This window comes from Aquarana catesbeiana, linkage group LG04 (genome assembly GCF_042186555.1).
Source record: "Aquarana catesbeiana isolate 2022-GZ linkage group LG04, ASM4218655v1, whole genome shotgun sequence".
In the NCBI taxonomy this organism is placed as follows: domain Eukaryota; kingdom Metazoa; phylum Chordata; class Amphibia; order Anura; family Ranidae; genus Aquarana; species Aquarana catesbeiana.
The window spans coordinates 63,479,461-63,723,253 of NC_133327.1; the positions used below are offsets into that span (position 1 = coordinate 63,479,461).

The following is a 243,793-nucleotide window of genomic DNA, read 5'->3' on the forward strand; positions in this document are numbered from 1 at the left end:
TAATTATTTTTGGTATCAGAACCTGTATTTTCAACAAACAGTTAGCTTATTTTAAAGGGGGACTCCACTTTCATGGGGGAAAAAAATAGCAAATAAAGAAAAAATAAAATAGCGTATACAATTGCAACACAAGTCATATTGTAATTGAATGTTATTAAAAATTACCTTTCCGGGGGGCGTGGCTAGATGTCTGCTTGAGACCCGTGCTCCGCTTCAAGGCAGTGTTATACCACCACCAACAGCGACCAACTCTTCCCAAACCCCTCGATCTGTGAGGAGAAAGCAGTGGGACTCCCTCCGACATGTCAAGAAGGCGGAATCCGCCTCCACGCCGCTTGACACAATATTTCGGCCCCATGGAGCCGCGATCCAGCAAAGATGGCACTGGCCGCTCGTCCTCCACAGCCATACCACGAGGCCAGCTGCAAAATGAACAGCAACGATTGCAGCTAACACAAACAGACCTTTCTGGGAAGAACGATATAGAGGAGATGGACAGTCTCTCCTCTCTAGACACAGATCCAACAGCAGCACAGACAGATAGAGGTAAGAGAAATGTCTCATCACCAATAAATTCCCCCCCCCGTAAAACCCCTCTGGACAAAAAAATTCACTGGGCTGTCGCTGATCCTTCAAATCAAGACATCTCTCCTACATCTACATTGGCCGCTATGCCAGTAACCGATAACCCAGTATCAGAAAGCATGCTGAAATCCATGCTGCTCAGCTTTCAGACTGATCTGCACAGGGAGCTGCAAATGTCTCTCACCCAAACGCATTACCTGCTTGACTGCTTGGAGGAGAAAACAGATGCAGTAGAGGAACACATAAGTGAAAAATGAAATTCTTGATGCACATGACTACCACGCTGATGAGATACATAAAATTAAACTAAAATTAGCAGACCTCGAGGAAAGGTAGAGACGAAATAACATTAAATTCAGGGGTATCCCGGAGTCTATATCCCCCAATGAACTGAAAAAATATCTACAACAGCTAATCGTCACTCTAATCCCTAACCTATCTTCTCATCACATGCTCATAGATCGTGCGCATAGAATCGCAAAACCTAACCATTTACCTGCAGAGTTACCTAGGGATGTCCTGGCCAAGATACACTTCTTCCATGTAAAGGAGCAAATTCTGTATAGCGCCAGATCTATCAGATCTCTACCCACACCCTACTCCAAGTTATCCCTATTTGCGGATTTATCTCCCGCCACAATGGAGTTACGCAGAGCATACGCTCCAGTTACATCATTCCTACAAGAGCGCAAATTTAGGTACCGTTGGGGATACCCCCACCAAATTATTGGTTACTTATCAACAGAAAATCGTTTTGATCTGGACGCCTAAAGACGGATACAAAAAGCTAACCAACTGGGGCCTGTTACCTATCCCTGTTACTTCTAAAACATCATGCAACCATTCCATCACCTCCCCACCTCCACAACTACCATTGAATCAGGTGGGCAAAGGATAATCGCCTTCTAAAAAACATATGTCCCAGGCATAGTAACACCTTGCCTGGGCGAACTGTTCAATTTCCACTTTACCCCCAGCTGAATAGTGTGCTAAGCACACTAAGATAAATGTTGTTCTACAGCACCTTCCACACCGAGTATTTCTTACCCCTCTTCCAGTTGCCTTATTTTTTGTGTGAAGAGTGCCTCTACCAAATCACCAGTTTAATAATTTACTATTTTACTGCTACGTTGTATAAAGCGGTATAGTTTCGCTAAACCTGAGTGGCCTGGTTACCAAATGTAAAAATATGTCCCCCAACATTACTTCCATTAATGCCAAAGGGTTTAATTCTCCTTTTAAGAGAAATCTTCTCTGGAAAGAAGCAGTTTCCCAAAATGCAGATATACTTTGTGTCCAAGAGACCCATTTCTCTAGTGTTAAGCCGCCCTCTTGCACACACAAAAGTTACCCCCATTACTTTTTCGCCAACGCCGCAAAGAAAAAATGTGGAGTGATGATAGCCATAAGCGCTAAAGTCTCCTTTGTTTTACACAAGGTTGACACAGATGACAAAGGTAGATTTATTATCTTATCTGCTACCATTGATAACCACCTCCTGATCCTGGTAAATGTTTATCTACCCAATACCGCCCGACACAAATTCTATAAAAAGCTTGGAAATAAACTGGGCCCCTACAAAGATACTCCATTAATCATCTGTGGTGACTTCAATGACATCATAGAACCCACATTGGACTCGTCCAATCCCAACAGACACAAATCATCAACCCTTTCATCATTTATCAACAGTGAAGATCTATATGATCCTAGGAGATGTATGCATGATGTTGAGCGAGACTATACCTTCTACTCCCATGCCAATGGTTCCTAATCTCGGATTGACCATTTCCTCACAAATAAGAAAATCTTATTGGTTACCTCGGAGGCCCAAATAGGACTCATTACCTGGTGAGATCACGCCCCTATATCTATTAAACTGTTCTCCCAATCCTACCCAACCAACAAACTAACAAAGTCTCTGCTACCCAGACTACCTCAAACATACTCCGAGAACACCGATACAAATTAGGGGAAACCCTACAATGAAGATTAGACTTTTATGTCAAACGATTAAAGCTAACTTTCTATTCTCTAAGCAATAAAACTGGAGCATTTCTAGCCAGAAAAATTAAACAAGGACAAATCCGCACTAAAATCCTCTTCCTCCTAAATTCACAAGGAGCATGCATGACTAATCCCTTGGACATTGCCAATACCTTTGCAACATTCTATGCCAAACTATACAATTTGCAGAAATCAGAAGATACTACCCCTCCCTGTTCCGACACAATTGACACCTTTCTGTCATCCATACAGCTCCCTTCTTTATCCTCCACACAACTAACATCTCCGGTGACCCCCTATACTCAAGATGTGGTCCGCAGGACTATCAAATCTCTCCCACTGCACAAGGCCCCAGGGCCAGATGGGTTTCCCAACGAATATTACCGACATTTTGCTGATGTTATCTCCCCTCACCTATGTACAATCTACAACCAATACGCAAACACAGGGAAAATCCCTAAAGAATCTCTGGAAGCTTTAATAGTGACCTTCCCCAAACCAGGCAAATCAACAGATTCTCCAGCGAATTATAGACCTATATCCCTACTAAATATGGACACGTAGCTCTACGCTAAACTCCTGGCCCTCCGCCTGTTCTCAGTTATGCCCCATCTCATACACATAGACCAAGTTGGTTTTATACCAGGCAGGCAGACTTTCGGATGGGACCCAACGTTTTGTGGACGTTATTCAGTGGGTTGAGCACACCCAAACGCCTTCTCTGCTCCTTTCTCTGGATGCAGAGATGGCGTTCGATAGAGTCCACTGGCAATACCTGGAGGCTGTCATGCGTAAGTTCGGCTTGTCAGGTGTATTCTTGAACACCATCCTCTGCTTATATTATGCACCGAGTGGAAAAGTGTGGACATCAGGTGTAGTGTCTAATCCTCTCAACATAATGGACGGCACAAGACAGGGCTGTCCTCTGTCACCTTTAATATTCGCCATGGTTATGGAACCTGTGGCTCAAATGATCCACTCTACACCTAAAATCACAGGCATAAACATTGGCATGATAGAACACAAAATTGGCCTATATCCAGGTGAGGTCATAATAGCTCTTACAGACCCTAAAAATTCCCTACCCGAGGTACAACGCATTTTTGACCAATTCAATGCCATATCTTTATACGAAGTAAATCTCAACAAATCATTTATGCTACCAATAGGCTTAGACAAGGAAACCACACAAAATATTACCAAACATTCCCTATTTTCATAGTCACAAGATTCGTCTCTATCCTACCTATGAATACGACTGACCTAAAAATCTTTTGCGTTCCAACTTAGCGGACCTCGTAGGGAAGCTTCAATGACTAACCAAAGACCTACACCACCCTCTTGTATCATGGGCTGGTAGAATCGCTCTAGTCAAGATGTTTATACTTCAATATATCTTGTATATCTTTCGTACCTTGCCGATACCATTTCTTCCTGCACAAATAAAGGCCCTCCAGGCGACACTCAGTTCTTTTATAAGGCAATAGAAGCGCCCCAGGATAAAAAGAGCCAATTTAATGACCCCAACTCGTATGGGGGGATTGGGAGCCCCCAATGTACATTTATACTACAAAGCAGTTATATTGGAACAACTCAAACTTTGGTTGAATCCATCCACCCAATCAAATTGGAAACAAATAGAAGCAGCAGTACTGGGCGAAGATCCAAAAATGTTCCTTGGTGCAGCTCTCCTAGCTCCTACTTGTAAACATTTCCCACTGGATACAATAACAGCCTCCATTGGATCTTGGAAAGCTATCCCTCAGATGTTGAAAGTATTACATCACAGTGCTTTGGCATATTTACCATTTGCAACCGTTACACTTTTACTCCCAGACTTACAACTACAACCCTGGATGGAGGCAGGGATAAGTACCATAGACAACCTCTTTATCTCAACTTAAGGTCTTTTGAAAATCTCAAGCCACATATGGACTTTCTCCTATGTTTACCTCAGGATCAGATATCTGCTTTCTAAAATACACTGGACTAAACATAGATAGATAGAGTGCTTTTTGTTGTTTTTTATTCTTGGTCTGAATAGGCTGTGTGTTTGGAAGGAACTCAATCCTTTGCCTGTTAAAGGGAAAGCGATAAAAGTTACAGTGCCTTGAAAAAGTATTCACACCCCTTGAAATTTTCCACATTTTGTCATGTTACAACTAAAAACAGAAATGTATTTTATTGGGCTTTTATGTGATAGACCAACACAAAGTGGCACATAATTGTGAAGTGGAAAGAAAATTCTTTACAATGGCAGGGTGTGTGTTCTATGCCTGCATACTTTTACTGATAGGTGTCCCTCATTCCCATCTCAAAAAGTTGGGAGGTATGCAGAACGACTTCAGAGTAGGTAAGTATAGACACCTTTCCTTTTATGTTTAGAATGGGAGTGGGATGTAGGCAGTGTTAATTTCGTTGACTAAAAACGACTAAAACATTTTAGTCGACTAACTTAATACCATTTTAGTCGGCTAAAATACGACTAAAACTAAAGCAATTGAGATGACTAAAATAGGATTGAAACTAAAATGGGACTAAAACTAAAATGCCATTTTAGTCAAGACTAAAACTAAATTGAAATTTGACGTCAAAATTAACACTGGTCTGTGGTGCATGTTTATACCTCAATACCATAAATAATAACATATTCAATTTTCACTCCAGCAGTATATAATGAGTTTGGAAATTGTAGAGAAATGCTTAAATAATGCATTAATGCATTAATGAAATAATGCAATTCAACTGCACCAATTAGATTTTAGATGACTAAAATTAGTTTTAGTTGACTAAAATCATTTTAGTCAACTAAAATGTACTGGAGATTTTATTCGACTAAAATGTAGGACATTTTAGTACTATATCGTAGAGCGACACATATATGAGAGTCTGAGAGGGCTGCACACCCCAATTACGATCTTTGAAAAAAAAAAGTGAAAAATTCCCCATGGGGCTTTTTAGCAGCAAATAGGAGTCAAATATTTTGTAAAAAATCACAGATTTTTTATTATAATTTTAAAGGATGGTTAGACACAAAACATATATAAAAAATTAATTAAAATATGAGCTCTGGTATATACAAGGCGAAACAAATTAGGCTAGGAAAGGTTATACATCAAGAGTGATACATTGTTACACTTGAAATTGCACTATCCGATGTATGGAAATGCCCCAATGCATTTCGACCTCAAAAGTTATGGTCTTCTTCAGGGGGTCCTTATATTTCTATAAATACACCAAGACATGTAATTTAATATCAAATACAGTATAATTTATTACGTCTACATTGTTTCGTGTTTGATTTATGTAATCACAGTGTATTTACCCTTTCCGCCAGGAAGGCTTGCTTAACCAGAGACTTCTTTAAAAACTAAATAATCCTCTCAAGTACGATCCCAGACCCACTGAGAGCCTGTCCATGCCCTCAACCCAAGGGGGTGACCCCGATCTGTGAGGCTTACAAGTGGTCACATGTTTAACGGCCCCCCAACGGGGAATCAAATGGGCAGGAGCACCTGAAAATTGTAATTATACATAATTAGCATACCGAAGAGGTAAGGTAGTTTTTTAGGACATTGTGAGAGGGGGAGAATCTTAATGAAAGGAGTCCCCCTCTGTGCGCTGCCGGGGTTGTTTCAATGTTAGCTTAGTATATAATTTAGGTTTTTTCTCCATAGAGAGGTTGGGAAGTTTATATCCAATCCCTTATATAGGAGAAACCATGTCACGCCGTATATGATATATTATTTTCTATTTGGTTGCGATGGTGAATTATGCGTTGTTCCCACAATCATCTTAGTATTAGGCATACATCAGATGATCTGGGTATGTTATAAACAGTAAGGAGTGACACAATGATATTGTGTCGGCAAGATAAAGAGAGGAAATAGGTGCATGTGTGTGTGTGGTTACCACTTAAAATGTAGGACATTTTAGTTGACTAAAATGTCCTGGAGATTTAGTCGACTAAATACAACTATAACTAAAACAATTGCAGAAGACTAAAATGGGACTAAAACTAAAATGCCATTTTAGTCCTAAGACTAATGCCCCGTATACACGGTCGGATTTTCAGATGGAAAATGTCCGATCGGAGAGTGTTGTCGGAAATTCCGACCGTGTGTGGGCTCCATCGGACATTTTCCATCGGATTTTCCGACACACAAAGTTGGAGAGCAGGAGATAAAATTTTCCGACAACAAAATTCGATCGCGTCAATTCCGACCATGTGTGGCCTGTTCCGACGCACAAAGTGCCACGCATGCTCAGAAGAAATTCCAAGATGGAACAGCTCGTTCTGGTAAACTTAGCGTTCGCAATGGACACAGCACTTTCGTCACGCTGCAATGTTCAAAATGGTTTAATACAGCGCACTCTCTTCTTCTTTATAATGTGACAAGAATTAAGTAGTTTTGCTGCTCATATTCACACACACTTCTCACAAACTTATTTCGTTACTATTTATCGTGATTCCCTCAATATATTTTGATTTCTCACATCTGACAACATATTTTGGTATATTTTTTATATATTTTTTGGCTTTAATGTAGATTCTTTTTTTGTGTTTGTATTTTATTTTAATTTTTTTGTGATTTTGATTTGTACTCCCGAAAATGTTTGTGTTTTTTGTGACAAGTTCCCACAACAACATTGATATGTTGTTCTTTTTAATCTGTAGGAGATTGTTTGGTGTTGTTGTCCCTTGTTAATTTCACATTTTATGTTAGAAATGTACCTGAATCCTCACCAACAAACTGTCCTTTTTGGATGAAAACACACACAGGAGAGTATATTTTACCTAAAAAATTTTATTTAATTTTATTTTAACTAAACAAAGAGGGAGGCAACGCTGGAGAAACTGCAGAAGTGGGCGAAGCCTTGGACCCCCAGGGCAGACATCAATAATTTGAAAGCCAAATTGGTGGCCTGAGGAGTCCTTATCTAAGGGAGGGCAGTCTGGTCCAGAAGTCCCAGAGATCCGGAAAGCAGCAGATGACATCTGTGTCCCCAGGCTGTGGCCATACAAGAGACTGCATCTTCTGTCAGACCAGACTGAACCCAGGGTCATCACTCTCTGGTCTTCTTTCCACGCCTCCTTCCACGCGGTGGCTGTGGTGGTGGAGTTGTGGCAGCAGGAGGAGGAGGAGGAGGAGGATGGTCCAACTCAACCACGTCGGTCTTGGGTGTTAGTTCCCCACTCACCCCCTTACGTAGGACTTTATAAAGCAGGTCCTCACAGAGCCTGCGTTGACCCTCCTGCATGCCCTGCAATTTGGTGGCAGCCATGCAGGCAAAGGCCTCTTCAGGAGTGGGTAAGGCTCTGAGGGACGCAGAAGCCTCCTGGATCAGCCTGAACGCTGAATCCTGCACGGGACTCGGAGTGGCCTTCCTGGCTCGTTTATATGGCAGGCGGAGGGGAGGGACCTGAGACTCAGTCAGGCTGCGACTGGTCCCAGGCTTCTCTTGGCTGACACTTAGCCCCGCCTCCTCCTGGCTGCCACTAACCCCCGCCTCCTCCTGACTGCCACATTCCACAACCTCCTCCTGACTGCCACATTCCACAACCTCCTCCTGGCTGAGGTCTTCCTGTGTATGAAAAAGGGACATAGTTTTTGTATTTTTTCAATCAATCACACACAATTTTCACCTCCTGACTGCTGCAAATTGAATGTTAACAAATATAACAGACTATCCTTCTGAGCCCAGCATTTTTCATTCTTGTCCCAATTTTGGGTGCCCACTACTGTCTATTGATATGTAAAACACTTTTTTTAATCAGCAATTAGTGATCAATAATAACATCTAGTAAACATCATTTATTTATTGACCAGAAATCTTTAGAAGAATGCTATACCTGACTCCAGTTGGGCTCCTCCACTTCTTCCTGGCTGGAAGGCCCAGGTTGGACATCAGAAGCCTCAGCTGGTATGGAAGGAAGCGTGGAAGGAAGAGTGGAGAGGGATTCCCTGACTTCAGTGTGGTCTGACAGAAATCGCAGTCTCTCATAGTACCACAGTCTGGGGACATAAATGTCATCTGCTGCAGCTCCGGATCTCTGGGAATCTGTGACCTTCTTGCGCTCCCTAAGATAAGTGCTCCTCGGGCCACCAATTTTGGCTTTTAAATAAGGGATGGTTGCTGTGGGGACCACCGGCTTCACCAACTCCAGCAGTTTCTCCAGCGCTGCCTGCCTCTTCTGTTTGTGATTATAGTGGGGGTGTCTCACTTGCCACAGACAGGGCAGCTCCCTGTACTTGTCTATGAACAGGGGCAGGAAATTGTGGTCGTTGAACCCATCCATTTTCTCTGCAAGACACAACACAAGACAAACCCTAATGTCAGGCAAAACTCCCCTAATCTTGTTACAATATAGGCTTCCATTTCGAAGCAGTATAGGCACAAGTTTAGATCTTACCTTCGTTATCACGATCGGCGTCTCCGATGCTCCTTCCTCCGCTCACAGATCGTATGTAATACGCACGTGTGTTACGCTTTATACACACTGCGCATGCGTATAACTCCGCCCGCCCCTGACGTTCTTTCTAGTCTATTCCCCGCCCCTTTTCGTTCGGCGCAGTGGGGGAAGAGCACATGGCAGATAGACAGCAGGTGCGTGCTAATTGTAGCAACGAGGAGGAGGAGGAGGTAAGGCCGGAGCCTGAAACGTCCCGATCCAGAAGGAGATTTAAGGACTCAAATATGTCCTTTGGGGAGATGTTGGAGATGGTGGACATCCTGAAGAAGGCCGACTATGATGGAAAGTATGGGCCTTACCCCAACCCCAATATCAGAAAGGCCAAGATCATGGCAAAAGTGGTCAGGAGTCTGCACCGGAATTTCAGAATACGACGATCGAAAGATCAGCTCAGGAACCGGTGGTCGGACCTCAAATTAGGAGAACATGAGCAGTACAGAAAGATCCGGAGAGTGCTGCAAAAAAGTAAGTAGTTGTGCTGTGTTCCTATTCTTTTTGTGTTTATTACGTTCGTGCTGCTCCATGTGCTTTTAGGAACTGTTGTACAGTTTAAAATGGCAACTTTCATGTTCATGGGCACATTATTCGTTCGGATCAAACATTTTTCGTTCCAACTATAAAATACTATTGTTTAGCCCATATGCATTTGGCCACCATTTTGACGCCCTATACTTGTCTTCAAAGAATTGGGTTGTGTAGATGGCTTTGTTACTAGAATGAAATGCAAACTAGATTCTGTGTAAGGAGAGGACACTGAGCAGCTGTTTACACATCTGGACACTGGAGCACTAGTGTGGGACAAAAGAACACCATTTTTATTAGGGGTGCCACACAGGTGCTCCAGTGTATACTATAGGGGGGTCTCCATCTGTGAAGCTTGTACAAAACAGGTAAAGTATTGCAGGTTGACAAAGGACACTAAAAAAGCTACATCTTGGAACTCTGCTAAAATAGACAATTGTACCTCACTTCCAAGCAATGTTTCCTATTTATAGTTCTGACATTAAATATCTGTGTGCTAAGTATACCATTTTTGTTTTACATAGGGGATAAAAGACTCGGAGGACACCCCTCATCTGAGGAGACCAGAGCCCCCCCCCCTCTGGAAGAAGGGGAAATCCCCCCAACACAAGCTGAGCAGGAGGATGAAGACATGGTGGAAATTGTCACCACAACAGGTGAGTGTCTGCAACCACAGGCTCAGATAAGAGATGGATGGCGGCATTTTTTTGAAACCAAATTTATTTTGGGGTTCCTCTCTTTTTAGGTGATCGTGAGGTTGTGGATCCAGATCCTTTCACATCCGAAAGTGCCCAGATCCTGATCGGGGAGATCATGGGGTGTAATTTACAATTGGAAATCATCAAGCAAAACATCAATGATGTTATTCCAAAATATAAAAACATCATTGATGTTTTGGGGCGAGTTTAAAACCCCTCCAAATCACTTTCTTCTTTTGTGTGCTACAATGTGCTAAATGTTTTTGTGATTTTTCCCAAAGCCAAATTTGGAGGATGCACACAGTGTGTCAACATGTGCTATCTGCCATCACGGGAGATCAATGGACGTGTTTTGGGGGTGCAACCCCTTCCTCAATAATAAAGTAGCGGTGAGGAAGGGGTTTCTCCCCCAAAACACATCCCTTGATCCCCCGTGATGGCAGCTAGCACATGTTGACATTGGGAAATTTGTGTGCATCTTCCAAATTTGGCTTTTTCGGGGGTGATTTCCCCCTATCTGAATGCAATATCAAACACAGTTCCTAAATACTCATGTCTGATATTGCCTTCAAATTCGACCAAATGTGACGTTTGTAAGTTCAAGATTTGTGTCTTTTCTTGTTGGTTTACACAGGCCTGTTTTCTATAAAATGGACATTTTGATTTTGGATAATGCCACCACAAAAATTGTTATACAACAAACATGTTGGTTTGTTTGAAAAACCTTTGGTAAATGCACATGTGATTGTGCAGGTATTAAAAAGATTGTTAATCAAGAATGTGTGGATTATTGTCTCAACGCTACAACACTTTTGGGGTGATGTAATTGTTGTTTTATGAGAAAATGGGGGTTATTTCCTAAGGGCAAATCCACTTTGCACTACAAGTGCAGTTTCAGTGCAGTTGCAAGTGCACTTGTAGTGAAATGTGTTTTTGCATTTAGTAAATAACAGCCAACAGTGCTTTGTATAAGGTTACACAATCACGCCATTTTCTGCACTCAAAACATTTCTGTCAGGGTCAGCTAAAACAAACACAAGCAGTAAATGTCCACAAAGAATTTTTTTTTTTTTTTAGTATAAAAAGGCTTCACAGATTGTCTGGCATATTGATAGCCCCCCTACCCGCAAAGAACTCCAGGTAGCGTTACCGGACATCACAGGCACTCAGGGAGGGCAAGCCAGGACGGCCACTTTCAAGCGCTGTCAGTGTGGTTTGATGTATCATTCCGGCCTCAGGCCCAACTGAGCCAGCATAGTTGGCTGAATGTTTCCTTAAAAAGTTATGGAGAACACAGCACGCAAGTATAATATGGTTCAGTTTATACTCCGCCATATGGATGGGTGTCATAAATAGGCGGAACCGGCTAGCCAGGATTCCAAATGTGTTCTCCACCACTCTTCAGGCTCTGGCCAGCCGGTAATTAAAAACCCTCTGTTCCGGGGTGAGGGTCCTCATTGGGAATGGCCGCATCAGGTGGTCCCCCAGCGCAAACGCTTCATCAGCAACGAACACAAATGGGAGTCCTTCAACATTGTCCTCTGGAGCTGGCAAGTCCAAGCTGCCATTCTGGAGACGCCTGTAGAACTCCGTCTGGGCGATGACTCCACCATCGGACATCCGGCCATTCTTCCCCACGTCCACATACAAGAAGTCGTAATTAGCCGACACCACCGCCAACATCACTATACTATTGAACCCCTTGTAATTATAATAGTATGACCCCGAGTTGGGTGGTGGGACGATGTGGACGTGTTTCCCATCAATTGCCCCTCCGCAGTTAGGAAAGTCCCACCGCTGGGCAAAGTGGGAGGCCACAGTCTGCCATTCCTGTGGCGTGGAAGGAAACTGTTGAGGAAAAAACAATAAACATTACTATTTTTTCACAGAAACATGGCAAGCAGATTAGGCACAAACATTATGTGGCAACCTCCAGATAGCATTTAGTAAGGGGAATTTAACAAGGCCAAAGTATAAGGTACACCTATCATATTCCCCCTCCCCCCCTCTCATGGGCCATTTCTAACATTATAGGGGGGGGGGAATCTTGGACAGGTAACCCTCTTCACTTCATTGAGAGCTGAATGCCTAAATAATGGGTATTACTTGGAACAGCCCCTCCTTAGTTACGCAATTGGCAGACCACTGGACAGGTAAGAAGTGTCATAATACAAAGATATAAATACACATTGTACACATTTGAGGACATTTGGACATTCTGCTATTACCTATCAAGATAATAATAGAATACAAAAACTTGAAACAGTACCATTGGAAAGTATACAGGCAGGCCCTTGCACTACATGCTTTGGGCAATTCATCCATAAATCTGACCAGTAAAGAGGTGGGTATAGTGTGTATGGGTTTGGCAAAGTCAGCAGATAGATGATTGAGGATACATAGAGAATTGGGATCAGCTGACTTAGCAGTTGGGGGAGGGAGGGTTACAAAAAATTATTTGGGGACACCAAAAAAAAAAGCCTCTGGCACTCTGCCTGAATTTAAATCAAAAATAACATTTCCAAACATTTTAGGGGGTGTTTGGGGTAAAGCACTACTATAGAGCTGATAAAATACATTGTTAAGTGACTACATGAGGTGAATATAGGGCAGGAAAGACCATGCTGGGGAGGTTATTGAAGGGCAAATATGTATGAAGGACCTAAAATAATAATTACATAAAAATCCAGCATGCATGAGGACAAAGGGGACATTCACAGCATATTCCAATCATGGTAATTAGGGAATGAGGAAAGAAATACAATATATTAGCAAACATTCAATACAATAAAATGTGACATTAAAGGATAAAAATCTTACCTTCATATACTCCTTCTGCAGGACCTGGATGATGGCAGAACAGGTCTCTGGGATAATGATCCCCAGAGCCTGGGGGGAGATGCCTGTCGAGAACTTAAGGTCCTGCAGGCTTCTCCCTGTGGCCAAATACCGCAAGGTAGCGACCAGCCTCTGCTCCGGAGTGATGGCTTGCCTCATGCAGGTATCCTGCCTGCTGATATAGGGGGTCAGCAAAGCCAACAAACGGTCAAAAACGGGGTCCGTCATCCGGAGAAAGTTCCTGAAATCATCAGGATTATTCTCACGGATCTCACGGAGCAAAGGCATATGAGAGAACTGGTCACGCTGAAGCAACCAATTCTTGGTCCATGAACTCCTCCCCACCCTGTTCATGGACTGGACTTGTGTCAAGGTCAGGACCCCAACACCAAGCCCCCGCACAGCACGAACTCTACGAGGAGTACGCATATGTAACATGGCTAGAAAACGGTCGCTGCTCAGAACGCAGTAACAGAACACACTGAAGAACAGCAAGGCCTGTGAAGAGCGACCTGAAAACCAGTAACGAACTAACAAGAATACAATGACTACTTAAAGTCACGCGGAACTTGCTTGCACGCACTGAAGAGCAGATACAAACCCACAAGCACAAACTGAACGGCAGAAAACGATCTGAAAGCCACGAGTCTGAAAAAGCGCGAATCGTCTCTCACCAAACTTTTACTAACACGAGATTAGCAAAAGGAGCCCAAAGGGTGCCGCGCTTGGTTCTGAACTGGCCTTTTCTAGTCTCGTCGTATGTGGTGTACGTGACCGCGTGGTTGGCGATCGGAAATTCCGACAACTTTGTGCGACCGTGTGTAGACAAAAAAAGTTTGAGCCAACATCCGTCGGAAAAAATCCTAGGATTTTGTTGTCGGAATGTCCGAACAAAGTCCGACCGTGTGTACGCCCTATAAGACTAATACTACATAGAAATTTGCTGCCAAAATTAACACTGGAGGTAGGGTTGCCACCTTTTCTTCAAGCCAAACCCGAACACTTTAGCAGCGCATGGCAATTTTTTTTGTAGTATGCACTATAGAAATGTAAAGACCTGGGACACCTTTGGGTGCACTAAGGAGAGCAATAATGTGGCACGCTTAGCACACCAAACTGTGGGTGTGACCAATTTGTGTTAACAGGTGGCAACAAATTGGTGTGTGACTATCTTGGTTACTTGGGGAGCCACAGTTCAGTCTGAATAATGTGTCTGGGTTTTAGGCAGACTTAAACCCAGACACATGGCTCAAAACCTGGGCTATTAGATCAGAGTCCCTTTATATCAGTGCTTCCCTTAGAGACCCAAAAACATAAAAATAAAAAAATGCAGCACAACCTCGCCCTATAATTATATTAATTCCTATGTGAAAAAATTATTGTGAATGATGGTAGAAACCCCAATGGTTATCCAAGTATTACTACACTCCACTCATATTTAAACATACACTGTGCAATCTCCATACACATATAATACTGTATGAATAGTGGTGTAAACCTCCAATCCATTCCAAAATGTGTTGTGCTATTAATATCCAATTTATAAATTCCTTTTGCGTTAGATTAGTTGGATATTAGCACAACCCATTTTGGAATGGATTTACACTACTATTCATACAGTATTATATATGTATAGAGACTTCACAGTATACAGTATCTCACAGAAGTGAGTACACCCCTCACATTTTTATAAATATTTTATTATATCTTTTCATGTGACAACACTGAAGAAATGACACTTTGCTACAATGTAAAGTAGTGAGTGTACAGCTTGTATAACAGTGTAAATTTGCTGTCCCCTCAAAATAACTCAACACACAGCCATTAATGTCTAAACTGCTGGCAACAAAAGTGAGTACACCCCTAAATGAAAATGTCCAAACTGTGCCCAATTAGCCATTTTCCCTCTCCGGTGTCATGTGGCTCGTTGGTGTTACAAGGTCTCAGGTGTGGATGGAGAGCAGGTGTGCCATATTTGATGTTATCGCTCTCACTCTCTCATACTGGTCACTGGAAGTTCAACATGGCACCTCATGACAAAGAACTCTCTGAGGATCTGAAAAAAAGAATTGTTGCTCTATATAAAGATGGCCTAGGCTATAAGAAGATTGCCAAGACCCTGAAACTGAGCTGCAGCACGGTGGCCAAGACCACACAGCAGTTTAACAGGACAGGTTCCACTCAGAGCAGGCCTCGCCATGGTCGACCAAAGAAGCTGAGTGCACGTGCTCAGCGTCATATCCAGAGGATGTCTTTGGGAAATAGACATATGAGTGCTGCTAGCATTGCTGCAGAGGTTGAAGGGGTGGGGGTGGGGGGGTCAGCCTGTCAGTGCTCGGGCGATATGCCGCACACTGGACTGGCCAAGCATGTCTCCAGACCTAAACCCTATTGAGCATCTGTGGGGAATCCTCAAACGAAAGGTGGAGGAGCACAAGGTCTCTAACATCCACCAGCTCTGTGATGTTGTCATGGAGGAGTGGAAGAGGACTCCAGTGGCAACCTGTGAAGCTCTGGTGAACTCCATGCCCAAGAGGGTTAAGACAGTGCTGGAAAATAATATTGGACACACAAAATATTGACACTTTGGGCCCAATTTGTACATTTTCACTTAGGGGTGTACTCACTTTTGTTGCCAGCGGTTTAGACATTAATGGCTGTGTGTTGAGTTATTTTGAGGGGACAGAAAATGTACACTGTTATACAAGCTGTACACTCACTAGTTTACATTGTAGCAAAGTTTAACTTTTTCAGTGTTGTCACATGAAAAGGTATAATAAAATATTTACAAAAATGTGAGGGGTGTACTCACTTTTTTGAGATACTGTAGATGTTTAAATAAGATTGGAGTGTATGAATACTTGGATTATCCTTGGGGGTTTCCACCATCATTCACAATTATTTTTTTCTCATTTGAATTAATATAATTATAGGGGGAGGTTGCACTGCATTTTTTTTAGTTTTTTCTTAGGTGTTTTTTTTTTTTTTTTTTTTAGACCAGAGTCCCCCATATCTGATCCGCTTTAGAGACCAACCGTCCAACCATCAGTCTCTAAGGGGGGTGCTGATATAAGGGGACTGTGATATAATGGTTGTCTCTAAGGAGGGGGGTTGATATAAGGACACACTATGCTAATGTGGGTCTCTAAGGGGGTGCTGATATAAGGAGAGTTCCCCTTATCGAAAAGAGGTCTCTAAGGGGGAGGGGGTGCTGAACTAAAGGGGGGTCTCTGCTGATCTAGTGGGTCACCAGCAGTTAGCACCCCCCCCCATGCAGACTCCCCCCATTAGCTCAAAGTCCACTTATATCAGCCCCCCTTGGAGACCTATTAGATCAGGGAACCCTCCCTCCCATCAGTGTCTCCTGCCCCTAAAGACCCCCATTAGACTGCCTTACGAGATCCATTTCAGGCCAGGAAGTGTGGGAGCCAGAGTTTGGGGTGGAGCGAAGCTGCTCTTCTGTAGTGCTATTTTCCTTTCTTCCATTGTGTGGGGGGGCTTGGGGAGAAGGCAAAGTGGAGGCAGGTGCTGCTTTGTTGTGCCCAGTGTGTTGGCAAGACACAGGAATCAAGACACATCCGAACTGGTGCATCCACTCCAAGGGCCCCCACCCCCTGAGGGGGGAAAGAGGTGGGAGGAGGGAGGTGAGAAAGTGGGAGGTGAGACAGGGTGAGAGGAGGAGGTGAGGGAGGTGGTGAGAGAGAAGGGGGTGAGAGAGGGGAGTGGGGGAGTGAGAGAGAGAGGGGGTGAGAGGGGGGGAGGGGAAAGGTGTGAGAAGGGAGTGAGAGAGAGAGGTGGCTGACAGAGGGGGGACTGTCTGACAGAGAGAGGGTAGCTGATAGAGAGGGGGTGGCTGACAGGGAGGAGGGCTGACAGGGAGGGGGTGGTCTGACAGAGGGGAGGCTGACAGAGAGGGATTGGCTGACGGGGGGGGCAAACAGAGAGGGGGCCTGACAGAGAGGGTGGCTGACGGGGGGGGCTGACAGAGAGGGGGGTGAAGGGGCAGATGAGAGAGAGAGACCTCAGTCAGGACAGCGTGCACCAGGCAGTGAGGCAGGACCCTAGGAGCAAACGGCCACGATCACCCACACTCCAGCCCTGCCTCCATATATGACCAGCTCCACTGGGCCAATCACAAACCCTCATGTCCGCCGCCTGCACATGACCCATTCAGCCAATCACAGGTCGCCTGCTGCCCATCGCTGAGCTGGGCTCGGAGTGCATCGGCAGTGTGTGACAGTGTGACATTGGTGGTGGGCATGCGATGGCCACTGGTCACAGGACGGTTGGACTGTTGGTATGTGTGTCCAGGTTTCAGGCAGGTTGAAACCCCGGCATATGTGTCAAAACCCGGACTGTCTATGTCAAAACCGAACAGGTGGCAACCCTAGTGAGAGTAGATTTAAAATGATTGTAAAGGCTGAAGGTTTTTTACCTTTGTGCATATGCATGAAGGTAAAAAACCTTTAGTGTGCAGCTCCTCCCTCAGCCCCCCTAATACTTACCTAAGCTCAAGCTCTATCCAGCAGAGAGCTTGCTCGGGAGCGAGCACGCATGAGTGCCCGCTGTCAGGGACGTGCTGGCCATGGAATTGCTGGTGCTCAAGGGCAGATGCTAATGTGCATGCACAGACGCAATTCCCCAAGTGCCCATTCTGTCAGACGCACAAATGTGTGCATGCGCATGAATATTTGCAACCGCGCACGCTGGCGCCAAATGCCATATATAAGGGCAGCAAGTCCACTAGGACTTTGCTGTCTGATCTGCTGTTTGTTCCCTGTATATCTGTTCATGTGATCCTTGACTGATTGCTGTGTTTGACCCAGCTTACTCTGACTACGTTTGCTATCCGTTATCCTGACCCCGGTTTGCCTTGTTGACTCTGCTTTAATCTCTCCGCTGCTTGATATCCTGTTGCCAAACCTTGCCTGTATCCTGTTACCATTCTCTGCCTATCGTCTACGTCTGCATCTAAACGTCTGTTACCAACCCGGCTTGTCTGACCATGCATCCTATATCTCCTCTGCTCTGCATGCACCTGCCTGGTCCCTGTTTCCTGCTGCCACCAGTCCAGAATCCTGCCGTTTATCCTGCTGGTCCACCCTGGTGACACATCCACTACACAGAAGACGATCTAGGCACCCATACATCTCCACGCTCTTGCGGCCACTGTTACAACATCGGTGGTCCCTGAGCAGGGATTGTACGAGAAGCCTTCATTCTGCACGTCAGGCTCAACCGTAAGGAGCGTGACACCCCCACAGCAAGCGGCATGCTATGGGGGCACTAGGGGGAGGGGCTCAGAGCACTGACGGGGGAACCAAGAAGAGGATTGGGGTTACTCTGTGCAAAACCACAGCATAAAGCAGGTACGTATGACATGTTTGCTTTTTTTAACCACTTCAGCTCCAGAAGATTTACTCCTCTTCATGACAGGCCATTTTTTGCTATACAGCACTGCGGTACTTTAACTGACGATTGTGTGGTAATGCCACACTGTACCTAAATAAAAATGGTGTCCTTTTTTCCCCTACAAATAGAGCTTTCTTTTGGTGGTATTTGATCATCTCTGTTTTTTTTTTTTGTTTGTTTTTTGCGCTATAAACAAAAAAAGACCAACAATTATGAAAAATTAAACAATATTTTTTACTTTTTGCTATAAAACGTATCCAGTAAAAAAATGTAAAAATTCTAATTTCTTCATCAACTTAGGCCAATATGTATTCTGCTACCTATTTTTGGTAAAAAATCCCAATAAGCATATATTGATTGGTTTGTGCAAAAGTTATAGCGTTTACAAACTATGGATATATTTACGGAATATTTATTCATTTATTTATTTTTACTAGTAATGGCGGCAATCAGCGACTTATAGCGGGACTGCGATATTGCGGCGGACAAATCGGAAACCTGACACTTTTTTGGGAACCAGCAATACTAATACAGTGATCAGTGCTAAAAATATGCACTGTTATTGTACTTATAACACTGGTAGGGAAGGGGTTAACATCAGGGGTGATCAAAGCGTTAACTATGTTCCTAGCCAGTGTTTGTGTACTGTATGGGTGGTGCTTGTACTAGGGGAAGGCATGGATCCATGTCCCTGCTTTGCAAGTCAGAAGTTGTCTGTGAAGTGGAGTGAAGTAAGATAAACCTGAATGAACAGTGTGGACTGGCATAGTTGCTAAGCTTTGGAGGCCTCCTCTTTGGGACCCCTGAGGCAAGCAGGAACATTCAAAAACCTGTTAAGGGACACGTTTTATGAGCAGTGAGCCAAGTCTTTATTTTTGTGTACCAGAAGTAGATGGACTATTTTGTTTGTTTTTCCCATGCTGAGGATAAGCTGTTTTCTGTTTGCCTCTTTTTGAAAATCAAAGGACTGTTTGCTTCTAGCAATACAGCTAGTTAATGATCCTGGGCTCCCATGTATTACACTGCCTAGAATAAAGCTTTAAGCATTATAAACATATTCCTTTTTTTGTTATTATTGGTGCAACACTCTCTAGTGCGCTACTAGTGTCAGTGTAGGGAAAAGCATATTCTGACTCATGTTTAAACCCCTAAACCCAGTGAGTCTGTACTTGGGTCAGTGTTACTAGAGTTCAGGACAGCATGACTCATACAGGCAGCTCTCTGGTGCCCACCCTCACCGTTTCTGGAATGTTGGAGAATGTTCTGTAAGCTAGAGAGGGGCTAGGAGGGTTGTCCTGCATATTTAGAGGGCCTTAGCCAATCCCCAGGAGGTGGGCCTGGCAGGGGACTAGATGAGTCCTTAAATAGACATGAGTCATGTTGGGTAGGGGATTGTAGAAGATAGAGATGCAGTGCTGAGGAGGTTGTCGGTGGCCCTTGAGGCAAACCTCCTAGTCTTTGGGGGGTAGGGTGCTCTGCCTCGGGCCGGGGCTAAGGTGGCAGGCCTGGAAGGATCCTACCACAGGAGAATTTGGAAGGAGGCTTTCCTGAGAGGCAGTGGGAGCAAGGAAAGGACAGTGTGAGTACTACAGCAGAGTGCAGGGATTTTCAAGGGGAGAGACTGCCACATGTAGTAGGCCTCTCTTGAAGACAGCGGTGTGCTTAAGTCTTCTATAGCCTTGCCTTGGGAGATCTCCAGAGTGTCAGTCAGGTAGACTGGTGAAAAGAAGCAACCAGTAGGGCTGGTGAAGAGGCAGCCAGGTGGGCTAGCATTTTTCTGCAGTAGTAGAGCTGGGACCAGTGTCTACAGGGGAGTTGGAGATACTCCAGGATGCAATTCACCACCCATCGCGCTACTTTCTAGAAGGGCTAACAGTTCCTAGCCTGTAAGGGACTGTTGCTAATCTAACAAAGATTGATAGCCTGTACAGAGGAATCAATTGGAGTTGTGCAGAAAAATCAATCAGAGTTATATATAGAGAGGAAGTTGTCCCTGGTTTTGTCACTTTCAAGTTGGGCATCCCATTATTCCCATCCCCATCCAAGTAATTACCCCCCTAATAAAACATAAAAACAATGCTCATGGACTGTTCACTGTGTCCGGATGAAAGTAGAAGTTGTTGTGTGCCTGGCTGTGCAGCAGTGGGGAACCCTGTCATCTGCAACCCCTACAGGGCTAGTGCTACACTGGAGTTCTTTTTTTTAAGCTTACACAACAACTGACCCTTCTGTATGAATGGAATAAATTAATCTACTGATATTGGTTTTCCATTCGGACCAATTAGTGTGATTTGAGTAACCTAAGGCCTCCTGAGTCCACATTATTACTAATCAGCAGTCACACATCTACTTATAAGTCACCCTGGTGCCCAATCAGTGCACAACAGTTGATGAGGATGAGAGTTGATTATGGAAAAAGTTACAGCTCTCTAACAGCTTACAGTTATTTAAACCAGGACTTTTAATCCATACAAAGATATCTACTATATTTAAAAGTGCATACAAATGTATTCAATATTCAAATATTAAAACCGTATGTCATCACTAAAATAACATATGCTGCTGTTCATATTTTTACAAAGATCCAATAGCTTAAACCTCTCATACATCTCTCCTTTACACAGCTTTATAATTTGACATTATGGGGTCGATTTACTAAAATTGCTCCTGGCCAATACTGTCGCTTCTCCTCTCAGCCAATCGGGTCTTAAAGCGGAGTTCCACTCAAAAATGGAACTTCCGCTATAAGTGACGGTGACCCCCTGACATGCCACATTTAGCATGTCATTTTTTTTGGGGGGGGGGGCGGATACCCTCTTTTTAGAGGCATCCAGCTCCCACTTCCTCCCAGGGCTCCGCAAGGAAGATCACCTCTCCCCTCTCCCTCCCTAAAATCTTCTGGGACCTATGACGTCATAGGTCCCAGAAGATTGCCCGCCCATTCACAGCACTTAACGCGGCTTGCGCATGCGCAGTGCGTGCCCGGCTGTGCCACAGCCAGGCGCCCACAGTAAGAATGCCAGCACCGCGGAGAGGAAGGGGAGAGAATGGAGGCTTCGTACAACCGCATCTCTGGACTGTGGGACAGGTGAGTATCTAATTATTAAAAGTCAGGAGCTACACTTTTTGTAGCTGCTGACTTTTAAATCTTTTTTTCAGTGGAACGCTGCTTTAAGAACTGCTTCCTGATTGGCCGGGAGGACTAGCAGGAAGACAATAGCGAATATTATTCACTATTGTCACACAACTGGGTGGGCTCAGGGCTCAGTGCTCTGCGCCCGGAGCCTACTCTTATTTAAAGGCAATTAGCCTCAGTGCTCTGTGCCCAGAGCCTCTTATTATGTGCTTCAAAAAAAAAAAAAACAAGCGTCTGGCGCCCTGCATGTAGATTAGGGGCCAGGCGCATGGATTAGGGGTGGCACCCCTACGCCCCTAATGGACAGGCCGCCACTGCTTCAATTTCTTGATTGAACAGCAAAGAAATGACCAATAACAAGAGCAAAACGGCAACCCAGGTCATGGTCATGGTCCCACTATCTTACTGCTAACAGGGGAAAGGCCAGAACAAAAATGGAGAGGGGAGCCTTACTGGAGCTGTAATGCTGCCTACACACGACCGGTTTAGCCGTCGGAATAAACTCCGAAGGTTTCTCCGACGGAACTCAGACGGAATTCCATTCAAGCAGTCTTACCTACACATAGTCAATCCAAAGTCCGACCAAAGTCCGACCGTCCAGAACGTGGTGACGTACAACACGTACGACGGGACTAGAAAAAGGAAGTTCAATAACCAGTAGCCAATAGATTCTGTCTCATACTTGCAGCAGAGCAAGCGTCATTTTTGGACCGTCAGAACAGCATACAGACGAGCGGTTTACCCAATAGGAATTGGTTCCATCGGAAATATTTAGAGCATGTTCTATTTCTAGGTCCGTCAGGATTTTTCGAAAAAAGAAGTCCGTTGAGGCCTACACACGATCGGAATATACGATGAAAAGCTTCCGTCTGACTTTTTCTGTCGGACATTCTGCTCGTGTGTACAGGGCATTAGACTTTCTGTGTGGCCATGTGTTTGGTATAAAATGCCTTCTCAGCAAAGCACCTAGGGTCAAGTCAAACTGCTCTTGGTTCAGTTTGAGCCATGTTTGGGGAATTTCAAAAATGTCAGAATGTCAAACCTGAGCCCCATTTAAATCAATGGGAGCAGAACCTGTCTAATCAAAAATGCCTATTTTCATGGCAAATTGGCAAGGGGGTGTCAAGTAACAGCATGGGGTGGGCACTGCGATTGAGAACATATGCCATTGCAAAAAAAAAATGTTTATTAAATTCCATTTGGGCAGGAGCAGTTATCTTTTAAATGCTTAAAGATAAACTTTAAAATGCCTTTAAATTCCTTAAAATAATGAGCCCTGTGGGTGCCTCTATCTTGCCTGTGAAGGGGCACATCTCTGATGTACAAAAAATGCTGCAGCAGCACTGACATTTACAAAGGAAAAAAGTGATTTAAACTGCCAGCAAATGACATTTCCTTGCTGGTTCCTTTAAAAAGAAAAAACATGTTTTATGAAAGACTTTTGGAGGGTGCTGTGTGCTTAAAAAAAGCAGCCAGCAGGAAAATGTAATTTGCAGGAACTTTAAACTGTAAAAATCACTTTTGTTGTAGTACATCCTACAGCAAGTAATACAAAAAAATTGCATAGAATCCCACAAAATGCACACTAAACCCTTTGAGCCTGGCATCCCCATGCAAAAAAACAAGAAATTGCATGAGGGGGGTTTCCCAGCAAATCCATATCAGACCATTGATCTGAGTATGCAGCCTAGCTGGGCAGTAAAGGACTGGGGGGGAGTGTGGTTCCCTCATACCAGGCCTTATGCCCTCAACAGCTGGTATGTTGTCATCAGCTTTATAAAGGAAGGGGTCAAGATAGTGGTGACATCATTAATAAACTATGGCCATGGCTATCCTTGCATCCCATCCCCCCCCCAGGGCATTAATGGCCATTTCTACCTTCTACTAAAGCCAAGATTTGTACACATCAGACCTGATGTGTACAAGCAAACCTGCATGAGGGACAGAGAGAATTGGACTCGAAAGTGTGGTAGTCCCTCCAAATTAGAGACAGCTAAGAGCTCCGTATAAACTAAGGAAGTAATTCTGCCGTGGAGACGTTTCATCTTCAGCACAAATATGGGACTAAGGCCGGCGATACTTGGTTTGAATCTCGGCCGGTTCAACAGGAATTTGAACCACTAGTGGGCAGGCTGAATGTACCAAGTTGATTGATCGATCAACTTGGGTACAACCAGCCTACTGGATTTGACTGCTATAGCCGCTAGCGATAATCACTGTGTTCTTTCAGGCGGTGTCTGTGTTGATGGGGGAATCGAGCATATTTGCAGGAAAGAAATTTGCTTAGTGCATGGCCAGCCTTACATTGGAAATAAAATGGTTCACATTTAGCCCATATAGTTCTTCTGCTGAACCCTATACTGTGCAGGCACATATGACAGTCAATACCCACAAAACAATCCCAAGCACAGGGTCTGTGGAGTTTACCATTGGGACCTTGTGTTTCCTGTGTTATGGAGAATGATATAATCAGCATTCACATTCCAAGCCTGTAAGCAAATTGGCTCAGTCAAACACAGTCATCCAGTTGTCATTCACGTTTTCCCTTCTGATCTGTTGTTAAAGAGGAGCTCCAGGCTCTTTGAGAAAAAATAAAAGTCAGCAGCTACAAATATACAAATACTGTAGCTGCTGACTTGTATTATTAGGACACTTACCTGTCCACGAATCCAGCGGTGCCTTCACCTGAGCTGATTTTTCAGTCGACTCTCGGGTGTTGCCACCTCCATCTCGAGTAAGGGAAACCAGCAGTGCTGCACTTTGTGATTGGCCCGGCGGCGGAGGAAGGAGGAGAGGGGCCGAACTTCCGGATGACTTCGCTGTTGCAAAATCAGGTACCCGCTCCCCCCCCAAAAGGTGCCAAATGTGACAGCAGAGAAGGGGAGGAGGCAAATAAGCGGAGCTTCCCCTTTTGGGTGGAGTTGTACTTTAAAGAGGAACTTCTCTTGTTTTCTTAAAAATTTAAAGTCAGCAGTTACAAATACGGCAGCTGCTGACTTTAACCATAAGGTACTTACTTGCCAATGTCTTCCTGGGAATGGGCTGTGACTTCCTGACATTGTACAGTTGGCAGCCCACTGTGCATGCTGGAGATTGTACAGTGCTGCATTTCAGTTCAAATCTGGGGGAAGGAGGACAAAGAGAGGAACTTTAATTGTTATCTGAAATTCTGCTTTAATTAATCCACATGAGATCATGAGTCTTTCTTCCTAACTCTCTTCGAATCCCAGAGCAATTTTTTTGTTTTGGCGATATCTTGGCTCCACACCTTATAGTTGTAGCACTAACCCCCGAAAGAGCTGCTGATTTATATCGGGCTGTTACCGTCACCTCTTTACCTGTAGTTTCACCAATATCAGAACTTGGAGTCCATGTTGAGCTTTGTATCTGACAATGTAGGTACCAGTCACTTTAGTACTTTTTCAATGCTTTAATAGGAAGTAGCTTGAAGAAGTAGCAGAAAAGAGGTAGAAGAAGAGTTGCAGGGAAAGTTCAAATACCTTTTCTTTAGGACACTGAGGAATTTGAAATCTTGTGGATGAATATACCTTCAGTCCAAGATTAAATCTTTGCCCACCTAGCAGCCGGAGCGTAGCATGAACAAGTCTCTGCCACAGACTTGTGAAGAACAATTTAACTGTACGATCCTCTGCCACAGGACGTAGCAGTTTTAGATGAACACCAACACAGTACCAGAACCTTTTAAGCCGACCCAGCAGTACTTGTGCGATAGATTAGGTTAAGATGCATCCTCCAACTGAGTCACCAGGCCCCTCTTGAGACACCAGCATTCCGCACGGTCCTCTCCAAAGACGGGTCCTCCCCTGGGTCTTCTCAATTGTCCGGCTTCTTCCCGCAGGACAGACAGCACAGGACCATCCCAGCAGCAGTAGGCCCCAGACAGGCTTCTGGGCCTACTTGCACAGCTGCAGCATTGCAACCCTCCAGCCTGGAGGGCCACGAGGTAGAACTCCCCGTCACATACCTTTAGGCTAGGAGGGCCAGCAGGTGAAAGAAAGAAAAATTGCGTCTGCCCCTTAAGTACTCTCTCCCAGAATGCATGGCAATGGACCACCTCCGCTGAGTTACCTCTGGGAAAGAAGAGCACTCAATATACTTTAGCTTGTTGCTTTCCAACACTGACCTATGGTGATAACGACACCTACAGGCAACAGTGTGGAACGGCATGCAACACAGCCAATGCTGGAACAGAGGCTAATTTGGCCATAGATTAAATTTGAACTATGTACAGAACAGATGACCCACTAAATTTACATATAAGCGGTAGATTAGAAATCTACCAGCGCTACATAGTCTACAGTAACCTATCATACTTTGGTTTTTGGTACAGCTAGAGCTTTCATTTCAAAGTGAACATATGTGTTTTACCTTAGGAGAGAATTATTCCCTTTTAGCGCTACATTGTAACGCAGACAGGAAAAAAAATTTGTTAGCGTAATATTAAAATAAGATTGAGTTGGGTTGATGGGGGCACAAATTAGCATTAAAACGAATTTTCCAACAGGTTTGTGATCACTAAGCATTCACATTTCGTTCATTTAAAGGGGTTGTAAAGTCTCATGGGTTTTCACCTTAATACATTTTATGCATTAAGGTGGAAAACCTTTGCTACAGCTGCCCCCAGAGCCCCCCCTTTTTCTTACCTAAACCCATCCATTCCAGCAACGTGCACGAGCCCAGCGGCTCCAGCCGCTGTCTCTTTCCTCATTGGATAGATTGATGGCTCATGCTGCTGTCAAACAAATCCAGTGACATGAGAGCAGGGGGCGGGGTCAAGTCCTGCTGTCTGTATCAATAGACAAAGCAGCGGGACTCGGGAGCACGGATGCCCCATCGAAAGCAGCTCTCTGTGGGGGAACCCGATAAAGAGGAGGAGCCAGGAGCACCAATGGGGCACCCCAGAAGAGGAAGATCAGGCCGCTCTGTGCAAAACCCTTGCACAGAGCAATTAAGTATAAGTATATATGTTTGTTATTTTTATTTTAAAAAATGCGAACATTTACAACCACTTTAAGCAAGCTTTAGGTGTTTGCATGGTGAGTGCACATCTCATCCAGATCATCCAGCATCCTTGTTGTGACTTAGGCATTGTTTAGGTGTGTTGGCTGGTGTCGTTCATTGTGATTGCCTAGGATTGGATTTGAATGGCTGAACAATGTGACTGATGGTGGATTTACATCATGGTGGATTTTTATTTTTTATTTTTAATAAAGGACTTGTCAAAAGGTCTTTATTTACTATTTAAATTTTTGTGAATGAGTAGGGATTGCATGTACCCCTTAATCTTTCATATTGGAGGACTGGTATCTGGGGTCCTTCTTAAAGCGGAGTTCCACCCAAAAGTGGAACTTCCACTTTAAGCACTCCTTGCCCCCTTACATGCCACATTTGGCATGTCATTTTTTGGGGGGGGAGTGGTTACCTAATTTTGACCGGTACCCAACTCCCACTTCCGCTCTCACCACCTAGACGACACCTCCTCTCCCTGCTCCCTCCCTGCAATCTTCTGGGACATGTCACAGGTCTCAGATGTTTGCCCGGCCACTGAAAAGGTGCAGCGCAACTCGCGCTTGCGCACCAGGCTGTGAAGCCACAAGCTGTCACAGCCGAGTGACCACACTTGCAATGCTGGTGCCGCGTAGAGGAGGGGAGCGAAGCTTCTAGGGGAGGCATCGCTGGACCGTGGAACAGCTACTTTTTGTAGCTGCTGACTTTTTATAAGTTAGTGGAACTCTGCTTTAATTTAAAGAGGGCTTCCAGATTCAAATAAGCCCCCCGCCCGCAGACCTGCACAACCAACAGGCCAGGGTTGTGAGGTAGAAGCCCTTGTCCTTATTAACATGGGGACATAAATATTACATTATTTAATTTCTAAATGTTATTTAATAACATAAATAATAATAAAAAACTTTTTTATATATCGCCTATATAAAGGTATAGTATAGGGTAAGGATAGTGGTGACATCATTAACCAAATATGGCTATGGCTATCCTTGCATCCCCCAAGGCATTAATGGCCAGTTCTACCTTCTACAAAGATTTGTTCACATCAGATATAAACTGAACCTGCATGATGGACAGAGAGAATTGGATTTAAAAGAGGGACAGTACCTCCAAATTAGAGAAAGCTGGGAGCTATGTATAAACTAAGGAAGTAATTCTGCCGTGCAGATGTTTCATCTCCAGCACATTTTTGGGACTAACACTCAAATAAAAATGGTTCACATTAATGCCCCGTACACACGGTCGGACTTTGTTCGGACATTCCGACAACAAAATCCTAGGATTTTTTCCGATGGATGTTGGCTCAAACTTGTTTTGCGTACACACGGTCGCACAAAGTTGTCGGAATTTCCGATCGCCAACCACGCGGTCACGTACACCACGTACGACGAGACTAGAAAATCCGGTTCAGAACCAAGCGTGGCACCCTTTGGGCTCCTTTTGCTAATCTCGTGTTAGTAAAAGTTTGGTGAGAGACGATTCGCGCTTTTTCAGACTCGTGGCTTTCAGATCGTTTTCTGCCATTCAGTTTGTGCTTGTGGGTTTGTATCTGCTCTTCAGTGCGTGCAGCAAGTTCCGCGTGACTTTAATTAGTCATTGTATTCTTGTTCGTTCGTTACTGTTTTTCAGGTCGCTCTTCACAGGCCTTGCTGTTCTTCAGTGCGTTCTGTTACTTCGTTCTGAGCAGCCGACCGTTTTCTAGCCATGTTGCGTATGCGTACTCCTCGTAGAGTTCGTGCTGTGCGGGGGCTTGGTGTTGGGGTCCTGACCTTGACACAAGTCCAGTCCATGAACAGGGTGTGGAGGAGTTCATGGACCAAGAATTGGTTCTCTCATATGCCTTTGCTCCGTGAGATCCGTGAGAATAATCCTGATGATTTCAGGAACTTTCTCGGGATGACGGACCCCGTGTTATACAGTCTGTTGGCTTCGTGACCCCTTATATTAGCAGGCAGGATACCTGCATGAGGCAAGCCATCACTCCGGAGCAGAGGTTGGTCGCTACCCTGCGGTATCTGGCGACAGGGAGAAGCCTGCAGGACTTGAAGTTCTCAACAGGCATCTCCCCCCAGGCTCTGGGGATCATTATCCCAGAGACCTGTTCTGCCATCATCCAGGTCCTGCAGAAGGAGTATATGAAGGTAAGATTTTTATCCTTTTATATCACATTTTATTGTATTGAATGTTTGCTAATATATTGTATTTCTTTCCTCATTCCCTAATTACCATGATTGGAATATGCTGTGAATGTCCCCTTTGTTCTCATGCATGCTGGATTTTTATGTAATTATTATTTTAGGTCCTTCATACATATTTGCCCTTCAATAACCTCCCCAGCATGGTGTCTCCTGGCCCTATATTCACCTCATGTAGTCACTTAACAATGTATTTTTTCTGCTCCATAGTAGTGCTTTACCCCAAACACCCCCTAAAATGTTTTGAAATGTTATTTTTGCTTTAAATTCAGGCAGAGGGCCAGAGGCTTTTTTTTGTGGTGTCCCCAAATAATTTTTAGTAACTCTCCCTCCCCCAACTGCTAAGTCAGCTGATCCCAATTCTCTATCCTCAATCATCTATCTGCTGACTTTGCCAAACCCATACACACTATACTCATCTCTTTAGTGCTCAGATTTATGGATGAATTCCCCAAAGCATGTAGTGCAAGGGCCTGCCTGTATACTTTCAAATGGTACTGTTTAAAGTTTTTGGATCCTATTATTATCTTGATAGGTAATAGCAGAATGTCCAAATGTCCTCAAATGTGTACAGTGTGTATTTCTATCTTTGTATTATGACACTTCTTACCTGTCCAGTGGGCTGCCAATAGTGTAACTAAGGAGGGGCTGTTCCAATTAATACCCTGTATTTAGGCATTCATCTCTCAATGAAGTGAAGAAGGTTACCTGTCCAAGATTTCCACACACCCCATAATGTTAGAAATGGCCCATGAGAGGGGGGGGAGGGGGAATATGATAGGTGTACCTTATACTTTGGCATTGTTAAATTCCCCTTAATAAATGCTATTTGGAGGTTGACCCATAATGTTTGTGTCTAATCTGCTTGATCAAAAATAGTAATGTTTATTGTTTTTTCCTCAACAGTTTCCTTCCACGCCACAGGAATGGCAGACTGTGGCCTCCCACTTTGCCCAGTGGTGGGACTTTCCTAACTGCGGAGGGGCAATTGATGGGAAACACGTCCACATCGTCCCACCACCCAACTCGGGGTCATACTATTTCAACTATAAGGGGTTCAATAGTATAGTGATGTTGGCGGTGGTGTCGGCTAATTACGACTTCCTGTATGTGGACATGGGGAAGAATGGCCGGATGTCCGATGGTGGAGTCATTGCCCAGACGGAGTTTTACAGGCGTCTCCAGAATGGCAGCTTGGACTTGCCAGCTCCAGAGGACAATGTGGAAGGACTCCCATTTGTGTTCATTGCTGATGAAGCGTTTGCGCTGGGGGACCACCTGATGCGGCCATTCCCAATGAGGACCCTCACCCCGGAACAGAGGGTTTTTAATTACCGGCTGGCCAGAGCCCCGAAGAGTGGTGGAGAACACATTTGGAATCCTGGCCAGCCGGTTCCGCCTATTTCTGACACCCATCCATATGGCGGAGTATAAACTGAACCATATTATACTTGCGTGCTGTGTTCTCCATAACTTTTTAAGGAAACATTCGGCCAACTATGCTGGCTCAGTTGGGCCTGAGGCCGGAATGATACATCAAACCACACTGACGGAGCTTGAAAGCGGCCGTCCTGGCTTGCCCTCCCTGAGTGCCTGTGATGTCCGGTTACGCTACCTGGAGTTCTTTGCGGGTAGGGGGGCCATCAATATGCCAGCAAATATATGAAGCCTTTTTATAATAAAAAACAAAAAGAAATTCTTTGTGGACATTTACTGCTTGTGTTTGTTTTAGCTGACCCTGACAGAAATGTTTTGAGTGCAGAAATGGCGTGATTGTGTAACCTTATACAAAGCACTGTTGGCTGTTATTTACTAAATGCAAAAACACATTTCACTACAAGTGCACTTGCAACTGCACTGAACCTGCACTTGTAGTGCAAAGTGGATTTGCCCTTAGGAAATAACCCCCATTTTCGCTGAAAACAGCAATTACATCACCCAAAAGTGTTGTAGTGTTGAGACAATAATCCACACATTCTTGATTAACCAACTTTTTTATACCTGCACAATCACATGTGCATTTACCAAAGGTCTTTAAAACAAACCAACATGTTTGTTGTATAACAATTTTTGGGGTGGCATTATCAAAAATAGAAATGTTCATTTACGATAAAACAGGCCTGTGTAAAACCAACAAGAAAGACAAAAAACTTGAACTTACAAAGTTCACATATGGTAAAACCTGAAGGCAATATCAGACATCAGTATTTAGGAACTGTGTTTGATATTGCATTCAGATGGGGGGAAATCACCCCTGGAAAAGCCCAATTTGGAAGATGCACACCAATTTACAAATGTCAACATGTGCTAGCTGCCATCACGGGGGATCAAGGGACGTGTTTTGGGGGAGCAAGCCCTTCCTCACCGCTACTTTATAATTGAGGAAGGGGTTGCACCCCCAAAACTCGTCCATTGATCTCCCGTGATGGAAGATAGCACATGTTGGCACACTGTGTGCATCCTCCAAATTTGGCTTTTCTAAACATTGCAAAAAGATTTAAAACATTGGACCACAATCAAAAAAGTGATTTTGTGGGGTTTTAAATTCGCCCCAAAACATCAATGATGTTATTATTTTTTTTAATCACATCATTTATTTTTTTCTGGATGTTTTACAATTCGCAATTCGACAATTCGACATTACACCCCATGATTTCCCCCATCAGGATCTGGGCACTTTCAGATGTGAAAGGATCTCGATCCCTCACATCACGATCACCTAAAAAGAGAGAAACCAAACAAAAACAGGTATCAAAAATCTGCCAGCATCCATCTCTTACCTGAGCCTGTGGTCGCAGACACTCACCTGTTGTGGTGCCAATTTCCACCACATCTTCTTCCTCCTCCTGCTCTTCTTGGGTTGGGGGTATTTCACCTTCTTCCATAGGTGGGGTGTCTGTGGTCTCCTCGGATGAGGGGTGTCCTCCGAGTCTTTTCTCCCCTATGTAAAACAAAAATGGTATAATTAGCACACAGATATTTGATGGCAGAACTATAAATAGGAAACATTGCTTGGAAGTGGGGTACAATTGTCTATTTTAGCCGAGTTCCAAGATGTATTTTTTTTATTGCCCTTTGTCAAGCTGCAATACTTTACCTGTTTAGTACAAGCTTAAAAACTGTACAATTAAGAAAAGCATATGGAGCAGCACGAACGTAATAAAGACAAAAAGAATAGGAACACAGCATAACCTCTTACTTTTTTGCAGCACTCTCCGGACCATTCTGTACTGCTCTGGCTCTCTTAATTTCAGGTCCGACCACCGCTTCCTGAGCTGATCTTTCGATCGTCGTACCCCGAAATTCCTGTGAAGACTTTTGACCACTTTCGCCATGATCTTGGATCTTTCTGATATTGGGGTTGGGGTAAGGCCCATACTTTCTGTCATAGTCGGCCCTCTTCAGGATGTCCACCATCTCCAACATCTCCCCAAAGGACATATTTGTGGCCTTAAAACGTCTCCTTCTGGATCGGGACGTGTCCGGATCTGGGCTTTCCTCCTCCTTCTCCTCGTTCCTGTAATTATCATGCACCTGCTGTGACTCCGCCATGTGCTCTTCCCTCACTGCGCCGAACGAAAAGGGGTGGGGAATAGAATAGAAAGAACGTCAGGGGCAGGCGGAGTTACACGCATGCGCAGTGTATATAAAGTGTAACACACGTGCGTATTACGTACGATCTGTGAGTGGAGGAAGGAGCATTGGACGTGCCGATCGTAAGAACGAAGGTAAGAGACAAACTTGTGCCTATACTGCTTCTATATTGAGGCCTATATTGTAACAAGATTAGGAGAGTTTTGTCTGACATTAGGCTTTGTCTTGTGTTGTGTCTTGCAGTGAACATGGATATGCTAGTGAAAGACAATGACTTCATGTCAGTATTCATAGATATGTTAAGGGAGCTGCCATGTCTGTGGGAGATTAAACAACAAGAACCAAGCAAAGAGGAAGGCAGCACTGGAGCAAATGTGTAAAATTGTGAAGCAGGTGATCCCCACGGCAGACATCACATTTTTGAAGATCTTAATTGGTGGCCTGAGGAGCACATATGTAAGGGAGCGCAAGAAAGTCCAGGATTCACAGAGATCCGGAGCAGCAGATGACATCTATGTCCCCAGGATGTGGTACTATGACAGGCTGCATTTTCTGGCAGGCCAGACTGAACCCATGTCATCACTCTCCAGTCTTCCTTCCACGCTTCCTTCCCCCCTAGCTGAGGCTTCTGACGCCCAACCTGAGCCTTCCAGGCAACATGTGGAGATGCCCAGATTGAGCCAGGTCTAGCATTCCTCTAAATATTGCTGGTTGTCCAATCAATGATGTTAACTAGATGTTAGTTGGGAGTACTAATTTATGATTGTGATTGATGATGCAACAACTAAAACCATGTCCCTTTTTCATACACAGGGAAGTCTCAGCCAGGAGGTGGCCGGGCCGAGCCGGCTGGCTGATCTGCAGGTCCCTCCACCCCCCCTGGAAAGAGAAAGTGGCAGGAGGAGGAGTGCCCTAGAGGAGGCTGCCAGAGGACTCTTTTGGAGGGCTACAGAGGTCCTGGGAGCACCACACACCGTGGAGGAGGACATCGCTGCCACCATTGCCTATAAAATGCAGAGGATGGAGGAGGGCCAACAAGCCATGTGTGAGTCGCTCATATTGGAGGCTCTTAACAAAGGTATGAGGGGCCAAATTACAGCTCAGACACACCTTTGCGATGGTCCTCCTCCTCCTCCTGCAGGTCCTCCTCCTCCTTCTCCTCCAGGTCCTCTCAGTCCTCCTCCTCCTCCAGGTCCTACTCCTCCTCCTGCCACATCTCCAACAGCACAGCCACAGCCCGGAAGGAAGCGTGGAAGGAAGACCAGAAAGTGAGGACCCTGGATCCAGTCTGGTCGGCCAAAAAATGCAGCCTCTTGTGGTACCACAGCCTGGAGACACAGATGTCATCTGCTGCTTTCCGGATCTCTGCGAATTCTGGACCAGACTGCCCTCCCTTACATATGGACTCCTCAGGCCACCAATTTTGATGTTCAAGAATTGATGTCTGCCGTGGGGGTCCCAGGCTTCGCTAATTTCTCCTGTTGATCCAGTGTTGCCTTCCTCTTTGGTTCTGATCCCTTAATAAAGGATTTTTGTTTTGAATTCTACTCTCCTATGTGTTTTACTTCAAAAAGGACAGTTTTTTTGTGAGGATTCAGGTACATTTCAAATATACAATGTGAAATTAACAAGGGACACCAACAACAAACAATCTCCTTGAGATTAAATAATAAAAGATATCAATGGTGTTGAGGTAACTTGACACACAAAACACACACAAAAATATTCTGGAGTAAAAATAAAAATAACATTGAACAAAGATCAGCCTTGGAAAAAATACAAACATTAAATCTAAAAAAAAAAAGGCTTAAAATCCCCCAAAAAATTAAATAAAAAAAAAACATTCTGTCAGATGTGACAACTAATAACAATATATTCAGGGAATCACAATAAAAAAACAAAAATAAAACTTTGTGAGAAGTGTGTGTGAATATGAGCAGCAAAACTACGTAATTCTTGCCACCTCATAAAGAAGAAGAGAGTGCGCTGTATTAAACCATTTTTGACATTACAGCGTGACGAAAGTGCTGTATCCATTGCGAACGCTAAGTTTACTAGAACGAGCTGTTCCGTGCCGGAATTTCTTCTGATTTTGTTGTCGGAAAATTTTATCTCCTGCTCTCCAACTTTGTGTCGGAAAATCCGATGGAAAATGTCCGATGGAGCCCACACAAGGTCGGAATTTCCGACAACATGCTCCGATCGGACATTTTCCATCGGAAAATCCGACCGTGTGTACGGGGCATTAGCCTGTATAGTTCTTCTGCTGAACCCTACACTTTGCACGTGCATATGACATTCCACACCTACAAAACAATCCCAAGCACAGGGTCTGTGGTGTTTAACAAGGAGACCTTATGTTTCCTGTGTTATGGAGAATTATATAATTAGCATTCATTTCCAAGCCTGTAAGCAAATTGGCTCAGTCAAACTTGATCATCCAGTTGTCAGTCACGTTCCTCCTTCTGATATGTTGTTAAAGAGGAACTTCTCTTGTTTTCTTAAAAATTAAAAGTCAGCAGTTACAAATACGGTATATGCAGACGTTTACTGAATAGGTACTTACTAGCCCATGGAGTTTGTCAATGTCTTCTGTCAAAAAAAAAGGTACTTGTTCCCCCTCATCCAAAAAAAAAAAAAAAAGAAGCTTAATTTCAGTTAAAATCTGGGGGAAGGAGAACAATGAGAGGAACTTTAATTCTTGTCTAAAATCTCAGAGCAACTTTTTGTTTCGGTGATATCTTGGCTCCGCACCTTAAAGTCTACCGTAACCTATTATACATTGGTTTTTGGGACAGGTAGAGCTTTATTATGGTAGTAAACTTGAATACATATATTTTTTTCTTTGTTTTTTTTGGGAATACAGTGCCTTGAAGAAGTATTCATACCCCTTGAAATTTTCCACATTTTATTATGTTACAACCAAAAATGTAAATGTATTTTATTGGGATCTTATATGATAGACCAACACAAAGTGGCACATAATTGTGAAGTGGAAGGGACATGATAAATGTTTTTCAAAATTCTTTACAAATAGATATCTGAAAAGTGTGGCGTGGATTTCAATTTTGGTCTTATCTGACCATAACACCTTCTTCCACATGTTTGCTGTGTCCCCCACATGGCTTCTCACAAACTGCAAATGGCTTTCTTTCAACAATGGCTTTCTTCTTGCCACTCTTCCATAAAGGCCAGATTTGTGGAGTGCACGACTAATAGTCGTCCTGTGGACAGATTCTCCCACCTGAGCTGTGGATCTCTGCAGCTCCACCAGAGTTACCATGGGCCTCTTGGCTGCTTCTCTGATGAATGCTCTCCTTGTCCAGGCCTGTCAGTTTAGGTGGACAGCCATGTCTTGGTAGGTTTGCAGTTGTGCCATACCCTTTCCATTTTTGAAAGGAAATGGATGGATTGAACAGTGTTCCGTGAGATGTTCAAAGCTTGGGATATTTGTTTTATAACCTAGCCCTGCTTTAAACCTCTCCACAACTTTATCCCTGACCTGTCTGGTGTGGTCCTTGGCCTTCATGATGCTGTTTGTTCACTAATGTTCTCTAACAAACCCCTGAGGGCCTCACAGAACAGCTGTATTTATACTGAGATCAATACAAATGCATGCCACATTTTTCAGATATTTATTTGTAAAAAGTTTGGAAAACCATTTATCAAAAAAAAAAAAAAAACGGTTTGTGTAAATTTGTTAGTGTTATATTAAAATAAGATTGAGTTGGGTTGATGAGGGCACAAATTAGCATTAGTGACTGATGGTGGATGTATATCATGGGACATTTTTTTTTTAAAATAAAGTCAAAAAGTCGTTATTTACAATTTACATTTTTTGTGAATGAGTAGGGGTACCATGTACCCCTCGGCACCGGTTCACACAGGGGCGACCTGTAAGGTGACTTGTAAGCCTGACAAGTCGCGCTCCATTGATCATTATCAGTATTGATCAGCTTTTCAGCTACAGTGTAAGGTAGCATAGGATGCAGCCAAGCAATGTTTCTCAAGAGGAAAAAAATGCACGTTGCCTGGTATGGTTGAGAAGGGGGCTACACCCCACTCTGCCTGGTTTAGCTGGCTGCATGCTTAGATGATGGTCTGATATATATTTTGGGAGACTTCAGATATTTAATTTATGGTCTTGGCCCTATGACCGAGAGAGATGTGGATCACATAAACGCATGACAAGACTTACAACATAAATAGACCTGAAGCGTGCCTTGGTGTCTGGTCGGTATGCCAAGAAAAGGGGGCATACCCAAGGTAAGTACTGGGTAGTTTATGAAGAAGGATGTGCTGAGAAGTGCCCTGAAAAAGGGAAGGGCGGGATGGTATCGAGCACTGAAACCAACAATGAGCATTGGCGAGTGGGCTACTTAAATAGCCTCTGGTTCCTATCATAAATTCAGGCCACCATACTGGCCTTTTTATTTATGGTCATGGCCCTATGACCGAGAGAGATGTGGATCACATAAACATGCAACAAGACTTACAACATAAATAGACCTGAAGTGTGCCTTGGTGGTCTGGTCGGTATTCCAAGAAAAGGGGCAAAGGACTCAGATAGGGGAATAACACTTTATTGATTCTTGTGGTTATTGAGCCAGCTTGGTGAAGGCTTGTGCCATTTCCTCTTGAGGATTTGGAATGTATGTGGTGAAACAAGTGGACTTCCATCAGCCTAGTTTCTTGATTACGTGGTCTGGTACTCCATGCTGGGGTGCAGCTGAAGCAGCTCCAATCAGGAAAGAATGTCCAGAGAACTGACTGGAGTTGAAGCCCAAGTAGCTTAGGAGGATCCTGACATGCCTGATAAACTGGCTGTCACTTAGGGGGCTGGTTAGAAAGGGTAGCAAAGGGCTACTATCAGATTGGCTGGGTAAATGGGACAGTAGTCGTTCGAGCACAGTCACTGGGCACCAGGTGTTGTTAGTCTGAAACAGGTTGATGTCAACCCTGGGCCCGGTTTGTTGCATTTTGTAGACTGTGAGATGAAGGGTGTAATGGTTCGGAAAGCGAGTCAGGTGGTGCCGGAGCAGTGTCTGACTGCCGGAGCCGCTGACAGTAAATTCACTAGGTCATAGGAAACCGTGGAAGGCCAAGTAGATGGCCGCTTGGATGACTAGGCTGGGCAAAGCCTTAAACAGAGAACGAGTAAGAATTTCAGACATGTCCCTGAAGATGGCACTTGTGATAGGTAGGCGTTTGCCACTGGCTACGGGTTGGTGCTTCTGTATGCCCCGTAGGAGGGACTTGACTGCATGGGCCAAGAATACTGCGTGTAGCAGTAAAGATAAATTCATGCAGTATAAAAACACTCTCAGTTACAGCCTGTGGAGCCCCAGGACGACGTCAGTTGTGTCGAAACTCTTGGGGAGGAGCGTCATGCTGACGTCACCGCGTTCACCCAAGTACCGGAACCATGGGCTGTAATTGAAAGCCGGCCAGCTCAGTGTTTTTATACTGCATGAATTTATCTTTAAAAATGTAAGTGCAATACTTTTTTTTACTCATTAAAGTCACCCAAAGATTTTTTGCTATGGAGGCTTTTATTTTCTTATGGGGATTATCCGGCAAAGTGTATCTGTGAAGGATATAACATCTGGGAAGACGCTGAGACCTTGGTTGCGTATATAAAAGGCCCGGGCTGGTTATTAAGCCAGAAGCGCATGTGATCTCCTCAACAAGAGTCGGTAAGCGGCAGATTGTGTGGAGGTGGAAGGCACATCTTTTTCTCATCACTATTCCCGGGCGTATTGTGTGCTGATTTCACATTGGAGATCTACTATCCTATGTCGGACCACCTGCTTTATGAATATATGACATGCCTTCATTTACTGCAGATCCTGTAAGTGTTTTTAACCCTTTTTGGGGATAATAAAGGTTTGTAATTCTGCACTTAGAGGAGCCTTTTTTGCTTTTGTTTGTTTCCTAGAGTTTGCTCCTCTCTGCGAGTGTAGCCCTAATTTGCTGAAGAACATATACACACATTGGATCATCCTAATCTTTTTATATAGACATTTTTTTAGATATAGACATTTTCTGCCTGGTCCTTTTACTCAGAGCACCCTTACAATACTTTTATCTGAACTATCAATAGAATGGACTGTTCACAGTGTGCAGATTGATTCATTTTATTCATGATTTTCACTTTAGAAGGGTTGAATTAGATTAACTCATGGCCCTCTGATCCCTCCTGTATTGATTTGTATTGTAAGTGTACTGTCTGCCCTCATGTTGTAAAGCGCTGCGCAAACTGTTGGCGCTATATAAATCCTGTATAATAATAACTCATTGCACAGATTCACTTTATGAAAATATAGCGCGACTTGATATTGGAAAAAAGATTTTGCATGGCTGCAAGGGTCTCAACAGGTGTCAGGTTGCTGGGCAGAGATTTGTGGTGGTTTTTTCAGAGGTTGCTGAGACGATATTGCGTTTTGCAAGGGTCTCAACAAGAGTGTCAGGCTGCTGAGATGATTTTGCATGGTTGCAAGGGTCTCAACAGGTGTCAGGTTGCTGGGCCGTGATTGCGTGGTGAAAAAGGGTTTTTCTTTTGACGAGTGAGAGGTTGCTGAGACGATATTGCGTTTTGCAAGTGTCTCAACAAGAGTGTGTCAGGCTGCTCAGACGATTTTGCATGGTTCCAAGGATCTCAACAGTTGTCAGGTTGCTGGCCAAGGTTGCATGGTGGTAAAGGTTTATTATATATTATTTTTTTATTTTTTTATGAGTGAGGGGTAGCTGAGATGATATTGCGTTTGCAAGGGTCCCAACAAGAGTGACAGGCTGCTGAGACGGTTTTGCATGGCTGCAAGGGTCTCAACGAATGAGAATTGGGTTACTGAGAAAAGGATAGAAACACCCCGTTTGTTTGGCGGCTTACTGTACCCTTAAGCGAGCAGTACAAGGACAACATCCATTTGATTCGTAGGTTCCGTAGGGGAAACTACCGAACGACATGGGAGACAACAAATGATAATGAATTGATAGAACATAAAGAATGTGGTACCGAATCTTACGTGCGACAGTGGGCTATGCGAGTGAGTTTGCGGCGGACTGTGGCGGGAGTGCAACATATCGGGAAGGTGTGGCGTGATGCCATGCACAAGGCAAAACAACAAGGTTTGGTGTGGAAAATAGTCCGTGAGAAGTCCGTATGATTCGTAAGTTCTACTGCAGGAACTGAACACATGGTAAGAGCGACACCGCGAGTGGCCACGAGTTTCGACATGACAAAACACGGTTACGATTCCTACCTGCGAAAGTGACCATGCGACTGGGTTTGCATTGAACAGGAGAGGGTGTGCAACACATCCGAAGAGTGTGGTGTGGCGCCGTGCATGAAGCACACAAAATAAACTTTGGTTTGGTAAATAAACATACCTCCCAACTTTTTGAGATGGGAATGAGGGACACCTATCTGCAAAAGTATGCAGCATAGGACACACCCCTTGCCACGCCCCCTTAAAAGGAGAATTGTACAAAAAAACAAGATTGGTTAAACCCACAAGTGCTTTTTTTTTTTTACTACTACTATTCCTTTATATTGGCTTCTGGAATTTACAAATGCAACAATTTAGAAATCAGATGAAAGGTTTAGCACTGGAAAACACTTTTTGATAGATAAAAAGTGCTTTTTCTATACATCTATAGAGATCAGACCAAAACGAGGGACAAATGAGGAGGAAAGAGGGACAGAGGGACATTGCTCCAAATCAGGGACAGTCCCTCGAAATCAGGGACAGTCCCTCGAAATCAGGGACAGTGTCAGGAAAGAGGCAAGTGATTCAGCGCAACGGCGAACGTGCGTACGCAATAGCGCGCACAACATGAGCATCCCACTGGCCTATAAAAGCCACTCTGTGCCATGACCAGATTGCTGGTTTGTCTTTCAGCTCCCCGTGTGTTTCCTGCTTTGTATCCTGATTCTTGATTACCTGTTGTGACCCGGATTGACCTTGACCTGCTCTGATCTCTACCTGCATCTGACCCTCGGCTTGCCTAATGAACTTCTCCACTTGCTTACTGTGTTTGACCCTCGGCCTGTCTATGGATATTGCTTCCTGTCTCCAGTGATTGACCCTCAGCCTGCTCTTGGACTTTGCTATTGTCTTCAGTGCTCGGCCCCTGGCTTGCTCACAGACTTTGCTTCCAGTCACCTGTGTTTGACCCTCGGCCTGCCTACGGACTTTTACTATCAATCTTCAGTACTAGTCATCAGCCTGCTGACAGACCTGCTAACAGTCTTTGCACTAGACTGTTTTTGCCTATCCAGAGACTTTTACTAGTCAACGGTGTTTAACCCCCGGCTTGTTGTTGGATCAGCTGTTCATCCTCCTTCCTGAGCTTCAGCATCTTCCAGTCCTGCACAGCTCTATCCCTGCCGGTGACCTTCACACAAGACCTGCCCAGCCTGCTGGTGACTCGTGCCTCTTTGTGCCCTTCACCCCCTGTACCATCTCCAGGAGTGGAGTGCGCTTAGTCGCAAGAGGTTACCGCTCTCAGCATCTCGGCCTCGGTGAGTACCCTTATCTGACAGACAGTTGGGAGCTATGAAATAAATGAGAGAAGAACCATGTACAAACAATTCGTAAGTTCCGCTGCGGGAACTAAAACACACGGCATGGGGGATACATTGAATGGCAACGATAGAAAGTATGCAATGTATCTGATACGAAACGATTGTAAAGAGAAATGACTGATACGAATCGGTTGTAAAATGTATGAAAATAATTTGATACGAATCGGTAGTAAGGAGTATTAAATTAATCTGTTATGAATTGGTTGTAGAGTGTATGCCACCCCTTACTCTGAAACTGAACACATACCAACCACCCAGTCCCCAAGGCTAATCAAAGTGCAGACAAGGCACCAGGTGGGTCTAATTACCACCTCAATCAGCCACAGAACCCGTACAAACAATACATGCTCATCTCCAAATGGAAGAGACGGCAACCCCATGGACAGTGAATCCTATAACCAGTGATATCAGACAACAACCGACAGCGGCTCGGAGGTAGATTGGATGACAAAGAAGGCAGAAGGAACCCACAAATTTACTATGCCTGTGCTGAATGATGTCAGGACATGACCGACAACAACTTGGAGGCAGGTTTTTCTACGAAAGGGATGTGGGATAGGAAGCATAACGAATCTCAAGATTGCACACGATACGAAAAGGTTCGAATACTACCTGCGACAGTGAGCGAGAACTGCCGCCGAAGACCACGAACGGAGAAGCCGCAACACACTTGCGATTGAATGCACAGACTCACGAACTTGAGATGAGCTGGGAAGAGTCGGCCTAGTGAGGTGTAGTATCGCGCACTGGAAACGACAAAGAGCATGGGCGAGTAGGCTGCTTAAATACCCTCCAAGCTCCTCCCATAAATTTAGGCCCCCATACTGACCTTGTTATATATCTTGGTTTTTTTTGCATTTGGTTTCCCTTTAAGTTCTATGGAATTTGGTGGGGATCCCATGCAGTTTCATTAACATCTATACTAGACCTTTATCTAGGAGATGGGACTAGTATAAATGAGGCCCTGTTCACACCTGAGCATTTGCGATTGCGGGCAGAATAACCACGGTTCTGCCCATGATCTCAAAACGCTCTGCAAAACTGACAAACCGCAACACACTTGTTCTGGTGACATTCATTTTTTAATGGCACTTAAATGCAGGTGCAGTTCTGGCGCGATCATTGCACAATAAAACTGCACTGCAATGGCGGCAAACCACATCACAAAAAGCTTGTCACCCAAAAGAAGCTCCTGCTCCTTTCTGAGCGGCAAGCTTCGCATGGTGCAGTTTGCCGTGATTGCTGCACAATTTATCGGGCAACAACCATGGCAGACACAAATCAGCTTTTAGGTGCCATTGAAAATCAATGGTACCTGAACCAGCGTGGTGCGATTTTTCACTTTTGCAGAGCATTTTGGGATTGCGGGCAGAATGGCGGCAATTCTGCCCGCTATCACAAACACCCAGGTGTGAACAGCCTAAAGGTAATCCTCAGCCACTTTGTTTAAAAACGGTAGGAAGCAGATGTTGAAGAGACAAAGACACGTCATCTACCGGCAATTTATACTGCATTTTGTTTGCTTTGTTAATGTTATGCCGCGTATACACGAGCGGACTTTACGGCAGACTTTGCCCGGCAGACGGGATTTCGTCGGACAATTCGATCGTGTGTGGGCTCCAGCGGACTTTGTTTTCTCAAAAGTTGGACGGACTTAGATTTGAAACATGTTTTAAATCAATCTGTCGAAATCGAGTCCGGTCGAAAAGTCCGCTCGTCTGTATGCTAGTTCGACGGACAAAAAGCTAGGGCAGCTATTGGCTACTGGCTATGAACTTCCTTGTTTTAGTCCGGTCGTACGTCATCACGTACGAATTCGACGGACTTTGGTGGATTGTGTCTAGGCAAGTCCATTCATTCAGAAAGTTTGTCGTAAAGTCCGTCGAAAAGTCCGCCGGGCAAAGTCTGCCATAAAGTCAGCTCGTGTGTACGCGGCATTAGTTGTCCTTTTAGCCTTTTTAGCCTGGAAAATGGCCATGACTGTTTAACTTTCAGCTCCCGTTGACTTCAATGGGGTTCGAATTCAACATCCAAACTTCAGTAATGTTCAGTGAACCCATTCCGAACTGAACCTAGGTGCGTTCAGCTCATCACTAGTTGATACTACTGCTTATTGTATACTACACAAAGTCTTGTTAATACTTTATTCTCTTATTAAATTTCAAGACACATATACATGTAAAGAAAAGAGAAAAGAAACGTAAAAAAAACCCATTTCTTTACAGTCTAAAAGATTAAAATATCTGTGGGATCTTTCTACTGGAGCAATATAATAATGTATCATCAGGATAAGGTCATTTATAATGAAGTACAACTGTTAAAGTTTGTCCCCCTTGGTTTAATGGATAACCTATTAGAATGAACACAAACTGTTTTGCAACCTTTAAAATTCTTGTCCTATGCAAATTCATATCATATGTAGTTAAAGCTGAACTTAAAAGATGAATGTTTCTGCAGAGTCCGTGAGCCACATGGAATTACAATGTATGCAAAGCCACACACATGAACTTAACTTTCAAAAGATACTTGCCTATGCAATTTGATTCCAAATACGTTATTATAATGCATGTGGTATGTGAGATGTTATATGTGTCTTATACATATCTTGGCAAGTAATACCATGTCCCCTGTGATTTATACAATTTGAATATGATTCTTTGATAAACGACAGCATATGGCTTTAATCCATCCAAAAAGTACAGGATTTTTCTATATGGAAATGTGTGAAACAAAACACTCCTTTTGAGCACAACAGCAACAGCACATATTAACATATGTCAAGAATAGTTTTCAATCAGGTGTCTTGTTAAGACATTCTAGTGTGCACATTTTATAAAGGAAGGGGTCCCAGCGTTTCTGCCTCCATTGGATATACTTTCTAGGATCTTCAATGCACATCATGGGCTGCTGCTTTGCAAATTGGATCTTTATGTGGAAAAAGACAGCTCAAATTATGATGCAACAGTTATTTGGTAATTTTTTTTTTTTAAATATTTGTGTTCGCCCATTGAATTTACAACCTTGGATTAGTCAGAATTTGAGATTTAAGGAATATTAATGTACAACATTTTGAATAAATTTTTTTTTGGATAAGACTGTGTTGACAATAGCTCCTTTTTTTTTACTATTAACAGTTGAGGCTATAAGTATCTTATGATTATGAACATAATTATATTCTTCTCTTTGGCAGGACCCTGATTATATTTTAAACCTTTTTATAGTGTGTAAATGGATATATTCACTCCAGACAGATTCACTCCAGTATAAGGATTCCAGTGTGGGCTTATGCACGTGCGCATACTCATGATTTAGTGCATAGTTTAACTCCTTTGGTCTCCGTGGCTGTGCTCTTTGCTGGCTCCAATTCCACCTATCTCACTGCACCTTCAGTGTCACTTAAGCCTCGTACACACAATCGGATTTTCCTCAGACAAAACCTCTGACTTTTGTCCAAAGGGCGTTGGCCAGGAACTTGTCTTGCATACAAATGACAAGGAATTCTCAGCCAGCAAACATGAACGTAGGGACGTACTAAGTGGTTTTTCAGCGCTTTAGCTCCACCCTTTGGGCTCCTTCTTCTAATTTCGTGTTAGTAGAAGTTTGGTGAGTGTTGATTTACATTTTTCAGTTCGCACTTTTCAGTTCGCACTTTTACAGTTCGTTTCTGAACGGCCGTTTCTCAACCAGCCATGTTGCAGAATCAAAGGAGATAACGTGTTATTTATTATTGGCCTTGGAGTTATTGCTTTGACCCAAGTCCAGTCCAGGAACAGGAGGATGAGGATTTCTTGGACCAAAAATTGGTTGCTTTATTAATCGTGACCAATTATGTCATATGCCTTTGTTGCGTGAGCTCCAGGAGAATAATCCAGATGATTTTTGGAATTATCTCTGGATGACGGACTCCTGCTTTGACCAACTCTTGGCATTGTTGACCCCCTATATTAAGAAGCAGGACACATGCATGAGGCTTTTATTTTATTTTTTGGTTGAATAATGATTTGATTTGGTATATTTTCTATATTTTTGGATGCATAGAATGCACTTTTTGGTTAAGTTCTATTGGCAGATAGCATGTCTAATTTTGTTTTCTTTTTTAATGCACAATAATTGCAAAATTGTGGAGAATAATACTTGGCTTTGTGTTTTACTTCAAATGACAGTTTAGGAGTAGGCAGTTACATTTTAAAAAATACAATGTAAAATTAACAAGGGACACCAACATAGTTGTATCTTTGATCTTAAAAACTACGGGATAATGGTGTTGTGGTAACTTGAGCCAAAAAAAAAAAAAAAAAAAACCCAAGCATTATAATATTATTTTTGATATCACTAGAAAAAAAAAGCCTTTGAAAATTAGTTTGCAATAACTCCATCAGTATCACCAGCAAAGCAGCTTCATTATTATCCCATTAAAGAAGAAGAGAATTGTGCGCTGCATTTGGAGATTTCATAATTTGCCGCGTCACAGAAAATCCGACAATAGACATTTGTCCGCAGAAAATCCAACAACAATTGTCTGATGGAGCATACAAATGGTCAGATTTTCCATCAACAGCCTGTCATCACACATTTCCTGTTGGAAAATCCGATTGTCTGTACGAGGCTTTAGGCTTCATGTACAAGGGACGTTGTTTAACCTTTCCTGAATGATTTAACATGACAGCTAGAAACCGGAGTCTAAAAACATCCGTTTAGCCATTTACATGCCGCGTTTAGCCGCGTTTGTTAAAATGAAAAAATGTCTGTAAACGTAACGCTGTTAAATGCGAGTTACTGTGTTTAGCAGCGTTTACAGGCTGTTACAGGCATTTGGTGTTTCGAATGCCTCTAGTTTTAGCGGCGCTTTTTGGCCACTAGCTGGGCGCTTTTAAGCCCTGCTAGCGGCCGAAGAAAGGGTTAAATGCGCCCGAAAACGCAGCTGCGGAATCGCTTTGCAGGCACTTTCGCAACGCTGCCTATTGATTTCAATGGGCAGGGGCAGTGGAGGAGCGGTGTATACACCCCTCCTAAACCGCTCCAAAGATGCTGCTTTTAGAACTTTTTCTAACGTCCTGCAAGCGCACTGCTCCTGTGTGAAAGCACTCGGCTGTAGGGGAGGCATTTTTCAAGCGCTTTACAGGTGCTATTTTTAGCCCTTTAGCACCTGAAAAACTTCTCCAGTGTGAAAGAGGTCTTAAAAATTTGTTACGCTGAATCTCTAAATGCTTTAATTAGAAAAGAAAGAACTTCTGCTAATGTAAAGAAGCTAACATAGCATAAACTCTGTTACATTCCTGTCTGGAAGTGGCAATGAGTCAGTTATTTTCTTTAAAGGTTACAACTGCAACTGCAACTGCAACAGTTTGCCTAAAGTCAAATTTTCTCTTCATTTTCCACTGAGTTTGAGGTCAGTATGGTAAGACTACTTCATGCTATAGGAAAGTGTTTCTGAGATGTTTTGAATATTGAATTCCAAGATTCCAAATACTTCATTATATTTAATGTTATATTTTAACATGAATGCAGATCCAGCAGCAACTTTGGGCATTCTGGTCATTAAAGTGGATGTAAACCCAATGTCATCCTTTCTAAACTACTGCCATAGTGGCTATCTATAAGGATATACATGCCTCCTGCATGTATCCTTACATGTCAAATGTCTCCCCTCTGTCTGTTATGAGACCCGAAAAACTGCAGATTCTGTGGGCGGGTCTGTTGTCTGGAGCTCGGTGGGTGGAGTCGTGATGTCAGTAGACTCCCCGCCCACCTCTACACTCCCCTTGTCAATATGCATTTTCTCCTGTGTATTTCTTACACTGAACTTCTGTTATGATCTCTAACATCCAGTGAAAAGACAGGAAAGTAACCACATGACTTCAGCATGCCAAATCATGCTGATGTGTGGAACAGCCAATCCTTGCAGAGCTGCTGAAGAAAGGAGTGGGAGGGAATTAAAAAATAATGCATGTCTTAGGCTAGTGCACGAGATATGTAAATCACCTGACACTCACAGCAAGGGGGAGGATTTGACAACGTTTTTCTCAGTTTGTCAAGATTTATCTCACTGAACAATAAAAGAGGATTGCTCAGAGCTGGGTTAACTCTGGGTTCAAATGATAGGAAATCTTATACTCTACAGTACGATATCAAAAAAAATAAATAAATACATTTCGGGTATACATCCACTTTAAGTAAAAATAAATTGTTATGCTCCAGAGATCTTTCACTGCGTTAACCCTAATTAATCATAGCAAACGTCCGTTTATTGCTTGATAATTAAGATGTTGCTGGTAGTCACGGGTAGACCCGTGTATAATTGGGCGAATCACAGGGAGATAAAGAAACAGTGATTGCTGTGTTTACTAAATGGTGCTAACCCTTTACCTCTTTATTTATTGTTATAGCAGACAAATTTAATTAAAAAAAAGGTAATTGAAAAAATGAAATAAGTGAAAAGCAATGGATCTGTTTTTTCTTTTTTCTGCCTGATTCGCATGGGCCTCTTGGGTACTGGCCCATTGATGTATTTTCCACTGTTAACAGTGATTGGCATAACCAGATAACTGGTTCCCAAAAAGATTGGACCTCACAGATACAAAATGAGACAGTCAATCAGATTTTTTTACTGGTAAAATCATTTATTTATTTACATGATAATTAAAAGCGGCGTCCCTGATCTTACCCTCTCACACAGGAACCTTTCCCTAAAGCTAATTCACTGTCTTGGATACTGGAGTGGCACAGCAACACAGCGCCACATGTTGAATGGAGGATGAACTACACCTGCCTACAAGTGGGAACAAGTCCAAAGTAGCAGCATACAAGGCAGCTTCTATCTCAGCCTAATCACCCTGTTGTTTTGTCATATGCTTCTGTGATAGCATTATGTCTGACGTATTATTGAATATCAATACTCACAAAGTTGTCTTTTCCAATTTGTAAGCTGTTATTGAATGCCTGAGAGTATTTGGCATTATCTGACAGACGTGAACTGAAGCATGAGCGTTATTCTACAGTACTAGAGCTACAAGGCAAGAACATACTGAAATGCAATCATTTACATACACGCTCAGTACTAATACAAAGCTTGGAGGATTAAAGAAGAACACAGCCAAGCAAGAACTGCATTGACGTTTAACACATCATATGATTCCACTGGAGTTTCTTAAAAACAGTCCTTTCTGTTTAAAGGGTCTCCATTCCACAGCAGGGAATTACAAGTGAAAATCTAGGTATTTCAACTAGTTACATTTAAAACTCAGTTATTTGTTTTAAATTAATACATGTCTGCATTTACAGTACTTGCGTTTTTTTTAACATCTGTATAGATTTCAACCTTAATAAGTCCAAGAGATCTCTAAAATAAATACAATTCGTAAATATCATTGTGTCACACTACACCAGCCATTCTCAAACTATCCACACCAGAGGAACCCTTGAAGTAAATTTCAAGATTCAGGAAATACCAGCTAAAATTATTTCATGAGGGGTCAGTGTGACAAATGCCCTCCTTACGATAGTAAATGGAATGCTGCTCTTACATTGGTGGTCAGTGGGAAGAATGCACCCCTTACACTGATGATCTGTGGTAAGAATGCCCTCCTTACATTGGTGGTCAGTAGGAAGAATGGCCTTCTTACTGTCATGTAGATGGAGCCTGACATGTAGAGGAAGGTGATCTCTTACACCTCAGTACCCCTGATAAGGTAACAGGTGGCACAAGAGCCTGGCATGCCACAAGTAGCTTGGCAGTTCTGGTGATGGGGGCTGAAGATGAGAGGTCTGTGCGCACTTGTATGCAGGCTGGATCATGATGCAGAGCAGACTGGAAGACAGTCAGCAGGCACTTGGCAGCTGGCAGGTCACAGGCAGCAAGCACTTGGCAGGCCAGCAGGTGGCAGACAGCAAGTACTTGGCAGGCTGCAGGAGTAGGGATGGCCTCCACAGGCTGTACAGAGCAGGGTCAGGCAAGCCGGGTCAGTAACTAGCAGGCACGTCAGGAACAGAGCAACAGGCAGAAGAGTGGTCAGGTTCAGGCTGGAGTTGGCAATAGTAAGCAGATAGGGAGAACGATCAGGCAGGGACATGGTTGAAGAGCAAGCCAGGGGTTGGTTCAGGCAGAGTTCAAGTGTGGTCAGATGGAACAGTGAGAACAATGCCCTCCTTAGGTTGGTGGCCAGAATGCCACCCTTACATTGATGGTTGGGGAAGAATGCACTCCATTATTTGATGATTAGTGGGAGGAATGTCCTTACATTGAGGATCAATGGATGTAATGCCCTTACATTAATGATCATTGGGAAGAATGTCCTCCTTACATTGATGATCAGTGGGAAGAATGCCCTCCTTACAGTGGTGGTCAGTGGGAACCATGACCTTCTTACACTGGTGATCAGTGGGTGGAATGCCCTCCTTATATTGATGATCAGTGGAAGGAATGCCCTCCTTATGGTCAGTGGGACGAATAGCCTTCTTACACTGGTGATCAGTGGAAATCCCTCCTTACATTGATGATCAGTGGGAATAATTCACCCTTACATTGAATATCATTGGAATGAATGCCTTCCTTACATAAATGATGAGTGAGAAAAATGTCCACTTACAATAATGATCAGTGAGAAGAAAGCCCTCCTTACATTGGTGGCCAGGGAAGAATCCGGGAGGAATGTCCTTACATTTAAGATCAATGGGTGAAATGTCCTTACATTAATGATCAGTGGGAGGAATGTTCTTCTTATATTTATGATCAGTTGGTGGTCAGTGGCAAGAATGGCCTTCTTACATTGGTGATCAGTGGGAGGAATGCCCTCCTTATACAGATGATCAGTGGGAAGAATGTCCTCCTTACATTGGTGGTTAGAATGTCACCCTTAAATTGGTGGTCAGAATGCCATCCTTACATAAGTGGTCAGGGAAGATTGCCCTCCATACATTGATGATCAGTGGGAGGAATGTCCTTACATTGAAGATCAGTGGGAAGAATGTCCTCCTTACATTGATAATCAGTGGGAAGAAAGAACTCCTAACATTGGTAGTCAGAATGCCACCCCTACAGACAGCTAAAAAGATAATTGGTGTCATGCTGTTGGCTCTGGAAATTGGAGTTTCACTGGAAACTATCCAGGCATCAGATTGGAGGTCAATTAGCCATAGCTCAAGGAACCCTTAGTAACCTTTATTGCACCTTGGTATTTCAAAATGGCTACACTGTACTAAACCTTTCACACAAACTTTTTTATTATCACATTATTATTTTAAAAAGCCACTATAAAGGAAACATAGTAATGAAAAAAATAACAAGCATTTTTTTGTTTGATTCTTAATGGTCCACACAACTGGGGATGCGGCAGCATCAACCAGGTATTTTACAGCATAGAGAAGGACAAATTATACTGCAGAAGCACTATGCTGCTTATTGTGCTTTAAATGAAGAGAAGCTTTTTTTTTTTTTCTTTTTTTTTTAGGGTTACATTTTCTTTAACTACTTAACGACCGTGCTATAGCCAAATTACGGCTACATCGCGCCTTGATAACTCTGGGAGGACATACATTGACGTCCTCCCAGAATCTTGTTCCCGCACACCCCCTGGGGCGCGCACCCGGGAACATCCGTGACCGCCGGATCACAATAAATGGCTGCTGAGGGAGCCATCACTTGTAAACAAACCAGCATCACGTCCAGTTCCTCTCTCCCTCTCTGTACAAATCAGTACAGAGATGGGAGAGGGGAGAGATCAGATGCTGCTGCAGCACTGTGAGCTGGATGTGTAGTGCCCACAGCGCTGATTTGTGCCCACTCCAGCCATTCAGCCAGCCATCCATCCATCCTCAGCCAGCCATCCATACTCAGCCAGCCATCCATCCATCCATACTCAGCCAGCCATCCATTCATACTCAGCCAGCCATCCATCCATCCATCCATACTCAGCCAGCCATCCATCCATGCTCAGCCAGCCATCCATCCATCCATACTCAGCCAGCCAGCCAGCCATCCATCCATGCTCGGCCAGCCATCCATACTCAGCCATCCCTCCATCCATGCTCAGCCAGCCATCCATACTCAGCAATACCCATCTATCCATACTCAGCAATACTCATCCATGCTTATCTATCCATCCATACTCAGCAATACTCATCCATCCATCCATGCTCAGCCATCCATCCATACTCAGCAATACTCATCCATCCATACTCAGCAATACTCAGCCATGCTCAGCCATCCATCCATACTCAGCAATACTCATCCATGCTCAGCCATCCATCCATACTCAGCAATACTCATCCATGCTCAGCCATCCATCCATACTCAACAATACTCATCCATCCATCTAGGCTCAGCCATCCATCCATACTCAGCAATACTCATCCATCCATGCATACTCAGCCAGCCATCTATACTAAGCAATACTCATCCATGCTCATCCATCCATCCATACTCAGCAATACTCATCCATCCATCCATGCTCATCCATCCCATTCACCCCCATCCATACTCAGTCATACTCAGCAATACCCAGCCATCCCATCTGTACTCAGCCGTACGCAGCCATACCCGGCCGTACTCAGCCATACTCATTCATGCTCAGTCATACCATCTATACTCAGCCATCCCCATCCACGGCTCATCCATCCCCATTCATGCTCATCCATGCTACATCAGTTCTCATCCATGCCACATCCATGCCACTAGAGTGCCTCACAAAAGTGTAATAGGTAGTCAAATTAGATTTGACATTTATGCCCCTAGAACACCTGATGGTGCTCTCTACGTGTTGGGCCTCTGTATGTGGCCAGGCTGTGTAAAAGTCTCACACATGTGGTATCGCTGTACTCGGAAGGAGTAGGAGAATCTATTTTGGGGTTAAATTTTTGGTATGTACACAGGCCCGGATTTACTCCCTTTGCCGCCCCAAGGCCGGGTCTTTCAATGCCGCCCCCCCCCCCCCCACACACACACACACACACACACACACACACATACACACACACACCACGTCCTTTATCGATGACTTCTACAATAGATCAATTAAAAACATATCTCCACACATGAGAACACTCGCAATTTTTCAAGGCAATGGCTGGTGTTAGTGCTTCAATCATCCCCGGCACCATGGTTGTTATGGTGTCAGGATGATTGAAACACATTACTTCTATCATTACATTGTAATATAAACTGAAATAGTTCAACTCACCATAATGCAGAATCATTGGGAGCCCTGAGCGTGTCACTTGCCACTATGCCTGCCACCAGATGGGGATGTCACTTGCCACTATGCCTGCCACCAGATGGGGATGACACTTGCCACCATGCCTGCCACCAGATGGGGATGTCACTTGCCAAGCTGCCTGCCACCAGATGGGGATGTCACTTGCCACGCTGCCTGCCACCAGATGGGGATGTCACTTGCCACGCTGCCTGCCACCAGATGGGGATGTCACTTGCCACGCTGCCTGCCACCAGATGGGGATGTTACTTGCCACGCTGCCTGCCACCAGATGGGGATGTCACTTGCCACCATGCCTGCCACCAGATGGGGATGTCACTTGCCACCATGCCTGCCACCAGATGGGGATGTCACTTGCCACCAGATGGGGATGTCACTTGCCACCAGATGGGGATGTCCCTTGCCACCATGCCTGCCACCAGATGGGGATGTCACTTGCCACCATGCCTGCCACCAGATGGGGACTTCACTTGCCACCAGATGGGGATGTCACTTGCCACCAGATGGGGATGTCACTTGCCACCAGATGGGGATGTCCCTTGCCACCAGATGGGGATGTCACTTGCCACCAGATGGGGATGTCACTTGCCACCATGCCTGCCACCAGATGGGGATGTCACTTGCCACCAGATGGGGATGTCACTTGCCACCAGATGGGGATGTCACTTGCCACCATGCCTGCCACCAGATGGGGATGTCACTTGCCACCAGATGGGGATGTCCCTTGCCACCAGATGGGGATGTCACTTGCCACCAGATGGGGATGTCCCTTGCCAATGTTGCCATGCTGCCTGCCATCAGAAAGAGGAGGGCGGAACAGCGGTGCGGGCAATGAGAGATGTCATCTCTCTCCCCGCCGCCGCACCGCTGACACTACTAGCTACTCTCAATTTTTTTTTAAATGGCGCCGGGCGGCGCAATCACGCTACTGCACATGCGCCGCCCGGCCGAGTGCTTACGAGCTTTCCCGAGCCCGGCCGGCTTCGGAATGGCGCATGCGCAGTTGCGTGGTCGGCTCGTGGCCATCTTTTCTATGGGCACTGGTGCCCATAATAGACTTTAATGGGCAGCATGAAAGGGGGGGCGGCCGCGAAGTCGCTGCAGGAGCGGCGCCGCCCCTACACCACTGCCGCCCCGAGGCCTGGCCTCGGTGGCCTTGTGGCTAATCCGGCCCTGTATGTACATGCTATGTGTTAGAAATATTGTATAAATGGACAACTATGTGTAAAAAATAATGCGTTTTCATTTTCGTTACACATTTTTCAGAAACTTGTAGAAAAAAGTGACATGTTCAAAAGACTCACTATGCCTCATAGATTATACCTTGGGTTGTTTTCTTTCCAAAATGGGGTCATTTTTGGGGCATTTCCATTGTCCTAGTGCTCCAGGGCCTTCAAAAGTGTAAGAGGTAGTCAAGAAATTATTTGTGTAATTTATGCTCCAGAACGCCTGAAGGTGTCCTGCAGTGGCCTGCGTGTTACGCCACTGTATGTGATCACGCTGTGTAAAAGTCTCACACATGTGGTATCGCCATACTCAGGAGGAGTAGTAGAATGTGTTTTGGGGTGTAATTTGTGCTATGCATATGCTGTGTGTGACAAATAACCTGCTAATATAACAATTTTGTAAAAAAAAATAAATAAAAAAAATCTTGATTTTGCAAAGAATTGTTGGAAAAAATTACAACTTCAAAAAACCCACCATGCCTCTTACTAAATACCTTGGAATGTCTACTTTCCAAAAAGGGGCCATTTGGGGGGTATTTGTATTTTCCTCGCTTGTTAGGGTCTCATGAGTACATCAGGTGTGATCAATTTTCAGAGATTGGCACTATAGCTTTTGGACTCTATAACTTTCACAAAGACCAAATAATATACACCGATTTAGATTATTTTTACCAAAGAAATGTAGCAGTATAAATTTTGGCCAAAATTTATGAAGAAAAATTACTAATTAGCAAAATTTTATAACGGAAACTAAGAAAAATGCATTTTTTTACAGAATTTTCTGTCTATTTTCTTTTATAGCGCAAAAAAAGAAAAAATCCAGAGGCGATTAAATACCACCAAATAAAAGCTCTATTTGTGTGAAAAAAGGACAAAAATTGCATATAGGTACAGTGCTGAATGACTGAGTAATTGTCATTCAAAATGTGAGAGCACCGAAAGCTGAAAATTGGTCTGGTTAGGAAAGGGGTTTAAGGGTCAAGTGGTTAATGTGCATGCTTTAAATGCAGCACAAAAAGTAAAAACAGGTGTGGAAGGGCCTTCACTATAAAAATATGCCAGATTTTTTCATTGGCAAATTGTAACACATAAAAACATGTATCAGATCAGATTAATATATTGTACCAGTATGGGTAAATCACGCTATTTTCAAATAATACAATTTTTGCTGACATTTTTTTGGTCCGGTTTACACCACATTTTTTGCGTTCCGAATGCATTCATGCTTGCTCGTTTACATGCTTTTTTGATAAGTTCTGGTGCGTGTTTGATGCATTTTTGATGCAAATCTGGTGTTTTCAGGCGCATTTTTCCTCTGTTTTATTCTTTATGTTAATTAGGAACATGTGCGTTCCAGTGCATTTTTGATGCATTTGATGTGTTCTGGCTCGTTTTTGATGCGTTTTGCCACATTGCAGGTTGGTTCACACCAGATGCAGTGCGGAGCATTTTTATTCTGCATCGAAAACATATGGACAGTGCCTAACATGAAATCCAATGGCCCTAGTAATCACCAGTGCAGTGCGTTCCAGTGCTTTCAACAAAAGAAGAACACGCTGCATTTTCTTCTGTATGCAAAATAAATTGATTGATGCAGAACAAAAACACACTGGACTGCATCTGCTGTGAACCAGCCCTCACAGCAAGAAAAACAACAAAAGACAGGACTTATGATTTATGAAGGTCATATCTTTGACAGCAGGTTATCATTTTCTGAATATGCTGTATACATACCTGACGATAATGTATTAAATGTGAATGTGTATTTGCGTAATCTCAACTTATTTGTTGGTAGCATGCTCACTTAATACGTGTTAGCTGGATTTAGAATTTAAGTTATACTGCGTACACACGGTCGGACTTTTCGGATACAAAAGTCCGACAGCCCGTCCGACAGACTTTCGGCGGACTTTCGATGGACTTTTGGTGGACTTGTGACGGACTTGCCTACATACGATCACACAAAAGTCCGACGGATTGATGATGACGTTCGCCGGACTAAAATAAGGAAGTTGATAGCCAGTAGCCAATAGCTGCCCTAGCGTGGGTTTTTGCCCGTCGGACTAGCATACAGACGAGCGGATTTCTGGGTCCGGCGGAGTTACGACGTAAAGATTTGAAGCATGTTTCAAATCTAAAGTCCGTCAGATTTGTGGCTGGAAAAGTCAGCTGAAAGTCCGGGGAAGCCCACACACGATCGGATTGTCCGCCGGATTTGGTCCGTCGGACTTTTGTAGACGAAAAGTCCGACCGTGTGTACGCGGCATTAGTCATGTCCATCTAAATGTGCTAGCACATGGCTCAAAGTTCAAGTCCTGAGCTACTAGCCAGGCCTTAAGAGTTACTCGCCACCAGTTGCAGTGCCCATCAATGTAGCCTCATCAGTGCCCATCAATGCAGCCTTTTAGAGCCCCTAAATGCAGCCTATCAGTGACCATCAGTGCAGCATAGCAGTGCCCATCAGCGCAGCCTGATCAGTGCCCATCAATGCAGCCTCACCAGTGCCCATCAACGCAGCCTCACCTGTGCCCACCACCACTGTCACACAGCTTGGATTTGAATTGCCCTCAAAATTTCTACTCGCCTGCTCACATTTAGCGAGTGGAAACAGCTTGAGGGTGAGTGTGGGACTGCCTCGGGGGGGTGTTGGCCCCCACCAGGAGGCGGGGTTGAATGGGAGCCGTTCTCCTCCTAACAATCGGCCAGGAAAGCGAGATGAGGGGAAGAAGAGAGCTGGCCGGATCACACAGAGCGGGGATCTCCCACTGTGACACACTACTTCAATTTCCCAGCATTGGACCAGTGTGCTGTCTATCATAGGAGCCAGTCCAGGAGGCGGGACTTTGTTTGACAGTGGCCACCTGGCAATTCAAATCCAGGTTGTGTCACAGTGGGAGATCCCTGCTCTGTGTGATTCGACCAAGTTCTCCTCTTCCCCTCCTCTTGCTTCCCCAGTTTCCTGGCCGATCACTGGGAGGAGAACGGCTCCCATTCAACCCTGCCCCGAGGCAGTGCCACACTCGTCCTCAAGCTATTTTCACTCACCAAATGCGAGCAGGTGAGTAGAAATTTTGAGGGCTGTGCTAGTATATCTATGGCTGGCCATACATGATAATATTTTCTTGTACAAGTTTCCTATAGATTAATAAAACCATATAATAGGAGATCAAACCTAAACACTTTAAATTTGTATGCAATCAGGCAGGCCCATGCGCTACTTAGTTGATAGTAAATATAAAGGAAATTGAATAAGAAAATTGTATAATTTATGGCCAGCCTAACACTAACTTCTCCCCTCCACTGACAGTTCTGCTGTCCAAGGCTGGCTCCATTATTTCTCCATCCAAAATGGAGACACCCTAAGACAGGAGGTGTGTTACTGTCCAGATAAACAGTTGAAAATAAAGAAAATAAAACTTAAAAAAGAAAATGAATGCAGCCACCAAATTGAATGATTGATAAACTGCAATATAGTACATTTCTGTTTCTGTACCGCTGTAATCTTCATGATAGTACAGTTTCTCTGCAATCATGTGCATAATTACATGTTGATTTTCTCAGACAGCCAGAGTCTGAAGAGTTTTTTATGTTCCATATATTTGTATATATTATATATAAGAAAAAGTCCAGTCTGCAGCACCTTGTAAATTTATTAAGAGAGTAAAAAACTCATAATAGAGACATCAAAAAATCTATTATGAGTTTTTTACTCTCTTAATAAATTTACAAGGTGCTGCAGACTGGATTTTTTCTTGATTTTTTTCTATATACTGGAGTCTGGGTGATCTCCATTGCCTGCTTTGCACCTAAAGGATCAAGTCATATGCCGGGTGTGTGCAGTCCTGACCTGCCTCTGTGTATATACAGTATCTCTCAAAAGTGAGTACACCCCTCACATTTTTGGAAATATTTTATTATATATTTTTATGTGACAACACTGAAGAAATGACACTTTGCTACAATGTAAAGTAGTGAGTGTACAGCTTGTATAACAGTGTAAATTTGCTGTCCCCTCAAAATAACTCAACACACAGCCATTAATGTCTAAACCGCTGGCAAGAAAAGTGAGTACACCCCTAAGTGAAATTGTCCAAATTGGGCCCAATTAGCCATTTTCCCTCCCCGGTGTCATGGGACTCGTTAGTGTTACAAGGTCTCAGGTGTGAAAGGGGAGCAGGTGTGGTAAATTTGGTGTTATCACTCTCATTCTCTTATACTGGTCACCGGAAGTTCAACATGGCACCTCATGGCAAAGGATCTGAAAAAAAGAATTGTTGCTCTACATAAAGATGCCCTAGGCTATAAGAAGACTAGCAAGACCCTGAAACTGAGCTGCAGCACAGTGACCAAGACCATACAGTGGTTTAACAGGACAGGTTCCACTCAGAACAGGCCTCTTCATGGTCGACCAAAACAGTTGAGTGTACGTGCTCAGCGTCATATCCAGAGGTTGTCTTTGGGAAATAGACATATGAGTGCTGCCAGCATTGCTGCAGATGTTGAAGGGGTGGGGGGGTCAGCCTGTCAGTGCTCAGACCTTATGACGCTCACTGCATCAAATTGGTCTGCATGGCTGTCATCCCAGAAGGAAGCCTCTTCTAAAGATGATGCACAAGCAAGCCAACAAACAGTTTGCTGAAGACAAGCAGACTAAGGACATCGATTGCTGGAAACATGTTCTCTGGTCTGATGAGACCAAGATAAACTTATTTGGTTCAGATGGTGTCAAGCATGTGTGGTGGCAACCAGGTGAGGAGTACAAAGACAAGTGTGTCTTGCCTACAGTCAAGCATGGTGGTGGGAGTGTCAAGGTCTGGGGCTGCATAAGTGCTGCCGGCACTGGGGAGCTACAGTTCATTGAGGGAACCATGAATGCCAACATGTACTGTAACATACTGAAGGAGAGCATGATCCCCTTCCTTTGGAGACTTGGCCGCAGAGCAGTATCCCAACATGATAATGACCCCAAACACACCTCCAAAACGACCACTACCTTGCTAAAGAAGCTGAGGGTAAAGGTGATGGACTGGCCAAGCATGTCACCAGACCTAAACCCTATGTGGAGCATCCTCAAATGGAAGGTGGAGGAGTGGAAGGTTTCCAACATCCACCAGCTTCGTGATGTCGCCATGGAGAAGTGGAAGAGGACTCCGGTGGCAACCTGTGAAGCTCTGGTGAACTCCATGCCCAAGAGGGTTAAGGCTGTCCTGGAAAATAATGGTGGCCACACAAAATATTGACATTTTTGGCCCAATTTGGACATTTTCACTTAGTAGTGTACTCACTTTTGATGCCAGTGATTTAAACATTAATGGCTGTGTGTTGAGTTATTTTGAGGGGGACAACAAACTGTTATACAAGCTGTACACTCACTACTTTACATTCTGACAACAAAAACACCACTGCAGCAAAAAACAGCAGTGATGCAAACAAGGAGGTGGGACTTTATATGAAGCTCATGAAGACAAAATGAATAGAGTGGTGGAAAAGATAAGGGTTTAATGATACATAAAAACATGTTTACATACATTGAATTCCATGTACAAAGAAATGCACCCATCACATGGTGCCAATTTCTAGCCTGGCAGTCATTACTAGTAATAACATGTTAACAAACATTTATATTCATGGTAAAATAAAGGGGTCCACCAAATTCATAGTTGGATATATATGTTAAAATAATAGCATCTGCACAGTCAATAGTCTTTTGATCCCTATCAAGGTAGAAATAATATGGACACATATCTTGGTGGGTGTGTGGCTCGTACACGATATCTAGTAGCTCGACGCGTTTTGTGGCTTTAAACCACTCTTCAGGAGCAGACATGTGAGATATCTGCAATGGGAGAATGAATTAACTACGTAAGTTTACTATGTCAGGGTAGGGGAGGATAGGTAAAAACCCCCCCAAAACCGTATAAGGCAAGATAACTTAAGGATATGAGGGCACTAGAAGGCATGGTGTCAAGGACCGTAGGCCACCCAAGGGCATCAGTGTCGGGAGCCGAGAGGGCACGTACAATGGCGGCACTCATCACAGACAACTATCCAGGCAGAACCGGGCCCCCCCCGAGCACCCCTAATGTGAATGTGGGGAATGGTGAAATGTGATAAGACCAGTGAAATAAAATAATATTGAACCTATGTGCATAAAATAATGGTAAAAATTAATTTAAAAAGTGGACTGGGTGGGGAAAGTGGTTAGTCCAGGGGTAAAAAGATGAAATGGGGGCCAGCTGGGAGTGAAGGTGGTGGACCATGGTTAGGGATCATCACCAAAACACCCAGTGAAGGAGGAAATGGAAAGAAACAAGTGCACTTGGGTGGCCTATGGTCCTTGACACCATGCCTTCTAGTGCACACATATCCGAAAGTTATCTTGCCTTATACAGTTTTTGGGGGGTTTTTACCTATCCTCCCCTACCCTGACATAGTAAACTTACGTAGTTAATTCATTCTCCCATTGCAGATATATCACATGTCTGCTCCTGAAGAGCGGTTTAAAGCCACAAAATGCGTCGAGTCCCTAGATATCGTGTACGAGCCACACACCCACCAAGATATGTGTCCATATTATTTCTACCTTGATAGGGATCAAAAGACTATTGACTGTGCAGATGCTATTATTTTAACATATATATCCAACTATGAATTTGGTGGACCCCTTTATTTTACCATGAATATAAATGTTTGTTAACATGTTATTACTAGTAATGACTGCCAGGCTAGAAATTGGCACCATGTGATGGGTGCCTTTCTTTGTACATGGAATTCAATGTATGTAAACATGTTTTTATGTATCATTAAACCATTTATCTTTTCCACCACTCTATTCATTTTGTCATCATAAGCTTCATATAAAGTCCCACCTCCTTGTTTGCATTACTGCTGTTTTTTGCTGCAGTGGTGTTTTGGTTGTCAGAATGACAGGGATGGAGGCACATGACTCTACCCAGTCATGGCTTTATTTAAAGTCTACAATTTCTACAATCCCCCTCTTCTTCAGTGTTGTCACATGAAAAGATATAATAAAATATTTACAAAAATGTGAGGGGTGTATTCACTTTTCTGAGATACATATATATATATTTATATATCTATACCTATATCTATATCTATCTATCTATCTATCTATCTATCTATCTATCTATCTATCTATCTATCTATCTATCTATCTATCTATCTATCTATCTATCTATCTATGTATATATACACCATACATAGTGTAATTACTTAAATGTTCATGACCACAAAAGTTCTGATTCCAGATTAAACATTCCCTAGCACATGCACATTACATTACAAGTACAAATCTTCCTGACTAATGACCACATTAATCTTCAGATTTTCAGAATCATTCAGATAAGAAACAAGAATATAATAAAATATTTACAAAAATGTGAGGGGTGTATTCACTTTTGTGAGATACTGTATATCTATATATATATAAATATATATAGATATATGTATAGATATATATATCTATATATATCTAGATACAGATATATCTATATCTAGATATATATATAGAGAGAGATAGAGATAGATATATATATATATATATATATATATATATATATATATATACACCATACATACTGTAATTACTTAAATGTTCATGACCACAAAAGTTCTGATTCCAGATTAAACATTCCCTAGCACATGCACATTACAATAAGTACAAATCTTCCCAACTGATGACCACATTAATCTTCAGATTTTCAGAATCATTCAGATAAGAAACAAGAAAAAAAATGTCCTCCTTTTGCCTTCAAATTTTTTTCGTCACTCCAGTCCAAACTGATCGTTGATGTGCCCCCATTATTAGAAAATAAAATTGAAGGAATATTTTAAAAACTCAAAATTTCCAAACAAAATTCTAACCATGTATGGTCAGCTTTCATTGTCTTGCATTGCTTGGGCACACCACTTTTACAGCTGACACATATTGCTAATTGGTGATTAACTTAAAATGACAGTAGATTTTGCCATTGAGATTTAGTTAATAATTTGAGATTACATTTTTTTCATGTTTCCAGTATTCTGTCCACTCTTTGTATAATGCATCAATTTATCCTAGCAGAAGTGATTTTTCTTTGTCTCTGCTGCGCTAGTTGTGGAACATCACCAGAATGTTCTGTGGTATCTTGTATGAAGAATAGGTAGCAGGCATCAGTGTCAGCGTATGAGAGCCCCCCTTGCTCCAATCTGGGCTGCTGGTGTGTGAATAGTGTGTATCTTCTATGAAGAACAGGTAGCAGGCGTCAGTGTCAGCGTATGACAGCCCCCCTTGCTCCAATCTGGGCTGCTGGTGTGTGAATAGTGTGTGTGTTCCCCTCCCAGCCTTACATCCGCCTAGTGATTGGCCCACACAGTGCTGGATACCCAGCTAACAATTACAAGTCCTCTTCCCTTAGGAGTCATTCTCAAGCACAGCACTGGAGTGCTCACATCTGTCTGGACGGAGTACTATATAAAGAGACAGTGCAGCTTGCGTGGACAAAGAAACCGCAGAACTCTTCCAGCTCCAGAGAACTGATTATCACTCCATCACATCTACAAGTTGCAGCAATAGACAGCACTTTGGAGCACTTGTGCTTCTCTCTACATGGGTGCAGGAGAACTGACGGTCCAATTGCTTCTTCTCTGATTAACAGACCAAGTGGAATGACGAGGAAGAATTCACTTATGTGGACCATGTAAAGCTGACACATCTTACAGGTAGAGTCCTTTTATTTTTAAGCCCAAGTCATCCTGACTTTTCAGTTTAGAGTGGATGCTGAGAGGTATATCACTCCGAGATGTTTTTTTATCTCTTGGGATTGTAGCAGTGAGATCTCTGCTTCTGAATCCTGACCTCTGCACTCCTATGTAAGCCAATACAGTCTCCCTTATAGATGTTTCAAATTAATTTGATGTTATTGTGATGCAGCAGGAGAAAAGAGACTCTTCCTTTCCCAAGCGAAAGAGCAGAGACAGGTTCTAAACTACACTGCCGCTGTTTGTGAATTGCTGATGGAGAGGGATAGACTATAACAGCCGTTCTTCCAGAGGTTGATATGGGTTCCTTGCTTTGGGTTCCCACCGTTTGATGCCTGCACAGCTTCAGGGTCTATGCCATTTGGCAGAACCAGCTGCAGGACACCAGCAATCTCTTTAGCTGTCTGTAAGTGTGGCATTCTGTCCACAACTGCAAAGGAGGCATTCTTCCCACTGGTCACCAATGTAAAGGGGCATTCTTCCCTCTGGTCACCAATGTAAAGGAGCATTCTTCCCACTGGTCACCAATGTAAAGGGGCATTCTTCCCTCTGGTCACCAATGTAAAGGAGCATTCTTCCCACTGGTCACCAATGTAGGGGACATTCTTTACACAAGCCACCAATGTAGGGGCATTCTTCCCACTGGTCACCAATGTAAAGGGGCATTCTTCCCACTGGCCACCACTGTAAGGCACATTCTTCACATAGTCCGCCAATGTGAGGGGCATTTTTCCTTCTGGCTACCAATGTAAAAGGCGTTCTTCCCACTGGCCACCACTGTAAGGCACATTCTTCACATAGTCCGCCAATGTGAGGGGCATTTTTCCTTCTGGCCACCAATGTAAAAGGCATTCTTCCCACTGGTCACCAATGTAAATGGGCATTCTTCCCACTGACCACCACTGTAAGGCACATTCTTCACATAGACCGCCAATGTGAGGGGCATTTTTCCTTCTGGCCACTAATGGAAAGGGCATTCTTCCCACTGGCCACCAATGTAAAGGGGCATTTTTCCCTCTGGCCACCAATGTAAAGAGACATTCTTCCCACTGGCTGCCAATGTAAGGGGCATTCTTCACACTGGCCTTCAATATAAGGGACATTTTTATCACTGACCACTAATGAACTGTTTTTTCCATGGGTACCCCAAGACTTTCAAAGGTTCCACCACTGTAAATGTGGCAGTCTTCCTACCCTAATGTAAGGGGCATTTTTCTCATTGACCACCAATGAATTGATTTTAGAAAGGGTTTTTCAAGACCTGAAAATGTCAAGGGTTCCTCTGGGGTAAAACAGATAGAAAAAGGCTGGAATACAATGTGGAGGCTAATGTGTGTCCCTTTATTAGCTAAGTGACTGTTAAGGATCGTAATGACAGTCAGAGCAGTGGGTGCAGCGTAGAGTCAAAAGGGTTACTAGTTTGTTACAAAAACATTTCATCGTAAAAAAAGCAAACACAACAGTTACTCCCACCATAGACGTGCAGTTGAGACCTGTGTATCTATATATAGACAGGATAATGACCCCTTGGGGAGGAGAGATACTTCTTGGCAGGAGGTAATCAGGAAACTCTGATGGGGACATCTCACTTCTGGGGTCCCCGAGAGATAGAAAGCCTGGGGAAGCACATTCCACCCACATCAAGAAGTTCTAGGAAACTGACATTAATATTATTCAGTATGCCGAAGTGTTTTTATTTTTCATTGACATTTCAGTGTTTCGAAGATTTGTTTCCAGAAATGTGGACCAAATGTTCCATAAAATCTCTTTTTATGTATGTCATATATCCATTTCTATGTCACACCTGAACATAGCCTGGACTTTATAGGTAAATTGTACCTATAGTTTTTGTCATAAACACGTTAAAGAGATAAGCTTGATTTTAATTTTTTTCTAAGTATACAAATATGTGTGATGTAGCCCCATAGCAGAAACATTAAGGCCCACCTCTGCCCACCCGGAATACCTCTAGTGATATGAAATAACTGCCTGTTCTAAAAGCTATCACTGCCTGTAAAGTTTACTGCAGAGATTTTGGCCACATAACAGTTATATGGTGTGCAATGGATATTTTTAAAATATGTTTATTTATGTACAGTTCGTATTCCCATATACATGAGAATAGTCATATTTATTAGTTATTGGCCCATCATAGGCTCTAATTCTTGCTTAGCTGTGGCTACACAATGGCTGTCGCTGATGTCTCAACAGAAAGAGTAAATGCACTGGGCCGCTGTGAGTTCCCTCTACTGGCTAATCTAAACAATACCCCAAATCTGGAGTAAGCCTAAATAAAAAAATTCCAAGAAGGAAAAAAAAGGAAGGGGTGGGAGCAAAGGCCCATGCATGCCTTTTACCTATAGGTAAACCTGTACAGTAGTAAGGCTTTCCAATTGGTACAGTCAATATCTCCTAAACGTGCACCGTTTAGGAGATTTTTACTTGTGATGCAGCCGATGACGTCACAGGCACATGCGCTCTGAAGGAACGGCATACCGTGCCGTTCCTTCAGAGAACTGTGCTTTGAACAGCGGCTCCCATCCTGTGCCGTGACGTCATCGAGGCTCCGGCCACTCACAGAGCCGGAGTCCGCAAACCCGGAAAGAAGACCAGGTGAAGATGGAAGCGCCTTCAGTGGTGACAGTGCGCTGCTGCATGGCTTAGTTCTAAAGTCATTTCTTACATAATGTGCTAGTACATGATGCACACTAGCATATTATGGCTTTACCTTGCAGGATTCAAAGAAAACAAAAAAACGGTGGTTTACTACCACCTACAAAAAAAATAAGTGTTTTCTTGATTAGGACCATGCAAAGACAAATTACAATCTGGTAGTTGTAGAATAAACATCACAGATTATTTTATATACACTATTTTTAAACCAACACGTTTCTTGGAACAAAGCCCACTTTTTCAAGGATGCTTATGCAATCCAAGTGGTAGGGATAACCTTATGAGAAAACAAACATGTCATGTAAGCCAGCCTAAACAAATATGAAAATTACATCAAGATAAGTTTTAACCACTTGCTTACTGGGAACTTAAACCCCCTTCTTGCCCAGACCAATTTTCAGCTTTCAGCGCTTGCATTCTTTGAATGACAATTGCGCAGTCATGCTACACTGTACCCAAATGAAATTTTTGTCATATTTTTCACACAAATAGTGCTTTCTTTTGGTGGTATTTAATCACTGCTGGGTTTTTTATTTTTTGCAAAATAAAACAAAAAAGGACTGAAAAGGTGGCAATGGTAGGTGGCACGGTGGGCACAGAAAATGCAACCATGGCTCTCTGTGTGAGGGACCGATATCCCTCTGACAGAAGCCAGTGATCGGCATATTTTTCCCCTCACACAGACAGCGCATGCTCGGGAGGACGTCCATGGACGCCCTCTCGGCAATTAAGGCCCACACTGTAGCCGTCTTTTGGCTATAGCACAGGCGGGAAGTAGTTAAAGAGTATCTTTGTTTTGCCCATGCAGGTACACTTTAATACAGAACTCCACGCACACATAAAAATATGTTCTATTTCGGGGATATCCAATTAATGGACCTCCAGCTGTTGCAAAACTACAAGTCCCATCATGCCTCTGCCTCTGGGTGTCATGCTAGTGGCTGTCAGAGTCTTGCTATGCCTCATGGGATTTGTAGTTCTGCAACAGCTGGAGGTCCGCTAATTGCATATCCCTGCATCTATTTGCTCCACCACCACTCAGATCAGATGTCTAAAATGAAAGGAAAACTATGTGTGTGTACGAGATGCACAAGGCTATGGAACTCCCTGTGTCAGTGTTGGTTAGCCCAGTGCTTTCATGTAGAATGAATGACTTGAAATTACCAGGTATATATCCTTTGGCTCCTGGCAGTGAACATTGGGGTAGAAGAATGAAGGAATAGTAAAACGATGTTGCTTGGAAAATGGGGATTAAAGCAAAATTGTTGTTTGCCCTGAATCGACTAAACACAGGTTTTCTATAAGTTTAAAAATGACAAAAATAAACTCAAAATTTGCACTCAGTAAAAATTCACTGTGCATTCCCTATAGTATGTATTAAGGAACAGAGTTTAAAATGAAAAAAAAAAATCTACATTCTATTCCAGAAAGATGTCATCAGTGAATATATAGCTCTACATTCTTCTCCAATATAGAATTACTTTTTGAAAACTTAAATAAATCAGCATAGCAGTTATAAGGTTCTGAGAATTATTTTTTTTAAAAAGCTGTTCGTGGTGTTTTCGTCATAGATTTGATACACACTATGGGGTATATTAATAAAAATGTTAACAAATACATAAAAATAAAACATTTGCATTGCTGTTTGTTCATCAAAACTGCCTGCGAATTTGGACTGTGCAGATGGGGCAAAATCGAACGTTCTCAGGCTACATTATCCGCAGATTGAGTATGTGAATGGAGAAAATACCGCATTATAGCCACGGTGGTGAGGAACATAGTAATTTCCTATGATAGCGCCATCCAGTGGCCATAATTTTGTATTTTTGCCTATTTATACATCCTTATGCCCCATACACACTATCAGATTTTCTGCTGAGTTTTTCCTTCAGATTTACCAAAACCATGTAGTGCAAGGGCCTGCCTGATTGCATACACTTTGAAACTCCTAAGGTTTGACCTCTTATTATATGGTTTTGGTAAATCTGAAGGAAAAACTCAGCAGAAAATCTGATAGTGTGTATGGGGCTTTAGTCTTCAGAGGATATAGCCTGCGAACATTTGATTTTGTCCTACAGACCTAATTTAAATACAGGTTTGATGAATAAAGAGCTATGCAACTTTTTTTTGTATAACTACATTCCTTTTGGATGTGTGTAAAAAAAAAAATGCAATGAAATATTCCCGTTGCACACATTCCTGAAAATGACTGGGCACCAGTATCAACACAAAATTAAAGCATACTATACGTATCCTGTGGATCTTCCAAATGGCATCCAAATTTTATTACAGCGATCACATCACAGCAACAACTGTAACGTTTTGGGGCCACGTCTGATAATCATGCCTGATTAAGAGATCCTGCGTGATCCCGAAACGTTGCAATTTTTGCTGTGATGTGATGAATCTAATAAAATTTCGTACATCATTTTTAAGATCCACGGAGTACTGGCAATATATGCTTTAACCATATGTAAAAAAAAAAAAAAAAAGCCAATGATTTCAGCCTAATTTACAACACATGTGTAGCGCCTACCATACCTCGATTTTCCGGGAGCCTGATGGTGACTACCAGAGGTAGGGAGGGTTGACATAATTCCTCAGGGTGCAGGGTACTGGGCATGGTGGGTGATGAACAAGAAAAGAAGTTGAGCGCCAGCAGGGCTGGACTGGGACAAAAATTTGGCCCTGGACTTCTTCCAGACTGGCCCACTTTAATTTTGCAGACATGCACAAAAACAGTATATAAACTATATGCAAATGCTCGAGGTGATTGCCCTGCAAAGCGGCCAGTGGGTCCTGCTGGGAGCCGGCCACTGACCTGTGGGCCCTGCAAGGAGCTGGCCACAGGCCATGGCCATCTTCCAGCAGGACCCACAGTGTTGAGGCCTTTTTTGAGGTACTGGGTGGGCACTGGGGCAGGGTAAATGGAGGGGTGGATAGATGGGATTTGGGGTCAGCTGGCCCTGGGGGTGTCAGGGTCTTTCACCTCAGCAATGCCTTCACCCCCCCTGGGAGCTTGAGCGTGTGGACTACAACTCCCAGAATTCAACAGGGTGCAACAGCTAACTGGCGGCCATGCCCCCCAGTGAACTGACACTGACAGCTCCAGCACAGCTGGCTCTGGCCACTCACATATAGCCTCCTGATCCATGTTCCTGAGGACAGGCCAGTGCAAGAATTTTTGTGTACTTAGGCAACGGTGCATTTTACCACCCCCCCACCCCAAGGCAACTGGATACGTCCCTGACTGCCACTGTCATCCTATGCATACAGAAAGAGCCCCCCTTTACCATCAGAGACCCCACTTACTGAAAGAACCCCCATTTACCATCAGGTCCCCCACACTCACAGAAAGTACCCCCTTTACCATCAGATCCCCCACTCACAGAAATTACCCCCCTTTACCATCAGATCCCCCACTCACAAAAAGTTCCCCCCTTTACCATCAGCTCCCCCACTCACAGAAAGAACCCCCCTTTAACATCAGATCCTCCACTCACAGAAATTACCCCCCTTTAGCATCAGATCCCCCACTCACAGAAAGAACCCCCCTTTAGCATCAGATCCCCCACTCACAGAAAGAACCCCCCTTTACCATCAGATCCCCCACTCACAGAAAGAACCCCCCTTTACCATCAGATCCCCCACTCACAGAAAGAACCCCCCTTTACCATCAGATCCTCCACTCACAGAAAGAACCCCCCTTTACCATCAGATCCCCCACTCACAGAATGAACCCCCCTTTACCATCAGATCCCCTACTCACAGAAAGAACCCCCCTTTACCATCAGATCCTCCACTCACAGAAAGAACCCCCCTTTACCATCAGATCCCCCACTCACAGAATGAACCCCCCTTTACCATCAGATCCCCTACTCACAGAAAGAACCCCCCTTTACCATCAGATCCCCCATTCACAGAAAGAACCCCCTTTAACATCAGATCCCCCACTCACAGAAAGAACCCCCCTTTAGCATCAGATCCCCCCTTTAGCATCAGATCCCCCACTCACAGAAAGAACCCCCTTTACCATCAGATCCCCCATTTACAGAAAGAACCCCCCTTTACCATCAGATCCCCCACTCACAGAAAGAACCCCCTTTACCATCAGATCTCACATTTACAGAAAGAACCCCCCTTTAGCATCAGATCCCCCACTCACAGAAAGAACCCCCCTTTACCATCAAATCCCCCACTCACAGAAAGAACCCCCTTTACCATCAGATCCCCCACTCACAGAAAGAACCCCCTTTACCATCAGATCCCCCACTCACAGAAAGAGTTCTCCAGCAGTGCTGGAACTATACATGGTGGAGAGACTGTGGGGGAAGAAAGTGTAGCTGCAGCAGCGGAGCACACAGATCACATTATACCTGTCAGATGAGAACCAGGAAATGGAGGTTGGCGTGGCGGCTCCCTGTGCACGGTGTCCCGATCCCACACATGTCCTCCAGGCTCCACTAGTTTCGGCTTCAGCTCAGAGGAGGTGGGTGGAGCTAAGCACTAGGCGCGCACGGAGAAGGAGGAAGTTAAATCCTCCTCCGCTCTGTATTCTGGGACATCGCTCTGGTGACGTCACTGGTTGCTACACGCCAGGTGGCAGGCGGCTAGCAACCATTCCGGGCAGTGAGCCAGCAGCTGTGGAACTACAACTTAAAGCGGGTCTCGGCCGGCCTGCCCGGCCAGAACAAGTGACAGACGGTAAAACGGCGATGGTGGCCTTTTTAGGGGGCATCAGATCGGCACAGGGGGCAATCCAGGGACACTGTATTGTCCCAGAATAAAAGGATCCTGTCACTGAAACCGGCCCACTGAGCCATCGGCCCACCGGGAAAGTCCCGGTAGTCCTGATGGCCAGTACATGCCTGAGCGCCAGTCACTTTTATGCTTAAACAAGAGAGTAGTTTATTTCTCAAACAGGAAAAATGTGGGAGAGAGGGGATCGGGCACAGGACACCCTTAGTAGAGTAGAAGACTCCTTTGACAAAAATAGGTGAAATAAGGTAGACAGCAGTACGGGGAAAAGAGCCTTTAAGCTGAACCAGCACATCTGTACTTTGTAGAATAGGCCGTCTCCTCTAGTAACTGAACTTTACTCACAGCTTCATACACAGATGGATGAGTTCTCTCTTGAAGTCCTCCCAGCCACTTCATAGCCTCCAGCTCATGAAGGGTCACCCCTGGTGTTTCCTTAGAACTCCATCCCTCTAGAATCATTTCCGGATCTTTGGCAGGCTTTTCTCAGCAGAAACTTGAACCAGATAGGCCTCGAATAGCAGCCAGGAGCTGTTGCACATGCATACATCCAGGCCGCATCCCTGGGCGGGAAGACTAAGATCACCTGACTTCTTCCCGATAAATAGCTTCTCTCAGCATTCATAGCAGCGAATCTGATTGGCTGAGAAAAGTATGTTTATCCATAACTTGAATGTACTGTAGCTCAACATACTAATGTCAAAGGCAACAGTGCCACCTACTGACAAAAGGGAAAAGCCTCAACTGAACAGGATTTGGACCACTAAACACTACAAATTAGCCAGGCTGGCTACTACCCAGCATAACTAAATTTACCTGTAGACCTATTCTAGGAGGAGGGTGCTACATTTGCATTGCATAATGGCACAACTAACCCCAAAAGACAATGTGCACAGTTTCCAGCATGATGAAAAAATCCATCCATAGCTCCCAACTGTCCCTGATTTCGAGGGACTGTCCCTGATTTGGGACAGTCCCTCTGTCCCTCATTCCTCCTCATTTGTCCCTCATTTTGGTCTGATCTATGTAGTTGTATATAAAATGCACTTTTTATCTTTCAAAAAGTGTTTCCCAGTGCTAAACCTTTCATCCAATTTCTAAATTGCTACATTTGTAAATGTCAATAGACAATATAAAGGAAAAATAGTGGTAAAAAAGGCACTTGTGGGTTTAACTAATTTTGTTTATTTGTATATTTCTCCTCTAAGGGGGTGTGGCAGGGGGTGTGTCCTATGCCTACATAGTTTTTCTAATAGGTGTCCCTCATTCCCATCTCAGAATGTTGGGAGGTATGATAGTAGCTGCTATTCAGTTACCTCTTTCGTCACACATCTGCTGCATGGAAAATCACAGAGAGCAGCAGGTGGACTATTGTTTATCGTTTAGTTACTTAAAGGACCTATCACCAGAGTGGCCATAACTACCAATAATTACCAGTCTCAGGTTTAGCAGCGGTGTCTTTTATGATCACCTGAGATCTCACTGAATATACTTTATCTTCGTTATTGCAAGATCTACATTTTTGGATCTTTTCAATTTGTTACATGTTAGATTTATGCATGAATACATTAAGGAGGGTGAAGTTAAATGCCAAAATAAAATGTGTATATATAGGCTATCTGTTGGCTTACCCAGTTTAGACATTATATAAGGGCTGATTTACTAAAACTGGAGAGTGCAAAATCTGGTGCAGCTGTGCATAGTAGCCAATCAGCTTCTAACTTCAGCTTGTTTAATTAGGCTTTGACAATAAAACCCGGAATCTGATTGGCTTCTATGAACAGCTGCACCAGATTTTGCACTGTCTCGTTTTAGTAACTCAACCCCACAATGTCCCTGGAAATAATATTAGCATGTCATCGGCTGAGCTGACTCACGTGCTGCGAGCGAATATTAGTTCAGTTTGACCTCTCTTGTTTTAGCAGCCAAAATCATTCTGCTTTATAAACAGGTCCTCACTAATTACCCATCCCTGCCTTCTTTCATGAACTGAGCCGTGTTGTGTAATTGTGGACAGGCAGCCCTCTTGTGTAACATGGATACAGAGAGAGTTCCTGTCCACTTTAATCTCCAGAGATGGTTCTGAGCTGAATATCAATGCGCTTATTACATATGTCATGACCATAGTGTGTTCTGCTCTGGGCTCAGCTCCATAGAGATATACATTGATTGATTGATGAAGTATTTTAATTAACCTGTCAGCAGAACAAACTAGTATGGGGGGGTTGTGAGAGGCACCTCTCAGTTCTAGAATAGAACATTGCTTCATTCTTTGGCCGCCCCTGGAGCCCCAAAGCCAAAGCATGTGCCCTTTAAATAAATGCCAATTCAAAGCTCTGGCATGGCTCCTGCATTTCATAATGCAATGTGGTTTGCACTCAGAATGTCATTGGGGTGCCTATATTACCTGGGGGGTTGCTAGACTCATGAAAGACCCATGGTGCCCTTAGACACAAATGTTGTACAGCTTTTACTATAACCATGAGAAGTAGCTGAAGCTATTTGGCCCCTGTGCCACCTCTTCTTTCTTTGCCTTCTTTGATTTTTCTGCATTGCCTCTCTTAGGGATCTTTCCCCTATTGCTGAAATCATTTTGAAGCAGAATAAAACATCTGCAAAAATTATTTTCAATTGGGACCCAGGAACTTTTAGCCATAATATACTAGTATGCACAGCAGACTTACCTGGCTAGTGATCCCCTCCAGTGCTGTGCACGGCCATCTTGACCTGGTCTATCTTCTGGGTTCCCACTCTACAGCTGCTTGGATGGTCGGGTCACAATGATGTCAGTCTTGCGCATGTGCACGGTAATGACATCATCATGGTATAGATGAACTTGGCAGCATTTTTCTAAGTTTAATTCCACTGCAGCCACTTAAAGCTGTACAGTAATTAACCACGGTTTCGCCGAAAGGGAAAAAAAAAAATCTTCTGGGACTGCGATATTGTGGCAGACAAATTGGACAATAACTGACACTTTTGACACTTTTTTGGGGACCAGTGACACTAATACAGTGATCAGTGCTAAAAATATGCACTGTCACTGTACTCATACCTCCCAACTGTCCCTGATTTCAAGGGACTGTCCCTCTGTCCCTCTTTCCTCCTCATTTGTCCCTCATTTTGGTCTGATCTATATAGTTGTATATAAAATGCACTTTTTATCTTTCAAAAAGTGTTTCCCAGTGCTAACCCTTTCATCCAAAATTTAAATTGCTGCATTTGTAAATGTCAAAAGCCAATATAAAGGAATAGTAGTGGTAAAAAGAAGCCCTTGTGAGTTTACTTAATCTTTTTTTAGGTTAATTCTCCTTTAAGGGGGCGTGGCAAGGGGGCTTGTCCTATGCCTACATGCTTTTGCTAGTAGGCGTCCCTCATTCCCATCTCAAAAAGTTGGGAGTTATGATTGTACTAATGACACTGGCTTGGAAGGGGTTGACATCAGGGGAAATTAAAGGGTTAACTGTGTGCCTAGCTGGTGTTCTACTGTAGTGGGGGAGGTGCTTGTACTGGTGGAAGGCATAGATCTGTGTCCCTACTTTGCAGGAACACAGGATCAATGCCCTCCTTACTGACAGGATCCATGCCATCCTTTACATAGGCAGATCTGCCTGTGTTCTGAATGATCAGTGGATGCCAGCAGACACCGGATCCGCAGGACCCACTGATCAGCCCCTGCTGTGTAGAATCACAGCAGGAGCAAGCCTCCGGCAGCGCGCACTTCGCCCGATACCCGAAAATGCAGGATCATATATATATATATATATATATATATATATATATATATATATATATATATATATATATATATGTATATATACGTGATCTGTGCAGTGCAGCCTTCCTGTAGCAGTAAATGTGATATATGGTGGTCGGCAACTGGTTAAAGTGGTTTTAAAGGCAGAAGGTTTTTTTTATCTTAATGCATTCTATGCATTAAGATGAAAAAACCTGCAGTGTGCAGCTTCCCTCCCCAGCCTCACTAATACTTACTTGAGCCCCATCTCAATCCAGCGAAGTTGCACGAGAGCCTCGGCTATCCGGGACTCTCCCTCCTGATTGGCTGAGACATAGCTGCAGGCACCATTGGCTCCCGCTGCTGTCAATCAGTCAGTGAGCAAATGACGAGAGAGGGGGCGGGGCCGAGACGCGGCTCTGCGTCTGAATGGATACACGGAGCTGTGGCTTGGCTCAGTGCCCCCACAGCAAGCTACTTGCTGTGGGGGCACTCGATAGGAGGGAGGGGCCAGGAGCGCCAGCGAAGGACACAAGAAGAGGAGGATCTGGGATGCTCTGTGCAAGATCACTGCACAGAGCAGGTAGGTACGACATGTTTAGTATTTTTAAACAAACAAAAGAAAAACAAGAGACTTTAATATCACTTTAACGTCTGGGGCAATTTTTAAATTTTTTTTTATTAGAAAATGACTTAGTATCATGAAACATTTATGGAAAGCAGAGGCCTTGGAGAATAAAATGGTCTCAATTGCAAACTCATATTTTAGGAAAAAAATACAATCAAATAAATTTTAGTGTACACAAAACAAAATATAATACCCAGTTTGTTTGTTTTTTTTTAAATATCAAAGACGGCATTTTGTTGAGTATATACAGTATCTCACAAAAGTGAGTACACCCCTCACATTTTTGTACATTTTATTATTATATCTTTTTATGTGACAACACTGAAGAAATTACACTTTGCTACAATGTAAAGTAGTGAGTGTACAGCTTGTATAATAGTGTAAATTTGCTGTCCCCTCAAAATAACTCAACACACAGCCATTGATGTCTAAACCGCTGGCAACAAAAGTGAGTACACCCCTAAGTGAAAATGTCCAAATTGGTCCCAAATAACCATTTTCCCTCCTCGGTGTCATGTGACTCGTTAATGTTACAAGGTCTCAGGTGTGAATGTGGAGCAGGTGTGTTAAATTTGGTGTTATCGCTCTCACTCTCTCATACTGGTCACTGGAAGTTCAACATGGCACCTCTCTGAGGATCTGAAAAAAAAAGAATTGTTGCTCTACATAAAGATGGCCTAGGCTATAAGAAGATTGCCAAGACCCTGAAACTGAGCTTCAGCACGGTAGCCAAGACCATACAGTGGTTTAACAGGACAGGTTCCAATCAGAACAGGTCTCGTCTTTGTCGACCAAAAAAGTTGAGTGCACTATCGTCATATCCAAAGGTCATATCCATAGGTTGTCTTTGGGAAATAGACGTATGAGTGCTGCCAGCATTGCTGCAGAGGTTGAAGGGGTGGGGGGTCAGCCTGTCAGTGCTCAGACCATACGCCGCACACTGCATCAGATTGGTCTGCATGGCTGTCATCCCAGAAGGAAGCCTCTTCTAAAGATGATGCACAAGAAAGCCCACAAACAGTTTGCTGAAGACAAGCAGACTAAGGACATGGATTACTGGAACCATGTCCTGTAGTCTGATGAGACCAAGATAAACGTATTTGGTTCAGATGGTGCCAAGCATGTGTGGAGGCAACCAGGTGAGGAGTACAAAGACAAGTGTGTCTTGCCTACAGTCAAGCATGGTGGTGGGAGTGTCATGGTCTGGGGCTGCATGAGTGCTGCCGACACTGGGGAGCTACAGTTCATTGAGGGAACCATGAATGCCAACATGTACTGTGACATACTGAAGCCGAGCATGATCGGAGACTGGGCCACAGGGCAGTATTCCAACATGATAACGACCCCAAACATGACCACTGCCTTGCTAAAGAAGCTGAGGGTAAAGGTGATGGAATGTCCAAGCATGTCTCTAGACCTACACCCTATTGAGCATCTGTGGGGCATCCTCAAACGGAAAGTGGAGGAGCGCAAGGTCTCTAACACTCACCAGCTCTGTGATGTTTTCATGGAGGAGTGGAAGAGGACTCCAGTGGCGACCTGTGAAGCTCTGGTGAACTCCATGCCCAGGAGGGTTAAGGCAGTGCTGGAAAATAATGGTGGCCACACAAAATATTGACGCTTTGGGCCCAATTTGGACATTTTCACTTAGGGGTGTACTTAATTTTGTTGCCAGTGGTTTAGACATTAATGGCTGTGTTGAGTTATTTTGAGGGGACAGCAAATTGACACTGTTATACAAGCTGTACACTCACTACTTTACATTGTAGCAAAGTGTCATTTCTTCAGTGTTGTCACATGAAAAGATAGAATAAAATATTTACAAAAATGTGAGGGGTGTACTCACTTTTGTGAGATACTGTAGATACCAAACATATCAAAAACTCTGGTATGCAAATTTTTTTAAACATTTATTATATTGCAGCTCACCAATTCTTAGATGTGATGGCTGTATTAGTATCCATTTTTTTAGACTTTCTTTCTTCTGTTTTCATTTGGTAAACAAGCCAGCAAGTCTGTTGTTTTTAACAGCACAAGCTTTGCAGCAGAATGAATCAGTTTACATGCATGGTGTTTTTTGCCTGGGGTGGGGGGGTGTATGCATACCTCCCAACATTTTGAGATGGGAATGAGGGACACCTACTAGCAAACGTATGTAGGCATAGGACATACACCCCTGCCACACCCTCTTAAAGGAGAATTAACCAAAACAAAAGGTTAATGAAATCCACAAGAGCTTTTTTTTTATCACTACTAATCCTTTATATTGGCTTTTAAAATTTACAAATGCAGCAATTTAGAATGTGAATGAAAGGTTCAGCACTGGGAAACACTTTTTGAAAGATAAAAAGTGCATTTTATATACAACTGTATAGATCAGACCAAAATGAGGGACAAATGAGGGGGAACGAGGGACAGAGGGACATTGCTCCAAATCAGAGACAGTCCCTCGAAATCAGGAACAGTTGGGAGCTAATGGTGTACGTGTGTATTTGCATGTGAATGCACATACGTGTGTACAATATTAACTGATCTGTATGCAATGCTAGGTTACACACTTGTGCATAAGCCCATTAAAAACAATGGCTTGCATTAGATCAATTTAAAAAATGCCCAAATGCCTAAAAATGTGGCGTTTTTGCCATCCATGTGCAAGAGCCCCCCCCCCCCTTTTTTTTTTGTGCAGGAAGCATTGTTGCACTTTATGTATAGAAGAGTGCATTTGCAGTAGATGGATTTGTGTTGGGATAAAGTATAAGGTTTATGTATTATCCACAGGCACTTTATAAGGATTAGGTTAAATGAATGTATTATTAGAGCACTGTATATCATTTTAGGAGATGGTGTGGTACATTGTACAACAAGTAGATTTTTTGCAGCGCCGCACTTAGTCTGGTTAATATTGATAGTTGGTGTGTGAATCACAGAGGAGTGCTGGCTTGCTCCGAGTGTAATGGTTTATTGGAATAGCAGCACTGGAGGTTTTTAATAACTTTATTCCCAGATAACAGTAAATCCCAACAGGGGTTCTAATCCTTCTGTACATTACTAGCTTGAGTATTCTCAAATAATAATAATGGGTGGATGGACCCTTTATTAAATACATACTATTCAAGTGTTAAAAATCCATTCATTGATAGGCATATTAAGTAAATTTTATTATTACGCACCATGTAGAGGACTATGATGAGTTGACCAATAGCAGTCAGTCAGGTGGACGTGTTCATTTTGTTACTATTTCCAGAAACAGAATGGGATGTGGCTGCTAATGGACAATTAGATTTAAGCAAGCAGATGCTATTTGTGTTTGTGGTATCATTTTTCTGCTAATTATACCTGTTGTTTTGTCTGTAAATGCACAAAAATGGGTATTTTGTGCATAAATATTGATGATTTGTGTATTTTTTAAATGATGGGTGCGTAGCATTGACGACTGAGCTGGAAAGGTATCCCTCCTTTCCAGTGTACAGTATGTTAACCCAGAATCTGTTTTTCAGAGTTTAGCAACATGTCTCACTATGCACAGTTTGCTTATCCACTTCCCGACCGCCCTATAGCAGATTTATTGCTACAGGGTGACCGGTCTGTGCAGAATCACACACATATATATATGAATATATATATATATGTAGCACTTATCCCCGAAGGAGCTGCTGGTTTAAATTGGGTCTTACCGTTCCTGTACTGTTTCACCATATCAGTCATAGGGGTCCCATTAAAGAGTTCTTTTTAGTAATTTTAGTCTCTTTCTTGAATGCTTTATTTAAGAAAGATTCTTGCAATAGAGGGGTGGAGGGTTTAGGGAGAATTCAGGTACCTTGAATTTGCAGATCAGGAACACTCTCTTTGATCCAGAGGACAACACCATCCACAACTGGATTCAACAACCACCAGACAGGCCTCTCTCACTGACCTAGCAGCCGATGTGATGCTCGATCATAGTCTCTGCCACAGACATTAAGATTCGGTGTAACTGTTACACTATCCTCTGCCACAGGATTGGGTAATTAGCAACTTGTTGCAATATCAAAGGCTTGATCACACAATACCAGTTCCCTTCTTCCGAACTTACGGTACTATGTGGTAAGTGACCCGGGATGCATCCACCAACTCAGTCTCCAGGCTCTTCTAGAGGCACCGGCCTTATCGCGCAGTCCTCTCCTGAAAAGTCCTCCCCTGGATTCTCCAGTCGCTTGGCTTCTTCCCGCAGGCAAGACAGCACAGGACCATCCCTGGATCGGTAGGCCCCAAGACTTTTGGGTCTACCTTCAGTAGCTACGCCTCAGGCCAGCTGGCCCCGAGACTAACTTGACAGCAACGACACACCTTAGGCCAGGAGGGCCATCAGGTCAGAACTCCTCTCTGTCACTGGGTCTCCCCTTTAAGTACCCTCTCCCAGAATGCACAGTAGGCAGACAACACCCACTGACTGTTTTCCGGGCAAGTAGGCACTCAATACACCCAGCTTGTTGCAATTTCCAACCTTGGCCAAAATAATAGGGCGCCATCTCCAGGCCAAGGGGAAAACCACACAATCAGCCAAGCTGAAACAGAACCAGATTTTATAATAATCGCAGTCTGAGTTAAACTACATCCTCAGACAACTACATTTTTACTTATCGCGTCTGTATTAAAAATACCAGCGCTACATATATATATATATATATATATATATATATATATATATATATTATGAATGCTGCTGCTAGACTAATACACCTCACTAATCGATCTGTGACTGCTGCCCCTCTCTGCCAATCCCTTCACTGGCTTCCCCTACCCCACCGTATAAAATTCAAAATGCTAACAACAACATACAAGGCCATCCACAGCATCGCTCCCAGCTACATCACCAACCTCATCTGCAGATATCGCCCAAATCGTCCCCTCCACTCCTCCCAAGACCTCCTGCTCTCTAGCTCCCTTGTTACCCCCTCTCATGCTAGTCTTCAGGACTACTCCAGAGCCTCTCCCATCCTCTGGAATTCCCTGCCCCGGTATATCCGATCAACACCTAACCTGTCCACCTTTAGGAGATTCCTGAAAACTCACTTATTCAGGGAAGCCTATCCCACACCCACCTAACAACTGTCCCCGAGCCACCCCCATCAATATATCAAGCTATATAAATCGTGAATAATAAATATTTTATTATATCTTTTCATGTGACAACACTGAAGAAATGACACTTTGCTACAATGTAAAGTAGTGAGTGTACAGCTTGTATAACAAGCAGCTTGTCTGACGACTGTGCAGTCGAAACACGTTGGTTGGACCTTCCAATGCCTCATGCTTTTACATGCTGTATCAATTTCTTCCAAATGTGAGTGCTAAATTTATATTTATAATAAACCACCTTCTTTTTAAACGGTATCACGCTATGTCAGCCCCCTTTTTCTATTACATGATACCCTTCCTGTGACAATAAGTTTTCATACTCCCAGAGACTCCTGGATCCTTCAGCTAACATCTCATGACCGTCTAAGGCTGATTGACTGACAGAGTTCCAGGATCTGCTGTCCCCCATTGGGTGGTTTGAACCCAACAAGCCTTGTTGACTTGGGTGGTATATGCCCCGCCAAGTCAATAATATCTGGTAAGCCTCTTCCCTCTTTCACGGTGGTGGTGTTTGCTTCCATTTTTTCACTCCAAGGTTCCCAGGAATGCCAGGAACTTCTCACATGTGTATAGGATCACAAACCTAATTGGACTGTATTTCATAATTTCATTCAATTTGGACATTAGGGGTTTTAGCTTCCCTGACCGCAACAGCTCCTAAACTCTTATAAAAGCCTATGTGTACATTGACATATAGGCTTTTATGGAGTTGATTTTAGGAGCCAAAAGCTCCTGAACTCAAGTTTAGGAGCTGCTAGTGTACATGAAGCCTAACATGAAGGGCAGTAAACTGGTCCTTTGTTTAGAAAAATTGGAGACCCTTGTTCTAGGCCATCCCTAAGGTGTTCATCCAGTTGGGGTCAAAGCTCTATGTAGAGCTATTCCAGTCCCTCCACACCAGACTCATCAAACTATATCTTTATGGAGCAAGCTTTGTGTACAGGAGCACAGTCATGCTAGAACAGAAACCAAGCCAGGGGAGCACCCTATGGTGACAAAACTGCTCCTCCATACATGCAGTAAAAATACCTAAAAAAGAAAACTAATGCAGCCACCACATCTAAAAACTGGTGAGCTGCAAAATATTACATTTTTGTTCTTAAGTTTATATATGCTTTAGAGAGGGACTGCGCTAGTAAAAAGGGGATACTTGACTCCTTTTTTGTTTCATGAGGAATGGGACTCACCATACAAATGAGCTTAGTTCAACTTTCAGACTGTTATTGTCATGCAGCAGGTGTCCATCTCCCAGCTGAGCTCTTGTCAGCCCCATTGACTTGATACTCCAAAAATTCAATGCTGAAGTCTATACATAATCCTGAATTTTTTTTAGTGAAAACCAAGTAGTCCAGTATACTGCAGAAATCTAACACATTTCGACGTACAAAGCCTTACTCATAGCTTTTGCATGTGTATTTTGCCCTAATAAATAAGCCCAGGTTTTAATAATTTAGGTCACATGGACTAGGGCTACTGTAGAGCTAAGTTCGATATGAGCATATTGAAAATGTATATACTATGAACTACAATGGCTCTTTTTCAAAAGATATCTTTTTTTAGTTTTCATAGGAATTATACTATATTGCCAGAAGTATTGGGACGCCTGCCTTTACACACACATGAAGTTTAATGGAATCCCAGATAACAAGTTATTGTGCTGCAAGTTTGAAAATGACTTGCTAAGCTATTACTAGACTTGCCAGGCTTCACAAGTTTGCTGCACAATTGCAGTAAGTCCACATTGCATGACTCCAGATCAATTTTCTTTGCAAACATTCGGCAAGTCTGCTGCAAATTCTGATTCGGTTATTTTGTACAATAGTCATCCCACCACAGGGGGCACTGTGACTGAATTTGCATGCTGTAGACTTGCAGAGTTCTTGCTGTAGACTCACCACTGCAACTTTGCTCTTGCTGGAGACTTGCCACACAAATTTGCTACAAATTGGAAAAGTGTCCACTAGAACTTGTGCTTCAAGTGCTCTGCAAGTGTACAACTTGCCAGTGAAATTGTGCAGCAAGTTAACAGACTTACAATTCAACACTACCACACATTTGTGGCAAATTATCCTTGTTATCTGGGTTATTCCCTAGGGTTCAATATTGAGTTGGCCCACCCTTTGCAGCTATAACAGCTTCAACTCTTCTATGAAGGCTGTTCACAAGGTTTAGGAGTGTGTCTATGGGGATGTTTGACCATTCTTTCAGAAGAGCATTTGTGAGGTCAGGCACTGATGTTGGACAAGAAGCCCTGGCTTGGAGTCTCCGCTCCAATTAATCTCAAAGGTGTTCTATCGGGTTGAGGTCAGGACTCTGTGCAGGCCAGTCAAGTTCCTCCACCCCAAACTCGCTCATCCATGTCTTTACTGATTTTGCTTGTGCACTGGTCCAAATCACTTGGTGGAGGGGGGATTATGGTGTGGGGTTGTTTTTCAGGGATTGGGCTTGGCCCTATAGTTCCAGTGAAGGGATCTCTTAAGGCATCATTTTGGACAATTTCATGCCCCCAACTTTGTGGTAACAGTTTAGGGATGGCCCCTTCCTGTTCCAACATGATTGTGCACCAGTTCACAAAGCAAGGTTCAAAAAGACATGGATGAGCGAGTTTGGAGTGGAGGACCTTTGCTGGCCTCAACCCAATAGAACAGCTTTGGGATGAATTAGAGTGGAGACTGCGAGCCAGGCCTTCTCATCCAACATCAGTGCCTGACCTCACAATTGTGCTTCTGGAAGAATGGTCAAACATTCCCATAGACACACTCCTAAACCTTGTGGACAGCCTTCCCAGAAGAGTTGAAGCTGTTATAGCTGCAAAGGGTTGACCAATTCAATATTGAACCCTACGGATTAAGACTGGGATGCCAATAAATTTTATGTGTGTGTAAAGTCAGGCATCACAATACTTTTGGCAATATAGTGTATATCAGATATATACATCTATCCAGTACTTATTTCTGACTATTTCACAGACGGTAACAATTTATTGTTCCAGTCATCCTTAAACAGATACATGTTAGGGCTAGGTAACCTACCAATAGTTTTTTCAGTTATGTCAGGAAATCAGAGAACCTGTAAGAGAACCTAAAAGGAAATATACAAATTCCATGAAGACTCCATTTCCATTTTCCACTGAAACAATCTGGATACAATTTACAATATATACATTTGTAGTCCATAATGTGGTCACTGCATGGCAACCCAACTGGTAAAAACACAATACTGTAAATAAAGGGCATATTCACACCACTTGTGATGTGCTAACTTGGGGTAAACACGAACCTGTACCTGTACTGGTCCAATTTATTTTGACGGGAACCATAAAGCACCTCTACTACACAAATGTGCTTCTCCATCCCATAAAGGTACATGTCATATAATGGCACAAGAGCACTTTAGCAATTAAATGAAGGCTGTACTGGGAGAAATACAAAGGCTGTCACTGATCTGGAACATGGATGCAGATCAGGAATATCAGATAAAGGCAAAATTGCTAATCTGCACTGGAGTTGAGCTTGGGCACTCTCCAAACTCATCTCTATCTGAACCTTGGCTTTGCGATATTTCCTAATGCAATGAGCTGTGGTCATTCTCGCCTCGCACCACATGTAAACAAAGGGGTGGCATTGACCAAATATGGGCATGCGTCTATATAAGGGCACTGGCATCAGCAGCATCCCATGCCTTTATTTGTGTGCACGCTGCAGGGCAGGGAATGACTTGGCCCGCAGCTCATTGGATTGGAAAACTGCTCAGATAGAGATGACTTTGAAGGACACCCAAGCTTATTCCTAATTTGTGTATTTGTCCAAAGTCAGTGACTTAGACAGTATTGAAGTGATACTACTTTTTTTTTTTAACCTTAATCCATTCCTTGCATTAAGTTAAAAAACACTACACTACCTGATCTACCCACATCTGTGTCTTAACTCTTACCTGTCTCCATGGCACTGCTCCAGGACCACTCCGCTCACTTCCTGTTTTTCGCAGGAGAAACTGAAGGCAGCCATAGGCTCCTACTGCCGTCAGTCAAACCCCTGTGGAGGGAGCAGGGGTGTTTGGCCTACCGGTGACGTGTCTGTCTATGGATGCATGGACCCAATGGGAGAGCTCACGCATGGGTGCCTCCTTAGCACACTGCTTTCTGCAGGAGGCACCAAGGATGGACAAGCTGACAGTGCCGGTGGGGACTGCCAGAAGACAGGGAAAGTGACCTTTCTGTGCAATATTGTTGCACAGAGCAGGTAAGTATGTCCTCTTTTTATTTTTATTAATATCACTTTTTTTTATTTGGTATCACTTGAAGATGTTGGATCAGCATGACAGCCACAGAATTCATATTTTAAGAAAAAGAGGTCTGCAGCAACATTCTCTATACTTCTTCCCTACAGGTTTCCTTGAAATGTTCCCATAGTTAGGAAATGAAAACCACAATACACACAGGAAGTTGCCAACACACACCAAAGGAAATGAACATTATTTTCGTTTCCTCTCGTACTTTAAAGCAGCCAAATTGGGCAGAGTTGGTACTGATTCTATGTACAAAGCGCTCATCCTCAGATCTTACTAGTAGCTATTTTTACATTGCCCAGTGACAGAGCCTTGTCAGGTTCATGGAAAGTTATAGGAAATATTTCACTGGGAATAAAAGCACATCCAGCTGCTAGCATCCAGATTCATGTAAATCTGTAATACAAACTTTACTCTGCAGTGCCCGGGTATACAGCAATATTACAGACTTTTACAAAGTTGCAAGAAGAAAACGTGTGAATATTGAAATTTACACTAAGGCCGCGTACACATGGCGGATTTTTCGACCGGACTTTTGACGGACTTTTGAATGAACAGACTTGCCTCCACACGATCGCACCAAAGTCCGACGGATTCGTACCTGATGACGTACGACTGGACTAAAGTAAGGAAGTTGATAGCCAGTAACCAATAGCTGCCCTAGCGTCGGTTTACCTCCGTTGGACTAGCATACAGACGAGCCGATTTTTCGACCGGACTCGAGTTCGTCAGAAAGATTTGAAGCATGGTTCAAATCTAAAGTCAGTCAGATTTTCGCTGAAGGTCCGATGAAGCCCACACACAATCGAATTGTCCGCCGTACTCGGTCCGTCGGACCAGTTCGGACGAAAAGTCCGCTCGTGTGTACGCTGCATAAGAAGTCCAGAGGCATTTTTAATAGGGCCATTTACATACCTCCCAACTGTCCCTGATTTCGAGGGACTGTCCCTGATTTGGAGCAATGTCCCTCTGTCCCTTATTCCTCCTTATTTGTCCCTCATTTCGGTGTGATCTATATAGGAGGTATATAAAATGCACTTTTTTTCTACCAAAAAGTGTTTCCCAGCGCTAAACCTTTCATCTGATTTCTAAATTGCTGCATTTGTAAATTCCAAAAGCCAATATAAATGGATAGTAGTGGTAAAATAAGCACTTGTGGGTTTAACCAAACTTATTTTTTTGTACAATTCTCCTTTAAGGGGGGCGTGGCAAAAGGTGTGTCCTATGTCTGCATACTTTTGCAGATAGATGTCCCTCATTCCCATCTCAGAAAGTTGGGAGGTATGCCATTTATATGCAGATAGACAAGCTTACCTAATCGATGGAAAGAGTATCGGGACGTTATATTCCTTAGCAACCAATGAATACAATTTGAGTGCTAGCAGCTAAGCAGTGGAAGACAGCTGTGACTGTTTGCTATGGGTTACTGCCATTTAATTTAAAGTGGAATTTAAAGTGATTGTAAAGTCTCTTTCAAAAAAAAAAAAAAAAAAAAACATATTATACTTACCTCCTCTGTTGCAGTGGTTTTGCACAGGGCAGCCTGGATCCTCCTTTTCTTGGGTCCCTCTTCGGTGCTCCCGGCCTCTCCCTTCTGTCAAGTGCCCCCACAGCAAGCAGCTTGCTATGGGGGCACCTGAGCCAAGTCACAGCTCCCTGTGTCCATTCAGACATGGAGCCCCGACCCAGCCCCACCCCCTCTCTCCCCTGATTGGCTGACTTTAATTGATGTGTCTCAGCCAATCAGGAGGGGAGTCTCGGATGGCTAAGACACTCGTAGACATCGCAGAGAGAGAGATTAGGCTTGGGTAAGTAATTAGGGGGTGCTGGGGAGGCTGCTACACTCAGAAGGCTTTTTATCTTAATGCACAGAATGTATTAAGATAAAAAAGTTTTTGCCTTTACAACTCCTTTAATTTTAAAAAGGCTTTTTTATTGCAATAGATACATACTATGTCTCCCCTGTAATAAATGTGTTTACCTGCCTGCCAGCAAACTTGTTTATTGTACACTGAATTAACTCATTGTTTGTGTACACAGAAGTGACGTCATCCCATGCTGGCTTTGGGATCTATGAGGGCCTTGACTGAAGCCTATCAGTAAAAAGTTTAAACATAGCTCCCAACTTTTTGAGATGGGAACGAGAGACATCTATTAGCAAAAGTATGTAGGCATAGGACACACCCCCTGCCACACCCCCTTAAAGGAGAAATATACAAAAATGTATCATTTAAAACCACAAGTACTTTTTTTTTACCACTACTATTATTTTATATATAATTAGTCTGGTTAAAAAAAAGACACAAGTCTACCTAGTTCAACCAATTAAAAGGGAAAAAAATATCCTTAAAAAAACAAAAAAAAACACCAAAAAAAACATACATACAATCCTATATACACCTAATCCAGAGGAAGGCCAAAAAAAAAAACAACAGCAAAGCATGACTGGCATTATACTAGATTTTCACAAATGCAGCAATTTAGAAATTGGATGAAAGGTTTAGCACTGGGAAATACATTTTTTGTAGGATACAAAGTGCATTTTATATACAACTATATAGATCAGATCAAAATGAGGGACAAATGAGGAGGAAAGAGGGACAGAGGGACATTGTTCTGAATCAGGGACAGTCCCTCGAAATCAGGGACAGTTGGGAGCTATGGTTTAAAAGATTTATTTTACTCTTGCAAACACAGTCAGTTTTCAAAAAGAGAATCAATCCTTTGAAGACAGAAAATGACATACACTGTATATCAGATGGATATATACAGTATATTAAACTTTAATATGAATTTTTTTTAAGTAAATAAAACTGACTGAAACTAGGAATTGAGCGGTTGTCTCTCTTGTGGGCTGATTGTCCAAAATTCAAGCTGTCTATGCCCAGCTTTAATTCTGGCATTTGCCCTTATCTATGTTCTCAAAAACGGATCCATTAAATGTCTGCAGGACCATACCCTGATAAAAAAAATTGGCTTAAAATAAATGTCACTCTTACTGTTCAGTTTAACCATTATTTTAAGCATTATCTACAGTTATCCTTAAACCTTTACAAAATGAAATGCATTGGATAATATACACTTGGTGATGAGGGTTGAGGCAAATGCAACAAAGCAGAAAGTTTACTAATGCCGCGTATACGCAATCGGAAATTCGGCCAGCAAAAGACCGATAAGAGCTTTTGGTCGGAAAATGTGACCGTGTGTATGCTCCATCGAACTTTTGCTGGCGGAATTTCCGCTAGCAAAAGATTGAGAGCAGGTTCTCAATTTTTCGTTTGGAAAAAGTTCCAATCCGAAAATGCGATCGTCTGTACAAATTCCAATGCGCAAAATTCTTACGCATGCTCGGAAACAATTCGACGCATGCTCGGAAGCATTGAACGTAATTTTCTCGGATCGTCGTAGTGTTGTACGTCACCGCGTTCTTGACGGTCGAAAGTTCAGCGAACTTTTGTGTAACCGTGTGTATGCAAGGCAAGCTTGAGCGGAATCCCGTCGGAAAAACCATCCAAGTTTTTTCCAACGGAAAATCCACTCATGTGTACGCGGCATTAAAGTGTACCAGTGAGGATGAAAATAGAGGAGCTGCCATTGTTGACCATCAGATATTTAGTATCACTACTAAGTCACTAACCTAGAATGAGCATGCAGTTAGCAAAGTCTGAAAACTCCCATCCTTAATACCTGTTGAAGGTCAGTGACCCACATATACAGTATAGGGATAGCAGTTCTAGAGTAGTGTGACTCTATCACTAATATGGAATTCAAAATAAGGCAGTTTCATGACGAAGAGGAGAAACACTTAATTCTGGCATGCATCCCATGTTAGGTCCCTTGCACACAGGGCCATTTAGGTGCAGTATATACATCCTGGCATTTTAGTGCACTTGGGAGGGACAAATGCATTATCCAGCCCTTCTTCTTGCAGCTTGTCAAAGTCTGGATGGGACTGAACATGATACCGGGTGCTCCCGGTATGTAGGACGCTGTGCATTAAAAAGGAAGCATGGGAATAAAAAAATGTAAAAAACACATACTTACCTAGATGGCTGAAGCAGCTATCCAATGCTGCAGCTGTCCCTTGACAGCTCTACTCCGAGAACTGAGCGATCAAAAACCTCTGATAGCTCAGTTCTTGGCCTAACGTGAGTAGAGAGAGGTCACTGTCAGTCACGGGCTCTCTGCTCTGCCCCTCCAACACTCCCTGGAGCGCTGGGCTGTGGAGGGGGGTGGCGACTGGCTTACTCAGGCTCTCAGCGGCTCACTTAGAGGTTGAGCCAGCTGCCGGTCCAGGCATGTGGGTGAATCCTGACATTATTGTCAGGATGCCTGCAGAGCCTGGACAGATGCTTTGTCCATACTTCTCGGATGAATGCATAGAAAGAAGGTCTTTAACAACCGTTTTATTGTAAACACTTTAGTAATACATTATGATAAATGATTCTCAAAACACTCCATAGTAGAATTCATAACCATGTGATTGTCAGTCCACCATTTAATTAATACTATTTTGGGTCTTTTCTTTGGTATTTAGTAGATTTTTCAAATTTCCTTCTTTTGCCTGTTAAAAAAAATTTCATAAATTGGATTCTGTCTCTGGTTTCAGAGTTAACTGCTAACATGTCTCTCTAGATTGAATTGTATTGTAACTGTACTGTCTGCCCTCATGTTGTAAAACGCTGTGCAAACTGTTGGCGCTATATAAATCCTGTATAATAATAATAATAATAACAGCATGTCAGTTGTCTGACTATAAGCTCTGTGATGATGAATGGATCATACACTGAAGAAAGCTCACAAATGATTTTTTATTTAGGCTTCTTATACCCTGCTATGTGCAGAGAGCTCACTAATGCCTGATAATGGATTGTGTCTATTTCCTAATCACTCTGAAAACACCAGAAACCAAAATAATTCTAGGCCGTACCATAATATTTAACAAACACGCAAAAGTATTGCTTCTTACATCTCCACTTGTGCAGAAGCAAAATTGTGTATAGCAGGAAGTTGTTTATTTTAACTCTGTGTCTGCGTGGGTTTCCTCCGGTACTCCGGTTTCCTCCCACACTCCAAAGACATGCTGGAAGGTTAATTGGCTCCTGTCTAAATTGTCCCTGGTATGTGTATGTATGAATGTGAGTTAGGGACCTTAGATTGTAAGCTCCTTGAGGGCAGGGACTGATGTGACTGTATAATTTATATGTAAAGCGCTGTGTAAACTGACAGCACTATATAAATACCTGCAATAAGTAAATAAATAAACTCATTGTTGTGTAGAAGAAGATGCAAAAGGATACCTGTGTTGAAGATAAAGACTAAAAATGTTACCTAAAAAGTGGAAATACACTTTAACGAGTCTAAGTATAAAACATTTGCTGCACGGATGTTTTGAACATTCGCACAGGCTAAACAATTGATCCCTGTATTGTTTGTAACATAATTTTCTCGTATGATTGTCAGCTCTATTTAGTGGCCATAAAGTGGCATTTTTCTGAAATACCTCAATCATAAAAGAACAAAAAAACTGCATTATGAATACTACATGAAGCTGAAGACCATAATGCCCTGTACACACGGTCGGATTTTCCGACGGAAAAAATGCGATCGGATGTTGTTGTCGGAAATTCCGATCGTGTGTAGGCTCCATCGGACCTTTTCCGTCGGAGTTCCCGACACAAAAAGTTTGAGAGCAGGATATAAAATTTTCCGACAACAAAATCCGATCGTTTAAATTCCGATCGTGTGTAGACAAATCCGACGCACAAAGTGCCACACATGCTCAGAATAAATGAGGAGACTAAAGCTATTGGCTACTGCCCCGTTTATAGTCCCAACGTACGTGTTTTACGTCACGTTCAGAACGATCGGATTTTCTGACAACTTTGTGCGACCGTGTGTATGCAAGACAAGTTTGGCCCAAAATCCGTCGGAAAAAATCCGATGGATTTTGTCATCGGAAGGTCCGACCGTGTGTATAGGGCATAAGAGGTAATCATATTACAAACAATACAGGGATTGTTTGTTGTACCTGTGTGAATGCTTTAAGTAATACTAAACACACGCTGTTTACTTTACATTGTCCCTTCTGTTTCTGTGTATGGATGATGGCATTGTTATCATTTTAATAAAAATAAACATCTAAGCACCTTTATCCTAATTCATATACAGCTGTCACATGACCCAGCTCTTTCCCAGCCTGTCTGCAGGGAAACATAAGATGGAGGAGCGTCTAGTCCTCTGCTGCTGGTCACATGTTCAAAAAAAAAATAAAATAAAATGTCTTTGGAATACAGAGTATAAATAAATAATTAATATCAAACTTTTAAAAAAATTTCATACGAATATATATATGAAATCAATTTTTTTTTTTTTTTTGGCAATAAGTTGGTGTGGGAGAATTTCTGCCAGTCGCAGGCTGTGTCACGCCTCTCCAGCTTGTGTCTTAGAATAAGAGGGAGGTGAAGCCTCCATCAATCTACATGTAATATCCTGCCGACATTGTGTTTATCTGGTTAGTGGGCATTTAGGAGGAAGGAGAGAGTGGGCTGTCATTAATCACTGTGTATACACCCACATGTGTGACTCTATAGCCACATAGGCTGCTCAGATGTGATAGGGAGGAAATGCTCAGCATAGAAACTCACTGAAAAGTGAGCATGTGCAGAGTTGCCAACACTGCTCTGCAAAATCCCTAGCTGAATTGGGGACTTGGACAGAAGGTGGAGATAGAGAGCAGCAGGATCAACCAGGTTTTTTGCAGAATACAGAAAACTAATCTCATAGTGACTAAGTGAGTATGAACAGCATGTAATACACCATTTATTGATAGTTTTTTATGATGTAGGTTTAGTGACACTTTAAGATATATGCAGCATTTTTTTTTAAACATAGGCCACAAAGTGTTGAGCTAAAATACTGCCTGTGCAGGAGGACAGAGATGGGCATTGGATGGTACATATGTGTCACCATTGTGCAGGTTGTGGCCCCTTTAAGGAGGCAAGGTTTAAATACTCAGCGATTTACACCTGTGCAGAGCGAGGGGTTCGGGGTAAACTGTTAAAGAGGGAAAACGGATTTGCTGTTTTCCTAGGATTATTAAGTCCTAATATGTGTCCCGGAATCTAGGGGATCGGAGTTATCTTGGGTGGGAAAGAGACTCCAGTCCTTACTACAAGTACCTTGGAGCTGAAAAGGCTCACTCACCTACTAGAGAGATCTTAAAGGGGCAGGAAACAATCAGCAGGTGTTCACGAGGGGTGTTTGGAGCAAGGCACAGTGGTAAAGGAGCTGTGGGCTGTTAGACTGCTGAGACACTGCTGGGCTCTTGTGACCATTTCTGGACCCCTGGAGCATGCAAGACTTTAAACCCTGTTTAGGTACAAGTTTTTGCTGGCGGTGAGTTGAACTTTTTATTTTGTATCAGAGTTTTATGGACTTTTTTTGATTGTTTAATGCTGAAGATAAGCTGGTTTTTTTTTTTGCCTTTTTTGGAGAGATGAAAACCCTTTGGATTTACAAAGACTTGACCTGGTCCCAACAAATATCACACCCCATGTTTATCCAATACTAACACATACTTTCTCTTTAAGCACAGAAGGAATTTTGTAGAGCTTACGTAACACTGGAAGTCATCTGCATGCTGTGGGGAATGCGAGTTTCAAAATGGTCTAGGTTTCTTAGAATCCCTCTTTCGCCGTATTGTATGAATAAGGGCATATTTGCTGTGGTATAAATACAAAGTCTTTGTTTTTTCTGTTTCAATATGTTTATTGAGAGTATAAAGTGAGAAAGTAAAACAACAATACAGGCAATTTATGAAGGTCTGCAAGGCCAGTCAACACTAAGAAAACATATACAAGTAATTAACAAAGCCTTTGTTTTTATATGTTATCTGTGAGCCATGAACTTGAAAGGTAGCACTGGCCTACAAAATGTGTGGTTACACACATAAATTGCTTACTCCTTGGTGTTTGTGTGACGTGGAGGAAGCTCTGAGACTCTTTTCATGTGAACAGAGTAATGCCCTGTACACACGGTCGGATTTTCCGACGAAAAATGTGTGATCGGACCTTGTTGTCGGAAATTCCGATCGTGTGTAGGCTCCATCACACATTTTCCATCGGAATTTCTGACACACAAAGTTTGAGAGCAGGTTATAAAATTTTCCGACAACAAAATCCTTTGTCGGAAATTCCGATCGTGTGTACACAAATCCGACGCACAAAGTGCCACGCATGCTCAGAATAAATTAAGAGACGAAAGCTACTGGCTACTGCCCCGTTTATAGTCCCGACGTATGTGTTTTACGTCACCGCGTTTAGAACGATCGGATTTTCCGACAACTTTGTGTGATCGTGTGTATGCAAGACAAGTTTGAGCCAACATCCGTCTGAAAAAATCCATGGATTTTGTTGTCGGAATGTCCGATCAATGTCCAACCGTGTGTACAGGGCATTAGTGTTGTAAATGAATTGCAATACTATTGATACCTCGATCATCCCGAAGTTATCTTGTTTCATCTGTACCTAGAGAACGAAAAAAGTGAAGTCTCTGCCTAGCTCATCCTCTGACCCTCTTACACCAATCTTACCCGCTGATCTGTGGCTCCATTTCCGTCCTTGTGAAATGCCCAATTCTCCCAGGTATAGGGGAGCATGATGAAATGCTTGGGTCCAAGCTGCCAATGACCAGCCCCAAGGTAGGGTGGCCTCATCAATCCCATGTAAGCTTCAATACTATGCATCATAGAGTTCACATAGGGTTTTGTGATCCTCAGAAGAAGATATTTCTGTTATGGACATAGACATCAATAAAAAAAGCTTACAAGTATTGACCACAGAGACTGCTCATTTCAAGTGTAACTAAAGGCAAAACTGTTTTGTTTCCTAATTTTGGAGTAAGGGAGGGTTAAAAGGGAAATTTTTCTACTGTTTTGTTTCCTAATTTTGGAGTAAGGGAGGGTTAAAAAGGAAATTTCCATTACTTCCTGTCCCATAGCAAAAACAGGAAATCCCTCCAAATTGAGGTAATCTTAGGGTCTCACTAGAGTCACCAGAACTACAGTATTATCCGTATTGGAAGATTTTCCCTCTATTATTGTTCTGATATCATCCCAAAATACTTTCACTGTTAACAGGACAAATAGAGAGACAAATGAATCTCCCTAGGGGGAGCACAGGCTGCAATAAAAACTGACAGGTGTTCTAATCTCTCTCCACTCTGTCCTAGACTTAAAAGAAAAAAAGTTTTGCCTTTAGTTAGAATTTATGGATGGCTGTGCTCACTTTTTTCCTACCATCAGGAGAGGAGCCGAAGGGAGAAGAGGCTGGGAGAAAGCTTGCATTGGTGGTTTGGATATCGGGCCTCATTCTAACCTACATCGCTGTTCCATTTAAATCTACTACTTGAGGTCTGTTCCAATCACATCCATCATTCCACCCTGAGGCAGGGGAGGGGCATTTACCCCAAAATACTTTGGATTTACCTGTCACTTGTAAACTGTTATCTTCAATAAACTTCTTAAATATACCTTTGAGTGTGATGAACTTTTGTACCGAGCCCAACTCTATACCAATCCAAAAAGTTTCCTTTGGAGCGTCCTTTCCATCACATTTAGAGAGGTAGCAGCTTGAGACCATAACAGGATCCACCTACTGTATATCACACCTTCATTGGGGACTAGAAAACGTACTCCACACTGCATTCACCAATACTAAACCTTTTATCGGTTCAGTATTGTTACGCATACACATACACCAGATAAATAAATGCAATACTGGGCATTTTAGCATATTATAACTCTGAATTATTATTTTTGAATAGTCCTCCAGCCTTTTTTTTTATATAAAAACACTCACCTCCTTTCTGCCGTTGTCCCCCACTGGCTCTGAGATCTAGCACCAGACCTTGTTGAGCATCATGGGAAATGTAGTTTCAAAACATCTGGGGTGCCAAGGTTCGCCATCACCGTCCTAGGGCCACCCAGCAGTGTAAAATAGGTGAAGGAAAGGACCCTGCATATATGATGGTTTGCCTGAAGAAATCTAAAAAAAGTTAAGTATATTTTGGTTTCAAAATGGGCATATAACTCGTGAGCGGATCCTTTTCTAATTATGAATATATCCCTAAGTGTAAACTTTTCTGAAGGCATTGTCGGTGTACTAAATCTTTCCAATTCAAAAGGAACTGCTTAGCCAATGAAACCGTAACATGTTCTCTAGAGTACATACAGCCCTTATTGTTCCTGTGAACATAGCAGGCTATGAAAACTTCTTGTTGTTTCTGAAGTTGGCCATAAATCTTTTTAATCGGAAATGAATGGTTGGGCTTTGCTATGATCCCCTGTTTCTACAACATGCACATTTGCCACACAGGGTAAGTCAGGCAACTTCCAGGCATAGTCTATGGGCCCTTTCACACATATGATGCCTGTACCCTGCTTATTAATTTGTGGTATGGATTGCATTTATACTTGATTTGTGCACTTACGTGTATTTTTATGCACATTTTAAATGCCCTTAAACGCACACACACGCACGCACGCATATTATCATGCATTTTTGACAATGCTTTTATCTTTTACACACACACATTTAATGCACACTCTTTTGGTTTATTTATAATGCAAACTGAGGGAGAAACATTTAGAAGATTTTTTTCACAATGCAGATGCAAGAAAAATGTACACCACTTCATGTTATAGGCATTTTTGTGCGTTTAGTTTAAAGTTGTGGTATAGCTTCATTTTTTTTTTAATTACCAAAGAGGTTTACACTTACCTAATTCCATTGCATAGAGTGGCCCGAATCATCTCTTCTTGGGTCCCCTGCAGTCACTTCTGGCTCTTCCCCTCCGCCGAGTGACCCCATAGAAAACCCCTTTCCATAGGGGCACTCATATGTGCTCCTGAGCCTTTTTGTCTGTGTCAATAGACTTGGAACCTGCTCTTTTGTCATTCGCTTCGATTGATAGCACAATCAATCCAATGACAAAGGTAATAAGAGTGTTGTGCGCTGCCACCTAGCTCCAAACTCTAACTTATGGCTGCTGCTATCACTGAATGTGTTCCCACATAAAGGTGCAAAAGTAAGTAAAAACAATATGTGATCACACTGCCCAAGTAATGAACTTAAATAAAAAATGATATAACTGTTGTCAATTTTCAAACAGTAATAACTGTCATAATAACATAGCCAAGTGTCAACGAGTTGAAATAATATAAAATCTGTGAAAATAATAAAAAAATTAGTAATATCCAAAACAAGTGAATAGAAAAAGTCCCAACAGTCCAAAGGAAGGTGCTCTAATAGTGTTTCTTCATAGGGAAGACAATACGTTTTTACACCTTAAATCCATTCTATGCTCCACCACACCATTGAGTAGTGCTGGTCCACTTGCTGAAATGCACGCTCACCTTAATTAGGGACCCACAAATGGGCCAACATAGCATATAGGATCTTGCACACCAGGTAATGGTCCTCCATACAGATCCTTTTTACTGGTATAACTTCCCCCGAGGGAGTAGCTCCAGACAGCTCTCAGGAAAAAAGGAAATAATCTCCAATAGTGTAGTATCTTTGGTAACACATATAAATGCACTAACCCAGCTTTTAGAATTGAACTCACATTTTATTGAATAAAAACAAGCATATAGGGTAATGCAGTATGACATAAGTAGAGCAGCACCTCACATGTACCAAACAGTCACTCACGCCGCCTGGCTCCGCCTCCACGCGTTACGCCACCCTCTCATGTGGCTTTGTTAGAAACTAGAAAGTCAAAGATGAAGCCACGTGGAAGGGTGGCAAAACATGTGGAGACAGAGCTAGGCAGCATGGGTTAATGCATTTACAGTATCTCACAAAAGTGAGTACATCCCTCACATTTTTGTAAATACTTTATTATATCTTTTCATGTGACAGCACTGAAGAAATTAAACTTTGCTACAATGTAAAGTAGTGATTGTACAGCTTGTATAACAGTTTAAATTTGCTGTCCTCTCAAAATAACTCAACACTCAGCCATTAATGTCTAAACCGTTGGCAACAAAGCGAGTACACCCCTTAGTGAAAATGTCCAAATTGGGCCCATTTTCCCTCCCCGGTGTCATGTGACTCGTTAGTGTTACAAGGTCTCAGGTGTGAAAGGGGAGCAGGTGTGGTAAATTTGATGTTATCACTCTCACATACTGGTCACTGGAAGTTCAACACGGCACCTCATGGCGAAGAACTCTAAGGATCTGAAAAAAAAATAATTGTTGCTCTACATAAAGATGAAACGCAATTAGCCAATCAGGAGAGAGAGGGGCCGAACCACAGCTCCACGTCTGAATGGATACATGGAGCTGCAGCTCGGCTCGGGTGCTCCCATAGCAAGCTGCTTGCTGTGGGGGCACATGACAGGAAGGAGGGGTCAGGAGCTCCAGCCAGGGACCCGAGAAGAGGAGGATCTGGGCTGCCCTGTGCAAAACCACTGTACAGAGTAGTTATGTGTAACATGTTTGTTATTTTAATTTAAAAAAACATTAGACTTTGCAATCAATTTAGGCCCTGTGTCTGCAAACTATTTACATTGACTGAGGAAACATGGAAAAATTGGGAATGGTGTAGCTAGGCATGAACTAACTAGCACTAAACAGGAGATGGGGGCAGAGAGAGGAACTAAAGTCACAAAGTAAAGAAGTTATATGGGCCCAAAACAACCACTAGATGTCACCATACTGCAGAAAAATAGTAACCTGGTACAATTCAATAATACACTGAAAAAATACATATACAGTCAGGTCCATAAATATTAGGACATGGACACAATTCTAATCTTTTTGGCTCTATACACCACCACAATGGATTTGAAATAAAACAAACAAGATGTGCTTTAACTGCAGACTTTCAGCTTTAATTTGAGGGTATTTACATCCAAATCAGGTGAACAGTGTAGGAATTTCAATAGTTTGTATATGTGCCTCCCACTTTTTAAGGGACCAAAAGTAATGGGACAGATTAACAATCATCCATCAAACTTTCGCTTTTTAATACTTGGTTGCAAATCCTTTACAGCCAATTACAGCCTTATGTCTGGAAAGCATAGACATCACCAGACGCTGGGTTTCCTCTACTGCAACTATCTTCAGTTTCTGCTTGTTCTTGGGGCATTTTCCCTTCAGTTTTTGTCTTCAGCAAGTGAAATGCATGCTCAATCAGATTCAGGTTGGGTGATTGACTTGGCCATTGCATAACATTCCACTTCTTTCCCTTAAAAAACTCTTTGGTTGCTTTCGCAGTCATTGTCCATCTGCACTGTGAAGCATCGTCCAATGAGTTCTGAAGCATTTTGCTGAATATGAGCAGATAATATTGCCCGAAACTCTTCAGAATTCATCCTGTTGCTTTTGTCAGCAGTCACATCATCAATAAATACAAGAGAACCAGTTCCATTGGCAGCCATACATGCCTACGCTATGACACTACCACCACCATGCTTCACTGATGAGGTGGTATGCTTTGGACCATGAGCAGTTCCTTTCCTTCTCCTTACTCTTCTCTTCCCATCACTCTGGTACAAGTTGATCTTGGTCTCATCTGTCCATAGGATGTTGTTCCAGAACTGTGAAGGCTTTTTTAGATGTTGTTTGGCAAACTCTAATCTGGCCTTCCTGTTTTTGAGGCTCACCCATGGCTTACATCTTGCGGTGAACCCTCTGTATTCACTCTGGTGAAGTCTTCTCTTGATTGTTGACTTTGACACACATACAACTACCTCCTGGAGAGTGTTCTTGATCTGGTTGTGAAGGGTGTTTTCTTCAACAGGGAAAGAATTCTTCGGTCATCCACCACAGTTGTTTTCCGTGGTCTTCCGGGTCTTTTGGTGTTGCTGAGCTCACCGGTGCGTTCTTTCTTTTTAAGGATGTTCCAAACAGTTGATTTGGCCACACCTAATGTTTTTGCTATCTCTCTGATGGGTTTGTTTTGTTTTTTTCAGCCTAATGATGGCTTGCTTCACTGATAGTGACAGCTCTTTGGATCTCATATTGAGAGTTGACAGCAACAGATTCCAAATGCAAATAGCACACTTGAAATGAACTCTGGACCTTTTATCTGCTTTTTGTAAATGGGATAATGAGGGAATAACACACACCTGGCCATGGAACAGCTGAGCAGCCAATTGTCCCATTACTTTTGGTCCCTTAAAAAGTGGGAGGCACATATACAAACTGTTGTAATTCCTACACCATTCACCTGATTTGGATGTAAATACCCTCAAATTGAAGCTGAAAGTCTGCAGTTAAAGCATATCATGTTTGTTTCATTTCAAATCCATTGTGGTGGTGTATAGATTAGAATTGTGTCGTTGTCCCAATATTTATGGACCTGACTGTAAGTGGAAGAGAACAGTTTTTACCTTTCCATTTCATTCTGAAACTGCTATGATTTTCTAAAATTGAAAAAAAATTCAATACATTTGTTTCAGAACAGAAAAGGTAGGAATCTGCTACTAATCTTAACAAAAGTGGGGTTACACTTTAACCTTTTTGTCTGAGTATAGACCTGCAATTATCCCAAGCATATTTTGTGACATACTGTTGAATGATTTGCTACCTCTGCTCTGCTGGAAGTCTATTCTAATGATTTATTTAAATAAAATACGTTCTAATAGAAATTGCACCCCAAAGTCACCAAAAGTAGTACAGAAACTACTTTTGGGAAACGGTGCGGCTCTGCAAATGCGAAATTGTTTAATCTCTGTGTATCACCTCAGGCTAGTCAGGGTTTACAACCACTTCAGCCTAGCTTCCTCTGTGTTGAGAGGATCTGGCAGGGAATGTAGAGCGGACGAAGTATAAACAATGGCAAAGCATAGTACTTATAGTAGGGACATCATTTAGACAAAATGGAGATAGACTGTATCCTCCTCAGGGGTCAGAATGCCATCAAAAAAATCATTAGAACATGTGAAGAAAATGTTACAAACAGCCAAGACACAACTGAAACAAAACAATAAAAGGCAATAATCCCATGCGGTTACTGCATTTTACCAAATAGAAAAGTCCAAAATTGAAGTCTATACAACTGCATTTCCATGATAGCCGTTTCACCAGCTGAAGCTTATTTTCCATCATTACGCAGTGCAAGTATCTGGCAATAAAACGTAATTGTTTGTGATACATAACTGACCTATACCAATACTTGTGTGACTGAGGAGTGATGGACTTGTCATCAGTTGTCCCCATGTGAGGAAGGTCAGAAAAATATTGCTCAAAGCGTTGAACGGCATGTCTTGCTCCATACAGAGACCTCTTTTAGCAATGCTGTCTGTTGGAGATATCTACTTCAACAAAATAGCCCAGTGTTTTTCTACTATAGTATGTGGTCTGCAGAAGAATTATTACCTGTGAGATGCTGATTGGTTTCACACTGGTTTCCTTATATAATGTGCTTTTCTGAAGCAAGAATATGTGTATTGAAGTGCTGGAAAGTGTTTTTTTTTTCATTCACAATGGTCTGTTAACAGTTAACAGTTAAACCCTGAGATTCCTGCCTACTCAAGAAACTTTGCAGCATAACTTCCTATTGAATAAAGTTTCAGTTATAAATGCTGCATACATATATATCAATTCTAAATAAACTAATACTGGACAGAAATTAAAGTTTTTATTTGTGTGTGTTTCCATGCATCTAAAGTACCAGGAGTGGTTAAGGCGTTGGACTTAAGATCCAATTTATGTATATCAGGGACATGCAATCAGGGAAGGCAGGTAAGGCTCCTATCATCTATGGTTCCAGTGATACAGGGACTCCTTGCATAGCCTGTCAGAAGCTACATACAGAGCAGCCAGTTTAAATACAAGCTGGCACACTCTGTTTGCAGCAGACTGAGAGGATGAGCTCACAGTGCCAATCCTCACTTCTTGTCAGAGGCACTGAGCTCAATGGACAGCTTGGAGTCTTGGGCCAATGATAAAGTACCATTGGCCCAAGCTGTCCAATAAAAATGCTGCAGTGGAGGCACACCTCTCACTGCAGTGTCATAGAAGGGGGCGTGTGTCTAAAAGACACTGTCATATCTACCCCAATGTAGGTGGTCAGACACTATAGCTAACTAATGTGTGCTTCACCTATAGCCTTCACCCTTTCACTTAAGGCATGCAGGCCTACCTGTACTTGGTTGTCACCAGGACTTTTACACAATGCTATAGTGCCTGGCCACAATGCCAGGGCAGATGCGAACTGAGCAAACAAACAGACTACTTGCAGTTAACAGACTGGTAGCGTGTTTCAATGACAGTCCAGGTAAAAGGAAGGCTGAGTTCAAGGAATAGTCCAATAATCCGGTACGAAGTTATACACAGGGAAATCCAAACTAGTAAAACAGGGCAGACAGACAGGGAGCTTGATCAGGAACAACACAGGTATCATTCACTATCACAATCCAAGGACAGAGCATCTGGCTTGGTTATAACAGGTGACTGACCACATCAATTACCCAGCAGGTGGACACAGACAGGGAGAATGCAACAGCCAAAACCCGGATGCTGGAATGAGGAGCAGGAGCACTTAAATGATCCTGACAGACACATGCTCCCTTCCAACCCAGCCCTTCTAACTAAAGGAAAAAACGTGTTTATGGGTATAAGATTTACCCACAATCCCATGTTTTTCTCACACACTTAAGAGGGAGAATAAGAATCTGCTGCTGAAAAGGTACTGTTATATTCAAGCTAAATCATATATTATTATGCTATATGTTATAAGATATATCATTTAATATTTATCTATTTACTGTGAAATTACTGGTTGGAAGTTATAACTTCAAATTTCAGTAATTTGTCCATTAACCCACCTGCTTGAGTACAGTTTTTGAAAATTTAGTAAATTACCTTAAAAATAATATATAATAATTATTTGTATAATACCTAATTATGGTAATTAACCCCTTGCCACCCAGGCCAATTCTGACACTTCTCTCCTACATGAAAAAATCCATATTTTTTTGCTATAAAATTACTCAGAACCCCCACACATTATATATATTGTTTTAGCAGACACTCTAGGGAATAAAATGGTGGTTGTTGCAACTTTTTATGTTGCACGGTATTTGTGCAGCAATTTTTCAAATGCATTTTTTTTAGAAAAAAACTGTTTCATAAAAGAAAAAAAAACACTAGTTAGCAAATATTTGAAAAATATTTATTAAAGAGTATAGTTACTAGTGTGTGAAAGCACATGCTCAAATCAATTACCAAAGGGTAAAAGAATGGCTCATAAGCCATCTTGTGGAGAAGTAAGGTAATTTAAGCAAAACATTTTTTATTTTTTTTAAACTAAACGAAGAATATATAAAGGCCAGCTGCCCTGTGTTCCCACGGGTTTACACAACAGCACAAGTGTACTAATTAAATTAAGGCTATCCGTACCGCAAACCAAAAAAATACCAATACAAAACCGGACATATAAATGACCATATATTATAAATGATAAAGATAAAATTATATATAGGATTAATCGGTATTTCTAACATGAATCACAATGAAAAAGCATGTTTATTGACGTTTAATGTTATGTTATTAAGAGTAAACTAGTTCCCTTTAAGAATGAACCCGATTATAGACATAAATCAGAGGCATTGAAAGCTATACTAATCAAGGAAGAATCTGAACGGAAAATAAAGAAAAAAAAGGAAATATAACAGAGATTTTAAAGACTATAGAGACAATGTGGTTTTTAAATGGCAGATCACTCCTTTGACTAGTTCCTTACCTGCTGATAATCTGATTGGACATAGTATGGCGCCCCCTGTGGTTACTTCCGGGGCTACTATGAGTAATAGGAATCAACCTAATCCTTATGAGACACACAGATACACCCAGTATGCCTCTCCTAACCCTAACCCATATAGAGGTTGGATGGGTCCACAACAACGTCCCAATCAACATAGAGGTAGAGGGAATAAGAGATGTTCCTTCTCCCGTTTTAATCACCAAACAGGAATCACCTTGTAGACATGGAGGTGGTCAGGATACACACTACAATCGCACTGATATGCTCAGTTTTCAAAATGGGAGGGACCCCATAAATGCATATAGGGTGGATACTTTTAGTAGGTATGCCCCTTTAGTTGACGATACTAGAGCAATGGAACCTAGGCTTAGTGACAACCACTTAGTCTCCCACCCCTCTCATAATCAGCACTCGTTAGAGAATCACCACCAATGGGATTTTCAGGGGGCCATCAGAGGAGGGCACAAAAGAAACGGGGACACAATAGAGGAAGCAGAGGGGGGAAAAAAAAGGAAATATAACAGAGATTTTAAAGACTATAGAGACAATGTGGTTTTTAAATGGCAGATCACTCCTTTGACTAGTTCCTTACCTGCTGATAATCTGATTGGACATAGTATGGCGCCCCCTGTGGTTACTTCCGGGGCTACTATGAGTAATAGGAATCAACCTAATCCTTATGAGACACACAGATACACCCAGTATGCCTCTCCTAACCCTAACCCATATAGAGGTTGGATGGGTCCACAACAACGTCCCAATCAACATAGAGGTAGAGGGAATAAGAGATGTTCCTTCTCCCGTTTTAATCACCAAACAGGAATCACCTTGTAGACATGGAGGTGGTCAGGATACACACTACAATCGCACTGATATGCTCAGTTTTCAAAATGGGAGGGACCCCATAAATGCATATAGGGTGGATACTTTTAGTAGGTATGCCCCTTTAGTTGACGATACTAGAGCAATGGAACCTAGGCTTAGTGACAACCACTTAGTCTCCCACCCCTCTCATAATCAGCACTCGTTAGAGAATCACCACCAATGGGATTTTCAGGGGGCCATCAGAGGAGGGCACAAAAGAAACGGGGACACAATAGAGGAAGCAGAGGGGGGAGGCATCTTCACTCCAGAAAGGAGGAGAACTTAGGTGAAAATGGCATTATCAATCTCAGTACTAAGGAACTCACTAGGGAAGAATTAGTGACTCTCAGAAAAGGACTTAAGTTTGCACCACCACGGAATATTAACAAGTTCCAGACCTTTATCGACATACAAAAATACACACGCAAGCTTAACATTAAGAGATATCTTTTAAGCAATCCAACCAGGCAACTGGCTAGGGATGCATCGGTTATTGTTCATTCCGGCCAATCTAATGCATCCCTTTTCAATCTCCGGCGAAACATGGCTCCTAATGTGAAAGTTTTTCAAGATTTAGTGGTTAAGGATCTAGCAAATCTAAAAACAAAATTAGTATTAGTATTAGTATTTATGCAATAGGAAGGATATAGTCATCCACCCGGCGGATAAGGGAGGGGCTATTGTGATCTTAGATAGGGAAGCGTATTCGTGTGAGATGACAAGAATCTTATCTGATTCCGACACTTACTCTCCCCTTTCTTCAGACCCTACATCTAAGTTTAAACATGAAATGAAAAAACTTAAACAACTTTTAGAAAAAGGCTTTGATATGGGCATTTTAAATAAAAAAGAGAGGGAACATTTGGTACCTCTAGCCCCTCACTTACCAACGATATACTCATTGCCTAAAATTCATAAAACCTTGATTAACTCCCCTGGAAGACCCATCATCAGTGGTATTGACAGGGCTGTGTTTTGGCCTAGGCCGACTAGGCCTAGGCCTAGGGCGGCACTTTGCGGGGGGCGGCAAAAAGGGCCGCACACATGCAGCGCACGGCGGCCGACTTTCTGTAGCGGCGCCGTGGTGTATGGGCGTGCTTGTCAGAGTAGGGGGGCGTGAGATACACGCCTCCACCCTCTGACAAGCACGCCCCCCTACTCTGACAAGCACGCCCATACACCACGGCGCCGCTACAGAAAGCCGGCCGCCGTGCACTGCATGTATGCGGGAGGCGGCAGCGGGAGCCGGGAATCAGCAAGACGGGTGGGGGGGGGCTTCCTCTCATGCGGGGGGCGCCGTGTGTCAATCGCGCCCCCATAACCAACAGGTGACAGGTGGAGCCTTAAGCTCCGCCTACCCTCCCCTGCACTGCTTTGCTGCAGTGAATCTTCTCCTCGGCCCTGGGGCTGTGAGGTCAGGAGAGAGAGGAGCATGAGGGAAACCCCCAGGACAGCAGGTACAATGATTTTAAAAAGTATATCAGTGTTATGGGCACTGGCAGCATTTGATGGGCACAGTGGCAGAATTTGATGGGCACAGTGGCAGAATTTGATGGGCACAGTGGCTGCATTTGATGGCGCGGTGGCTGCGTTTGATGGCGCGGTGGCTGCGTTTGATGGGCACAGTGGCTGCGTTTGAGGGCACAGTGGCTGCGTTTGATGGGCACAGTGGCTGCGTTTGATGGGCACAGTGGTTGCGTTTGATGGGCACAGTGGCTGCGTTTGATGGGCACAGTGGCTGCGTTTGAGGGCACAGTGGCTGCGTTTGAGGGCACAGTGGCTGCGTTTGAGGGCACAGTGGCTGCAATTGATGGGGCACAGTGGCTGCAATTGATGGGGCACAGTGGCTGCAATTGATGGGCACAGTGGCTGCAATTGATGGGCACAGTGGCTACGTTTGATGGGCACAGTGGCTGCAATTGATGGGCACAGTGGCTACGTTTGATGGGCACAGTGGCTACGTTTGATGGGGCACAGTGGCTGCGTTTGATGGGGCACAGTGGCTGCGTTTGATGGGCACAGTGGCTGCGATTGATGGGCACAGTGGCTGCGATTGATGGGCACAGTGGCTGCGATTGATGGGCACAGTGGCTGCGATTGATGGGCACGGTGGCAGCATTTGATGGCACGGTGGCTGCATTTGATGGGCGCGGTGGCTGCATTTGATGGGCACGGTGGCTGCATTTGATGGGCACAGTGGCTACGTTTGATGGCACAATGGCTACGTTTGATGGGGCACAGTGGCTGCATTTGATGGGCACAGTGGCTGCGTTTGATGGGTACAGTGGCTGCGTTTGATGAGCATAGTAGCTGCATTTGATAGCACAGTGGCAGCATTTGATGGGCACAGTGGCTGCGTTTGATAGCACAGTGGCAGCGTTTGATGGGTACAGTGGCTGCATTTGATGGGCACAGTGGCTGCATTTGATGGGCACAGTGACTGCGTTTGATGGGCACAGTGAGACCCCCCCCCCGTGATAGCATTAAAACTCAGCAGCTAAAAATACTGTAGCTACTGACTTTTAATATTAGGACACTTACCTGTCCAGGGATTCAGCGATGTCGACACTTCAGCCGATTTTCGGATTGGCTCTCGTTTTTTGCCACTATCATTCATGGTAAGGGAAACCGACCGGTTCCCTACTGCACATGTGCGAAGCGCGTTGCACTTTCTGAATGGCCCAGTGGAGGAAGGAGGAGGGGGGGCAAACTTCAGAGGGGACAGCGCAGTTTTCCAGAAGTGGGGAAGGGTACCTGTCAGAAACAGGTACCCCTTCCCCCCTGAAAGGTGCCAAATGAGCCTAAAGAGGAAGGGGTGTTGTTTACAAATGATAAGGTGGGTCTTAAACAGGAAGGGGTGTGGCCTCGGCAGGATGGGGTGGGTCGTATTTAAATTAGGGGGGTGCATGCGTTTAGTCAGGCCTAGGGCAGCACAAAACCTAAATACACCACTGGGTATTGACTCTATAACCTTACGTGTTGGGAACGATATAGATCATTATTTGCAACCACTGGTGATGGGTACTCCATCCTTTCTAAAAGATACCAAACATGTTATCAACATCTTAAGTACAGTTGAATGGAAACCAATTTATTTGCTGATAATTGCGGATATGGCATCAATATACACAGCAATCTCACATCAATTAGGACATGAAGCAGTACGACACTTCCTCTTTCGGGGATTCCACTATTTCAATTACGCAAAATAATTTTATAATGGAACTGTTGGACTTCGATGACACACCATTATTTCTGGTACAGTGGGGCTTATTACCTACAAATTAAGGGAGTGGCCATGGTATCTATGTTTGCTCTAAGCATGGCCAATCTCTTCATGTCGAAGTGGGAGGAAGACATGGTTCTACACGACAAGCGCCTGGAGCTTGTCATGTGGAAAAGATTCATCGACGACATCCTTTTGATATGGAATAGCGACATTCAATCTGCCCATTCCTTCCTGTCCCATTTGAACAACATCAACAGGGGAATAATTCTCAGCCATGAGATAAATCTCACGGCAATTCATTTCCTAGATTTGAGGATTTCAATCCAAGAAAAGAGAATTGTAACATCCACTTTCTTCAAACCAACGGATAGGAATGGCAACATTCCTTTGGACTCCTGTCATCATCATTCCTGGTTGTCTGCTGTCCCTAAAGGCCAGTTTTTACGTCTAAAAACAAAACTGTACCAATTCAGATGAGTTTTTTTTAGAGAGGCTTCAATTCTGAGAACTAGATTTCTAGCTAAAAGGATATGACAGCAAGGCTTTGGACTCTTTGATAGTAGAAATCAGCAATAGAGTTCGTCAAGAACTCTTAGGTGAAAGACCCCCTCGAGTGGACAACAAAGAGGATTTTGGCTTGGCTTTCTTTACTACATATTCCAGCCAGCACTGGGCAATTAAAATAATTATTAAGAGACATTGGCCGGTCATTGAGAACCATCGTGTCTTAGGCCCTTTGCTGTCTGACCAACCTTGTGCTATTTTTAGGGGTGCTTCTAATCTGAGGCACTCTATAGCACCTAATATTCCTGATCCACCAGTTAGACCAACTTTTTTTGGAGATCTAAAGGGATATTACCTTTATGGAAAATGTCAAGTGTGCGAAATCAATGGCCACCGTGGTAGAAAAATGACAGAATTCACCTCAGTCGGTATGGGAGTCACATACCCCATTTGATCTTTCATTACATGCACAACAAAGTGTGTTGTTTACCTTTTGAGGTGCCCTTGTGGTCAGGAATACGTGGAGCGCACCATTCGGATGCTACATGTTAGGTTGGGAGAGCATATAGTTAATATCCGCAAAGGTTTTGATAAGCATAATGTTTCAAAGCATTATGACTTAAAGCATAACAGGGACCCCAGGGGTACTGCTTTCATTGCACTTGAGATATATGAGGTAGCAATGGAAGATGTTAGGAGGAGTGGTGCAGCACTAGAAAATAAGTCTAAATGTCCCCATAAAGGTAAAAATAACAATAGCTGAACAAAGTCCTCTTCATCAGAAGGAAGTGGTGACACTCTGTTTAGCGGGATCCATAATGAAAGGACACTCAGAAAGGAGATGTAAACACCATCACCAACACCCAAACAAACTGACCCTTACCAACAGTGTATGGGTTATACACGTGTGTGGAAAACAGATAGCGAGAGGCAATCTTCCTGGGATAGACCAACGATCCTCCAGTGGAGTAGCATAAACATATTCCTTTCCCTCTAAACTAAATGGAAGGCTTTAGGTCTCCTCCTTGTGACAGGATTAAGAGCCAGGTATAATCCAGTGGGTAAATGCGCCTCAAGAATCATGGTATATGGGGAGTAAAGAGAAAACGCTCATTGCACAAATTCCATCAAAAACGATAATTTACTGTATAAAAAGTAAAAGCCACTCACATTTTGCAAGAAGGTACAGAGCAGTATGAAGCGTCCAGCGCTTCTAACCACAAAGATGGCCGCCGTGTCACCGTCCAACCGCGTCCTGCGTCACCAGTCTCTTGTCGCCACTGGAGAATCGTTGGTCTATCCCAGGAAGATTGCCTCTCGCTATCTGTTTTCCACACACGTGTATAACCCATACACTGATGGTAAGGGTCAGTTTGTTTGGGTGTTGGTGATGGTGAATTTAATTAGTACACTTGTGCTGTTGTGTAAACACAGGGCAGCTGGCCTTTATATATTTGTTGATAAATTACCTTATTTCTCCACAAGATGACTTATGTGCCGTTCTTTTACCCTTTGGTAATTGATTTGAGCGTGCGCTTTCACACACTAGTAGCTATACTCTTTAATAAATATTTTTCACCTGGGGTGTCTAATTCACCCAATGAGCTCTTATGCATAATTTTGCGTGACCTATGGCAGCGCTACCCCGTTTTGCCCGTGAGGTATTTAAAGTGGAGGTCCACCCTGAAAAAAAATGGCACAAAAAAACCTAAAAAAATGGAGGGAAAAAAAATTTTTTTTTTACTTACGTGAAATGGCTGTTGCTGGGCAGTCTTCTTAATCTGCCTCTTCCTACACTGTGGTGATCTTCCGTCTCCTGTTCCCCGCTGGGGAATGGGGCGCGGTGTGTTATGGGAACTGTGTGTGTCCCACAACACATCGCGTCCCATTCACAAAGTGCCGCGCCGTTCACGCGTGCGCAGTAGGAAACTGGCAGTGAAGACACAAGGCTCCACTGCCTGTTTCCCTTACTTAGGATGGCAATGCTGGGACCCGAGAGCCTCGGGTGGCCGACATCACGGGCACCCAGGACAGGTAAGTCTACTTATTTAAAGTCAGCAGTTACAGTGCTTGTAGCTGCTGACTTAAAAAAAAAAAATTAGCTGACCGGAATCCCGCTTTAAAGCGGAGGTGCAGACGTGTGGGCGTACCCTTTATGACGTCACATCTGATGAAACGATCGTCGGGACGCTAAGTACACACCTTCTGTGCATGCGCGATTTGATTTTAAACAGACCTGCATGTCCTTTTTTCCTTGCAAGGATCATTGCTGTATTTTTATATCTGCTTTGGAGTTTTTGTATTGCAATTCCCTTTTTTTTAATAAAATGCTTTGGGAAGACTTTCTACACTATTGGAGCCTCTCTTCTTTTTTACATTACCATCTCCTGCTGTCCACACCACTGGGACTCCACTGGATGTCTATGGATCTTTCTGGAGAGGAGCGCCAGAGTCTTCCATAGGTAAATCTTTGATTCCACTAAAAGTGCTGTTTGACTTCCCTGAGTAAGGGAGGTCGCAGGCTTTATGTTAAGCCTTTTATCTTAATGAGGGGATGAGAAACGCGATGATGAGCACCCAATCTACGTTATATGCTGCAATTTGAAGTCACTATATTGGATTCCAGCAACATATGAACATTTTTCTCATTTACATCGTTTTGCAATTTTGTGCGTTATGTATGAGACTTTGGTTTTAATCATGCATTGTCGCATAGGACTGCACTGAAAACAATTATTTGGTTGCATATAGCACAATTTATTATATTGCATTGTAGAGCTGCACTTTATTTGAATTTATGCTATTCATGTTTAGGTTACATTGCACATTTATAATATTGTCTTGTATCTACTCTATATACGTTTTCATGCACATGGTCATATTGTGCTTAAACCTAGCACTGCACTTTATTACTTGTATCTCTATTTTGTGCTTAATATCTGGATTATAGTGTTCAGCTGCAGGTCACTAATTGGTAATTTTCATATCACTTAAATCACTTAATCACTTAGCACAGATGTCAATTTGTAAATTAATGCATATGAGTACAGTGCTATCCAAAATTACAAAACAATAAGATTTCTACCATTTATTGCAAAATGTGCAGTTTAACCATGCAACAGAGAAATGAAATAGAATTGTCGAGTACATCACCAGGGGAATCACCAATAGTGAAGCATCAAACTGCCCTGGGTTTGGTTCAGTTTGAGCAGGATTCGGAAAACTTCACAGAAGGTGAGGGATGTCAAAAAGTAGCATGGGGACATGCAAGAAGAAAAAAAAAAGAAAAAAATCTATTCGGCCAAGAGCAATGATTTTTTTTATATGCTTAAAGCGGTTGTATACCCTTTTTTATAAATGTTTAAGATATTAATTTTACCTACAGGTAAGCCTATAATAAGGCTTACCTGTAGGTAAAATGAATATATCCTAAACCTGTATGGTCTAGGAGATATATACACTTTGCATGCAGCTGCTGATGTCAGCGGCACATGCGCCTGTGAAGGCCCGGCTGAAGGCCTGGCTGACGCTGCTGGACCTTGCCGGAAAGAATACTCGCATGCGACGGAGTGACGTCATTGCGGTTCCGGCCACTTACAGCGCCGGAGCCGCAAACCCGGAAGAAACGCAGAGGGCAAAATGTCAGCTCCCTTGGCGTGGACCTGGGTGCGATACAGGGACCTCGTTCTAAGGTGAGTATTTCATAATGAGCTAGTATGCGGTGCATACTAGCTCATTATGCCTTTGCCTTACAGGGTTTTTTTTTTGTGTGTTTTTTTTTCCATGTGCGGATATACAACTGCTTTAAATTAAAACATTAAAATGTGCTATTCCTTTAAATAACATGCCTAGGGGGATTTCCTAATCCCGCTTATCAAGAGGCACATCTATGTGATGTACAGAACGTGCATCTGACATTTAGAAAGGAAAAAAAAAAAAATCGCTGATAAATGACTATGACAGCTTCTTTTTTTTTTAACAAAATAGCACTTGGACTTCTCCAAGGGTCAACTTAACAAACAGAAAGCCCAAGAAAAGACTAACTATATATAATATATACAGAATTTGGAACACAGAAAAACAGAGGAAAACTAGAGTTTCAAGGAGCAGATAGGAAGGGGGAACCAAACCTGGAATCAGGAACAAGGGGGAGCAGATACAAATCAGCAAGGTACAGGGCATAAGCAAGAGCAGGATTAATGGCAAACAGTATCTGGCATCAGCAAAACACTGGAGCGAGAGGCACAAGTGGGGGGGGAGCTACGTACCCTTCCAGCAGCCAGCAGTAGGTGGAAACTGATTACCTGGATCTGTTGGCTGGTGAGACACCTGCTGGTGGACACCAAGACTACAACCTTCCGCTCTGGGAAGCATAGTGCCACCAGCAGGTGATCCTGACACCTTGTTCATATCAGCACTAAAACGTATGGAAGGTGATGTGTTGCTGGAGGCACCAAAAAAAAAAATATCTGTTTAGCACACTTTCCATATGTGAGCCCCCAAGTAAGAAAAAGCTATCAGGACTAAGATCTGAACCCACAGCCTTTGATGCATCCAATGGTAGCTCTTCTTGCTGAGCTTCTTAAGATGCTGGACAGCATCCTGTCTGATCCCATGAATTATTTGCCTTGTACCTTGTTTCTGGTGAACTTTGAACTCCTTGCTCCTCCCATGAACTTCCGATTTAAGCCATGTCTCTGCACTTCCTGTTTTCCAGAAACATTGTGCTGTCTCGTGTTTCTTTGCATACCTGCAGTTATCCTTATCTCCCACTTGTTACCAAGCCTTTGGTTTGTTCCTCAATTACACTTCTGCTTGATCCCAAACTGCAACCATCGTTACCGACCTTTGGCTTATTTATAGACTTTGCTTATGCTTAATCCCTACCTGCTATATCTGCTACTGGACCCCAGCTTGCTCACCTCCTGGTGGGGCAATCATGAGGACCATGACCTGGTACTAACATGCAGCAAAACACATCTCCATCAGGAGCTCTGGTGAACACCGCATAGTGCTTACACCCTGCACCTTGGGTGAGCCCTCATCATCTGCCAGGGTGACCTGCTTGTGAACTTATCCTGCTGGTCAGTGGGAGCCTCTCTACTGCTAAAGCTTGCGTTCTCTGAGCCTGAAACCTGACTTTGATAAAAGCGCTAAAACTCAGGTAGTTGTGCATTGTTAGTTTCCTTATCCTGACTGTACACAAAGAGAGGGAGGAGGAGGAGATGATGATTTCCTAATCTCACTGTTTACTGTGTTTGTCTTCTTCAGTTTATCAAGTGACATTTTTTTTTCCATTAAAATTGTTGCTTTATAATTTATTCAGTCTGTTATCACAGGCAAAGTATTTACGCCATACAAAATCACTTCCAGGTCGCCCACATCTTAGACACTGGTGTGTCTGTTAAGTGGTTTCAGAACCCACCTGCTAGGTGACTTTACATTAAATTGTGCTAACAGCATGTTTACTTCTCGATTAAAAAATATCTCATCCAACATTAAAAAGATCTCAGCAGGGTATAAACGCTGCAACTGGGTAGATATTCTAAAACCTGTGCTGATTAGATAAAATATTGCTTTGTTTAATGATTTAGCTTTGGGATTAAATAAAAGTTATGATTATGAAACAAGTGTTTTGCAATCTGTATCAGAGTGTGCCTGTCAGGTATACACAGCAAAGGCAAACATATCATAGTTTACCGCAGCCATTTTCAGCACCACGGATAGGACATTGATTAAATTAGGTTACAATGATAGTCATGGACAGATAACACAGGACTATAGAGTGAAAGTTGGCATGTTTGTTTTTTTAGGCACAGAAGTTTCAAAGGAAATAATTTTGAATATTAGTAACATTTATCTGAACACTCACTTATCTCACCCGAATAATTAATTCATCGGATTCCAAAAGGTACATTTTTATAGGTAAAAAGTATTGTATTACACATGAAAAGCCAATAGCTATTGAATTCAATCAAACCCTTTAATACTAACCCCAAACCTTAAAGTGTAAAAAAAAAACCCACATCATTAAAAACAATCAATAAATGGTGTATTACATGCTGTTCATACTCACTCAATCACTATGGGATTCATTTGCTGTATTTTGCCAGAAACTTGGTTGATCCTGCTGTTCTCTATCTCCCCCTCTCGTCCATGTCCCCACTGCAGTTGGTGATTTTGCGGTGCAGTGTTGGCAGCTGGTGGACATGCTCAGGTTTCAGTGTATTTTATACCCTGAGCATTTTCTCCCTATCACATTTGAGCAGCCCATGTGACTATAGAGTCACACATGTGGGCGTATACACAGTGTTAAATGACAGCCCACTCCCTCCCTCCTCCTCCATGCCCTCTAACCAGCTAAACACAATAGGGGCAGGGTGTTTTTTTTAACCACTTCCTGACCAGGCCATTTTTTTGTGATACGGCACTGCGTCGTTTTAACTGACAATTGTGCGATTGTGCGATGTTGTACCCAAACAAAATTGATGTCCTTTTTTTCCCACAAATAGAGCTTTATTTTGGTGGTATTTGATCACCTCTGCGGTTTTTATTTGTTGCGCTATAAACAAAAAAAGGGTGACAATTTTTTGCTATAAAACATTTCCAAAAGGAAAATGTAAAAAAAAAAAAAAAAAAAAAAAAAAAAAAAAAGGTATTTATCAGTTTAGGCCGATATGTATTCATCAGTTTAGGCCGATATGTATTCTACTACATATTTTTGGTAAAGAAAATTGCAATAAGCGTATATTGATTGGTTTGCGTTATCGCATCTACAAAATAAGGGATAGATTCGCCCACAAAATTGAGTTCACGAGCTGACGTACACCTACAGCGATTCGCGGGAGCGAACCAACCTGCCACAATATAATGAAGGTGGCTGGTCGGCAAGCGGTTAATTAAAATAATTACAGTGTCACCATCCACATAAAGAAAGAGCAGGGATAATGTTAATTAAACAATGTGCGTTTAGTATCATAGTATCACTTTGATTGTAAAGGTTTTTTTTTTTTTTAAATAACAAACATATCATACCTACCTGCTCTGTGTAATGGTTTTGCACAAAGCAGCCCTGATCCTCCTCTTCTCAGGTCCCCTGCTGTTCTCCCCCTGATGATTTCCCCTATAGTAGCTCCTTAGCTGTCCTGTCTGCATCTATTGGCACAGACAGTTGAGCTCAGCCCTGCCCCCACCAGCTAGAATTTGATTGAAAGGAGCAGGAGCCAATGGCTCTTGCTGCTATCAGTCTGTCAAGTGAGGAGAGACAGAGCTGAGAGAGCCGCTGCTCTTGTGCACATTTCTGGATCGAGATTGGGCTCATGCAAGTATAAGGAGGGTCTGGGGGATCCTCTGCAATAGAAGGTTTTTTACCTTAATGCAGGGCTTGACAAATTTGCTTTGAATCTAGGAGATAGCTAAAAAAAAGTTAGAAGCGTTTTTTTTTAACTAACAAAAAGTATGGGTGGAACATGCCATATGTTCCCGAAGGTGAACTTTTCCTTTAACCCTTTTAAAAATTGAAAACTGTCAACGGGGACCAGGAAATGATGTCACACGTCACTTACGATCCACTCTTCTCCCTCCTTCTCTACCTGTGCTATTCTGGTCCCAGGCCCGCAAATGGGCAAGCGGAGCCCGGGATACAGAGTTGTGGGGAGAATCTGAGGGACACTCAAGCGCCAGGTCCAAACTTCTGGTCGCAATTGCGACCTGGTGCCTGGGGTTTGTCGAGCCCTGCCTTAATGCATTAAGGTAAAAAATCTTAAGGCTTGAGAACCACCTTAAAGTAAACTAAAGGCAAAAATCTATTGCAGTAGCATGTGGTTTGGCGCAGTGCAATTTTAAAAATCATGCCTGCACTATTTTTGTACATTTCACATGCGTAGGGTAGCCAATTGAAATGATTAGGGTTAATAATAATGCGAAAAAAAAACAAAACGCACACGCTCAGATTCACCTTATGGAGTGAACGAGCCCTAACACACACAGTGATATATAATATATAATATCACTGCACGAATTACTGATACTAGAAGAAATTATTATATGATACAGAAAATCTCACAATGTTCTGTGCCATAACAAGTATATGTGAGAAATGATTTGGTTCCAAATGATCGGAGATTTAAGATACATGTATGAAAATGTCCAAACCCAAATATTATATTAACACAGTCAGTTCCAGTGTTGTAGCAAGGACTTTGCTGGAGAAGCCTAATGCTTAGTACACATGATCAGAAAGATGGATGACAAAAATCGCTTTCGGAGGGATCGTACGATAATCTGATCGGTAGTACACAACTTTTGAGAGTTGATAACGACAGTTCATGCAACAATACTTGAAGAGGCAAGCACAAAAAATTTGCTTGGACGATAGCAGAATGAACAATGCCCATTTAATCGGTACAGTATTTGTCTATAAAACAGATGACCAAGACCATGCATGCTTGGAAACGAAAAAATACATTACAATACATTACATCACTTCCGAAGTTGTATTGTTGTATGAGAATTTTTGTAACTTTAGTAACCTCTTTTTTTGGAATAACAACTTGTTACACTAGCATGCATTTGTCATGGGTCACCATTGGGAGTTTCATCCAATCTTTGGTGTATGCAACCTATTGCATTACGGTGTGCACCCCAGAGCACAAACACACATGCATGTATATCAGCAGAGCAGTGGACGGTGTCAGTAGAGCAAAGATTAGTGTCAGTAAGGCAGTGGACGGGACTTATTTTTATTATTTTTTAATAATGTTTTACAATTTTAGTTTTTAACAATATTGTTATTATTTTTTTTTTTACAATTCTTTTAGGAGCCCCATTGGGGGGCTTTGGTGAAATATTAAGGGTCTAAACATAGAGAAAAGGACTGAGGACAGAGATTCCCCACTGCACTGCACATAGTGATGCTGCAGCACATGCTGCACATGGTGATTATGGTGTGCCCAGTACACCCTGTGTGCACGCCTATGCAAGTGATCATGGAGGACCAGGTGTATTACATTTGCAGAGTTAACCAAGTGCAAGGTGACCTCTAGGAATGCTGTTAGATCCCTTTCACACTGGGTGAAAATAGCGTCTGTAAAGCGATTGAAAAACGCCTCCCCTGCAGCCCCAGTGCTGTCCGATTGCTTTCACGCTGCGCTTGCAGGACGTTAGAAAAAGTCCTGCAAGCAGCATCTTTGGGGCAGTAGGGGAGCGGTATATACACCGCCCCTCCACTGCCCCTGCTTTTTAGGCACTATTGACCCTTTCTTCAGCCACTAGTGGGGGTTAAAAGCGCCCCGCTAGCAGACGAAAAGCGCCGCTAAAACGACGGCCCGTTGTCAGTGTGAAAGGGGTCTTAGGGGGTTTGGTTCTAGTTAGTGTAGATTTGGATTCCAGGTGGAGATAGTTGGAGATGAGAACATATTGTAGTGTGATTTGCTTATAATGGGATGTTTTATATCACTTTTTGACTTCTTTCATGCTTTGAGGTCACCGTATCTGGTGAGTGAGGATATTGGAAGCATACAGCAGGATCACTTTTCATGAGTTGCACGGTGCAATAAAAGTCTCACTACTAGTGTACAATTATGTTATACATCAATTGGAAGAACATACAGTGCCTTGCAAAAGTATTCACCCCCCTTGGTATTTTTTATGTTTTGTTGCCTCACAACCTGGAATTAACATGGATTGTTTGAGGATTTGCATCATTTAATTTACAGAACATGCCCACAAATTTGAAGATTTTTTTTTTATTGTGAAGCAAACAACAAATAGGACAAAATAACAGAAAAAGTCAATGTACATAACTATTCATCCTCCTAAAGTCAATACTTTGTAGAGCCAACTTTTAAGTCAACTTTTAAGATAAGTCTCTATGAGCTTGTCAGATCTTACCACTGGTATTTTTTGCCCAGTCCTCCTTGCAAAACTGCTCCAGCTCTTTCAAGTTGGATGGTTAGTGAACAGCAATCTTTAAGTCTGACCACAGATTTTCTATTGGATTGAGATCTGGGCTTTGACTCAGCCATTCCAACACATTTACATGTTTCCCCTTAAACCACTCAAGTGTTGCTTTAGCAGTGTGGTTGAGGTCATTGTCCTGCTGGAAGGTGAACCTCCGTCCTAGCCTCATACCACACACAGAGTGCTACAGGTTTTGCTCAAGAATATCCCTGTATTTAGCACCATCCATATTTCCCTCAACCCTGACCAGTTTCCCAGTCCCAACTGCTGAAAAACATCCCCACATCATGATGCTGCCACCACCATGTTTCACTGTGGGGATGGTGTTCTTTGGGTGATGTGATATGTTGGGTTTGCGCCAGACATAGCGTTTTCTTTGATGGCCAAAAAGTTCAATTTTAGTTTCATCAGACCAGAGCACCTTCCTGCATACATTTTGGGAGTCTCCCACATGCCTTTTCGCAAACTCAAAACGTGCCATTTTGTTTTTTGCTGAAAGTAATGGCTTTCTTCTGGCCACTCTGCCATAAAGCCCAACTCTATGGAGCATACGGCTTATTGACGTCCTATGTACAGATACTCCAGTCTCTGCTGTGGAACTCTGCAGCTCCTCCAGGGTTACCTTAGGTCTCTGTGCTGCCTCTCTGATTAATGCCCTCCTTGCCTGGTCCGTGAGTTTTGGTGTGCGACCGTCTCTTGGCAGGTTTGCTGTTGTGCCATGTTCTTTCCATATGGTTATGATAGATTTGATGGTGGTCCTAGGGATCATCAAAGATTTGGATTTTTTTTTAAAACCTAACCCTGACTTTTACTTCTCAACGACATTGTCCCTTACTTGTTTGGAGAGTTCCTTGGTCTTCTTGGCAGTGTTTGGTTAGTGGTGCCTCTTGCTTAGGTGTTGCAGCCTCTGGGGCCCTTCAAAAAGGTGTGTATATGTAATGACAGATCATGTGACGCTTAGATTGCACACAGGTTGACATCATTTCACTAATTATGTGACTTCTGAAGGTAATTGGTTGCACCAGAGCTTTTTATGGGCTTCATAACAAAGGGGGTGAATACATACGCACATGCCAATTATCAGTTTGTTATTTCTGAAAAATAGTTTTATGTATATATTTTTCTAATTTTACTTCCCCAACTTAGACTATTGTGTTCTGATCCATCACATATAATTCAGATTAAAAAAAACATTGAACTAAAGGCTGTAATCTAACAATGTAGGTAAAAAGCCAAGGGGGGGGTGAATACTTTTGCAAGGCACTGTACATCAAATATTTCAATCCTGGTTGCAAGCAGCTTACAGAGGCATTATATACTGTATATGAGTGCAGACATTTTTTTGTATTTTGTCAGGGATGAGCATTGTGTATATGAACACTACTGTGATTGCAAGGAAGCCAATCCCACACAGCGGTGGAGAGTCCAACACCCCATCTCATGATGCCTGGAGCTGAAGCAATGCAAAGTAGGAGAACATTTATGCAAATTATGTCATTACACTTTAAAAAGTTGATATTTGCATACGATCTTTAAAAGGCTCTGGGGGGGTGACACAGATTCTAAAGCAAAGTGCACTCACTGACAGATTATGCTGGCCACTGTACCGATTTCTTTACAAGGTTCATTTTGCCCATGGGTTCACTTAAAAGTATAATTCAGTAAGTGTAGAGATAAAATGTACACACATATAAATGTATAAAAATAGCACAGAATGTGAAATTCATGCAGAAAAGTAATTTGGTTCTTAATTCAAACACTTCTGTATTCCACCAGCCCTCCCCACACTTTTTGGATTGTAATCTGGAGCAGTGTTTGTCAACCTTTTTTTATGGCAGGGACAGAGGGGTACCAGACTAAGTGCAGCATATAAAATCAATGGTTTAATAAAAATGACAAATGCCAACTCCAAGGTATTTAGTAAGTGGCATGCCCGTCCTTTCCACCCCAAAAAAATGAGGTCTGAAGAAGAAGCTTGTTGCTTCATGTCAGCATGTCCAACACGCCCTCCATGTGACGTCATGTCCGGCCCGGCACCATCTTGCATTGCACGCTGGGCCGCTTCCTGCTTCCATCCAGGCAACACAGCTTGCACACGAGGCTGCCACGGCATCAGGACGGTCCGGAGGTTGAGATGGACATTTTTATACACAATATGCTTGTATTATTCAACTATTTCTTGAGATGCCATTTATCATTTTTATTAAACCATTGATTTTATATACTGCACTTAATCTGGCACCCCTCTGTTTCTGCTTTCACCTACAGAGTTGCTTTGCTCTAAGGGTGCTGCCATCAAGTACATTCTGAACACTTTTACGGACTTCCTTTATGGACTGAGACAACAATCTGTGATGCTTTTATAACTATGTGTTTTATCATTCCCCATTTTTTTTGATCCTTCATTGTGTGATTCAATTTATAATGATGTTTATGTTATATGTGCTTTAACATACCCCCCTTGCGCCACTATATACCTTTTTCTTTTTCAGTCAAGGCACCCTTTTAAATTCTGCACATCTTCGCAACTTAAAGGCACCCCATTCTAAAATGTATGAAATGAAACTAATAGTTTTGCATAACATAAAATGCTGGGCACCCAACATTAGAGGTGATTTATTCTCCCAAAGCAAACACCCCTTTGCATATTGGTACTGACTAGTATACCAGTGTTTCTCTTCTCCCTTAGTTTCTCTCCCTCACTCAGCTAATGTGACCCCAGTGCTGATGGAGAAGGGCAAACAAGGATGCTGTGCAGGCACCCAGTGCCTTTCTTATCAATCATTTAAATCACTGGTTGTTACGACGCCAGAGCTTAGAAGTTTGATTCATCGCTTCCTGGCTTGTATACAAATTTGAGGCAATTTTTAGGCATTTTGCCAAGGCACCCTGGTTGACAAAGGCTTATCTGGAGTATGGTCATCCAGGAATGTGTCTACTGGCATTGCTAAGAACAGTGTTATTAAATATACACTGTGTATACATCTACTGTATCTAAATACTGTATATGCATATTTCTGATTTGTAATTGCAGCTTCAAAAAAGCCAAACAGGTACTTGTAAGGGCAGTAACTTAGTAGTAAGCACTTCTGTCTTGCAGCAGAGAGTTCCTCAGTTTGAATGCCAACCAGGACACTGCTGCATGAGCTAGCTATTTAGTTTATGGAGGCAGCACTTGCAAATACTATCTGCATGGAGTTTGCATGTTCTCCCTATGATTATGTGGATATCTTCTGGGTACTCCTGTTTCCTCCCACAGATATACTGTGCTAGTATGTTAGTTGTCTCTTCTTGTCCTAATTGGCCTTTAAGCCTAACTCAGGGATGTCCCTGCACTGCATGAGTTAACTGCTCCTTTTTGTTTAGAGGAGAGTGGAGACATAGTTACCTAATCCTCCATCTTGAATAGTTGACTGGTCCTGACGTCATCAATCCCAGGGCAGGCTCCATAGACCAGAAACAGTCCACCGATGGACTGTGGAGAGCGCCATTTTCCAGAGCTCCCCACGGGTGAGTATAAGCTTTCTGCTCATCCCTAGATAAAGCGAAAAGTTGACCCGTGCAGTTTGGGCCCAGCTACACTGCAAGGGGAAAACATTTGTTTTCTCAGAGTTGGGCTTTAGGTAGAGACTTTAGATTGTAAGCTCATTAAAGCTGAACTCCACCCAAGAGAATGCGCAGTAGGGAGCAAGCTGTGAAGCCACAAGGCTTCACTGATGGTTTTTTCCTTAGTGGAGATGGTGGCGGCAGCACCTGAGAGAATTGGCTGGGGTGGAGACACCGCTGGATAAATATATATATTCCAAACAGTAAGGTGAAGTGTGCTCTGGTGATTCATAACAGTGCATGCAATTAAGCCTTGCCATAGGCTGTGTATATACAATATATATATATATATATATATATATATATATATATATATATATATGTAGCAATAACTCACGGTGGAGCTGCTGGTTTAAGCGGGTCTGTTACCTTCACTTTGCTTCCCTCTGTTTCACATGCACCAACACTGGAGTACGTTTTCAATGCTCTATTGAACAGACAAACTTTAGAAAGTAGCAGGAAAGAGACGGAAAAGGAAACCTTCAGGAGAAACTCAAATATCCTCTTATAAGATCTTAGCAACAAATGTCCCGGTTGAATTCAGATAACTATGTGGAATGCATTCCCCTCATGGGATACACTCTTTGCTCGTCTGGATAGGCCTCTCTCACCGGTCTAGCAGCCAGTACGCAGCACGAATCTAAAGTCTCTGCCACAGACTTGTTTGGGGGGTAAATCTGCACGATCCTCTGCCACAGGATGTATCAGATCTGAACAGTCAGTCACAGTGCCTGAACCTTTAAGCCAAACCGGCGACACTATGCTGTATAATTACTTCTTTTGGATACGTCCTGCAACCGAGTCACCAGGCCCCTCCATAGACCAGCACGCTGCGTGATCTCTCCAAGACGGGTCCTCCCCTGGGATCTCCTCGGCTGTCCAGCTTCGTCACACAGGACCGACAGCTCAGGACCATTCCTCGGCCGCGGTAGTAGGCCCCAGACAAGCCTCTGCGCTCACCCCTGCGCCGCAGCATCGTGGGCCTCCCGATTGGAGGACCAAGAGGTAGCTCCTTAACGCATACCTGTCGGCCAGGAGGGCCAGCAGGTGGCTGTAAAAGGAACCCCAAAATATAGCGTCTGTCCCATAAATACCCCCTTCCCATAATGCAACTCGGAGGACCACCTCCACTGAGCTTGTCTCCGAGACAGAGGAGCATCCATACACTTCGACGCGTTGCCTTTCCAACACTGACTAATGGTAACAGCGACACCCACCGGTCAGGACGGAAGTACACACAACGTCAGCCAAACTGGAACAGAGGCGAACTTTTAACCTTCCTAACACACATTTTACTAAATTTACCTAATTGGCAGTAGATTGTAAATCTACCAGCGCTACATATATATGTATGTATATATATATATATATATATATATATATATATATATATATATATGAGAAATAAAAAATCACCGCACTTAAAATGTAATAAAAAACAAATAAATTACAAACATTGCATAATGTGCTCCATATTATGATAGTTTCATGATGGTTTCAGGCTAGGTTGTTAATTAACATTTTTCTCAAACAACAAGGCAAAGAATAAAACATATCAAAAGTAGGAGAAAATTTTAATCAAATGGTTAATTATGTATGCAGATATTTGTATTGTGCCATGTGTTCTTATCTGAAGAACAGCGCTAACAACCTAGCCCAAAACTGTCATAATATGGAGCACATTATGCATTGTTTGTAACTTGTTTAATTTTTTTTATTACATTGTAGGTGCAGCAATCCCTTATTTCATATATATATATATATATATATATATATATATATTAGAGCTGCACAATTAATCGGCAAGAATCGTTATCGTGATTAATCGGCAAGAATCGTTATCGCGATCTTGACTAAAGTGTTTCACAATTCTTTCTATGCAAAGAATTCTCTCTGCTCTTCTGAAGCCACAGCCCTCAAAAGAGAGGAAGAGAAAAACCAGGCAGTCTGCCAAGAAACAAAACATTCTTTATTAGTTGAACTTAAGTATAAACATTGTAACAATTTATCAATGGAATAGACTTCCTGTGTAAGTGAAAAAAGTTTAACCACTTAAACACTAAACCTTTTTCTGACATTTGTTGGTTTCAAGTTAAAATCATTTTTTTTTTTGCTAGAAAATTACTTAGAACCCCCAAACATATATTTTTTTTAGTAGACACCCTAGAGAATAAAATGGTGGTTGTTGCAATATTTTATGTCAGGCTGTATTTACCCAGCGGTCTTTCAAATGCAATTTTTTTGGAAAAAATTACTTTAATGAATTAAAAAAAAAAAAAAATCTAACCAGTAAAGTTAGCCCCTTTTTTTTGTATAATGTGAAAGATTTTACGTCACAAGAATTGTGATCTTTTTATTCTAAGCAAAAAAATCGTGATTTTCATTTTGGCCAGAATCGTGCAGCTCTAACATATATATATATATATATAATTTTTTTTTTGGGGGGGGGGGCTATTTATTATAGCAAAAAGTAAAAAATATAGCTTTTTTTTAAAAATTGTCACTCTTTTTTGTTTATAGCGCAACCCCCCCTCCCCAAAAAAAAAACAAAACAAACCGCAGAGGTGATCAAATACCACCAAAAGAAAGCTCTATTTGTGGGGAAAAAAAAGACATCATTTTTGTTTGGGTACATTGTCGCATGACTGCGCAATAGTCAGTTAAAGTGACGCAGTGCCGTATCGCAAAAAATGGCCTGGTCATTAAGGGGGCAAATCCTTCCAGTCCTAAGTGGTTAAAATATTTTTAAACCACTTCCTGCTGACAGTATGCATATATGCGGCCCCACTGGGCTGGGCTTTTTTTTCGTGGGGCTGCATATATGTGTATCTGTCTTTGTGCTGGGAGCGTGCCGCACAGCGCAGTCCCAGCACAGAGAGCGGGTCTCAGCGGGAGCCCTGGGTCCTGTACTAATGATCGGGACCTGGAACTCCCGGTTCCCGGGTCATCTAAATAGCTATTACATTGGTCAGTCTCTGTAAAGTCTGCTCCTGTGTTTCTCTTTCTCTCTGTGAATGGAGAGGAAAGATACATTGTTTCTCAAACAGGAGAGTGAGAGAGAAACAAACAGCTGTGTGTAAAATAAAAAGAAAAAAAAGAAAAAATAAAGAAAAAAATACCTAGAATTAGGTTTAATCTAGGTCAGTGCCAGGGTTAGTGTTTCGGTCAAGAAAGGGTCAAAGTTCAAGGTCAGGTTCAAAGGCCATGGTCAGTATGTTTTGGGCAGGATTTTTATTTAAACATTTTAACCAGTTCAATACCAAGCACTTTAACTCCCTTCCTGCCCAGGCCAATTTTAAGCTTTCTGCGGTCATGCAGCACTGTACCCATATGAAATTTTTATCATTTTTTTCCCCACACAAATAGAGCTTTCTTTTGGTGGTATTTAATCACCACTGGGTTTTAATTTTTTTGCTAAACAAACCAAAAAAAAAACGAAAATGTAAAAAAAGAAAAAATACATTTTTGCATAGTTCGTTATAAAATTTTGCAAATGGGTAATTTTCCTCCTTCATTGGTGTGCGCTGATCAGACAGCACTTATGGGGACTGATAGGCTGCACTGATAGGCATTGATAGGTAGCACTGATGGGCACTGATAGGTGGCACTGATGAGCACTGATGAGGCAGCACTGGTGGGCACTGATGAGGCAGCACTGATAGGTGGCACTGATAGGCGGCACTGAAAGGTAGCACTGATAGGCGGCACTGATGGGCACTGATAGGTGATACTGATGATGATACACTGGTTGGCACTGATTGGCAGCACTGAGGGCACTGATAGGTGCCACTGGTGGGCACTGATTAGCAGTACTGATGGGAACTGGTATGTGACAGTGCTGGGCACTGATTAGCAGCACTGGTGGGCATTGATTAGCAGCACTTGTGGGCAAATGTTGGGACAGATGTCCCCAGGGGGCATGCAAGCAGCACAAGCATGGGAGGGTGTCTATGGATGCCCTGCCGGCATTATAAGCCCAGGCTGTAAGCCCACGTCTTTCGGTTATAGCGTGGGTGAGAACAGGTTACATTTGTATCAGTGTCAGTCAGTGTGCTTTAGGTGGAAAAAAAAAAGCAAAATGCGCACTGTTGATTCTGGGCTGTACTACGCGTACAAACAACAAATAACATACACATAGGTGGTATCACTGTGATTGTCGGGAGCAGAAGAATTTATTTTGGGCTGTTCTTTGGTGGTAGGTTATGGTAATAACAAGAAATTTTCAGCTCAATTAAAAAAAAAAAAAAAAAAAAAAATATATATATATATATATATATATATATATATATATATTTATGGGTGGAGCCCTATGTCCGATATGGACATAGATAACATTTGTAGTTAACATAAAACTTACCATCGGAAATAGACCTGGAAGTGTGGACTTACCATATGAAATGGACCTGAAAGTGTGCCTTGGTCTGCTGGTCGGTATGCCAGAATAAGGGGGCATACCCTAGTTTAAGAAATGATTATTCTGTAGAGAGAAATGAATGAAATGAATGAATGAAATGAATGCCTTGAAATGGGGATGGGAGGGTGGGTATCGCGCACAGGAAACCGACAAGCACCACAGGTGAGCGGGCTGCTTAAATACCCCCCGGGCTCCTCCCATAAATTCAGGCCACCATACTGGCCTTCCTACTTATGGGTGGAGCCCTATGTCCGATATGGACATAGATAACATTTGTAGTTAACATAAAACTTACCATCGGAAATAGACCTGGAAGTGTGGACTTACCATATGAAATGGACCTGAAAGTGTGCCTTGGTCTGCTGGTCGATATGCCAGAATAAGGGGGCAAAAACATTCAGGTAGGGGTGTGGTTTTATTAGTTCTGGCTTTATTTATTTGAGCAAGTTTGGTGAATGCTTGTGCCGTTTCCACCTAAGGAGTGGGGACGTACCGGGCGAGGTAGGCAGAGTTTCACCTGCTAAGTCTCTTGACGACGTGGTCTGGGACCCGTGCCGACATGCTGCCAAGGCTGCCCCAATACTAAAGAGTGACTGGAGTGCTGACTGGGGTCGAGGTGTAGGCAGCGTAGAAGAACCCCAGGTGTTTGATGAACTGGCAGGCACTCGAGGGTTGGCCGAAAGGTAATAGGGGACTAGAGTTCGAGTGTTCCGGTAGGAGTGACAGTAGGCGGTCGAGTATGTTTACTGGCCACCGGACGTTGTTTACTTTATTGAGATGGATGTCTATCCTGGAGCTTGATTGCTGGGTTTTGGACACTGCAGGGTGGAGGATGAAATGGTGTTGGCAGCGAGCCAACTACACAGAACTTGGCCTGCGGGATTGCTGCGGGTGAACTCGCTGGGCCGCCAGAACCCGTGATAGGCCAAGTAAATGGCTGCTTGTATGACCAAACTGGGGAGAAGGCCCAATAGCGTACTGGTTAATATAGTGGACCTGTCCCAGAAGATGGCAGCCTGGAACGAACATGCAGTGGACATTAAACTGGTGTTGCCAAGATAATTACACCAGCGTGCGCAGGAAGGACATCACAGAGCGATGCGGACCTGGCTTCCTTAAGAGGCTCGCCTCGGACCGGATGTCGGTGGCAAAGCCACGGCCTGTCCTGTCCAGTTAAGACCCTGGAGTTAAGCGGTTGCCATGACCGGGTGTAACTTGAAGAGGGAGGAAGTCCGGGTAAACCCGGGGTTTTAGGAGTGTCTCTGGGGGCCATGTACTTGTAAACCGATGATGGCCAAAAATTGCCACGATGCCTGTGGTGGCTGTGGCATCTGTCGCTACCTGGGGTGACAAGGGTGACGTAGGTGATAAGACCCTAGAGTTAAGGTATAATCATTGATACACCGATCCACATAGTACGGGACCTTCCGACATTGATAGGTCCACATTCTTAGGAAAGACTGCAGCTACTTGTTAGTACACACCCGTGTATGGGTGAAGTCTTGGGGAACTAACCTGATACGGGTCAGTTTGTCAAGGGGGAGGCTGGCCTGCGTGGTGTTCGTTAATTCGGAGGAGGTTATTGTAGACCTTGGTTCCGGATTATTGAGTTTTTTGAGACTACAAGCTGAAGGACATAATGGTATTACCAGCGAGTCAAGTTGTGTCTACGTAGTACCTGGCTGCCTGTGCCAGTAAAGTGAATTTGTTAGGCCGTAGAAAACCACAGAGGGCCAGGTAGATGGCTGCTTGCATGACTAGACTGGGGAATGTCTGAGGTTTTGACATGTCCCTGAAGATGGCTGTTGTGATGGGCAAGCGTTTGCCATTTAGCTATGGGCTGATGCTTCTGGACACGACGTAGAAAGGATCCTACTGTATGAGCTGTAAACACGGATGACTCTCTGGGGTCCTGTGAGGGCAAGAAATGCTGGATGTTGGCTAGGTATAGCCTGATGATGTTATGAGGAGCCAGCTGTGTGTGGCAATACGATACCTGGTGTGGGGTGGAACCTGAACTCAACTGACCTAAGCGAGAAATGACACAGAAATTGATGAGTGGCTCGTATGAAATGCCACTGGAGACAAGTGGCCGATTAAGTGCCACAGAAGAATGATGTGTGACTGATTGTGTGTCACTGGAAATGTGTACTGATTGCAAGAAGTCATGCTAAGATGCGAGCCCTGCGATGATTGCAAGAGTTGTGCCTAAATACGTGTTTGCAACAATTGCCAGGGAGTTTGTGTCAATGGTGATGTGTTTGCCGTGACTGCGGGAAGTCCGTATTACTGCATGTGCTTGCACGGGCTGCAAGGAGTTATACTTGGATGCGTGTCTGCAACGATTATAAAGTTGTGTTTGGATGCATGCTTGCCATGATTGCAAGAAATTATGCTTGGGTGTGTCCCTGCAACATTTTGCAAGAAGTTGTGACTGGATACGTGCTTGCAATGATTACAAGAAGTTATGCTTGGATGCATGCTTGCAACGTTTGCAAGATGTTATGCTAAGATTCATGTCTTGTAATGATTGTAAGATTTGTGCTTGAATGTGTGCTTGCAACGATTGCAAGGGGGTTTCTGTCGGTGGAGATGTGTTTGTAGTGGCTGTGAAAAGTTCATATTGCTGCATGTGCTTGCAAGACTGCAAGGGTTTAAGCTTGGATGCGTACTCGCAACGACTGCAGGAAGTTATGCTTGAATGCATGCCTGCAACGTATGCAAGAAGTTTTATGATTGGATGCGTGTTTGAAATGATTGCAAGAATTTGTGCTTGGATGTGTGCTTGCAACGATTGCAAGAAGTCATGATGGGATGTGTGCTTGCAACAATAGCAAGAAGTTGTGTTCCGATGTGTGCTTGCAATGAAATGCAAGAAGTTGTGTTTGGATGCGTATTTGTGACGATTGCAAAAAAGTTATACTTGGATGTGCTGTGACTATGAGGGGGTATAGTAGCGAGGCGAAGGTTTCAACGAATGAATCGGGACCATGACTGAGCTTCGAAGGAAGACGGGGTGTGGCCCCCCCCCCCTTTTTTTTTTTTTTTGACTGACCTAGAGGAAATGACAGATGAGAACCGGTGGAGGGTTTGACTACCTGGTTTGAAAGGTAAATTGTAACATGTTTAAGCGACAGGTGCATGGCATTAAATAAATGAGTGAACTGTTTGTGCCATGACAGAGGCACGAATCGGTGTGCCATGACTGCGCCAATGAGGCCGCGCCAACTGGGGCTTGCCAGGATGAATCGATGTCTGACGGATGCCCTGAACTTGAATCGGGGCGCGGCATGTGACAACGAAATAAATGAAATGTTTGCCTTAGAGTGAACTGTATGAAAAAACGTTTTGCCATGACAGAGGCACGAATCGGTCGTGCCGCAGCTGTAACTGACAGCGACCCGGACTCTGGAGCATGTACTGAAATGAGGCAAAAGAAACGCTGGTGCATGCCGGAGTACATTGGTGCATCACGGATGCGACTGGATTTGAATTGGAGTGTGGTATGTAACCGTGAAATGTTTGCCCTGGCAAAGGCACGAATTGGTTATGCCGCAACTGATAGCTAACCAAGTTCTGATGCAGGTGTTGGCTGAGGCCCAAGCGTTTTATTCATACTACTTTATTTATATATGTATATATACATATATGTTTTTTTTTTTTTTGTATATATATATATATATATATATATATATATATATATATATATTTTTTTTTTTTTTTTTTTCGACTGTGACAAATGACGAGTCGGACTATGGAGTACGAATGAAATGAGGCCAAGACAACTGGGGCGCGCCGGGACGAATCGGTGCATCTCGGATGCTACTGGATTCGAATCGGGGCGCGGTTCGTGACAGTGAGATGAGTGAAATGATGCAATGAATGAAATGATTTGTCATGGTAGAGGCACGTGCCATGACAGAGGCACGAGTCGATCATGTCGCGGACTCTGGAGCATGTCCAGAAATGAGGCCGGGCCCTGGGGCACGCTGTAACGAATCGGTGCATCAAAGATGCGACTGGATTCGAACCGGAGCGCGGTAAGTGCAGGTGTAACATTTGTTGCCATGACAGAGGCGCGAATGACAGAGGCGCGAATCGATCATGCCGCTATAGCGACTGACTGCGAATCGGACTCTGGAGCATGTACTGAAATGTGGCCAATACCTGGGGCACGCCGAGACGAATCGGTGCATTCCCATGCGACTGAATTCGTAACGGAGCGTGATACGTGGCATGATAACCATGACAGAGGTACGAATCGGTGAGTCGAAAGCGACTGACAATGACGTGACTCTGGAGCATGTACTGAAATGAGGCCGTAACTACTGGGGCACACCGGAGCGAATCGGTGCATCTTTAGATGCGACTAGATTCGAATCGGAGCGCGGTACGTGACTGAAATGAAAGAAATGATTCGAAATGGTTTGAAATGTTAGAAATGTATTTAGAAATGTTCAAAAATGAGAAATGATTGGTATCGAACTGACGTGGTTCGATAAGGAACTGCGAATCGCTACGGCTGTTTGCTGACGCCTGGTAATAATTGCCTGAAATGAAGCGACGTCTATGTCGCGGTGGTTTTTACAGATAACGCGAAATGGTAACATAGCGTTAGTACGAATGATATACATTGCGGTACGTTCGTGAAATTTGCGAGTGATTCGTAAGTTTGATATCATGGTTTAGTGACATGATATCTATGCGAAAAAACAAAAAGTCCGACGGGACCCTACCTGCGACAGCCAAGCCAGACGCGTGGTACGAACGTACGACTCGGTAAACGCGGGCTTCGAAACTCTCGAGCAGAAAAATTGCGAGTGCGGGAACTTGCACGATAAGAACTGCGGACGCTGGTATACGAATAGTCGGCCTAGTGACGTATATCGCGCACAGGAAACCGACAAGCACCACAGGTGAGCGGGCTGCTTAAATACCCCCCGGGCTCCTCCCATAAATTCAGGCCACCATACTGGCCTTCCTACATATATATATATATATTACTATTTTGGGCAAGTTTTCCTTAGATAATAAAAACAAAAGATCAGGAGATATCCATTACCATTTACCACCAAATGAAAGCCAAATTTGTCCTGAAAAAACACAGTATATTCCACCTGGATGCACAAAGTAGTGATGATATGTACGGTTTTACTGACTCATGTCAAAGATACAAAATTGTGCTTATGCAATAACATTTGTTTTACACTTCGGCACGTAGGGGTTCAGTTTGGGAATGGAGACAATTATACAAATATAACATAGGTGTTATCCTATTTTGGCTTCAAAATTGGAAATACACTTTTAAGTAGGCTTGTGCAATTAGTTTTGTAACAAATCGAAATTCGGCCGAATTTTGCATCTTTCGGACATTCGGATGGATCCGAATGTCCGAATAAAAATATAACGAATTTCAACTAATACGAAAGAAATTTTAGCGGGTATAACGAATTAATTTGACATGAATTAGTAATTCGTTGAAGATCTAATGAAACAAAAGGTCAACTCAAATTAAATCTTACAGTCCAATCAGCTGATTTTGTGCTGGAGGTTGGACTACTGGCGAAGTGCATTCCTGAGAACTGAGTGAGAAGGGTATTGTTATTTGAGCAGAGGAGAAGAGATATTGTCATTGTGTGTGTTAATAGATTCAATAAACAAACAACTTTCCAAACTACGAATTGTTATCACGAATCAATATACATACAGTGGCTCTGGCTGGGCCATTCAAGAACAGTCATGGAGTTGTTGTGAAGCCACTCCGTTATTTTAGCTGTGTGTTTAGGGTCATTGTCTTGTTGGAAGGTAAACCTTCGGCCCAGTCTGAGGTCCTGAGCACTCTGGACAAGGCTTTCGTCCAGGATATCCCTGTACTTGGCCGCATTCATCTTTCCCTCGATTGCAACCATTCGTCCTATCCCTGCAGCTGAAAAACACCCCCATAGCATGATGCTGCCACCACCATGCTTCACTGTTGGGACTGTATTGGACAGGTGATGAGCAGTGCCTGGTTTTCTCCACACATACCGCTTAGAATTAAGGGCAAAAAGTTCTATCTTGGTCTCATCAGACCAAAGAATCTTATTTCTCACCATCTTGGAGACCTTCAGATGTTTTTTAGCAAACTCCTTGCGGGCTTTCATGTGTCTTGCACTGAGGAGAGGATTCCGTCGGGCCACTCTGCCATAAAGCCCCGACTGGTGGAGGGCTGCAGTGATGGTTGACTTTCTACAACTTTCTCCCATCACCCGACTGCATTTCTGGAGCTCAGCCACAGTGATCTTTGGGTTCTTCTTTACCTCTCTCACCAAGGCTCTTCTCCCCGATAGCTCAGTTTGGCTAAAGATCTAATAAAACAAAAGGTCAACTCAAAGTAAATCTTACAGTACAATCAGCTGATTAATTTTGTGATGGAGGTTGGATTACTGGCAAAGTGCATTCCTGAGAACTGAGTGAGAAGGGTGTTGTATTTGAGCAGAGGAGAAGAGATATTGTCATTGTGTGTGTTAAAAGATTCAATAAACAAACCAATTTCCAAACTACGAATCATTATCACGAATATATATACATACATAAATATCGAATTTCAACTAATACAAACAAAATTATAGAGCATATAACGAATGAATTCGACATGATTCGAGATTCAGTATAAGGAATATCAACACTCTACAGAAATAACAAATTATCCGAAAATGTATTAACTTAACATAACGAATATAATAGAACGAAATTATGTATCTTACGAAAGGCAACAAACCAAAACTAAACAAAATTTTCCGTTGTGCACAAGTCTACTTTTAAGCATAAATCATACCAGGCAACATGTCACTGATCAAACTAAAAAGTCATGAAGTCAGAAGTAAATACTTGGTGCAGATCAGAACATCAGTAGTACTGAGGCCATTGGATTAGTATGACAGCCAGGTAACTAGCATTTTGAAAAAGAAAGGTCAGCATTCGTTTTCTCTATATGTTCTAGATCACGGTTTCCTTTATTGAGGAATGAAATGTTTAGGATTTGTGCATTAATAGACGACCTTTTGTGCTGAAACAGAGCAGCTCTGGCTAGGCGAGAAGAGATTTAGGAAATGCCCACCAAACAGGCATTGAAATATCCCCATTGTCCTGTCTTTGAAGAATTGTTAAACTCCTGATTCTTTGAACAATCAAATTAACAGCCCAAAGGCAAGCTTTGTAAGATAATTGGCATTCTAGATTGGTTATTCCCATATGAATACCCCAACCAAATTAAAACATCAGAAAATAAATTGTCCAAACACTTGTGGACATAGAATTGATTGTTGAAATGATTATCTGAATCCAGCAAATTGCCCCTGTGGCATCCTTTAAAAGAATTAATCCTATTCAATAGGGCAGTGCAAAGTAACAGTTAATAAGGAATCTTTTGAAGCTGAACTCCAGGCAAACCACTAAATACACAGACAAAATACAATTATGAAAACCACTTTACCTGCCAAGACTATAACTAGTAAGGTTGGGACTTTAAAATGAGGTCTTGGACATCGCCGTGCTTGTGTGACGCTGGTTGGGGGCCGGCATGCACGTGTGCTGGTTGGGTATATATTGACCCCCCTGTCACAGTCCGGGTTGCTATGGATAAGACACACTACACTTCATGACAGCGTTCCACTTTTTTTCCCCATTTGGGGTAGATGTAAGTTATAGTTAGGTTATTCATCATTCTGCTAGCCAGTTTTTTTATTTTCATTTGTTTGACCTTTGAGCAATTGGAATTGTCTCTGCAGCTCCCTACCTATTTTCACACCAGACCTTACCATGTTTTGGATGTGATTATACTCTCATTACAATTTTTGTCATCTGCACAGACGCCCGATTTGCAATACCACCTTTAGATAGATACAATTCCTTTTCCTTTTTATTGTATTTTTTACCTAGCATAATTGATATACTGATTATGGACCTTTTCATTTTAGGTAGTTATTACTGGCGCATTATCTTGTCTTACAATGAATACCATCAACCTGGGTCTCGTTGTCCAGGGAAGGCTCGGTGTATGCGCCCCGCCTGCACGCGACCCCATAATACCTCAGCTCCCGGGACAGACATCTTTTTGGGCCCTGGTTTCATACCCGTTATACTTTATTGTACTGACCACATGTAAGTACTCTGGGTAGGCTTCCCTATTATGATCAGTTACACTTAGACTAATCACATTTTACCATATTTTCTAGACGTCCCTGTGCTAGCGCCCCTGATGAGTGTCTTTCACACGAAACGCGTCGGACTTTTCGGGATGCAGACACATGTTTACAGTATACTTTTACTTCAGAACATCTTTTACGTTTAATTATGATTTTACTGTCTATATCCATATTCCCGGTGCAAGTGCTGCTGCAATATTACATGTTTGCATATGAAATTTTTTGTTTTGTATGTATAATTTATCAATTATGACCACTACATGGCACCAAGTTGATATATATTTGATGTACCCTTGTTGTCTGTATTACATTCGCACATACATATGTGCCTGTAAATACTTTATGAAATGATATTTATTGCAATGTCTTTTATATATGTGGTCTATGGTATTGATATGATTGTGCATTTCACTATGATCAATAAATATGTATTGTCTATCCAGTCATCTCTACGATGTCCAAGACCTCATTTTAAAGTCCCAACCTTCCTAGTTATAGTCTTGTATTTAGGGATGGAGGCACACCCTATGTGTGCCTCATTCAAAGTCCCAAATCCTCCCCTTTCTTCACTTTACCTGCCAAAGGATTTGTATTTCCGTTCACCTGGTTCTGAGATTTGCACAACTCTTTTATACAGTACAGCAGGACAGGAGACCTGATTTTGCTTCAACAACAGGTCCTGTCCTTCCCCTAACCTGTGACTGGACATAGAAAAAGAGAAGCAGGACACTGATGAGTTCATTTCTCTATCACTCTGCTCTCTCACCCCCATCAGCATGTCTCCTGTTAGCAAGTAAGCACTGGTGCGCTGATTAGCTCCTTGTGCTGCTTCTCCCTCTCCAGTTTGGGCTATGCTGTGCAGGTCATATTAAGACACTTACACTGCTTGCATTTAAAAACAAAAGCATATTTAATAGTGTGTTAATGAATGCAGCACTGCTTTAAGTGGTTTCTTTTATATCTGCTTCGAGTTCAATATTAAGTGATTCGATTATAGCAAAGTGGAATCTATTGCTGCTCTTCATACATCTTGCTTGCTGTTTGCACCCTGCAGTTAATGAACTTCATCATTTACATTTCTATAATGTTTTGTTTCTCATTCCAAAAGCTAGCTAAGTCAGCTGCCATTTATAGCCTAACGGGCTCGTTCCATAAGCTAAGTACAGTAACCCATCACAACCATTTAATTCACTCAATGTCAGACCACAAATCAAACTAGTAGAAAACAGTTTTCCGGAAAAAATCTTACTGTAGTGTGCACATTGAAAATAATTGACCTAAAAAGTCATTGGTAGAAATGTATTCTCATTGAACACAATAAGCCATTTGGGTGACAGGGTTATCTAGGTGTTTAAGTAGTATCACTATGACATTTTTGTTTTTTAGATTTAGGTCCTTTAACCACTTTGGCCTCGGAACATTTTACCCCCTTCCTGACCAGAGCACTTTTTGCGATTCGGCACTGCGTCGCTTTAACTGACAATTGCAATAGAGCTTTCTTTTGGTGGTATTTGTTAATCTCTTCGGTTTTCATTTTTTGCACTATAAACAAAAAAAGAGTGACAATTTTGAAAAAAACTCAATATTTTTTACTTTTTGCTATAATAAATATCCCCCAAAAATATATAAAAAACATTTTTTTTCCCTCAGTTTAGAACGATATGTATTCTTCTACATATTTTTCATTAAAAAAAATCACAATAAGCGTATATTGATTGGTTTGCGCAAAAGTTATAGCGTCTACAAAATAGGGGATAGTTTTATGGCTTTTTTAATATTAATTTTTATTTTTACTAGTAATGGCGGCAGTCTGCGATTTTTATCGGGACTGTGACATTATGGCGGACACATTGGACAATTTTGACACATTTTTGGGACCATTGGCATTTATACAGCGATCAATGCTCTAAAATTGCATTGATTACTGTAATAATGTCACTGGCAGTGAAGGGGTTAACCACTAGGGGCAGTGAAGGGGTTAAGCGTGTCCTAGTGTGTGTTCTAACTGAAGGGGGGATGGGACTGTGCATGATTCTGCACTTGGAAAAAAAAAAATATAAGCTTAAAGTGGATGTAAACCCTCACATATACCCAGTGAAGTGAACAGCCTCAGATGATTCACAGAAATGAAACAAATCTCCCTACATATATATCTGCTTTCCTCAGCTTTGTATACTGTTTAGAAAGTGCACATTGTGTTAGAATTTTCTCTTCCTGATTCACCTGTGGGTGTGGGTTTTTGCCATAGACTGTGATTGGATTGGAGGAAAAGCACACACCCTCTCTCCACATAGGCAGAGACTTACAGAGCTGTGCTGTGAATAGACCAGCTCTCTGCTAATCTATTTATAGCACCCACCCTCACACAAAATTCAGCCTGTTTTTTTGACGGAGAACTTGTCAGAAGTTATCGCGCTGATAACAGAAGAACAGAGCAGGAGAAAGCTACGGGACTTAGTGCTTTGGAGAGAGATAAGAAAACACTGCAGATATATGTGCCCAGCTCAAATTTCATGAATGGGGTTTACATCCACTTTAAAAAAAAAAGATGCAGGATCAATGAGCACCGCAACTGTTGGTGTGTGCAGCCTATTGCATTAGAGTGTGCACCCCAAAGCTCAAACACACATACTTGTGTGTATGTATATGGTGTTAGTAGAGCAATGGATGTGTCAGTAGGACAGAGGTTGGTGTCAGTAGGACAGTGGACAGTGTCAGTCAGTAGGGCCCTGGACTTTGTCAGTAGGGCAGAGATTGGTGTCAGTAGGGCAGAGTTAGGGTACAATTTTATTTTTTTAATTATTTTTTAACAATATTTTATTTTTATTTTTTTTACAATTTGTTAGGAGCCCCATTATGAGCTTTGGTGAAATAGCAGAGAAATGGACTGAGGACAGAGATTTCCCAGTCCCTTTCAATATAGCCTCAGCTACAATGAGGGGGCATTAAGCAGGGGGAATCTGCATCGCACTTGGTGATTAAGGTGTGCTCGGGCACACCTGGCACACCCCATACGCATGCCTATGACCATGGTCACCATGCGCAATCACCATTTCAGTTCATTCAAAAGATTTTTTTAAGAGGGTTGAGGTCAGGGCTTTGTACAGGCCACTTGAATTCTTCTACCCCAGACCCATCAAACCATAACTTTATGAAGCTGGCTTCATTTACAGGAGCACAGTCATGCTGGAACAAAAAAAAGGGTCTTCTCTAAACTGTTCCCCCAATTTGGAAGTACACAATTATCAAAAATGTATTTGTTTGCTGTGGCATTAAAGTAATTGTATAGGCTATTTTTTTAATTATTATTAAAATAAAAGAAAAGCTATACTTACCTGCTGTGTGCAATAGTATTACTGCTCCTACTTTCCTGCGTGTGCCCCTATAGCAAGCAATGTGCTATGGGGCGCACATGAAGGTGCACTCTTCAGCTGGGCTGTGTGCATCCATAGAAACACACAGATCGGTTTGACCCTGCTTCCTCTTCACTGGATTCAATTTTACAGCAACAGGAGCCAATGGCTCCCACTGCTGCCCGAGTCTCCTGTGAGAGCAGAAAGTGAAGAGAAAAGAGCTACCACCAGGACAGCACTGGATCCAGTGGCGGCTGGTGATCGCAGATTTCCCCAGTCGCTCAATCGCCACATTGCTCGCCTGTTGCCCGCCAGCCCCTGCACTTACCCCATCCAGGTCTTAGTACCCATGGCCAAATGGGTCTTAGGACTCCTGGCCAATCGGTTGGCCAGGAGGAGAAACAGGAAGACATCGGTCAATTTTATTCGCTAATGTCACACAACTTGGTGGGCTGCCCCTGGAGCCCACACTTTTTGAAGCCAATTAGAGCCTCTGGCTCTAATCACGTGCTTCTAAAAAAATAAGTAAGAAAAAAAAAAAATTGGAATCCATGCGTCTGGCGCCCTGCATGTAGATTAGGGGCTGGGCGCATGGATTAGGGGGGCAGCGCCCCTACGTCCTGCACTCCCGGCCGCCACTGGCTGGATCGCCGACAGGCTCAGGTATGTGTTTGGAATGGGGGAAACAGTTAGTGGGGAGTTCTTTACCTTAATGAAGGGAATGCATTAAGGTAAAAAAAAAAACTGTAGACTTTAGATCCACTTTTAAGCCCCATACACACTATTAGATTTTCTGCAGATTTTTGGCTTCAGATTTACCAAAACCATGTAGTGCAAATGCTTGCCTGATTGCATACACATTGAAACTCTTAGGGCTCTCTCACACGGGACGGATCAGTGATGATCCGCCCCGTGAACACCCGCTTGCTCAGCGGGGATCGCTCCGCCAATCCCCGCTGAGCAGGAAGATGTCAGGTCCATCGCTGCACACTGTGCAGCGATGGACCTGTCAGAGCGCCGCTCTCCCCTATGGGGGAATCGGATGATGACGGACCGTAGTGTCCGTCGTCACACGATCCGATCTGAAAACGGATGGAAAAGTAGTGTTTTCCTCCGTTACACTTTTCAGATCGGAGCGGGTCGGATGTCAGCGGACATGTCACCGCTGACATCCGACGCTCCATAGGGGATACATGTATGTCCATTTTTCATCCGAAAACGGAAGGATGAAAAACGGACATATGGATCCCTCGTGTGAAAGAGGCCTAAAGGTTTGATCTCCTATTATATGGTTTTGGTAAATCTGAAGACAAAAATCTGCAGAAAATCTAGTAGTGTGTATGGGGCCTAAAGCCTCGTACACACGGTATGATTGTTGGCCAACCGAGCGTCTGATTTTCGTCAAAAGGGCGTGTGCCCTTACTAACGTTACACAATTGTCATGCCACAAACACAAGCGTAGTGACGTACTACGAGGAATTTCAGCTCTTGAGCGCCACCCTTTGGGCTCCTTCTGCTAATTTCGTATTTGGTGAGCATTGATTCTCAGCATGCGTATTTGTACTTTTGACTTGTGTGACAGATTTGTGTACTGACCATACAAAAATCAGACGTGGAGCCGTTGCTCGCCGAAAATTTACTAGCCTGCCATCCAACATTTGTTGGCCAAAAATTGGAAAACAATTGTCTAAAGGAGTGTACTAATGGTAAGAATTTAGGACAACAGTCTATCAACAGACAATCCCCTTCCAACAATTGAACCGTGTGTACGAGGCTTAAGAATTTCCTTTACTGGAACCACCTAAACTCAATCATTTGGAGGGTCATCTTCATACTTTTAGTCATACAGTGTAGGAGAGATTGTCAGATGTTCACAAACTTTGGACTATAAAGTATAACTCTATACCAAATGGTGTTTAGTGCTGAAATTGTTGTCATTCCTACAACTGTCAAATTCCATGTCATGATTTGAAGGTTATGATATAGAAACGATCCAGCCTCCTTTTTTGCCAAGCTTGTTTTTTTTTTCTTTTTTATAGTAAGCCAATAAATTTGCTTTAGCCAATATGCCTCTGACATGCTTTGTTTCTGGTTTAAATTAGTTCAAAGTTGTTTTTTTTATGATAACAAATATGTGAAAAAAATACTACCATAAATATTCCCAGTTTTTTTATTGTTTTTAACAGTTTTTATCATTTATTATTAGTTATGTACTTAATTTGTTCAGTGGAACTCCAGCTGATTTTTTTTTTCTAGTCTTGGAAAGGTTTTTATAGCTATTTTTATTTCCAGCATGAAGCAAAATCTAAAATGTTCTCATTGTCACTACTAGTAAAGAAGTAAATTGTATGTGTTTCTTAGGAGACACCTGTGCAGTGACACATGTCTACTAGAGATGAGGTTAACAATTTGGGGACATGCAGGGTTTATTCCAAATATACGAGGAAGCCAATACGCGCTGACAGGAAGAATGAATAAACTACCACAACGATCACAGCGCCGTGGTACAGTGCCTTGAAAAAGTATTCATACCCCTTGACATTTTCCATATCTTGTCATGTTACAACCGAAAACATAAATTTATTTTTTGGGGATTTTATGTGATAAACCAACACAAAGTGGCACACAATTGTGAAGTGGAAGGAAAATGATACATGGTTTTTAAAGTATTTAAAAGAATAAACATATGAAAAGTGTGGCGTGCATTTGTATTCAGCCCCCTTTACTCTGATACCCCTAACTAAAATCTAGTGAAACCAATTGCCTTCAGAAGTCAACTTATTAGTAAATAGAGTCCACCTGTGTGTAAATTAATCCCAGTATAAATACAGCTGTTGTGTGAAGCCCTCAGAGGTTCGTTAGAGAACCTTAGTGAACAAACAGCATTATGAAGGCAAAGGAACACACCAGACAGGTCAGGGATAAAGTTGTGGAGAAGTTTTAAGCAGGGTTAGGTTATGAAAAAAAATTTACCCTCCGTGAAACATGGTGATAGCAGCATCATGTTGTGGGGATGCTTTTCTTCAGCAGGGACTGGGAAGCTGGTCAGAGTTGATGGGAAGATGGATGGGGCCAAATACAGGGCAATCTTAGAAGAAAAAGACTTGAGACTGGGGCAGAGGTTCACCTTCCAGCAGGACAACGATCCTAAACATAAAGCCAGAGCTACAAAGGAATGGTTTAGATCAAAGCATATTAATTTCTTAGAATGGCCCAGTCAAAGTCTAGACCTAAATCCAATTGAGAATCTTTGGCAAGACTTGAAAATTGCTGTTCACAGACGCTCTTCATCCAATCTGACAGAGCTTGAGCTATTTTGCAAAGAAGACTGGGCAAACATGTCACTCTCTAGATGTGCAAAGCTGGTAGAGACATCCCCAAAAAGACTTGCAACTGTAATTGCAGCAAAAGGTGGTTCTACAAAGTGTTGATTCAGGGGGTGTCACGTACCTTTGGGTAAAGACTGACGAGCAGAGGAAAGCCTCTCGTACAGCCCCGGTTCAGTGACCACTGAGTTTGCAACAGCGAGAGCATGGTGAGGTAGGAGTGCCTGCAGTGTTCTCTGTAGCAGGGGACACTTGTAGCAGCCAGCAGCGTTAGTGGAGCTGCGGTTGGTGGCTGTGGATGCAGGGGTGCTGTAGATGCAGGCAGGTTGCTGGTGCCAGGTACCGCGGCACCCCTCTCCTCTTCTTGCCAAACGCTCACTTGTTATCCATCTGCGCCTTTGTCACTGCTTCCTGTACGATCTTGTGGTTGTGACCGAGGAACTCCATTGTATTCTGTACTGCTGGAACTGAGGACTCGGAGACAAAATAAGGTAAAAAGATACATGCAAACCATAGTTCGCAAAAAATGGGGACTGTCCTGTGGCGGAATGGCTGGCATTATTATCGTATCGTAATCAAGGCCTCCAGGGTACTGGGTACACCTACCTGGGCAAGCTCTTCTTGAGATCCTCAGAGAGGCCAAGGCGGAATTAGTGTCGCAGGGCTTCGTCATTCCATTGGGTATCCGCATAACGTCTGAAGTCTGAGACATAATCCTCGGCTGCTCGCTGACCCTGCTGAACTTCGTGGAGGGCTGCTTCGGCCTTAACAGTAAGATGGGGGTCGTCGTATAGCTGCGCCATTGCATTGAAAAAGGATGACATCTCCTGAACCTGTGCATCATTCTTCTCCAGTAACTGATGGGCCCAGGACTGAGGTTCCCCTTGCAGGGGAGCCATGATGAACCCCACCTTTGTGACCTCCAGAGAAAAGGTTCTGGATTGGAGCACAAAATATAACTGGCAGGTGGTGTGGAAGGCCTGAAATTTGCTCTGATCCCCTGGAAATCGTTCGGGTGTGGGAACCCACGGTTCTGGTGGCAGCATCGTAACTGTAGATAGAGGAGCCGCCTAGGCTGGAGCCGGACTGGTTGGAGGACTGGTTTGGGCAGCCAGGGACTATACATATTCTTCCAGCTGAGTATAACCCTCTTTGACAGCCTGTGTAAGAGCAGCAAGATGTTGGCAAATTTCCTTCAAGGGAGAGGGTCCTCTTGCAGGCTCTGTCATGGTTGTCTGATACCGTCACTTACTCTTGGGTAGAGCCTGACGAGCAGAGGAAGGTCTCTTGTACAGCCTCGGTTCAGGAACCACAGAGTTTGCAAGAGCGGCCCTGAGAGCACGGTGAGGTAGGAGTGCCTGCGGGGTTCTCTATAGCGGGGAGACTTGTAGCAGCCAGCAACTGTAGTGGAGCTGCAGTTGGTGGCTGTGGATGCAGGCACTCGTGGATGCAGGGGTGCTGTAGATGCAGGCAGGTTGCTGGTGGCGGGTACAGTGGATGCAAGTACGTGGAGTCTGTAGCAAAAGGAGGAGACTGGTGCAGAGTCAGACAAGCCAGGTTATACACAGAAGAATCAGGTACATCAGAGACATCAATAAGAATGGTCAAGTTCATGCAGAGGTTTGGCAACAGAGAATCCAGAAGTAAGAATGAAGAAAGGTCAAGCAAGCCGAGGTCAGGAATGGAGAAAATCAGAGTCAGGAAGCCGGGTCACAATCAGATCAAGGGCAGGCACTGGACCAGGATACAGGGGGAAAGCTGCAGATCAGACAGGAAAGGCCCTAGTGCCTCTGCCATCCCTATATAGTGCAATTGGCGCTAATGGGGCGCGTGCAAACGTGGCGTTCGCCCGAACCCGCGGACATGCCTGCCAGGAGGGACATCATTGGAATTGTGCCCGCGCATGCGCAATGGCCTCTGCACATCTGATATGCTATGGCCAGCAAGTCCCTGACAGGGGGGCTGAATACAAATGCACGCCACACTTTTCACATATTTATTTGTAAAAAATTTGGAAAACCATTTATCATTTTCCTTCCACTTCACAATTATGTGCCACTGTGTTCTGGTCTGTCACATAAAATCTCAATAAAATACATTTACGTTTTTGGTTGTAACAAAATGTGGAAAATTTCAAGGGGTGTGAATAATTTTTCAAGGCACTGTAGCTCATTGAAAACTAGAAGCCGACTGCCTTAAAGGCTGACAGACATTTACAGTGCTCTGTGAATGCAAAAAGGTAAAACACTTGAATTTCTGACTTATGCCATACATTTGATGCTAGGAGTGCAGATGATCGTTTGAATACAGCACTTACTAAGTTTGTCTTTCTCTCCAGGCATAAATGACACCTGAAACAAGATGGCGGCAAATAAAAGTATCCTTGGGTACGATGGCATTATTCCAGTGTTTGAAAGAGGGGACGATCTATTTGAATCAAAACTTTCAAAAGAAGCTGATATATGTGCTGGATTATACCTATTATGTATTGGTAAGTTATCATTTGATTACCCAGGTGGGGGATTACTCTGTGAGTAAAAATCTGTGAAGTGCGCATATATGGAAGAGCACTGGGGCCAAGATTAAAAAGAAACTTTGGGCACTTCTGAAACACTGGGGCTGATTTAATAATGGCAAATAGGCTGTAACTTTGTAAGGGGAATTTTCCCCAGAGCTTAGTGAATGTGATGAAATTTTACTTTGTAAAGAATAACAAATCACGTGCAAGAAAAAAAAATTTAATCTGAAAGTCGAATGAATTGTATTGAAGCTGTCAATTTATTGCCCAGTTCCAACTTTACCAAATTCTGGTGATCAATCAGAATTGCCTTCTGGTGGTAAACTGCCTTCTTCCTGGCCATTCCTTGCGATCGTAAAGGTTATTTCCAGTGCATTCAAAGTGGTTGCCTGAAAATTACCAAGTGTATAGCTAGCCAAAGCCCTGGCAGATTTTAGAAAGTGGGAACAATGCTACTCTGTATTGTACTGTAATTGTGCTGTCCCCCCTCTACATTGTAAAGCGCTGCGTAACCTGTTGGCGCTAAATAAATCGTGAATAATAATAATAATAATAATAATAATAATAATAATAATACATACCAATACATACCAATTTTTAGATAAATTCAATTTTCTCAGGGAATATGTGCAGGTATTCCCTTCTTCTGAGTCACCCCTTGTCTCCACACCCCCACCCACTTCCGAGCACCGTTCCTTGGTTCCACTCCTATCCACCTCCCAGTATTGCCCCTTTTAGAGAATATGGAATCAAGTATCATTTTGTGGTGCTAAAAAAAAGGAGTGTACCCTGCGTTGCCTAAACTGGTAGAGCAGCTCACACAACAAATAGAAAATTTGTTCAAATAGCAAAAATATATAAGTGTAGCGCTAAACAAATTAAATTGGTAAATACCAACAACCTTATAGGGTGAATAGTGAAATATCAGTAAATCAACACGAATGTACACACCACAAAAAGTAATAATGTAAACAAAAGTACACATAAATATCACATATGACATGTGCCCGATAAGCTGAATACAAAATGAACAATCATGTGTACAAAAAGTCCGTGTAAATTCTATAAAGTCTACAGTATATAGTGAGGAAAGAAAAAATCCAATTCCCCACAATGGTGTATCACATATGACATGTGCCTAATAAACTGAACATAAAAAAACATATATATATAAAGAAGTCCGTGAAAATTCTGTATAGTCCACAGTGTGTATTGAAGAAAGAAAGGATCCAATTCACCACAAAGGTGTCAAAGTGCAAATGGATAATACTGGAAGCATCAGTGCAGTAAAGCCCCCACCAAAGCAGATATGAGCTTACCAGATGGTTTGAACTCAAAAGAACGTATGTTCTATGAGTCAAACAGGCTTGTATATTAAAATGGCAACCAGGATGGAATCTTGAGGATCCTCTGCGGTTAAAACCCAGGGCGTCCCGACCTTCTATAGGAACTTGGTCTCCATACAGGGGTAATTGCACAACAAATAAGTATGTGGAACATGGAAAAAAGGGAACCACATAGCGTAATTCTGTATAAACAGATCAGTTGGACCTTCAAATTATAGAGATGATGGGTGCCTGTTGCATCAGCCTGCCGGCATCGAAATCCTCCACCTGTCTTTCAATCCAATGCATTCTTTATAAAGTTTGAATACTGATGATGATCCCTCAACCTTGTATTCTTTGAAGGCCTTGTCCTTTGTTTTTATATGCATTTTTACATTGGAGTTAAGCCATACAGGACTTTTGTTCGCTCTTTTAAATTTATCACCCAATGGAATGCACTGGCTAATGCCCTTATTTAATATGCTCATAAAGCGAGCCCATCTCGCCTCTGTGTTCTTTGTTCCTAAGATTTTATCCCAATTTATGCCTTCTAGCAAGGTTTGTAGTTTAGGGAAGTTGGCTCTTTTGAAATTCAGCATCTTTGTATTCCCCTTATGTTTCCTATTTATGTGATTTATACTGATGCCCATTGACCTGTGATAACTGTTTCCTAAATTGCCCCATATTTACACATCCGTGATCAGGTCTGTATTGTTGGTAATCAGTAGACCTAGTAACGCTTTATTTCTAGTTGGTGCGTCTACCATCTGACCCATGAAATTGTCCTGCAAGACATTTAGGAACTGGCAAGCCTTAGACGAATGTGTAGTTCCCTCCGCCCAGTCTATGTCTGGATAATTAAAATCCCCCATTATGATAACACTTTGCATCCTTGCTGCTAATCCAAATTGTGATAGAAGGTCTGCCTCCCCCTCCTCCCTCAGGTCAGGGGGCCTATAGCATACGCCCAGTATTATTTTTCCCTTTGGAGCCCTACCCATAAGGATTCCACCTCCTCCCTAGCTCCCTTAGTGATGTCATCTCTCACATTCACTTGTACATTATTCTAGATATACAGGCATACCCCTCCCCCCTTTGTACCATCTCTATCCCTGCGATCAAGGGTATACCCTTGAATGGTTACCAGCCAATCATGAGAGCTGTTGCACCAAGTCTCTGAAATTCCCACAAAATCCAAATCCTCCTTGTACAAAATTATCTCTAGTTCACCCATCTTGTCCGCCAGGCTCCTGGCATTGGTGAACATGCCACGTAGTTTAGACCGGTTGCATACTATCCTCTTATTGGATGTTCCGAGATTGCAACTAGGACTTGTTACTATACTTACCTTGGGTTTATGTGCTTTAGTCAACCTACCACTAATGTCCCCAATACTACCCTCTGAACTATGTTCCACGCTGACTGTCTCTACCTCTGGACCCCCCCTCCGTCGCCTAGTTTAAAAACCCCTCTAACTTTTTGGCCATCTTTACTCCCAGCACATCTGCACCCTCTTCATTTAGGTGCAGTTCATTCCTTCTATAGTACTGGTGACCGACTGAGAAGTCGGCCCAGTCCTCTAGGAACCCAAACCCCTCCTTACTACACCAGCTCCTCAGCCACTTGTTTAGTTACCTAATCTCCCTCTGCCTTTCTGGTGTGGCTCGATGTACCATTAGTATTCCTGAGAATACTACCTTGGAGGTCCTTTTCCTCAATTTAGCACCTAAGTCCCTAAAATCGTTCTTTAGGACACTCCATCTGCTTCTGACTTTGTCATTGGTGCCAACGTGCACTATGACAGCCGGGTCTTCCCCAGCACCTCCCAGTAATCTGTCCACCAGATCCGTGATATGCCGAACCCAAGCGCCCGGTATACAGCATACAGTTCGGCGCTTCAGGTCTTTGTCACAGATTCTCTGTCCTTCTAAGAATTGAGTCCCCTACCACCAGAAACTGTCTATCCTTTCCCTTTGCTTCCCCCCACTCTCACTGGAGGAGTTCTTCCCCTCGCAGCTAGGAGAGTCGCTCAGCTCCAGCAGTGCTGGTCCCTGACTGGTTTCACCAATGTCACTCAATGAAGCATACTTATTGGGATGCTCCAGCCCAGGATCGGCCTCCCTGGCACATCCCCCTCTATCCTTCCTGACTGTCACCCATCTACTCTTTTCTGGTGCCTGCACCTCTTTGTCTCCACCCGCCTCTGTGCTGGCCTCTGCCGGCACCTGCCGGGTACGTTCCCGGCTCTCCTTTAGTAGGGAGGGTCTGCTCAGTGCTGACAGTTGATTCCCTAGATTCAGAACCTGGGCTTCCAGGGAAACAATGTGCTTACATTTTGCACAGTAGTATTTGCCCTCGATCAGATAATCAAGGAATGCATACATGCTGCAAGATGTACACCGAGTAGCATCTCCACACCCGCCAGGCATCGTACCTACCAATTTAATGAGGATTGGGATTATAACCATTTCAAATTACCTAACAACTAGCTTCCTGACACTACTACTCAATAATACAATACACAGGTACTCAACAAGACAATACACAGGTACTTGCAAATCCACGTGCCCTCGCAGACCCACTTGCACTCGCAGACCCATGTGCTCTCGCAGACCCACGTGCACTCGCAGACCCACATGTACGCGCAGACCCATGTGCTCTCACAGACCCATGTGCTCTCACAGACCCATGTGCACTCGAAGACCCATGTGCACTCGCAGACTCACATACACTCGCAGCCCACATGCACTTGCAGACCACTTGCACTCGCAGCCTATGTGCACCTGCAGCCTACGTGCACTCATAGACAACATGCACTCGCAGCCCACTTGCACTTGTAGCCTACATACACTCGCAGACAACGTACACTCACAATACACAGGTACACACAATACACAGGTACTAACGATCCACACACTAATCAGACAACCTTCAGGTACTCACACTACACAGGTACTTTGAACCCTGTTATAACCTCCTGTTTTCCACTCTGGTTTTTAAATCACCACTTAGTCCAGTTCCACTTGGTCTAAGTTCCAGCAGGCTCAAAATGCGTTCTACAGAAAGTTATATAGGCCTCAAGCACCTGTGACCAATTAACCACTCCCCTTAATTAGTAAGCTGAAGAAAGGAAAGAAAAAAAAAGGCTGTTTAAAAAGTGACAGAGAGAGTGTTAAAAAAGCTGCAAGCCCCCCCCCCCCCCCCTCCCAAAAATAAAACTACAAATGCAACACAGCAACCACCAGCAGTCAAAAGCAAAGCTTGTTCATACTCTCCACTCAAGGTTCTCACGGTTCAGCTTCTAACCAGCAAGTCAGCAAGTCTGTAGCAATAGACCCCCCCTTGCAACAAATTATCACCCAGAAAAAAAATACCCCCAGGAGGGTTTGTCCACCAGCAACAATAGATCACCAAGCAGCCAGCATTAATAGACCCTCCAATAGCCATCAACAACAGACCCCTCCCTCAACAGTTGATCCCCCTTAGCAAAAATGACCCCCAGTAACAATAGATCCCTTACCAGCAACAATAGATTCCCCCACCAGCAACAATAATAGACCATTTAACACACTTCAGCACCTCTTGCCATTACATACATTCAATGCTGGGGGTGCCAGAACTGTGTTGTTCCCCCGCGTTCCCGCTGACAAAAAGCCCTGAGTATTAGTAATGGGTTGCCTTGATCAGTGGTTAAAATTGCTTAAAAATTGTCTTGGTTTGATGAGGTTAATGCATGCCAATTTTCAACCACTTTCAAACAGCTTTTGAAAGCTAATGTGATTGAAAGTTATTGAAAGAACAAAGGCAACATCTGAACAACCTTACAGATTGAAATAGATAAAATACATTGAAAGAATAGTTGCAATCAACTAGAAATCAATTGAACATAGGACCATTTCAAGCGATCGGCTAAAAGCTATGGAATTTTCCATTGATTTTGATCAGGGTTTCATGAACTCAATTACCTAGTGGTCAACAGAAAACAGTGGATTATTCATCAGGCTCTTTGTTCAAGTTCAGTGGAAAATCAAATCAAAATTGTGATTTAACGGATGTGTTTCCACAAGTTTAAAAAAGTAAGAATGAAAAACAATTAAAGCTGAACTGTTTCTGTATTGAGTAACACATTATTAAATATACTGTATATACAGTATACATGTATTTTATTTTAATGCTAGCAGTGTAAGGCTGGCCATACATGGTCGAATTTGGAAAGAATTTTCCTTTGAAAATCAGAAAATTTGTGCGTTTTGTGATTCGATGGTGCCACCATCGATTATGAAATTCGTCCAACCAAGCCTTCAATTTCACCTCATGTTGCTACAGAAAAGTTAGAAAACCTAGAATCGTGTTAAAACATGAAGGTGAAATGTATTCTCATACACCGACCAATTACATGAATGGTCATATACCCAGTGAATAAAATAATAAATAAAGCAAAATACAGAATGTGTACAATCAAATATTGGACAACCCCACCTTGTCATGTGGGACTGTCGCACCAATAGTCCTAGTGACAGTATCATAAACAAAAACGAAAATTATGAGATATAACCACGGTGAGAGTCCAAATAAGCCAAAATGGCATTATCCCCAGTGATTAAAGAAGTCCAACCATACATGGTGCCATTTTTCAAATAATAAGAAAAACTTGTGAGGAAATCCACCACTGGTGAGTAAGGGGTTACTGCTTACCAGAAGCCCACGATCCCCCACTACAGAGGATCACGGGAAGCCTGTATACAGAAAAACCTGTGTAGCAGGTTGGTTTAAATATTTGGGCTGGATGGACAGAAATACAATTGCTTTGACAGGCAAAACAGATGGCATGTGTTAAAGTGATTGTAAAGGGTATTTTTTAAAATAATAAACATGTTATACTGTGATTTTGCACAGAGCAGCCCCAATCCTCTTCTGGGGTCCTCCGCTGGCGCTCTCTGCTCCTCCTTTTCACTGACTCCCCTCATAGGCTTGCCATGAGGGGAAACATGCGTGTTCTATAGACACACATACCGTGGCTCAGCCCTGTCCCCTGCTCCCTCCTCACTGTATTCGAATGACAGTAGCAATGGCCCCCATTGAGGAGAAAGTGAGAAGCGCTGCTGCTCTCGGGCACTGCGCTGGGTCGATATCAAGCTCAGGTAAATATTTGGGGGGGGCTGCACAGTAAAGATTTTTAATCTTAATGTAGAGAATGCATGAAAATGGTTGTAAACCTCAGACCATATTATGTACTTGTCTCAATTAAGAACACTAAGTGTAATTTCTGTCTGCTACTTTGTTCCTCTACATGGGTCACGTCTGACAAGTTTTCATGACACCAAGAGAAAAATGGTGACGGGGAGGGAGCTCCAGCTGATTGACAGCCTCAGCTCTGTTACTGTGTGCTGTGTAAAGGGGGCTTGTCCCTTCCCTCCAATCAGCTCTCAGAGCTCTCTTCACTGAGCTCTGCAGAGTGTAATGTTAGCTCTCCATCCCCTTTTTTTCCTGAACTCTCAGACAAGCTTATAGATTTCGGACTTAGATTGGATGTAGAGAGGACTGCCGATAAACAGGTACAACTTATGTAAGAGGATTTGCTTCATCTCTGTGTATCACCTGAGGCCAGTCACTTAATTGGGTATATGTAAGGGTTTACTACCACTTTATGGTAAAACAACTGTAGCACACCGACTTAAGGGCCACAGATAACTGGGATTCCTCACCCTGCACAGCCAGGCACACCAAATTTATTGAGGTATAATAACTTAGATAGGGATGGGAGATTATGGGATTCCGACTTGACTTCAGCAAACAAACTTCAGAGACAACTCTTCCTATATACAGCCGCTATGTACATCCCCACTTCTTCCTCCAGCACTTACTTGTTTGCAGAACCCAGCTGGAACACTGAAAAGATCTGACAATCACTCAGTCAAATTAAAGCAATAACCCATTATAGGTAGGAACCCAAAGCGCCTTGGTTGTGAAGCAAAATCCAAATCAGCTACAAAGCCACCTAGACAGGTATCCTTTGTGGTCACTGACCATGGTAAGGGTCTGATCAATTACAATGTCACCCAGGCAGGTGTCCTTTATGGTCATCCAAAGTATTTTATGTTCAGATAAAAGGGTGTAGTAGAACGGCGCTTAGAGAATATATGTAGTTGCTGGCACTTCACTAGACATATAGTACAAAAAATAAACAGCGCTGAAGGATAAAGAATATATATAAAGCATAAAACTAATATTAACTATTGATTCAGAGATATCACTCTCAGTACCACAAAATTATAACATAAACCACTCCAAATCATGTGACATGTCTATGGTGATCCAAACGTAAAAAACAAAATTAGTACAATTCAAACGAAAAATTAATTGATTTAAAAACCTATAAAGAAATCAATAGTCCAGTAAAGAGTCTGGAACACACGCCCGGGTGTCATCTTTGATTTCCTTAAATTACATTAACCTCCCTGGCGGTATGATTATTTCGGATTTTAGGTGCTGAAAGCGGTACCATTATTTTGCATGGAAATTTGGCGTTTTATATTGTAGGTCTGTAAATCTTAACAATAACACACTTAAATCTGTCCAAACCAGAGTCTAGTAGATATCCCGGGTATGATAAAGTTTGAAACACAAAAACATAAATTATAATATAATAAATAAAAATAAATAATTTAAAAAATTTTTTAAAAATAGTAATAAAATAAATTTCCCCACAATTCACTATCGCTCAATTCTGCAAGTGTTCTAATTTACTATCGCTGTTTTCTAGCTGGTCTAAAGCCACTTTTGACGTAAAGGGACACTTTTTGGTTGCTATGGACAATCTCCAGTTTCCAGGCAGAAAGAACAGCGTATATCATGTAAAACTGCATGCAGGGCATGGGCCAGAGCACTGGGGACAAAAGGGATGTGAAATCATTTCATACAGTACTGTAATCTGTAAGATTACAGTACTGTATGTGTTATGATTTTGACAGTTTTTTGAATTTGCCGCCAGGCTCCGCCCCCGTGCTTCGCGCCGCTCGCAGGGAACGGAGCCTGGCACGGAGAGGCTTCGGAGGAGGACGGAGCCCTCGGACACTGCGGGGGACATCGCAGGATCCCGGGGACAAGGTAAGTAACGCCGCCCCAGGATCCTGCAATGCGATCCCGAGTGTGGCTCGGGGTTACCGCTAATGGTACTGAATTTTAACCCCGAGCCACACTCGGGAAAACCACCAGGGAGGCTACGAATCGATAACAGGGCGTGTTTGAACACCTTCTGGTTTTTAATCTAAGCCATCTATTGCCAATTCGGAAAGGAGAATTTTGATTACACTGTAAATCTATATAAATCGCAGTGACTTGACACCACCCCCACACCCCAGATAGGACCAATAGGACGAAACACCTTGGGTGGTGCTTGTGACATCATTGCGATCTTTTTTCTACTATTGATGGATGGTGTTTATTCTTTTAGCGCTATTTACAAGTGGATTTATGTAAGTGTACATCTATTTTTTAAATAAATGGTTTTAAACAGTTTTACACTATGTGCGGATGCTTGCTGTTTCCTCTACATGTATCTGTGAGCTGCCAATTTGCCTGCCTTGGTTAGCCATATGTCGGGAGCCTAATTCCTTCCACCTAATTTTGGTTAAATTCAGTGGCGGCTGGTGAAGTTTTAGGATGGGGGGGGCGTCAGACCCCCCCCCCTTCCTTTTTGACCCCTCTCACTTGGTGAAAATGGGCATGGTTTCAGCGAAATAGTGGGCGTGGCTCTAAGGTGGCACCATGGTTGTTATGGAGGGCATTATTTCTATTATTACATTGTAATAAAAAATGAAATCATTCAACTCACCATAATGCACTGCGCCCGCAGCCCACCCAGTTGTGTGACAATAGCGAATTAATATTCGCTATTGTCTTCCTGATTATCCTCCCAGCCAATCAGGAAGCGGGTCCTGAGACCCGTCACCCGATTGGCCAAGAGGAGATGCGATCCGATTGGCCACCGAGGAGGAGGAGGAAGGAGACGCAGGGGAAGCCGCCGAAGCTGAGGAGGAGAAGACGCAGGATGAACCCATAGGTAGCACTGCCTGCGACCTAGATGGGGTAAGTGTGGGGCTGGTGACCAACCAGGGGGGTGCCTGTGACCTGACCGACCGGCGGTGGGTGGATTGTTTGCCGCGCCCCACCCAAAAAAAATATACCACCAGCGGCCACTGCATACCACCTTGCTTCTCTGCAACTGCCTCTAAGTCTGTGACCCAAGGAACAGTAATGCCACTTCCCTGGCCATGTGACAGTGCTCAGGCTTAATGAATGGCTGCTAGACCTAGGCAACTGTACACGGGAGCAGGTCAGATGCTCCTCTACACCTAGAGATGCTGGGTATTCTGCCAGCTGTGGAGGAATAGAATAGGTAACAGAGTCTCTTTAAAGTGGTTGTAAACCCTTACATATACCCGGTGAAGTGATTTGCCTCAGGTGATACACAGACATGAAACAAATCCTCCTACATAAGTTGTACCTGTCTATCTGCAATCTTCTCCTCTCTTCAGTCATTCAAAGTGCTGACTTATAAAGCTTGTCTGAGAGTTCATAAAAAAGGGGGCGGAGAGCTGAAATGACACTCTTCAGAGTACAGTGAGGAGAGGGGACACACCTCCCTTCACACAGCACACAGGAACAGAGTTGAGCCAGTCAATCAGCTCAAGTTCTCTTCTCATTTTTCTCTTGGTGTCACGAAAACTTGTCAGAAGTGATTCATGCTGATAGCAGAGGAACGAAGCAGCAGACAGAAATGACACTTAGGGGCTGATTTACGAATACCGTGCGCTATCAGTAGAGGCGCACGGCGAGGCGCAATGCACATTTTCATATTTCTGAAACGGCACGCCGGGAACAGAGCGCGAATCCCTCATTTACTATAGCCATCTCGGCACACGGGAGACTGCAATCTGTGTGCCACTATGGACATGGCACACGCCATCTTCAATTCAATATTGACAGAAGATGGAGGTGCCAATATTATATGGGGTGAAGTGAGGAAGTTTAGTAACAACTGCCCAAGTAACAAATATGCCCAAAATAGAATGAGAAAGTAACTTTTTCAGAGAAAGCCTGCTGTGCCTGCAAGTACGTTTAGAACTGCGTGAGATCAATGTAAGTACTGCACATGCACAAGGGACTCTTGCGCTCATTCAAATGCGTTTGTTCACTGTGCGGCCAAAATCATAGTAAATGTCAAGCAATGCAAATGCGTGGGTTGAACAGGTGCACCTCTAAACTTTACTTTTTTTTTTTTTTTTTTTTTTACGTTGGTTCACATCTATGTATTTTTTTAAGGAGATTTGCACACAGGTCATGTTAGCAGGTTACATTGCCAACATGTGACATGCACCTTGTTAAAATTATGTAAAAAGACTCTCGCTCCTCTAGCTCCTCCTAAAAGGGCATTTAACCTACCCCCTCTAATGCATATGATTTCCTTGAGCTAGCTTTTGCTTTTAAAGGGGAACTCCCCTCTCCATTCTCCAATGCTCTTGTCTCCCCCTTCTAATGCATATGATTTCCTTGGGCTAGCTTTTGCTTTTAAAGGGGAACTCCCCTCTCCATTCTCCAATGCTCTTGTCTCCCCCTTCTAATGCATATGATTTCTGTGGGCTAGCTTTTGCTTTTAAAGGGGAACTCCACACTCCATTCTACAATGCTCTTGTCTCCCCCTCTAACCCCTTGGATTTCCATGGGCTAACTTTTGCTTTATCAAAAGGCTGTGAGCTGCCTTCACCAATCCAAACCTCATCCTTTTTCAGAGCATACAACAGGGCCAGCTAGGAAAGGGGCGAGAAGAGTGATCGCCCAACCCCCTCCTGAACCATACAAGGCCACATGCACTCAACATAGCTGGCTGCCTTTGGGGCATGTTGGGTTTAGCCCAATACCAACCACAAAGCACCTTGTACCCACTAGTTTAAAGGGGCTTTCCACATTCTGTAAAGCCCCCTGTCTGCAGCCCCCCACAACCCCAACCTAGGGTTGTGTGGAAGAGGCCCTTGTCCCTTTGAATATGGGAACAAGGTGGTTGACTTTTGGGGTGCCCGAGTCCCTCCTGCCCCCAAGCATACACCCCCCATTCCATGGGCTGGCTTGCTGTGTGTTTGGCTAGGGGTTTGTTAGTGTGTGGGAGGGGCACAATATTTTTTGAGTTTGGGGAGGTATTTTTCAATTGGGGGTTCTCATTTTAAACCTTAACAAATGGCCTTGTATGTATTTCTGTTAAAATCTTGCAGCTGCAATGTAGATTTGTAACTCTTCTCTAAAGCTGTACATCTTTAAAGCAGCATTTTGGATACACGCTACAGATGCACCACTTTACCCCCCCCCCCCGCCAAGTTTCTAGCTTTTAAGCAATTTTGCATTTTTAAAGGCACTTCTCCTTGTTTCGTTTTTGGGGTTGTCCAAACTGGTGACATTGGGCCCCCATACCCATTTTAAGACCAATAACTAGAAGATAAGCCAGCCAAGTGGGGACTAGCAAAATTATCAAGTCAGTTCCCATAGACTGCAATGGTATTTACTGTATAACTTTTGCCCATGTTAGGCTCTTTGTTTGCCGCCCTGGACCAGGGGGGTGTTTGTCACATCTGCAATTTTGTAGCATGCTGGATCATGTGCTTAATTTTGGACAGGGGGGTGGCTTATTTTGTGCTAGTTGCATTTCATTTGGGTTGGTCTGTGCATGCTCAAGGACTTTGCTCTTTTTGTTCTTTTTGTGTGTGAACAGCACTTGGGTGTTTCTGGGCATGCTCAAAGAATGTGTTTTCTGGGTTAGTAATTTAAGGACATAACAGGTGTACCCACTTTGAAGTTTTGTCTCCGTGTGTGTCTCTGTGTGTGTTAGAGTGCAATTTACCTAATTGGGAAACTATTTAGATTGACCTGTGTGTCACCAAGGAAAGACATTGGTAGGGTTTTACCCTCACTTCCTGTTTGCCTATGTGACAGGAAGTGAATAAATTTGAAGGAGAAAGTGGCGAAATTTGGGAGGTGCCTTCACCCTATCAGGGGTGCAGACATCCCCAAAAACTGATAAGACTTTTATTCGCTCTGTACTCTATCCCCAAGCAAAAATAAGAAAGGATTTAGTTTAGTTTAACTTTGCAAAGACACATTCCTAAGTTCAGATGTTATATGTCAATGGCCCATTTAGACCTTGTTTAATATAGAACACCAGTTTCCTTTCACTAGAAACATTTGTTAGTCCAGTCCTAGAAATCTGCATCTGTTTTACTATTAATTTCCCTAAAAATTGGGTTACTGCAGCTAGATGCACCAAATGCATCTAGATGTGTGACCGCTTTGTATGTGAGATGCTCAACTACTGTGTGGGTGGAGGTATATGCCCATGGCACATATCTAGTTCCCGGAAGCGTTGGCCAGCACACAGGAATGACATCACGCCCCTACAGGAAGTTGCTTGTACTGCTGCTAATTTCTTCCCACCACCATGCCCTGCGCACTGTTCTCTGAGGAAGAGCATAGTTGCCAACAGTCCCGATTTTCCTGGGACAATCCCGATTTTGGGACCCTTGTCCCGATTTAATTTTGTCCCGGGTGTTTTCCCGAATTTTTGGGGTTTGTCCCGAGAAAATCGTGAGTGTTTTTGTAAAAAACGGCAACGGCTCCACAAAAATGGCCGCCGTTGCCTCCACGAGTCAGTCACAAAGTTCCCCTTGTGTTCAGTGCAGGGGAGAGGGGCAGCCAATCCGCTTCTCTCTTCAGTGTACAAATAGAAAATTCTATTGTACACTGAAGCCTATTGGCTGGAGGGATTGGCAACCCCTCCCCGCTCTACACTGAACATAAGGAAGACGTGATCAGCCTCCACTGCCATCACCCTCCGCCCCCGTGTGTCCAACGGAGCTCTGAGGAATAGTGGGAGTGACGGGAGGGAAGAAGGGAGGCTTTCATCTGGCTGTTCAGGAGTTGTCTGACCTGTGAGTAGTGGCCTGTCAGTGTAGTGGGGGAGAAGAGAGATAGGGGGAGGGGGTGTACTCAGTGTATGGGAGGCTTGGAGTTTTCCCTGCAGTACACTTCTCAAAGGCTGAGGTCCAGCATGGATGGACTGGGGCTCCGCTGGCTGGGGACATTGATGGTCCTGGCTCCCCTCTTGCACACCATGTCACCACCATACCTGCACCCCTCTCCCCCCCGTGTCACCACCATACCTGATTCCCCCCTCCCCCCTGTGTCACCAACATACCTGCACCCCCCTCCCCCCTGTGTCACCACCATACCTGCACCCCCCTCTCCCCCCCTGTGTCACCACCATACCTGCACCCCCCTCTCCCCCCCTGTGTCACCACCATACCTGCACCCCCCTCTCCCCCCCCTGTGTCACCACCATACCTGCACCGCCCTCTCCCCCCCATGTCACCACCATACCTGCACCCCCCCTCTCCCCCCCGTGTCACCACCATACCTGCACCCCCCTCTCCCCCCCCTGTGTCACCACCATACCTGCACCGCCCTCTCCCCCCCGTGTCACCACCATACCTGCACCCCCCCTCTCCCCCCCGTGTCACCACCATACCTGCACCCCCCTCTCCCCCCCTGTGTCACCACCATACCTGCACCCCCCTCTCCCCCCCTGTGTCACCACCATACCTGCACCCCCCTGTGTCACCACCATACCTGCACCCCCCTGTGTCACCACCATACCTGCACCCCCCTGTGTCATCACCATACCTGCACCCCCCTCTCCCCCCTGTGTCACCAACATACCTGCACCCCCCTCTCCCCCCTGTGTCACCAACATACCTGCACCCCTTCTCCCCCCTCTGCTGGGGGCACCTTATGTAAGGACAGACTCTGCTGGGGGAACCTGATGGCATCTGGTGGCAGGTGACGTGGCAGGTGACACGCTCAGGGGTCCCACTGATTCTGCATTATGGTGAGTTGAATGATTTCATTATTTATATTACAATGTAATAATAGTAATAATGCGCTTCAATCATCCTGACATTATAACAACCATGGTGCCGGGATGATTGAAGTGCTAACACCAGGTGTTTGGAGTATCTTTATCTGCTGATTATTAAACTCTGGAATACACATTGCTATTATGGTGTAGGATCTGGGTCTGCTGTCCCTCCATCCCTCTACCCCCCTTTCCCTCTGCATCCCTCATTCATCTCAGACTCTAACCACACCCCATTTAGCCACGCCCATGTAAGCCACGCCCACTATTTCACGTAAACCACGCCCATTTTGCATTTTTCCTTTTTCCTATGCCACGCCTACTAACGCATGCCCCGCCCCCTAATTATAGCCTGACTCCGCCTACAGCCAAAAAAAGTGTCCCGAATTTTTTTTTCCCAATGTTGGCAACTATGGAAGAGATGATCTTTATTTGCAAATTAAGAACATTTTTTTTTTTTTTTAACATGGGGTGGTGTTTGTGTGGGTCCGTAATTCACATTTTAGGGTCAATTTAGACAGGATCCAATTTACCTACCAGCATGTTTTTAGAGGGTGGGAAGAAACCCACAGAGGCTCAGAGAGAACATGCAAACTCCAGGCAGATGGTATCACGGGCGGGATTCGAGCCAGCGACCCTTTTTTGCTGCTAGGTGAAAGTGCTAACCACTACACCACTGTGCTGCCCAAATATATACCTATAGATGTAGATGTTCACGATGCTTGCTTCTTGGTGACATACTCTCAAAGCAGTGACGCAGATCTAGTATAAGCAGTGGTCTTTCTCTCCCAATGGATGTATATGTAATGTGGAGGAAGAAGAAAGGGGAGGATTCCGTATAGTGTACTAGATCTGCGTCACTGCTTTGAGAGTATACCACCAAGAAGCAAGCATTGTGAACACCACTGACCTTCATTATTACATACACGTGTGGTTACCTCATAACCGTAAGGCCATCTTCACTGAAGTGTGTTGTACAGAAGAGGAGAAATTATTTTCTGCACTTTGCACATTGCGTTTGTCGCACAGAAGAGAAGAAATCACTTTTGCACCTATTGCATATTGCATATATTTGCACAACTTTCTGCATTTATTTATTTGGAATTTTTTTTCACATGTACATTTAGCATTTACTTTATACTTCATTGTTTTGGATATTTTTAACACATATTGCTTAGGTAGTTCTAGTTTGACTTTATCTTTATCTTTTAACAGCGCAGCACCATCTATTTCATTTATTTCATGTGTTCGCGTATGGACTGACCCTTTTCGGTGCTTGCAGCAGTTAAAATATCATCTACATAATAGCGCAGGAATATATATACAATTTATATATGAATACGAGGTTTGAGAAAACCATGCAGCTTAGCCAAGATTTCAAAAAGTCATTGCCATGACATGCAGATCTCTCTCCATGCACCTGCCTCCCATGAGTCTTCCATGTTCTGTATGAGGTTTAGGGTCAATTAGCATAACATGTGCGTGGGAAGAAGGAGCCAGAGGCATGGTAAATAAATTAGAAGTCACAGCCAAGCCCCTGTGACATTTCCTGTCAATCTTTTGGGAAATGAGGCAGAACTAGTACTATTCGGTCAGCGAGTGTTAGGCCTCATTCACACTGATATTGATAAACCTTTAAATGTGGTTATATGCATTGTGAGAGTGACAGGCCCTGCCATGGTATAAGTTTAATAAACTGGTATAGAGATGACACAGGATGCTCAAAGGTTGTGTTTGAGAAGCTCCAGCATGTAAATTGTAAGCAAAGAACGCCGTTTAAAGTTTTTTCTGAGTTTGGTAATCCCGAATTGGGGCCTGGAGTTTGAAGGTTCCGAAGTGTCTTAGGTGTAAAGGAGCCTTTAGGCATTTGCAGAATTTATAGGACATTTCTAAATACATAGAATGAGTTTTTGGTCTTCTGCACATGGACAGTTTCCAGCCTCTGGTGAAAATATTGGGTGTATTTCTATGCCTGGAAGAGACAGTTGCAGCATACAGCCGACTTTAGTAATGAATGGCTGAAGGAGGGTATACACAATGAATAAACTCATTCACAGGACTGTACTTCTGAGAAAGATATGGAGGGCAGGCTTTTCAGAGCGGGTCCTTTTTAGCATTTATAAAGCTGCCATTGAAAGTGTGCTACTGATAAAGTATTACATTTGTTTGTGGCACCTGTGTCCATCAATTCAGCCTACCTGTGCCCATCATTGCAGCCTACCTGTGTCCATCAATGCAGCCTACCTGTGCCCATCAAAGCAGCCTACCTGTGTCCATCAATGCAGCCTACCTGTGTCCATCAATGCAGCCTACCTGTGTCCATCAATGCAGCCTACCTGTGTCCATCAATGCAGCCTACCTGTGTCCATCAATGCAGCCTACCTGTGCCCATCAATGCAGCCTACCTGTGCCCATCAATGCAGCCTACCTGTGCCCATCAATGCAGCCTACCTGTGCCCATCAATGCAGCCTACCTGTGCCCATCAATGCAGCCTACCTGTGCCCATCAATGCAGCCTACCTGTGCCCATCAATTCAGCCTACCTATGCCCATCAATGCAGCCTACCTGTGTCCATCAATGCAGCCTACCTGTGCCCATCAATTCAGCCTACCTGTGCCCATCAATGCAGCCTACCTGTGTCCATCAATGCAGCCTACCTGTGCCCATCAATGCAGCCTACCTGTGTCCATCAAAGCACCCTACCTGTGTCCATCAATGCAGCCTACCTGTGCCCATCAATGCAGCCTACCTGTGTCAATCAAAGCAGCCTACCTGTGTCCATCAATGCAGCCTACCTGTGCCCATCAAAGCAGCCTACCTGTGTCCATCAATGCAGCCTACCTGTGTCCAACAATGCAGCCTACCTGTGCCCAACAATGCAGCCTACCTGTGTCCATCAATGCAGCCTACCTGTGTCCATCAATGCAGCCTACCTGTGCCCATCAATGCAGCCTACCTGTGTCCATCAATGCAGCCTACCTGTGCCCATCAATTCAGCCTACCTGTGCCCATCAATGCAGCCTACCTGTGTCCATCAATGCAGCCTACCTGTGCCCATCAATGCAGCCTACCTGTGTCCATCAAAGCACCCTACCTGTGTCCATCAATGCAGCCTACCTGTGCCCATCAATGCAGCCTACCTGTGTCAATCAAAGCAGCCTACCTGTGTCCATCAATGCAGCCTACCTATGCCCATCAAAGCAGCCTACCTGTGTCCATCAATGCAGCCTACCTGTGTCCAACAATGCAGCCTACCTGTGCCCAACAATGCAGCCTACCTGTGTCCATCAAAGCAGCCTACCTGTGTCCATCAATGCAGCCTACCTGTGTCCATCAATGCAGCCTACCTGTGTCCATCAATGCAGCCTACCTGTGCCCATCAATGCAGCCTACCTGTGTCCATCAATGCAGCCTACCTGTGTCCATCAATGCAGCCTACCTGTGTCCATCAATGCAGCCTACCTGTGTCCATCAATGCAGCCTACCTGTGCCCATCAATGCAGCCTACCTATGCCCATCAATGCAGCCTACCTGTGTCCATCAATGCAGCTTACCTGTTTCCATCAATGCAGCCTCACCTGTGCAGGGGAAGAGAGAAGAGGGAGGGGATTGCCGGTCGGATCATTAGAGGCACGAGGAACTTCGCTGTAACAACTTTCATTTGAATTGCTGAGTGTTCCCGCTGATCACCATCACATACAGCCCCGCCTCCTGGCCCCAGTGCTTTGATACATGTCACGCATTCTGACATTGGACGGGTGATCTGTCTATCAAAGTACCCTGGCCAGGAGGCAGGGCTGTGTGTGACAACAAGTGTGGGAACACTCGGCAATTTTAATTTGGCAATTCTAATTCTAAAGACCGAATGTTCAGGGAAGCAGAACTGAGAGAGCAGGAGCCAGCAGCATTTAAAGTTGTAAACTGCAAGTACTGGGGTAAGAAATGTAATATATAGTTTACTAGGGATTGTTTATTTTATTGCGTTCCACGTATTATAATAACAATGCTAAAGGGTTTAATTCTACTTTAATTTGACATAGAAGGAGGATGGACATACTTCCAAAAAACTCAAAGCCTTTTCTAATGGGGCCCTGTAAAGGAAGAATGTACATCATTAGCTGCCTGAAAAATACTTTAATTTTAAAGAGGAATTTCATCTGCTGAAAACTAGAGAAACCACATTACGCAGAGCGGGGCCAAACATGTGACACAACCCCGAAGTATATTGGATGTTGAAGAGTTTTTGGTAGACAAGGATCTAGAGCTAAAGAACCTCTAATGTCATTACGTTCTAACTAGGAAGACATTCTAGAATTTTTTCAGCTACATGAATCCTGTGTGAAGCTGACCATTCACAGTCTGCAGCCTGAACAAAATAAATCAGATATCTCCATCTACACAAAACAGTGGAGATGGATGAGTCTCCCGCTGTGGCTGTTTGATTGGACTGAATGCTACTGTTTAGCGGCCAATGTTTTGGGTTTCTACAAACTTTTAATTGAAGGATGTGGGGAAAAGAACACCAATGGGGTCTGCCACGTACCTTGTAACAGAGCCTGATGTGTAGAAGGAGGCCTCTCTTACAGCCCTGGCTCAGGGACCACTGGAGTTACGAAAGTGGCCGCGAGAGCACAGTGAGGTAGGAGTGCCTGCGGAATTTCTTGTTGAGGGTAAAGATGACCAGGCTGGGTCATGAGCAGCAGTTGGTGGTAGCAGCAGCAGGTGTGGATGCACAGTGGATGCAGGACAGCGTCATCAGGTACTGGATGGAGCAGGATGGAGCAAGACAAGTCGGGTCACTCACAGATAATCAGATATGGCATAAACGGTAAGCAGAGATTGGTCAGTAGACAGGCAGAGGTTGGCAGCAGGATATCAGGCAGAATAGCAGGTATAACAGGGTTAAGGCAAGCTGGGGTCAGGACTGTGGTATGGAGATGAGTGAGGCTAAGATGGCCCCCACCTGTCTCCATACTATAGTGGGGCAGAAGCGACATCAAAACATCACTTCCGCCCATACGTCTTAAAGGCACATTTTTCTGTTGTCATTTTTTCAAATGACAAATTTTTTTTTTTTGCATTTTAGTCCAAATATGAGAGAGGTCCTGTCATGCTTTTTTTCTATTACAAGGGATGTTTACATTCCTTGTAATAGGAATAAAAGTGACCCAATTTAAAGAAAAAAAAAAACAGTGAAAAAATAAATAAAATCAAGTAAAATAAATAAGAAAAACATTTTTTTTTTTAAAGCGCCCGTCCCGACGAGCTCACATGCAGAAGCGAACGCATATGTGAGTAGCGCCCGCATGTGAAAACGGTGGTCAAACCACACATGTGATCGGTAGAGCGAGAGCAATAATTCTAGCCCTAGACCTCCTCTGTAACGCAAAACATGCAACCTGTAGAATTTTTTAAACATCGCCTATGGAGATTCTTGAGGGTAAAAATTTGACGCCATTCCACGAGAGGGCACAATTTTGAAGCGTGACATGTTGTCTTATTTTTTTATTCAAAAAATAAAATTTTTTCCAAAAAAAGTGTGCTTGTAAGACCGCTGCGCAAATACAGTGCGAAAAAAAGTATTGCAATGACCGCCATTTTATTCTCTAGGGTGTTAGAAAAAAAAAAAAACAATATATAATGTTTGGGGGTTCTAAGGAATTTTCTAGCAAAAAAACCTGTTTTAAACATGTAAACACCAAAATCTCAAAACGAGGCTGGTCCTTAAGTGGTTAAGACATTGTTTTGTAGGTACACTTAATTATCCTTAAGGAACAGAGCTGAAGGGGGAAGGGGGGGGGGTTCCTGGGGTGTTTGTTTATTTCCTTTAGTATAAATAGTTGGCCTCTGTTAGCCAGAGATGTAATCACCTTTGATTGGTGGTAATGTAATAATTTACTATTTGTGTTGGCCCTGCGTTGCTGTGTTAGGTGGTTTGGTTGTGCCACTGCTACTGAGTTTTTTGCACTTTAACAAAAACTTAAATAAAAGAATACAAAAAAAAAAAAAAAAAAGTATGGGAACAGTGGTTGACATCTGTACAACCAGCATGTCAGATAAATGCCATTCAATCAGCACCACCATCAGTGAATTCTGACATCAGGTAAGTCTCCCCACCATCAGAACACAATATTTTAGTGGGAGTGATTTCTCCATCCACCTAAATGTATGGATGGGGAAACCAGGTCAGTATTTCTGTTCAACCCTCAGGTTGAACGAAAAAAGCTGAATCATCCATGGGCTGCATCAAAGCTATAAATCTACTCACAGATAGGAGGGATGTGGAGAAGATATGTGATCAGCAACAGAATGATCCCAATGCTCTGCATCTGACTTCAGCTCTTCTGAAGTCAGCAATAGTAGTTGCCATCATTTTTTATGTCCCCTTTACAGCTAAAACTATGCATTTTTTAAAAAATTTTTTTTTAGTACATAACAAAGTGTTTATAGCACTAAAGGAATAAACAGAAGAAAAGTGCAATTGCACCTACATCAAAAACAAGAGTTATATGAGCCAATAAACAAATGAATAGGAAATGCAAAGGATATTCTGTAAAAATAAACCTTTAGAGCCTTATCCAGGAACGTGTGCGATGGGAATATGTAAAAATACTGTCTCTTAAATAAATATTACATGTAAACCAATAATTCAAAAGTGCAAAAAAAAAAAAAACATAAGTGAATTAATTTAATGACTAAACCAATAATTCATAAACAAATATTCTAAAAATTAAAATGAAGTCCGAATAAAGTCCATTCAGGTTTTACTTTACCCTGTATCAATATCCTTTGCCATTGCCGTTTGGGTTTTAAATAAGTCCTTTTTTTGATGTAAGTGCATGTAATGTTCATTTTTTGATTATAATTATAATACCAAGACTCCATTGGATTAGCAGCATTCAAACCTGTTATGTCAATGTAATCATTGGTTAGGGGTTGGTGCCTGGGAAAATTTGTTTGGTAACTCTTTAAAGAAATATACTGTAACTGCACATTGTGATACAAAATATATTGATATTAGGTTATAATGTGTGATATACATGTTGGGTGAGTCTACATTCTGCAGAGGGTGCTTATGAGTGCAGTAGTTGATGAAGGCCGAGGATACAAAGCTGGGAACTTGCTAAAAAACCTGTTTGATCATAAAGCAGAACTTTGCTCTAAAAATAAAATGACTCGAAGATAGTGGTCTTGGCAGAGGACACTTTGCACATCTCTTCTGCCAAAAAAACTTTCTTCTTTTTCTTAGTAATTATATTCTGGTGTACACTGCCTCCATTGTATGCACAGCGCAGTGCAAACCCCTTGGTTCATTACTGGCATCTGTCAGATGTGGGCCCGGTTCCAGGAGTGATGTAACTTCAGTGCACATGTTTAGGAGTTACATCATGAGTGGCCATTCAATGGCCAAAGAGGAGGGATGCTGAACCTGGAAGAAGATGGCAGCAGTGGACAGAGTGGTGAGGAATAGGTGTCAAACTGACTTTAAACTCTGGTTTAAAATTCCATTCAAGTATGTGTTCTTAGCTCAAAAAGTCCCTTCTATTACTGTCTGCCTCCTCCAAATCTCTTTTTGTTGCTGCTGTGAGCCAACTTTTTGTTAGTTGGTAGCTATGTTTCTTCTCCATGGTCTCACTGTATGTAGGACCTTCTCTTGTTCACTCCTGAGATGGACTATGGACTATGGGATTTGTAATGTGCATAGAGCAGTGCACTTGCCCACAACTAACTTGCACTGCTCATTCCAAACAAAGGAAACAAGAGGGAAAAGGAGAGGTTTGATTGCTCACAGAGGATTTTACAAGGAGGCAGAAAAACACAGCAAGAAACAATTTCATAAAAAATAAATTACAGGGCCATTAAGTAGTGGATGTGTATGCATTATTTTTGGAGCGTAAGGATATCGTTTAGTGTCACTCTAATGCCACGTACACACAGTCGGAATTTACAACAACAAATGTTCGATGTGAGCTTTTTGTCGGAAATTCTGACCCTGTGTAGGCTCCAACGGACATTTGTTGGCGGAATTTCCGCCAACAAAAATTTGAGAGCTGGTTCTCAAATTTTCCGACAACAAAATCCGTTGTCGGAAATTCCGATCGTGTGCACACAATTCCAACGCACAAAATTCCACGCATGCTCGGAATCAAGCAGAAGAGCCGCACTGGCTATTGAACTTCATTTTTCTCGGCTCGTTGTACGTGTTGTAAGTCACCGCGTTCTTGACGTTCAGAATTTCCGACAACATTTGTGCGACCGTGTGTATGCAAGACAAGTTTGAGCCAACATCCATCAGAAATAAATCCAGGATTTTGTTGTCGGAATGTCCGATCGTGTGTACGCGGCATAACTGTCAGCGCTGTGTATCCTTGCTCATTATGAAAAGATTTATCTACCATCAGTCACTACATTTCCTAAAATCAAGTCACCTGCAGAGACAATTTAAAAATAAATCTGTCACCAAAAGCAAAAAAGCACTTACATCATCTCCGGCTTCCAGGAGGCGCAGGTGATGTCATTGTGCCACACCTCCAAGAATAGCTGGGAGTTTGAAATCCCGTAGGAATGCAACCCAAGTTTCGGGAACCAGGTAGATATTCTTTTCAGCAACAATTTATTTTTAAATTGCTTGTACAGGTGTTTCGACTTTGGTGGGGTGGGGAGCTTTCATTAGAGAGGACCTTTTCATGGAATGTCCACATTTTTTCAGCGCTGGCACTGAATACAGCCAAGTTGTAAAAACTCCCTGAACAGAAACATGGCACAGGCTGCCTACAGCCAGGCTGAGCGGCACACTTCCAGCACAAGCAAAAACTTTTTCCCCTGGCTGGAGCTTGTGAGTTATATTTAAATGAAAAAGTCCAAGTCCTGACCCTACTGTAACAAAGAAGCCAGTGAATGTGGCCAGGTTGCCCTCCAGTATGTAAGATGGCTTGCGAGTGGCTGTGTAATGGCACCAAGCATAAAAGTCCCTGCCCCATGATGTGAAGAAAAATACGGTTGGCCACACTACCATAATGTCACCTTTATTGAATCATAATCTACATAGAAAGTACAAAAATGAGGGAAAATAGCACACCAACTAATGCATTTCACTCAAACTTCAGCGCTTCATCATAGCTGCCCCACTTCTTCCTAGAACAACAACTCCTCTGCTTGAAGCTTTACCTCTCGCCATTTTGTGCCCATCTCCATGCCAGAGGTTTTCCCCTGACATTCTCAGCTATTAACCTTTGCATCCCAAGGAAGGAATATCCATGCAAAAAGATATAGCTGCTGTACTTTTACTGATGTTACTTTAACCACATTATTACTGGGCACTTTTACCCTCTTCCTGCCCAGGCCAATTTTCAGCTTTCATCGCTGTCACACTTTGAATGAAAAATTGCGCGGTCATGCAACACTGTGCCCAAATGAAAATGTTGTAATTTGTTTCACACAAATAGAGCTTTCTTTTGGTGGCATTTAATCACTGCTCAGATTTTTTATTTTTTGCTAAATAAACGAAAAAAAGACAAAAAATGTTGAAATAAAAAAGTAAATAATCTTTCTTCATAAGTTTAGGCCAAAATGTATTCTTCTACATTTCTTTGGTAAAAATAACCTAAATCCGTTTATAATATTTAGTCTGTAGGAAAGTTATAGAGTCCACAAACTATGGTATTCATATCTGAAAATCAATCCTGATGTACTGACGGCCTTTCTCATTTCTTGGGGCCCAAAAATGCCAGGACATTACAAATATCCCCCAAATGACCCTTTCTTGTAAACAGTCCAAGGTATTTAGGAAGGGGCATGGCGAGTTTTTTGAAGTTGTCATTTTTTTTTTTACATTTTTTGGGAAAATGAAGAAATAAAAAAAAAAAAAAGTTTATTTCCCTTTTTTTTTACATACTGTCACCAGTGCAGCACAGCGTCATCATATAACCGGTATGGCGGTGATCAGGGACAGCGATCACATTGTACCGGCAGCGGATCGGTGCACTGATCTGTTATCCACTGTGTCCACCGGATTACAGATCACGCCGCGGTGTGGCATGTGGGGTGCGCGTGAGGCGCATTCTGGGGAGAACGTCATATGGTGTCCACCCACAATTAAAGAGCACCCTCCCTTGTCCTTATGTTGGTTAAATATTCATTCTTGTTGGATATACATAGACATCCCTTTTTTCTTGGTCTTTCTATTTGGAATAGATTTTTGTGCCTTAAGCATGTGATATACCTGATTGATTCCTAGTGGGTTTCTCCATATGTTTCTCCTTATGTATAGCTCTTCAATATATTTAAAGATAAAGTTTTGGATTTGGAGGCTGGATTTGTCTGATTATATGTATCATCTTTCAGTTAGTAGCCATTATTGACATCTACCCTTCGCTATATGGGAACACCTTCTGATACATTACATGGCATTTATGGCCCCTCTTTCCCCTTTGTGGCCAAATATTGAGGTACGACCCTTTCTTCTAGGATACTTTTTTAGGATATGAGCAGTGAGCAACCTGTAGAATAACATGTACTGCTTTACCTTTTATTTGATTGTAGATCTTTACAATTTTTGATATACAATATGACTCGACAAGCCCTGGATGCACGGCCGGCTATTTTTTCAGCTATTAATGGTTTTAAGTGAGATGAAAACTCTTCCAGGTCCTGTGCAGAGGGGCTTCCCATCTGCCCACTGACTACAGAGGGCTGCTTGCTTGGCACCACCACCATTCTTATACCACCTTGCATTTACGATAATTAAATTTCAGTATCTTTTATTACTCTGTATGTATGGACTCTGCAAAGCACTGCTGCTCTTGTCCTGTATGTTGGTTGTAATTCTCAGTATCTGTTCTTATTCGGGATGTATGGACTCTGCAAAGGAATGTTTTTTTTCCTGCATGTGCACAACGAGAACAGAACAATTCAGTCACCGGGTCTGGCTGTGTGGAGAAGTAGTGACCATCTTGTGATCTCCCTTACAGGCAGAAAATTGAAGAAATGGTGAACACTGGCTCTTTGTCTGATTCCCAGTGTTGTTTACAATAACTTTTCACTTATTTTACATTATGACTTCCTGGAGAAGTATGACTTTTATTAGGTACAATTTATTTTAAAGGACTAGTAAACCTAAAAAAAGAAAAATAATAAAACCAAACTCCGCTAACACCAAAGAGATATTACTATGTATATACTTATACAAGTATATACAGTGTATATATATATATATATATATATATATATATATATATATAGTCTTCAAAAAGTTTGCGCACTTTTATATTTTTGTTGGAAACGGTGAGGGCGGGGGGGAGTAGTATTTGGTCGTGTCTGAGAGTGTCATGTGACTAGTCTGTCAGGCAGGCTGGCTGACCCTGCAGGTTAGTATAAGTGTTGTCACGCTGTGGTAAAGATTGCTGCAAAACATATAAATTGCAACAAAGAGGAACAGTGTTCTGTCATACGATTTTTGTAGGCAGAAGGTGTGCGGGGAGCATAATGTCATCTCTGCATGTGTGCTCAGTATAGGGATAAAGTTCTCTCTTGTAGAGTTGTTTATGAGTCGGAGATTATGGGACACCCAGGATATTGTCTGGAGTTAGCGTCATCTTATTTCCACCTTTTTCGACCACTCAAAGAAGCTCTAAAAGGAAGAAGATTTTCATGTGATGATGGTGTGAAAGCAGTGGTGCATCAGTGGCTACGCGCTCAACCAAAAACATTTTTTGCTGATGGCAAAAAAGTGGGTACAACACTGGGAAAAATGCATCACAAAGGAAGGTGACAATGTAGAAAAGTGATGTCATTTGTTTTTGAAATTCTTAATAAATAGAGTTGAAAAAAAGTGCAGAAACTTTTTTAAGACCCCATATATATATATATATATATATATATATATATATATATATATATATATATATATATATATATATATACGCACACACCATGTCACCAATTTTCTAGGTAAATCTATTTCTTAAGGTACTATTGACATGAAATTTTCACCACATGTCGGTAACAGCCTATGGAATCCATACATAGAAAGAAACCAAAACAAATAAGTTCAGAAATTAAGTTATGTGTAATAAAATGGAATGACACAGGGAAAAAGTATTGAACACGCTCACTGAAATGTATTTAATACTTGGTACAAAATCCTTTGTTGATAATGACAGCTTCAGGACGCCTCTTGTATGGAGAAACTAGTCGCATGTGTTGCTTAGGTATGATTTTGTCCCATTCTTCCACACAAACAGTCTTCAAATCTTGAAGGTTCCATGGACCTCTTCTATGATTCTTTCCATAGATTTTCTATTGGATTCAAGTCAGGTGACTGGCTGGGCCATTCTAGCAGCCTTATTTTCTTTCTTTGAAACGATTGAGTTACCTTGGCTTTGTGTTTGGGATCATTGTCTTGCTGAAATGTCCACCCTTGTTTCATCTTCATCATCCTGGTAGATGGCAGCAGTCTTTTATCAAGAATGTCTTGGTACATTTTTCTATTCATCCTTCCTTCAATGATATGAAGTTTGCCAGTACCGTATGCTGAAAAATAGCCCCACAACATGATGTTCCCACCTCCAAACCTCTGTTGGTATGGGGTGCTTGTGCTGCCATTTGACTTCCAAACATGGTGTTTATTATGGCATCCAAAGAGTTCAATTTTGGTCTCATCTGACCAGACTATATTCTTCCAGTAATTCACAGGCTTGTCTAAATGTTATGCAGCAAATTTTAAACAAGCTTCAACATGCTTTTTCTTCAGCAATGGAGTGTTGTGTAGAGAGCATGCATACAGGCCATGGAGGTTGAGTGCATGACTTATTGTTTTCTTTGAAACAATCGTACCTGCTAATTCCAGGTATTTCTGAAGCTCTCCACAAGTGGTCCTTGGCTTTTGGACAACTCTTCTAATAATTCTTTTCACTCCTCTGTCAGAAATCTCGAGAGGAGCACCTGGTCGTGGCCTGTTTATGGTGAAATGATGTTCTTTCCACTTTTGGATTATGGCCCTAACAGTGCTTACTGGAACATTCAGAAGTTTAGAAATCCTTCTGTAACTAACGCCATCAGTATGTTTTACAACAATAAGGTTGTGAAAGTCTTGAGAGAGCTCTTTGCTTTTACCCATCATGAGATTTCAGCTGGTGTCTTGGCTTTCCATGCCTTTTTTGTATTGCATGCGTTCAATACTTTTTCCCTGTGTCATTACATTTTATTACACATAACTTAATTTCTGTACTTATTTATTTAAGTTTCTGTACACACACACACACACACACACACACAGTATCTCACAAAAGTGAGTACACCTCTCACATTTTTGTAAATATCTTATTATATTTTTTCATGTGACAACACTGAAGAAATTACAGGGATAAAACGATAATTCTTCCACTCTACAAGACTCTGGTCCGGCCGCACCTGGAGTATGCTGTCCAGTTCTGGGCACCAGTCCTCAGGAAGGATGTACTGGAAATGGAGCGAGTACAAAGAAGGGCAACAGCTAATAAAGGGTCTGGAGAATATTAGTTATGAAGAAAGGTTGTGAGTAATGAACTTATTCTCTCTGGAGAAGAGACGCTTGAGAGGGGATGTGATTTCAATGTACAAATACCATACTGATAACCCCACAATAGGGATAAAACTTTTTTGTAGAAGGGAATTTAACAAGACATGTGGCCACTCATTCAAATTAGAAGAAAAGAGGTTTAACTTAAAACTACGTAGAGGGTTCTTTACTGTAAGAGCGGAAAGGATGTGGAATTCCCTTCCACAGGCGGTGGTCTTAGCGGGGAGCATCGATAGTTTCAAAACTATTAGATAATCACCTGAACGACCGCAACTTACAGGGATATACAATGTAATACTGACATATAGCAGCTTGTTATTGCATACCATTGCTGAGCCTATCATCTACTAGGACCCCCAGGTCCTTTTGCATCCTAGAATCCCCCAGAGGTTCTCCCCCTAGTGTATAGATTGCATTCACATTTTTGCCACCCAAATGCATTATTTTACATTTAAATATTAACAGGACAGGTTCCACTCAGAACAGGCCTCACCATGGTCGACCAAAGAAGTTGAGTGCACATGCACAGCATCATATCCAGAGGTTGTCTTTGGGTAATAGACATATGAGTGCTGCCAGCATTGCTGCAGAGGTTAAAGGGGGGGAGGGGGGTCAGCCTGTCAGTGCTCAGACCATACGCCCCACACTGCATCAAATTGGTCTGCATGGCTGTCATCCCAGAAGGATGCCTCTTCTAAAGATAATGCACAAGAAAGCCCGCAAACAGTTTGGTATAGACAAGCAGACTAAGGGCCATGGATTACTGGAACCATGTCCTGTGGTCTGATGAGACCAAGATAAACTTATTTGGTTCAGATGGTGTCAGGCGTGTGAGGCGGCAACCAGGTGAGGAGTACAAAGACAAGTGTGTCTTGCCTACAGTGAAGCATGGTGGTGGGAGTGTCATGATTTGGGGCTGCATGAGTGCTGCCAGCACTGTAGAGCTACATATCATTGAGGGAACCATAAATGCCAACATGTACTGTGACATACTGAAGCAGAGCATGATCCCCTCCCTCCAAAGACTGGGCCGTAGAGCAGTATTCCAACATGATAATGATCCCAAACACATCTCCAAGACGACAACTGCCTTGCTAAAGAAGCTGAGGGTAAAGGTGATGGATTGGCTAAGCATGTCTCCAGACCTAAACCCTATTGAGCATCTGTGGGGCATCCTTAAATGGAAGGTGGAGGAGCGCAAGGTCTATAACATCCACCAGCTCCGTGATGTCCTCATGGAGGAGTGGAAGAGGACTCCAGTGGCAACCTGTGAAGCTCTGGTGAATTCCATGCACAAGAGGGTTAAGGCAGCGCTGGAAAATAATGGTGGCCACACAAAATATTGACACTTTGGGCCCAATTTGGACATTTTCACTTAGGGGTGTACTCACTTTTGTTGCCAGCGGTTTAGACATTAATGGCTGTGTGTTGAGTTATTTTGAGGGGACAGCAAATTTACACTGTTATACTGCACTACTTTTTCCCATTTTAATTGCGACTTGCATAGACTTCTGTTAAATGAAGGCGCAAGCCGCAATGAAATCGATAAGTGCAAATCGCACTGCTGTGCGGCTTTGAAATCAAGTTGAAGTAGTACGATTTCAAAGCCGCACTGGTGTGAACCAGGGCTAAGAGACACTTTGGGGTTAATTTACTAAAGGAAAACAGACTGTGCACTTTACAAAGTGCAGTTTCACTCTACAAGTGCAATTGCTCCAGAGCTTAGTAAATGAGCAGAAGCTCTGCTGACTTCCATCATCTAATCGTGTGCAAGCAAAAATGTGTTATTTTTGTTTGTTTATTATCCTTGCATGTGATTGGGTGTTCTTTGCAAAGTGAAGCCTTACCTCATTTACTAAGCTCTGGAGCAACTGCACTTTGCAAAGGGCACAGTCTATTTTCCTTTAGTAAATCAACTCTTTTGTTTCTTTTTTACTGAGCAACATTGCTTATCTCAGTGTTTGTTTTTTCTACACTGTTACACTGCATTTAACATTCACTTTACACTGTTCACTGTGTTACACTGTATTTAGTGCTGTATTCTGAAAGAAATATCTTTTTTTTATTGTCATTAACGGGTTTTTAAATACCACTTCTAATTTTTTTTATTATAGTTTATTATTATTTTGGGGTATTTACCATTAGCGCAGAGTGGGGGTCTAATATAGAACACTGAGATGTTCTATCCTTCCAGGGCTGGCGTTGTGCCATTGTACCACCCGCAGATCATATCCTATTACTAAAAGAGATATACCAATCAAAGCCCCAAAAAGGCCTTCAGAGGCCACTAGAGGAGGACATAAATATACAACTGAATGAGAGAGATTTGCTGTTTGTGGTGGATGATAAGAGCCCATGAAAAGCCCATGAAAAGTTGCTCTAGGACTCTATGGTCTGGCATTACACCCTTTTAAAAAGGAGCCATTCGATAACATTGTTTATAATGAAGTCAGCAAAACTGTAAAAAGTTCATGTTTGACAACAAGAGAAGCTTTATTGAGCAGCCATCTGCAAACGCCTACAGCAATGTAAGGTTTTATGAGGATAGAGATAATTGTTATATCTTCTGATCTCTTGGCGCAAGAAAAGTTGTGTTGGGTAGATGTTATTCCACACCCTTTCAGGGCTGAACGACTTGGACATTTTAAAGGGGTTCTTTTTAAAGTTCTTTACATATGTGTTATTATGTGTGTAAATGATAGAATTTTTTTCCCCTGTTTGTAGTCTAATATTATACTATATGGGTGCATAAGAGCAGCTAGGCTTTCTTATTACGGACTGTGTCTTCAGAATCAGTCAATTTCTCTAACAGCATCTTGATGATGCAAGTTTTTAGCACAGGAATGCTGGCTTCTGGTGCTACTGGTTTGGGCACAGGATAAAATAATTATGCCATAAGCAACACCCATTTGAACCCAAATCCTAATTTCCTAATTACTCCTCAGTTGTCACTATTTTTTTGGTCTAATGCAAACTACGTAGTATGAAGGCCACATGATATTTAAGAGCCAACCCCCCCCCCACAGTTGTATATATAAATGCAAAACTTTAATGAATGAATGAATAAGACCCCCCTTGCTTTCAGGAGTGCGCACCAGAGGCCTCTTATATCCAGGAGTGCCCACCAAAGTGCCCCCCTTACATCCAGGAGTACCCATCAGCATCCCCCCATACATTCAGGAGTGCCCATCAGCATCCCCCCTTACATCCAGGAGAGCCCATCAGCATCCCCCTTACATCCAGGAGATTCCATCAGTGTCCCCCCTTACATCCAGGAGAGCCCATCAGTGTCCCCCCTTACTTCCAGGAGAGCCCATCAGTGTCCCCCCTTACTTCCAGGAGAGCCCAGCAGCATCCCCCTTACATCTAGGAGAGCCCAGCAGTGTCCCCCCTTACATTTAGGAGAGCCCAGCAGCTCCCCCTTTACCTCCAGGAGTGCCCAGCAGCATCCCCCCCTTACATCCAGGAGGAGGGCCCAGCAGACCCCCCCCCCTTACATCCAGGAGTGCCCAGCAGCGTCCACCCTTACATCCAGGAGGAGTGCCCAGCAGAGTCCCCCCATACATCCAGGAGTGACCAGCAGAGTCCCCCCTTACATTAAGGACTCGGAGTGCCCAGCAGAGTCTCCTCCTTACATCCAGGAGTGCCCAGCAGAGTCTCCTCCTTACATTTAGGAGTGCCCAGCAGCGTCTCCCCTTACATCCAGGAGGAGTGCCCAGCAGACTCCCCCCTTACATCCAGGAGTGCCCAGCAGAGTCCACCCTTACATCCAGGAGTGCCCAGCAGAGTCCACCCTTACATTCAAGAGTGCCCAGCAGAGTTCCCCCTTACATTCAGGAGTGCCCAGCAGAGTCACCCGTACATCCAGGAGTTGATCAGCTTTATAATCTGGCTGGGGTGCTCCCAAACTTTCCTTTTATAGAAAATATTTTCAAACACATGTAATGAAAGCTTTGCAACTGTATACTGAAGAGACAGAAAGGGAGCAGGATTTTTGTACACCTTAAACTGCCCTTTAAGAGACCTCTAATGACTGCCAATTGAAGCTGGAGTCTTTTTGCGGAAAGTCAGGGCTCCTATAGAAGCAAGCTAGAAATGTCCTAATACAGCTGTCACAAAGATATCATTGTTCTACCAGGGCCTGAGGGAGCAATGCTGTGTTCCTATTTGTGCTTAAATTTGTAAGTCGCTCTCAGTCATAATAATAAAATGGAGCCATTTGTTTAAAAAAGGAGACTGTAAAATGTAAATGAAAATATGTATAAAATTTTATACCCACAGCACAAACATTGCTATGTTACATTTTCACACATATGTTAGTAATAAAACATTTCAAATCCATTGATTAATAAATATGCAAAACAGACAAAATAGAAAACAATTCTGAGCCTGAACAATTTTAATGAATAATAATTAATAACTGCCCGATTGACCCTTACTCCACTCTTACACCAATTTCACTTAAAGTGTATGCAAGTTTTTTTTTTTTTCTGGTTTGGATGGAGTAGGGAAGGTTTTGACCCTTTTCCAAACTTTTATTTCTGTGTATGTCCTCGCAGGGGAGATTCACCTTCTTTTAACCTAAGATTCACACTTTTCACCCAATATCCACTTATTTTCTACTGGAATCTTATTGGAAAAATGGGTGAAACTTTGTTAAAATTTGTGAGAATCTTGGGTGAAAAAAATTGATAAATAGACCCCCTAGTAAGGGAAAATCCTCCAACGGGGACACTTATTTGTGGGACACACTCTCGAAGATGGGAATTTTCTGATTTCCTGTTGTGTCTCCAGCACAGAAAGTGAAAGGAAATCACCCTAGCTGGAGGTAGCAAAAAATAAATCTGTATGAGATTTAAGCCTTTCCTACTTTATCTTTAACTTAAATTTTTTTTCCGGCTTTACATACAACTTAAAGAGGAAGTAAAACCTGATGGGTTTTACTTCCTCTTTTGTTCCCTGCAAAGTAAAAGCATAATGGGCTAGTATGCATTGCAGATGTAGCACCCTGGTGTTTTGGCAGGGTTGCTAGTAAATTTAGTTTGCCAGACGGTAATTGCCCTGGTTAATTGTTAGTAGATCCACTGATTCCTCTCTAGTTCTGGACTTGCTCCACCTTCTCTCTTCTGTCACTAGGTGGCGTTATGGGAGAGCCTAATTATTTGGGTGGAGTCAGGTGATCGGGGTTCTGTGCCACCTGGACTGCTGTCTGGGTGGACGTGTCTTATGCTGCCCCGGGCTGCTAGGCCAGAAGCCTGAGGCCTATCCCGGGAACATCTGGCTGCTAGGCTGTCTGAACACTTATCCAGAAGCAGGAGAAGCAGCGCAGGGTTGGGACTGCAAGATTGGAGTCCAACCGAAAGTAACGGTTCAGCCGGACTGGGAACCAGTTGTGGTCAGAGGTAGAGGGGAAGCTGTCGCCACTAAGGGACCATCCACCTTGTTATCGGAGACCTCTGTGAGTAAGCTGGATCCAGTACCAGAGCAGTCTTCTCACTAACCGGGGATAGTGAAGAAGTAGGAAAACTTCAGCAAGTGCCAAGCCAGGGACCCAGCGGGACAGCAGAGGTGACGCTTGAGGAGCATCAGTGAGTGCCAAGCCAGGGACCTAGCAGGTCAACAGGTGTGATGCTTGATAAGTATCTGTGAGTGCCAAGCCAGGGACCCAGCAGGAAAGCGGGAGTGATGCTTGAGGAAGATACAGAGTTATGGAAGTGGAAGAGCTCAGGGCATCCAGTGGCGATTGGGTCTGAGAGTCTAATGAGAGACTGGGAGCTCAGTGAGTGAAGATCTACAGTGAGAGACTGTAGAGTGCGAGGAGAACTATTTGCATTACCAATAGTAAAATACAACTACCGTTAGTGACTGTTACAAGATATGTTGCCATAGGAGACAGCGGTCCAACTTATACAGAAGTGGTGTCCGGCTGGAGGCCTTCCACTGTATACTGTAGCTGTCTACCTATAGAAGTTTTGGAGTCTGCCAATTGTCATTGCATCTACTTAAGGGTGCCCTGGCCCTAACCCTCTCTCCCACAGTTCTTGTTCAAGAGACAATAAATCTCTTTGCATTCAAAAAGTGTCTGGCGCCCATCACTTAGGCTTGTATTACACCCACGCATGCGCGCGGGAGCCGACAGTCATGGCATGGGCCCTTTAGAAATGGCACGGTCGTGCCCTTTCTTCAGTGCACATGATGATGTTGGTGCAAGCGTATATGTAAATATGTAAATATCTCCTAAACCGTGCAGGCTTAGGAGATATTTCCAGTACTTACAGGTAAGCCTTATTATAGACTTGCCTGTGGATAAAAGTGGTGTGTAAGGGTTTATAACCATTTTAAGGGCTACTATTGATCATCTGTATTCCATATATCTTTTTGTAGTATGCACTTATATGTAAAGCATTTTTTTTTTTTCATAGAATGTGTAAGGGTTAGCATTCCTATTAAGTTTGTTTTTTGCTGTTTGTGTTTCCATTGGGTATGACAGTATATGAGTATATGAATATAACATCTTTAGTGACTACAGGAAATGGGGGTGAAAGGAAATCTTCCAATAGGAAAATCCGTTCTGCTGGTGCCAGTTATCTAAGAGAGGCTATCCCATTGCTTTGTACTGATCTCCTTTTACTTTCTGCTATGTCCCTGGCACAAAAAGTGAAGAGAAATCTCCCAAATGGGGAAAAAAAGGATTTTAATAATTTTTGTTTTGCCTTTACACGTGCTAAAAATAAATAAAATCTAATCTTAGCAAACTTTATTAGCTAGCTAGATATTAAATAAAGGATAATACTATCTTTTTTTTTTTTTTTTTATATTTGTTTCTTAAGGAGAACCTCACCTCTTCACTACAGCCCCCCACCCCCACCCCCCAATTGAGTGCAGGTAGCCTATTTTTTTGTACTTTATGATCCGTGATCCAGGGATCTAACCTCCATCTGACTTACCTTTGTTGACTTCCTACCTTTGCTGACAGGATGAATCGGATGTGGGCAAGGAGGGTAATTGGCACCACAGGGGGGCAATTACTGGAACCAGCAGCCCTGCCTAGAGCCATTGCTAACTCAAAACCCATGACCTGTAAGGTTTTTTTTTTTTGTTTTTTTGTTTTTGTTTTTTTTTAAAGCATTACCTACAGTAAATTTTGAGGTGTTGTAGTTCTTTGCTATTTTGTGGGTGCACAGAATTTTGCAGCTTTAAATCATTGGTATCCATCAACGCAACACAGTCTCACAAAATGGGGATTATATTGCTTGTGTACAATACAATTAATTTAAATCTATTTTTACTACAAATATAGGTTTGATAAGCACAAATATTGAACCAAAATTTATAATAATTATGATTTTATTCTACAAGCTTTCTGCTTTCAGGAAATATACATTGTTTTGTTTTTGTTTGTTTTTTAGTAACTTTTAGTAACTTTCATGTTTAAAGCACATATTTTAGAATATGTCTGAAAAATTTTAAAGATTGGTTCTTCAGAGAAAGGATTAAAATGCATAAACTATATTTTTGTACAATGCATTTCAAGGACAGTGTCTTCCTAATTCTTCAAAAATATCACATTTCTATAGTTGTTTATGTAAAAAAAAGGTATCTAAGCCTAGAGGACTACAGTATTTGATTTATATTTTGTCTTTTACTGATTGTGTTCTTAATAGTCACAATTTTGGGAACACCTATTTCATATTATGGAATTACTTCCAGGTGTTTTAAGTGTAACTGTAGAACGTCTGACAATTATTTCCCCAAGGGACTAAAGCCAATACTACTTTAGTGTAGAAAACTACTGTACATGGTGTAGTTTAAATGTAATAAACTCCCATTAAGACGAGGAAACCCTTCTGGTATAGCAGGAATTTGCTTGCTTCACAGACTCCAGTTAGATAGATCCTACTTAAATGGTAATGTAAAGCTATGCTGTTAGTCTTGCAGAGATGGATAGAGTACAAGAAGAAGTGAAATACTTTTTCTGGAAAAAAAGGCTGCTCCAGCCTTCTTCCAGTGCAGCTCACATAGAAACACAGAAGAGTGATGGCAAAAAAAAGATCAAGTGGTCCATTGAGTCTGCCCCATTTTTATTTTTATTTAGATATATAGATATATATATAGATATATGTTTGTCCCAAGCATGTTTAAATCCACTTACTGTTGACTCACTGCTTCTACTGGAGGTCTATTCCAAGAATCAACTACTTTTTTGGTAAAATAATGCTTTTGAAGATTGATTTTGAACTTTCCCTCTGCTGGTTTGAGGTCATGTCCCCGTGTTCTTGATTTTGGCTTAATTTTGAAAATACCGCCCCCCTGAACCTAAGCAACACCATTCATGTATTTTAAAGATTTTAGTCATGTCTCCCCTTTCCCTTCTTTCCTGCAAACTGTACATAATAAACCTTCCCAGCGGTATTCCGAGTGTGGCTCTGGGTTAAATTTCAGTACCATTAGCGGTAAACCCGAGCCACAAACGGGATTGCATCTCAGGATCCTGGTGCAGGTTACTTACCTTGTCCCCAGGATCCTGCGATGTCCCCCCCGCTGTGTCCGCGGGCTCTGTCCTCTGCCTGATGCTCTGTGAGCCAGGCACCGTTCCCTGTGAGCGACGCGACGCATGGGGGCGGAGCCCGGTGGCAAATTCAAAAAGTACACAAAACATAACACATACAGTGCACTGTAATCTTACAGATTACATTACTGTATCAAATCATTTCACCTCCCATTTGTCCCTAGTGCTTTGTCCAATGCCCTGCATGCACTTTTATATTATATATACTGTTCTTTCTGCCTGGAAACTTGAGATTGTCCATGGCAACCAAAATGTGTCCCCCTATGTCAGAAGCGGCTTTAGCGATAACAAATTAGAACACTTGCAGAATTGAGCGATAGTGAATTGTGAGGAAATTCATTTTATTATTATTATTATTTTTTTTTTTTATAATTATAGTTATTTATTATATTATAATTTATGATTTCGTGTTTCAAACTTTATCAGACCCGGGATGTCTACTAGACTCTTGTTTGGGCAGATTTTTATTTTTATTACTAAGAATTACAGTCCTACAATATAAAACAACATATTTCTATGCAAAATAATTGTACAGCTTTGAGACGCAAAAATCTAATAAATGGGTATAAATACTTGCTTTTCCTCTGAAAATGCTGTTTTATATTTCACCCAAAAGCTACTGATACTACCAAAAGCCACGGCATTGGGTCACGTGATTTTTCTGATGGGATCATATTGTCTGATCCGCCATTAGAGGGTAACTCCACGTTCATGGGGGACAAAAATAGAAAATGTATGCTTGTATATAGCACATACAATTGAAAAAAAGTCATATTGTAATTGAATGTTATTAGAAATTACCTTTCCCTTTCTGCAGCACTGTAATTTTCTGTAAAATGCAATGCAATATGGCTACCTGGAGATGTTCTGTACACAGAATGATTTTTTCTCAACAAAAATGGAGTTACTCTTTAAAGTGTAAGTTCACCTTCAGAAAGATTTTCCCAACATTCCTCTATGATCTGCAAATATCATGTGACCCAATATCTTGGCATTTTAGTTACATTAGAGGCTTTGGGGGGAATTTAAAGCAACATTTTCCCAGGAAAAGTACATATATACTTGAGTATAAGCCGATCCAAATATAAGCCGAGGCACCTAATTTTACCACAAAAAACTGGGAAAATGTATTGACTCGAGTATAAGCCTAGGGTGGGAAAATGCAGCAGCTACTGGGTAAACAATGCCCATCTGCAGCCTCACTGTGCCCATTTGCAGCCTCACTGTGCCAATTTGCAGCCTCGTTGTGCCAATTTTCAGCCTCATTGTGCCCATTTGCAGCCTCATTGTGCCCATTTGCAGCCTCACTGTGCCCATTTGCAGCCTCATTGTGCCCAACTGCAGCCGTACCTTTGATTACTAAAACAGCGCTGTGTTATGCAGTCTGTTCGGCCGTCCATTGTAACAAAGCCCCGCCTCCTCCTCGTCCGTGATAGGTGGAACACTGATAGAGTTTCCCAGCATTGTATCAGTGTTCCTCTATCACGGATGAGAAGGAAGTGGGGCTTTGTTACAATGGACGGCCGAACAGACTGCGTAACACAGCGGGAGACACCCGCTATTTTAGTAATCAAAGATACGGCTGCTGTGCGGTTCACTCAAGTATAAACCGAGGGGGGGGGGTTCAGCCTAAAAAATGGGCTGAAAAACTCAGCTTATACTCAAAGTATGTACGGTAAGCCCATTTATGATACTTAATTCATTTATCCTAGCAAGGCTAACATACAGTAACTACAGGGTTTATATACTATAAAACCCCTTATGTTGTCAGCAACATTCTGCTTCTTCACAGTAGGGGGGTGTGTTATACCACTGCAGAGATACAGTACAACTTCTTCCACAAAGTACAGAGAAGAGTCCTTGTTTGCAGAATATGCTGGCAGGGGACAGGCTTTTCTTCTCAGACTGTGGCTGATTGCTTTAGAAAATGAACCGTAAGACTTTGCATACCTGTAATGTATTTAGCAGATTTAAATCAAACCTTTCAGTTGGGCTTTAAGGCTAAAAAAAATAAATTTGTGAGGGCCTTCAGTTTTTTTCCCTACTCACACACCCATGCTGGGCAAGCTATCCAAGTGAAATATACAAAAGCAGCGGTTTAAAGTGGAGTTCCACCCACTTTTACAACTCTTCAGCATCCCTCACTAAACTGTACACTGTAAACGAATTGGATATTTTTTTTATTTTCTTTCTCAGCACTTACTGTATACAGGCATACCCCACTTTTAAGTACACAATGGGGTTATTTACTAAAGCTGTAAAGTGCAAAATTGGGCTGACTTCTGCATAGAAACCAATGAGCTTCTAGGTTTTATTACCAAAGCTTAACTGAACAAGCCGAGGTTAGAAGCTCATTGGTTTCTATGCAGAAGTGAGCCTGATTTTGCACTTTATAGCTTTAGTAAATAAACCCCATTGTGTACTTAAAAATGGGGTATGCCTGTATCTGCTGTATTCATTTTTCACTTCCTCCTCCCTGGCCGTGGCCCATCACATCATTTCCTGTTTGCAATGCCTTCTGGGAAGGGGCGGCAACTTCCTCTGACACTGCCGTTGCTATGGAAACCTGACCTGAAACCTATTACACTGCTTGTGCTGCACTGAGCATGTGCGAGATCTGCAAGGATGAGATCCAGGAAGAAATACAGTCTGGCTTCAGATGCCCACACTTAAGATGGCCACAGCCTGCTGTAAGTTTATAAAATAACAAACTACTGCTATAAACTAACAAAACAGACCTTAGTTTACAGACTAACTTTACTAGAATACATTAAGCTTGTATATTATAGGGGTATTTTTCTTTAAAAAGTATAATTTTGGCCGGAACACCACTTTAACTCTTACTTTACCACTCTTTCATCATCCAGTGAAGCTGTAAAAAGATTCACAAACACAGTAGAAATGGAGCAATCACTAATCCACACAGTCATGGACATTATATAAATAGCCCAGTAATCACTTAAAATGTGGAAACATTTGCCTTTTCCTGCGTCTACCTATGTGTCATTCACCAAAGCAACAGCGCAATAAAAATATGTAAAGCACAACAAAATCAGTTACTAAATTATGACACTGTTCATGTAATATTACACTCTAGATAGATAAAAGTGACACAAATCAATGCAGCTCTGTATTTATTAACCACTTCAGCCCCGGAAGATTTGGCTGCTTAACCTCCCTGGCGGTATGATTATTTCAGATTTTAGGTGCTGAAAGCGGCACCATTATTTTGCACAGAAATTTGGCGTTTTATATTGTAGGCTTGTAATTCTTAGGAATAATTCACTTAAATCTGTCCAAACCAGAGTCTAGTAGACATCCCGGGTATGATAAAGTTTGAAAAACGAAATAAAAAATTATAATATAATAAATAACTATAAATAATTATAACAAATAATAATATAATAATAATAAAAATTATTCAATAATGTAATCAAATATCAAAAACACTGAAATTTGCTCAGTTGCAGAATTGTCGCTTTCGTTACTTTTCAGTGTTTGATGACGGATTTTCCCACAAATCACTATCGCTCAATTCTGCAAGTGATTCTAATTTATTATCGCTGTTTTCTAGCTGCTCTAAAGCCACTTTTGATGTAAAGGGACAGTTTTGGGTTTTGGTTGCTATGGACAATCTCCAGTTTCCAGGCAGAAAGAATAGTTTATAATATAAAAGTGCATGCAGGACACTGGACAGACCACTAGGGACAAAGGGGATGTGTAATTATTTGATACAGTACTGTAATCTGTAAGATTACAGTGTACTGTGTCTGTACTGTGTGTTTCACTTTTTGAATTTGCCGCCGAACTCCGTCCCCATGCGTCGCATCGCTCGCAGGGAACGGAGCTCGGCACTGTGAATCAAGCGAGACACGGCGGCTCGCCGATCACAGCGGGGAGACATCGCAGGATCCAGGGGACAAGGTAAGTAAACTCTTCCTGGATCCTACGATGCGATCCCGAGTCTGGAATATTGAAAATCCACCCTGAGCCAGACTCGGGAATACCGCTAGGGGGGTTAATGACCGGGCCATTTTTTACGATTCGGCACTGCGTCCCTTTAACTGACAATTGCGCGGTCGTGCAATGCTGTACCCAAACAAAATTGACGTCCTTTTTTTGCCACAAATAGAGCTTTATTTTGGTGGTATTTGTTCACCTCTGCGTTTTTTATGTTTTGCGCTATAAACAAAAAAAGAGCGACAATTTTGAAATAAACACAATATTTTGTACTTTTTGCTATAATAAATAGCCCCATTTTTTTAAAAAAAGCTATTTTTTTCTCAGTTTAGGCCAGGGGTCAGGAACCTTTTTGGCTGACAGAGCCATGAACGCCACATATTTTAAAATGTAATTCCGTGAGATCCATACAATATGTTTAAAACTAAATACAAGTAAATGTGTGCATTTTATGTAAGACCAACACTTTTAAAGTACAATAAGTCTCTGAATTCTTTTTAATAACGTTGTTATGCTGTTGCTAACCAATGATGAATAAAGTACTTCTTACCATTAATGCGACTTCTGGTGCTGCATGATTTTGCTGATGGCTTTGTAGTCTGGTTGATACGTGGTGAGGACATCTCTCCACTGTAATATCCACATCTCCCCCCCACTGTAGTAATATCCACCCCCCCCCCCACTGTAGTAATATCAGCATCTCCCCCCCCACACTGTAGTAATATCCACATCTCCCCCCCTGTAATATCCACATCTTCCCCCCCACACTGTAGTAATATCCACATCTCCCCCCCTGTAATATCCACATCTTCCCCCCCACACTGTAGTAATATCCACATCTCCCCCCCTGTAATATCCACATCTCCCCCCCACTGTAGTAATATCCACATCTCCCCCCCACTGTAGTAATATCCACATCTCCCCCCCCCCCCATAATATCCACACCCCCCCCACTGTAATATCCACATCTCCCCCCCTGTAATATCCACATCTCCCCCCCACTGTAGTAATATCCACATCTCCCCCCCCCCCCATAATATCCACACCCCCCCCACTGTAATATCCACATCCCCCCACTGTAATATCCACATCCCCCCCCTGTAATATCCACACGCCCACCCCCCCGTAATATCCACATCCCCCCCACTGTAATATCCACATCTCCCCCCCTGTAATATCCACATCCCCCCCACTGTAATATCCACATCCCCCCCACTGTAATATCCACATCTCCCCCCCTGTAATATCCACATCCCCCCCACTGTAATATCCACATCCCCCCCCCCTGTAATATCCACACGCCCCCCCCCCGTAATATCCACACCCCCCCACTGTAATATCCACATCCCCCCAACTGTAATATCCACATCCCCCCCCTGTAATAACCACACCCCCCCCCCATAATATCCACATCCCCCCCACTGTAATATCCACATCTCCCCCCCTGTAATATCCACATCTCCCCCCCCCACTGTAGTAATATCCACATCTCCCCCCCGTAATATCCACACCCCCCCACTGTAATATCCACATCCCCCACTGTAATATCCACATCCCCCCCTGTAATATCCACATCTCCCCCACTGTAATATCCACATCCCCCCCCCACTGTAATATCCACATCCCCCCCACTGTAATATCCACAACTCCCCCCCACTGTAATATCCACATCCCCCCCACTGTAATATCCACAACTCCCCCCCACTGTAATATCCACATCCCCCCCACTGTAATATCCACAACTCCCCCCCCACTGTAATATCCACAACTCCCCCCACTGTAATATCCACATCCCCCCCACTGTAATATCCACAACTCCCCCCCCACTGTAATATCCACATCTCCCCCCCCTGTAATATTCACATCCCCCCCCCCACTGTAGTAATATCCACCCCCCCCCACTGTAGTAATATCCACATCTCTCCCCCACTACAGTAATATCCACATCTCTCCCCCACTGTAGTAATATCCACATCCCTCCCCCACTGTAATAATATCCACATCCCTCCCCCACTGTAATATCCACATCCCCCCCACTGTAATATCCACAACTCCCCCCCCACTGTAATATCCACATCTCCCCCCCCTGTAATATTCACATCCACCCCCCCCACTGTAGTAATATCCACATCTCTCCCCCACTACAGTAATATCCACATCTCTCCCCCACTGTAGTAATATCCACATCCCTCCCCCACTGTAGTAATATCCACATCCCTCCCCCACTGTAATAATATCCACATCCCTCCCCCACTGTAGTAATATCCACATCTCCCTTACGATTGTCTGCTTGTTTACCACACAAGCAGGCAGATCCACGAGCAGTTGAGGCGGGTGATGATGACATCAGCGCGCCACTCACCTAGGCTGCCGCCGGGTGTACCAAGATGGCTGCTAGGCCGAAACCGTGGCCTTTCCTATGGGCTCAATCGGCAGATCGGCACACCATGCGATCCGCAGATTGAGAGGCGAGAGCCAGATGCGGCCATCAATAGAGCCACATCTGGCTCGTGAGCCATAGGTTCCCGAACCCTGGTTTAGGCCCATATATATTCTTCTACATATGTTTAGTAAAAAAAATTGCAATAAGCGTATGTTGCTTGGTTTGCGCAAAAGTGTCTACAAAATTTGGGCTAGTTTTATAGCATTTTTATTATTATTTTTCTTTACTAGTAATGGTGGCGATCTGCGATTTTTATCGTGACTGCGACTTTATGGCGGACACAATGGACAATTTTGACACATTTTTGGGACCATTGGCATTTATACAGTGATCAGTGCTATAAAAATGCATTGATTACTGTAAAAATGTCACCGGCAGGGAAGGGGTTAACACTAGGGGGCGATTAAGGGGTTAACTGTGTTCCCTGGGAGGTGATTCTAACTGAATGGGGAGGGGACTGACTAGAGGAAGTGATTGATCGTGGTTCCTAGCTAATAGGAACACACGATCTGTCACTCCTCTCAGAACAGAACACGGAAATGTGTGTTTACACACACATTTCCGTGTTCTGTCCTTAGTGCTCGCAATCGCTCGTGGCTGGCGGTCATCGGGACCATCGGCCACGAGCATCGGCACCCCTGCTGCGCTGTACTGCTATCCCAGTCCCGCGAGCCGACGTATAGCTACGACAGTTGCAGTATCGTGCCGACCTGCTGCAGTAAAATGACGGCGGCTGGTCAGCAAGCGGTTAATTCATTATTAAATATCTATTTTTCAATGCAAATAATGTAGGTAACTACATTGATCTGGTATTTGCCTCCTTCATTCCCTTACAGCAGAGCTCAGAGTGGGGGAGGGTGAAACAGCAGCCAGGAACCAGACAGTTGTGCTGCAGTACTCATATACTAACAAGGAACAAACCACGGGCCGTGCACCAGAATGTTCTGTCACCCGCTGTGTTCACTGGACACAGCCAATGACAGATTACTGTACCGGTCTGTTACCGGTACCATGTGATCACTGTGACCAATCACAGCAGATCACATAACAATTGCATACAATGAAAGGCTTTAATTAATGCCTTTCATTGTTTACTATTGTGATGAGCTCTGTGATTGGTCACAATGATCACATGGTACAGGCACTGCCACAGCCCATCTGTACCATGTGATTAGCTGTGGCCAATCACAGCTAATCACAATAGTAAACACTGAAAGAATAGTTTTCATTCAGAAAAAAAGGTTACTTATAACTGTAAAAAAAATAAAAAATCCTGATTACCTCCCCAGAGTGTCACTATGGTAACACTTTATCGCTCTGGTCACAATATGTGAAAAAAAAATTGTAAAAAAGAAAACGTAATAAAAAAGTAAAAAAACTGAAATGGAATTATTCTAAATTTTCTTTTCTTTTTTTACATACCGTCACCAGTGAATGTCCTTGATTACAGCCACAACAGTTATATGATGATGCTGTACTGCACTGGTGACAGTATGTGAAAAATTTTAAAAAATTGTGAATTTTTTTTTTTTAAATGTCTTAATTTCCCCAAAAAATTACGACTTCAAAAATCTTGCCATGCCTCTTACTAAATACCTTGGACTGTCTACTTTCCAAAAAAGGGGTCATTTGGGGGGTATTTTTTACTGTCCTGGCATTTTTCTGGCCTCCATGAGATAGGCCGTCAGTACATCAGGATTGAACAATTTTCAGATACAGTATATACTATAGTTTGTGGACACTATCATTTTCCTACAGACTAAATAATATACACTGATTTGGATTGTTTTCATCAAAAAATATAGCAGTATACAGTTTGGCATACATTTTTGAAGAAAGATTATTTATTTGCAAAATGTTTTAACAGAAACAAAAAAAAAAAACCATGTTGTATTTGTCTGTCTTTTTATGTTTAAATACCACTGAAAGAAAGCTTTATTTGTGTGAAAATGATAGAAATTTCATTTGGGTACAGTGTTGTATGACCGCACAATTTTCATTCAAAGTGCGACAGCACTGAAAGCTGAACATTGGCCTGGGCAGGAAGGGGGTAAAAGTGCCCGATACAGAAGTGGTTAATACTTTGCTGTAGTAGAAAAAAAAGCAGGTCACCTGCCCTGACAGACAGGGCTGTAAAAATATTCACTATGGGGGAGGGACAAGAACTGTAAGCAGAACTCCACACAAAAGCAGCGTTTTAACTGCTTGCTGACCCCCCTACAGCACATGTACTGCTAGAGGGCAGCCTCGCTGCGCAGGATCACGTGTATATATATATGTGTGATCCTGCACTTACGGGTATTGGGCGCAAGTGAGCGCTGCCATCGGCTTGCTCCCACTGTGAATCTACGCAGCGGGTCCCATGGACCCTATGTCCGCCAGCACCTGCTGATCATTCTGTACACAGGCAGAACAGCGATCTGCTTATATAAACAAGGGAAATTGCCGTTCTGTCAGTAAAGCAGGGAAATAGATCCATGCCTAAGCCTTCCCCTAGTAAAAGCACCTCCCACAGTACACAAACACACTAGCTAGGCACACAGTTAACCCTTTGATCACCCCTGATGTTAACCCCTCCCCTGCCAGTGTCATTAGTACAGTGATAGTGCATATTTTTAGCACTGATCACTGTATTAGTGTCACTGGTTCCCAAAAATGTGTCAAAGGTGTCAGGTGTCTGATTTGTCCACTGCAATACCGCAGTCCCGCCATAAGTCGCTGATCACCACCATTACTAGTAAAAAAAAATGAAAAAATCCACAATTTGTAGTTGCTATAACTTTTGCGCAAACCCATCAATATACGCTTTTTGGGTTTTTTTTTACCAAAATTATGTAGCAGAATACATATTGGCCTAAATAATGAAGAAATTTACATTTTTTTATTGGATATGTTGTAGAGCAGAAAGTAAAAAATATTGTTTTTATTTTTATTGCTGTTGTTTTTTTGTTTATAGCACAAAAAATAAAAATGCAGCTGATCAAATACACCCAAAAGAAAGCTCTATTTGTGGAGAAAAAAAAGGACAGAAATTTGGGTACAGTGTTGCACAACTGCACAATTGTCAGTTAAAATAATGTAGTGCTGTATTGCAAAGAATGGCCGTGGTCAGGAAGGGGGGTCAAGAGGTTAAAGAAGAGGTATGGCCAAAGCATGCTTTAACCATACTTCTCCTATGGATCACAGGAGTGCAGTTTGTTCTGCACTCCTATGACCTGTTTACAATCGATTGATCCTGACTTTACAGTCGGGATTCACCCACATGCCTGGATAGGCAGCTGGCTCAGGCTCTCAGCTGCACCAATGAGAGACTGAGCCGGATGCTCCCTCCCCAGCCCAGCCCAGCCCAGCCCAGCCCAGCCCAGAACTCCAGTGAGTCATGGCTCTCTGCTCAGAGTAGAGGGCGAGGGGGAACTGAGCGATCAACAGTGTTTGATTGTTCAGTTCTAACTGCAGAGGCGGCGGGAACAGATGCAGCATCAGATCAATGATGCATCCACCTAGTATACCTAGTTAGTATAAGGTTTGTTTTTTAAAAACCCCATACCTCTCTTTTAAGTCCTCCCCCCCCTGCCACATTTGGCATGTAACTTTTTTTTTACCTAGTTTTGACAGTTACTCACTCCTACTTCTGCTCAGATCACTTCTCCTCTCGCCCTCCCTCCCCGCAGTCTTCTAGGATGCATCACAGGTCCCAGAAGACTGCGGAAGCACTCACAAAGCCCAGCACGTACAGTGGGCAGCCAGCTACGAAGCCACAAGCAGCACAGTCGGCTGCCCACAGTTAAAATGCCAGCGCTGGAAACCCAAAGACTAGGGAAGAGTAGCCTGGGTGAGGACGGTGCTGGATCCCTGGACAGGTAAGTGTCCTTTTATTTATTTTTTTTTTTTCCAGCGTCAACCTCCTCTTTAACTGCAGTTAAGAAAAATCTGATCTCCTGTCCAGCCAGCTTTGCGCTGTGTCAGAGCTGTGTAAATTTCAGTACTGGATGGACAGAAAAAACATCTATTGCCAGGTAAAACGTCTCTTATATATGTATATTGGTGTCTACTTACTAAGAAGGATACTTTGCTACTCCTGAAAATACACCAATATGATGGGTTACCAGCGGTGCCGCCTGCAGCCTCCTGCCTGCCATGCTTTGGAAAAATCTACTCCAGGGAGACATATTCCTCATTGTATATACAGCAAAGATGGAGGCAAACATAAAGCACGGCCATGCTGCTGGAAGCAAGATTTATCTTCAGAAAAAGATAACCCATCACACCGGCTTTATTTCCAAGATTTCAGAGACAAGTACACATGTATTATGCATCGTACAAACACAGTACTTCTTCTGTTTGTTCTTGGGCTCTGATCTCAAAGGAAAATTGCATACATTGGAAACTGATGGCTCCACAAATAGACCTACCATCCTGCCCAGTGCTGCTGCAGGCACTTACAAATTGCATCTAGGCACGATCATCACGAGTAATCACTGGCCGTGTGAACAGACACGAATAGCTGCGGCCGCATACAGCCTGGCAATGCACTGAACTGGCTTGGTGCCGCTATCTACACACAGCTGTCAATCCCAGCCCGAGAAATCAGTAGATTCTTGCTGTTGAGATTTGAAGCATGTCTAAATAGAGCCTAAAGCCCCATACACACTATTAGATTTTCTGCAGATTTTTGTCTTCAGATTTACCAAAACCATATAATATGAGGTCAAACCTTAAGCATTTCAATTTGTATGGAATCAGGCAGGCCCTTGCACTACACGGTTTTGGTAAATCTGAAGACAAAAATCTGCAGAAAATCTAATAGTGTGTATGGGGTCTAACTGATCACCCTAACCAGCTTTAGATTATATAATACATTCATGCTTTTAGCCTCTAAATGCATAAATTTACATTGCCCTGCAGTGGAACCTATTTGTCATTTATCTGCACAATTCATTGAAGAGTCTTTATGGTTAAAGCGTTTTTTTTTTTTTTTCCTATACCTGCAAGGGAAAAAGCATAATGAGCTAGTATGCACCGCATACTAGCTCATTATGAGATACTTACCTTAGAACGAGGCGCCGGCATCTCATCCTGTCCACGCTGAGGGAGCTGACATTTCCCCTCGGCATGTCTTCCGGGTATCGCGGCTCCGGCGCTGTGAGTGGCCGGAGCCGCGATGTCGTCACTCCCGCGCATGCGCGCGGGAGACTTCTATCCAGCAAGCTCCGGAGTTTGCCGGGCTGTCAGCCGAGAATCCCCTGTGTGCATGCGCCGCTGCAGTCAACGGCTCATTGCGAGGGGAATATCTCCTAAACTGTACAGGTAAGCCTTATTATAGGCTTACCTGTAGGTAAAAGTTAAAAAAAAAGGTATATAACCACTTTAAAATCAAATTGTTATATTATTTTGCACATTGTATTTCAATTATATAAATTATATATAGTCTTTCCCTGTTAATCTGAAATTGGCTATTGTGTCTTAGCCAATGAGGATGGAAAGACCTGGGAGAGCCACTGCTCTCATGCACATCACTGGATCGAGATCGGGCTCAGGTAAGTATAAGGGAGGCGGGGGGGGAGGGGGGGCATGCTGCACACCTTCAGCTTTTACAACCACTTTAATTGATCCAATTTGAAACTTAAAAGAGAAGTATGGGTTTTTAAAAAAAAAACATACATACATACATACTGAACAAGATGCAGTAATGATCTGAGGCTACAGCTGTCCCCTGCTGGCTCTACACTGAGAACTGAGTGATCAAACACTGCTGATCGTTCAGTTCCTAGGTCTACCTTGAGCACAGAGCGGTGACTGGCAGTCATCGGCTCTCTTCTCCACTCCTCCAGCGCTCACTAGAGTGCCGGACTGTGGAGGGGGTAGGAGGCTGAGAGGCTGAGCCAGCTGCCAGTCAGGCATCTGGGCAGATCCCAACTATTTGTCAGGATCTCTGCAGAGCCAGGACCGGTTCTGTGACTTTTTGGACACAGGTGGTCAGAACTAAGTGCACTTCTGTGATCCCCAGGGGATGTAGGACCAAAAGAGCTTTGGCCATACTTCTCTTTTGAAGGGCTGTATTATTATGTAGTTTGGTGTATTCTGCAAACACACAAACACTACTTTTAATCCCAAACTCTGTATCCTGTCCAAAACTAAAACTTTGCTTGCTCCACATACATCGCTCCCAACTGTCCCTAATTTCAAGGGACTGTCCCTGATTTGGAGCAATGTCCCTCTGTCCCTCTCTTCCTCATGTGTCCCTCATTTTGGTCTGATCTATATAGTTGTATACAAAATGCACTATTTATCTTTCAAAAAGTGTTTCCCAGTGCTAAACCTTTCATTTAATTTCTAAATTGCTGCATTTGTAAATTTTAAAAGTTAGTATAAAGGAATAGTAATGGTAACATTTTTTTGTATAAATCTCCTTTAAGGGGGTGTGGCAGGGGGTGTGTCCTATGCTATGTGTAGGTGTGTGTCCTATGTGTATAATTTTGTTAAAAGGTGTCCCTCGTTCCCATCTGAAAAAGTTGGAAGGTAATCCTTATGCCGTGTACACACGATCTGTTGGTATCCCTGGTCAATTTTACATTGTATTTTTTTTTTTTAAATATAACTGCCTACTCCCAAACTGTCATTTTTGAAGTAATACACATAGTCAAGTATTATTCTCCGCAATTTTTTTATTGTGATTAAAAAAATAAAATAAAAAAATAGACAAGCTATTTGCCAATAGAAAATAACCAAAAAGTGCATTCTATGCATCCAAAAATATAGAAAATTTACCAAATAAAATCATTATTCAACCAAAAAAATAATGTCAAAGCGATAACTCCAAGGCCAATAATAAATAACACGTTATCTCCTCCGATTCCGCAACGTGGCTGGTTGACGAACGACCGTTCAGAAACTAATGCTGAAAAACCACGCAGTACGTCACTACGTTCGTAATTGTTGGCCAACATTTGTGTGATCGTGTGTATGCAAGACAGGTTTGAGCCAACGCCCTTTGGACAAAATTCCACGGTTTTGTTGTCGGAAAGTCTGATCGTGTGTACGAGGCTTTAGACCAGTGATTTTCAATGAAGTATCTGTAATGGTGGCATTCACACCAACACTGTAAGGGGGCATTCTTCCCGATGACCACCAATGTAAGGTGCATTTTCCCACTGACCATTTATGAATTGGATTTGGAAGGGGTTTCCCTATACCTTAAAATTATTTAAAGGGTTCCCTGCAGGCAGGACTTTTTTTTAACTGGAATGCGGGGGAACGCACCTCCAGCACTAAATGTAATAGCATTGGGTGCTGGGGTGTGCTGGAGGGTCTATTGATGCTGGGGAATCTATTGTTGTTGGAAGGGATCTATTTTTGGGGAGGTCTTCTGTTGCTTGTGGGGGATCTATTGTGGCTGGGGGTGGGTCTTATGTTGCTGGGGGGTCAATCGTTGCGGGGAGGGATCTATTGTTGAGGGAGGGGTCTTTGTTGCTGACTGCTTGATGGTTTATTGATGCTGGCTGCTGGGGAATCTATTGTTGCTGGAGGGGACTATTTTTGCAGTGGGGTCTATTGTTGCTGGTGGAGGATCTATTGTTGCTGGGTTGGGTCTTATGTTGCAGGGGTCAGTCAGTGCTGGGAGGGATCTACTCTTGAGGTTAGGGTCTAATGTTCCTGGCTGTTGGAAGGTCTATTGATGCTGGCTTTTGGGAGACAATTGTTGCTAAGGTGGATCTATTGTCACTGGGGTGTCCATTGTTGCTAGATTTATTTTACTGCCTTTCTTGTTATCATTAACAAATTCCATACAAAATACTTAGCACCACAAAATGATACTTGATTCGGGGTAAGGGGTGGACAAAGGAATGGTTGCTTGAAGGTAGGTAGGGGGCGGAGTCAAGGGGTGACTTGGAAGGGAGGATTCCTGCACCTAATCTCTGAGAAAAAAAGCCCTGCCTGCGGGCAACAAGGATGAGAAAGGCTGTACTAAACTAAACTACCGGGACTGGGATCAGGGACTTTTGAACACACTCCTGGCTGCTATAGTGGCCCGGGAGTGTGTGTATGTACGCTATGAAGCTGGCTGATCACTTCCACAACCAGGGCAACATGACAGCCATCCCCTTTCATGTGCGTCCCCAGCACGCAGACCTGGAACCAGCATAGCAGATGCCGTCAGGTAGTGGGAAAGGAGGCACCAATGGGCACTGATTGGCAGCACTGATGGGTACTGATAGGTGGCACTGGTGGGCACTGATTAGCAGTACTGATGGGCACTGGTAGGTGGCAGTGGTTGGCAATGATTACCAGCACTGGTAAGCAAATGTTGGGGCCGATGTCCCTTTAACAGAAGCCGGCTTCTGGTAACATCATGTGATCACCTTTTTTTTGGCTGACAGCTGATCACGTGGTAAAGGGCTGTTGCGATTGGCCCTTTACCCTGATCACAGCATGCACTGCCTGTGTGCTGCAGGGGGCGCTTGGGCAGCGTGAGCGCGGGAGAACGTCCATAGATGTCCTCCCGGCATTGTAAGCCCACGCTGTAGCCGTCTTTCTGCTATAGCGCGGGCAGGAACAAGTTAACCCCAAACGAAAACATTTATTATATCTCAGCTTACCAATTCATATATGTGATTGCTGCATTCATTTTATTTTTAGGGGTACTTCCAATGATCAGTTTTTTTTTTAATTATGCAAGACCTACTGTACATAAAACAAAAAAAACTGTTTACTGTAATTGCTTTTAATATTTTTAGCTGGAGTTTGGCTTCAATTTGCTGGTGTAGTTAAATCTGCTAGTACATCTAACACACTCATCATCCCCTCGCCCCAGACTAACAATGCTGCTGTCCAGAGGTACCCCTTGTGTTCCTCCATCTAGAGTGTAGGCGCTCTAATACAGGAGGTGTGTTACTGGCCAGATCACCAGGAGAAAACAGAGGGAGGAAAAAAGTCTAAACAAAGAAAACAAATGCAGCCACCACATTTAATGATTGGTAAGCTGCAATATATTCCATTTTTGGTTTTGGGTTTAATACCGCTTTATATACTGTATAGAGAACATTAAATGTAGATATTAGGTATGAGTTAAATTTGGAGTTTCTGCTTTGCTGAAATTTGGAGAAAAAAATCAAGACAATTCATCAAACTTTTGACTTTTGGTGGAATTTATTAACCACTTGACCTCCAGAAGGGTTTACCCCCTTCATGACCAGGCCATTTTTTTGCTATTTAGCACTGTGCTACTTTAACTGGTAATTGCGCGGTCATGCAACATTGTACGCAAATGAAATTTATATAATTCTTTTCACACAAATAGAGCTTTTCTTTTATATGATATTATATGATATGATAGCTTTCTTTTATATGAGATTTTTCTTTTATTTGAGACTTGATATACAATATTTTCTACTTTCTGTTATAAAACATATCCCCCCCAAAAAAAAAATTCTTCATTAATTATATTTATGTATTATTTATCTTTGGTAAAAAAAATCCCAATAAGTGTATATTATTGGTTTGTGAAACAGTTATATGGGTTGATTTACTAAAGGCAAAAAGGCTGTGCACTTTGCAAAGTTGCTCCAGAGCTTAGTGAATGAGCAGAAACTTTGCTGACTTCCATCATCCAATCATGTGCAAGCAAAAATAAAGTTTTTTTAGAAAAAATTCTTTGCAGGTGATTGGATACTCTTTGCAAAGTGAAGCCTTACTCCATTTACCCTGGAGCACTTGCTCATGCAGAGTGCACAGTCTACAGGCATACCCCACTTTTAAGTACACAATGGGGTTTATTTACTAAAGCTGGAAAGTGCAAAATCAGGCTCACTTCTGCATATAAACCAATGAGCTTCTAACCCCAGCTTGTTCAATTAAGCTTTGGTAATAAAACCTGGAAGCTCATTGGTTTCTATGCAGAAATGAGCCTGATTTCGCACTTTCCAGCTTTAGTAAATAAATCCCATTGCGTACTTAAAAGTGGGGTATCCCTGTATTTGCCTTTAGTAAATCAACCCATAGGGGCAAATTTAATAAACCTGGAGCACTCAGAATCTGGTGCAGCTGTGTATGGTAGCCAATCAGCTTCTAACCTCAGTTTGTTCAATTAAACTTTGGCAATAAAACCTGGAAGCTGGTTTATATGCAGAGTTGCACCAGAGCTTGCACTGCTCAGTTTTAGTAAATAACCCCCATAGTGTCTATAAACTATGGTATATGCTGGAATTTTTGCAGCTATAGACGCTATCCTGTAAAGGCGGTTATCAGTGAATTACAGTGGGATTGTGATAGGGTAGCGGTCAATCTGGTGCAAACAGACACTATCTGGGAGGGTCACTAACTGACACCGATGTCGCTAGTGACACACCATAGCTCCCAACTGTCCCTGATTTTGAGGGACAATCCCTGATTTGGAGCTTTGACATTTTTTATTAGCCAATAGAGAAAACTATTATCTGTTGCATCATTTGTTGCTAGGCATTTTAGCTTTTTTAGCTTTCCATTAGCTTTTATTTCTTTTTTTATTACTATTATTCATTTATTATAATTTTTTTTTCGTTAGGGTAAGGGGTTACAGTGAGGGTTAGGATTAGGAATTGGGGGTTAGGGTTATTTATTATTATTTTATTTTTTATTTTAATTATTATCATTATTATTACTACTACTACTTATAATAATAGTAATAAAAAATGAATGAATACATGTAAAATAAATACACAAATAAAAATCATAAATAAAAAATAAATAAATTCAATAAGTTAAAACTAAGTAACAATAAATAAATAATTAACCCTTAACTTTAACCCCTACCACTTAAAAAAATAATAAATAACTAACCCTAACACAAAATAAATGAATTATTATTAGTAATAATTTATGTTTTTTGTTTGAGTTTGGGTGTTTATTGTTATTTTATTATTATTATTATTAATAATAATAATAATAATAATAATAATTATTATTATTTAATATTTTTAAAGGTAGGGGTTAATTATTTATTCATGTATTATTACGTATTATTACATAGTATTCATTTATTTTACTTATTTATGATGATTTTTAGTTATTTGTGTATTCATTTTACATTTATTTATTTATATTTTATTACAATTTTTTCTCCATTTTTTCATTTGAGCAGAAAATCGTGCAAAAACGCGCAACAAAACGTGCGAATGGCGCATTTCCATTTATTTCTATGAGGATAAAAACACGCCAAAAATATTCGAATCTGCCCGATTAGAGCGACAAAAAAAGCTCCAGAACTTTTTTGAGCTTCAGGCATTTGGCTTCAGGTGACTTGGAGTGGAGATGTGAACCGTCTCCATAGAGAATAATTGATTTTTTTCTCCTCCGGTGTTTTGGAGCTTCAAGCTACAAAACGCTGAGGTGTAAATAGGGTCTTATAAATGTGATTTCAAGTATTCAGTAGTCTCTTTTAATAGTTTACACTCTGCTCCTGGTTGTAGAGGTGACTCTAGGTCCTCTGCACTAACACATGCATTGCTCATCATCATGTTCCAGCAAGCATCCCTTATCTGAATATCTGCTGTGATATCTAGTTGTATAACTGTTCATCATTAGATGATATTTTGGCATTTTCTTTGCTCATGTGCAAAGATAGATACTGCATAATGAGAGAAAAATATGCACGGTCTGTTTGGCTAGACATTGATTTATGGTTCTATAGTTTTTTCGTAAAATTAAATTTTGTTCCAAACAATATAGAGTACAGAGTACCAACAGGAGTTGAAGCATATCAGAAAGAATTGGTGAATTCTTCTTTTGGGGGGGGGGCGGCAAACAAAGGACACCCCCCTCCGGTGGTGTGGCGTGGCACTGAAATAGCACCCCCCCGGGTGGTCCGGCACTTACCCGCGGGGCTGTGGTGTCCTCTCCTTCTCCCATGGATTGCGGGCAGTGGCCGGAGTCCGCTCCACCAGATTCCTCCACCGTGTGTCTCCTCTTCCGCCAAAGCGCTATGCATCCAGTAGGATCGCCTGACGCTTTGACCAATTGGGAAACAGGTCTCACAGACCTGCCTCCTGATTGGTGGGGAGGAACTTTAGTGTGAAAACAGCGAAAATTCATTCGCCATGGTCACACAACTGGGTGGCCTCGGAGCGCAATGCTCTGCACTCTGAGGCCACCCTTTTTTGAAGTCTCAGAGGCTCTAATCTGGTGCTTAAAAAATAAACACATTGAAATCCACGGTCTGCCACCACTGATATGTAGATCAGGGGGCCGGACGCATGTATAGGTGAAGCGGCACCCGTGCGCCTTATATGAACGGGCCATTGCTGATCAGATTAGAAATAATATATTCGACATACTGGAAGATGGGTCATAATTCAACAGAAATACAAGTTGTTACTGCTAACATTAATCAGTTATTCTCCACCTTTTTAACATGGAAGAACCTTCAAAATAACTTTCCGGTCCCAGGGAACCCCTGCCACTGGTTATTGTATCTACAGGTTTTGGTACATCACTGGGAAGAATGCTCCTTACATTTGGGGGTAGGATTTCACCCCCCTATAGCTACCTAAATGATCATTGGTTTCAGTAGTTACTTATCCGAAAGGCAGAAATAGTTCTTTGCTCAAGGAACCCCTTCAAGAAACAACTTCAGGAGGAACCCCAGTGTTCCACAGAACCCTTGTTGAGAAGGCTGACATTACTGAAACAAAAGAAAACGAGGGAGAGCTTGTTGACTGATCGGGGTAGGGGATTAAGGGCTGCACATAAGGGCCGGGCCAAATCTAAATGCTTAGCAAGCCTGCATCAGTTACAAAGGGAAGCTGATCTGTAATTAGGGTTGCCACCTTTTCTTCAAGCCAAACCCAAACACTTTAGTGGAGGACGGCACTGCGCTTGCTTAACTCAATCCTTTAAACTGAATGGGGCTGCCCTGCAACCGTGTGCAATGCACCTGACTACGGCAGAGTGGCATGGGATTTTAGGGGTTAAAAACAGGTGGTAAGGAGGCAACATAATGCTTCCTCACCACCTGTCAAATACTTCTAAAAAATTATCCACCATGGATCATTCTTCAGAGTGCCCTGCAACTCCGTTTACACTTGTGGTTGGGAGTAGAGTTGCCATCTCATCCCTTTAAATCCGAACACCTTTGAATTACACAGGTTCTGAGACCAATTTAATGCAGATAAGGCACCAAGTGAGTTTAATTACCACCTCAATCAGCCACAGAACCTGTGTAATTAATATGTGTTCGGGTTTAAAGGGATGAGGTGGCAACCATAGTTGGGAGACAGTAAAAATTTAAGGTTGAGCTGTGTTTTTTACTGCTACCCAACTCTTCTCTTAAGCTCTTAAGGCAGCAGAGGGGGATGTACACTTGCCACAGCCAAAATGCTTTGCATCACGGCGTGGTATAAATTGTCCACACTGTTGGGTTCAGCAAGCAGTAATGCCTACTGAACGTGGCCCATTCAAGTGAATTGCATCTGTGTGCAATGCATTCAGTCGCGGGGCGCTGCTGTGGGGTTTAAACAGGTGATGAGGAGGCGGAATAATTCCTCCTCACTGCCTGTCAAATTCCATCTGAAGAGCGATCCAAATGTGGATCAGAGGGCACCACATGTGTAAATGAGTTCTAAGGCTGTTCAGCCATTCCAGTACATTCTGTGAAATCAGCAGGGAACTGGGGGCAGGAACAGTACTATTGCTGAGTAACCTCTTGTCTGCAGCAATTACAAAAACAAACTTCTGCTCAGCTGGGGGCCAGGGAAAGGAACGGGACTGTTTAACCCCTGGGCTCAAGTGGTTATCTTTTGTGATGATCCAGACCGGACTGTGGCTCTGGGCTCCATCTGCTCAGCTGGTGGTCAGGGGAGGAACATGACTAGGTAATGTTTATCAGGCACAAGTTCTTATCTTTTTTCAGCAGTTTCGACAATTTAATCAGACTCCCGAGGGTCCACTTGTATACCAATCCGCCGGGCAATGTAATTGTCGGGAACCGCAGCACAAGGATTACTCCGCCCAAACTATTTGATGATTTTCAGGCTCAGGCAGAGTAATCCTTGTGCTGCGGTTCCTGGCAATTCCATTCCTCAGCGGATTGGTATAGAAGTGGACCTCGGGACACTGATTAAGGCCTCAGTCACACGAGGCGGATCCCCTACCACGGAGTCCGCCTCTGTCCGCCAGCTCAGTGGTTGATCTCTCCGTTGATCTCCGCTGAGCCGAAGGATGACAAGTCCCTCTCTGCTCACTGAGCGGGGAGGGGCTTGTCGAGCGCCGCTGGTTGCTATGGAGAGATCGCACAAAAAAGGACAGCATGTCCGTTTTCATCAGATCTCACCTGATCCGATCAACAAGCGACGGATGCGAACGTAGGGCCATCCGTCTGATTTTAGCGGATCGGACCGGGTCAGATGTCAGCGGACATGTCACCGCTGACATCCGTCGCTCCATAGACTAACATGGAGCGCCTGTTCAGGCCTGCCGACAAAACTGACAAGAGGACCTGAACGGTCCATTCGTGTGAAAAGGGCCTAAATTATCGGAACTGCTGAATAAAGATAAGAACTTGTGCCTGATAAACATTAACTAGTCATGTTCCTCCCCTGGTCACCAGCTGAGCAGATGGAGCCCAGAGCCACAGCCCAGTCTAGATCATGTGTCTGGGTTCTAGATTGACTGAGACCCGGACACATGATTCAAAATGACTCAAAACCCATACTGTCCGGGTGTATCCCAGACAGGTGGCAACCCTATCCGTAATGAAGGTATAGTTTAGGTTCTTGTTCTGGTTTTAGGCTGCTACCTCTCTGATTGTAACAAAAAGAGTGAAAGTACATAGTGTTGTTAACCCCTTCCCGTAGGCCTCCCAGCCCTTTAAGAGGTTCTAAATGCTGGGAGGCGGGCATTCTGATCATGTGACTGCTGTGATTGGCAGTCACAGTGGTTACAAGATCGGAAAGCTCCTGATTGCATGTATGCATCGGGAGTGTGCTCTCAGCACAGAAATATGATTAGATAGGGACGCATATATGCAGCCTCTCGGATTTAGAGCCCACGTGCCAAGAGGCTGCATATATGCCTATCTCCAGTGGGAACTGGTTAGGATTTGGCAGTCTTTATCAAACCCTAACATAGGTATTCTATTGCATCTCATTGTGAGTCTAATAACATCCACTGCTCAAGCCCTGAAGAAGAGAGACCTTTCCCCTGAAACGCTTTGATGCTCCTAACCAATAAATGTTTCAAAAATACCTCTGAATGATATTAAGTTTTGTCCCAGGCACTCCTCAATGCTTAACTGATCATCTGTTTAGTGGCAGCAAGGGCATGGACTATAGGTTGGAATAGAACTTTGAAGAGTGGCCTGATACAAAGGATATTTGTCCTCCTTTGAAACATCTCTCCAGTATTGCTGAGCCACCAGGCATGTCTACTAAATGTGATAAAATGTGCCCAGTTGTCCTTATCGCCTATAGCATTGAGGAGAGTAGCCAATTCTAGTGGGTATTAAACACCAGCATGTCATGAATGTTTAATTGTCTCTATGGTCAGAACGCTAAATTTCTCTGTGGCCTAAATTGCTGGATATTGATTAAAAATAGGTATAGTAAATTGTTTGTGTAGCGGTGCCCCCATGGGGGCTGCTGATTGACTCTATACTCCACTGGCTACCCCGACTCTGCAGATCCTCTCTTACCTTTGACACCTTGGGTTCCAATCTGCAATGTGGCGTTAGCAATACAAAACTCACACAATATCACTGAACCACTCAGGAAAGGTTTACTGAGATAAGTAATGGAACACAATGAAAAACATGAATGAACACAAGTTATGATTGACAACAGTTATCACTTAATGCACATATACAGAACATATAACCTTATAATCACCTGAAAGGGGTATATGTGAACAGGTGCACACAAAGATAGGTACTCAATATCTTCAAGACATACTGTATATTAAATACCTTCTCACTGAGGACTCAACACACAGACCAAAATGCAGTATATAATCTTTACATTCAGTAATACAGTAAAATTAAGCATATACACAAATGGCTCCCCCTAGGTTATCATTCAGAGATCAACTTGTGAGTAGAGCAGCAATGCTTAGTAAAATAAGAAGATGGTGAAAGTTATTTAAACTCCAGATGTCTTCAGCTAGCCTGATGGTTAGACTGCAGTATATTGTTGTAATTTGCAATCCACAGACAAAGGGAAAGAAATGACTGTAGAACAAAAGGTGTGCTAATGATTGCTTAACTGAAGAAATATCATCACTTGTAGATTCCTCTTTACATGTGAGTGCAAAACAGTACTGACCTTAATGCGCAGGGGAGAAAGACAAGGCCCCAAAGTCCATATGTATGCTGCCTGTGAAGAAGTAGATTCACCTCCGTGGAACTACAAGTCTCACCAGCAGTCTGCAGAAAAAACTCACTCAGCAATACTGTAATCTCTACTGGAATGGGCAGGTGCCCTCTCACCACAATAGACTCCAATGACTGTGAGGCTCCATCTGGAATCCCCTCCTGGTGTCTCCCTCTGGTGAAGATGGTGCCGCCATGCTGTGCTGCAACTCCTGATGGACTGAAGTGCAGGTGGCTTCCAGTTGCTCTGAAGCGCAGGCCAGTCCACTTGATAGAATAGCGGAGCTGTCCTCCAAGATCCCTCAGAGGCGGGAGATCTGGCTCTCCGCTGTATAGTCCACAGTTTCTCACTCCTGGTCACACATAGACCTCCTGCTGGCAGGTGTTGAGTGGCGTCCAGAGAGGCTGAAAACAGGCTGTGCCTCTCCTTTTATCACTCCTCCCAGCAGGCAGTTCTGCACGCTTTGCATTGTCTGTCCTGTAGTCCAGGGCTGATCCAACTAACAGAGTCACTTCCTCCTCCAGACTACATCTCCCACAATGCTTTTCTGCATTATTCTCAAAGAGTCCAGCAGACACTAGGGGGAGCCAAACTCATTTGCAAACAACAATGAACTGTTCAACTATAATGACTATGGTAGCAAACCCCTGGCTACATTTGCTTAATTTTTCCTGATAATTTTCTTTCTCTTTACAGGTGTTCTCTCCACTCTAGGAAACGGCTATGTATTGTTAATGGCATGTCGAAGGAAAAAGAAGCTCAGACCAGCTGAGATCATGACCATGAATTTAGCATTTAGTGATTTGGGGATATCAGGTAAATGCATGAGCCATAAAAACTCAAGCAGATTATTAAAATTTGATTAGGTTGTGTTGGGTTTTAAAGATTGTAATGAACAGGTAATACTGTACTGTAGTCCAACTAAAGCCCTCTAACATCCATGTATTTTGTACTCTCACTTGCAACTGCCAATCTGCTGCAGTTAGAAATCATCTTTTTATGCACTTTAAGGGACCTCATCTTTGTCACTCTCCTCTTTCGAAGCACACTGCATTCGTCTTTTCTCTCCAGTTTCTCGAAGGATAGCTGTGATCTACAAGCCCCCTGGACCAGTATCAACCTTTCTTGATGACTTCTCTGCCTGGCTACCCTACTTTCTTTCTTCTGAAATCCTCACAATCATTCTGGGTGACTTCAACATCCCTATTAATACTTAAGCTTAATGTACACAGGATGTTTTTACAACCTCTTCTGAACGATTCAACTTGACAGATAATAACCCACCTTTAAAACGTCTGTTTTGCTGCGTTTACATGCCTCTTTTTACCGCGTTTGCGTTTAGAAGCGTTTGAAAAAAACATTTTTTTTTTTTTAAATAGCCAAAAATGAAAAACGCCTGTAAACAAAACGCGGCTAAATGCGAGTTACCACGTTTAGCCGCGTTTGGCGTCTGAAACGTTGGAAACTTTGGCGTCTGAACTCATTTTTTTTCCCTTCAAAGAAAAGCCTATAAACGCAACTGCCTAAAAACGACATTAAATGAACCTGTGTACATGTACACATAAGATAACATTGGATGAGTTCAGGGGTGGTTGAAAAAAGCATCCAACTGCCTCTGAACGTCCGTTTACCAGCAGCAGTATACATGAGGCCTAACACTCCTGCCACTTTCAAACTTCTTAGCCTAACCTCCTCCTTTGACCTAAAGCAGTGGATACACACTCCTACTCACTCTGAAGACAATACCCTTGACCTCGTTTTCTCTCACCTATGCACTCCATGCAACCTCTCCAACTATCCATTCCCTCTCTCTGATCACTACCATATTAGTTTTACTCTCTCCCTCTCCTCCTCCTCCTCTTCCTCCAACCGCCTAAAAGTTACCTGCAGAAACCTACATCCTCTCAACCCTTCTCTTCTCTACTCTGCTACCAACGACCTCTATGACAAAATCTCACCCCTATCCTGCACCAACCTAGCCACTTCTGTCTACAACCCTTCACTTCTAGCCTCACTGTACTCACTGCCCCCCCCCCCCCCCCCCCACTACACACAGAATCAGGCCCCGACCCCTTTAACCTTTGCAAACAGATGATACTAGAAGTCTGAAAAAACATAGTCATGCTCATAAACGCCTGTGGCGTAAGACTAAGTCTCAGAAAGATTTCAACCAACATAAATCTGCCCTCCAAAAATACAATTCCAGCCACCTCACTGCCAAGCAGACCTATTTTATCACTCTCATTAGCAGGGCCGCTGATAGAAATCATGGGGCCCCGTACAGCCTACCTGACGAGGCTCCCTTCAGCCCCACCCCTGGTCCCTCCTTCAGCCCCACCCCTGGCCCCGCCCCTATACAGAGAGGCTAGGGTATACATAAAGGCTAAATTGTGGGTGTGGCTAATTCAGAAATATGTGCCACACAGAGCTGGAAAATAGACGTGGTTTAAATTACGCTTAATTATTTGGCATGGCTTAACGGATGTGGTTAGTCTAAGATGACTGTGTGTAGGATGCAGATATTACTGTGCTGCGTTCAAAACTGCACTGTCCAATTTGTCACAGTCAAACAGTTCTACATGAAAAAGAAGAAGATGCCATTTATGTCAGCTAAGCCCACTTTTTAAAAAAAAAAGTTTTTTCTAAACTTTTAATGAGAAGTAATATTATGTCTAAGGGCACCCCATGGTTCGCACCATGCCTGCATCTGAATTGCGAAGGAATGTGCTGTGGATTCCCGTACAATTCAACCTGCATGCAAAATGCACTGCTTCTGCGACCTGCAGCAGGTGTAAAAAAAAAGTTAATAACACCTCAAACGCATTTCGCAAACGTAGTGTGTTTGCCCTGCCAGCCCTGGATCACCGTGTGATCTGGTTGCAGTGCATGTTAAAAAGTAGTGCATACACTCCTTTGGTGCATTGAAATTTTAGCCCATTCAAAATGAATGAGCTTGAAATTGCACTGCACAGACCCACATGTGAATTGCACATGAACGCACAGTGCGCTCCTGTGTGATTCAGCTCCAGGCATGGTGTGATCCAGTGATCTGAAAATTTACATCTAAAAGCTGACATTGATGGCATTTCCTTTTTCATGTAGCACTTCTGTGAGAAATTGGGCAGTGCAGTTTAAAACCCAATTTCTCACAGTCAGGACAGCTGTGCTACATGAAAAAGCAGACATTAGACTTTACATTGCAGTTAATGTGACTGGGCTAACCTGAAGTCCCCCCGAGAATCCAGATCCAATGCCACCACAATGCAGCTCATGTGTGCACAATGTGAGCTCAAACTACAGTATCACAGTCAGGCTTCGCCTCTGAGATGTTTAGCCCCTGAGTGAGTGCTCATTGAGAGCAGCTGAACAGCTGCTGAGGGAGGAGCGGAGGAGCGGAGGAGCGGAGGAGGGGGGGTTTGAGAAAGACTTTTTTTTTTTTTTCTTCCGCAATCTGTTCAGATTGATCGGGCCCCCCCCTGGTGGCTGGGCCCGGTACAACAGGGCAAGTTGTACTGGCTTATCAGCGGCCCTGCTCATTAGCAACTTATCATCCTGCACCGTCAACTCTTCTCTAACTTCAACTCTCTACTTCGTCCTCCACCCGCCAACTCACTCACTGCCCAGGAGATCGCCAATCACTTCAAACAGAAGATTGATACAATTCGCGAGATCTCTACTGTTCAGATACCCTCCACACTTTACACTTCATGCCCACAGGTACAATCATTATTTCTCTCTTTCAACCCCACCAATATAGAAGAGGTTGCTAAACTACTTGCTAACGTCCATCTTACCACCTGCCCTCTGGATCCTGTTCCCTTACAAATGCTACGTTCACCCTCTGGCTCTATTCTACACTCTTTAACCCACATCTTCAATTTCTCCCTCTATTCTGGCATCTTCCCCAACTCTCTAAAATATGCACTTTTCAGCCCCATACTTAAAAATCCCTCACTGGACCCATCCAATCTTAACAACCTTCGCCCCATCTCCTTGCTCCCCTTTTTATCCAAACTCCTTGAACGTCTGTTCTACAACCGACTGAGCATCCACCTCGCTGATAATAGCCTTCTTGATCCCCTTCGGTCTGGATTTAGTTCTCAACACTCCACAGAAACTGCTCTCCTAAAACTTACAAACGATCTACTAATGGCCAAAACCAATGGACACTATTCTGTACTCCTACTCCTGGACCTCTCTGCTGCCTTTGATACGGTTGACCACCCCCTCCTCCTCAAAAAGCTTCACGCTTTTGGTCTCCGTGACTGTACTCTTCGCTGGTTCTCTTTCTACTTATCCAACTGCACCTTTAACTTTCTTACAACTCTACTTCCTCCTCTCCTCTTCCTTTCTCTGTTGGGGTCCCCCAAGGTTCTGTTCTTGGACCTCTTCTAATTTCAATCTACACCTCCTCCCTGGGTCAGCTAATAGCCTCCCGTGGCTTCCAATACCACCTTTACGCTGACGACACCCAAATCTATTTCTTTACCCCTCAGCTCACTCCCTCTGTCTCCTCATGTATCACTAATTTACTATCAGATATATCAGTCTGGATGCCACACCACTTCCTCAAACTCAATCTATCCAAAAACGAACTTATAATTCTTCCTCCCCCATGTGCCCCTTCCCCTGATCTCTCTGTCAAAATCGATGGCACAACTATAAGCCCATCCCCGCATGCCAAGGTTCTAGGTGTAGTCCTGGTCTCTGAACTCTCCTTTAAGCCCCACGTCCAATCACTGTCCAAATCTTGCCTCCGCAACATCTCCAAAATACACCCCTTTCTAACCAATGACACAACAAAGCTCTTAATTCACTCCCTGGTCATCTCTCGCCTCGACTACTGCAACTCCCTTCTCATTGGCTTACCTCTACATAGTCTATCACCTCTTCAATCCATCATGAATGCTGCTGCCAGACTCATCCACCTTACCAATCGCTCTGTGCCTGCTACTCCTCTCTGTCAATCCCTCCACTGGCTTCCCCAATGAATTAAATTCAAAATACTAACAACTACTTACAAAGCCATCCACAATTTAGACCCCAGCTAAATACCAACCTACTTGTTCTCTCCGATCCTCTCAAGACCTCCTGCTCTCTAGCTCCCTCGTCACTTTCTCCCATGCTCGCCTCCAGGACTTTTCCAGAGCCTCTCCAATCCTATGCTTACCCCAATCTGTCTGAATATCTCCTACTCTATTAGCTTTTAGACAATCCCTGAAAACACTTCTCTTCAGAGAAGCCTACCCTACCCACACCTAACAACTGTATTTTCATTTTCTCCATCAGCTCATCCCCACAGTTATTACCTTTTTGTTCCCCTTGACCCTCCCTTCTAGATTGTAAGCTCTAATGAGCAGGGCCCTCTGATCCCTCCTGTATTGATTTGTATTGTACTTGTACTGTCTGCCCTCATGTCGTAAAGTGCTGCGCAAACTGTTGCTATATAAATCCTGTATAGTAATAATAATAATAATAATCTTGGGAGAAGTTGTTCTTTAATGAAGCTCCCTACCCCCCTAAGTGCAGACAGCTTGGGCTTGTATGTTACCCAAGGATCTTACTGCCAGCATGGACTTTGTCACCTACTCCTTATTCAACCCAATCATTTCTATGGGGGAGAGCCATGCTCCAAGCGACCAGTGGAGGCTGCCGCAAGTATGATTATCCATAGAAATAAATGGGACCACACTGCACATGCACAAAATGAAGAGGGCTGCCTGGGTCCTTTCTGGTGGTACAATCATTGGATCAGGACTGAAGATAAGTAAAAGCTCATGCTGCCTGCACTCAGAGGGGTGGGGGCTTAATTAAAGGACAACTTCACTAATGTCCATTGCATTAGGGTGTGCACCCCAGAGCACAAACACACATGTGTGTATATCAGCAGAGCAGCGGATGGTATCAGTAGAGCAGAGACTGTTGTCAGTAGGGCAGTGGATGATGTCAGTAGTTTTTATTGTTATAATTTTTTTACAATCTTATTTAAAAAAAAAAAATTGTAAAAGCTGTATAGAGCAGGACATGTCACACTGCCTGTGATTAGCGCTGTGCAGTGTCGGCTTCCTGGCGGGATCAGGCACATGGGGTGGCAAACACGCCCGAGCCCATCTCTACTGATCAGTAGGAATTTGAAAGAGGTAGCAGGGGGCAAGCAAGTTTTGTTACTATCAGGAAACACTAAAGCTTTGGCAGAATAGCTGGGATTTGGCTTTAAAGGATATCTAAAGCCTCGTAAAAAAACAAAACAAAATAACAAACATGTTATACTTACCTCCTCTGTGCAGTTGGTTTTGCACAGAGTGGCCCCAGTCCTCCTCTTCTGGGGTCCCTCAGCGGTGCTCCTGGCTCCTCCTCTTCTTGAGTGCCCCGCCAGGGAAACGCTTTCCCTCTGGGGCACCCGTGCGGGCACGCTCCCATGTCCTGCTGCTGCATCCATTGACACAGAAAGCAGGACTCAGCTCCGCCCCCGGCTCCTGTGTCATTGGATTTGATTGACAGCAGCGGGAGCCAATGGATGCGCTGCTATCAATGTATTCATTCAGGACCCGAGGCACTGACTGAAGCAGGTGTGCTTGTCCCTGGCTCAGGAATGATCGGACTCAGGTAAGTAAAAGGGGGGCTCTGGGGGGCTGGTGCACTACAAGAGGTTTTTCACCTCAGTGCATTGAATACATTGAGGTGAAAAACCGCAAGGGTTTACAACCCCTTTAAGGGCATGGTTTTGAAAGGTGCTGCCCCCAAAACCTCCCTATCTCCCTCTAGATTTGGTACCAGCTCCATTTTTATATTGACCCTAGACATGTGCAGTTCGTATTGTTGCAAATTGAAATTCGGACGAAATTCTGAATTACAATAGTACCGAATTTAAACTAATCCGAAATAACAAAATAAAAGAAAAAAAAAAATTGGACTAAATTCGAATCATCTTCGAATACTTTTCGAATTTGAATAGTCTTTGAATTCAAATAGTTTTCGAATTTCCAAAGAGAATAAAATAGAAAATAAAGGAATAGAATAGTAAAAAAAAAAAAATAGAATAGAAAAGAATATAACAGAAAATAAAAGAATATAATATAATAGAGTAAAACAGAACAAAATAGAATAGAAAATAAAAGGACAGAATAGACTAGAATATAATAGAAACAAATAGAATAGAATAACATAGAAAGAATATAACCATCTTGCGAATTTCAAATAGAATACATTTGAATTTGAATACATAAAAAAATAATAGAATAGAAACGAACAGAATAGCAAAAAAGAATAGAATAGACTGTTATAGAATAGAAAAGAAAAGAATTAAAAAACAATAGAATAGAATAGAATGAATATAACCATTTACCAAAATTAAAATAGAATAAATTCAAAGTTGAATAGAATAGAAAATAACAGAATAGTATAGAAAAAAAACAATAGAATAGAATATAACCATCTTCCGAAATTCAAATTTCGAATATAATAAAGTTGAATAGGAAAGAATAGAATAGAATAGAATAGAATAGAATATAAAAGAATAGAATATAATAAACAAATAGACAAAGAACACAATTAAAAAAAACAATAGAATAGAATGGAAAGAATATAACCATTTCCCAAAATTAGAGTAGAATTAGAGTCAATTCTAATTTCAATAGAATAGAAAAGAATAGATTAGATGGAAAAATACATTCACTACAAGATTTGAAACACAGGGGAGACTTGATAAAACTGAATGAATGGAGATATTCACAGTTAAAACACTCTGTAGGCGGGCTCCCACAACCGATAAGATCAGAGGAAACCAATCTGCTTCCAGGTTTTTTGTCAGCACTTAATTAAACAAGCTGAAGTTAGAAGCTGATTGGTTGCCATGCACAGCTGCACCAGATTTTGCACTCTCCAGTTTTAATAACTCAACCCCATTGTTTCACTATTTTTACACAGATAAATAAATTAACAGGTAGACACATCTTATTTATTATATATAAAAAAGAATAGTAAGCTCAATTATTTTGCTTGCTTAAAGTGGAACTAATCCTTTAAAGCCAAGGAAGCTGCCATTTTATCCTCTGTTTGATCTGCAGTTGTCATGGAGCTTCACATGTGATCAGTTACAGTGTTGCCAACCGTCAGTATTTTTACTGGCAGCCAGTAAAAAACAGGCAATGTTCTCCTGCCAGTAAAAAGAAAAGGTTGCCAGTAAAAAATATGGCTGTGACGCTTGGCCCGGAACCAGCAAGTGCCTGCTACAGTTTGTTTGTGCAGCTCTGGTGGAGGCGGTGCCTGAACATATCCTGTGATGTCTTGGTGCAAGGGAGCCAAGCAGAGTGGCCAGAGCCTTGTGTGTGGGTTCTGCGTAGAGTTGCCACCTCATCCCTTTAAACCCGAACACATATTAATTACACAGGTTCTGAGGCTAGTTTAATGCAGATAAGGCACCAAGTGAGTTTAATTACCACCTTAATCAGCCACAGAACCTGTGTAATTAATATGTGTTCGGATTTAAAGTGATGAGGTGGCAACTCTAGTTCTGCAGGATGGGAGCAAGGCAGGCCAGGAGGGGGACCATCAGTTCTGTTTGGACTGGAGGGACCACCTGGCTTGGAGAGAGACTGTCACTGTGACTCTGGAGGGGACATGTCGTATCGGTGACCTGTGCTGCTGCACACTGCTGTCAGTATCACTGTGAGAGTCAATTTCAGGTGTGTGCCGCCCATTCTAATTTCTTGCCCTCCTGAGTCCTGTCCCTGAGCTACTTACTTACTATATCGAAAATAAAATAAGAAATATGTTTTTTGCCTTATTATCTATTTTAAATCACATTGCTAATTACATATTGTACTTGTTTGTAGCCTAAATAGTGAAATGTGTACTTAAAACTGTAATTTTGTAACTTTTGGAAATGCCAGTAAAAACGTGCCTGTGCCAGTAAATCTTGGGTGTCCTGTCAGTAAATTTCAATCTGTTAGGTTGGCAACACTGATCAGTTATGATACCAGCCATTTGATGGCTTGACAGTTCAGTAGGTAACACACAAGCAACTGTGAAAGTTGTCATTCACAGCATACCTTGAATGTTGCTGTTTTGGGAAACAGGTAAATCTATGGGTTTAGTTCCGCTCATGTCTCACAGAACATACTTTATTTACAGTTACATAAAAATGCAGAGCATGCAGCATCTGTAACGCTGCAGATCTTAGGCTAGCCATACACGTTAAGGTTTCTCTTTCTAATGAGAGAAATCAATAGATTCCCTCATCCACGCTAAACACCAGAGGAATCTTTCCTACCACCTATTTTATTCTTACATCTGAAGTCATATTACCCAAACATTCACTGCATCTGACTATCTGCAATTTTTTTTACCAGTTTTTACCAGTTTTTAAATTGAAGTTTGTCAACCTGGGTGGTGCAGCAGGGCCATCCACAGTTGGAATTTTGGCAGATTCAGCAGGAATTGGCCAAAATTCAGGCACAGTACAGGTACAGTATGCATACCACACAGACCCACACAGACCCATAGCATCATTCCATCATGACCAATCATTCTTTTACCCAGGAGCCAGGAAGTTGGGAGAACTCCCATCAATATTCCATTATTTTCACACCTTATTGATTTAATTAGTAGAATATTACTGTGTGTTCCCAGGAGCCTTTTCACTAGCTCTGCTGACCTTCTGACCAGCCTTAGTATTCTTCTTAAACTATTCAAAAACAATTACAATGATTTGTAGTGCAGAAAAAGAAATATTGATTTGTCTCAAGTGGTTTTGGTATGATAAAATCTTCCACTATTGTGTGATATACACTCACAGGCAGGGCCGAAACAGGGGGGGGGAGGTGCCTGCCCCAGGTGACACATCTAGGGGGGTGCCGCCCCCACCTGCACTGGGAACCGCTGCTCTAAGGGTGTCACTGCCGCCTGATCAAGTGTAATGGACAGGCAGGTCTCCCTCCTAGTCCTGCCCAGTGCCCAAACAGCTCATGTCTTTTCTGGGTGAGGCATTCTTGAGAAGGGGAGGCTTCAAAGAAGGCCCTGGACTGGGGTGGGTTGGGGCAGAGGAGGCCCTGGACTGGGAGGGGGGTGCGGAGGAGGCCCTGGACTGGGGGTTCAATAAAGGTCCTGGGCTGGGGGGGGGGGGTGCGGAGGAGGCCCTGGACTGGGAGGAGGAGGAGGTCATGGACTGGAGGGTGCAGTGGAGGCACTGGGCTGATAGGGGATGCGGAGGAGGCTTTGGGCTGGTGAGTGTGGAAGAGGCCCTGGTCAATGGACATGTCAATAAGATATCTTTGCCCCTTCACATGTCCCGTCCTTTTGCTGTTTGTTTTTTGTTGTTTCTTGTTTTTTCACTCTGATACGCCATCCACTCATGGTGTACTAAACGCTAACCACTCCCCTTCCCCGTCCCTATATTACAATCCGACTAGTCCCTGTCTAATAGCTTGAAAAAGGAGCGCGGCTGTTCACGTCATCCACAGCCTGCACGCTTGTGAAACGTGTCACATTCCGGTGACGTCATCCCCCTCCACCCGGACACTTCCGTGCGCCTCAAGCCTCGTGTTGAGGATAGACTCCACCGCAGCTGGCCGAACACCATCCGGCGGTGTACGAGGAACATCACAGGACGCATACAGACAGGAGTGAACAAAGGGATCGACTTCACTGAGGACAGCCCCATGTTTTGGGATATTACAAAATGCCTTCTTTTGTCTCCAGAAATGTGAGTGCATTGTGAGAAAACTTTTACTGCATATTAAAACTTGTTAAAAATCTGCACCCAGAGGCGCCTCTTCTCCCTCTTTTTCAGTTTTTGGGAACATGGTCTCTGTTCCTCTGTGATGGCAGCCCTGAGAGTGGGTTATCCCTATCCCCCCCTCCCCCTTTTCCTTTTAATTATTCTAAATATTATCGTGGACTTCCTCCTAAACAATCATAGAGATTGTGGACTTGGTGCCTCATTGTGCATATAATATTCTGCGTACCCAGCACATTGACCAAATGCTTATAAGATATATATTGTTTTATATTTTTGCACCTTTTACTTGTATGGAGTTCACAACATAAATGGGGACACATATCAATTGTTGCAAGTAATGCCAAACAGGGGCAGAGCGGTAGGTCATGTGATAGATTTATTAAAGGAGAAGTACAGTCAAAGCCTGTTTGATTGTACTTCTCCTGTTGATCACATCAGTGCAGATTGTTTTGCTCTCCTGTGACCCATTTTCAGCTGACAGCGGGCATAAGCCTGCTCTCGGCTGATGTCACAGAGTCAGTCCAGGCTGGGAAAAGATGGCACCCATATGACAGCTGTGCCCGGGTTTGTATCCTCCTGTAACCCGGACACAACAGCATAAGCTCCAGTCCCAGCCAGTGTGGAAAGTACCTGCAGCCCCCCACTAGCACCATGCCCCCACACCCCTTCCTGCTGAATGCGCTCTCTCCAGAGTCCCACCAGCAGCAGTCCCCCTGCTTCTGTTTCTTCAGTGCTGAGTGCCTCATCCTGTTCCCCCGCTCCAATGCGCTCTCTCCCGCCAGCAGCCACCCCCCCCGATCAGCAAATGCAGGACGCTCTCTCCCACCAGCAGCATGCTCTCCCCCACTCCAGTCTTCAGTAGAGGTAATGTCTTGTTTGTGAAATTGTGACAGCTAAGTTACAGACTAGTCCGGTCGGTCCCCCCCCCCTTGCCCCTGTCAATGCAGCGCTATTTGTAGCCTCAGCCTCAGTACAGGGAGCAACCCACAATTTACAGAACGGGACAGCAGGAGAGAGGTATATACAGTCCTCCACTGAGCACCACGGTCCCCCTGCCCATCCCACGGTCCCCCTGTCCATCCCACGGTCCCCCTGCCCATCCCACGGGCCCCCTGCCCATCCCACTGTCCACCTGTCTATCCCACTGTCCACCTGCCCATCCCATGGTCCTCCTGCCCATTCCACGGCCCCCCTGTCCATCCCACGGTCTCCCTGTCCATCCCACAGTCCCCCTGCCCATCCCACTGTCCCCCTGACCACCCCACAGTTCCCCTGCCCATCCCACTGTCCCCCTGACCACCCCACAGTCCCACTGTCCATCCCATGGTCCCCCTGTCCCCCGTCCATCCCCTGGTCCCAACAGTCCATCCCACGGTCCCCCTGCCCATCCCATGGTCCCCCTGTCCATCCCATGGTCACCCTGTCCATCCTACGGTCCCCCTGTCCATCCCACGGTCCTCCTGTCTATCTCACGGTCCTCCTGTCCATCCCACTGTCCCCCTGTCCATCCCACTGTCCCTCTGTCCATCCCACTGCTCCTCTGACCACTCTGCACCCCCCCCCATCCACCCCACTGCCTCCCCTTGTGAATTCCGCTGGTGTGGGGTTCTTTGGGGTGCTGTGGTTAGGGTGGTCCACTTTGGGGTGCCTTAGATATGATGGACTGATTTGGAGTGTTGAGATAGAATGGGCCACTTTGGTGTGGTGTTGATACTGTGGATTGCTATAGGTAGGATGGGCTACTTTGAATTGTCAGTGGAAGATTGGGGTGCAGTGGATAGTAAGGGGTGTTGTAGGTAGGGTGGGTTAATTTAGGTCCCTTCCACGGTTAATGCAATGTTGCTACACCCTCTGTTCGCCGTGGCGTACACAGCACACTGTGTTACTGCTCACTTTAAACCACCCAAAGGTGTCCAAGGTCTTTTACAATCCTATTGTTTATATTGTATACTATAAAAAAATTCTGTACACCAGAAAAGTGTTCGGGTTTGGCTTGAAGAAAAGATGGCAACCCTAGTCTGAATGAGCCCTTAGGGGAATTTATCAAAACTAGAGCAGACAGGGTTTGGAACAGCTATGCGTGGCAACCAATCAGCTCATAGCTTTCATTTTTAAAGTTGAACAAGCTGAAGATAGAAGCTGATTGGTTGCCATGCACAGCTGTTCCAAATTCTGTCTGCACCAGTTTTGATAAATTCCCCTCACTGTGTTTTACATTTCTTACTCCTAACTACTGCATTCTAAGTACAGCACATGCTTTGTTAAAGTGGCTGTGAAGGCATAAGATTTTTGATCTTCATGCATTATTTGCATAAAGGTAAAACATCTTCTGTGTGCAGCAGCCTCCCAGCCCCACTTAATACTTACCTGAGCCCCCTCTCGTATCCAGCGATGTCCACAAGAGTCTTGAGACAGACAAAGGGACTGAGGACATAGATTCCCCAGTTCCCTTCTCAGCACTAAAGATGAATGAACAGGAGACAGAGGCTCCTGTTCATTCATAAACTAAGCAGAGTAAACAGTTTACTCTGCTCAGTAATCACAGGACACAGGAGCGAGAGGAGAGGAGGGGTACCGGCTGCGGGGGATGAGGGGGGCCAGAGGAGAACAGGGGGGTGGAGAAGGATGTGGAGGTGGCCGGAGGAGAACAGGGGGGGGGGCAAAGGAGATCGGTGATCACAGCTGTTCCCCACCGCACCGATCATTCCCGGGAGATCGGGAGGTGCTTGCGGGTGTGCGGGAGCCGCCGCCGAAATGCGGGAGTCTCCCGCACCTCACGGGAGACTTGAGATGTCTGGTGTACCTGAGTATTGTGAGTACCTGAGTACTGTGTGTACTTAAGTATTGTGTGTACCTGAGTATTGGGAGTACCTGAGTATTGGGAGTACCTCAGTGTTGTGAGTAATTGAGTATTGGGAGTACCTCAGTGTTGTGAGTAATTGAGTATTGGGAGTACCTGAGTATTGGGAGTACCTGAGTACTGTGTGTACCTGAGTGTTGGGAGTACCTGAGTATTGTGTGTACCTGTGTAGTGTGTGTACCTGGGTAGTGTGAATGCACGTGGTCTGCGAGTGCACGTGGGTCTGCGAGTGCACGTGGGTCTGCGAGTGCACGTGGGTCTGCTAGTGCATGTGGGTCTGCGGGTGCACGCAGGTCTGCGAGAGCACGCGGGTCTGCGAGTGCATGTAGTCTGCAAGTACCTGTGTATTGTCTTGTTGAGTACCTGTGTAGTGTATTGTTGAGTATTGGTGTCAGGAAGCTAGTTGTTAGGTAATTTGGATAGGGTATAATCCCCAATCCTCATTAAATTAGTAGGTACGATGCCCGGTGGGTGTGGAGATGCGACTCGGTCTTGCGGCACGTATGCGTTCCTTGATCATCTGATCAAGAGTGAATACTGCTGTGCAAAATGTAAGCACATTGTTTCCTTGGAAGCCCAGGTTCTGAATCTGGGGAAGCAACTGTCAGCACTGAGAAGACCCTCCATACTAAAGGAGAGCCGGGAACGTACCCGGCAGGTGCCGGCAGGGACCAGCACAGAGGAGGGTGGAGACAAAGAGGTGCAGGCACTAGAAAAGAGTAGATGGGTGACAATCAGGAAGGATAGAGGGGGAAGTGCCAGGGAGGCTGATCAAGGGCTGGAGCATCCCAATAAGTACGTTCCATTGAGTGACATTGGTGAAACCAGTCAGGGACCAGCACTGCTGGAGCTGAGGGACTCTCCTAGCTGCCAGGGGAAGAACTCCTCCAGTGAGAGTGGGGGGAAAGCGAAGGGAAAGGATAGACAGATTCTGGTGGTAAGGGACTCAATTCTTAAAAGGACAGAGAGGACAATCTGTAACAAAGACCTGAAGCGCCGAACTTTATACTGTCTACCGGGCGCTCTGGTTCGGCACATCACGGATCTGGTGGACAGATTACGGGGAGGGGCTGGGGAAGACCCGGCTGTCATGGTGCACGTTGGCACCAATGACAAAGTCAGAGGCTGATGGAGTGTCCTAAAGAACGATTTTAGGGACTTGAGAGCTCAATTGAAGAAAAGGACCTCCAAGGTAGTATTCTCAGGAATACTACTGGTACATCGAGCCACACCAGAATGGCAGAGGGAGAATAGGGAAGTAAACAAGTGGTTGAAGAGCTGGTGTAGAAAGGAGGGGTTTGGGTTATTGGAGGACTGGGCCGACTTCTCAGTCAGTCACCAGTACTATAGAAGGGACGAACTGCACCTAAATGCACCTATCACAATTTGGATTAGCAGCAAGGATGGGAAGTGTCATCATAATGGGGGATTTTAATTATCCAGACATAGACTGGGCGGAAGGAACCACGCATTCGTCTAAGGCTCCCCAGTACCTAAATGTCTTGCAGGACAATTTCATGGTTCAGATGGTAGACGCACGAACTAGAAATAAAGCGTTACTAGATCTACTGATTACTATCAATACAGACCTGATCACAGATGTGTAAATACGGGGCAATTTAGGAAACAGCGATCACAGGCCAATTGGCTTCAGTATAAATCACACAAATAGGAAACATAAGGGGAAATGTAAGGGTGCAATTAGGGCGGCTAAGATAGAACACGAGACACATAGCAGAGGAGAGCAAAAAAAATCCCAAGAAATTATTTAAGTATGTAAACAGTAAAAAAGGGAGGACAGACCATATTGGCCCCATAAAGAATGAGGAAGGACATCTAGTTACAAAGAATGGGGAGATGGCGAAGGTATTGAATTTATTCTTCTCCTCAGTCTTCACGAGGGAATCGGGGGGCTTTAGTAACCAACACTGCAGTGCTTATCCTCATGACACGTCACAGGAAGCACCCTCATGGCTAACAGAAGACAGAATTAGAATTAGACTTGGGAAACTTAAAATTAATAAATCACCAGGATCGGATGGCTTGCACCCGAGGGTACTTAGAAACTCAGTCAAGTAATTGCCAGACCATTGTTCCTAATTTTTACTGACAGTCTACTGACTGGAATGGTACCAGCGGATTGGAAAAAAGCCAATGTAGTACCAATATTTAAAATGGGCCCAAAATACATCTCTGGGAATTACAGACCAGTTAGCCTAACATCAATAGTATGCAAGCTCTTGGAGGGGATGATAAGGGACTATATACAAGAGTTTAGTAATGAGAACGGTATCATTAGCAGTAATCAGCATGGACTCATAAAAAATCGTTCTTGCCAAACCAATCTACTAACCTTCTATGAGGAGGTGAGTTGCCATCTAGATAAAGGAAGGCCCGTAGATGTGGTGTATCTGGATTTTGCAAAAGCATTTGACACAGTTCCCCATAAACGTCTACTGTAAAAAATAAGGTCCATTGGCATGGGTGGTATGGTCCATTGGGTGAGTACATGGATTGAAACCTGGCTACAAGGGCGAGTTCAGAGGGTGGTGATAAATGGGAAATACTCAGAATGGTCAGGGGTGGGTAGTGGGGTCCCCCAGGGTTCTGTGCTGGGACCAATAAATATGTTCATAAACGATCTGGAGGATGGGGTAAACAGTTCAATCTCTGTATTTGCGGACGATACTAAGCTAAGCAGGGCAATAACTTCTCCGCAGGATGTGGAAACCTTGCAAGAAGATCTGAACAAATGAATGGGGTGGGCAACTACATGGCAAATGAGTAATAATGTAGAAAAATGTAAAATAATGCATTTGGGTGGCAAAAATATGAATGCAATCTGTACACTGGGGGGAGAACCTCTGGGGGAATCTAGGATGGAAAGGGACCTGGGGTCCTAGTAGATGATAGGCTCAGCAATGGCATGCAATGCCAAGCTGCTGCTAACAAAACAAACAGAATATTGGCATGCATTAAAAAAGGGATTAACTCCAGAGATAAAACGATAATTCTCCCACTCTACAAGACTCTGGTCCGGCCGCACCTGGAGTATGCTGTCCAGTTCTGGGCACCAGTCCTCAGGAAGGATGTACTGGAAATGGAGCGAGTACAAAGAAGGGAAACTAAGCTAATAAAGTGTCTGGAGGATATTAGTTATGAGGAAAGGTTGCGAGCACGGAACTTATTCTCTCTGGAGAAGAGACGCTTGAGAAGGGAAATTATTTCAATTTACAAATACCGTACTGGTGACCCCACAATAGGGATAAAACTTTTTCACGGAAGGGAGTTTAACACGACACGTGGCCACTCATTAAAATTAGAAGAAAAGAGGTTTAACCTTAAAGTACGTAGAGGGTTCTTTACTGTAAGAGCGGCAAGGATGTGGAATTCCCTTCCACAGGCGGTGGTCTCAGCGGGGGCATCGATAGTTTCAAAAACTATTAGATAAGCACCTGAATGACCGCAACATACAGGGATATACAATGTAATACTGACATATAATCACACACATAGGTTGGACTTGATGAACTTGTGTCTTTTTTCAACCTCACCTACTATGTAACTATGTAATAAAATGTCAGTTATGGCAATATTTTATGTCACACTGTATTTGAGAAGCAGTCTTTCAAACACAATTTTTCTGTAAAAAAAAATATACTTCAATTATTTAAACAGAAACTAAACAGTAAAGTTAGCCCATTTTTTTGTATAATGTGAAAGATGATGTTACGCCGCAAGAATCGTGATCTTTATTCTAAGCAACAAAAATTGTGATTCTCATTTTAGCCAGAATCATGCAGCTCTAGTACCTTGGTAAAGATATAGAGCTGGAGGAAGACTCTGCAGGAGCCTGGCATTACACCTGCTATCCACTGATTACTCAAATGGAGGCTGATTTGCCAAGAAAATAATAAATGCATTTTTTTATCACATATACTTTATGTGCTTTCTTCTTCTTTTTTTTTTTTTTTTTATCCAAGGTGGATTGTGCCACCAACTCCTTCCTGTATCAGATCAGGCCACATCCTTTTCAACATTGTGGGGTTTCTTGCAAAGGGGGCAGAAAAGCCTCCCTGGCTTGCAATTATTATTATTATTATACAGGATTTATATAGCGCCAACAGTTTACGTAGCGCAATGCACTTTTGTCCCAATGCTGGGTGACAAGAGCGTATACCCCACCTTTTTGTGCCCTAAAAAAGGGTCAAGATGTAACAAAAATGAAGGGGGGACTTATGGTGTAATCTAGAACCCCTTTATTATAAGGGGACAATCAAATATGCATGCCTCCTCCCCAGAAGAATAAACCCAGGGGTACATTACTACCCCTTACCCATTCCCATAAAGGGTTAAAAAAAACACACTAAAAAAAAAATCATTTTTTCCAAATAAAACTCAAACACATATATTGGCTTTTGAAACCAAAATGTATTAATGTCCCCAGAATTCAACCCATCGTCAATCACATGGTCCAGCAAGGTAATCCACGTCAATAGCGATGACCTGTCCCCCGCTGATCTTTTCGCACTGCGCATGGCAACGTAGAATAAAAAATTTGCAGCTGCGGTAATTTATATTACCTGGAATCCCAAATTATGGCATTGGCCAATTTGGTGCTGGAGCACGGCTACATAGAAGTCAATTCTTTTACTGCAGCTCATGTAATGTAGAAGGCACAAGAACATCCATTATGTTATAACACTGCCATCTAGTGGGCATTAAACAAACAGCCATACTGTCTTACAGTTGCAGTAGCATTCCGGGTCTGTAAAGCCAGACAATAAGCTGTTTACATGTAATGACTGGGAAAGTCACATCAGAATGGATTGAAGAATTATATTGATAAAATATTGTTGTGAGAGCAATTGATTTAAAAACAGAGTTGTAATAAATAGGTGAGTTTAAAGTGAATCTGTGAGGGTAGACATATGGGGGGGGGGGGGGGGGGGGGGGTTTACAAAAAAACTGGAGCACTCAGAATCTAGTGTAGCTGTGCATGGTAGTCAATCAGCTTCTAACTTCAGCTTGTTCAAATAAGCTTTGATCAATAAAATCTGTGAGCTTATAGGTTTCTATGTAGAGCTGTACCGGATTTAGCATGCTCCAGTTTTAGTAAATCCCCCCCATTGCTACTACTATAAAGTCATTTTTGACATAACATTTACAATTATACATGCTGAGATCTATACTTTGGTACTCCTTTTTAGTGCCAGATTCTGCCTAAATTAAATGATTCAGGTAGCTATGGAATGCCTTTGGGATAAGCTGCTTTGGTGAGCGCAGCCTATTACTTTAGGATGTGCACCTCATAGCACAAACACAGTGGACGGTGTCAGTAGAGCAGAGATTGGTGTCAGTAGGGCAGTGGACAGTATCAGTCATTTTTATTTCTATTATTTTTTTTACAATTTAATTTTTCAATTATTTTTTACAATATTATTTTTTATTATTTTATTTTTTTACATTTTTTTTAGGAGCCCCACTGAGAGCATTTGGTGAAATAGCAAGGGTCTAAGCAGAGAGAAAGGGACAGAGCTTCCCCAGTCCATTTCTCTGCAGCCTCAGCTGCACTGGACAGTGAACAAATAGGAAATGCTCTTCGCTGAGCAGCTGCCTGTTTATTCAAAAACCGAAGCATAGTAAACAGTTTAATATGCTTCAGTTAAGAATGAACACGGGAGCGATCAGTACAGATCACTCACTGTGTTCATTCGATCATCCTAAAACATCCCTGGCAGCAGCCAGCGGGGGAGGATAGGGGGAAAGTTGGCAGCACTGCAGGGGAGAGACAGGGGACGCCAGGAAACAGGGTGAATTGCAACCCCCCCAGGGTGATTAGGTTGTGCTCAGGCACACCCAGTACACCCTGTGCGCATGCCTATGATAAGCTTTTAGTAACATTGCCTTGCCATGATAGATGATTTGCCCCAGGGATGCAAAGTGCAGGGAGTTCTTTTCTTTATTAAGATGCATGAATGTCATCCTTATTGCCTTCACTAACTAGCAAAAACACTGATCTGGAAATGCATGCAGTAGGTGAGTTGAGACATTTAAGCCGTCTCTGGCTGCATACTTGTTTCTTGTCCATCACCCACCAGGCATTGATATCAGGATGGGTCTCAGAAAAAAGTCTTGTAGGAAAACTGCTCTTCTTATGTTTAGGGAGTTAGTAAGGATAGTGAAAGAATATAAACATGAGATGATGACTGTATTACAGCACAAGAAAAGATCTTTCCATAACAATATACAGCTGTGTGTCATGTGATCTGATCACTGATTACTTTCTATATTGTTACAGTGACGGGAAAACCATTCACCATCATATCCTGTTTCAGCCATCGCTGGGTGTTTGGCTGGAGCATCTGTCAGTGGTATGGATGGATCGGCTTCTTCTTCGGATGTGGTAGTCTCATCACTATGACAGTGGTCAGCTTTGACAGATACATGAAAATCTGCCATCTGAGATATGGTAAGTTCAAGATTCGGAGATGACTGGAAAATGCAATTCATTAGAGCCTATCTTTTTTAATAGAAAAGTATAATTTTTTGTATCAGACATTATTATTTTAAGTAATATTGAAGTTTATAAACCGATATTAAATTTCTCTGGGGTGTTTTTAGACCATGGCACCCGGGTCTGCTTCTGAGTCTCCTTTGAAATATGGAGATGATACCTTCTATACAGTATACCGTTCTGGAACATTGTATGTTTTATCTTCTTTTCAGTCCATCTATTATTTATTTTTTCATTATAAAATAAAATGACAGCTATTAGAACAAATAATTTGTGTTCAGTTAAAAAGATTATATTAGTCTTATGCCGTGTACACATGAGAGGACTTTTCGACAGCAAAGGTCCGACGGAACGAATCCGCCGGACAATTCGATCGTGTGTGGGCTTCATCGGAACTTTGCTGTCGAAAAATCAGACGGACTTAGAACATGTTTAAAATCTTTCCAACGGACTCGAGTCCGGTCAAAAAATCTGTTCGTCTGTATGCTAGTCCGACAGACAAAAAACGATGCAAGGGCAGCTATTGGCTACTGGCTATCAACTTCCTTATTCTAGTCCCTTCGTACGTCATCACGCTCAAACCAACGGACTTTCGAACGGACTTTAGTCCATTCATGTGTGGGCAAGTCTGGACGTTCGAAAGTCCGTAGTAACTCCGTCAAAAGTCCGTCAGAAAGACCATCGGACCTTTCATGCTGAAAAGTCCGTCCCTGTGTACGCGGCATTAGATTTGAACCAAAGTAGTCATAATGGTAACCTACCAGCCCTTCAACATTGTAATGTGTGCCCAGAAGTCTACTAGGGCCCTAGAAACACCCCTTACCTTTTAATTACTGTATATACTCGAGTATAAGCCAAGTTTTTCAGCACATTTTTTAGGCTGAAAAACTCCCCCCCCGGCTTATACTCGACTGAATGTCCCACTTAAGAAAAAAATGTCCCGAAAATGGAGCCTAAATAGGGGTGGGGCTGTCCCGCTGGGTGCCGCACATGTATTCGCCCGGCGCCCCTGTCAGTTTCCCCTCCCTCCCATGCTGTGTGTCAGAGATCTGAATCGCCGTGCAGCTGCTGTAACAATGTCCCGCCTCCTAGACCGCCTCTTGTGATAGACGGCACACTGATCCAATGCTAGGAATCATTGTGCCCTGTGTCATAGGAGGCGGGACATCGTTACCGCGGCTACACAGCGATTCAGATCCAGCTCTGACACACAGCATGACATCATGACATCTCATTACCAGGCACTGGTAGGCTGTACCTGATGGGCACTGGTAGGCTGCATGTCATGGACACTGATAGGCTGTACCTGATGGGCACTGGTAGGCTGCATGTCATGGACACTGATAGGCTGTACCTGATGGACACTGGTAGGCTGCATGTCATGGACACTGATAGGCTGTACATGATGGGCACTGGTAGGCTGCATGTCATGGACACTGATAGGCTGTACCTGATGGGCAATGGTAGGCTGTATGTCATGGACACTGATAGGCTGTACCTGATGGGCACAGGTAGGCTGCATGTCATGGACACTGATAGGCTGTACATGATGGGCACTGGTAGGCTGCATGTCATGGACACTGATAGGCTGTACCTGATGGGCAATGGTAGGCTGCATGTCATGGGCACTGATAGGCTGTACCTGATGGGCACTGGTAGGCTGCATGTCATGGGCACTGATAGGCTGTACCTGATGGGCACTGGTAGGCTGCATGTCATGGACACTGATAGGCTGTACCTGATGGGCACTGGTAGGCTGCATGTCATGGACACTGATAGGCTGTACCTGATGGGCACTGGTAGGCTGCATGTCATGGACACTGATAGGCTGTACATGATGGGCACTGGTAGGCTGCATGTCATGGGCACTGATAGGCTGTACCTGATGGGCACTGGTAGGCTGCATGTCATGGACACTGATAGGCTGTACCTGATGGGCACTGGTAGGCTGCATGTCATGGACACTGATAGGCTGTACCTGATGGGCACTGGTAGGCTGCATGTCATGGACACTGATAGGCTGTACATGATGGGCACTGGTAGGCTGCATGTCATGGACACTGATAGGCTGTACATGATGGGCACTGGTAGGCTGCATGTCATGGACACTGATAGGCTGTACATGATGGGCACTATGCATTTCCCATCCTAGGCTTATACTCAAGTCAATAATCATCAGTAAACCTTTCTCTAGAAAGTTGTACAACAAAAAGGATTACATTTTTTGAATTATGTTTTTCACTTTTTCTGCCTGTTTTTTTTTTTTTTTTTATCTTTCTTTTTTTTTTTTTTTTTTTCTCCTGCAACCCAGCTGAATTTTTTTGCCCAAACAATCCTGATATGGGACATCTCTGTTGCTGTATTTGTAACTTAAATGGTTCTATAGTATTTACAGAGTGTATAATTTAATACTAACCACACACCTTACATGCAGTTTCGACCATTCTGTAGCTTAAAAAAATAAATAAATAAACCAAATCCCTTTTTTTTTTAATGAAGAAGAGATTCAGTTACTGCTCTCCATACCAACTGCTTGAGTTTTTTTTTTTTTTTTTACCAGTCTCTGTAGATTAGGGTCAGGCAACAGGTAATCCTTCTGAGGTTGAACGCTGATTCTCAACGAGATCTTGAGTTCCTCAGCAGCTGCTGGGTGCTGCAGGCTGCCTGCCCCTTGTGTAGATTTTCTGTTTTCTGTTTTTATTTCATGCATGTAAAAAAGTGGTTTTGTTTTTTTTTTTCCCCTCTGAAGCTGTGTATTTTTTGGCTGCACTTACATGAGCTGCTACAATATAGAATAAATTTCCAGTACCGAAAAAAAAAAAAATATGAGTCAATAAACTTTCCCAGTTTTTTGTGGTAAAATTAGGTGCCTTAGCTTATATTCGGGTTGGCCTACACTTGAGTATATACGGTATGTGTATTTTTTTTTTTTTTTCAAATAAAGAGTTCACCCACAACACTCAATTTGCACAACTTGCTCTAAAATAAGGCCCAACACTGCCTCTGTGTTTGTGTTAAAAATTCTGTCTGACATCCTGCCTCTAACTCATTCAACTGTCTGTGTAATCTGATCCCTCCTGCTATTCATGTATACACTATATTACCAAAAGTATTGGGACACCTGCCTTTACACGCACATGAACTTTAAAGGCATTACAGTCTTAGTTCATAAGGTTCAATATTGAGTTAGATCAAAGCAAGATCCATAAAGACATGAATGATCGAGTTTGGGGTGGGGGAACTTGACTGGCCTGCACAGAGTCCTGACCTCCACCCTAATAGAATACTTTTGGTATGAATTAGAGCAGAGACTGCGAGCCAGGCCTTCTCATCCAACATCAGTGCCTGACCTCACAACTGTGCTTCTGGAAGAATGGTGAAACATTCCCATAGACACACTCCTAAACCTTGTGGACAGCCCTCCCAGAAGAGTTGAAGCTGTTATAGCTGCAAAGGGTGGGCCAACTCAATATTGAACCCTACGGACTAAGACTGGGATGCCATTAAAGTTCATGTGCGTGTAAAGGCAGGTGCCCCCAATACTTGTTAATACTTGCTAATACTTGCTAATAATTACTTGGCCTGAGGAGGGGATCGACAGGCGCCCCCATGACAGCCGATGATGACTGCCCAGACCGGGTCCACATAGGGTAGAGTGACTGCCGGAGGCGGAGCCTAATGCTCCACCTACCCTCCTCTGCGCGACATCATCTTCTCTCTCCGGGGACTGTAACATGAGGAACAGGAGAACAGACCAGGGAAGGAATAGATGACTGGGAACCCCGGGCCAGGCAGCAGCAAGGATTAGCAGCCTAGCAGTAGCAGGTACACCATACTACTTCATGATCTTGATCATCGTCATGTGCCATTGTGCGTGTGTGCCAACTGCCAAGAAGAAGCAAGCAGCCAATCAAATATAGTGCTCAATGGATTACATAAATATGCATAGCCATTGCCATAGATATCATAATTAAAGTGTAATAAAGTGATTTGTGCAACAAGAGGTACTACTTAAAAGTAGTATCTGCTGTTGCACAAATCATTTTATTACACTTTATTTATGATATCTATGGTTATGCATAATTATTAAATCCATATTGAGCACTATATTTGATTGGCTGCTTGCTTCTGCTTGGGCCTGGCACACACGCACTTAAACGTTTTGTCATCATCATGTGCAATTGTGCGTATGTGCCAAGCAAAAGCAGCCAATCAAATATAGTGCTCAATATGGGTTCAATAAATATGCATAGCCATAGATATCATAAATAAAGTGTAATAAAGCGATTTGTGCAACAAGCTCATTAAATTATTTTTGGGCAGCCATATACAACATTCTATTTTTAAGCTCATTAAACAGTCCACATTCAGTGAAAGTTCATGTACAGTACTGCAAACTTTGCAGTACATGAACTTTCACTGAATGTGGACTGTTTAATGAGCGGGGCGGACTGACCCATTGTGCACTCTGCACTGCCCGAGGGCCTGGGGCCATTAGGGGGCGCCATAAGAGGCTCTGCAAGACTGCAACACATACAGTTTAGCACAGAGAGCAGCTGTAAAAACACCTCTCATGGCGCACTGCTCCCCGCCGCCCCTCCTTCCCTCCCATCCACCCCAGGTGCTTGTACTGTACATTACATCACCGGACGGATGAGAAGAGAGGAGGGGCCGGCGGGGAGCAGCGTGCCCTGATAGGTCTTATTAAAGGCATCAGATGAGGCTGTGTACTTTTTATTTTTCACAGGAGTCTGGAGACACCAGGGCTGCCACCATTGGGGGAAGGGGGGGGGGGGGAGAGGCAGCCAGTACAGATGTAGGGGGCCTGGGCCTGTAGGGGGCTTAATTGAAAGATTAAAGAGCTTGACTTGTAGTTTTGGGATGGGTTTCAAATGTTTTTATAGGGGCGCAGTTTCAGTGCTTGCCTTAGGTGCCATTTTCATTAGATACGCCTCTGCCCACTTGTGCCATTTCTTCAGTAGCCGTGGCGTGACTGGCAGCTCCCACGCGTATACGTCATCGCGGCTCAGGCCAATCACAGCGTTGGAGCCCGTGAACCCGAAAATAACTCAGGGAGACATGTCGCCAGTCACAGCGGTGTACGGGGACCGCTGCAACAGCTTTGATCTAAGGTAAGTATTTCATAATGAGCTAGTATGCGATGCATACTAGCTTATTATGCCTTTGTCTTGCAGATTGTTCCTGAGTTTACAACCAATTTAAACGATAAATAGCTTCTTACACTATATTAATATGACAAGCTATCAGCCAAGTCCCTTTTCTAATGGGGATTCCTGGTTGAGTTAGAAATAGGGTTGCCACCTCATCCCTTTAAACCCGAACACATATGAATTACACAGGTTCTGAGGCTAATTTAATGCAAATGAGGCAACAAGTGAGTTTAATTACCACATTAATCAGCCACAGAACCTGTGTAATTTATATGTGTTCAGTTTTAAAGGGATGAGGTGGCAACACTAGTTAGAAACTTTCTGTATAAGTGCTAGGTTAGTGGAAGCAAGGACATGGTCATGATCAAAACTCATAGGGAATGTACGGAAAGTATCCCCAGGTTGGGTTACTTTGAGACAGGGCTCAACAAACTCCAAGCGTCAGGTCGCCGGCTGAGTAGAAAATGCGGCCTGGTGCCTGGGATGTTGTCAGCCCGAGCGGCTAGCATGGGCGGCGCAACATTGCCAGGCAGCCAGCAGATGTCACAAGTGTTTACTGATGCAGGGGTTAAGGGCGGGAGCGGAGTGGAGCTGGAGGGTAGTAGGAGGTGCGGGTCAGAGGAGGAGCAGAGCTGACAAGGGTGGGGTGGAGACCCTGGTAGGAAGTGTTCTCTGTGCTTCTCTCTCCTCCCTACCGCTGGCTGTGGTGCTACATCGAGCTGTCTGGGGAAATAACCTGCTGCGGGAACCAGCTGCTCTAAACGGGCACAGTAAGGGCCCCAAGCCGGACACCACCTCCCAGGGTATTCCCCTGCTGCGCTCGGCTCCGGTTCCCCCCTGGACGGGCTCCGACTGCGACTCAGAAACGGGTCTGAGCAGCCCAAGAGCCGCTACTTCCTAGACAGCCGGTGTGGCCACCTACCACTGCCCATCAGTGTTCCATCAGTGCAGCCCCATCAGTGTGCCATCAGTGCAGCCCCATCAGTGCAGCATCTTCAGTGTCCAATCACTGCAGCCTCATCAGTGCCCCATCACTGCAACCCCATCAGTATCCCATCACTGCAGGCTCATCAGTATCCCATTACTGCAGGCTCATCAGTATCCCATTGCTGCAGGCTCATCAGTGCCCCATCACTGCAGGCTCATCAGTGCCCCATCACTGCAGGCTCATCAGTGCCCCATCACTGCAGGCTCAGCAGTGCCCCATCACTGCAGGCTCAGCAGTGTCCCATCACTGCAGGCTCAGCAGTGTCCCATCAGTACAGCCTCACAGCTCAAGTTAAAGAAGAAATAAAAAGAAGATTTTTTCATGTATTTAGCAGAAAATAAACCCCCCTTCAGCCCCGGGAGATTTTACCCTCTTCCCTACCAGAGCACTTATTACAATTTGGCACTGCGTCGCTTTAACTGACAAGTGCATGGTCATGCCATACTGTACCCAAACTAAATTTGCATCCTTTTTTTCGTACAAATAGAGCTTTCTTTTGTGGGAATTCAGAAACCTGGTTCAACAGCTCTCATGATTGGCTGGCAACCATTCAAGGGTATACCCTTTATCGCAGGGATAGAGAGGGTAAAAAAGGAGGAGGGGTATGCCTATATATCAAGAATAATGTACAAGCAAGTGAGAGATGACATCACTAAGGGAGCTAGGGAGGAGGTGGAATCCTTATGGGTAGATTTCCAAAGGGATGAAGCTAAGGGGTAAATAATACTGGGAGTATGCTATAGGCCACCTAACCTGAGGGAGGAGGCAGAGGTGGACCTCCTATCCCAATTTGGATTAGCAGCAAGGATCGAAGTGTTATCATAATGGGGGATTTTAATTATCCAGACATAGACTGGGCGGAGGGAACCGCGCATTCATTTAAGGCTCGTCAGTTCCTTAATGTCTTGCAGGACAATTTTATGGGTCAGATGGTAGACGCACCAACTAGAAATAAAACATTACTGGATCTACTGATTACCAACAATACAGACCTGATCACAGATGTGGAAATACGGGGCAATTTAGGTAACAGCGATCACAGGTCAATTGGCTTCAGTAAAATTCACACAAATAGGAAACATAAGGGGAATACAAAGACACTGAATTTCAAAAGAGCCAACTTCCCTAAACTACAAACCTTACTAGAAGGTATAAATTGGGATAAAATCAAAAAACACGGAGGAGAGATGGGTTTGCTTTAGCCACTTCAGCCCTGGAAGATTTTACCCCCTTCCTGACCAGAGCACTTTTTACAATTTGGCACTGCGTCGCTTTAACTGACAATTGCGCGGTCGTGCAACGCTGTACCCAAACAAAATTTGCGTTCTTTTTTCCCACAAATAGAGCTTTCTTTTGGTGGTATTTGATCACCTCTGCGGTTTTTATTTTTTGCACTATAAACAAAAAAAGAGCGACAATTTTGAAAAAAACGCAATATTTTTTACTTTTTGCTATAATAAATATCCCCCAAAAATATATAAAAAAACTATTTTTTTTTTCTCATTTTAGGCCGATATGTATTCTTCTACATATTTTTGGTAAAAAAAAATCACAATAAGCGTATATTGATTGGTTTGCGCAAAAGTTATAGCGTCTACAAATATGCTATGGGAAAGATTTATGGCATTTTTATTATTTTTTTTTTTTTTTACTAGTAATGGAGGTGATCTGCGATTTGTAGTGGTATTGCGGTGGACAGATCGGACACTTTTGACACATTTTTGGGACCATTGACATTTATACAGCGATCAGTGCTATAAAAATACTAGGGGGTGATCAAGGGTTTAAATGTGTGTTCCCTCAGTATGTTCTTACTGTATGGGGATGTGACTTACTAGGTGAGGAGACATATCGCTGTTCCTATTTAGTAGGAACAAACAACATGTGTACTCTGCCCTGACAGCACAGGGATTTGTGTATTTACACATACAAATCCCCGTGCTGGCGCTCGTGCATGCTATCGCGCGTGGCTAGCGGCGATCGTTCCCGGCCATGCAGCTGCGGCGGCAAGCGTGCGCCCTCTGGCTGCCACTAAGGGGAAGGACGTGCCCATACAGGATTTCGCCCAGGAGAGTCATTGTGCCTCAGTATATCTGCGTGAGCCGGTCGGGAACTGGTTATACCAGAAGAACACCAGAAGAAAGTTCTATCTGTCTCAAAATTATAAAAATTTCATATGGGTACAGGGGGTTATTTACGAAAGGCAAAACTACTTTGCACTACAAGTGTAAAGTGCACTTGAAAATGCACTGAAAGTGCACTTGGAAGTGCAGTCGCTGTAGATCTGAGGGGGACATGCAAGGAAAATAAAAGACAGCATTTTAGCTTGCACATGATTGCATAATAAAATCAGCAGAGCTTCCCTGATTTCAAATCTACCCCTCAGATTTACAGCGACTGCACTTCCAAGTGCACTTTCAGTGCAATTTCAAGTGCACTTTGCACTTGTAGTTTGCACTTGTAGTGCAAAGTGGATTTGCCTTTCGTAAATAACCCCCACTGTGTTGCATGACCGCACAATTGTCATTCAAAGTGTGACAGCGCTGACAGCTGATAATTGGCTTGGGCAGGAAAGGGGTGAAAGTAACCAGTAGGTAAGAGGTTAAAAAAAAACTGTCTCCTAACTTTTTTAGCTGCCTCCTAGATTCAAAGAAAATTTGTCAAGCCCTGCTTTGAGAGGTAGTCATATAAAAGCAGGGGTTAGAACCATGTGAGCAGTACAGATAATCAGTAGGAGTTATGTCACCCACTAGTGGAGAAATAAATTCTGCAAGAGGCAGGACCCAAGAGTATTCGGTAAACCCGAGAGCCTCTTGTGATGGAGTCACAGTTGTGTTGGCCCTTGCTGAAAGTGATGGACAGATAGACAGACAGTGACTAGTAAGGTGCAAAGTGGGTATATAAAGAGCTACTTGGCCAAGAATGATCATATGGAACACAAAGAACAATACAATGAGCCAAACATTCCTAGAGCTGGGGGAGTATGGGCTGAGGAGCAGAGAATGATAATGTGTAGAAGCAAAACCAAAACACACTACACTAGGAGCAAGACTAGCCATGTTAGCAACTTGCTACCATGAGAAAATGACAAAGGAAGAAGTTAGATGCACAACATCAGGAACATAGGAAACACAAAGATTCAAAAGGGCAAAACAGTTCTGGATCAGACAAAAATGGCCTAGCTAATGGCAGATAGATGCACAATTGTGACTGAATTCTGGCCAGCGTTAAAAAAAAAAGTTGTTTTGATAGCCCTCATCACTGCAAATAGTAAGCCTCTAATGCTAGATTAGATTCAACAGTGAGAAATACTTACCACTTCCGCTCTCCTATGCTCCTACTCTGTGAGTAAGCCCCCTGCATCCTCACGGTGCAGCACACACCTCCAGTGGTCCTATAGGGTACATGAAGGGTGGCCGCATAACTGGTGAAGGAGAGCAGCTTCGATTAACTGGTCATCCACTGGGAAGGAAGCATGCAGGAGGTAGGAATACAGTAACTATTTCTGTCCGTTCCTTACCTCCTAGACCAGTCTTTAACCACCAGGGTTGTCTATATTCCCATCGCACTCATTCCTGAATCAAAGGCTCATATGTAGCAGGTGCTGCTGAATATGTGTATTGATCTGTGATATATCCAGCAGCCAGCTGTTAATCGCTAGAAGATCCATGGTGTGCTGGCGAATATGTGTATTGGTCTGCGATATATCCAGTGTCCGGCTGGTAATCAGTAGAAGATCTATGTTGTGCTGGCTAATATGTGTATTCATTTAACCAGCAGGGTTCCTCCAGAAGGGGTTCAATTTCTGCATCTCAGATATGTAAACACTGACACCAATGATCCTTTTAACTATCTGTAGGGAGGGCATTCTTCCTTTTGACTACCAAGAGAAGGAGCATCCTTCCCGCCAACCACTACACTAATGTATGGCAGGCTGTAGATATAGTAATTATTAGCTGGGATTTCCTGAGACCAGAAACTTATTTTAAGGATTCCTTCAGTTTAAAAGGTTTGAGAAAGGCTGCCTGGACTAAACAAACATTAGAGGCTTACTCTCTGGAAAGGGGAAGGAAGCAGCTACAATTTTTTTTCTTTAGCCGGCTAGAGTTTATCTTTAAAGTGTAACTACTTGATAGTTACATACAGTATATTTAAAGGATTCTAGCAAACATCGTTGGCCACCCCCACCTGCTGCCATTTGTATTCGGTCTCATTCACTCAGGATGATTTAATCTTTGTCTTGTGCAGGACCATGTTTACCCACATGGGGGTGTTCCGTGCATCCCCGTGTGGGTAGTCCGATTCATGTCTATTGGGCCACTGTGTCCAAATATGACATCCCTTTGGGTGAGGGGGTGTGTGGGTGCATGTTCCCGAAATCAGCCCAGGTACATTTGGGTCTATGCACCCACACCTTCAAGGATGTCACATCGGGAGCAGCTGCTGTGTCTGTGCAGTGCGGCGTCCCAGAAGACAACAATGGGACTGCACCAACACCTGTGCATCCCCGTGTCGGTAAAAAACAGCCCTGCATGGGACACAAGTGTAATTGCCCAGTATGAACGAGGCCAGTCAATCGCTTCCTGCAGCCATTATTTCCTAAGTGCTAAGTGACAGATCTTCCTGCTAGGGTTACAGGGCCTGACTGCTGGGAGTGCCCAGCCAACTCATAAGCAAATATGCTCTGTATCCAGATCATCACACTCTGCTTCTCATCTCCTGGTTCAGCTTACATGCCATGGCAAATGTGTCTCATTCGTGCTGATAAATTCTCCACAATAGCCATTCTCAACCAGGATTTTTCTTGAGGTTGCAAGGGTTTTTTTGGAGCAGTTGGCTGATTGGCCCCATATTTGATGGTACGTGCATGGTTCCAGATCCGATCCCACCTGGCAGAGCCAGCAGAATGACACCAATGATCTTTTTAGCTGACTGTTAGGGTGGCGTTCTAATCACTACTGTAAGTAGGGCATTCTTCCCAGACTTTTTTCCTAATAGTTCCCTATAGCCTAATCATAGCAGAGGTTCTCTGAAACCTAAATTATTTCAGGGGTTCCCCTGGGGTAAATATGTTGAGAAAGACTTCTCTACACATATATTTTTTTTTTTTGTGTTTCTGTTTTTTAGGTACTTGGGTAAAAAGACGGCATGCCTTCATTAGCCTGATCCTTATCTGGTTCTATGCATCCTTCTGGGCCACTCTGCCATTGGTGGGAGTGGGAAACTATGCTCCGGAGCCATTTGGAACCTCCTGTACATTAGACTGGTGGCTGGCACAGGCTTCTCTGCGAGGGAAGGTCTTTGTAATCAGCATCATGTTCTTTTGCCTTATCCTGCCCACCGTTGTCATTGTGTTCTCCTATGCAAAGATCATCGTCAAAGTCAAGTCTTCTGCTCAGGAAGTAGCAGTCTACGATACCAGAAATCAGAAGAATCACACGCTGGAGATCAAGCTGACCAAGGTGATCTCATTAAAAAGGAAAATTTCATTTTCACTAATATTCCTGGGAACAAGCCATGGGAAAAGCCATGGGAACATTCGACCAGTAGAGTAAATAACCAGGAACATTCAACCAGAACTGTATAGCAGTTTATTCTCTACAGTATCTGATTCATTATACTTAAAGAGAAGCTCCAGTCACCCCCCAAAAAATTAAAAGTCAGCAGCTACAAATTGATACTTCAATTGGCTTTGGGCGCAGGCTCTGGAATCTCAAGTAAGGGAAATGGGAAGTGAAGCCTTGCAGCTTCACAGCCGCTTTCCTACTGTTTGCTGTATGCATAAGCCGCACTTCGGCTCCTTTGGTCCTTTAGTCTTCTGGGAACTTTGATGTGTCCTAGAAGATGCTGGGGAAGGAGGGGCACATATAGCCATGGCGCATCTGATCGGAAGTGGGAGCAGGTACCTGACAAAACCAGTTACCCACTCCCCCGTGGGACGTGGCAGTGGAGGGGGAGGGGGGGGGCGGGGGATGCAAACAAGCCGAAATTCCCCTTTTGGGTGAAGTTCTGCTTTAAATACTTACTAACTTACTATGATCATCAGCTCCATCTAGTGTTCATAGTGGGGCAGCACAGTGGCTAAGTGGTTAGCTCTTCCACCTTCGCAGCACTAGGGTTGCTGGTTCAAATCCCAGCCATGACACTACCTGCCTAGAGTGTGTGTGTTCTCCCTGTGCCTGTGTGTGTGTTTCCTCTCATACTCTGAAGACTTGCTGGTAGGTTAATTGGATCCTATATAATTGGCCCTAGTGTGTGAATGTGAGTTGAGGGCAGGGACTGATGTGAATGTACAATAGATATGTAAAAACTCTGTGTAAACTGGCACCTTACAAGTACCCGTAATAAATAATTTGGTATATTCCTGAATCAGTCTACACTTATAAATAAACAATGTTCGAACTGAAGGGAAAATAGACTAATAACATTTGCTTTGCCCCCATTCTCACATAAGGAATGTACATGCAGTTTTTCAGGATGAATAGCTCTGCCATTTGTACAGTGCAGTCCCTCATATTATTTCCTCTTCTGGTTGAATATTTTAGCCTATAGTGTTGGGCTATTTTCTCTATTGGTCGAATGTTCTTTAACTCTTCTGGTTGAATGTTCTTAAGGCTATTTTCTCTCAGGAATTAATGTTATTACATTCCCACAGCTCTTCTTTCTGCATTGGCTATGTACAACACAGTGATGATGTCACCACTACTTTCGCAATGTGATATCTGAGTTTTTAAAAGCATTTGGTGCACACAAAGAGAATGTATAACCGTTTTTGCTATCAGGGAATCTATTTGGAAGTTTTTGTGTCCGAAGTTCAGCTTGAAATGTCCAAAAAAGTCACAGAAATAGATATTCAGTCTACTTCAGTGTTCATAGTCCTGCCTTCATTTTACTGTTCCAGCAGATGTGCCTGGGTGTCTATATATGGCTGCACAGTCCAATTGGGCACCAACGTTTGACCACCCTGCCCACTGCACTTTGTATTCTAACAGACCTGGTCAGACACACCCACTAGTACTTTTGACCACCAGTACTCTATTGTGTAACACAAGACTGTGTCTGGACACTTATGATGTGGGGTGTGGCCATTACTTAATTATGCCACATAGAGCAATGGAGTGTGTGGGCAGAAGGCACGATTCCACTATGAGAAATGGGTATTTTAAGGCTTTTCCAAGTAAAAAAAAAAAAAAGCGTCATAAAACATAACTCGTGGCAGAACAGAACTATACAAAAAAAAAAAATTAACTTTGGTTGTATGATTATCAGCAAGTGCATTATTAAAAGTATAACCATTAAAATGTGAGTGCAGCCAAACATGCTTTCATATACAGAACTGTCAATGCTCCATCCAGTGGTCATAAAAGTTGTTGTATAAAAGCACTGTCAGACTTTAATTGATATCTGTTTCCTTAGATGAAATAGCATGGCAAGAAGTGAGTAAAAATCCCTCTCAACAAGGACACAGACAGCTATGAAACCTTGCCTCTAACCCTTTCTTACTTCGGTAAAAAAAAGAGCCCATTCACACCATTCACACCAATGTACTGTTGAGTGTGCATTTTTGCATATCTTACATGCATTGTGTTAAAAAGCTCATTCATTTAAATGGGCCACAATGTGCCAGAGATGATGCATGCCATGCTTTTCATAATCTAATGCACAGGTCGTTCAGATCTGTCACCAGTTGCAGCCGGTTGTACTCTTCATTGGGGGGGGGGGACAGTAACAATCCCCCCGTCGGCCCATCAGTCGATCCGTCGGCAGGCGGGACTGGTGCACTTACCCCATCTATACGATGCTTCTCCCAGGCTCTCGGTGCCGGATCTCCAATTCTCCTGCTCTCCACGGGCGACGGCTCTGGCTTCCATTTCCGCCCTCCTCCTCGGCTGCCAATCAGGAGTCTTCTCTTTTCGGCCAATCAAAAAATGGGTCTCACACCTGCTTCTGAGAGGCCGGATTGAGGATCAGTGTTACAACAGCAAATATTCATTCTCTGTTGTAACACCTGGATGGGCTCATGGTGCAATGCTCTGCACCACGGGCCCACATATTTTGAAGCCTATTAGAGCCTAGGGCTCTAATCAGGTGCTTCAAAAAAACACTCCCCGCTGCCGTAGTTCAGGCACCCGGCCTCCTGAAAGGAGCCGGACGCCTGAATAGGGGTGGCAGCTATGCATGAATCTATCCATTAGTCATATAGGGGGGTGGCCTGGAGAGAGGGGGCAGCGCTCGGGCGCCCCTAATGGACGGGTCGCCGCTGTCAGTCACTGTGGAGCCTTAGAAAGGACGTGCACTGCAGTGCTCTGTGTTAGTGTGTTGAGATGCTATTCAAAATGAATGATATGAATGACAATGAATGAATGACAATGCACTGCAACACAGGTTGCAGTGCATTCGTTGTAACACATGGTAAAACGTGCATTTTACAGTGAATTAACACAATGTACTGTGCTAAATGGTCCCTGTAACAGACAGGTTCATCTACTATAAATATGAAAAAATGTCTTGTCACATAAATTAGCCTTAATGTATCTATGCAGGAATTTCAGCTGCTGGCACTATTCACACTCCCATATGTTGTGCTCAATATTTTATAAATCAGAACAATGTGCTGCGCAATGCACTATACCAATTATCCTTACTGTGTAATAAATCAAATACAAAGATTAATCTATTTAGTGAATATTCTTTTCATAAAGTGCTCAAGAGCTAAGAATATAAATATAATAAATCCTAAATCCTTCCTGTGCAATAAATCATATAACCAATAAAAATATTGATCCATATAGTGAATATTATTTTCATAAAGTGCTCACATGCTAATAATATAAATAAAACCCAATCAAATAAGTGAAAAAAGTGCTCAAAATCCATAATTCATCAAAAAAGTCCCCTTAAATTTTATCCGCAGTGACTGCAAACTACCCCCCCCCCCCCCCCCCCCCGTGTGATTCTGCTCACCTCAGGTCTTGTGACCGCCGCACAATTAAGTTTGGTCTAAAATCGCAGTTGAACCACCCCTGGTCTCTATGGTATATGGACTCTGTAGGATCCTAGGCTTTTCAGTGATGTTGTCCTCCGTACATACAGTATCTCACAAAAGTGAGTACGCCCCTCACATTTTTTGTATATCTTTTCATGTGACAACACTGAAGAACTGACACTTTGCTACAATGTAAAGTAGTGAGTGTACAGCTTGTATAACAGTGTAAATTTTCTGTCCTCTCAAATTAACTCAACACACAGCTATTAATGTCTAAACCGCTGGCAACAAAAGTGAGTACACCCCTAAGTGAAAATGTCCGAATTGGTCCGAAGGTGTCAATATTTTGTGTGGCCACCATTATTTTCCAGCACTGCCTTAACCCTCTTGGGCATGGAGTTCACCAGAGCTTCACAGGTTGTCACTGGAGTCCTCTTCCACTCCTCCATGATGACATCACAGAGCTAGTGGATGTTAGAGAATGAAAATCTCAAACATACAAAGATTTGTTGAACCTTTTCCTACTCTGTCCAAAGAAAAAAAAAATGTCGGAAGTCTCATGGTTAATGTATCAAAGTAATCTCTGCGAACGCAATGATGGCTATATACTTATGTTTCCCATTCAGGAAGAGATAATAAGGGGGAATGATATTGAGTGGAGTGAAAAGTGGCAGTAAATGCATTTTTCTTCCTATGGAAAGAAAAGTACCAAAGGAGCAGCAAATGGCCCATTTGGTGCTTCATAAACATGTCACAATATATTAATATCTATTATCTATAATAATAATATCTATTGAAAGTAACACAAAATGTACAAATATGTTCTTCTCCTTTTGACCACCAGGTGGCGATGTTGATCTGTGCAGGATTCCTCATTGCATGGATCCCCTATGCTGTTGTGTCAGTCTGGTCAGCTTTTGGGAATCCGGATTCCGTCCCAATTGAATTTTCTGTGGTACCAACTCTGCTGGCAAAATCGGCGGCAATGTATAATCCCATCATTTACCAAGTTATCAACTGCAAATGCCCATGCTTCAGATCCAGCAAGACGCTGCAAAAATCCAATTCTAGGTACAGTGTGACAAATAAACCCAAATCATACCACTCACCAGTATTCCCTGTTTTAAATGCTAAACTGTCTATAAAAGACATTTATTTTAATGGGCCTGGAGAGCCGAAAAATTATTCTTGGATAAGATCCGCTAATTCCCAAGGAAAGCGTAAGGCCTCATGCACACTGGACGTTTTTACAGCTGCTTCCAGGGGTGTCTGCGTTTTTTCCCTGCCTCTAAATGCCCCTTCATGTTAGCCTATGTGTCCACGCACACTAATACTGGCTACACATTATATCATTTTTTTTGTTCCATTTTTTGGGGGATTTACCTCCAACTATGTAGTGCAAGTTCCTGCCTGATTGCATACAGTTTGAAAGTGTTTAGGTTAGACCTCATATTATATGGTTTTGGTAAATCTAAAGAAAAATTGTACAAGAAAATTGCATTATGTGTAGCCAGCTTTAAACTTTTAGCAGCGTTTAGTGGCAGGAAAAAAAGCCCACTCCCAGTGCGTCTAAGAGCAGCAGAGTTTGTGCAGAAAAAACACTTGACGCTAATAAAAGCTGCTAAGCGCTCAGCCAGCCGCTCCCACCCCGTACGCATCCCGCCGCTCCAGTGGAGGGGCAGAACAGAGAGTTGGTGATTAATAGTCACCGGCTCTCTGCTCAGTGAAGACTGAGAACTGAGCGATCAAAGCGCAGTCTTAGACCCCTTTCACACCAAGGGCGTTTTGCAGGCGCTATAGCGTTAAAAATAGCGCCTGCAATCCGCCCTCAAACAGCTGCAGCATTGTCTCTAGTGTGAAAGCCCGAGGGCTTTCACACCGGAGTGCTGCGCTGGCAGGGCGTCAGGAAAAGTCCTGCCAGCAGCTTCTTTGGAGCGGTGAAGGAGTGGTGTGTTTACCGCTCCTCCACCACTGCTCCCCATTGAAATCAATGGGGCAGCGCCGGGATACCGCCGGCAAAACGCTGCTATTGCGGTGCATTGCGGGCGGTTTTAACCCTTTCTTGTCCGCTATAGCGGCGTTTTACCGCCGACACTATGGGCAGCCCGGTGTGAAAGGGCTCTTAGAGGTAACACAGGATGCTGCATCCACCTAGGTGAGTATGTAGTTTGTAGTTTTAAAGTATAGCTAAAGGCAGAGAGAAGATAAGTTTAACCACTTCAGCCCTGGAAGATTTGCCTGCTGAATGACCAGGCCATTTTTTGCGATTCGGCACTGCGTCGTTTTAACTGACAATTGCACGGTCGTGCGACGCTGCACCCAAACAAAATTGACATTCTTTTTTTCCCCCCACAATTAGAGCTTTCTTTTGGTGGTATTTGATCACCTCTGCGGTTTTTATTTTTTGGGCTATAAACAAGAAAGAGCGACAATTTTGAAAAAAACACAATATTTTGTACTTTTTGCTATAATAAATATCCCCATTTTTTTTTTTAAAAAAAGCTAATTTTTTTCTCATTTTAGGCCGATATGTATTCTTCTACATATTTTTGGTAAAAAAAAATTGCAATAAGCGTTGATTGGTTTGTGCAAAAGTTATAGCGTCTACAAAATAAGGGATAGATTTATGGCATTTATTATTATTGCTTTTTTTTTTTTTACTATAATGGCGGAAATCTGCAATTGGCATTTATACAGTGATCAGTTCTATAAAAATGCATTGTTTACTGTAAAAATGTCACTGGCAGGGAAGGGGTTAACACTAGGGGGCGATCAAGGGGTTAACTGTGTTCCCTGTGTGTGTTTCTAACTGTAGGGGGAGGGGACTGACTTAGAGGAAATGATAGATCGTGGTTCCTAGCTATTAGGAACACACGATCTGTCACTCCTCACTGAACAGAACAGGGATTTGTGTGTTTACACACACACGTCCCTGTTCTGCCTCTCGTGCCTGCGATCGCTCGTGGTCAGTGGTCATCATGACTGTCGGTCATGAGCATTGGCACCCCGCGATGCAGCGGGCGCGTGTGCCTGCTATCCCGCTTAATGGAGCCGACGGATAGCTACGACGGCTCACGGGATCGTGTCAACCTGCCGCAGTATAATAACGGCGGCTGGTCGGCAAGCGGTTAAACACCTGTCAGTTGTTATTGCTGTTCGTGCCCCCGTTAGGCAGATTTACCCTCTCTATTGTGGGCAGTTGGGTTGCAGTGAGATAGCATTCAGCTTTCAAAGAAGACCCAGCCACTACAGAGGTTGCTTTGGGTTGTCCCCCACAAACTTTGGATTGTCCCCAGAAAAGTAATAGAGGGGAAATCTTCCAACGGGGACACTAGTTCTGGTGGCCTTGGGGTACCCGAGGATTTCCCTTAATTGGCAGGGATTTCCTCTCACTTCCTGTTTGAAAATAGGACAGGAAGTGAAGGTAAATTCCCTATGAACTAACAGGCAGGGGCGACCCGTCTATTAAGGGCGCATGGGCGCCACTCCCTCTATCACGCCACCCCCTATATGTAGAATGGATAGATTCATGCATTGCATGAATCTATCCATGGCTGCCGTGGCCACCCCATATTCAGGCACCCGGCCCCTTTTCGGATGCCGGGCGCCTGAATTACAGCGGCGGGGGTGTTTTTTTTAAAGCACACGATTAGAGCCATAGGCTCTAACAGACTTCAAAAAAGGTGGACTCGGAGCACAGAGCATTTGCTTTTCTAACACTGAACCGCCTCTCTGCTAATCAGGAAGCGCAGGTCTAATACCCGTCACCTGATTGTCTGAAGGCACAGGTGATCCCATTGGACGGGAAGAAGAGATGCACAGGAATCATGGAGGACACAGGAGCCGTTGCCTGACCCGCTGCCTGTCCCACAGCTCGCTGCCGTCTCCCGCTGCCTGACTCTCCACCAAGATGGGGTAAGTGTCGGTCAGACAGTGGCTGCTTTTGATGGGGCACAGTGGCTGCATTTGACGGCATAGTGGCTGCATTTGATGGGCATAGTAAGGCTGAAATTGATTAGTTTTTTTCAGAATTTTTCAGTTTGCGCCCCCAGAGTACCAGCCACCACTGCTAACAGGGATTATAACCCTCCCCTAGGCCCCTTTCACACATTGATGTCCGTTTTCATGGACTCCGCTTGCTCAGCAGGGATCGATCCGTTGATCCCCGCTGAGCCGGCGGATGACAGGTCTCTGCTCACTGTGGAGGGACGGACCTGTCAGATCTCCACACTCAGCTATGGGGGATCGGATGAAAACGGATCCGCCTGTCTGTTTTCACTCAATCTTATCCGCCAGGCAGATGGAAAATAGGGTTTCCATCTGTCTGAATTTAGCGGAGCAGAACGGATGTCTGCGGATATGTCAACGCTGACATCCGTCGCTCCTGCATGGAGCGTCCGTTCAGGTCCGCCTAAAAAAATGACAGGCGGACTTGAACGGTCCGCATGTGTGAAAGGGGCCTTACTCTATCCAAAATGTATAATTTTCAAATAATGGCAGTGATCTGGTTCAACTCATAAAGTACTTGTTTACAATTCATTCATACTATTCTTTAGTCACATCACATACCTGTGATGAAGTATGTCCCATGATGTGCAGGCAGCTAGATGATAGAGAAAATTTCACTGTATCCTGTATTGAACTTCAAATACTGCAATGGTTAACAGCTTCAGGTCTTCAGGCAGAACAGCAGTACAGATAGTCCAACTGGGACACGCCCCCTCCTGCCCTCGCTTTCATTTGAAAAAGTGATTTTATTGATTACACTGTCTGTAACATGATCTCTGAGTGTGGGAAAATCTGATCTGCCACAGGATTCCATCCCCATTCACAGATCATGTTACAGTATAATCAATGAAATGGAGGAGGAGGAGGAAGGAGGGGGTGTGTCCCTGTCAGATCATCTGTACTGCTGTTCTGCCTGAAGACCAATCACAGCACTGGAAGTTCAGAGACAGGAAGAGGACGGGGAATCCCTGCAGCGAAGATTTTTACACGATCCAGCTGTTTGCACTGCTTTGGACTATTTAATTACAGGTAAATGATATGACTAAAGCTTAAATGATTTTCTTTTTTTCATCTAAACGTCGGCTTAAAAAAATATGGAGTACATCTCTGCAATACATGTGCATTTTCTGAGGTTTTATCCCTTTAATGACCCTGCAAGTACAAAAAATACCTGTTGATCTTGCAGAAATGCATTGAGTTGCTAATTTCCTATTGTGGTCTGATAACTTACAGTATATTGTAAACTAAGAGATGTCATCCCTTGCCAATTCTCTTTTCTAAACTTCTCAAACTCTTTCTTATCCTATTCTCCACAACATAAAGACTAATTACTCTGTAGTCCCAAAATAAGAACTTGGAGGCCAAATTAGACCTGAGATTACCAATAATAGTAATAATTGAGATAACACAGGAAGTGTGCACAGGACACAGGACAGCTCTTGAATGGTAAATTTAACAGACCAAAATGGAGTGGTGAGAGAAGTTCATTTTTAGAGTTGACATACACTTTAAAGACTTTAAATAGCATAACAACCTGGCAACTAGCATTTTTCAAAATAAGAAGGCAGCGACAGCAGGCTTCATTTTCTTCCCAGTACAGTTGTGGTTCTATTTTTTTTCTTTATTTATTAATCTTTTCTTTGTTTATTACAGGGTCTACACTATAAGCAGAAGATCCGTCCAATCAACAACAGGTTAAAGGAGAAGAGAAAGATTTAAAAATGGACTGTAATTATTAAATTATTCAAGAGATTTCAGGGTGACCCCTGTATTTTAAAGAAAATTTTATTTTATTTTCCCATGTATGTACATTAGATCTATATATGAACACAAATTTGTAAAGAAAAATGATTTATTGTAAGGTTGTGCCATCACTTTAAAGTTGCTTTTTTATGTTGTAAAATGTAATTATAATGGGGCTTATTTTGAAAAAAAAACACTTTTGTCGAAAGTTTTTCTTAGGAGTATCTGTTATTTACAGAGAGTATCCAGACTAATGTTACTCCGTAAAGGGTAAGTATTTGGTGTTTACATCTGATTTGTGAGCACAAAGGGCAGTTCCCATTTTTGCACAGAGGTTCAGTACCCCGGGATGTATGTACTATCCCAGGGTACTGTGGCACATGTGGGTTGCTGTCTATGAGAATAGGGAAAGGACTGGACTCAGCATGAGTTTTGATCTGAAGCTTAAGCAGACCTCCTTGCTCTTCCACCATCCAGTGAAAATTCCTCAGCAGTTAATATCTATCCATTTTTAACTCCTAATGGGCTGCAGCATACCAATTTTGAAGCAGAAGTGGAGGCTTACAAGAGTCCCTGGTCAAGCAAAAAATGACTGACTGACAACTCAAGGTTATTTTTGGAGTTAGCGTGGCTGTGGTGAAGCACTGGGCTCTAAGCTGAGTGGAAGATTAAATTGTTAACAGGTTGCAGCTCTTGGGTTTGCCCCACCAAGTGGTTGCAGGAGCTAGGTGACTATGTTGAGGAGATTGGATGGAATGTGGCAGCGGGTTGGTGTCTGGGCAGGGATCAGGGCTGGTGGCAGGTACAAGAGTAGTAAAAGTCTAGTCAGGCGAGATCGCGGCAGCAAGAGAGTAGTTAAAGTGGTTCTAAAGGCAGAAGGTTTTTTCCTTAATGCATTCTATGCTGGCACTGGGGAGCTACAGTTCGAGGGAACCATGAATGCCAACATGTACTGTGACATACTAAAGCAAAGAAAGATCCCCCTCCCTCCGGAGGGTAAATGTGATGTCTTTAAAGCATGTCTCCAGACATAAACCCTATTGAGCATCTGTGGGGCATCCTCAAACGAAATGTGGAGGAGCGAAGGTCTTTAACATCCACCAGCTCCAAGATGTCATCATGGAGAAGTGGAAGAGGACTCCAGTGGCAACATGTGAAGCTCTGAGGAACTTCATGCCCAAGAGAGTTAAGGCAGTGCTAGAAAATAATAGTGGCCACACAAAATATTGACACTTTGAGCCCAATTTGGACATTTTCACTTAGGGGTGTACTCACTTTTGTTGCCAGCGGTTTAGACATTAATGGTTGTGTATTGAGTTATTTTGAGGGGACAGCAAATTTACACTGTTATACAAGCTGTACACTCACTACTTTACATTGTAACAAAGTGTAATTTCTTCAGTGTTGTCACATGAAAAGATTTACAAAAATGTGAGGGGTGTACTCATTTTTGTGAGATACTGTATAGCTTAACACTGTTCATATGGAAAGCTTAAAAACCTTTCTCGGTTGGTACAATATAATATACGATGAAGTTATAAATACAGTATTATTACATGCTTCTTCATAGCATAGTAGATATTAGGTAGGCTTTCCACTAAATCCATTGCATCAACATTGAGTCCTCTTCCTTAGGATATAATGGTATCACAATAGTTATATGGCATATATTGTGCATACGTATCAGTCAGCACAGGTATAAGCCATTTCCCAGGCAGACACAGGAGTAAGAGGGAGGGGACCCCAAACAGAAAGGACAGAAGACTGAAAATCCTAAGGTATGATGTGTTAGAAAGGTCCACCAGGTACAGGAGATGCAAAGGTACAAGGAGCAAATTATCTAATAGGTTAATCATTGACATATCCTCATATATGCCAAAAAATGGAGATCCTCAAATTGTCTACTGAAGATGCAAAGTTATTCAAAAATGCCATAAGTCCAGAGGCCCAACCTTTCCCAAGTGTCAGCCGGTGGCCACATCTAGAATAGAAAACCTCCATATACAGAATTCTATACCCATAGTTGACCCAGAGGAAGGCAAAAAAAAACAAATATGAAGCATGAAAAAATGGATAGTAACTGCATTTGGGAAAAAAAAATCCAAACTAATAAAAAATGTTAAATGATAATAATCAGCAGCCAGCAAATAATCCATTTAATCTTCATTTACAAAACAACATAAAAAGTGTACATGCAGCGCTAAGTCTAAATATCAATACAGAATGTCCATATTTTATTCAAAAGTAAATGCATAATGGTGCTTTAAGCAATGAAGTCTATTTGGATGATATATATGACAGGAGAGCCCAACACCAGCTTCAGTGTAGAAACAAAGCATTTGGCATCAGCGTGATCAAGCCAAGCAGCTTACCAGATAATGTGGACCCTCAAATTATAGAATGGTCTCAAGATGCTTAATGATGATATAT

General features: G+C 43.2%; 1 protein-coding gene across 1 annotated transcript; it reads left to right on the forward strand.

Moving 5' to 3' along the window:
• The first annotated feature begins 61,849 nt into the window (after window positions 1-61,849).
• Window positions 61,850-243,592, forward strand: LOC141139301 (opsin-5-like). The gene is made up of 7 exons (XM_073625281.1): window positions 61,850-62,228; window positions 141,025-141,177; window positions 201,049-201,168; window positions 220,252-220,422; window positions 231,754-232,088; window positions 236,457-236,683; window positions 241,274-243,592. The coding sequence occupies exons 2-7, from the start codon at window positions 141,048-141,050 to the stop codon at window positions 241,317-241,319; spliced, it is 1,029 nt and encodes a 342-aa protein (XP_073481382.1). The 5' UTR covers window positions 61,850-62,228; window positions 141,025-141,047; the 3' UTR covers window positions 241,320-243,592.
• The last annotated feature ends 201 nt before the right edge of the window (window positions 243,593-243,793 follow it).

Excerpts from the sequence above, each read along its gene's own strand:
- LOC141139301 (XM_073625281.1), top strand. The coding sequence starts at position 141,048 with ATGGCGGCAAATAAAAGTATCCTTGGGTACGATGGCATTATTCCAGTG. Across the intron at positions 220,423-231,753 it reads AATCTGCCATCTGAGATATG|GTACTTGGGTAAAAAGACGG; the intron begins GTAAGTTCAAGA and ends TCTGTTTTTTAG. Across the intron at positions 232,089-236,456 it reads TGGAGATCAAGCTGACCAAG|GTGGCGATGTTGATCTGTGC; the intron begins GTGATCTCATTA and ends TTTGACCACCAG.